Source organism: Phasianus colchicus, chromosome 21 (assembly GCF_987193195.1).
Source record: "Phasianus colchicus chromosome 21, bPhaCol1.hap1.1, whole genome shotgun sequence".
NCBI lineage: Eukaryota > Metazoa > Chordata > Aves > Galliformes > Phasianidae > Phasianus > Phasianus colchicus.
Window position 1 is genome coordinate 6,241,777 of NC_143456.1, and position 233,491 is coordinate 6,475,267.

Sequence of the window (233,491 nt, forward strand, 5' to 3'; positions counted from 1 at the left end):
TAAAAATACAATTACGACTTGGAGCCAGGCAGTTCTAATATAATTCATCTCAAAGAGTCTCCATTTTGCCTGCTGCACCCAAATCATTTATAAAACATTAGCATCTCCTATGCTGACATTTCATTCTTATATTATAGGAGTTACACACAGACTTAAAAAAAAAAAAAATTAATAAAGTGCTTCTCCTCTTCATTCTCCCACTGAGAGCTTTGATTTCCAGAGTATGAAGCAAAATAACTAACATAACAACATTCTCCACTTCTAAGGGACAGTACCAGACTCATTCAGTTGCTATTGGTTATAGAGAGTAGGGCGTGAGGGAGCTATTTCGGATCACGGATTATTTGTTCTGGCTGCATTGGACATCCCTTTAGTGGAGGTTTAGAGCCCTGTAGAAGGAGAAGTTTGGATAGGAGCTGGAACTGAGAGAGATCAATGGAGCAAACCCTCCCTTCCTCTTCCCTGAATCCCTCCTGCTGTTTCCAAGGACCTCTTTTTCCATTTGGTGCATCTCAACCTTTGGTTTTGGAGCTTCCCTGGGCATCTCCAGACCCCTCCAGGGGACCAGGTGCTGTGTAATTGCCCCCTCCCCGCCCAGAACCAGTTTGGGGTCCCAGGGAGGGTGGTGTGGGCTCAGCCACACAGCATCTGCCCCAAAGAACAATATGCAGGCCCAGGGACTGCATGCTGGGAGTGTGCCCCCTGAGCTGGGATACCATCACGAAATGAAGAGCAGCCAGTTCTCATCCAAGATCACTTTTATTTCCCTTGTTGCATTAACCTCAGTGTGTTTTTATCTCCAATATCCACGCTGACAGGGAACTGACACCGACTGCAGAACTGGGGCAGCACCGTGGGCTGCACTGCGTGCTGCTGCCAGCTGTGCTGGGCCCCGACGCAGAGCGGACCGGCGAGCACATCTGGACCAGTGAGTGCATAAAGCCCAGTGAGCGCATCCCACCCCAGCATCATACTGAGGCTTATTTAGGGCCAAGGGGAACGTGCAGTCTGCTCCTCATTCCTCAGCTGGCCATTACCTCTTCCTGCAGCTGTCTGGGGCTATTCTCTTTCCCACCGTGGACCAGAAGCACTGGGCACAGTGCTACTGACAGGTCCCGTGCATACTGCACTTCTCACTTCTCCAACTCCCCATGCCAAAACCTGTTCCTATTAAGAAAAAAAAAAAAAAAACCCAAACCGAACTGCTCCTGATACTGTCAGGGCCACCTGCATCCCACAGACCTGCTGCCTGAGTGAAAACCTTAGTCCAGCTATAAAGGTCCTCACGTAACCAATGTGGCTGGAAGCCTTCAGCCCCTACATCCCCATGGCATCGGGACCGGACACTGCTAAGCCGCCTCTCTCTGCCCTCACTCAGAAATTAGGACATAAGGGTGAGCTCTGGCTCTCTGCCTATGGTCTTTGTTGCGTTGCGTACAGCCCCCTCCCACCCCTCCCAAAGTTTAGTGCTCTAAATTGCTAAGAACATTGGTCCCCCGCGCGCACCGAGGCTGCCGGATGGCTTTCAGCATTTGTAGGCACTGCTGCCGATTGTGGTCTTGAGAAAAGGATATACTGTTCTCCTATAAATTCAACAATACAATCCTTAGTTCTGAAGATATAGTTTCCATATAGTTTATAAACATTATAAGACATACATATGGATAATTGAGGAGAGGGGAGGGCCTGTGCATTTGTCGGATTTGTTTGTCGGATGTGTGAACGCGGTTACAAAAAATGCACCTCCTCGCAGGTACTTCATTTCCTTAGGTTCATTTTTTGTGTGTGTGTGTGTTTTTGTTTCGCTTTGTTTTGTTTGAATTATTCCACCTCTAACCAGTCTTTCCTTTGGTAGTTGGCTACTCCAAGCCCAGCAGGCAAGCCTTGTTCTGCTGTAGTGCCTGAGATATTCAGGGTTTTGAGATTGTCTTCTAAGAGATTTCCAGCCAACGTTGGCCTGTGGGGTTGGAGCCAAAAGGGCTAAAACGTGGGAGAACCAATGTCCTTATTACAATGAGTAGAAGTGTCCACACACTCACTTTCAGAGAAACAGTGTAGGCTTAATTGGTGATCGTTTTTACAGCAATTATGTTCCTTTCGGTCATCGGCAGGGTCGCTCAACGGGAATTTGCAATTTTCCATTTTGTCCGGCCGTCGTCGCTGGCGGTCCCCACGATCCGGTTGGGTAAGGTTGGCTTTGTCTCATGGTGCAGGGCTCGGCTGTTGGCCGCAATGTGTGCTAACACCTTTCCATCCGCCCGCCCGCCGCAGTCCGCGCCCGCAGACTTCTCCACGTACAAAAAAAGAAGAAGAAAAGAAACTCTGGTCCTTCGTAGACGGGTCGCAGTGCAGATCCGCTCCACCGTGGCCAAGCTCAGCGCGTGATGGCCACCAAGACCAGCACAAAGACCAGGCGCGAGGCCACCAGTCCTGCACAGCCACCCGCCGCCTGCTGCACCCCACTGGGCGCACGGATGGGCGTCCGCCGGGTGCACTTCCCTTTGCGTTTCGGGAGCCCGGTGGGCATGACGCCGAAGCTGAATTTGTGCTGATAGTCAGGCACGTAGTCGGGAAACTCGTGCCCGCTTTTGCGCGGCCCCAGCGATCCCGGCTTAAGGGTTCGGTTGCGATTTTTGTGGCTGGTGCAGTTCTTGGCAGGGCGGCGAGGTCCCGGCCGGGCTGCAGGATGGCTGCTGTGCAAACCCTTCTCGCCACCCTTCTCCTTAGAGGAGTGGTGGGGATGGTGGGCTTTGGAGGCTCCTCTGTCCGCAGCTGAGAAAGTTTTGATCTGGTGGAGCGACTCCGAGCCCGAACAGTTCCTAAAATCTTCCGCCCTCAGCACTTTGAGGTCCTTGCCGTGCATCCTCTCAGGGGATTCACAGATGACGTTGGAGCTGGAGCCCCGGAAACGGTGCAGCCATTCCCAGAGCGAGCGGGCCTTGCAGTCGCAGCTCCAGGGGTTTCCGTTCAGCCTGAGGAACTCGAGGGCCCCCAGGTGGGCCAGGCAGTCCCCCTGCAGCTCCGAGAGGCTGTTGTTGAACAGGAACAGGGTGGTCAGTCGCCGGAGGTCGTGGAACGCCCGCCTGTGAATCCACTGCAGCTGATTCTGATGGATGAGGAGCCTGTCCAGGTTTATTAAGCCCCGGAATGTGTTCTGGTGGAGGCTCCAAAGCTTGTTTCCATGGAGAAAAAGATGGCTGAGGTTCACCAAGTCAACAAAAATGTCGTCCTGGAGGAACTCAATGTGGTTGTCTTGCAGGTAAAGGTATTGTAGGTTGTGGAGGCCACCAAAAATCCCACTGGGAAGGGAGCTGAGCCCACACTTGTACAGGTACAAGGCATGGAGTTTCACCAGCCCTTGGAAAGTGTTGGCTGCCAAAGCCCTCAGGTAGCGGTTATCCCCCAGATCCAGCTCTTCCAGGTTGACAAACCCCTCGAAGGTGTTGGGGTCGATGAAGGTGATGTTGTTGGAGTAGATCCAGAGGGTGACCATGGAGGGGCTGAAGTGGCCCCGCAGCAGTAGGGTGATCTGGTTGTTCTGCAGGAAGATCCGCTCGCTGTCCTCGGGGATGCCCTCAGGGATGGTGACGAAGTTGTGGGCCTGGCAGCTGACGGTCATGGGTGAAGGGTAGCAGACACAGTCGGTGGGGCAGCTGGCAGCCCCAGGCACCTTCAGCCCCAGCAACACCAACAGCAGCTCCGCGAGGGCCCCTGTTTGGAGAGAGGGGAGAGTGGTGTCAGGCCAGCCTTGGGGACACAGAGCCCATGTGAATTACCTGTGTGCAACAGTTTGAATATGATCTATGGGGTGTTGTCCACCTCCTCGTGCTGAATTCGCCTCCAGGTGAATCACCCCAAAATACATCTGTGCCATGCAACCACACAGCACATCCCAGCACAGCCCAAGGGTTGGGGCAATACAAGGTAGGTGTACGGGCTGGGAAAAGAACTCACTGAGAGCAATAAGGAGAAAGACTTGGGGGTTCTGATGGATGAGAAGCTTGACATGACCCAGCAGTGTGTGTGTGCTAGGTCAGCTGCATCCTGGGTGCATCAACAGAGAGATGGCATCAGGGTGGGGGAAGGGATTGACCCACTCTGCTATGCCCTCGTGAGGCCCCATCTGGAGTAGTGCGTCCAGGTCTGGAGCTCCCAACACAAAAAGGATGTGGAGCTGTTGGAACGGGTCCAGATGAGGACCATGAGGATGCTCAGCAGGCTGCAGCTCCTCAACTACAAAGACACCCTCGGGGTGCTTCAAGGCCACTTTGGATGGAACCCTGAGCAACCTGATCTGCTGGGTACAACCAGCCCACAGCAAGGGTTGGAACTGGATGGGCTTTAAGATCTCTTCTAACCCAACCATTCTACAATTCCATGAATTCTGGAGGAGCTGGCTGCTTTCCACACTGTTCCTACGCCCATGCCCTGCTAGCACCAGCACATTCCCCTGCAAACGAGTGATTTACAGAAACACGTTTTCGGCACTTGGTGGGACGGACTGAGCTGAACGCCCAGTTTGGAAGCTGGTGCTCAGACGTATTTTAAATGGACGTCCTATGGCAATGCTACAGCCTGCCTGTGGCCAGGGCTTTCTGGCTGCGAGCAGGGAAGCGAGCAGGCAGCAATCATCCCTCCTCGGCTCAGCGCCCAGCGCCAGCCTCGCCGCCCAGCTCCCGTCGCTCTCCCACTCCTCACACCATGCCTGCTTTCAGGCGATTCCTTCTGCGTGGAGTGGCTTTTCAGACTCATTGCACCAGGCTGTCATTTCTCATTCAGATTTCCTCCCGGATCTGCTTTCCCTCTTACACACAAAATTTGCTCATGTCTAATGAATTCTGCCTCTGGACTTCACGGGAGAAAGGAGTAAAATGAGAGCAGTGTACAGCTGCCAGTGCCATCCTACCCCAGAGTCCTCGTGCCGCGATTTGCTTGTAATAATCTGAAAAACAAGAGTGGAAGTGGAGTTCACCTCTAATTACTCCATGTCGTTACCACAAGACAGGCTGTGGTGCTGGACCCCTTGGGCTTTTACAGTCCTTCTTTTCAAGCGCCTACAGCTGAATACGAGTGGGAGGCAAAAAAAAAAAAAAAAAAAAAAAAAATCCTCACTGATTTCTTATTAATGTTGTTTGAAATATAACTCTGTGGTTCGCATCGCCTTCTGCCGGGGATGGAGATCTATTACTGGGGAGCTAATAGCAGGTGACCTGTCCATCTGGACCCACTCTTTCAAGGCAAAGTTGTTGTGTTTTTAGATAAACTGGTTATTCGGGCTCTCATAAATTAGCAGGGAGAGGCAGCCACCTCTGACTGTACTGCTCTACTTTTTCCAAAGAATAGCATTGCTAGCCAAACTGTTGGGCCAAGCCTCTGCTGGGATGAGGATAGAAATGGGGATAGAAATACGGATGGGGATTTGGGATTTCTACAGGCTCTACCCTGCAGGAGTGAAGGCTGCAGGGAGGGATGGCTCATTCCTGCACTGCTGCCAGCAAAGGGCTGTAGTCAGGAGTGCTTCATTCGCAACAACTCCTACGGCTGTGTAGGAAAGGGAATGTTCTCCAAGTCGCCACCGTGCACTTGCCATGGGGCAAGGGGCCATGATTCAGGCAAGACTGCTCCTGGGCTGCCCTGTATTTCCAGCCAAGCACCTCTCTGGTGCTTGTCTCAGGGATATCCTGATTACAGTTGCAGATAGGTGCAGAACTGCTTTCTGCTCCTCTTGTTCCTTTTTAACCCACAGATATGCATTGCCGAGGTGGGACAGATCCATGTTCCCAGCTCCACCCGAGTCACACTGAGCCACAAAGAGTGGTGTAGCTCTTATATTTATTAGTAAAATCCTGCCAAGCACAAGCACAGTGACAATCTCCCACATGCGGAGTCTGTTATTGCAAATACCAAATCACAAGGGTTTGAATCAATAAACCATCTCCCAGCTATGAGCAGCAGGTTGGAAGATTACATATTGCTTCCCAATGCTGGTTTTATGCGCTGTTCCGTGACACGATAGTTGCCAGGCTAACAGGATTACTGGTGGGAGGAGGAGCTGGGCAGGGCTTGCGTAGCATCCCGAATTTCACGTCTAGGAGGTGATGGCAGAGGCTCAGCGGTGGATGGGATGTATGGGGAGCATGGAGATGCATTGTTGAAAGGGAGAATGGAGCTTCACGGTCCCTGATGGCTCTGCAGGTGAAGGGCAGGAGGAGCTGAGCCCGTCTCTTTAATTAGAGTTGTGAGTTAATGGCGGAAGTGCCAATGAAAGAGGTTGATTCCTTTGGGATGAGTGTTGCCGGTGCTTCTCCTCTTCCAGAAGAAATGATGGTAGGAGCGAAGGCCAGGATTTCTTCCAACCTACAGACTGCAGTTTGGAGGCAAAGAGAATGTGGAAACGAAAAGGAAGGACGCTCAGAAGAAGCGATAACATGGTGAGCAGGACTTGGAAAGAGGAATCCTCCTCAGAGGATGTGCTCAGGGCGTGTGGTCCCATCAGGGATGAGCCCACAGCCCACAAACCTGCAAACTGCACATTGCTCCAGGATGTCCAGGTTTGGTTACTATTTTGATATGGGGATGAGACCCCTTGAACCAACAAACAGAGCAGCCTCAATGCTGCTGGACCAGCAGTGTGATGGCTAAGGCAGCTGGGGCCAGCTGGGTCCCTGGCTGCCATCAGTGGGACTGTCCCTCCCAGGATGCTACCCCTGAGCTCCCCCAGTGTCTGATCTCAGCCAACATGTCAAGCTCGCTCTTGCCAGTGCAAACCTTTTGACTGCATCTTGTAAAGGCTGTGCAGCAGATGGAGGGTCACGGGCGTGCGTGGCAGTGCTCACCAGGGAGGGAGAGCTTCAAAAAGTAAAAATCCGATGGAAAGCTGCCAGTGAAGTGAGCAGAACCAAAGCTTTGTCGACACGGATCAAACCAACGCGGCTGTGTTTGTCTGCCGGCGTTCTCCCACCACCGTGCTGTGTCACCCGGCTCCGCTGTCCTTCTGCAGCCTCCCAGCTCAGGTTTTAGTGATGGGAATGAATTCATCGGGCTGTCCAAATCATTTCCCATGCAGCATCTCTCTAATTGGGCATTAATTAGGCATTAGTTAATGAATGCTCGAAATAATTTATCTTTGGATGTGTCCAGTTTGCAGTCTTACTTTTAACAGCATTATACCCGTTATTAGATTAACATCGTTATAAATGTTCCCCATTACCTGCTTGTTTCCATTGTCTTAGCCTTATTACTGAGAGTGAAAATCACTCCTCCTGAATGCATTATTGATGAGTAAGGACTTTCTATATGCAGCGCGGGATTAATTGTTATACAGCATAATGCATTTAGCATGAAGCCTTCATTTGTGCAAGAGCTGAAACGGCCAGAAGAATGCAGACACCCAGAGACAGCGAGTTCATCCAGACACAGCTACGCTCCAGTGCAGCAGCAGAGATGCTGGTACCCAACATTCCAGCATTTTAACACTTTGCTGAAGGAGCAGTGCCACTTATTTCCATCAGAAATCCCCAGCTTGGAGCTGGGAGCTAGGACTGGCCCTGGTGGGTCACCTCCAGCCCCACATTTCACCTCTCTGCTATGTGGGTCACAGCTGCTGCTCCCCCAGCAGGATCTGCTCTTTGGGATGGAGCTCTCTCAAATCTCTCCTAAACCGCCATCTGCCTGGGGAGCCCAATCTTAGCTCATGTCTCCACGCAACTTGTCCGACTGCTCGCTCCGTCCATTACCGGTTCTGCTCAGGCTGTTAGATTTATAAGCTCTTTAGAGCAAAGCCCTCATCTTCTGGCTGCTGATTTATGGGTCTTTACTGCCATAAAACACTATGTATAGCTACTACATAATATAAATAATAATACTTAACCAGAGCAAGCTACAAGTGGGGACAAAGCATCTGCCTTCTGTTCGCACTCTGTGTTATCAAAGAGGCAGAAGCTCACTCATCACTCACTCCTCTGAAGCCAAATTCGCACCTTGTGTAGCACCACCCGTAGACAGAGAGATCTTCCTGCCCCATTTGCACCCACACCTTTCAAAGATGCTTTCTAAGTTGTCATTGGGCCACGACAATACAACTGTGACCCGAGGGGAAAATACACTTCGAAACTTCCATCCTCCTCCTACCTAATAGCAGCCACTTTCATGGGCTACGTCCTTCCATGAGGACAAACAGCATTCCGAGGAGCCACTGCCATCACCAGCTCACCTCAGCCACCCCCTGCATTGGACAAACTATAGTAGGATGGATCTGGGAAGGACTCTCATTGGATAAGCCAACCATCACACGGTTCTTTGCCTCACACTTCTTACTCCCTTTTGTGACGGCAGGAATTGCCATCATCCACCCAACCTTTCTCCATGAATCAGGCTCAAACAGCGCTCTTGGTATTGTATGCAACTGCGACAAAATTCCCTCCCACTACTTCAGGAATGAACTTTCTCACCATGACAAATTGTTTGGGGGGAAAAAGGAGCCTCAAATGTTCATAATTCCACGCACCAGCTGAAGGACAATGAAAGGCAATGCCTGAGCACAGACCGCCACGGGGCGCGAGCTGAGAGTGCAGTTCAGATCTGGGACAGTTCGACACAGCAGTGTCAGACTTGTGGTTGAGAGCTGCCTATTTTTTTCCTTTTTTTTTTCTTTTTTTTTTTTCTTTTGCAATAAACAAACCGTCCCTGACTGTGACAAAGATCAAATTCCCCTGGCGAGCAGCAGTTTCCTTCCAGCCTCTGTGCAAAGCACTCCATTGGCATCCTCACTGCCTTTGCTCCCTCCAGCATCGGCATGCGGTAGAACTGCCTTTCAGCCAGAGAACAACAACCACCCATCCACTTCCCTCATTTTTTTTATTATTATTATTATTTTTTTTTTGCAAACGGTGTCATAAATAACTGACAGATCCCAGCTGTTTGGAGTTATGGTTTCTGATGGAGTGACAGCTGCTCCCAATCCCCCAGCCATCACCCCAGCAGTTCTGGAACATTTCAGCAACATAAAAATCATTGGAGATAATTTCGGTTTTGCATAATTTGGTTAGGCAAGCTGTGATTTAATGGCAATTATGACCTCGGAGGCAGAAGCTGAGCTCGGAGGCTACCGGCATCACACAACTATAGCTGAGGTGCAGCACTGGGGATGTTCCAGGGAGAAGGCACTGCAAGGAGAAATCCTTCCCCCGCAGCTGGGAGCCCCATCTCTCTGCCAGCAAGTGTTCCCAGGTGGAGATGTACACAAGGGAATTCAAAGGGAATATTGATAGGGAAGGCCTGAGAAAGGGGCTGCTGCCAGATGTGCTGAGAGGCATCTTTTAAAGAAAATTCAGGATAGGGCTTTAGTCTGGGCATGCTGTTGTCCCTAAAAACCTTCTGCAGCATCAGTGCCACTTGTGCTAATGGCATAGACCTCTGTTCACCTCCCCGACCCCTCTTTGAATTATAGGATCATTAAGGTTGGAAAAGATTTCCAAGACCAACAAGTCCAACCCCAACCCATCCCCACCATGCCCATTAAGCCATGTTGGTGGCAGAAGTGGCTATGCCCTCTGAGTGCAGCAGCTCTCCATTCTACTGAGGTTCCTCTTGCCCTGTTCCTTCCCATCCTAGTGCTTTTTAGGCACTCTGGAATCTCATGGTTTGAATCACAGAATCATAGAATCAGTAAGGTTGGAAAAGACCACCAGGATCATCAAGTCCAAGCTTCAACCCATCCCCACCATACCAACTCAAAGAATCATTACAATTGGAAAAGACCTCTAAGATCACCAAGTCCAACCCCAACCCATCCCCACCATGCCCACTATGTCCCTCAGTGCCACATCTACTCTTATCAACAGCAGTGGCCTTTGTCTGGAGTTGGTGAGGTTACTGCTGCCTGCTATGCTGCTGCCAACCAGCCTGGAGCTCGCTGTGAGCCAAAGCTTGGTGCAGAGCTGGGGTCAATGGAACCCCAACATGAAGTCCTTTAGGACACTGCAGGTTTATTTCACTTTTGCTGACCCAATATCTGGAGCTATTTCCCTTCCACCACCAAAGTCGAGGCCAAGGTCACCTGGAAGTTTCTGGATCGTGATCATTAACTCCTATTGCAGTTTGAAACCAGACCATAAATTTCATAGTGTAATAATGTAAAAATCAATAACTCTGTTTGAAACAATAGCTTTGTCTTCCATTTCAGCCGGGGCTGATCCCTCCCCACGGACCACGTCCCTCTGAATCACGCAGACAGAGGGATGGACGCGGGTGGCGGGGCGGCTGCTGGCCCGCCAGGTGTGCGGCCCCTGGGCTCTGCAGATTCAATTAGTCCATTTAGCCATTTATTCCTCTCTCACAGTTAAACTCGAGGATGATTTAAAAGGAAAAAAAAAAAACACACACACAAAAATCAACCAACGGGTTGCCAAGAAGAGAGCCTTTTATGCTTCGTCTCTTTGACATCCTGTCCGACATGGTGTCCCTTAGGCTTTCCATGCCTGCAGAAAGCCAGGACCAGCCAGAGATGCTCTGTTCCCTCTGCTCATCCACCACAAGCACGGAGCTGAGCCAAAGCTCTCGGCAAGGGGCGGCTCAAGCTCAAAAATCTCAACGTCCGCTCATTTCTAGCTCTGGCTTTCTGGGCGAGGGAGGTCTGGCTTCGTTTTCTTCCTTATTTTCCGTTGTTTGCTGTAGCACCAACTCGAAATATACATCGAGAGGCAGGATTGTCTTTCACGTGTTGGTGGATGTGTGATCCTCAAAAACAAATTAGCACCGATTCACTTCTATATAGAGTACAGCCATCAGGGAATCGCTCCTGAATTCACAACGAAGGAAAGCAATAATGCTTCCAGCACGCTAATCCTCTCCGAGAGCAGCCCCTGAACTCTTTCCCTGTGCTGGAGGCACCGCTGGAAATTACAATTGTACTGCAAAAATAATAAATAAATACAGAAACTGGCAGGGTTTCTGCTGGTCCAGAGGATTTGTACCCTAATGTGGAAGTCCCTGTTTAATTAGCACTCCTCTCCATGGCTCCATCTCCTCCCCGCTCTGCTCAAGCTGAAGAAAAGAAGCCAACGGTGAGAGCGGCTGTGGGATTGGAAAGTCGGATATAGAAACTTGTTTAATTTAAATGCTCATTTCAGGACTGATCTATGCAGAAGCAGAGGGAATGTAGAGCATGTTTCCGCATGTAATCTACTCTACTTAACCCCACTTTGCTGTATTCCTCCCGCTGCAGCAATGCCCTCCAAGCACAAGGCTCAGGGCTGCGGTCCCATGCCTCGTCCCATCACACACAAAGGTCCCACCGTGTCACTTAGACCACCCTGAGGCTGATGCATGGCAGGGAAGAAGCATCCGTTGGCTTGCAGATGGGTGATGGAGTCATCAAGTCTTGCTATGTTGATAGAAGAAGCTGATGATGCTTCTGCTTCTCTGGGCCAGAACAGCGTGCCCAAGGAGATCACAGAATCGTTGAGTTGGAAGGAACCTTTAAAAGTCACCTAGTCCAACTCCTCTGCAATGAGCAGGGACATCTACAGCTAGAGATGTGCCTAGTCCACCAAGCATGGCTCTTGCAGCATTTTCAGTAGATGGCATCACCAAGGGCATGGCATGGCATGGCCACTCAGTCAACCAAGTGTGGTTATTGTGGGATTTTTGGTGTGCTTGCATCACCAAGGGGATGCACCCCAACCATCAAGCATGATTATTTGGAGATTTTCAGTAGGATGGCATGACCAAGGGGGTTCATCCAATCAACCATGCATGGTTATTGTGAGATTTTTGGCGTGCCAGCATGGTGGGGGCTTTTCCAGCTCAACCCATGGCCACGCCAGCAGCCAAGTGCAAGGAGGTGAACTGGCCGAGGACAGGGAGCTCCTTAGGTCCTTGAGAAGGGACTCCTAATTACGATTGTCCCCAAGGAGAGAGAAATAGAGGATGACTTAAGCTTAGTGGATTGTCTGAGGCTCTCAGGGGATCATCAGATGCTTCTACTCCCTTTTTGTCCCGAGGTGACAAGTTTTCCTTCCCATTCACAGAAATGCAAAATAGCTCATTCACAGGCGTAATAAGGACGGCATCCTTTGTAAAAGAACGGCTACCAAGATCTCGGCGGCACTTGACAGCGAAACAACGGCAGATGAAATGACAAAAACCACCCAAGATTAGCACAAGCCAGATCAGTATCAGATGCTGAACAAGCTAATGCGCAGAGAAAGCAGATTCACCCGCTCCTTCCCTTTGCCAGCAGCTGGCTCGGACCTGCGAAGGGTTTATTTAGGACTGGAAACGCAGCCAGAAGAAAGCAAGCGGGAGACCCAGGAGGAAAGCGACAGCTGCCCCGGCTCTGGGTGCTCGCTCTGCTGCCTGCTCCCTGTGCACAGAGCGAAGCTTTGGGGCAGATATCCAAATAGGCGGATGGCGGCACGAAGCCAGCAGCCCTTCTGCGGGGTGCCAACACAGCTTGTAGGGAGAGCATCGCTTCGACAAAGGCACGATCCCACCGACGTCCCGACCTCAGCCGCGTCCTGTGCCACCGAGCTTCGGCGAGCCAATTACGCGCCGTGCCGCAGACGCTGCCTTTCATCCCTTTCTCAGCCTTTCCCACTTACTGCATGTCCTTGCGTTTTGTGGAGAGGAGGGCAAATTGGAGCCGGCGCTGCGCCTTCTTCCCCTTTCAGCAGCACATCATTCCGCCGGCAGCAGGGGGGAAAGAGGCTGGCAGGCGGGCATCAAAGCACTCCTCTCTGTCACATTTTCTTCCCATAAAAATAAAGCGATGGCGTCATTCGGAGCTGGACAGCCTCAGGTCGCTCCCTCCCAGTCCCAATGGGGGCACAGCACCATTTCCCAGGCCTCTGGTCTCCACTTGGGGTGGGTGTGTGACACTGAGCCATCCCCATGGGATGAGCAGAGCTGTATGAGACTTCTGCTTCACGCTCAACTTTTTTTTTTTTTTTTTTTTGCCGGCAGAAAGCTCGTGAAAAGCTCGGTGATAAAAGCTAAGGAGTGTAAATGGCCCCACTGTGCCCCTATCCATTGCCAGAGCTGGATCCTGTCCTCGTCCTTCCCTCAAAGTCACCAAAATCCCCTGAATGTGAATGGGAACCGCTGGATCCAGTGATTTCGCACTGACTTAGAACCACATTGAAAAACTAAAGGTGATGTTTTAGCTTCCCCCATGCCTGGAAGCATCCATCAGTGCCTAACAGGACCCCATTGTGGCTGTGGGGGTACGCACACCCTGCATGTGACTCCAGTCCCTTCCCTTCAAGCTAATCAGAGCCTGTTCCTCTGTAAGCCATTATAAATCCCGTTACGATCCCTTCCTTGCTAGGTAATAATGGTTACTGCGAGACGTATGGAGACTCGGGATTGGCACAAAGCCATCCATGGCAGTGCGTCCCCGTGAGCAATAGGGCATCAGAGCCCCCGCAATCCATTTCCTCCAAGAGGAGGGGGTTGTATTAGGGATGTAATGAAAGAAATTGTAGCATCATCCGAAGAAGGAAGCGGTGGGGAGGGGTGAACATGTGTGCTGGCATTATTGTGCTGGTGATGCCGGAGCCTCTCCAGGAACAGCTGTTCCTGAAGCAGGCAGCTATAACTTGCAGCAGCAATACTGGTGGGGAGGAATATCGCTGACTGGGGACACAGGGATGCAGCCACGTGGTGGGAACGTGTGCCCGGAGAAGCAGATGGGGTGGATGGGGATGCTGGGTGTGGATGGGGATGCTGGGACTCAGCGATGCCCATTTTTTGGAGGTGCTAAGTCAGCAGAAGAAGCAGATGCAGAGATATGGGGTGGCATTGCATGGAGAATGGCATGACCACTCACAGTGGTTGGAAGGATTTGAATGCAACCCTGATCTCCGTGTGATGAGCAAACATCCCTTCCTCCCCTCCCAGCTTGCCAGCATCCTGCTGGGACACCACGCAGAGCGGTCTGGGGGGATTCAGCCTTTGGGAAATCAGCGCCGCTCACTGCTGCTCCGCTGCTCTTTTCCTAAAACACACAGCCCTGTCCCAAAGGAGACCCTGGGGATGGCTCTGGGGCTGCAGCCACGTCAGTGCTGTGGTTGTGTCTGGGAATTCGACGCCAAACCAGCAGCAGCCCCATCCTGGCCATCCCCAGCCCTGCAGGGAAGGAGGCAGGCAGCAAGTGGCATCTATTAAATGAGAGGAATGCTTTACCCTCAGCCTCCTCCCGTCGTGTTGCTTAAATGCACGTTTTGCAAAAGTTAAAACAAATTGTGAGCAGCAGAAATAATCTCACGCTCCTTGAAAAAGGGAAGATCTTGGCACAAGGATAAAGGAAGGCAATGAGATGCTCATTAAAACTGAGGGGCTCTGGATCCCCATCCAAGTGGCCACGTCTCCTCTGGAGGCTCCCAGAGGCTTTGAAACGGTTGTCAGGCTCTGCCTTTCATCCTACCCCATTCCAGCTAAATTCAGGGCCCAGTCATTTCTGCTGGAAATGGGGAAGAGGGAGCAACTCCATTCTGACTTTTCACTCCCCATCTGATTGCTGGTGATACAATTTACTCCTATGACAGCATCTGCTGCTTTCACGTTTTTTTTTTTTTTTTTTTTTTTTGCACAACTCGTCTTTGTTAGTCCCATTTTGGAGCCTTTCATCATTTGAGGTGCAACATAAAAGGTGTTTAACCCCCCCACCCTGCTTGGAAGGCAGTGGGGGAGCATGGAAGTCCCCGAACCCAGCCTTGCTAGGACATCCCTGTGTGCCACAGCCCCGATATTTCAGAGCAATTCTATAGAATTAAATGATTTCCATGTGCACAGAGACCTTGCATCTTCATGATGTTTGAGTGGGATTGTGCAGCACCTTTGTGCCACCACACCAAGCTCTTCCCTCCTGCCCTTTCTCCATGCCTTCCTGATCAGTCAAACATTCCTTTCAATAGAAAATGAATCCCTTTTCCTTGCTGCTGTTCCATCTCAGGCTGCTGCACTCCACTCCCTTTGCTTTGAATTGGTTGGGCTGAATCCACACCCCACATTTTCTGCCCTATGAGCACACTGGGGTCTCTTCACCCCATTCTTACTATTGCACCACGGCCCTGGGGAGAGGTTGGCACTCCCAGCCCTGTGCATTGATGAGCATCCCCCTGTCTGGTATCGCATCCCCCTGTCTGGTATTGCATCCCCCTGTCTGGTTTCAGGGAGCACTGGCCCTCCCTCCCTCCCCGCTTTGATTCCCCAGCGATATTTTTCACTCCAGTAAGTGCTGAGCTCCCATTTGCCTCATTCTGGTGCAGTTACAAAGAAATTGCTGCAAAATTTCCTCATGCTGTCACGCTCCCAGAGAGGGCACAGAGCAGCCGCACCCCCCCCCCCCAGTGCCGTGCGGGTGTCTGAGCCTCCCCCCTCACACACGTTGCTCCTCTCCTTCCATCCCCTCCCTTCCCAACGCTCATCCCTCAGCTCCCAGGGAAGCGATCAGGACTGGAAAGGCTGCTGCCTCGTATTGGAATAACCTTTCAGGTTTCATTTAGCACCTCTCTCTTCCCACAGAACCTTCTCATTGTGAGCCCTTTACTTCTGGCTCATTGCCACCTCCTGCATCCCGGCAGCTGAGAGGGTCCTCTGCACCCCATCACTGCATCCCCACCAAAATCAAAGGGTAGAGCAACAAGGAGTGACACTGGCTGAAACAACACCAAATCTCTCTTCACCCCAATGGTTGCCCCAAGAGCTTTGGGGTAGAAACTGTGAATCCCCAACGACTGGGATTCTCTGCTTCCCATCATTGCATCCCCACCCGAATCAATGAGCCATGGCACCAACTGTAACACCAAATCCCTTCTCATCTGCCATGAGCTTTAGGCTGGAAACACTGAATTCCTGCTTTAGAGAAAGAGCAGACACTGACAGGAACAAAACCCCCAGGCAGGATTTGGGCATCGTCTGGGCACCCCAGTACAAATCAGTGCATTGCAAGCTGGGGAGAAAGAGAAATCCCAGTAGCTATCCGAGCGCACTGCCTGCTTGCTCCTTATTGAATTAAGGCGCTCGGGTTCACCATCTAAGCCTCACGCCACGCACACCGCAGCCAGGAGGGAAGCGGATTGCAGCCCCATAATTCAATCAAGGGCACAGCTGATGTCGCGGGCGGCGAGAGGAGCTGTCGCTATCAGTGGTGAGCCTTCGGCCACCTGTGCCGTCGGGTAGAGATGGAGACAGCTTCATAGGATTGGGAATGAGTGTTCCAATGCCTTGGGAAATGGTTATGTAGCTCTGTTATGGCGTTAGGATGCAATGGGATTTGAGTGTAGGTTTTGGTGGAAAGGGGCTGAAAAAGGAGAAGGGGAAAAGGAAGGGGAAGGAAGGCAAGAATAAGGAGAAGAGAAGGAGAAGGAGAAGGAGAAGGAGAAGGAGAAGGAGAAGGAGAAGGAGAAGGAGAAGGAGAAGGAGAAGGAGAAGGAGAAGGAGAAGGAGAAGGAGAAAGAGAAGGAGAAGGAGAAGGAGAAGGAGAAGGAGAAGGAGAAGGAGAAAGAATCATAGAATCACTCAGGTTAAACAACACCTCTAAGATATCATGTCCAACCCCAACCCACCCTCACCTTGCCCTCTGACCATGTCCCTCTGTGCCACATTTCCACAGTTCTGCAATGCCTCCAAGGATGAGGACTCCTCCCTTCCCTGGGCAGCTGTGTGACTGCATCACCACTCTTTGGAGTAGAAATTGTTCCCAATATCCAACCTGAACCTCCTCTTGTGCAACTTAAGGCCATTACCTCTCATCCTACTTCAACCTTGCTACAACCTCCTTTCAAGGAGAGGGGAAGAGAAAGGAGAAGGCAAAGGGAGTGAGGAAGGGGAAAGGGAAGGGGCAGGATGCTTCCAGTCCTGCACTGCTGGAGAGGGAGCAGGAGCCCCACAATATCCCAACCCCTTGTCTTTGGCACACAGACAAAAGAGGCCAAGAAGCTGCAGTATCAGAAGAATCCAAGGTGTTTTTATGTAAGCCCAAGAAGTGCGAGAAGCAAGGAAGGAGGAGCTGAAGTGCCGTTTCCCAACTGACATTGTGAACCAGCAAGCGTGACTAAAACTTGGGGAGGGTTTGCATAATGGGGAGGCACTTTTCTGCTCTGCCAAGGTGTTCAGGTACCATGGTGATGAGCGCAACATAAAAACTTTGACAGACACTCAGAGAGATAAGTGCGGAGGTACACAATCAATCGAGAAAGAAGAGAAGAGAAATGGGAAGGCTCTTGCTTTACGTGAAAGCATCTACAAGGTCAACAATTAAACATGTGTGAGGTTTGGGCTTGGGAAGGGAAGATGGCTTAGGATATGGCCTGAGCCCAGGATCTGGCAGTGGTTGGAGGCAACAGAACTGCGTTGGCTTCTTCCTGGCAGCAAATGTAACAGGGATGAAAAGGAAAGGCTGCAATGCAATAGAGTTGCTGGGTGCTTTGTATGTGTGGAGGTGGGCTTTCTGCTCTTGTGGATTTGCAGCATCCAGGGGCTTTGGTCCTTCCCATGATCCCAGCCCTGAAAGTGCCCAAGTCCCACTGTGGGTTTCTGAGAAAGAAAGAGCTGCTGATTCCTTGAGAAATGAGGAGGCAAAATCCAATTGTGTGCTGTAGTGCATCTGCGGCTGCCATTAACCTGTCTGTGTACTTCTGTGGCTGTCCATTTCTCTCCGCTGACAGCCAGGACTGCCCGGAGCATGCTCTGCCCGGGCCATAAAGGGATTTGTTTCTCCATGCTGCAGTGGCACAGCACAGAAACGCTGAACTGTGCCACAGACGTTTCCCTGATGCAATGCTTCCAATGCAACACCAAATTCATCGTCCACCCCATGAGCTGGAGAGACATGGTGCAGCTGAGTGCTCTGAAAAGCATCAACAAAACCCAAACTCATGGCTGGAAAAAATCACGTAGGAGGCTCATGTAGGCATTGTAGAAGCAGGGGACTGAAGAAGAGTGTGGATTGTTGGCATGCAGCTCATGGTAATGCAGCCATTGATGTTGGGACATGGTGGAAACACAGCATCCAGAGCATACCTGAGAGCTGGAAGCATCCCCATGGTCCACCCCAAAGGATCAAAGACAGATGGTGCTGCAGCACAAGGGAGGAAGGGAGAGGGATAAATGGGGAGAAGGGGGGAGATGCACAGCCGGCCTTGTTGTCTCCCTGCATTCCAGCTTCATTTGCAGATTTATTAAATCGAGAGCCAATTTCGACATCATTTCTTTCAAGCAGCTCCACCTCGCAGGTGTGTGGAATTTATTTGAGATAAAGAAAACCATTACAGAGAGACAGCAATCTTCAAAGACCACCTCGGAGACCTGAGAGAAATAAAAACACTAGCCCGTGCAAATGTGCAATTAAGTTTCAAAATACTTGTGCTCCATGAAAAGCGCCGTCCCTGCAGAGAACAGGCCTTTAAGGCAATTTTCCCAAACCCTATTCAGCATTCACTCAAAAATGCCTTTTAAAAACAACATGTGATTTTTCCCTCTCTGCCTCGCTCCTCCTTCCACTTTGCTCACTCTCGTCCAGGTAGGATGGGAGCTCTGGGAAGTGGTTGCTCTCCACTTGGAGTCGATGGACCACGCTTTAGGGTAATGCCAGACAAGGACAAGGCTCATTTTAAGGCTCATTTTGGGGCCAGGTGGCTCTGATCAGGAATTATCTCCACCCAGGATAGGGTTGGTACCCCCCATTCATGGGTCACCCTCTGCTCAGTGGTTAATGAGCGATGCATAATTAACCTGTGGAACGCACTGCCACGAGGTATCAGCAAGGCCAGGAGCTTAGCAGGATTCGGGGCAGGATTATATGTTTAAATGGATAATGAGAACATCTGCCACTACATGAGCGGAGATCAGGCAGAATTAAGACACAGCCCCACCAAGCTGGGTGTTGCTCTGCTCAGTGATGGTGTTGAGTGTAGAGGGCACCCAGGGAACCAACTCAGGGGGAACCTCTTGCCCCCCTGAATGGAACAAGGGGATAAATGTTTCTCCTGCAGGAGGGATTTTTGGAATTTCCATGGAGAGAATCCATGCTTTCATTTTTTGGCATTGTGTAATGCAATATGAAATTGCTTCCACCTGATTTTGTCTCAGATGTTGAATCTAATCCCCTTGGCTCTTATATTCATGGCAGACCAACTCAGCATGCTCCTTCAACAAGTTATGTTCACCCTCTGGACACCACAGACACTCTTCTACCAACCCCGCTCCATCGTTGCTCTGTTCCATACCACATGTTGCAGACTGAGCTGCCCTTCAAAAGAGCGCTGAAACCCTCACAGACATGTCAGCAACAGCAGAACAAACTCAGGGCCAATCGCAGAATTATTAAATCCCTGTCCGCAATCCTCTCTGGATTCCAACTGCTGCTCTTTTGCATCATAAATCTGCTGCTCCATCATTAGCATTAACTAATGTTTGTGCAGTGCCTGGTAAGCACGACGCATTGGGGTGCAGGAGCGCCCATGGCATCTGGGATGCCCAAGGGACATCCACAGCCCTGAGCCCAGTGAATGAGGCACTGTGTATGCTGTGCCAGCAAGGAGGGCAGAATTCCTAACTGGGGAGGCTGATGGAGCCCAGGGGATGATCAGTCCTCTTCGCGATGCTCAGCCCTCTTTGGGATGCTCAACCATCCCAAAGATGCTCAGCCCTCTTTGATATACTCAACCATCCCAAGGATACTCCCATAGTTGCTTTGCGGCATTTTGGAGGTGATGCCACATTCAGAGGATGACTCAAAGCATTTCAGGTGCCCGTTCCCCCAGGCTCTCTCTGCCTCCTGGGATGCGGTGGCCGCAGCGTGGCGTGCTCAGCCTGTCGAGCACGGCGGGACTGCGGGGCCAGGGTTAATCTCGTTGTCACACCTTCCCTCCTCTTGCTAACTCGGCGCGCTTTGACCCGCTGTGAAATCGTGGCCAACAGCACTGAATATTTTAAGAGCAGCAATGCAGTCATGGCCGCGCGTCGGAGCAGCAAAGCAGGCCGGGAGCTGGGCTGGGCACCCGCCTCCCCCCTCCACTGCCAACCCATTAGCACAGTTCAGGGAAACCTAAAAAATTCAAAAGACACTGAAATATGCAGCATTTTTGCTCTCTCTGGAAAATGACGCGCTTCGCTTCCCAGCTGCTCTGGAGCAGGCGGTTGTAAATAAGCGGCTTTATGGCACGCGGGGTGTTGCCAGCGGGACTGTGGGTAAAGATTTACACCCCACTCCCTATCCTGGGCAGGATTCTGAGGACAGCCCTATGCCCAGCCCTGCATCCACTGGTTCCCCTGCCCATCAGTCCGGTGCTGATGGCAATTAGGGACTTTGCCAACTGCTGTCCATGGTTCTAACGCTGTCCGTGGTGCTGACGGTTGCTCTGTCCCGACCTGGACACCCCCTGTATCCCCTCTCCATCTCCATCCTCCTCTCACAGCAAACCTGCAGGATCTGCAGCAAACACATACCCTCAGCACTTTCAGTATCTGGGGCACAGAGCAGCAGCGGTGAGGAATTAAAAATAATAATAATAATAACAAAAGAAGAAAAATTTGCATAAACCTACAGGAAATACTGGAGCCAGTCCTGTCCCAAGGAGGGGATATCACAGGTGGCATCCAGGGCTGAAGGAGGAAGAGGAGAACTCATTGCATGGTTGGGGCCCTATACCAAGAGTCAGTGGGCACATGGCCACCAGCCCCATGGAGGAGTGACACTGGGGCACTTTTGCATTCTGGTCTTAAGAGGGCAGATTAATCGCTGTGCGCTGGATCTGTCACGCACGGGGATATATATTCTTCCCAGAATTTACAAGTAGTTCTGTCTGAGAAATAAACAGCCGCAGATAAAAATTACATTGTCACTGTGCAGGTGTGATGGATATCATGGACAAGCCCTTGGTGCAGGGAGCTGCTGGCCCTGGGATGGACACGAGATGCCAGTGGGGTAGAGCTTGGCCAGGAACACATCATTGCCCAAAATTGCAGCATCAGCCATGGGACCAACCCCTGGCACTAAGCTGCTGGCTACCCATCCTGGTCCCAAAGGCCAGGGGAAGGTGTCAAGGCCGTTCTGAAGCAAAACTGCTCAATCCTGGGGAAAAGCAACCCTGGTGATGGCTGGTCATGAGGAGCACCCAGTGACTAGCACTGGGAAGGGTGCACAGGGCAGAGCATCTCAAAAACTCTTGGTTTTGGCAATAGGGAGGCTTGCAACACCTTGCAAAATCCTATTTCTAGGCTTTTTCCAGACGCTGCTCTCCTGTCCATCACACAGAGCCCACAGGATGTAACTGTGGGGAGGATAAATGAGATTTGCTCCAGGCCCCTTTCTGGTCTGGTTTCTCCTTCATCTTTATCTGCTGCCTTGCTTTGGTGAGCCTTGTTGGTATCACTGAGCACATCTCCAGCCCTGGCCACTGCCAATCCTTGTGTGGAGATGGATGTTTTCTGCTTTGTAGCTTAAATCTTAAGTTATGCTGAGAGTGGGAGCAAAGCCAGCAGGGGATCCCAAGACATCACATCCTGAGAAGCAAGGAAGGAGACCCAAAACTGGATGGGGACAGCGGGATCCCCATGTGCCCAAAAGCTGCTGCTCCTATGCCCGTGTGCTGGTAATGAGCACAGAGCAGCTAGAAAGCCTCTGCCAAGCCCATCCTCGGGATTTATCCACATTGCTCTGCCTTATCAGCCATGCTTTTCACAAGCACTTAAATTCAGGAGGAAAAGGAAAAAGTGAAATCAGATAGAAATGCAGGTCTGTTTGCTGTTTTCTCCAATGAAATGGTTCTGGGTAAACAGCAGACGCCTTTGATGAAATCCCAGCAGGCTTAAACAATAAAGCTGGTTACAAACTCAATCTGGCGCAGATATCAGATCTGAAATTGTTTCAAAAAACATGTCAACATTTTCTAATGCTGCTGCAAAACTTCCTCGGCACCTTGCCACCAGTGCGTACCTGTGATGCTGGGTCCATGGCACCACCCTGACCCTGGCCCTTGCCCCATCTGCAGAGCCCTAAGGGGTGATGAGATGCTGAGTGTCACCTTGGAGACCAGCACAGTCCCCAGGAGGCTCCTGGATTGTTTTCCACCTGTGGCCACTCTGAAATCCAATAATCAGCCCCAAGTAATACATCTTGGGGTTTTTCACCACTCCCATCCCCATGCCAGCCAGAATGATCCTGGCAAGGTGATTCCAACCCCATGCCAGACAGGATGAGCACAGCAAGGTGACCTCCTTGTTGTTGACCACAAGGCCCACTTGATTTCTCTATCCCCTGTGCCCCTCCTGGAGTGGTGCTTCCCCTCCTCAAATGTGTTAAAGGATTGGGAGGAGTACAGTGGGAACTCCCAGCCCTGCACACCTACTGGTGCCATATTCCCTTTGGTGGCTCCCAATGTCCACAAAGCTACCAGAGCCCAACTGCTGCTAGCATTTGGCTCTGACCCACTTTTAGGCAGGAGCAGAGATGCACTACGTCATGTGGCCACACATCTGAAGCAAAAAAAAAAAAAGTGTTTTTTAGGGGCTGAGTGGGACATGTCCAGGATGGAACAGGATGGGATGGGATGGGATGGGACAGGATAGGATGGGATGGGACAAGATGAAATGAATGTGATTGGATGCACTAGGATGGGATGAGAGAATGAGAAGGAAGCAAGTCCTGTCACCCCATATGCAACACTGCACTTCGGCACCATGCAGGAAGCTTGGTGCCTTCTCTGATGGTGCCCAGAGTCTCCATGGATTCCACGTCCCCATATCCAAGGAGCTTGCAGCAGCAACCCCAGCCCCCTCCTGCATCTGAAGAAGCCCCTAAACAACAGGGCAAGGGATGGCTCCAGTGGAGCAACAGAGCCTTCATCAGCCCTGTAAGCCCAAGAGAATGAACCAGGGAGGAAAAGAAGAGCAGGAGGAGGATGAGCTGGGGTGGGGGGCACAGGGGGCTGAGCCCTGGCTCCAGCACTGTATGGAGGGAGGACACAGAGGCCTGGTCCATGTGCGGAGGTTGCCTCGGCCATCGATCCCTGCTGCACTCAGGCTCATTAGGGCTGGGGAGCTGCTGCGAGCGGCTGGCAGAGGAGACAGACGAGGAGGGGGGGGCAAGGGGGGGGGAAGCGTTCCGCGCGGCTCCCTGGATCGTATTAAATATTTACTTTGTTTTGTTTTGTTTTTTTTTTTCCCAGCTCTATTGATCAGAGGAGGGAGGGAGGGTGCAGTCGGATGCTGCGAGAAAAGCAGAGGTAACAGCTGAGACAAGGTGGGGACCCCGCAGGGTTGCACCCATTGCACCCCATGGGTTCCATTCTCCTATCCCCATCCCATCACCCTCAGTTTGAGGCCAACAGCAGCACCACAGCGGGGCTGCTCCCACCCCTAGCATGCCCCATCCCAAGAGACACAGAAGGGGACGATGCTCACCCTGATGGCATCACCCTATGGGGTGACCCTCCGGGTCTGAGCCCCCCACCCCAGCGGCCACCCGACCGTCGCGTTTCTATTTCAAGAGGAGCTCTGCTGGAAAAGGAACAAAAGCGGAGGGGAAGCTATAAATAGCTGCCTCCTTCACACCAGCTCTGTGCCTCCTCCGCCCTGCGCCCGCTGCAGCCTCGGGGCCGTGGCTTGAGGATGGCACCAGGGGGGGGTCCCCGTAGCCAGCCCCCGCTCACCATCTCCACGCAAATATCCCCTAACACAAAGAAAGAAAAAAACCCAAGGAAGGATGCATTGATGAAACAGAGACACTTACAGAAGGCTTTACCCAAGTTGCCCCATCCCTACCCACAGGGCAGAGCCCCTTTGCCCCATCGCTCCGGTTCCCTGGATGCTATGGATGGGAGCAGGGAAAGCACAGCCAGCTCGGGCAGACCTACTTTCAAGGCTTTAATCCTTTTTGCTTAAAGGATCTTTTTTTTCTTCTTTTTTTTTCCTCTCCCTCCCCTTTCTTTCTTTCTTTCTTTCTTTTTTTTTTCCCTTTTTTTTTTTTTTTTTTTTTTTTCCCTTTTTCCCTTTTTTTTCCCGCTCAGCAAAGATGCGGTCTGATCAGAGGAAGAGACGCAGGGAGCTGACAAGCTGCAGAGCACGGAGAAAAAGGAGAGAGAAATACATATTTATTACCCTCAATTATTAAAAAATAGATAGCAGCAGATCTTAGGCCCTGGCAGAGGCACTGCGGAGTCATTTGTGTGAGGACTATTTTGTTTTTTTTTTATAATCCCATTGAAATTATAATAGGGCTCTCTTGTTAGCAAAACCACCCCGCAGACCCCTGCAGAGGGGCTATGGGCAGAGGCTGTGCTGCATTTAGTCCAGCACTATGGACCCAGCACTAGGGGCTACCCTATATCTGCAAGAGGGGTGGCTTTGGGGGTCTTCCCTTTGGGGCTATACTGTGGTCAAAAAGGTCTCTGCTCCCACTGCCAGCACAGCCCCAAGCCGAGCAGTCTTTTATGGGTGAGAGCTCATCTGGGCCATGGAAGAGCCCAAAAAGCACTGAGTGATGTGAAAGGGTTTGTACCCCTTGGCTGGTGCTGGTTGCAGGGATGCAGTGTGCACAAGCAGAGCCTCTGTACGAACGCAGCAGGAGAGATCCGCGGCTCCCAAGTGCGGCACGGGGCTGGCGGAGCCGCACTGGCACCTCCCCTCCGTTTGCAGGGCTGCCTCCGTACGGAGCTCTGCCAGCTCACAGTCGAATCCGCTGCTGCCTCTCCTTCTCGCTGGGAAACAACGGCTGAGGGACCGGGAATCGGGATCCAGGTACCCACGGGTACCCCTCGGCGCTGGGACCTGGGCGCACGTGGAGCATCCTCCGTGCCCACATCACGATACCAAGGGGATGCCATCAACTGGAGCCCACCGCGGGGCTAAGACCCATTGCCATCCATCCCAGCACAAACAGCTGTGTGTGCTCGGAGCCAGGAGGTCGTGGCCCTACAAACCCGAAGGGAACATCGCAAAGCACCGCTTGCCAAAGCCCTCGCCCTGCCAGCAGGGAGGCGAGCAGCAGCCAGGCAGTGTGCTATTAAAGGGAAAAGGAGCTTTCTGCACCAAATGGAGCATTTTCGGCTTAATAGCCCCACAATCCTAATCTGCACAAAGAAGATTCCCCATTCTATCTGCCTTGTCCTGCATCTGCCACCAGACCGGCACGTGCCGAGCCCTCAGTGGGATGGGAAGGCTCCGGAAGGGAAAGGACGGCCGCTGGGGAGATGATGCCGGGTGCGGGCGTTCCTCCGTCAGCACCTCCATCATTTGTCATCAGTAAAAATAATATTCCTAAAAGTGGCCCCCTCTGATTGCAGGCACGGGGCTGCGGGTTTCCATGGAGATGCCGTGAGCGGGGATGGTACGGGGGATAGGGGATGGATTTGAGAGATTGGACCCGGCGGTGACATCCGGAGCAGTGATGGCACCAACCACACTTCTGGCACAGGGACATAGGACGACTCATCCCCTGTCCCCACCCTTGGGCCACCCAAAGAAGGACTACCCACGGCCGCTCCAGCCGTGCAGGAGGGAATGATGATGATTCTCAGTGCCCCCACCACCCTCCACTTGTTGCATTGATCCTAAATTAGAGCTCAGCCTCCTCCAGCGGGGGCCGGGCTGGGGGACACGTCGAGGTGGCACCTGCCATGTCCCACCCTGAGGACGTCAAACGATCGTGACAATCAGTGCCGGCGCCTCGCCAGCCCGCTGCTGCCTGCTGCTCCACCAAAGCGCTTTTAAAGACATAATCTGCAGTTAATAACCATCGTTGATACCGAACGCTGCTAAGCCCTGGGATTGCACTTTGCAAACAAAGCTCTCGGTGTCGGCCGGTTGGTGGCAGCTCCTCGGGTGTGGGGGGCATCACCCATGGGTGCTGTGTGCACACCGTGCATGGTGACACGCTGGCACTGCTTAATCTCACAGCATGGGTTTGCATCATGCTGGGGATGCTCTCCTGGAGGACACCCAAATGCTCCCAGCCACTGCGTCCCCATGGCCCTGTGCTCCCCAGCCCAGTATTGTCCCCAAATTTTGTGCTGCCAGAACCCCTTCTCAGCATCCCAAGACTGCCCAGAGCCACAGTCACCACATCCCACCCTCAACCCCACCCTACAAAGGTTGAGGAGATCCCTTGGCCCTGAGCGCACCGCAGGCTCTGACCCGCACCGCTGCCTCCAGGTGCCTCAGGGAGAGGTGGTGTGAAGTCACACCCCAAAAATACCCATTTTTACACCTCCTTGCCAGGTTCACCGCTGTTTCTAGGGCAGTGCTTCAAGGCCATCTGGAGCATCACCCACAGCCTCTGACACCCTGGGAGCAAGACAGGGACACTGTGGACGGGACCACCAGGACCCCTCTGGACTCCATCACTGCAGGTGACTGAGCAGCAATGACCCCTCCACCACCAGCTCAGTTCTCATCACGAGCATCACAGCATCGCCCTCCTTCACCCCCCATCCCCACCGCAGGGACAGGCAGCGCCGCGTCCTGCCCGCTTCCCCCCAGCTCCGCCGGGCGCAGAGAGCTTGTGGCTTCCTCCCTGCTCTTTATGAAATTAAACTTTGATGAGCAAAAAGGTTTTCTGGGCTCTCAGCTCTTCGGTGCAGCAACCGCAGCCCAGCCTGCGCCGTGCCTGGCCCTGCAGGGCACAGCCTCCCTGTTCCCGGGCAGGGGATGGGGGAGGGGGGGGATGCGTTTTTCTCATTTCCCTCCTCATTGGGGTCTCATGGGGTGGGATGCACTACAGAATGGCACCACACAGCCCTGCCCCAAGCTCACTCTGGACCCTTTTCTCCCAACCCTGGGGTTATTTTTCCTCTGGCCCCACAGCATTGTGAGTTGGGAGCCCCACAACCATGCCAAGATACGGCCAGCCATGACCTTGGTAGCATCCTTGACCTGGAAATCTCCTCTTGCACCTCTGATGTTGCACTCCTGGTGGTTGCCACCTCTGGCAGGATGCTGTCCCTGCTGCCACCCTTGCTCAGGTTTGGCAGAATGCTCCATGCTCTCACCAATAATGTCCTGGTGTCACAAAACACCCCAAATCCCACTGGTGGTGATGCCTTGCACCATGCCCAAGGGGCTGCATCCTGTCAGGGGACACCAGAGAAACCCCCCAGAAGGCAGGAGGAGGCATGGGGGGGAGGGGGGGGAGCAAACACACAGATCTGCTTCCCCCAGGGATATGGGATGGCACATATGATCCCAAACCACATTCCCCTGCCTGGCAGCAGGATGGGAACAGCAGAGACAGCACCAACATCACCACCTGCACCGCTCAAACCAACCAAATCCTCCAACACACCGAAACCCAGAGTGGCCCCAAAGAGTCCCCATCTCTGGTGGCTGCTATCCCGTTGTCCCCACGGTGTCCCCTCCCTTAGGGTGGCTGCAGGGTCCAGGACTCCCACCCAGAGCCCTCGGACCGTGGTGAGGAGGGAAGGGAGAGGCTCCGGGCGGGACGGAGGCCCTCCCCTAACTGCCTGTTGAATTATTCAGAAACGGCATTAACTTATAAATGAGTGTGTTTGACTGATTTTGTGGTTGATGTACAGATAAATTCTAATGAAAGACAGCTACAAGATTTTAAATTATTAATTAGACTGCCACTTAACAAAGCCTATTTGGCACTCTATTTCCTTGCTTAACAAGACAAAAACTTTAAGGATAGGTTTTGTATGAGCCCAGAGGCTGTTCATTTGCATTTTGTTTTTCTAGCTCCAGAAACGAAAAGCCGTAGATCCTGACCTTAAGCAGGTTGCAACCCCTGGTGGGATGCAACCACCTCCAGCTCCACTTTTCCATCCCGGCTCCTGCTTTGCCTCCACCCCTCGGTGCTGGGAAATGGGGTCGGGAAGTGATGATTTCTCCGAGCGGGATGTACGGGGATTTGGGATCGAGCCCAGCCCGCTTGAGTTAATACACCGAACAAAGCCGACGCGGGAGATGGAGAGAAGAGGCTCAGAGCGCGAGGCCCCGCAGCCGCAAGGTGACATTAACCCCGCGGGGAACGGCATCCCTGGGGTGATAGCAGGGCTCGGTGCCCCGGCACAGGGCTGCGTGGAGCAGTAGGCACAGCGCCCGCATCCTCGAGTACCGCGCGTTCCCGTGCCGGAGCATCGCCGGAGAGGGGGGCATGTGGTGGTCCGTGAGCTGGGCCGGTGCTGTGCCCCTTCCGAGGGTCCGGGGGGGTCTCTCTGTATGGCAGTGCTGCCCCCCCCCGTCCCCCGCCTGCACGTCCCCGGGCACGGCGGTACCGGAGAAGCGGACCCCTCCCGCCCCCCCCCGGAGGGTCGGCATCTCCCCGGCTGTGATGTCAAAAAGCATCCCTATGATGTCCCAGGCGGTTGCCATGGAAATAGCGTGATGTCACAGCGGAGCGAATCTCTTCGGGTCGACGGGAGGGGAGTGGGGGGTGGGGGGGAGAACAAGAAGAACGCGCCCCAACTTCCCCCACCGAACCCCGAGCAGCCGCGCGGAGCCGAAATCAGAGTCTGCCTTCCATCGGGCACCGAACACCGTCGTCTCGGGACACGCCGTGCGTCCGCCGATCCCCCCCCCGGTTCCGTTCCCCGGGGATCGCCGGTGCCCGCACCCCGGCGGCGGCTCCGGTAGCGGTTGGTTGCGGGGGGAGCGCCCGGCGGCGCGGCCCCAACTTCGGCGGGAGGCAAACTTCGGAGCCGGTACCGGATCCCCCGCTTTGCCCGCTGTCCCCGGTACCCGTTGCCCTCCCGTTGCGGCGCTCACCTTGGCGGAGCATCGTGGTGCCGGTGCGGGGCGCGGTCTCCCGGCGCGGCGGTAACGGCGGAGAGCGGCAGCGGCGCTCAGAGCGGCGGCGGCGGGGAACGGTGGTGGTGGCGGCGGTGGTGGCGGCGGCAGCGGCGGCTGCACCGGGAGCGCGGAGCCCGAACGAGCGGCCCCCGCGGGGGCATGGCGGGCAGAGCCGCAGCGGCACCGGGAGCGCCCGCCCCGCGGAGCCCCACCGGGAGCACCGGCCGCGCCTCTGCCCGCCGCGCGTCCCGCCGCCGGCTTTTAGGGGGGAGCCGCCCCCTCGGGGCTGGGGCCGCCGCCGCCCCCCACCCCCTCGGGCAGAGCCTATAAAGAAGGGGAGCCCGGGGCCGGTGCGGCGGTGCCTGCAGCGGCGGGCAGGGCTGGGCAGGGCGGGGCGGGGCAGCGACGGGGCGGGCTGGGTTGGGCTGGGCTGGGCGAGCCCGGCCGGGCCCCCCCTTCCTCCTCCTCCTCCTCCTCCTCCTCCTCTGCCGCCGCCTCTCCCGCCTCCCGTGGACACTTCGTGAAAGTGCCGCTACTCCGCTTCCCCGCGCCGCCTCCCTTGTCCCCCCCCCCCCCCCCCCCCGCCCCATCGGGGCCGTATTGGCCTCGGGGAGCTGCTGGCACCACACCGCATCGCTGTCCCCTCCGCCCCGCTGGGCGGCACATCGCGTCCCCGCTTGTCCCGAAGCACCTCCTCATCGTCCCCTCCACCCCTATCGGAACACTGGATGTCCCAGCGTGGGAGCGGACACTGAGCGAGAGCTCTGCTTTTCCATTGCCCCACCCGCGTTTCCGCTGTCCCCGCTGTTCCCGCTTCCCCTCCGCCCAGCCCCGTCGCTCCACCCGCTCCTTCCCCGCTCTTTGTCCCTCGAGTCCCCTCTGTACCCTCCGCCTCCCGCTGCCTCCATCACCCCATCGGGTACCCAGTCCCACACCGGGATCCCGATGTCCTCGCGGCGCTTTACTGTCCGCGGAGGTCCCCTCAGTCCACTGGGGCTCTCTCCATCCCCACCGCAGATCTCGTTATCCCACGTTATCCCATTACCGGCCGCTCTACCCCTCGGGGGTCACCACCACCATTCCGCTCCCTCGCGGTCCCCAGGGGTCCCCCGACTCGCAGGCACTTGCATACTAGAGGAGGGGGACACCCGTGGCGGGTGCGGCTGTCACCATGGCAACTGCACCACGGAGCTGCGAGCGTCACCCGCTCAGCACCGGGAGCTCAGCACGGGGTGCACAGCCCAAAATCACCACGGTCCGTCTTGGGACGAACCCGACGGCTCAACGCCGTGCACATCCCGACGTACAGCCCAACACCGGCGCGCTCATCGTGCCGGAGCCTCCACACCCAGCCCTGTCACCCGTCCCGCCCCATCCAGCCCGTCCCGTCGGGGCGGTGCGCACCGCTCTCCCATCTCTCTCTCCCTCTCTTTCTTTCGGCTATCGATTGCTCTGGTCTGAGCGCCCCGCCCGCTCGGGGCTCGGCTGGCTCTGCCTGCCCGCCTCCACGTGGCCCCGCGCCATGGCGGCACCGCAGCGCTCCGGCGGCGCGGCCCTTCTGCCCTCCGCCAGCAGTGCAGGTGGGCACCGGCGGGGGAACCGAGCCTCGTGGGGGAGAACCGGGGCGAGTACCGGGGGCCGCCGGGCGGGGGAAGGCGGCGGGGGCTGCGCCAGTCCCGGCTGTGCCCGTCCCGGCTGTGCCGTGGGCTCGCTGGATGACGGCGTCGGGGGGCGATGTTCGACGTGGCGGCGGTGAATAACGGAGCGCTGCCCCCCTTCCTCCCCCCCCCCCCGAGTGTGGGAGAGGACGCTGCTGAATGCCCGCTGGTGGGAAGGGTGTCAGCATCGGGGTTTGGGGTTGGTTTTTATGTCCCCTCTCCCCCCCCCCCCCCCCAAAAAAAAAAGAAAGCATCGCCCCTGGGGGCTGAGAGTGCCTCGGCCCCATCCCCACGGGTGGCATAAGGTCTGCGTGTGGCCCTATAGACATGATGTCCTTGTGGCCCTATGCACACTGTTCCTGTGGCCTTATAGATGCAGTGCTCTGAGATATAATGGGCATAAAAGGTGTTTTTTCCCTCCAAAACAGCATTACTGTCCCATGTTGAGTGAGGGAGGCTGCAGTTCATCCCTGGGGAGGTGGCACGGGGTCTTCTTGTGGCTTCAGGAATTTCGTGTCCTCATGGCTTTAGGGTCACAGGATCCCCATGGCCCTAGGGGCACTGTGTCCCTGGAACCTGAGGATGCTGTGCCCGTGGCCTTATGGTTGTAGTGTCCCCATAGCCCCAGGATGAGATGTCTCCATGGCTTTAGGACGCAGTGCCCCTATGGCCCCAAGGACCCCATGCCCTATAGGCTTCTCCCCTTGACTCCCACTGTATCCCCAGGTCGAGCCCCACGTCGCACTGCCCGCCAGGTTCCCGAGGAGCTGCTGAATAATGCAGAGCTGCGGGAGGCAGTGGGGGCTCTGCCTTCCAACTACAACTTTGAGATCCCCAAAACCATCTGGAGGATCCGGCAGGCAGGAGCCAAAAAAGGTGAGCAGTGGGGAGGGGACATGGGAGGGCTGTGGCTCTGAGGGATGTGGTTGTTGGGCACAGTGGGGGTGGGTTGGGGTTGGAGTTGGGGATTTGGGATGTCTTTTCCAATCTGAATGTGGAATTCTATGGGGTGGTCACTGTCAGTGCTGGGATGGGTTTAGGATGGCAGCCAGGAGCCTCCTGCTGTGTGCTTGGACACCAGTGCCATTGGGTGGCAGTGGGTAAAGGCAGCCCCAGGTGGGGACAGTGGGACTAAGAGGCATCATCTCACTGTGAATAAACGTATGCCATACGTGGAGCTGTGCTGGCACCTCCAAAGTGGGAGAGCAGCAGCAAGGGGAAGGGCAGCGAAGGACGATCAAAGGTTTGGAACAGTTCTGTACAATGGGAGATTAAATAGATTTAGTTCTTTTTGTTGGGAAAGAGACGAACGAAGGGGGGGATATGACAGAGGGCTGTGGAATTATGAATGGTGCAGAGCTGAAAAGGCGGTGATTATCCACTCTTTCTTGTAGCTGGAGAACCAGGGGCACACGTTTACATTATTAGGAGCAGGTTTAAAATAAACAGAAGAAAGTACCTCTTCCTGTGCAGTGCTTAATTAAAACCCAGAACTCATTACAGCGGGAAGTGGGAGAGACAAGGAGTGTCGGCGGGTTCAGAAAGGGATTAAATGCATTTGCACGGGGTGGGTGAGAGCGGCGGAGGGTGAGCTGTTCCTGGGAGATCTGTGCTGTGCTGCTGCTTTCTGAGACCACAGTGCCCAATTTCAGTTTTGGGAAGGGATGAAGTGGTTTGGTGTGCTATGGGGTGGACCCCAGTTGGGAGCATCCCCCGTTAACCACAGCTTTTCTCTTCCCAGTGGCCCTGCAGATGCCGGAGGGGCTGCTCATGTTTGCCTGCACCATTGCAGATATCATTGAGCGGTAAGATCTGACCTGATATTGGGGCTGGGGGGGGCTCCCAACCTAATGCAGCACCATCCGTGCCTTGGGGATGGGGACAGCATGGTCACACCACATCCCCAACGCCTGCGGTCCCCACTGCTGTCACACATCCCTGCTGTCGGGGTGACAGTGCCTTTGGTGACGCATCCCCTGGAGCTGTGACCTCAGTGTCACCACCAGTGGGGTCACAGCACCTGTTAGCACGCTGTCACCTTGTGTGAGGAGGCTCGCAGGGAGGTGACAGCACCTGGGGGGGGGGTCATGGCACATACTCCGGCTTTGTCACCTGTCCCATCTCTGCATAAGGGGTGGGAGGATGCAGGGGATGGGTGCAAAGTGCAGGTGGCTCTGCGTGGGTCTGTCCCTTTAAGCAGCGCTGCCTCCTCTCCCCGGCTTTGGCACCCAGCCGCTTTCATGTCTCTGACTTCAAAGGCAGCGGATTAAGGGGCTCTTTCATCTGAATGAAACCTTAAGCCCCACTTCCCCGAGCTGCAGCAGCCCCACCGGTCTCACCCTCACTGCCAGCAGTGGTGGCACCCTGACCGTGGGCACCCCAAGGTCTTTCCCTTGGTTGGGGGCACTGGGTGACATCTGTGTTCCAGCTGGGGACTGGTGCTCTGGTATGGTGGGAATTGATGTGGTGGAAATCTGTGCAGCCCCAATGGGGATAGAGTCAAGCCGCCACCAGCCCCAGAGTGACATGTCCCATGTTCTGTAGCCTGGGCTGTGTCTGCTCTCCTGGGGTGTTTCTCCCTTTTTGCTTTGGATAAAACATCCCCTGGGGCTGGGATGAGAGTGAGAATGTGCATGTGATGCTGGCCAGGGTCTTGTCTGCCCCACTACAGGGAAACAGTGGGGCCAAGGGCAGGGGGCTGCTGGTTGGAGTCTCAGAAAGTGAGGACAAGAGCAGGGTTGGGTTCCTGGTCCCTGTGCATCATGTTGGCTGGGAGCAGAGATGAAGATATCATGGGAGCATCATGGAAAAGCACCGGGCACTTAACACAGAGCCTTTCAAATAGAGACACTGACAGCATTGACCGGTGTGAAGTCCTGTTAATTAGCACTAATAGGTTTGTCGTTATCTTGGAGTGTGGAGGGGGGTGGGGGGTCCGCAGCCCCCGTTGAGGTGGGGGTCTCGCTACCGCCTGCAGGCTGCTGAGCTGGCGGGGCCGTGCGCTGCTGGAGCCGCATCACGACGCTCTCCAGGCAGCATCCAAATTGGCTCCGTTTCTGGTGGCTGATGTAATTTGGTGGAGGGGAGCTCGTGCCGGTGAGGGGGTGGTAGCGTGGGGGAAAGCCTGGACAACAGCTCGGGATCGGGGGGCAGCCCTCAGCCCACCAGCTCCATGTGTTGGGGAGGGGGTTGGGAGCGGGCCCCCCCTCACCCCCTCCTCATTCCCCCCTCCTTCCCCGTGCATGGCAGGCAGCTCAGCTGGGCTCTTGATTCCTTGTTAATAAAATCAGCTGTCAGGCTGTGCAGCTGCTAATCCCCCCTGTTTCCTGCTAATAGGGGAGGTGATGGAGTCAGGGATGTGCTGATGGCATCACTCTGCCCCTTCTTGCCCTGGAGCTGGTGGCCACAGTAGCAAAATGGGGGGAGCCCCCAGGTGCCATGTGCTGTCCCCTCGTGGTGGGTGGCACCATGGGGACACCACGTCCCTTGGCCAAGCTGCTGTGGTGTCAACCCTAAAGGACCCTTGTTGGGGTGCAGGATTCAGTCACCGCTGCCCTCCCTGCTCCCTTTGTCCTTCGAGCTCATGGTGCTGCACAGGGGGGATTTAATCACTCTCATTAAGCACACAATAGCATCATTAGGGAGAATGAAGTTCTCACTTCAGTGGAGATGGTGAACAACTCCGTTGGGGTGGTGATGATGTGGGGCAAAGGGCTGCTACCTCCTGAGGTCAGAACGTTCTAATGCCATCCTGCTGTGGCATCTATGTCCTTGTGTCTGTGTCCTTGTGTCCATGTCCTATGTCCTTGTGTCCCTGCAGAGTCTGGGGAACTGACAACCCCATGGCCCATCCATGGGGAAGCTGTCACCAAAGGGATGGGCATCAGATGGGCATGGGACAGCCATGGTGGCTTGGTCACCGCTGTTCTCTGCTCCATAGCTTTTCTTTTGGGGGGTTTTCCAGCTTCAAGGCCAGCAAAGCACAGAGCTGGGATGCACCAAAGGCCAACAATGGGGTCACAGTGCTCTGCATCCTCGTGTTGGATGGGAACCCCGTCCCTGTTGCCACCTTCCCATCCTGACCCACTTGCAGGTGCTCTGCGGGTCCCCGCGCTGCACGCAGGCAATAATTGCCCAGCTGCAGCGGTGCTCTTCCAGAGCCGCTTGCAGTAAAATTGCAAACTCATTATTTTAATTATGTGCAGCTTTCCTGTGCTAATGAAGTTGGGAACCTGGTAATGGGGCTCGGCGACGGGCTTCTCTGCTAATTAATCGCATTGTTCTATGCTGGGGCTGCACTCGATGCTTTTAGGGGGGTGGAAGGTTGGGGTCGAGTGAAGAGTTCCATGTACCCATCCCAAAGGGACGTGGGCACCCATGGTGCTGTTGGGATCAGGGGCTCCCCTCCAACCCTTCTGAGGGATTGGGGTTGGGAAGTTTTGCTGGGAAAAGTCAAGCAGGAGCAAAGCCAGGGGGGGTGCTGGCAAAGGGATGGGGTCCCCGTGTTTGTCACTGGGTTGTGTCACCTCTGTGCCGTGCCGTGGCAGAGCAGCACAGGGGGTCCCAGCCCTCTGCCGGTGCTGAGCGTGGCACTTTATAAATGGCATTTTGGGAGCCATCTGTTTAAAGGAGGAGATAATGAATTAGGGGAGATGAGGAAAACGCTAAGGCCGGGCTGTTTTTCAGAATGAACGGGGTTTGCGGGACGGAAAAGATGAATAACCTCCCCTTGTCTTCAATATTCATGAGCTCCCGGCGGGAGCGAACGGCTCTCAGCCCTGTGGGGACAGCCCTGTCACCACGTCCTGACGTGCCACCAGACCACCGGGCAGTGGGGACATGGAGCATGGTGAGGACTGTATCCCATTGCAGTGCAGCGTCCCGTGTCGCGGGCAGGTGGATGCTAATTGACATTTCCTTCCTCTGTAGTTTGATGAAAGGCTCCGGCGACGCCGAACTGATTAAAACATCAAGGGGAGGGCCCCCGTGCTCTGCTTTGATTTGTCTCAGGAGATTATGGCTGTTCCATCATAGCCCATCCGGTGTGGGTGACCCCGGCATGTGCTGTCCCCACGTCACCATGGGGAGCCTGCCACCATCATCCTACAGTGTCCTTGGTCTGTCCCATGTCCCCCACCCAGTCCCTACGGCTGGAGTATGGTATGAGGTCAGGTAGCTGAGCCCCATCCCCATATGGCCGTGTGCCATGGGTGGGAGCACAGTGCCCCTCTGCCATCCCCTCCCTCCACCGTTGCTATTTCACTTTCTTGCTCTTCACCCCCAGGGACTTTCTCTGGGGTTTGGGCCAATTTGCATACATTTTAATCTATAAAAAATTAAGCGGCGCTGGCTGCTGCTCTGAGTCAGACCTCCCCGTCCTGAATCTTAAGGAGCTGAATAATTTTCCACTTTTGCTGAGATGTGTGGAGTCTGATTCACGTTCATCTCATCACCTCTCATTAGAGAAGGGGGCTGAGGGGAACCGGGGGGTGGGGAAAGAGCAGGGGCTCAGCAGCCCCATGGCACTGCCATATGGGCAGTGGGGTGGCCGTGTACCCATTCATGCCATTGGGACCACAGCTTTGGGTGCTGACACCCATCCTCCAGCTGTCCCCAGCACATACCCTGCCCATGGGATATTTGCTTTGGGCAGGACACGAAGATGATGGTGGCTTTGTCCCCGCACTGGGGACACTGTGTGCCCTGTCCCCTTCCCCGAGCGCTACCGCTGGGTCGGAGCTGTTAATATTCTGCACGCTCCGCCATTCCTCCACCTTCTGCCATCTGCCCAGATCTGCCCACCACTTCTATTCTTGCCGCCGACGTAACGCTCCCTGCACGGCACTCAGGGAGGGGGACCCTGGCCCTCAGCCAGTGCCAGCAGGGGGTGACGCCTCTGCTGTCCCCAAACCCTGCATTGGTGTCACTGGGACTGCACTGGTGCCCGGACCCCAATGGCACCGCAGCCACCATCCTGTCAGAAGGGTCTTCCAACCCAACCTGTGGCACAACCTTGGTGTAGTGTAAATAAGGCATCAGCATCTGGTTGAAGCAGCCCTCCAGGCATGGGGCTTTGTCGCTGTGATACCTGCTTTCCTAATTAAAACACCACGGGAACGTGGCCAAGCTAATAATCCCCCGAAATGGTGCAATAAACCACCGGTGAAGGTGGCGTGCTTAAATCATACGATGGGGCTTTATCTCCCAATGGCAGCACCAGGTATGGGCTCCAGGGGACAGCGCCACTTCGTGCTGTCCTTCTCCAAGTGCCAGCCAGGCATGGGCTGGAGGGCAGCAGCAGTGCCCAAGGTGTGGGGGCACGGCCTCTGCTATGGGGTTGGCACAGTTTGGGATGGCTCCGATCCGCGGCGCAGTGGCCCTGCGCTGGGTCTCTCCATGCAGCTGCATTAGGAAACTGGCAGCGTATTATTTGATGAGCGGATAATCCGCTGAATTGCAAACAGCTTTACCCAATTGAAGAGGCGGATTAGCGCTCTCCACTTTAATCATGTTGACATCTCAGAGAGTGGCCAGTGCTCGTCCTCCCCGCTGCGTGCCGAGGGGTCCCCCGTTCGCACCGCATCACGTGCCGGCAGGGACACAGAGGGGCTGGGAACACCGGCAGAGGGCAGGGAGGACGTGTGCCATGACGGTGCCATCCTGCTGCCACCCCGATGCCACCTGCGCTGTTGTCCCTCCTGCAGGTTTACAGATGCTGAGGCGGTGGTGATGGGCGACGTGACGTACGGCGCGTGCTGCGTGGATGACTACACGGCGCGGGCTCTGGGTGCTGACTTCTTGGTGCACTATGGACACAGCTGCCTGAGTAGGTGACATTGGGTTCTGGGGTGTGTGGTGGCATTGGGGACTGCCAGTACTGTGCCCATGCTCAGTGCCAGCTTGGGGCCGTGGCACCGAGTGCTGTAAGCCTTCTCCAAAGGGAGAGCTCGGTAGGGCTGGGCTGATTGGGTCGCTGCCTTTGGGTAGGATTTGGGGAGCAGCAGTGCATGCGGAGCGCGTCCCTATCGCGCTGCTGCAGTGCCTGCTTGGCCGTGGCATCGCCCAAATCGCAGCCCTGAGCCTGACATCAGCAGAGCACACAGCCTCAGTGCCTGGGAGCTACTGGTGGGGATGGGGACAATAGGGACGGTGGGGACAATGGGGACGTGGCTTTGCGCTGGCTGGAAGGGGAAGGGAGGAGGAGGCTGTGTGCTCCCCAGGCGGACGGTACTCTGGATCCGGTTGCCATGGAAACTGCGCTGCTGTCCCAGATGCTGCTAACTTTGAAGTCCACCCAGGATGGAATCAGCCCAAAAATAACAATAAGACACTCTGGGTTTTAAGGTGGATCGGTGGAATTGCTGTGCTGGGCAGCAACCTCAGTCTTTCCAGCATCCTGCAGCCCCTCTGAGCATGGGCAGGGGCTCTGGGGATGCTTATGGGGTTTGTAGGATCGCTCCGGGCTCCCTATGAAATACTGACCTCCCGGTTGAGATCTGTAACTCAAAACCACATTATGAATTAAGCACCCCAAGGGGCATCTATTGGGCTGCCCACCTTGACACTGGCTCAGTGCAGCTATCCTTGTGGAATCCCCATGGTACATTTGGGGCTGCCACCCCAGAGCCACCATCTCCATCCCTCCGGCCCTGCAGGAGGGAGTAATTTGCACTTAATTGTGCTCAGGCGAAGCGCACCAAAATGGGAAGTGAATGCGGAGCTGCGGATCGATGTGGACTCTGTGTACTTTAATTATTCACTTAATCGTGGTGACACAGGCTTCTTAGCACCGGGGGTAATTAGATTTGTGTTCATTGATCCCCCCCGGGCTGCCATTATCCAGAGAGAAATGAATGGGTGCTCCATCTGCACCCCCTGCCTGGAGTGAACAGGCCCCCATCTGCCCTACACCAGGCTATGGGACATAAGGAAAGCCCCCCCATAATCATCCTCACGCTCTTTCTCTCGGCAGTCCCCATCGATGCCACACGTGGTCTGAAGATGCTCTACGTCTTCGTGGACATCAAGATTGACACATCCCATTTCCTCGACACCATCCACTTCAACTTCGCCGCAGGCTCTTCCCTGGCCCTGGTCAGCACCATCCAGTTTGTGGCAGCAGTGCAGGTGAGCAGCCACGATCGCGTTGATGGAGAGCTTTGTGATAACTCTGATCAATGTTTCAGAACAGCACCACTCCCCAACTCTCCTGGGAGCTGCTCTGTAAATGTCAGGGCAAGCAGAGGAGCGCGTGGTATTTCAGTGCAGTGCTGGGGGAAGCTCCAGCAGCTCTGTCTGTCTGTCTGTCTGCTCCGAGCGGAGATGAATGAGTCTCTTGAGCCACGTCTGTCCAAACATGAGGCTGTTGGAGCGTTAAGCATTTTCCCTTCTCTTCTAATTGATATGTTGTTTGAGTGTGGCAGAGCATCTCTGCTCCACAGGGCCATTACCTTGTGAACTGAGGCACCCTGAGGCTCTCCAGATTGAGGTGCCCCAAGGGTCCCCAGCACTGTGATTGTCACCAGCCTTGGCCAGGTTTGGGTTCTGTATCCTGGCTCTCTGGCTGACCCCATGTCTCTGCAGGCGGCCTCACAGGAGCTGCAGTCACAGTACAAGGTGTGTGTGCCCCAGTGCAAGCCTCTGTCCCCTGGTGAGATATTGGGCTGCACATCACCCCGGCTCGCACGGGACACTGATGCCATTGTGTAAGTACCTGCTGTCCCCAAGGACCTTGCAGCTCATGGCAGGGCAGAGTCAGGCTGGAACCATGCTCCATATCCAACCCAATCCCCATCCTCAAATCTGTCTCTATTCTCTATCCTCAATCCTCAGTCATGTCCCCATCCTCAACCCCCATCATCATCCCCAGTACCATCCACAGCCCTCTCCCCATTTCCAGCCTTGTCCCCAGCCCCATCCCCATTCCCAGCCTTGTCCCCAAACCCATCCCCAAAGCCATTCTCATCCCTAGTGCCATCCCCATCCCTACCCTATCCCAAATCCTTTCCCCATTTCCAATCCCGAACCCTTCCTCAACCCCATCCCCATGCCCTCCCCAAATCTGTGGGTACATTTTCCTGGTGCCAGGATTGCCCATCCCTCCCCTGCCCTGCCTGGGGTGTACGTGGGCTGGGCTGGGTCCCTCCAGCTCCTAAAGCTGCTCTGATTGGCGTCTGCTCGTAGCACAGAGGAAATAATTGAGTCGTATATCAGAATAGATAATAGATGGAAGGGCGGGTGGATAATTGGAAAAGACAAATGGCCGGGGCCCAACATCACAGCAACATTAATTTTATTTAAGGACAGCAAATTAGAGGGAGCACTTCGCTTCCTATCACCTAATTATTTTAGGTAATGGAAATGCTTAATGTACTGTGAATACAGTGCGCTGCAGAATAAATAAATACCAGGACCCCACCCTTGGGGGTGTTAAACCCCATCTCACCTACCCAGGGTGGGGTGGAGCATCGCCCTCATGTTCCCAGCCATGGGCCAGCCATGTGGGATGGGGCTGTGACTTTGCCCTGCCAGGTCGAGGCACTGTGTTTCTGCTGTCCCCAACGCCACCAAGCTGGCATGGCACAGGCATGAGCAGACCCATCCTGCTGCCATTGGAACCATAGCATGGTGCCCGCAATCCTTGTAGGTGCTCACGCCCGACGTACCTGCATCCTCCCCGCGTTGTTATTTTCTTATTTAGCCCGTCTCTGGGGCTAACTTTTGCCGACAAATTAGCTTTGATCTTCCAAAATGTCATTCTCCAATTAAGGGCAAAAATCTAGTCAAGTTTTACGTCTGAATTCATTTTCCGAGCCCTCACTCCATTAGGGCAGCTGAATGAAAGGCTTTGAAATGTAATTGCTGACTTGAAATCCGATTAGAAATGGAAGCAGCAACGTCTAAAACCAGCTGTAGAGATGGAGCGCTGGCCCTGCTGCTTCATGTCCATTTTTGCTCTGAAAGTGGCTGTCCGTCCATCCGTCCGTCCATCCATCCATCCATCCATCCTTCTCTTCATACTGTCCATCTCTCCATCCTTCCATCTGACCATCCATCCATCCATCCATCCATCCATCTGTCCATTTGTCCATCCGTCCATCCATGTGTTCATCCATATGTCTGTCCATCCATCCAGCCAGCCATTTGTCCATCCATCTGTCTACCTGCCCATCCATGTATCCTTCCATCCATGTATCCATCTGTCTGTCCATCCATCCGTCCATCCATTTGTCCATCCATCTGTTAATCCATCCATTTGTCCATCCATCCATCCATCTATCTGCCCATCCATCTGTCCATTCGTCCATCCATCTGTCCATTCATCCATCCATCTATCTGTCCATCCATGTGTCCATCCATCTATCCATTCATCCATCCATCTCTCTGTCTGTCTGTCCATGTCTCTGTCCATGTGTCCATCCATCCTTCCATCCATGTATCCATCCATCCACCCCTCCACATCCTGCGTGCTGAGGAAGGAACACACCGACTCCACCACCTCCCATTGCTCTCCCTCTCTCCCGCAGCTATTTGGGGGATGGCCGCTTCCACCTGGAGTCCATCATGATCTCCAACCCTGGGATACCCGCCTACAGGTAGGGCCAACTCCTCCCCCATCCCAACAGGGCAGAGGGAGCCACGCTCCATGCGATGAACACCAGCCATTTACTCCGGCTGAATATAAACATTTTGACAAGTACCTGTGAAAGCTCTTTGAGGTGCAGCCATTAAACTCCCCGGCTGCTGCAGGCAGAGGCCATAAAGCGCGATGATGAGGCTGCTGAAAGCAGATGAAATATCAAGAGCGAAAGGCAGGGCCCATTTGGTGAAATCTGAATTTCTTAGTAGGTCGTTTGTTACGAACGGGAGGCGCGCGTCAGCTTTATGGCGCTGGGGAAGCTGCCGAAACCCGAGTGGGATTTGATTAAAATTCTCCTCGTCAAACAAAGCAACAAATCAAAGATTCCTTTATAATTGATGAGCCAGGATGGGGAGGGGCTGAGCGTGGGGGGCTGCAATGGGAGTGCAGTCCTGGTCCCGTTGCCCTCCTGACGAACCAACTGGGCCCTGTGAGTCAATTAGTGCTAATGAAGGAGAGCACGGGGCAGTTTGGGGGCCATCTGTGGGGCTGGGGGCTGCTTGTGGCTGAGTTTGAGTCTGCTCCACAGGTATGATCCCTACAGCAAGGTCTTCTCGCAGGAGCATTATGCCCATGACCGCATGCAGGAAGCCCGGCAGGCTGCCATCCGCTCCGCCACCCATGCCCAGTGCTGGGGGCTGCTGCTGGGCACCCTGGGGCGACAGGGATCCCCTGCCATCCTACAGGTATTGCTGGGTCCCCTCACCATGGGGACATGGCTGGGAAAGGGGCAAGGACAGAGCCTGCCCTCTCTTGCTGCCATCGATCCGCCCCGAGCCGTGCGGGCAGGGCAATTAGCAGCAGATGAGGGAGGTTGGCCAAGGGCTCATTAAATACTGGCCAGCCATGGAGACCCCCCTGGATGAGCTGCTCAGCAATTAATTCGCTGGTTTGGTTTTAATTGGATGAACTCCTGCTTGGGTTCACTGTCTCTGCGGGCAAGGGGAGCAGAGCCAAGGTGCTGCCATTGATTTTGGGGGAGATTTGGGGGATCAGCAGTGAGATGTGGGGCGGAGACCCTGGGAGTGATTTTGGGGGGCAGCTCAGGGAGGTGATGGGTACAATAGGGCACGGAAAATAGTTGGTGGCTCTGAGGTCACGGCCACGCTGCTCACGTCCTCCCACAGCCTTCAGCCCTGCAGCAGGCAGGCGTCCCAAGGCTGGCAGCCGCTAACGAGAACAGATTGTTGTCATTGAGCAGTAATTACTTCATTAGGCCAAGGCACGCGCTGGGGAAAGCGGCGTGCGAGCTGGAGCTGCGGCCCTGTCACCGTGTGTCCCCCCTGGATGTGGCAGGGACACAGAGCTGTGTTCTCAAGAGGCCTGAGGGCTGAGCTTTGGGTTCTGTATGGCCTTCTGGATGGAAAGTGCTGTGTGGGTTAGCATGAGCCCCTGACCCACGGTGCTGTTTTTCTCCCCGCAGCACCTGGAGTCACGGCTGCGTGCCCTGGGCCGGCCCTTCGTGCGGGTGCTGCTGTCTGAGATCTTCCCCAGCAAGCTGCAGCTCTTCGACAGCGTGGATGTGTGAGTGCTCCTGGCCCCATCCCTGTGGGGAGCCCCAAAGCCGTGCTGGGAACGTGGTGCTGGGCCTGATGTAGGACAAACTGGACAAGGAGAAACTAGTTCTGGGCTGTTGTCATGGAGAGTTCGTCTGTGGTGCCCCCAAATCCAAGTGATGTTTCTTGGTCCTGGGACACAGCACGGTGAAGGGGAGCAGCTCCTCATGGAGGTGCCCAGAGCCATCCTGGGGTTCCTCACACGGGGCTGTAGGGGCTTTATTGCTGCCATTCTCCTCACAGGTGGGTGCAGATCGCCTGTCCCCGGCTCTCCATCGACTGGGGGGAAGCCTTCAGCAAACCACTGCTGACACCCTATGAGGTGAGCAGCAGCTCCTGATGCGTTTCAGGAGGATCCCTCCCAGCACTGCATGTGGCACTCAGCCCCTTATCCCCTCCTCGCAGGCAGCGGTGGCTCTTGGGGACATCGAGTGGCAACAGCCGTACCCCATGGACTTCTACGCCAGTCAATCCCTGGGACCGTGGACGGCCAATCACTCAGCACGGCCAGCCCAGGTGGGCGTTGGGGGGTGGGAGTCCCCGCTGAGTCCCTTGGTGCTCGGTGCCGTGTGTCACAAGCGCCACCCAGTGGCTTGCTCCCCGGAGAGCGGTGCCGGTGCCCACCCGATGCCTTCCGTCGGGGCACAGATGGCCCCTTCTCTGCTTACCTCATGTCTGTCCCTACAGGAGAAGCCACCCGCAACCCCCAGCCTGAAGAATGGCACTCAGGGGTCCCGCAGCGCCCACCCGCCTGAAGACACGGCCACCTCCTGAACAGGGTCCCCGTGGCCCCGCTGCCATTTGCGGGGACTTGGCATGGGTACAGCTGCCCCAGGGTGAGCATCATCGGGGCCACGTGGATTCGGGGCATCCCTGGTACCAGCACCAGGATGGAAAGGGCTGGAACTGGGGACGGCCCGTATGCCCTCGTTGCGTGCTGGAGGCGGGTCCCGCAGCCCCTCCCGCTCCGCGTCCCCCCTCACTGCACGGCGCCGGTTCCACTGGCACGCCGTTGGGGCCGCCCCCTCCACGTCCCGCCCCGCGACCTCCCGCCGCAAGGGGGCGCGCCGGCGGATGGTCCTCCCCGAGCCTTTCCTCGCGTGCAGCGATAGCCAATCAGCGCGTGGCTTTCCGGCGGGAAGGGGAGGGCGGCCGGAAGTGCCGCTTACTTCCGGCTGTGGTGGGCACCATGTCGGAGGGGCGGCCGCTGCGGCTGCTGGCGCTGCACGGCTACCGGCAGAGCGAGCGTCGCTTCCGACAGCGCACCGGCGCGCTGCGCAAGGCTCTGCGAGGCCGTGCTGAGCTCGTAGCCGTCGATGCTCCGCACCTCGTGCCCGGCGGTGAGGATGAAACAAGCGATGACCCCCCACGTGGGTGGTGGTTCTCCAGGCCCGGCGCTTTTGAGGCCTCGGAGGCAGCGGATCAGCCGGCAGGGCTGGAGGAATCGCTGGCGGTCGTGGCGAGAGCGCTGGAGGAGCGCGGGCCTTTCGACGGGCTGCTGGGCTTCAGCCAGGGTGCGGCGCTGGCCGCGATGGTGTGCGCCCTGCGGGCCCGCGGGGATCCGCGCTTCCCCGTCACCTTCGCCATCCTGGTGGCCGCCTTCGCCAGCCGCGCCCCGGCCCACGAGCACTTCTACCGGGAGCCCATCGCCCTGCCCTCGCTGCACGTCGTGGGCGATGCCGATGCTGTCATCGCCGCGCACCTCAGCGCTGAGCTGGCGCGGTGCTTCGTGGAGCCTGTCGTCATCACACACCCCGGCGGGCACTTCGTCCCCGTGGCTGCGGCACAAAAGGAGGCCTACCTGCACTTCTTGGGACGTTTCTGCCCTGGGCAGGGCCGGGCTGAGCAGCCAGGGGCTGGAGCGGTGTGATACCGTTGTCTGTAATTTGTGGTGGGCTGTTTGGAGGGTGCAGAGCTTGCTGTTTCTGCGCTCTTTGGAGAGGTTGTCACGATCTCTCTGTGCTCCTTTGCTGTATTAACACAGCAAACTCTTCTGTATCTCGTCTTTGCAACTTTATTATGTATGTGACGTTGGGTTGCAGACAGGAGAATGATGCAGCTGTGCCTGATGGACTTTCAGAATCCCTTCAGAAGTATGATCTCAGAGGAAGCAGCTCCAGAGCACACAGTGCTTGCAGTTCTTATATCCAAAAAGGTTTGTGTGTTCAGTATCCCCTACCAAATAAATGAAGCCAACCTTTCAGCAGGCCTGGGCCTAGAGAAGACATTTCCTGGCAGTGCCAGGGTTGGTGTTTGCCTCGTGCATTAAATTTCTTTGCTGGTTCAGCTTGTGTGAATTGAGAGATCTGTTGTATCTTCTGCTGTGCAAAGAGCCTTCACAAACGAGAAAAACTCAAGCGTTGCTAGGCTTTTGTCTGATACTTTCCAGAAGCACACAGAAATCTGTGATGCTGGCGTTGTTGCTCTGATGGTAGGCATCCTGCTTGGCTGCCATGTGGCTTCAGTACTGGGGTACACCGGCCTCTGGTCTGTACCCAGAGGGACTTCAGCTCACAGCACGGTCTGTGATCCCCTTTTTCTTCAGTGATGAAGTGCAGTGTAGATTCTAAACGTGGTGGTTTGCTCTTGTCAGACAGGGCTGTTCTCCTGTATTGCTGCACTGAGGTCTCACAGGTGGGACTGAGCAGAGGATGGTGCTGGGCAATCCTGTCACGAGCACCAGGAGGAGAGAGCACTGCTGTGATATGGGATGGAATGGGAAGGTCCTACCCGAGTCTGTGGGCTCCTCATGCTTCCCCAGGCTGGATCTGAGCCCCAGGCAACCACGGGGAGTGGATCAGTAGATGGAAGCACTCTCAGCATTCACTGAGCCGTGAACACGCCTGGGAACCGCCGCAGGTCAAAACTAACCGAGCAGCTTTAATTCGTGTGAGTTTTGCTCTCTGGTTTGTTGCTGGTTATGTGGCAGCAGCATGATGGAGGCAGCAATGAGAGCATGAGGCTGCTTTCCCCTGCGGGGCAGATTTGCATTGATGTTGCCCTTGGGTAACTGAAGGGTGTGGGGGATCTGGGGGCTCCAGCATCACAGTGCTGCTTGGCTGCCTGCTGGGCTGATGCAGAGCTGTGGGGTGTCTGTCACCCCTTGGTCTCTGCATTGACGATGCCAGGGCTTGGTCTGGGGAACAAAGACACAGCTTTTGGCCTGCAGGGAGGTGGGAAAGGAGCACACGGGGAGACGCAGAGATGCTGCTGTGCATCTACACACCTGTTGCCCTGCCAAGCAGCAGGAGGTGGGTGGATGCAGCCAAAACAGCGAGGCTGAACCTCGCTGATGACAAAGCAGCAGGGCCTTTGTCTCACTGCTTTCCCACCTGAGCCTCCAGGCGCTGTGAAAAGACAGCAGGCAGCTCGGCCGGCCCGCCGTTAGCTGTTTAATTATTGCCGAGCTTGCAGCTCGCCGTGGCGGTTCGCCGGCGCAGCCCATCACCGCGGGACGGCGCGGATGAGGCACTGCAGTGATGTCTGCTCGCCGCGGTCCAGCCTGCACTGCGGTCCCGCAGCCGCTTCCCCCGCCCCCGTGTCCCGCAGCAGCACCGGCCGGAGGCACCGCAGCGGCTCGCTGGCGTTGGAAACAGGGATGGACCTGTGTGTGCGTGGTGAGTGAGCGGAATGGGACCCTGCTGCTTCCCAATCAGCTCCTTTGGGGAGAATGGAGGGGAGGGAGGGGGGTTGATGGGTGGATGGGCTTGAATTCTGGGGGCTTTTTGATACTCCAGCACCTGCATCTCGTTCCCAGGGAGTTCAATAAAAAAAAAAAAAAGCCAGGTGTCTTCTCCCTGAGCTTAAAGAAAATAATAAAAACAAATAAACCCAGCCCTTAATCTGCATGAGGTGTACGTGTCAGCAGTGCAGGAGGAACGTGCTTTTTGCACCTGCTGTGATGGGAGGAGGGAAGTGACTCCTGCAGACATCACCTGCTGGTCAGAGGAGGGTGCCCTGGGAATCCTGCCCACCACAGCCCCTCTGAGCATGGCCATGTCTGCCCCATGCCAGGCAGCACCACACTGACCTCTGCTTGCCTTCTGCCACCTCGGCAGCAGCTCAGCCCCATGCCATGTACCTTTTGCTGGTCCAGGTCTAGTTCCTATGATCTACCTTCTTGTGAGCTGCATGGGGAAGAAAACAGGAGGGATGTGAGCCTGAAGGAGAGACTGGGAAATGTCTTCCCTACCCCTGAGAGCATTATTTGGGGGGAGGGGTTGCTTCTCCCCCCCCGCCCCCCCTCCACCTTGCCTTTATCCAGTGGCAATGGGAGCCGGGGTTCTGTGACAGGCTGCACTTCACCCTTCTGCTCCCTATTTCTGCCCCCCAAAGCAGCTTTCAAAGTTCTCTGCATCCCCCCCCATTGTGTCCACAGCAGTGCCAGCCCCCAGAACAGCTGCACCCCTGCTTGCTGCCATTCCTGCTGCAAGCTCTGAGACAACCAGCAGCACTAGAGATGCTGTGAGCATCCCAAGCATCCTCCCACTGGCAAACACCCACCGCCTGCTCCCTGCATCCCTTCCCAATGCTGCTGCTGACTCAGGCCCTCCTCCGCTCCCTCCCCACTCTCACTGCCCATGCAGGGCTGGCAGACACAGACAGGGGCTCCCGTGGGTTGTGCTGACAGCGGGTCTCGCTGTCCTTCCAGCCTTACTCATCTCACTCTTCCTCCCCTACAGCCAGCAGTGAGCAGGGCCTGATGCAGATTGCTGGGGAGGGGGTGCTCCTGAAAGGTGATGCGTTTCGTGGATGCTTATACAATGCATCTCCCTTGGGCCTGGCTCTTACCTGCAGTGTGCTGGGATTTGGGCACGAGAGCTGCAGGACACGTCTGGGGGTGTCCCCGGGCCCTGCTGCCCGATCGGGACCAAGCTGGTGGGAAGAGTCCCCCCCTTCTCTGCCTCATCCGCAGAAGCTTCCAGTTGTGGCTGAGTCACTCCTGCTGTAACTCCTTTTCTCCTTGTTTTCGATGGAAGTTTTCCATGGAAACCCACGCTGGGCCGGGCCGCAGGCTGGGATAAACACGGCTGAATCACAAAGATGGTTTCGCCAAGAGCTGTCAGATGGTAACAATAGCATACGGTGAGGGGCATCCAGGGGCCGTGCTGCCTTTTGGGGGGCAGCAGCACCCCTTCTCCTCCTGTGCCCCCCTCCCAGCCCTGTGGGCACGTGCTGCCCACCCCAGCTCCATGGCACAAGCTCCCTTTGGGCAGAAGCTGGGCTTTGGGGCCACATGCTCTTCATGGGGAAATCCCACCTGGGGAGAGCAGGATGGAGGCATCCAAATCCTCCACCGTTGGGCTTGGCAGGGGTACAGCTCCCCAGGATGAGCCTTATCCTATCCTGGCAGCAAGAGGGCTGGGAGCACGTGTTGCTTCTCATCCAGCAACCCAACATATGGCAGTGTTTGTGCAGCACCCATTCACCTACAAGCTCTGTCCCCCTGTGGCCAAGCAGCACGGGAGCAGAGCGGCCTCTGTCCCTCAGTGGCTGGCCCTGGGCTCGGTTCCTTGGAAGCCAGGCTCCTTGGAAGCCAGTGTCAGAAATCTGAGATATTTTTAAGTTCTTTGGAAGAAAAACTAATTCCAATGTGTGAGCAAGAGAAGTTGGCCTTCAAAACAACAACAGCGCCGCTTTGAGTCTTTGTGGAGATGCAGGCTGGGGGCTGTCCCTGTCCTAGGGGAGCTCCCATCACCTGGGGACGCATTTTGGACATCATCCCATGGCCATAAGAGACCCCCTGCCACAGGACTCCAGGCTTTTCTGGGGGGCAAAGGCTGCTTTTGGAGATGAGTAGCACCTCAGGGTGTCCCCCCCTGCACCGCAGTCCCGCTGTGGCTGCCACAGTTATAGGTTCCCCCCACTGATGGGGCTGCCCCAAATCCCACCCAGGCATGGGCAGAACTGCTGGGGATGGGGCACAGAGTGTTCCCTATGGGCTGCTCTGACCTCAGGAGGGAAACAGGGCAGAACCCTCATGCAGGGGTACAACGGGCTGCAGCTGCCCTATCCCCATTCTGCCCTCTTGCTGCTGTCACCCCCCCATCCCCTCTGCCCCCAGCACCCACCTGCACGGGTTCAGCACCTCCCATCCCTCTGGGCTTCCTGCGCGGTCCCCCCCGTGCCAACCCACCCCTCCCCCCCGACTCTCCCGACCGCCACCGCTCACCGCCGGCTGCCGAGGGCCCGATGCCCGGTAACGGGGCGGGTCGGGCCGCTCTGACTTCGCCTCTCAGGAATCTCCTGGCCGCGACGGGCGAGTTGTGCAACCTGCGCCCGCCCCCGGCCACCACCATCCGCCCCGTCGGGCCGCTCTCAGTCCCCGCCGCCGCCGCGCCCGCGTAGGGCCGCGCTCCGCTCCCGGTGCTCCCCCCACACCCCCTTCCCCCTACCCCGCGCGGCACGGCGCTCGTCGGAGCCGTCGGTGCGCATCGCGACGCTGCACAGGGAAGCGGGGGAGCCCCCGTCGGGGCGGCGAAAGGGCAGGTGAGGGGCTGCGGGGCGGGGGGATAATGCGGGGTGGGGAGGTGGATGTGGAATGGAGGGAGGGGGGGGGGGTCCGCGCTGTTCCCTGCGCCGAGGAAGAGCCGCTCCGCGCCCGCCCCCCCGAACAGTAAGAGTTGATGTGCGGCGAACGCAGCCTGCATGTGAGCTCCTACTGCCGCGGGAGGCGGGGCTGTACCCGACGGGACCCCCGCGCCGCGCCCCTCCCCCTCCCTCTCTCTGCCCCGGGCTTTGTGGGGGGGGCACTGGGGGGTGCTGCCCGCGCTGCGAGTGCGCCGGGCCCGGCGACCATGGCTGTAGACTGTTACCCCCCCAGCAGCACAGTAACAATCTAAAGCCACGGTCGCCCGGGCGACGTCGAGGAGGGGGGGATGGGGATGGAGGAGAAGGGGACGCAGCCGGTGCCTGGAGACAGCGAGGGGGCGGCCCCCAAAACCGCAGCGAGCGCGCCCGCCCCCACCCCGCAGCGTGGGGGGACTGTCGGCGTGCGGAGGAAGCCCTCTCCCTATCCCCCCGCACCCCCCAGCACAACCCGGCCCTCCCGCCGGCCCACGCGTGTCCGCCCCGTCGGGGGGAAGCCCCTACCTGGGCTGCAGCGGGGGGCTTCCGCCGTGGGGTCTCAGCGTCTGCGGTAGGGGATGGAGGGGGGGGAAGGGGAAAAAGAGAGAGAGGGGTCAGACGGGCATCGGACCCCCATCCCATCCTAATCCATCCCATCCCAATCCATCTCATCCCATCCCATCCCCACCCCGGCCGCCCCGACGGCTCAGCACGCGGGACAGCTCCTGTACCCCCCCCCCCCCACCCTCCCCCCCATTTCCCGGGACCGCTCCCCCCGCCCCACAGCGGTGCCGGTGCCGGTGCCGGTGGGTCATGCTTCAGTAGCCATGACTGTAGACTGTTACTGTCCTGTCCCTACGCAGCAGTAAGCAGTCTAGAGCCAAGGTGCCGATGCGCTGACTCGGGCTCTCCTCGACGGGGTCTCTCCACGCTTTTCCGACGGTCGGGGTGAAGGCGACACAGAGCGCGGGGTGCGGGGGTGCGGTGTCCCGGTGCGGGGTATGGAGGTGGGGGGGAAAGGGGATGGACGTTGCGGGGGGGCCACGTCGGGGCTGGATGCGGAGACATTGGGATGCCAATGTCACCCGCAGCAAAAAGCGCGGGGGGAGAGTGGGGGGGGGAAGGGCTGAGGAGAGGAGGGGGATACACGGTGTCCAAACACACGCACTCATAAACACCGCAAAGTGTGGGGGGGGCGGTCGGGCCCCCCCGCCCCCCCTCCTTCCCCTTCCCCAGGGCGGCTCCGCCCCCGCGCCCGCCCCCACCGGCGCCGCGCCCCGACCCCACCGCCCCCTCCGCACGTGGGGCTGCGCCAGGCGGCCCCGATCCGCCCCCCCTCCGCCGCAGAGTCCCCCCCGTCCCGATCCCGTTCCCCCCCCCTTCCCCACATACAGGTGCAGCGCTCGATGCCGCGGGGCTGCGATGCCCCCTCCCGTCCCCGCTTACCTGGAGGGGGGGGCGGGTTCAGCCTTACCTCCCCCCGGACCCCGACACCTCCCGGTCCGGACCCGGAGCCCCGCGGTTCCCCCCCGGTTCGGGGACGGCGCCGGTGTGGCGATGCTGCGCTGTCCGCAGAGCGCGGAGCTTTTATAGGATCGGGCTCGTAGTAACGGGGATCTCGGCTCATTCATAGAAAAGCATCAACCTACACAATGACGTGAGCGCTACGTCAGCGAGGAAATTTAGGGAACGGGAAGACGCTACTATTTATATCGGGGCGGGGGGAGGGCAACGGCCCGAGGTTGGGGAGGGGGGTCGGGGCTGCACCGGGACCCTGACATCCCCCCACTCCCACCGGCCACCCATCCGCTGTGGGGATGCGCAGAGAGGCAGCCCCGATCCCCGCATCCCTGCTTCCGTTGGGAGTGCACCCCACAGAGCGACCTGACACCCCTGGACGGGGTCACCCAAAGACACCCACCTCCCCCCCGTGCCCATAAGCTCGGCGTTGTGGGGCTGCGTTCTGGGGGAAAAGGATCGCACAGAGAGCCGGGGAGGGGGAGGGGGGTGTCCAAACCTGGGGTTGCCCTCTGTGCACCTGCATTGTGCCCACCTGCCCTCATATCATGGCTTCACTTCCCCCGTTGTGCCCCCAGTGAGCATCCATGGGTGTCCTGCAGAAGGATGGGGCACAACAACGTGTGTATGTGTGTGTGTGTGTATTGGGGGGGAGTTTGGAGCTTTTCCACCCCTACATTGCAGTTGCCCCACTGCAGCACCGTACTGCCCTAATGCAGCCTAGCAGGAGGCCGGGGGCGCGATCCCACAGCGGGGCACCGAGACCCCAAAACTGCTGTGTTCCCAATGAGCCGGCTTGGGTGAATTCCGAAATTTAACTCCCCCCATCCCAAGTGCCAGCAGTCCGAGCCGAGTGAGTCTAAACCCACAGCCATGGGGACATGGGGGGACAGTTTCCCCGGTGGTACGCATCCCATACCCCCTATAGCCCCCCCCCCCCCCCCCCGGTTCTTGCCGGAGCCTTCTGACCTCACTGGGCTCTGGCGAAGCATCATAGCGGTCGCCACGGCAACAGCAGCGTTGTCATTGACAGCAGCATCGCGCCGCCAGCACCCGCCGCTGCGTAAGGCCGCGACCCCCCTTACACCCACCCCAAACCCCACTCCCCACTGACACCCCGCATCCATTCCTCCTCCTTCTCCCCCCCCTTCCCCCAGACCCCCATTCCGATGGGAGCCCGCTACCACCCCAAAACCCTATTACATACCCTGCCACCCACACTCACTCATCCCCCCTCGTATCCCCCCTTCCGTGTCCCCCCGCCACTTTTAGCCCTTTCTAAGCGCCCGCCCCGTCGGGGCTCTCTCCGGTTTTCGGAGGCTCCGCTGCCGCAGCGCTCTCCGCCGCAGCCGTGACTCAGCCACGGGATTAGTCAGCACCGGGGACGGCCCACCGGTACCGGCTGCGCACTGCCTCCCCCGGAGCCGCCGCTGCCGCCCCCTCGGAGACCGGGGGCCGCTTTTCACCCTTCACCCACCCCTCCCACGGTCCCCCGTTGGGAACCTTTCGGGACGAAAAGCGGACCCCGGTCCCCGAGGGGGAGGCGGTGGGGGGGAAGGGAGGGGGTTGTGTCCCGGAGCGCAGCCCGTTGCTGCCATCTAGTGGGGCTTGAGGCAGCCCATCCGCAGCCCCTCTGTCCTATAAGCGTCCCATAGTGGAAGGGGTGACGGTGGAAGGGGGGTTTCGGGTCATCCGTGGGGTCTGAAGCTCTTCCCGGCATGGAAAGGTGATCCCAGTCCCCACCGAGCTGCTGGAAGTGTTCCTCATCCAATCGAGCATCGTCCTAAAACGTGTCCTATTGTCTTACGGATCATCGACCCGAAGGGATGGGGTCCCATCATCATCATCCCAAAGGAATCGGTCCCATCACCCCACCAAGCGCCATCTCAAAGGGATGCAGTACCATCAGCATCGTCCCAAAGGGATGGAGTCCCATCATCCCACCAAGCACCATCCCAAAGGGATGTGGTCCCATCATCCTGTCATTCGTCGTCCCAAAGGGGTGGGATCCCATCACCATTGTCCCAGAAGGATGGAGTCCCATCACCTCACCAAACATCGTGCCAAAGGAATGGGGTCCTTAGCCTAAGGGTCATCCTAAAGGCATCCTGCCATCTCACTGAGCATCATCACCCCGTGAGGAAAGGCTCCCATTTATCCATTAAACATCACTCAGCAGAGTGGGTTCTGCTTGTATGGGTGAGCATCATCCCACACCGAAGGGGAACCCACTGCCCCATCAAGTGTCACCCCACAAAATAAAAAGGTCCCATTTCCCCATCCAGGTGATGGGAACCTCCTGAAGGTCAAGGAGCCGTGCAGAGCCCTGTGCTGGGAACCTCGGGCACGGGGTGTGGAATACAGCCTGGCAGCCCATGGGGTCCTGGTGGGCAATGAAAGGTGACAGTGTCTTGGTGGGAGCACATGGAGACCCAGGGGTGTCCTCCATGGGGATCTGGATGTGGTGCTGGACACTGGTTCTGGGGGGGCTCTGTGAGAGAGGGTGGGACCAGAGGGATCTCCAACCTCAGCCATCGTGGGATTCTGCCTCTCGTTCACCTGAGCATCACCCCACAGGGAGGGTCTCTCAGCACACTGCCTCTCAGGGGAGGAACCCCTCATCTGTCTGCACATTGCTCCCAAGGAGGAGTCCCCCAACCCACCCCACAGGGAAAGGGCTCCATCACTTTCCATGCCATTGCCCCACAAGGAAGAGATCCCACTGCCCCACAGAGCATGACCCCCTAGAGAAGTGCCCTTCACCCATCCCAGCACCGCCCCACAATTCGGGATTCCCACTCTGCCCAATGGGGCCATGCAGCACGGTGCAGCCCCTGGCCCCAAAACATGGGCCCGTGGTACTGGGGGACACCTGGCAGAGCTCAGCACAGGCACACAAAGTAACCCCACAGCCCACACCCAACCGGAGGGCAGCTCATTGCTGTCACGAGTTTCACGTCCTCAGCCGGTGCACGAATGGGACAGAGTGCCACCGTGCTGGGAGGGGACTCAACCCCTGTAAAGGGGCCACACAGGGGCTGTGGGGGCTGCCGTGCCCCCGGCACCGCCGGGAAAATGAAGTGTGAGCTGCCAGCGGGGCTCCAGGCTCCTGGCGGTGCCGGATGCGGCCCGGCTGGCCAACGCCGTAATCGAACACATGTGTGTGGGCTACGGGGAGAGGCTGCGCTGGGAAACGGGGCCCTGCGGAGACCGGGGGGCTGCATCCTGTCCAACAGCCCAGGTCCCACATGAAGCCAGGCGTGCGAGCGTGATCCAAACCACAGCTGGATTTGAACCCAATCTCCCGGCATCTGGGCTAATTTGCTGCGCCGTGATTGATCGTGGGGAGGGGGCACAGGCGGGAGACGCTCCAGCTCAGACCTCCCAACAGAGCCAATGACTTAAGCAGAGCTGTTTCCAATCTGCGCTGCACATTGAGGCGAAAATGCCCCCTTTTTTTTTTTTTTTCTTTCCTTTTCCTTCTCTTCCTGAGCGCTCCTGTTCACCAGCTCTGCCTGCGGCGGAACAGGGCAAAGGGACAGCTCCGCTCTGAGACGTGGGGCCGCGGGGCTCAGCTCACCCCCTCCACCTGCCCCAGCCTTTGGGCTGCGAGAAAAAGGTGGAGGAGTCGGAGGTTTGCCCCCCCCCCCCCTCCGGGCTCAGTCACTCAGCAGGTAGCGGGGGCAGCCCGGGGTCCCGGGGGGGCGGGGGGGGGCAGCTGTCGGGGAGCTGCTGTGATTGATGCATCACGGCCCCATAAATTACGCGGACGCAGCCCGCGGGAGTCATCGCTCACAGCGACGTCCAGAGCTCCCTGCCAGAACCTGAAACACTTCCAGCCGTTAATTGAACAGGAAAAAAAAAAATATGTATATAGATATATATATATGAAGAGAGGAGGGTGGGGGGAAATCCTTGCCCGGGGAGGTTGGGGTGGGATGAAATCACTGCTCCGCACTGAGGGTCAGCTCTCGTTCCGCTCCCAGGATCCCGATGTCGCCGGGGTTGGGTTTGGGGCTGCGCGGTGCCACCCCGCTGCGGCCGAAATCCTCCGGAGACGCCCGTAGGGAACAGCGGGAGGGCCGGCACTGCGCCAGCTCGCGCTCAATGGGATTTGGGGGGAGACCCCCGGGGTCGGGCGGGTGGAACGGCGACCTTTGGGGTGCCGCGCCCGGCTGCGGGGTGAACTCCGGGCGGAGATGCCCGGTGCTGTGCCGCCCTCCGGGGTTACACAAATGGCCGCGGCCGTGAGAAAGGAGAAGCGAAAGCACGAAGCTCTCCCCGCCTGGCTAAGAGCTGGGGGCCGCGTAGCTGTGTCCCCCCGGGGCCACCTTTTCTTCCCACCCGCTCTCCTCTCCTCCTCCAAAATTAAAGAAAAAAAAAAAAAACACAAACCAAACTCATCGACCTCTACTCCCATTCCCACCACCTCCACGGGACGCCCCGTCGGGGGAACCGCGCACCTGCACGGGGAGGAGCTCTACACCCCCACCCCCTCCCCTCCCCTCCCACCCCAAAACCCCGACGGCGGGGGCGGAGCGCAGCGGGCGCCGCTAGATGGAGCCCGACGAGCGGTACCGGGCAGCGGCCGCGGAGGCGGCGGAGGAGACGGGGCGCTGCGGGGTAAGTGCCGTCGGGGCGCGGCGGACGCGCCGTCGGGGCTCACCTGGTCGGGCTGATGGATGGGGAGGGGGGAAGCCTGAGCCCGGACACGGCGAAATGGGGGAGATAAGAGGGGTCGGGAGCGGCGGAGGAGCCCGGGAGAGTCGGGGAGGGGTGGGCAAAGCCGCCGCCGGGATTGAGACCCTCGAAGGGGCGGTGGGGCCGTGCGGGAGGCGGCGCCGCCCGTTCCTCCCGCTCCCACCGGGGCGGAGGGGAGTTAGGGCTCGGAGAAAAGAGGAGGAGAAGGAGGAGGAGGAGGAGGAGAAGGGGGGGGCCCGGCTGCGGCGTGCCCCGCCCGGGGAGGGGAGGAGGAAACCTCCCGCCGTCCCTTTAACAGCCAGCGGCGCTGCTCGGAGTTCAGGCCGGGGTCAGGGGGAGTTCGCAGCCCGGGTTTCACCTCCGAGCTGGCGGCGTCGGGAGCCCCGAGGAACCGCCGCCGCCGACCGCTCCGAGGGGCGTACGGGCGGTCGGCAGCGCCGGGAATGGAGCGGCGGCGGAGGGCGGAGGGCAGCGCCCGGCGACGGCCCCCCCGGGGCTGAGCCATGAGAGTCCACCGAGAGCTCGGCTGGCTGGCGGAGGGCAGCGGACGGGCAGGTAAACCGGCACCGCGGCTCCGACGGCGCTCGGGGGGCACTCACCGGGGCGGCACCGGGAGGGGAGGCGGGGAGGGGAGGTCCCGTTCCCCCCCCCACCCCCCCCACTCCCACCTCCTTACCCTCCCTCGTCCCCCCCGCTCACCTCGCAGGAAACGGGGGCGGGGGGCGCCGGGGGCACGGCCGGCCGCCTCCCGGGAGCGGGGCCATAAGAGCCGGGAGGAGAGCTGCGGGGAGCGGGGAGCGGCGCAGGTAACGGCGAGCGGCGGCCCCGGGGGGGCGGGCGGCACCGGGACGCTTCGCAGGGCTGCGGGGCGGCCGCTTTTCTCCGCTTCCCCCCCGTTTCCTCCGGTGAGGGCAGCGGCAGGTGGGAGCGGGGGGTGCTGGAGGCGAGCGGGGGCGGGAGGAGGGGGGGTGTGGGGGGGAATGATGTCATTTTCTCCCCCCCAAAAATAAAAATAATATTTTAGCCTAAATTTGAGCCTCTGGGGGTTTGTACCCCACTCCCCGCCCCATCGGCCGGCGCGAAGCGAGCCCCGATATAAGCGTGGCACAGGGAAAGCTGCGCTCAGAGCAGCCAGAACGCAGCGGGGGAGAAAGTACCGGGGTTGGGTTGAATTGGGCTCAGCGCCCCCCTCCTCCCCCCCGCCCTCCCCCGCCCCCGAAGTGCCCTACCCTCCCTACATCCCCTATAGGCGTTGGGCTGACGGGGCCGTGTGTTTCAGGGCGGCGGGCGCGCGGCGCGATGCTGGAGGCCATGGAGGTGCCGAGCCACTCGCGGCAGCTGCTGCTGCAGCTGAACACGCAGCGCACGAAGGGTTTCCTGTGCGACGTGATCATCGTGGTGCAGAACGCGCTCTTCCGCGCTCACAAGAACATCCTGGCGGCCAGCAGCGCCTACCTCAAGTCGCTGGTGGTGCACGACAACCTGCTCAACCTGGACCACGAGATGGTGAGCCCCGGCATCTTCCGCCTCATCCTCGATTTCATCTACACCGGGCGTTTGGGTGAATGCGAGCCGGGCGGCGAGCAGAGTTTGGGGGCTGTGCTGGCAGCCGCCAGCTACCTGCAGATCCCCGGGTTGGTGGCACTGTGCAAGAAGAAGCTGAAGCGCAGCGGGAAGTACTGTCACCTGCGTGGGGGGTACGCGCCCTACAAGCTGGGCCGGGGGCTGCGTGCCGCCACGCCGGTCATCCAGGCTTGCTATTCAGGGACACCACGACCCGTCGATTTGCAGCCCGTGGAGCCGGCAGCCCCGCTCAATACACAGTGTGGGGAGCTCTACGCCTCGGCCTCGCAGGGCACCCCGCTGCACCCCCACGGGCTGTGCCCCCCCGAGCGGCACTGCTCGCCGCCATGCGGCCTCGACCTCTCCAAGAAGAGCCCCACCGGCCCCTCCGCCCAGCTGCTGCCCACCGACCGCCTGCTGCCCGCAGAGCCCCGCGAGCCCTCCTTGCCCCCGCGGCACGACAGCCCCCCGGTGAGCGGGGGGCTCCTGGCCGGCCACCCCGCTGCCTACAAGGACTCACCACCGGGTGGAGAACCGGGGGGACACCCCCACGCCACCGACCCATTCCGCGGCACGCCGCCCTGCACCGAGCCCCCCCTGCCCCGCGGCGATGGGCGCGAGCTGATGTACCGCTGGATGAAGCACGAGCCGCTGGGGCCCTACCTGGATGAAGGGGAGGCGGAGAAGGAGCTGGAGAGGGAGGAAAAAGCCGAATCGCCGCCCGCCGCCCCGCAGCCACGCTATCCCAGTGTGGAAAGCAACGACCTGGAGCCCGACAACAGCACCAGCGAGGAGACGGGCAGCAGCGAGGGGCCGTCGCCCGGCGATGCGTTGGACCGCTACTGCAACCACCTGGGCTATGAGCCCGAGAGCCTGGGCGACAACCTGTACGTCTGCATCCCCTGCGGGAAGGGCTTCCCCAGCTCCGAGCAGCTCAACGCGCACGTGGAGGCCCACAACGAAGAGGAGCTGTACCACAAAGCGGCGGCCGAGCAGGCCGTGCCCTTCTTGGATAAGGGTGGTGCAGGGCTGGGGGACATCCTGCGGCCGTACCGCTGCTCGTCCTGCGACAAGTCCTACAAGGACCCGGCCACGCTGCGGCAGCACGAGAAGACGCACTGGCTGACACGGCCCTACCCCTGCACCATCTGTGGGAAGAAGTTCACGCAGCGCGGCACCATGACCCGCCACATGCGCAGCCACCTCGGCCTCAAGCCCTTCGCCTGCGACGCCTGCGGGATGCGCTTCACCCGGCAGTACCGCCTGACCGAGCACATGCGCATCCACTCAGGGGAAAAGCCCTACGAGTGCCAGGTGTGTGGCGGCAAGTTCGCCCAACAGCGCAACCTCATCAGCCACATGAAGATGCACGCGGCCGGCCCCGATGGCAAAGCCAAGCTGGACTTCCCCGACAGCGTCTACGCCATGGCGCGGCTCACCGCCGACCAGCTGGGGCTCAAGCAGGAGAAGGCGGCCGAGCTGCTGTCCCACACCTCGCACTTCCTCAGCGACCCCAAGGCCATGGAGAGCCTCTACCCGTTGGCCAAGTTCACGGCCGAGCACCTGGGGCTGAGCCAGGACAAAGCGGCCGAGGTGTTGGCGCAGGCTCCGCACCTCCACGCCGACGCCGCGCGGACCATAGAGCGCTACTCGCCCCCGTAGCACCCGCCGGGGGGTGGCCCTGGGGCTCCCCGTGCCTCTCCAGGGCAGGGATGGAGGTGGCAAGGTGCTCGGCCCCGGAGAACTCACTCGGAGCAGGGGGTCCCATGAGAGCTGCCCCGGGCCGGCTGGATGGCGCGTCCTGCCATGAGCGGTGGGGAGAAGCCGATATTCAGGGACTGACCTCCCGGCTCGCCCTGCTGTGCCTCCAGCCCAAGCCCTGAGGCTTCGGAGGACATGAGCCCGCTCCTTACCTCGGGGCTGTCCCCATCTCTGCCCGCCCCATGGTGGGACCCAACGGAGCTCAGCTCTGCTGTGATGGAACCCAGACTGTGCCGCCATCACTGCCGTGGGGCCGTGAGTAGTTCATCCATCGCGGCCGCAGCGAAGGGCCTCCTCCTGCCCGGGGCTGTGCTGGGAGCTCGGGGACAGACTGATGGAGAGGGGCTCACACGGGGTTTTGGTGGGGATCAGGGATGGTGACCGGGGAAACACGATGCTCCTCAACGTGGAGCAGCACTGAGCTCCCGGCCTCAGCCCTCAGCCGCCGGTGTTTTCGGGAGGTGGGGCAGGGCCTTGTCACAGACTGAGCCCCTGCACCCTGCCCCACAGCGCTCACCATCAGGGATGCCCGGGGCCCCGTGGGGCAGAGGGACCCCTGGGAGCCGCCGTCCCGTGGGGTGGCTGTGCCCTCGGGCCCACCTCTTTTACTGCCAAAGATCCCCGTCCCCAGCGTAGCTGGGTCGGGTTGGGTTTGGGGGAACCTCGGGCTGGGAGTTTATGACAAAGACAAAGCGGTTGGGTTTGTCAGCTATGTGGACGTGGGCAGCGGAGGCGCGGGGCCGTGGGAAGGGGCCGGGAGCAGCCCTGGGGAGAGCTGAGCCCCCGGCCTGGGCTGCAATGACAGCGGGTCGAGCCCCCAAGGGGCACCCCTGGCACCGCAGCACCCCTCTTGTGACCCCTCCCTAAGTCTGGACCCCCACCCAGGCCCACGACCCCTCTGCCTGGGGCTAATGTGAAGCTTCTCCCCTCCCCACGCCCCCTCCTCTCCTTTGCACACGAGGCCCCGGGGCAGTGCCTGTCCCCAGCCTCGCAGCCACTGTGCCTTACCCTGTGCTGGCTGCTCTGTGGCGAGGCCTCGTGCCCCCAAGTGCCTGCTTTCAGCCAGGGATGGGCAGGGGTCACCCAGGTCCCCCCGGGGCTCGCCAGCATCTGGTCAGAGCTGCCACCGGGCATCTGTGCCCATTTTGGGGGCTGAGCACCGGCAGCAGCTGCACCCAAAACACAGCTGGAAACGCCCAGCGGGGTCTGTATCACGTCCGATTTGTACACGGGCTCCTCGCCCTTTTTTCTATAGTCGAAACGGAACAAGCAATAAAGTGACATTAACACACAGAGCCTCGTGTCCTTCTCTGGTGGCCCTGATGTGTGGGGCTGGGATGGGGAGCGGGGATGGGGCTGCGTTGGGTGGGTGGTGTGGGGCTGTGGGAGGGGAGGAGAGGAGCTTTTCTGTTTGCCCGGAGTCCCATTCATTAACAGGGAAGGTGCAGGACAGCAGGGACACATCCTGCTGCCATACCCACCGCCCCAATTGATAGCAATGCACCCACAGATGGCAAGCGAGACAACAGGCTGCACAGACAAGTGTTTAATACTAAAAATGATTAAAACCATCTTAACAAAATCACCCAAACGCGGCCACCTCCCCAACAAAGGGCTGGTGCAGGTGGCCCCCGGTGCACTCAGCCCAGTGAGACCCCTCTGTGCTGCCCAGAGAGCCCTGCATGGGGTGGGCATCCAGCACAGCGTGCAGGGTGGTGAGAACACGTTTCCAATGCGCTCAGCTTTGAGAATTCTGCACGCTGCTTACGCCCAGCACTGTGCAGCACGAGCTGGGTCCTGGGTGCTCGTGTTAAACTGCGGCCACTCCGTGTGTCCTCCTGCAGGTGGCTGCGCTGCTTGGGGACCCCAAGTCTGCACCGTGCAGTTCTGCACCTGCACTGAGCCCTTTGCCAGGACACGTGTATGGTACAGGTGAGCACAACTGCTGCTTGTCCATGTGCTCCGCTCAGGTCCCGAGCCCTGCTTTGGTCCTCACCGTGGCATGGGTGACAGTGAGCTTCCTGCTTGAATGTGCTCTGTTGCAAACACCAGGTCCGAGCCACCCACGCAGGAAAAGAAAACACTGAGCTCGGTCCTGCTGCATCCTCTGCAGTGCGCCGGTGGGAACCAGAGGTGACCCTGGGGTCAGTCCTGCTCTGTGCTGATGGGACTGAGGCGTGATAGAGCTTCAGGGATGCCAGTTCGTGGGCAAACACTCCCTTGTGGCTTCTTTATCTGTAGTGCCGTGGGGATGAGGGCTTGGTGGTGGGGACAATGTGATGTGGTGCGGGAGACAGCGGTGTGCTGCAGGGCTCGGGGTGACTGAAGAGGGGATCCTCACCGCTGGGCTCAGCACCAGGCACTGCCCAGGCTTCACCAGCCCTGTCCCCAAACCAGCCTGTCCTGGGCTCCTCGGGGACTCGGAGGGCTTTGCTGACCTCACACTGAGCCCTGGGCTGAAAATGTGGGTAAAAGCATCAGTGTGGGAAGCAGGGGTAGGGGGAAGAGAGGTGGGAACAGGTAACGTCTGTTGTGGGAAGGGAGCAGAACAGAAAGCAGTTGTGGGGGGATCAGGGATGTTCAAAGCCCTCCTCCCCCACAAAGCAGGCAGGGCACACACCTGAAAACGATCCTATGCTGAAGTCTGAAATGAAACCGAAAAAGCAAACCCTGCACCAGAGAGGATGAGCATCTCTGCGAGCAGCAGGCAGCGTTCTCTTCTGTGGGGTGGTAGCAGGGATGGGATGGGGAACCAATGCAGCCTGAGACATGCAGGAGGAACAGGCTGGGCAGGAATGATGGAGAGCGTGGGGCACACAGCTGGGGACCTGCCCTTGAAGTCCACAGCATCTCCCAAAGGCTCAGCTCTTGGGGCTGAGCGAGACCAAGCGATCCCAAAGTCTGCACCGTTGCGTCCCCAATCTCTGCCCTTTACAGCCTACAAACCCAAAGAGACACCGACTCACGACGTGAGCTCTCTGCAACCAAGCAAACCAAGCGAAAGGCCAGCGATCCAGCACGGGGTTACCCAAAGCTTCCCTACACAGCAGGGCTCTCCAGCTCTGCTCCAGCACCGCCCGAAGGCCACGGGGACACTCAACGTCCCAGCCTCCACGTGAACCATCCACGGCAATGACCTTCCCAGCTCGCCTGCACCCCCCGGGGGGGGGGCCCTTCGCAGCACGGCCATGTGGGGTGGGTTGAAGACGTGGCGTTTATTGTTCATTGTGGGCTGGAAGGCGGTGGCGGTGCGGGCTGCCTGCGGAGCCGATCTCCCACCGCAACACTCTGCGTTACTCACTTAGGGGCTCTCCTCCCTGCTCGGCCCCCTCAGCCCTCCTGGGCCCATTTGAGGAAGGTGGGGATGTCCCTCACGGGCACGTTGCGGGTCAGCGCTTTGACTCGCAGGTTGCGATCGTCCGTCAGCAGAACCACTTCGCGGAGCAAACGGATGGGATCGTCTGGATGGTAAAAAAAAACAGAGTGGAGTGAATCCCAGAGCTGTGCTGCAGTACCATGTTGTCCCCACGTGTGCTCTGAGCCCCAAAACCCCGCAGCCTCCCAATGCTCCTGGCTCCCTGCTGCCTGCTGAGGTTTCCCACCGTGGCTCGGAGGCAACACCACATTTCGGAGGCCTTCTGCTATGTCCTTGCTCTGGTTTGGGGACAATCTGTGCGCTCTGCCCATCCCCTGCAGGCGAAACCCCACTGCCCAAAGCAGGGAGGTGTTCAGCACTGGGAACAGGAGGTGCCTTCGCCTGACCCAGGCCAGGAAGACAGCCCGCGACCCTGGCTCCAGCAGGAAGCTGGTGCTATTATTCTGGCGATCTCATTATAAGATCTAAAACGAACCTTTCGTTCGAGAAGCTTTTGGAGTAGCCACTGCCACCGAGGCGTTTCTGGCTGAGGCTCAGACAGAGCTGAAGGCTGAGAAATAACTGAAGGGATCTTGCCCCCAGATGGATGAGCTGCCCCGCACGCAACACGCCAGGCTGGGGATATGGGAGCCACGCTTACGTGTGTGCGGAGCAGGGGAAGCATATGGGGTATGTGTAAGCAGCTGGGTCCTGTGACCAGAGTACTGTTCCTATGAGCACAGGAAACACAGTGCCTCTGAGCCAGGATTGGAATGGAAAAAACAGAGTTTATGGGAGCCCAACATGGGCCCAGATTGGCCGCGCCAGGAGCAGCAAGCCAAGGGGAAGGGGAGGTTAGCGACAAGCACGAGCTGGTGGTGTTGGGGCTGAGGATGGTGAGGAGGTGATGGGAGGAAGGGGACTGTGGGACAGCCGTGGGGCAGCTGTGGGAGGGCAGGCCTGGGGCCGAGGGCTGATGAAAGCAGGATTGGAAGGTTTTGTGCGGACACTTTAAGAAATGTGTAACAATAAACATCCTCTGCTCCGAGCTGGTGACGCGCCTCCTTGTTACAAACCAGAGGCTGTCAGCTTGTCAGGCCCCATTCGCCATAATCCACATGATTTCAAAATTCAGCATCATTTGCACATAAACATTTGGTGACGGTTTCTCTGTGAATCTGACAAGTTAAGCTGCTAAGAATTCGCGCTGACAAATGTGGGTTGATTTCTTGGGCAGCTGCTGATCTAATTCCCATCCACGCTGCCCTGGCAGCACACTGGGGCTGTCTGGTCCCAGCACATGCTGCCAGTGCCAGCAGGGCATCAGGAGGAAAAAGGCTCCATCCAGAAGGCACTGGGGCTTTCAGAAGGAGCCCTTGACCTTCTGCTGCAGCCATGACTGTGGCACGCAGTGGCAGGAGATGTCCCTGTATGGGCAGATAGTTGGATCTGCATCTGCTCTTTCCACTCTAGGAGGATGAAGGGAAAGCAAAAGGCCCTGACACGTGGTTTTATGGCCTCGATGCATACTCTGGGGGACAACAACTACTAACAGTTGTGCTGCCAGCACTACAAAGTGGCTCTGTGTGCGTATGGAGGGGTCTTCTCACAGGCTGGGGAGTCCCAGAAGGTGCACGTAGAGGTGAGCATTTGGAAACACAGCAGGATGGGCCATAGCCTGGGGCTGAGTGGGGGCAGGAGGTGACACCTTGGTGCTGAAAGAGGCCAAATGCAGAGGCATGGGCTCCAAGAGCCACAAAAAGAGAATTGAGCAGAGTCTGTGGGCTGCAACAGAGAAGGGACAAAGAGGATGTGAGGATGTTCTACCTTTGTTAGAGGGCATGAAATCCTTGGCCTTGTCGTTGCAATAGTGGAGGCAGCAGGACAGAATCAGGTCGTCATTATTTCCCTGGAAGAAAAGGGCAATGTTACACTCAGCAGAAAAAAACCAAAACCCTGCAGCCCCATCACCCTCATTTCTGCACTGCCCTGGAGATGGTGTTGCAGCTCAGTGGAGATCAGGGCTGCTCTGAGCCTGCAAAGGGACAGGTCCCTGGGGAAGCTTCCAGCCCTATAGCGTGCACTGGCAGCGCTGCCTCAGTGCCTCCATCCTCACAGGGCTGTGTCCCCTACCTGCTGGCCGGTGGTGTCTTCACTGCGGAAAGAGATGGACTCCAGCTCGTTGCCTCGGCTGGTCAGAGCCCTCAGGCAGTTGTCACGGCTCTCGAACCTCTCCTCCAGGAACTCGATGGACTTCCTGGCTCTCTCCTGCACTTGGCGGGCATAGCCTGCAGCCCGGTGCTCCATCTCCGGGCCCTTGGCCAGGCCATCCAGCTCGTTTATCACTTCAAACAGGAAGAGGAGGTACAGTTACTAAGGGACAAGGTGCTCTCGTGACCCGCTGCTGAAACGCACGTGTTGCCAAAGCCTCAGGGCTGGGACACTGGGAGCTGGCTCAGGAAATCTGGGTTCAGCTGCCGCAGCGTCCCTGTGCTCCTGGACTTGGCTATAGGTCTGGAAAAGCTTTGCTGCCTTCCATCTCTGCATGTCACCTGGCTCAGCCCCATGAGAGCATGGGGACCTCTGCCCTGCAGCACTTGCTGAGGGCACTGTGCCCTGTGAAATGCAGCCATGAGCCCAACCCATGCACCTTCACATGTGACTGGGGGGGGGTCAGAAAGCTGATGAATCCGGGGATCTGGCTATTATGCCTCCTGATCTGTGCCATGCCGCCCTGCTCTGTTCCTTCTCCCAGCCCCCTGGGTTTGCTTTCAGATGCAGAAAGCTGCGTGTGCAAGTGGGGTCACATGCAGAAGCAGGCAGCTCCCGCTCCACCAAGTCCTGGCCCTGTTTTCACACCTGAAGTCGCTGCCCCAGGCTGCCTGCAGGGGAGACACTCTCTTCAACACCTCACCCATCTGGGGCTGATACAGAGTTTGCACATCTGTCCTGACACATGTTGCTGAAGCCGAGCTGGAGCCTGGGATCAGGCAGATTCCCAGCCCGTTTGGTTTCACTGGAGACTGTCAGGGCTCGGAGCCTCCTGTCCAGCTGCCAAGCAGCAGGCACACAGCCTCAGCAGCCCCCCAGGCTGAGCAGTGCCCAAGGGACGCCAGGAGGAACGCACCCTGCAGTGCACTCAGAGCTGCTCTGCGTGTGCGAGTAAAGTGTGGCCAAGGCAGCTTCCAGAAAGGCTGGGCACATGATGGTTGTGTCCAGATGTGCACACGAGCATCCTCACATGTGTTCGTGCACAGGGATGCGTGTGCACAAGGCTGGGCTGGTGTGCACGTGTGTGCGAGGGAGCCTCTGTGTGCGCAGTGTGTGTTTTAGCCATGGCTTCATTTCTGAAGATTGTTTCCGAGCTTGGAGCCAAGTCCTGAGTTCAAGTGGGAACTATGCATTCCTTGGGGGTTCGAGGAGAGAGCTCGGGGTCTGAGGCCTCTCCCCAGTGCTGTGAATCACTGCCCAGGGAGCCTGCGTGATCGCTCTGTTCCATGGTGAGACTGGCACTCACTGTCTGGGTATTCAAATTAAAGCTGCATGGAGCTGCTTTGCTCTTCGCTTGCAGGCTGCTCCTCTTGCTACTGCTTTCAGGGACCTGATGCTGCCATTTCCACACAATGCACGGCTGGGTTAGGGGTGGGGGGAGCCTTGCAAGAACGGAACATCAAACAGGAAAAGCTGGTATTCCCTCCCGAAATCCGCCTTCCTGCTTCCAAGCTAAACAGGCTTCAAAGGGGAGGCTTGTTTGTGCTTCTGCACCAGGCCTGGCTTCTCCATGGTGGGGTCAGCCTTAAGGAGCACGGAGCAGGTTAAAGAGCAAGAGAAACAAACGGAACGCGAAGCTGCACGCTTAACCCCTTGCTGCATCCGTGGGATAAGCAGTGAGGAGTGCCCCGTGCTGGGGACAGGGCACAGCTCATACCTGGAACTGGCAATGGGATGTGACACCATGGCCACTGGCCCCTGGCTTATCCTGGCCAGCCCAGCTCTCATTATGCAGGTTCAGCATGGCAGCACCTGGCTCAGGGGAGGAAACGGGGCTTCCCACTCTCCTGCAGCTCATGCACAGAGGAGGCAGGGCCACGGCTCTAGGGAAGGCGCCAGCATTCCCAGGTGTGAGCACACTCCACAGCCCCCAGGGTTCTGCCAGCTTCCTTCCCTTTGCTTCCACGCAATGCCCTGCCACTGCCGTGCCAGGCTGTGGAGCTCCCTGACAGCCCCACTCCCCCTGGCCAGGGGTCCTGTCCCCAGCTCTAAGAGTCCTTCCAGGGCCAGACCCTGCAGGAAGGGCCTGTTGGATGCTGGCTCTTGGGCCAGTGGAGCTAGGAGTTGAAGAGGAAGCCCCACACCTGCTCAGAGGGCAGGCACAAAGTGTGCTGCAGGGCAGGAGATCAGCACAAGCGTACGCCTCGCTGCCTGCAGACTGGAGGTGCCTGTGGGGCTGCAGCTGGGATGAGGGCAGCCTGAGGCATCTGTGAGGCTCAGCCCCACTCCTACCCTCATCTCTTCTTTTACCCTCAAGCTCCCCTCCATGCCAGGTTGGCACTGGGGTGCAGCCGGCCCCAGTGCAGCACCGGCCGGAGGAATGCTACCGCGAGCCCAGCGAGTGATCAAACAATCAGAGCAAAGGCATCTCACCAAATCCTCCCGCCACCCTGGGAGACCACCCAGCAGCACAGCCGTTATCTGCCAGGGTGAGTGTTTACCAATAACGGGAACCAGCTTGCTGTTTTACTGCGAGCTTTATAAGGATAAAAAGAAGGGCTGGGCTTGAGCAGCTCTGAGACGCTGGGACACAGGCCGGCCATTTGCTCAGGCTGCCTAAGCCCCAGCTCTGCTGGGATAAGCTATCTGCTTTGATTGTTTAACAATTCCTCCTCCTTGCTCCTTCCAAAATTCCCTCCAAATCCCATTTAACACCCGTGTGCTTCTCCCAGCCCCTGGCACCCCTAAATGCACCATGGGAAGAGGAGCTCACGCTGGGCAGGGAGCTGTCAGGAAGGGAAAAGCATGGCATGGGGTGAAGGAGCAGCTGGGATGAGACATGGCTCCAACAGGTAAAAGCAACAGGGTTGTGTCCAGCACAGACAACAAGCACTGGGACCACACAAAAGGGCATGTGGGGCAGGAGAGTGGGAGCTGGAAGGGGGGGGGGGTCGAGCCTGCACCGAGGGACAGGGAAGCCCATGCCTGGTGCTTGTGCTACTCACCGATCAGGGGCACCACCAGGATGAACTTCCTGCAGTCCAGCAGCGTTATCAGGCTGCTGAGGTGGTCAATGAAGCCGTTGGTGTCTGGGACCAAGAAGACAGGTCTTATCTCCAGCTCCATCTGCCTCATTTGACTCTGGTCTTTCAGCACAGCCTGGAAGAGAAGGACACATGATGAGTAAAAAAGACGTCAGCCCTGTGACCTGTGGACATTGGGAGCAAAAGATAAGCCTAGTTGGCACACATGCCTCCTGCAGCAAGGACGGCTGTCCATCCCACCTGCACACTGCAAGCACCAACTCTTGTGGGGACACAGTGGGATGGTAAAAAACTCCAGCAGCACCCTCATAGGAAAACACAGCCCTGCCCAAGCCCTGCAGTGAACTGGCTGTACCAGCCTTGAAAGTGGATTTGTTTCAGGTATTATCCCATTTTATAGGACTGGCAGTTGCCAGGACTATCCGCAGCACCCTGATATAAAACAGCAGGGAGGAAAGGGGTGGATGAAAACATCTTAAGATGACAAGACCACCAGTGAAAATGAGCCAGCTTGGGACACAAGCCATGCCAACAGCATCCAAACCATGGGACCCTGAGCAGGAGAGGTGTGTGGGGAGGGGACGCTTGGCTGAGCACCACACTCTCTGTCCCACCAAATCCTGCACATGCTGTGTGTTTTCCAACAACATCCAGCTGGGAAACCAGGTGGGTTCCAGCCCTGCAAAGTCCTGGTGCTGTCCTTGACAGAGCCCCACGCACCCACTGGAGACCAGAGGTGCTCACACACACGGGGAGGGTCTGCTGGGTCCTACTAGAAACCCTCCCTGGCTATACCTGGACCTTTGCACAACACTATTAGCCAAAATGGGATCAAAAAGCTCATGTGTTACTTTTGATGCTATCGAAGGACTTGGACTCTTCAGTAAGTCACAGGCGTAAAAAACTCAGGATGCTATTCTAGTGCTTCCTCTGCTTAAAAATAGCTTCCCTTGACTCGCTGATGTTTGTTGCCTCTAATAGGAACCGGTCACCCATGGAGCACAGCAGCACTGTATGGAACACATCCACCACGTGAACTCTTGTGAAACAGGGCTTGCACCCGCACGGAACACCCCAGGGCCAGGAGGGGAGCCCAGCCCTGCCCAGCCCTTTCTGTTGAGTCCAGCCCTGTTCTGCCCAGAATTATGGGGGTGTATCCGACCCCTCTATATGTCATGCCAAAACCTCAGAGGCACGCTGGAACACCGAGCTGCATGGGCCAGCAGTGGCCGTGGAAATAAGTGGTTTTAAATCCATTTGCAAGTGTTGTCATCTGGCTTTAAATCAAGACGCCTTGATGCTGCCACCTCCCACGAGGCAGCAACCAAAGCCTTCCCCACGTGCCTCCCACCCATGGGCTCAGAAGGGCACTGAGGGGCAGCTATGGTGGCACCAGCATCCTGATACAGGGCCACCATCACAGCCCCATGCTGTGTGCTGTCTCTGCATGTGCCTTGGCCCAACCCAGGCTGGGGCAACGCTAAGCCAGGAGGGGTTTGCTGTCCTGGGTGACACGATTTGACTGGCGAGGTGACAACAGCGTGGTAAGGGGACAAAATTGATGGCGTCAATTGAGCTGCAAGAAGAGCATCAGTGGAGTTTGGTGGGGGCTCCTCCCCAACGTTTGGCAGCACAGTGGGGAGATGCACCAGGCCCTGTCACGGCGGGATGGAGAAGCACCCGGTGCAGAACCAGGCTCTGCCGCGAGGCGATGGAGAAGAACCCAACGCAGAGACCCAAAGTGACAGAAAGGCAGAGCAAAACCACGCCCTACATCAAGCAACGACCATCCCAAAGACCAAAGGGGGCCAGCCCTGCACGCTCCCCATCCGGGCTGACCACGCAGGTGACACCAGCACTGAGCCCCTCGTGTGTGGCACCGTCCCCGTCGGCGTTTGCAGGCCGTACCCGGCGGATTCCTGGCAGCTGTGAGCGACGCCTGTGCCGGCCGTCACGTCCCATTCCGCTCCTCGGGCCGCCCGGTGAGAGAAGGACACAGGATGCGCCGGGAGTGAAAGAGCGAGGTCGGCGGGGAGCGTGCCAAGTCCCCTCGCACAGCTCCGGGCCGCTCGGGGAGCCAGAGGGAAACTCGCCTTTGCAGAGTTCAGAGGCCGGCAGTGAGATTTATTTTTGTTTGTGTGAGTAAAAGGCTGCAGAAGCCTCTGGCCAAGGGGCTTGGGGGGGGGAGGGGAGTGGCCTGTGATTCATGCAGACTGCGGCTGGCCCCCGGCCAGAGATGAAAGGGAGCCCATGTGCGGGATGGGATGGGGAGCGAGCGCGGCGTTAACCCTTCTGCTGGTTGGTGGGCACAGCCGCTGCCCCACGGCACGGGGATGGGGCTCGGGGTGCAGGATGTTGTGTTATGGCGGTGATTGAGCCGCCCATCCCGCCGTGCCTCAGTTTCCTCCATGCAGGGAGAAGATACGGGGCTGTGCGGGTTGGGAGAGCCTCGGTGCAGCCTCACCCCATTTCGAGTGCTGTAGGGCAGACAGATTTGGTCCTTATTAGGGTTTGGCTCGCTGCACGGCTCCGTGGTGAAGGGATGCTGTGGGGCTGGCACACAGCAAGGCACCCACGGGAGCAGCAGCCCGCTGCTCTTCTCGGCACTACCCAGCTTTCCTTTCTCCTCCCATCGCAGGCACCGAATCACGTCAACCCACAGCCGCTAGCCCGGCTGCGGTTCCCTGGGCAAGGACTTCTCCCAGGAGCTCGGCAGGAGCCGGAGGTGGCTCCCCCGGCTGCCCCAGCTGGTGGCAGCACTGAGATCACACACTCCCGCTCGCACAGTCCCAAATTCCCAACTCATCCATCAGCTGGAATCACCTGGGGGATTCCCCGGAAGCCGGCTGCCTGGCCGAGGGATTCAAGTTCGAGAAGGGGACTGCTCCTCACCACGCACAAACCGCGAGGCTGCATTTCCTGCAATGCCACGGCGGAGCTGGGAGCACAGCACGGGCTTTGCACTGCACGCCCGAGCAACGCCAGGCTGCCACACAGACCAGGAGCCGCAGCCCCGCAGGGCTGGGTGTTGGATGGGTCAGCACTGTGCCACCGCCTCTGCCGCCCGAGCCTCAACCCCGGCAGCGGGACAACCGGGCGCTGCTGCCCGCTGGGTCCCCGTGCACTCGGAGGGGACAAGAGGTGAATTTTCCAGGAGCTGAAAACAATGCCTCCTTCGCATCTCGCTCCAAAGGTTTCCTCCTCCCAAGCTTCGTCCGCAGCAGCGTCTTCCTCAGGAGTGAACGTGCCCCGTGCCTGGTAGCAAGCCGGGGCCGCCGCCGTGGCGGAGCCGCCGTGGGTGGGTGTGCGTCTTCCGCAGCCGGCAGGCACCCGATCCCAGGCAGGTGCGTGTCAGCGCGTGTGCACCGCAGCATTGTTCCTGCGCCAGGAGGAGAGCGTGAATGGGATGCGGCTATATTTAGCGGGTTACTCACAGCACCGCCACAAAGGAGCGGCTGCATCTTAAGGGGGCGGCCGTTCCGTGGGCTCAGAAGGGACAGGAGCGGGGCTATTTTGGGAAGACATGTCATAATTGGCCGCCCGGTTAAGCTGCTTCTGTAATGCTCAGCAAAACAATAGCAGCATCCAGAGGAAGAGCCTGTTATGTTTCAGGTGGGATGTTTTCAACCGTTCAGGAAACTCGACCGCTCCCAGCGCACAGCAGAGGCACAAAGGACAGGGGACACCGAGCAGCGCCGACCGAGGGCCATGCCAAGCGTGGGGGTGGATTGCAAGCCCCAGCCAGGCAGCAAAGGGCTGCCCGTTGCAAAGAAGGCTGCAAAAGCCTGAGATCTAAAGCCACTCTATCCCATCTCAGTGTGATGTTCCGGAGCTCGGCTCTCTCTGCTGGCCCCAAGGGCCACCCCTATTTACTGCCTGGACCCATACTTCCCCACCAGCTTGAGCAAGTTAAGTCAGGGCAGTGAGGGAAGCACAATAAAGCCTCAATCCGCAGCAACGACCACAGCAATGTCTGTGTTTGGGAGCTATAAGAAGGACAAGTAGGGTTGCAGTGAGTAGATGGTCCACACTGGTGGCACAGGTGGGCAGCAAGAGGAGGGGAGCACAGTGAGAGAAAGAAGGCAGTGCCCAAAAACCCACCAGAGAGGAGGTGAAGAGGAGCACAACTCTGCAGGGTGCAGGTGAGGCCACCACACCACGCTCCCTATGGGCACAACAAACCCTCCTAAGGGATGGCACAGGGATGTCAATGGGGAAACCTCAGAGATATCAAAACACTTAGAAAGAAAATGAGTAGCCAAAAGATGGAGGCTTCTCCCTGAGCCCTGCACTACCAGGCTCTGCAGGAGGCTCTGGGGTGCCCGTGCTCTCTGGGCCATGCCCCCATCAGTGCACACGGATGTGCACGGAGAGCTGAGGGTCCTGGCTGTGCAAACACAGGAGCTGCATCCGCTGGACTCCAGTGAATACATGGGACTGCAGCTCATCCCCGGGGTAATGAAAGGGGGAACTGCAGAGCAGCCAGCGAGAGAATCCCAGAGAGGAGCAAGAGCTACAGGATGAAACCTAGAAGGCAGCAAGTCCCAGGAAGCACAAATCCCTCAAGAAAACCAGAGACCCACAGGTCAAGGCAGGGAGATCCGAGGGGTGCGGTGCAGGGTTGGCTTCAGCCTGGCCTCCCCATCCCAGCCCTGGGCCGCACACATGTTCTGCTGCGGGCTGTTCCCAGCCAGCCACGGCCTGGCTGACTTTAGCAAAGCCCCCAAGGACTTTTTCTCCTCCACCCATGCTCCGACTGCACCTCAGCTCTCAGCTGTGCAGCCCCCGAAGCTGCCCACACCCTCATGTTGACCTCTCTCTGCCTGCGAGAGGAGGCTCAGGAGGAAGGGAGGAGTGGGCCAGGGAGAAAAGCCCCTGACACATCAGGCAGCCCCCACGTTCCCTGCAGAACGGGCAGCGGCCGTCCCGGGGGCCCCGGCGCAGCTGGGCCGGGATCTGCATGCACTGCCCTCCCCGAACATGTGCAGTTCCTGTTTGCTGTGTCTGTACAAGGCGGTGGGAAGTGGGGAATTTACTTACACCTCCCGCTTAACAACCCTGGGAGGCTGGAAGGCTTCAGGCCGCTTTAATTTACAGCCCATCTCTCCAATCTCTCACTCATTCGCTGCTGCTTTCTTCCTTATTGTATTAATGTGACCCAGGTACCTGCCAACAATAATGGACTCGCTTGCGGGGGCGGCCCCTCCCTCCCAGCACAATTTATACCTTTGCCTCGATACGAATTTCTCAAAATTCAAATGTAAATTAAAAAAAAAAAAAAAAAAAAAAGAAGAAGAAGATGAAAAAAAGAAAAAAAAAAAGGGGGAAAAAAAAAAAAAAAAAAAAAAGGCAAAATCTGAAAAGGTTGGGGCGGGTTTGGAAAAGTGAAGCGCAGTGGTTCTGGGCCCGGCGCCAATAGCCGGAGGGTACACATGTGTGCGCTCTCCCAGTAGGGCCTTCAGCAGCCCTGTTTTACAACCACCTCGGCACACACTGCAGAGTTCACGCATATGGCCAGACAGATGTGTCTGGCTTACGTTCAAGGCTGGAAAATGAAGAATTATGGAAGTGAAGGGCCCTGGGCATTAGAGAGGGCGGAGGTGAGGGGGAGGGGAGCCAGGGAGAATTTTCCTCTGCTGAGAAATCCTCATCTGGGCCACGAGGCTGAAGGAAGAGGGGCTGCGAGCGGCGAGGCGGCCAGCAGCGTGCATGTCAGCTCGCTCTTAAAGCAACAGAAGGCACTGGTGGGCAGCTGCTCCCCAGCTCGCTTCACAGGCTCCCACTGGGAGATGTGCTAAGATTAGGCCAGGGCCAGCACAGCATCACCTGTATCCCGTCTGTTTGTCCCCATAACGATGGCAACGCTTTGCAAGCAGTGCTCTGGCCGCAGCAGCCATCCGCAGGCTGTTTTTCCTGCTGTTGGCTCCCACATGAACTCTGTCGTTCACGTCCCACCCTCTCCCCAGTCTGCCTGTGCCCTGCTGCATGGGAAAGCCGCCTCCTCACTGAGCCCTGGGGCCACCGAGCTGCTGTCCCAGCCCGGGACAGCCTGCTGCCTGGCACCCGCTGCACTGCAGCCACCAGCAGGAGCTCTGTCAGCACTGCAGGGAGCGCCAGCAACTCCGTGAGAAGCGCTGTGCAGCTCCTTGAGGGCTCCTGGAGAGCCAGCACGCTTAGCCAAGGCGTTGGGAAGGCAGAGCTTACCCTGGGGTGGTTCAGCAATGCAGGTTTGGCTCCGTGCTCTGAAAGTGCAGTTGGGTTTTGCAGTGGGACCAAGGGACATCCCAAGAAACCTTAAACAAAGCTGTGTACACCCAGCACAGCGAGATAGGATCAGCCCAGGTACAAAAGTAAAGCAGCTCCTCAGCTGGACGTGGTCCTATCCTACCTGAATCTTGTCCTGCCGACGCTGCTGCTCTGCCACCTTCCTGGCCAGTGCTTGCTTCTTGGCTCGGAGTTCCTTGATGTCCATCTCTCCTCCACTGCCTTCAGCCTCTGAGTCATCTTCAAATGCCTCAATCCTCACATCATCTTCCTTCTTCCAGGAAATGTACAAAGACAAAAACAGGACAGAAGTGATTGTAAGGGATGCTGGCGGCAGGGGCTGCGGTTCTCCTCAGCACACAAATTCCTACCTGGCACAGTTTGTCCCACACTGATGGGAGACTATTCCTAAACCTTCAGAAGAAGCAAGCAACACAAATACATGGCATACACGCAGGAAAATAAGACACAATGGAATGGGGCAGAGATGCCAGACACAAGGCAGGGAAGGGGCGGCCCTGTTAAAGCTCTGTTCTATAAGCAAACTGCCTGGTGTTGGAAAACTCTTCCCACGGCCCTGGGTGAGTCACTGATGCTTTACAGGCTTCAGCTCTGCAAGGTGGGGAGCGTGGTATTTAGGGAAATAGCACTTTGCCTGGCACATCCCTGTGAGAGGAGGCTGTTGGTCCCCACCTGCCCGCCCTGCAGCCATGACGGTGCTGCCTTGCTTGAGGGCAGACACACGTGGAGCACCTCAACAGATCTTGTTTGAGACTATCCCAAAAAAGAACAGGAGAGCACTGCTACCCACAGCAGGCTGCCACGTGTGGGCAAGGACCTGCAGTCTTCATCTCAGCAATCCCAGCACCGTTCAGTTGCATGCTCAGTCCTTCCACCCAGAGCCATGCACACGCCTGGCCACAGAACCAAGTGCTCCACTCTGCTTGTGACTTCTGAGCCCTGGGAAGGAGGAAGAGGGAGCCCTCGGGCTCACTTCCCTCTCTGGGACAGCCTGGACCACAGAGGATGGGGGATGCTGTGAGGCACGTCGGGTGCAGATCCGCTGTGGTTTTTTGGGTCGGGCTCTGCTTGCCCGGGCTCAGGGCTGGTCACACTGGCAAGCTGGGAGCTGCCTTGTGCTCAGACCCCAAGGAGGAAGCTCCAGGGTTGTGCAAGGAAAGCGCGGAGAGGTTCCCACAGCCACGTGGAGGCTCTGGTTATGGAGCTGAAACAGGAGCGTAGAGCCCTACAACAGAGAGCAGCGTCCCTGTCACCTTGGTGGGTCCTAAAGATCCCAGATATTACATGAGCTGCAGTGTCAGCATGAAAACCTCCTGAGCAGCCTCCAGAGGAAAATAGGGGTCTGGGACTCCAGGTGCCCCTTTACTTGTGAAAACATCTAAAATTCATGCCCTGCTCAGCCTCAGCCATTCACTGGGAGGGACAAGAAGGGTCCCCATGGCTGTCAGCCCTATGGGGCACAGGGGACACACATCACAGGCCACCCAGTGCTGGCAGAGGGGAGGCACTGGGCGATTCCCTCGGCACTGGGAGGGGACTGGGAGTTGGGTGGCTCTGCCCCACACTGCTGTTTCCTCAGCCTTTCAAACTGCAAGATGAAACACAAGAAAAGAATCAACCTGCAGAGCGGCTGGCAGGGCCCTTAAACACACACATGGAGCCTGGAGCGAAGCAAGGCCTACAGGAACAAGCAAGGGCAGAAAAACAAGAGCTGAATTCCTTAATCACATCAGGATGTGAGAGGCAGGGGAGGGACGGGGCGCCAATGTCAGCTCTTCCTGTACGTGTGCTGGAGGCTGGAGCCCGGGCCTCTGCTGCAAGCAGCTCCATGGCTCTCAACTTGATCCTGAGGCTGAACCCTGACGCTCCTTCGCCCACCTCCCCTCCTGGGAGGGGCGTTCAGGCCAGGCCCCCCCTGCACGCAGTACCAAGCAGCATCTGGAACTCATAGCAGCACGGAAGACAGAGGCTCAGGGCCCGGGCTGGCAGCAAAGGGCACGAGTAAAGCATGCTCGAGGGCTGTGCACTATTTGCCCCCCCGATTCTCCCCATAAAATGCACATGCAGCTATAAATAGTGGGAGCTGTGGGGCAGGCAGAGGCTGGGCCCCACTGGGGTGATTCTTCCTTCACTGAGGCGCACTCTTCCCGCACGGTACCTGATCTTCCAGTTGTTTTCCCTCTTGGCTTCCCATTTCCTTTCCCATGGCGTCTGGGACGGGTGCCACTGACACATATTTTCCACCCTTGAATGCCAGCAAAGGCTCTTCTTGTCCACAAAGGGCTTCCAGGAAATACTTCAGAACTGTGACCCTCTTGCAGTCGGCTGCAATAACCTGTGGGGTGAGGGTGAGGGGGTTGGGGAGAGGGAAAGGAAAACAAAGTCAGTGCAAAGGGGAGGCAACAGGCAGAGGGGAGCATGGGGGGCAGAGAGCCCTGCAGCACATGGAGGGCACTGCATTGTTTGGGGTCCCCTTTGCCTTATAGATGGGGATGGAAGGGATTTGCCCAGCGTCTCCAGGGAGGGATGAATGATGCAGTCAGTCCTTACCGTTCTGTTTTTGCTCAAATGCCAGCACCCCCCTTACTGAAAGCAGAAGGGAGGGATGCAGGTGTGGGGCAGGCGGGCAGGGGCATGAACACCAGCTCCATCCCAACCCCATCCTGCAGGCCAGCCCCACAGGCCGTTAGGCGAGCCCTTGTCAGGGAGGCTGGGATGGATCTGGCCAGAAGGAAACTCAATAGCTCAGGTAATTATCCATTTATGAGGCTCTCAAATGGAGTTTCCAGAGCACGGGAGCACGGTGCCTCCGTGGCCTTTGCCTGTGCCTCCACCATGACCCTCCTCATCCCCCATCGCCGTGGGGCTCCACACCTGCAGTCTGCTCCTCCGGTGCTTCCTGCTGCCTGCAGTCAGCCATGGGGAAGCAAATGGAGCCTGGAAGTGTCACCCACTCTGCAAAATTCACATTCATGCCCGAGAACCTTCTGCTGCAGTTCCCTCCCAGGACAAAGCAGGCTCCAGACCCCATCCCCAGCATCCTTACTGACTCCTAGGTGGAGCAGACCCCATCCTTGGGACACACAGCAGGGCACTGCAAAGCCTGGGTCACCCCATGCTGGGTGGGGACAGGGATGGGGGCAGGCAGGGGCTGGCAGTGTCCTGCAGTGCAGCAGCACCATGCTGCCGTGAGAGGAAACTTCTGCTCTTCCACAATGCTGCCAGTTTCCTCTCCACAAGCTAATTTTAACCACCGCGTCGCTGCCGTGCGTGTCAAAGACCTGACCCTGCTCTGACCTGCAACCTCCCACCCCGGTTACTGCCCACACGAGGCACCCTTGGGGCAGGCGGCAGAGTCACGGTGCTTGGAGCTGCCCCAAACCTACACCTAAAAAGGGTGCCCTACGGGACAGAGCAGAGGACAAGCTGAGGTGGGAATGGGACTGACCCCTCTGTGCTGCGTCCAACCTGGAGTGAGCCCAGCAAGGAACGTTTCCATCCTCCTGGCACTCCTGTAGGAATGATTCTGCCACGGGGAAAATCCAAAGGGAAGAGAAAAGAATGGTTGTCACAGGAAAACACCCCCTGTGAAAGCTGCTGGCTGCAGCGGCCCCAGGGGAAGTGGTGGAAACCTCAGGGCCAGGTTCACCCTCACTCGGATGGTAACTGCACGCAGGGAGCAGCCTGACTCAGCCAGGGCAGCTCCAGCCTGGGGTTTTCCAGCCCTGGTGACTGCAGTTCCCTCATGCCAAAAGTGCTGGGATCATCCCTGCCCACGTGGATACGGCCGCAGGGACCCACCTGTGAGCATTTGTGCACCGTGGGGCGTACAGCAGCAGCAGGGAAAGGGATGCAGGAGAGGCTGATTGCTCCCGAAATAAAAGTAATTGCATTTAGCTTACGACCCACGAGGTTTTCACGTAAGCTCCCAATGTCCTGCCAAGCCGGTGCAGCCCGATGCTCCAATTCAGATCATCTGCTAAGGGAGCAAAGAGCCCAACCGAAGGCCCATGACATAATGCCACAGCAACTTGTCTCATGAACACATTTTTCCAGCCCACATGAACGAAAAACAGGCACCGAGCGAACGCTCCACACATCCCCATCACGTGTGCGCCGGGACCGTGCCAGAGCCCCGGGGCTGCCTGCCTGGAGCCAGGCTGGGGTGCTGGGAAAGGAGTGACCCACTGGTGGCAGCCAATGGCAGAGCGTGACATGCCACCGACTTCCCGTTTCGGTGTGGAAACGTGAGTGCCACGTTCCCAGAACCACGGGGATAGTCATGGGGTGCACGGCGTTAGCTCCATGCTAACCGAGGGGAGAGCTCAGCGGGGCCACCAGGAGCTGTGCGCTCTCTCCCAAAGCTGAATCTGAAATGGAACGGCGCTGATGCCTTTGGTGATGCTGCCGTGACACCCCGGCCCCATGCACCCTTCCCCCTGCGAGCGTGCAGCCAGCCAGCAGGAACCGAAAGCCTGGCTCCGCGTCGCCGCCGGGTATTAAAATAGGGCTGACACGCACACAGCAGCTCTCAAAGGAAAACCGAAACCGAGAATTGCTGAAGTGGGCCGGTGCCCTCCGACGTGACCCGGGTCGGTTCCTCTGCGGTGCCTTTCGGGGCCGCGTGGGACCTGGGGCTGCGGTGGTGCTGGGTACCAGTGCTGTGTCACCCGGCTGTGCCCGGAGGTGCGAGGTTTCTAATCTGACCCCAGATCAGACACGCTAACCGCAGGCTGGTGGCATATCGAGACGGTTCGTTAGTGCTGCCAGCTCCTGGCTCACCCATTTACATCCCCAATCATTGGGCAGGATGCAGCAGGACGCACGTTAACACGCTAACTGCCCGTACAGACACACCAGGTCCTCTCAGGACCCTGTGCTTGTGGTGCCTCCAGGTGAAGCTGAGATCGGAGTCTCCTGGAGGACTGGGTCTGGGGGGACACATGCAACTGGGGTGCCACAGAGCAGCCCCGCTCCCGCTGGGGGTCAAAGGCTCAGCATCTCCCTGCAGCCAGGCGAATCGTTGCCTTCAATTGGCTTTTACAACTTGTTAATTTTACACAGCGTCCTAAAGAGCAAATAACTGTGAGGCAGGAATGCAGCCCCTTCAGCTGCATTTTGCCCAAGGAGCTGTGGCAGCTGGGCCAGCTGCTTGGGGACCGCAAGGACTCAGACCGTGGAGGGCTGCTCCCACCGTGTGCTCACTGTGGGGTGCAGAGCTTTGCTTGGTGAAAGCCTGGACTCGGCATGCACAGGAAGCAGTGGTGCTGCAGAAGGGTTTGCTCAGAGCTGCTGCTGCCACTCAGCATTCCTACAAAGGGGAGAAGGGGAGACACCAGCATGTGCCAGCAGCAGGACTCAGAAGGAGAAAAGGACAGGAGAAGGCTGAGTCATAGCATGGAGAGGTCCCGAATTCAGAGGCAGGAATGGGATGGGACCAGGAGGACAGAGCCAAACCTGTGATCCAGCATGGGGATAACGCTGAATTTTGACATACTGACTTAAGCACAGCTTAGTTAGAGCAAAGTGGATGATTTATGTCCAAACCAAGCGAGCCCCAAACAACCCAAACCATGCAACGTGTAACAAACCAGGTGAAACATCCACACAAACCCCTCAACCATCACAGGGCTGAATGCCTTCTGGTACCCCATAGGACCAGCCTGGAGCATGCAGGCAGCACAGCAAGCAGCAGGAAAGCAAAGAGAAATGGTGGCTTTGCACCACCTCCTATGGGTTTGCACAAAAGCTGTGCTGGGTGTAACCCTGTTGTACCCCAGCTCTGCCTCTGCTGCCAGGATGTGGCCCCACACTCAGGTCACAGGGGTTTGGCCACCTGGGTAGGACTGAAGCACCCTCACAGTCGGGAGCAGGGCTCACAGCTGGGTTGCACCCTGGTTTCTGCAGCTGAGGGCTTTCAGCCACAGCTGCTCTCGGCTGATTTCAGCTGACCCTGCAGGCAGGCTGGGAGCACACGTGCTCCCAACAGCCCCTCTGCAAAGGGCAGGAACATGGGAGCAGGAGCATCCAGAGCTGCCAGGGCCAGTTCTCTCTCCCTGGCTGGAACCTAGTGGCTGTGGGGCAGGAATACTGATGGAGTTTTCACTCATCTAGGCTGGGAGAAAACTAAAACTCCAAATGGAGAACCCACACCACCTCAGGTCTTCTGTACCCTCAAACCCTTTGTGCCATGGCACAGCCTGCCAGTGCCCTACAAAATATCTCACGGCTCCTGCAGACCCCAAACACAACCAGCTCCTTCACCTCCTAGGTCACACCTTGCGATGGGGTTGGGGAAAGGTGTGCATCCCAAAATGCACCCAAGGGTACTGCAGAATCCCTTGTGAGCACAGCAATTCCTGCTGGAAAAGTCAAGAGCTCCATAGCCACAGAGAAGAAAGTTTCCGATGGGTTCAAAGCTTTCAGCTTTTGCTGATGTTTGGAAGATGCCCTGATGTGTGCTCACTTGTTAGCACGACGCCTCTGGGAAAAGCCTGCAGGGATTTCCATGGGGGAAAACGCTCACATTCCCTCCTATAGCCAAGTGCTCCAGTGCCATGCTGCCTCACACTGCTCCGCATGGTGCTGGGAACTCCCACAGCTGAGGGGAGCACCTGGGGCATTCCTGCTCTTTGGGGTCTTCGAGCACAGAAGAACTGCAAAATCACAGCTTTCCACCAGGCAGATGAAAACACCAAGCAAGGAGAACACCAAGCCCTGTGCATCTGCCCCCAGACCACGATCCCACACTACAGGAGGAGGAAGGCACGATCCCTATCACACTGAAGCCAATGTGGCACCAACTTGGGCCACGGACTGAACTCCCTGCTGCAAGCTTCCAGTTTTTTCCTTTTCAGGGACTGGGGGAATTTATTTCCTCTGCCATTTCGGAGGATGCCTGCCTTGCCAGAGATTGTTTTGCAGAGTTAAGAGAGATAAGAAAGTGGTTAGCAGGCGCTTCGGTGGAGGAAGGGAGGATTGCTTAGTAAGGGAAAGGGGACTGCTCCGAGCTGCTGGTGGCCATACCCATGCATGGGCTGCAGGAAGGGAGCTGCCAAGAACTCCCTGCTCCAGAAAGCTCCGAGGATGCTGCCCTGCAGCCCTCATCCAGCACCTGGGGAGCACCCAGTGTGCACCATGCAAAACCAATACCTGCCCTCAGCAGCACGGAGAGAGGAGAGGGAAGGGTGGAAGGTTCTGCCTCACCCTGGCAGCGCAACGGCGAAGCCCTTTCTGGGAGTTTGCACAGCTTATACATTCTCCATGCAGTTCCTGGACGCCTTCCATCGCAGATGAGAGTTTTATGTCGAATTTTAAGTTTGACCACAAATATTTAAACTTCCTTGGACCACAAATGCTGTATCTTCTTTGTGGTTGAGTTGGCACTGACGGAGTATTTACAGATCCCTGGATGTCTGTCTGTCATTTAAATATCTCACAGAGGTGCCAAAGGCTGCAGAAGTGGAGGGAGCTCTCAGGCAGCCCCCCCAGATCCGTTCTCCCCCAGCCCCCAGGCTCAGCAGAGCTGTACAGGGCACAGCCTGAGCCGTCCCATACTCGCACTCCATTAAGTTTGCTTTTCAGAGAATGTCATCTGAGATCCCACTGCAGCTTCCCCAGCTCCTCGCCCTGCTTGATATTTGAACTGGGATGAAAGCCTTTGGAATTTTCTCCTCTTCTTTTAGGAAACTCGGGATTTCTGAGGCTGCAGGAGGATTGTTTGAACGAGAACCACTAAAACCCCCCCCAGGCTGCCCCGCTCCCACCTGGCTGCTGGGGTTTCACTTCCTCCAACACGAGTGGTTCTCAGAGGGTCACAGTCCAGAGCTGCTGAACTGGGATTCCACTGTAGGGAAACTGGCCGGGGTGGGCAGTCTTAGTGGTAGGAACACAGGAGAAACACAACCAAAGGATCACCACAAAGGTTCCTCCTAAGCACCCCGTGCCAAAGGAGCTGAGAGCCGCCCTTTTGCTGTGCTGGATGAGGAGCTGAGGATGCCTAGGCACACATCTTGAGCTCTGTGTTAACATGAGCACGCCTGGACCCAGGCTCCACGTTCTTCTACTCTGCCAGGTTGTGTGTGTGCTTCATTCCTTCAGCCCTTTTAAGCCTAGGACACAATTCGGATACTCAGCCCACTGATTTTAGGAGAACTTTTGAACATGAGATACGTGCTCCTGCAACGCTGCCTCCATCACCATTGCCATCCTCAGGAACCCAGGGCAGGAGCTCCAGCAGTGCTGCTCACATCACAGGGTGCAGCACTCCAGCTGCCCTGCATGAGAAGCGACTTCAGGAATGGAAGGAGAAGCAGCTCTGCTTTGAAATAACAAGCAGGCGAAAGCCACGTGAGCAGGGAGCAGCCCCTCTGAATGTCAGCTGCCACGAAATTCCCTTGAAAACAGAGGGGTGGGGACATGGACGCAATGCAATGACACCAGAGGAATGCCACCACAGCCCGGAGGTATTGCAGTGCTGGGGCAGAGAGGGCAGCAGCTCACACCACAGCCACTGCAGGGAGGGCTGAAGCTGCACCTTGCTTCCCAGCCACTGAGGGGGACTCCCAGTGATGCTGGAAGGAGCCGTGTGCCTCAGTGTCCTGCTCACTGTGGGGCTGCTCTGAGCATGCCGTGCTCCGGAGAGGTCACCTTGCACTGAGCCAAGCTCCAGCAGGGCTCAGCTCCTCGTACCCAATGCTCTCCTCTTTTGGCACGTGGCTCAAACCTCCGAGCTGCTCACACACGTCGGGAAAGGAGCGATGGATCAGAACCGCAGCTCGGCAGCGAGAGGAAAACTATGCAGCTCTTCGCTGCGTCTTTGTTTTCTCCAAAGCTCCTCCTCCCAGGAGCGGGATGCTGAGCACAGAGCAGGGCCCCAGCCCTGAAACGGGGGAGCTGAACCAGAACAATAGGGTGGGGACTCTGGATGGGCCCCGACGAGTGGGGTGGGCTGGAGCGGGGGCACCGATCCATTCTTTTGACTTCATTCACACTTACAGCTGCGCTAGAGACATTTCCTGAAAGCACAGTAGGAAGAGAGGGGTATTCGCTCACTCCACCCTCCATCTAACGTTGTCCTTGCGATCCAGCCATGCACGGAGAGCCAATTCTGGCCTTTGGCAGAGCTGCAGGCCAGACATTACAAGCGCTGGTGTGAACAGAGCAGGTCCCCACCCGATGAGCAGCGCACAGACTTGGAGCAGAGCGGCCAGAATAAAAGAATGCAGGGAAACGCGGAGCGCTCGAGCGTGTCCTGAACTCCACGAGGAGGTGTCAACAGCAGCAGCAGAGTTTGGCTTCAGGACAGTGAGAGGTGCAGCCACCAGGAATGGGAATTTGGAAGCACGGGGCTCAGGGCAGGGTCTATGCCACCGCATTGCCCTGTGGCACCCCCAAACACCAGGGCCACCGGCACGGCACAGAGTGGAGAACTGTGCGCTCCATGCTACCCTGGTGTGTTGTGATCCTACACGTGGAGCCTGAAAAAACAACTTTTTTTGTTTCTTTTTTTTGCTAGAAAACAAAAAGCAGCCACTCTCCCTCTGTCAAATCTGGAGCTGCTCAGCCTGACTCACACTGGGCTGTCCTGGTCCCAATGGGCTCTGCTGGTGGCACTGCGCACCTGGGGCTGGGACACCTCACTGCGTGCCTTAATGCAGCCCAGGAATTACTGTCCATTCAGCCTCCAAACCTCGGCCATTTTTGGTGAATCCTCAAATTAAAAAAAAAAAAAAAAAGGAAACTACAATTATGATTATTATTTTTTCAAATGGGAAAAGTATTTCTTTCATTCTCCCATAACACAAACCCAGCAAACACGAAAAACATGAACCCAAACCAAAGCTCAGACATCACATCTGGGGAGAGACCAAGCATGGAAAATTTTAATCCAAAGGTTAATGTTTGGGAAGTTCCGAGTGTGTGAAAAGAGGGGTTAGATGGGTGCTGCTCTGTGGCTCGAGCAGTTGTTGCCGCCAAGTGGCGGCTTTCAAACGGTGCCTGCCTGCCCCAGCCCAGGCTCTGGGAGTCACGGGCTAAAATAGAAAACAACTGAAATCATTGCAAGCAAACAAACAGTCAGATCAGATGCTGGAAAAGCCAAGTGGGGTGGGAGCCAGCAGCACGGAACGCAGCTCGAGCACTGTGACTGCACACAGCCTCCTGGCTCATGCTGGTACATGACACCATGGTGGCGGTGTCCCCTGAGCCCTCCTGCACCACATCCAGCTCCGAGGTGGCCCTGCAGCCCCGTGCCTTCCTGTCCCATTTGTCACCTCCATCCCTGCTGCTGTCCTGGGGCTCTGCCACCCATCCGCAGTGCCGGGTGCCCTGCAATCTGCCCTCTGCTTTCATCACTTCCTGCCTCCCAAATGCTTTTGTCTTCATCTTTGGCATGAGATGATGCCCTTTCCAGGCTGCTCTTTCCAACACCAGAAATCCTAGCTGCCTTTGTTAGGGCCAGGGCCATGCTTGTGCAATGCCACGTCTGCTTGCGGGGCTGTATCAGCGAACACAATAGCCAAAAGGCTCTGGGAGTTCAAACATCGCATCCTCCCACACTTAACTAAACACAAAGAGAAGGGACCACATGGCTGCAAGCACCAGGTGGGTTGGAGCCTGCTCCCCGGGGGTGGGAAGGACAGCACAGCACCACGGGCGTGAGAGCATCCGGCACACTGCTGGATTTATGGCACCCGGAGGGAGCCTTCCTGGGATGGGGGCAGCAGTGAACACAGCCCTCCTGCCCACGGGATCTTCTCTCAAGCATGTGTTTGCCAAGGGAAGAGCTGTGCTGTGTCACACATCACGTGCCTATGCTGCCTGCTGCACCCCCTGCATCCATCCACCCTGGGGTAAGTTAGCTGTGTCTCAGATGCATGGAGCTCGGCTCCATCCCAAGCTCCATTGAAGTGAGGCACAGAAGTGCACCAGGAGAGCTCTGATCCTACCAGAGCACTGCCACCAGCACCTCCTGAAAGTCCCCAGAGCTGCTCTGCAGCCCCATGCCTTCACAACAGGCTACCAACAGCTGAGCTGATGGGGTTTAGTGGCAATGATCATAGAATTATAGAAACACTGCAGTTGGAAAAGACCACCAAGATCATCAACTCATCACCACCACGGCCACTCATCAAATCACAAAACCACAGGATCATCAAGCTTGGAAAAGTCTGCCAAGATCAAGTCTAACCATCAATCCATGACCACCACGCTCACTTACAGAACCATTCAGATTGGAAAAGACCTCTCAGATCCCCAAGTCCAACTCCATCCCACTGTCACAGTGCCCGCTGACCATGACCCTCGGTGCCACATCTCCGCGGTTCCCAACACTTCCAGGGATGGTGAATGATGCTAAATCAGAGAAAGCACAAAGCTGTTGGAGGTGTCAGACACAACCGGGGCTGGTGGGAAACGCTGGCCAGAGGAAGGCAGAGGGAGAGCAGTGCAGTGTTAGCAGATAAGCCAAGGCTCAGCCCGGGGTCATGCTCGCCCATGCGTGTGCCAGCACGCTCCGAGTCCCAGCGTGGGACGCTCAGGCTCCTCCAGCTGCCCATGGAGCAACGCTCCTGTGCTGCAGCCCTCCAGCCAAGGGGGAAAATGTAATCAGAGCAATTTCTATTAGCAAGGATGTAAAGAGTTGGAACCTCTGGGCTGTCTTTTGACAACTAATTAATTACCAGGTAGCATCCCCTTGAAGCTGCCAACGCAGCGCGCACAAGTTGCAGCACGATTTGGGGAGAGAGATGAACTTTACAACAAACTGTAGAATTTTACTTCATCTTCCGCCACCATCTGAGATCCTGAGGGAACAGGAAGGGGTGGCAAGAGGCAAACTCCAAAGCCATCTGGGATCATCATTAACTCATTCACTCGTGGCCTCTGAAACAAAATGCCGATCGCGCCGAGCTGCAGCGCGGAACCAGATGGGGGCTGCTCTCATTCTCAGCTTCTTGAATGCTCTGGTGCCAATTCCTGCACATGGCTGCCCACCTCCTTGCAGCCCATCCCCTCGGGCCCCTCATTCTGGCAGTCAGGGCAGTCAGCCTTTGGAACTATTAGCAGCAGAGAGTGCAATTCAAATGGCTTTAGGTGATGCGTTCTTCAATAACGGCAACAAAAAGGAGTTAAGTGAAGAAGTATGTGAACAAAGCAGAGAAAAGCAGAGGGACGGAGAGGCTGCTGCTGAGAAAACCTGTATGGGAAATCATAGAAAAACCCCACAGTGGAAAAGGTTTTAGCCCAAGGGGCAACACGCCCTGGGGCTGAGCTCCCTGCACCAAACATCGCTGCCCTAAAACCCCTCCCTGAGCTTGGGACTAAGGGAGCCAAACCTCAAACCAGCCCTGGGTTGTTCCCAGAGTGAGGACGTAGCAGGGCAAAGGTTATCCAGGCTGCAGAGGTCACAGCAGCGGATGCCTCTGAGCACTGCCATGTGCCAAGCTCCAGACATCTCATCCAAAAAAAGATGCAGTCCAAGCAGCGGGCAGCTCGGGATCAGGATGTGTGACCTGCGGGAGCGCTGACGCCGGGCAGGCAGAGATAACACCAGAGTCCTATGGCAGAACCCTGGGGCCTGAACTAGGGGACAAGGCTCAGCAGGCAGGGACAGCTGGGGACAGTCACCCCAGAGGCTGCAGCATGGGGTGAAGGAAGCCACCAGCAGTGGGGCTGCCTTCAGGAGACACTTCTCCAATTACAGTTCTGCCTCACCACCCCGAACTGTGGGCAGCTCCTAGGAGCAGAACCCTCCACCACTTCCCACCCCCCCAGGCACCGGGACAGGACAGCCACAGGTCATCTCACTCAGGTGCAAATGTTTCAGGCTAAACCAAAGCATTTCTTTCTCTTTTTCAGACTTACTTGATGTAAGTCCAAGAACTGCAGTGACATCAAAGAGCCCATTGAGTAGATCCCCTCCAGAAACACACAGGGACTTCACCTCCTCAGTACAAACACAGTTCCCCTGCAGACTTCCTGGGAACAGCTGAAGCAGCACCGCACTTCAAAAACCAGCCTGCACATCACAGGGCTGGGGAGGAGCTCGCTCCTGGCCCTGGGTTGTCGACAGCCATTTGAGAGCCCACGCAGGATCTCACACCAAAGTGGTCTTAGAGCTGCGGGGAATGAGCTTAGTCCCTATAGGGGTGAATGCAGAGGAAGGCAGGAGCTGTCCCATGAAGCCTGGAGGGAAGGATGGAGGAAGGTTCAGCTGATGGGACGCCTTGCTCCTCCTGGAACTGGTTATTGAGCAATGCCCCGGAGTCACAAAGAGGGTTCCAACCAGCAATGGAAGAATGTCTTCTGCTGACACATGGCAACTGCTGTCCCCGCTGCAGCAACCAGCTTGAGTTTGCTGCCCTTTGTGGGATGAGGTCATCCCCACAGGGATGGAGGGACCCACAGGAGCAGCCATGCAGGAGATGCACTGCATCCTACCCCGAGTGGGACTGATGTGCAAATAATGAGAGAAAGATGCGGGGCGAGGGCGGGTTAAGGAGATTAGTCTGGGGCACACTCTGGGAGATACACAATGTTAAGTATGAGGGCAAAGGAAATGAAAGCTGGAAACTCAAACAGAGTGAAGAATCCAACCCCTGCCTGGGCAGGAAGTTTACACTCTGCTTCTAAATATACATGTTTTTAAATCAACAAGCTTTCTTGTTCCTCAGCACTGCCGTACCACTATCAGAACGAACACCCAAAGGCAGTGCCAGGCTGAGCCCAGCAAGCTGCCCATCTCCAGCAATGAGGTGGGAGCAGGGAAACCCCATCAGATGTGGATCAGGGTGCCCAGTGCCCAGCTCAGCTCCACCAGAAGGAATGGGGGTACCAACCTGTGAGCAGGACACACTGCCTCTTCCCTTCCTGCTCTCTGGCCACCACATCCAGGCTCAGCAGTCAGATAGTCACATATTTTTTTAATTTGATATAATTATCTCCTAGAAATTACTGTACACAGCCTCTTGGGATCTAAAGCAATTAAGTGAAGATAAATTTCTTTCATGGAGCAAGCTGTCAAAGGATGAAGCAATTTCATTCCCCATTTGAAGTGGAAGCTTTGGGTCATGCATGGTTTATTTGAAACAATGCCATCACCTAAAGCTGCTGATCTTATCTGTCTCTCTCTGTCTCTCCATTTCAAACTGCTGAAGATGTGCAGCGTGGCACTGCCTGAAGTGATGACATCTGGCAGCAGGCCAGCTGCAGAAACACGCTGCTCCTCCCCGAGCCTGAGTGCAAGAGGCCAAGCATTCCTATTAAAAAGGGGGAAACCGAGGTGAAAGCTGGGAAGAGCTGAAAAGCGGGAATCCTGCCCGAGGGAACGTGAGCCCAGTGAGTTACAGAAGGGGAGAGAAGGTGCCTGTGGGGAGGGAGGCTCTGCCCCAGGGATGTGGGAACACACAGAGCATCCCCAGGGGTGACACTGTGCCAGGTGTCCCCTCCTGCTGTGGTCACCCAGAGCAGCGGTGGGGATTCCATCACTATGAGATTGAGGCTCTGTGTCCACGCGTTGCCAGGACATATGTTCTAAGTCTAGCCAAAGTTCCAGCAAATTCTCTCCTCACATTTCACCAGCCCAAGATGTTTCATTTTAGAAAAAAAAAAAAACAAAAAAAAACCCCAACACACAACCCAACACATAAAATAACTCATTTAAATAAATCATCCTCCCAACTGGTGGCTTTTATCCTGGAAATGGAAAAGGGAAGGATGTGGAGCAAAGAGCGGCTTCGCCATCTCCATGCATGCAGCACTGAAGGTGCTCAGATCCCACCATAAAGATGCTCAGATCCCAACTCTAAACCTCATGGGACACAAGGATCCACCAAGCCAAACTCTGTATCTTTACACAGCCTAAAGGTGCCACCCTGACAGCTGAATGACCTTCCCCTGCCAGGGGCTGAAGGCATCCAAAGGAACAACAGTGAATGGATCTCAATGCCCTCCTTCATAGTTCTGCAAAATCATGCATGGAATAGGCTCTATGTCAACCAGCAAACCTCACCTCCTTCCATTCACACACATAAATCTTAATTCCTTCAACAATAACGAGCTCTATCATATGCACTGCATCATTTACACTTGAGATAAACAGAGAACCAAACTGTAAATCCATTCTGTTGCCCAGGAATGGAGCAACAGGGCACGTGGTCAGACCTCAGTGCACACCTCCACCTGTTTGTATGTGCACCCATCCATCCCCAGCACAGTTTGGAGAATGTTTTTCAGAAAGCCAACCAAACAGACAGAAATGGATGTTGTTATTGTCTCTTTTTGTGATACAGATTCTCACAAGTGCTATACAGCAGGAAAAACGCTTCACGTAAAATGCTCGTGTGCAAAACCTTGGGGTAAATTTTGTTAATTCTGAAAAACTACGTCTCTTAACCTATTTTTAAGTAAATATATGCAAATATATTATGGGGGAAAAGAAAAAGATCTGAATTAAACACACAGCATTTTTACTTTCCTTGCCTATGGGTGGGAAGAACCCAAAGGCTCCGCGTGACCCTTCCCTTCGTTCCCCTTCATCCTAAGGGACAAGGGTGGCCTGGGGTTGAGGCACTGGCCCCAAGTGCTGGGTATCAGGGGCCTGTTCTCATCCTGAAGCTGAGGCTTCCTGTGGGACCCAGGCCGGTCCCTCAGCCTCGTGTACCTCTGCTGCCAATCCTGAACGAGGAAATTGCTTTTCCTTATGCTGCAACGTGTTGTGGAGATACGTTCATTAATGCCTGGGAAGTGCTTGGGCTTCAATGACGGCAAGAAAAGAAACAATAAATAAGACCACAGTCATATCTTGTCCTGATTTGGGATGGGACAGCAGCACAGGACACGGTCATCGCCCACCAAGGGCGTTGGGTTCTCCATCCTCACCCAGGCACAGCCCCATACAACGCACCGCAATGGTGGCAGGCAACCCCCAGCTCAATGACAGAGGTCACCTTCCGTCTCCCTTAGAGACAGAGTAGATCCCCATCTGTTATTTGGGCTGACCACTCCCTGAATTCCACTCAGTCTACTGCTCTGGCAAGCTTCCCAGGATGCAGATCTTTCTTATTCAGGATAACAATGAGGAGTTAGTAATTGGGGCTTTTTTCAGGCTTCCTGAGGTCCCTCCAATAGCTGCGTTGGTGGATACCACAGCCACTACCTTCTTCAGCAGGGAAGTTTTAAGCATTCTGCTCGGTCAAAAACAAAACACAGCCAGTGCCACGAAGCTACAACGGGCTGAGAGCCGAGCTGGGTGACTGAGAGCCGAGTAGCAGCACACAGAATCATAGAATGGTTGGGTTGGAAGGGACCTTAGAGATGACCCAGTTCCAACCCCTGCAGTGGGATGACTGTCACCCAGCTCAGCCTGCCCACGGCACCTCTAGGAATGGGGCATCCACAACTTTTCCAGTGCCCATCCACTAGGCAGAGGCAGCTGGAGAGCCAGGCCCTCCTGCAAGAGCAGAAGCACAATGTTAAGTCTTGCAGCACCACAAAGGAGTGCCTGAGCTGCAGCCACGCTCCATGCCCAGGGAACGGCTTGGCCAGCCGGAGCAGCCTCTCCATTTCCTCCAGCTTTCTCTGGGCAGCAATAAGAGATGGCTCATTGGGAGGAGATCCAGCATTAATGGAGCTTTAATGAGGCCTTTCTATATACTTACAGACTAATCAGCAAATTCCAAGAGGTTTGAACTCTAATATGTCATTCCGAATAAACTGCAGCCATGGTGAATACCTTTTTCATGGCTGGGGCTGTGCACTGCTGGGCCTGATGCCCTTTCCAGCCATGGCTTTGTGCCACGTGGGTGCCCGTGTGGCCGAAGCAAGGCTGTAACCTGCTAAAGGACCCAAAGCAAACACAACCCTTCCCATTCTCACTCATCTCGGAGCTCACTGCACCGATGCTGGCTTTGGGAGCACGTGCTCTGCCAGTTTCATGAACGGGACATTACCCATGTCCCAGGAGCCCGCACCAAACCTCCGGAGGCAGCTCTGAGGACAAAGGGCCAAACACAAGTTTTCCATCTCATTACATAAACCTGGCCTGGGGACGACAAAAGCCAAGGATGTTCAACAACGAGCGTCATCTGATCTGCACAGAAAGCTCCAGCACGGACTGAAGGCAGGCATGGGACAAGGCTGATTTATTCTGTCAGTCTGCGCCTTGAGCTGAAGATCGCATCACACTTCCAGAAAACACTTGAAAAAAGCCTTCTGCTGACACCAAAGCCAAAGGGAGCAGCACTGCACACATGTTGGTACGCGTGCACGGCTCACAGCCAACAGCACGACTCCCTCTGAGGTGACACGATGGCCAAAGTGCCCCATCCTCGAGCAGCAGGACTGGCAGCATTTGCCCTTGGCCCTGGATCACAGCTCGGGGTCCCAGCAAGCAGCTCGCTGCCCCCAGCACTGCATACAAGTGGGACAGGAGGAGGAGAGAAGCCCCAGAGATCGCGGCGCACAGGATATGGTGTGTGGATTCATATCTGGTCAACAGAGGTCTTAAAATGTCAGGGTGAACAGTAGGGCAGTCCTGGAGGGGAAGCTTGTTTGGGCTTTAACAATAGGCTCAGTGACCTGGACAAAGAAAACCTTTACTGATCAAACCTGCAGATTAGACACTGGCTCCTGCTCTCCCCCATTTGCCACCAGACAGAAAGCTCACAGCCTGTACGCTCAGACCGTGCCACTCTCAGCCTCTGGAAAGAGGCTCAGTGCTGTCAGCACGTGATCCCATAGGAGCAGTCACACGAGATGGATGTGCCACCTCCGTGCCGCCTCCCGGCAGCCCCTGGGGGCTCTCCCCCTGCACCCCCACTTCCAGATCTGACGCATACACCCCGTGCTCCTCTTTAAGCAGGAGCTTCGGACCCCCTCGTCCCTCCCAGCAGCTCAGGGTGTTCAAAGCAGCTTGCTGACAGACAGGCAGGTGTGTGGGTGACAGCGGCCACCTCCCCGCTCGCCCTCCCCAGCGCAGCCCCAGGCACAGCACGGGGGAGTAGTGCGAGCCCAGCTGTGACATTTCCTTTCACCTATACCTGTACAGCTGTTTCCTACAGGGCTGCAGCCTCGAGTGAGATGTGTGAGGCTTCTGTAGGTGCTTGGGAACAAGATGGAACAGAAACGCTTCACACCTGGCCCCAAAATTACAGCACGCTGGAACGGGGCCAACGTAAACTGGCAGAGTACCAGTTGCAATGGACATCAATTAAGAAGGCTGTCATCCTCAGACTGCAGGGTTTGCTTTTTGCGATCTGCATCGCTCCTTAAGCCTTCAGCAGCACCAGCGCTGGAGTTTTCCAGATGGGATCATTTCCCTCAGATTCCACTCACTAGATTTATTGCAGCCTTTTTTTTTTTTTTTTTTTTTTTTAAACTCCCCCCCCCCCCCTCCTTTAAGAGACTGAACTATTATTCCACATTGCAGATTTCTCCAGGGCTGTATTCAGTGTCCTCGTGCTGTACGAGTGCTTGTTTGCAATGAGTTCCTTTTACCTTCAGCTGGAGAACACAGTTTTAAAAATATGCTCAAACCTTTTTCTGTTTTAATAGTGACTGCCAGTCAAGCCCAAAGGCTGAGTGACCACAACGTGCCCTGCACAGCCCCAGGAGAGCAGCAACAGACCCTGGGACAACACGTAGCAGGGAAGGTCGAGGGTGGGATGGAGCCCATCTCCGACCCCAGCAGCTCCTGCCCAGTGCCCACTGTTGGTGGCAGGGATGCTTGTTTGGAAAGGCAGACAGGGATGGAAGGAGTTTTTCAAGGATGACTCCTCCTTGGACTCTCCCGCTTGGGGCTCCGGTCTCTGCTCACAGTTTCCCTTTTCCTCCCTGGACCAAGCTCTGAGCTGGAAGCTCTCACTCTCATGGGCTGAGAGCATTCTCCTGCCAGCTGGAGGGGAGAAGCTCGAAGGTTATGGAATGGGAATATGGAAAGGATGCTGAGAAAACAGTTACATTCCCTCACCGGGGTTTTCTCCGTGCTTATGAAGAGTCTGTGCTCTCTGACTCCTGGTCTCACTACCTTTCCTCTTGCCTTGCAAGAGATCCTCCCCAAATCACTGTAAGGCCACCACTCTGACATGACACGCAGCCTTGAAAAGGACAGAATGTTGGGTCTGTGGAGGCATGGCAAAGCCCAGCCACTCTGATTGCTGTTCCTTCTGGACCTTTAAACCTGGGGCTCCCTATCCAAGAAGCATCACACACACTACTACACATTGACAAGAGATATCTTAAAAGCCTTAAGAAGACTGAAATACTGTAAATACATTGAGTAACAAGAAAGGACTAATTTTAGCCCAAGCCTATAATTAAAGGATCCAAAATAGCTCACCCACAACACGGCAGGTCACCAAATCTACAGCTTGATGGGGAAACTAGAGAGAAGGTAGAATGTCAACCATCCTTTAGGTGGAGAGTGCAAAAGAAAGAGATTTGTGTGCTGTGAAGAGGCACTCTGCACGGACAGGTGAGTGGTGCAAACAGCAGGAAGCAAGAACTTGTGAAACAAAAACCACACCGAGCGTGCAAAGCTCAGAGGAGCTACGCAGGACCTGATTTCCAGGGCTGGCACAGCACAATACGGAATATTGCTCATAATTTCTCAGAGCCTCCCAGCTCAGGGCTTTAGATTGCCTGGAGAGATGAGGCAGGGCTCAGACGAGCTGAGTGGTGAGTATCTGAGACAGTCCACTGCACACATGAGCATGCACATGAGGGGAAAAAAAAAGTGCCTCGCTGTTTCAGAGGCGGGAACCACAGTGACTAGCCCTATAAGCATACGTATTAATCATGCACCGTCTGGTTTTAATCCACACACTGCTGATCCTGCGTCTCACTGTATTGTTATCAGGGGAAGGAGTATTTCTCCTCAATCTTATTCACCAGCCAAAAGCCTGAAAATGCAAAAAACACATTTGTGAAGTGCCTTCCCAAGGACCCTGGGCCCCGGACCTGGTGAGCTGGGGCTGCTGCCTTTTTATTGGCGTTTAAAAACCTTTTATTAACGTGTGTCAGGGCTGGGGGAGGAGGGAGAGGCTCGGATTTCAGGACCCCCCATGCAGGGAGGTTTATTGTGGGAAGGGACATTAACACTTTCTCCCCCATGTCTCCTTGCTTGGGGAATGGGGCAGAGCCGCCTTTGGGCAGGGCAGCTTTCAGAGGGGGATGCTGAGCACAGGAGGAACTTGCAGGGATGCAAACAATGAACGATGCCACCGAGGACCTCCCTACTGCACAGCCTTCCTGCAGCCCTGCCACCAGCACTACAGGGACACTACACAGCAGGATGCTCCCCAGACACCAGGATGAGAGCTGAGGAATCCAGGATGTGCCCCACATTCCCAGGAATGTACCCAGAGCAGACCCGCTCACAGCTCAGACACACCACTGCCTGGCAAAACCACAGCCATCACCTCCTCTCTTCCTGCAGCCCAGCTCAGCCACGCTGCTGCTCCATGCTCTCTCAGGGTATGATGCTGGGTGACTTTGAGGCCCTTTACCATGGGCTCCCATTACTGGCAGCGTTTCTTTCGGCTGTGAACGCTGCAGACGCAGTCTGACAGCCCAGGCACCAGGCTGCATAGTTTGCTGTTGACTGGTACATTCGGTGGTGTTCCATCACACAAGCTGCAATGGATATCTGCCCAACATACGCCCAGGAAAACATCACCAAGTTATGTTCACCCCGGAGACAGCTTTTGTTGGTTACAGCCTCAATGACAGTGCAGGAGACGACGGGAAGCTCTAAGTATCACACTGGCTCCAGCAGGAATCCTAACGCACAGCTTCATGGCAACGAACGGAGTCAGAACATTTTCACTCAAAATAAGAGCCAGGCCAAATGCTCAAAAACTTGCTGAGAAACTCTGGCTGAATTGTGCACTCCATCTGCTAAATGGGTCACGGAAAACAAAAAGAAGTGGGAAGCACAGTGTTTTGTCCTTTACAGCTTACAAAACAGCCATCCTCTTGGTGGAGCCAATAACCTCACACCATTTTAAGCCCAATACTCTCCACTCTTGCTTTTGAACAGATTCCCTTCCCCTGAGTTTTCCCAAATTCATTGAGAAACTGCAGTGCGAAAGTATCAGTAAGCAAAGTGAGATTGGTGCAAAGAGGGAACAGCCTCTTCCTAGCCATGCAGGTGATAGGAGAGGTAGCACAGCAGCTTCCCAGAGATGCTCAGGTACACCAGAATTCTCCTCCCAGCTCCCAGCACACTGACAAGGTGCAACACAAAGAGCAGAACATTGTCTGCCTCTCTGGCAAAGACCTGCTGTGAACATAGCTTGGAAACTGGGCCAAGCCTGAGAACACGAAAGCAACCAGGTGCAGAAAAATAACTCTTGCTAACCAGCAACATAAAATCAGCACTGAAAAGAGAGTTCTTGCTGCACAGAAATACCATTTCTCACCTGCTTGCAGCTTGGTCAATCAGGAACAGACAAATGCACACAAACAGGAAACATCCTGCAACACGACTGGACTGCTGCAGAGTGAGATTTGCCTGGGCTGTGCACACTGAAAGGACAGGGAGCAGTGGGAGACTGAGGACTGCACTCATGGATCCTCTGGTTAAGTTGAACCAGGGTCCTGAACTGCAGGAAAGTGCAACACGGCCGTCACAGTGCTGTCATTACACAACTGCTGCCACTCCAGTGCCTTTCTGCAGCATTACCAAATCACATCCAATGAGGTAGGAAGGTTCAGAGAGGTTACTTTGCTGTCAAGGCAGCTCACCTCCACCCAGGCTGTACGAGAAGAGCCACCCACCCTGCTTTTACAAGTCTCTTAATGCTGAAGAGATTCTACACCACCGCACAGGAGCCTACTTTCAAGTGCTTAACTACCCTAAGGAATGAAGCCTTTCCTCAAGCCTAATCTTCATCTATTTTGCTGCAATTTGTGCCCATTCCTTCCTGCGCTGTTCAGCACGGAGCTGGAGGACAGCTTGTTCTCCTCCTTCCCACAACAGCCTTTTCTCCAGCTGAAAGCTGCATTTTCCCTAAATTTTCTCTAGACTAAAATGCCCCAGTTCTTTCAGCTCCTTCCTGGAAGCAAGGTTGATGGGTTCTCTGCTCTACCTCACCTGTCCCCCTACCCGTATTCAAAGGGAATACACACATCTGCTGCTTCACATTGGATCAAGAAGAGCCCCTGCAGCACCCAATGCTTCTGCTCAGCATGGGCAGAAAGGAGCTGGGTGAAAGGAGCCCACCTGGGTGTGATGTGCCCGGTGCTGAAGCAGAGGGACCAGCAGGCAGCACAACACAAGGAGCACTCCACAGGGGCTCTGAGACTTGCACAAATTCCAGCCAACACCCCAACGTGCTGGGTGGGATCGCTGTTTTAATGTCAGTTACTTTCAAACCAAACAAAACCCACTGAGGAGGCAAAAAAAAAATAAAATACTAATGTGGTGGACAGGCCAGGACATCCAAGCCTGGCTCCTTCTCTCTGGGATGTGCAATCTTCTCAGTGGAACTGATTCAGCCCCATCACACCCTGCGTGGCTGGGTGCCTGCTGCTGCACTGGGATGGACACCAGCTCCCACCAGTGCTGTTGCACAGTTTCTTTATGGGGTGTTAGAATCGAAGGGACTCGAGATGGTGACAAATCTCAGCTCTGCAGCTCAGCTGCAGCAGGAGCACGGAGATGCTTCTCCTTTTTCACGCACGTGAGCGCAAGTGCTTGGCAGGGCAGGTAGATGGCACTCTGAATGAACTGCTGTGTGGTTACAGCAGTCAGACCCTGGGGAATAACAGCTCCCTCCCACACGTCACGGGGCACAGCCCAGACCCAGTGCCTGGAGGAAGGAGCCCATGCATAGGGAAAGGGGTAATGGGACTGTCCCCATGGTGCAGTTGTGCTACCTTAGGGCAGAGATGTGCTCGCTATTTGACCTCTGCAAACATAAGACTTGTAAATCCTTTTTGCCAGTGACTTCCTAAACTAAAATGTTTCCCCAAAACTGGAAGGCTTTCATTTTTAGTGGGGCTGCGGGCAGCACTGTGAGCACGGGCAGGGCAGACGGAGAAGTGAAAGAGAAATTCGCACCTCCTGGGTCCCCCCTGTGACAAAGGTCCTCAATTTCTCACGGTCATTTCAGGAAAATGTCAAGATGCGGCACATGGGAGCACGCACTGCCACTGTTACCAGCAAGCTCCCACCAGCCCTGCACCCCACTTCTCCTCCTACAGCACCGACTGCCCAGGGAAGCTGCACAGCAACACTGCTGCTGTTGCAGTTCTGCCTGCGAGCAGGAAACTGCTGAGAGCCACTCTCATCCTGCCGTGCCTCCGAGGGCGTGCAAAACAAATGCCACTGTGCCTCCTTCATCCCCCCCTCCCAGGTTCAGGCACGGTATCAGCCCCCAGGTCCCTCCTGGCCAGGTGGTGGCAGAGAGCAGACCCCAAACCCCACATCAACAAGGGAACTGATTTCATTATTCTAAAAACAAACAGCCGAAGGAAAGTTCAGGCTAGAATGGGCTCCTAGAGCAAAGAAAGGAAAATAGAGAGCGGGCAGTGGGGAATGCTTCATATTCCTAAAAGCCTTTTGTACGTTAACACATGGTGTCTGCTTCTCTCTAGTCACCTATTTATCACTCTCCTCTTTAGAGAAGGAAAAAAGTCCTGGCTGCTTTCCTAAGGCAGAGTTTTGTGGCTGGGGGGAGGGGGAGGGTGCTTTAAGCATGATGCAAACCATTTGGAGTGCACTGAGAGCACTGCCAACACAAGCTGCACTATTTAAACAAGTGAGGAAATGATCGTATATACAACATGCCAGCGAGCACACACACACCAGAGGAAGTCGAGAGGGGTTTTCATGACACAGAGCTGGATGTCAGCGGCTGAAAGGTCGATATTTTCCCTTAACACCCTTCTCAATGACTTAATCGTGTTCCGTTTGCACAGAAAACTTCCCAAGAATAAAAGTCTGGAGGAATCGAGGGGGGATGTTTGGCCTACTGCTGACCTTGTCCGAGGTCCTCTCCACGTAGCAGGGCTCCTGGGGGGCGACCAGCAGGGGAACGAAGCCCGAGAGCAGCCGATCCTCTTCCAGGCTAAGCAGGGCAAGGTCGTCATCTGGGTCCTTGTACAAGGGCACCTCCGACTGATTCACTGCGGTCAGTATGTTACAGAAGTCAGCCAGCGTCGCCCACACATCTACTGAGACCCTGGGAGAACGAGGAGAGACGTGAGCAATTCGGGGCTGGAATGCATTGGGAGTTGCCTTGCGACGCTGCGGCGAATACCAGAGAGGTGAGACGAGGCAACGCACACCGCCCCGCACCGCGCTGCCGCAGCCGTGCCCCACGGGGAGGGCTCTGCACACAGCTGCACTGGCACCGACCCCAGGAGGGCTCTCAGCCCTCGAACCGACCCTTCCTGCCCCCTGCATGGGAACGGCTCGGCCCTTCCCGCTGCTCTGCCCCACGCTGCATGCGGGAAGCGGTTCCCCAGCAGCCCCAGGGAGCCCAGCCCGTTCCAGCTGGGAGAAATGCCTCTCGCTGCTCTATTTCCAAGCCTGCTGGGAAGACAAACTCATCTTGCTGCGGGGGCAAAGGCAGCACTGGGGGCTGGTATTTGCTGCCAGCACGGGCTGCAGCCACGCGCTAAAGCTGAGAAAGTTTGCAGCTCAACCTCAGCCTCGTGGCGTTAACTCGTGCTTTGCTTTTGGCCATGGTTTCAACGCCTGAGAGCGACCTGCAGAGCTGCCCCTGCACTGTCTCACCTTCCTTGGTGGCACTGAGGCCACGGGCAGCCCACTGGAGTGCATCTCCATCACACATCCCCATGGCCTGGGCCATGCCAACTGCACTGCCATACAGCACTGCTCGCCCCAGTTCTAGAAGCGCTTCTGGAGGGTTCTTTCAGCCTATGAGCTGGGAAGAACAGAGGAAGGTGGGGCAGCACCGAGAAGCACAGAGCAGCCAGCATCACCCAGGGTGCAGCAGTGACCAAGGGCTGGAGGGAGGCCCCCCTGCTCTTTGAACTGCTCCAGGTGGACAGAGTCTGCGCTCGGTTATTTACGGGAATCAATGTACCAGGAAAGCACACTGAAATGAAACATCTTGTTTTCAAGAGCGTCCTGGGAGCCAGGCAGAATGAGCAGCCATTAATCAAAGCCCGGCACGTAATCAGCACACATGTAACGCAGAGTCGCCCACGTCCCCGAGCCAGCCCCAGCCAGCACGCTGCAGAGGAGAAGAGGTCCTTCAAAGCCCTCTGTGCACAGACACCAGGAGCTGGGTTCATTCACAAAGCTCCATCGCTTGGCTCGGCCAGGTCTGGCTGTCAGAAATGTTTAAATATGGAAAAAAATAAACAGTTGCAACACGTTTTTTCGGAGGGATCTGTCCGAGGCCCTTTGTGATGTAATGGGAAACGTTGCGTTTGTGCTACCAGCTGGAAAATAAACAGAGCTGCGAGGGTTAAAAGGAACTGAACTTTCCACGACCCCTATCTGCAAAAGAAGAAAATAATAAGAGGAATGATCCACTGCCCCACAGCCCTGATAGTTTATCCTCCGGCCCGGGCTGCAGAGACAAGCACCGGATGTGATAGGGCTGCTCTGGGCCACCTCCAAGGCAAGCTCTGCCCATGGGAGATGCGCAGGGCTTGGGAGGCTCAGCCCTCCCCCAGTGCCCTGCTGGCAGCCGGGCTGGGCTGCATGCACCCAGTCACATCGCAGGGCTGGGGCACAGAGCAGGGGCTGCAGCAATGCACGAGCTGCAGTGATGCGCAGGCTGCTCCCAGGTGCATGGGGCAAGGATAGAGAAGAAAGGAATGCATTGCACGGGGGCCATCTCCCTCCTCAAGGCTCACTGCTCGTCCTGTGAGCTGACACCGTCAGCATCCTGCAGTCCCCCAGCCTATACAAGCATTCCCAGTCACTTTATCCCCTTCATCTTCAGCTCCCTACAGCTTCACGGGGCCTGGCCACATCTGTCATTTGTGCTGGATGTGTTAGGTTTCCACCCTGGGTTTTCTTCAATGCAACCACAGTTGTGCTGCGGCGGGCAGCGAGCTCCCGCTACAACACAACTCCGAGCAGCCCTACAGCAGCCAGCACACACCACATTTCTGCACCTCTGACCATTTGCTGCCTCTCCTTTTGCTCCGCTTCCCCCTCCGCAGGGCAGCACCACCCCCTGAGGAGGGGTCCCAGCGCTTCCCCAGCTCTCGTTGGCCAAAGCCCTCTCTCTCTGCTGCCCCTTCCCAACACGCTGAGGCCACGGCTGAATGCTTTCTGACTCCGAGCCCAGCCCTGCAGATCCCAGAGCTTTTAAGCAAGGAAGCGAGGAGGGGGTGAGCGCGAGGTCTTCCATCAGAACGGGGGGTTCATTCACTTCCCCACAGACGCATTTCCATTTGCTTATTCCACCAGGATGGGGGGGGGAAGAAAAAAAAAAAAGGAAAAAGGAAAAAAAAAAAAAAAAAGAGTTAATTTCTTTTTTATTGCCTCAGGATTCCAGGTTTAATGTAGCTGTCAGTGCGAGCGCAGCCCAGCTGCACGCCAACGGGATGCAGCCATGCACAAGTGCAGGCTGAGATGTGTGGCCAGGGCTCCAGTGGGGACAACCCTCACTTAGGATGATGCCCATAGGGCCGTGGGGGGGGCACGTGGAGATGCACACCGAGGCCCAGAGCCCAAAGTGGGGCCCTCACACCCGCCACCATCTTGGCTGGGGGAGCGGGCTGCCTGGTGATTAATATCAAGTACAATGACCCCATGTTACAAGCCTGCGGGGGCCTGTGGAGGTGGCCATTTCCTGTGTAATACCAGCTTGTTTAAACACTAACAGTCAAACTCCACAGCTGCAGAACAAACCCGGAAAGAGAGGAGCAAAAGAAGCCCTGCATTGTGTTCCCGAGGCCCGCGCTGCCGTGCAGATGGCAAACGGTGTGGGCTGGGGGATGAGGGGCCACGAGCCCGCTGCCAGGAGCCCCCCAGCACCACACACAGCCCACGTCCTGCTCCCAGCTTCCCTCCTTCGCACCCTGCCTCACCGGGCTCAAGGCAAGCAACAAAAAGGGAGCTGAGATGGGAGCCCTTCCCCACGCTCGCCCTGCTCAGTGGAGACAACCCTGGGGTCAGAGCGGGACAGTCCTTCAACAGCTCTGCCCCTTGGCATCACTGATTTTTCCCTGCTCTGCCCTACATGTGGTCCCTCTGGTCACCCGGGTGCCACCATACTCCTCCCTGAGGTGTGTGGCAGCTCCCAGCCCCTGCACTAACACACAGCCTATCTCTTTGGCTCCTGTTCCACCCAGCTCTACCTTCACTCTCAGCCAGCTTCACACCACCGAGACTCCTCCGAATCCTCACTTTGATGTCTTGATAGGGAAATTCTGGTGGACAGCATTACTATCGAGGCTGAAATCTGCAAAAGGGATTTTCCGTTTCGTCTCCAGTAAACTCTTGACACCCCTGCCCAAGACTCTGTCCATCCCTCCCAGTGGGGGCTGCCATCTCAGTGACGCTTCTCTGCAAGACCGATGTGATGAGAGAGATCTGGCAGATCTCTCTGGGAAGGTAAGCTCCAGAATGTGCTCAGAGCTTTTGGATTCAATTTAATACTTGGTTTAAATTAACCATTTTTAAATGCTTGCAGACAGTCTCTGCAAACTGAGAGGCCCTTCACTGCAGCGTGGAAGGAGAACAGATTCTCCAGGGTCAGCCCAGTGGCAGATAAGTCTTGTCCAGCCATTGGCTTCCCTATCAACTCTTGCATTGCTATAAGCAATGGATTCACTGCAGCAATAAAACAGAGCACAGAGAAGCTTTCTTTTCCTAACTCAGCTCTTCAGCCCGAAAGGAGACACATTCATCCCAACAGCAGCAGCTCCCTGGAGGCTCACCTTCCACTCATCTCTGCCTTAGGAAATGTCCTGCTCCCCTAGGCTTTGCTGTCACCCCATCTGTGCAAGGCTCTCCTGAGGACAGCCGGTTTGAGAGATGCTACCAGCCGAGGGCTATGGCACACACTGTGGCACACACTGCTCCAACTCCTCCTGTTCCACCCTCAGTGCAATGTTTGCCATGAGTCACATGTGTTTTATGACACTGAAGTGAGAGCTGTGAGCAGCCAGAAGACCTGGGAACACCTCCACTCATGTAGTCTGGTCCAGAGCAACCATCCCTGAGGCAGAGATGTCCACAGTTGGGTTCAGCTCCCATCCTGGAAAACCCAAAGAAAAGAGGAACCATGCAAAACGTGCTGAGTCCCTCCTCTCCCAGAGAGGTAGGGGGAATGAACAGCCCTACCTCTCAAATACACTCAAGATCTCAATTTTGGTCTTTTAAAAACAACTCTCAACACATCCTTTGAGTCACACCTGGGTGTGATCACTTGGGTTCACGTGATAGAGCAAGGAGAGCTTTTGGGGAAAGATTTTCCCTCTTGGCTGCTGGTGCCCAGCTTGGGAGGAGATGCTTGCCCAGAGCCAGCTCCATCCCCACATCCCTGCCAGGACACAGACCCACAAATGGAGCCTTCCAAAATTCCCCTCCTGCCCTGCGAAGCCCACGTGGCTCTGCGCTGCATGCAGCGCTCACCCCTCGCACCTTTCCCTCCGTCTGTCCAACAGGGAAAGCAGCGAGCAGAGGAATTTGGTGTGTTTTTTTTTTATTGTATGGACTCAAATCCAGCAGTGTGATAAATGCATCCGAGCTACAATTAGGAAGATATATAGCATCAGAATGCGAAGGTCTGGGCAGCGTGGTGAAACGCGGGCTCTCCAGAGCCCCAGCTATGTTTCCCATTATGTAACCCTGGTCATGGGCAGACAGCCAGACTCCAAATGAAAAAGAGACTCTGGCTTGGCACCGTTTCTATTTTCCTATCCTCATTCGGGGTCAGCGCAGTGTCATACAGCTGCAGAGAAAGCTCCGGGGATTAAACCTGGGAAAGACTCCAAGACCAGGACCTGGGTTCAAGTACCAGCTGAAAGCAATAAACCAACTGCCACAGCTGGGCTGAGTTTAGACGTTCTCAAAGTCCCCCAGCTCTCTCACTTACTAAGAACCAGCAATCACGAACATGGCGAACGCAGCACGAGTGGAGGCCTCGGGATGTAGAGCCCCAGCAGCCCAGGCCCTCGGCTCTGGTGGAGGCTTGACAAGCTGCCCTACTGGCCCTGAGCCCAGGCCATCATTCTGGCAGCAGTGCTGGCCCCGGATGAGCTGCACTTTGATGCAAGTTCTAAGCCAGGCCTTTTGCTCCTGGTGGGCTGCCAGGTGGGTATGGGGCCTGTTTTTTTCCAGAAACATTTGCACATTTGTGGCATCCTTGCAGGGTGCTCCTATGCTTTAGGGTTTTTTTTGTTGTCCCCTTCCTGAGTCATGGCATCAGGGTGCTGGGAGGCGGTCTCAGTATGTTCCCAAAGCTTCTCCATTGGCACTGCTGAAGGGACAGAGCCTGCTAAGGGGACCTGGTGGCACGTCCCACTGCCAAAAGGCACAGAGCACACATGCAACAGCCCAGCAGGCCCCTGCTCAGAGTTCTGCAACTTGGCATCTGTGTGCGCTCCTTTCATGCTCTCCCTGCTTCTGAGCTCACCCTGCCCACAAACCTTGGCTTCCTCCAGTGCGCCTGCTGCTCTGACCCATGTTTTACTTCTGAGCTCCTTTGAAGCCGTTCCTATCCAAACCCCCAGACTTGGTGACTCTACCTGGTTACTGAGCAGCCCCAGGCGAGGCAGCATGCTTCTGTCAATAGAGAGCTGAAACTCTAAACGAGTGCTTCCCTCTTCCTTTCCTACCTCTGGGGAAAACGTTGCAAGTCCCAGGTCATGCCCAGGAGCAGAGCTGGTTCCCTGCAGCTCCAGGGAGGCTCAGCTTCTCCCGGACCACCAACACTTGGGTACACAACGCTGGGTCAGCATAAAGCTCTGGGCTGAGAAAGCAGCTAATCCCCTTGCCATGGGCAGGGCTAGGGGACCAAAGAGGCGGAGGGAGCCCTTAAGAAGGCAGTCCATACCCTAACAGAGACTCAGAGACGGGATGAGAAGGGTAGCTCAGCCACCTCCACACAAGATGGGCAAGCAGCACGACAAAGACCCTCTCTCCGTTGGGCAACCCAAGACCTGACAGAGCAGAGCCCATCGCCTTGTCAGGCAACTGGGAACCTGCACCTGCTCCAGTACCCCAGGGGGACGCAGCAGACCTGCGCCCACACCACAGCCCTCACCCACAGCAGGGGAGGCAGCTCATCCCTGGAAGGCGCCAAGCGCCGGCTGCGTGAGCCCGATCAGAAATTCCATCTCGAGGCTGCCCGTCGCCAAGGGCTCGGCGGCTCTCTGCGCAGTGGAAGGGGGGATTGGTGCAAACAGGCGCACGTGACAGATCCCAGTTTGAGTTCCTGCCCAAAGATGGGCAGCGGTTCACATGAGCAGGCAACGGTCCCACACCGAGCAGCCGACAAACAGAAAACAGACTCCATCTCCACAAAATGAGGCCCAGAACTTCCTGTGTGAGATTTCCATTTCCTCAGCCAAATGAAAAAGAACTGGAGTAGAGGCAATAAACTAGGAGAGCAGGACTGGACCTGACGCACGGAGCGGGGACCCATTAATGGTTAAGCCACTTTGCTGGATTACTCTTAATGCGCCTTCCCATCACCCTGGGTTCTGGCTCCTTTGGATTAACAATAAGACGTGATTTCAGGCTCTGGATCCGGAGTACCGGAGGCAGATGGAAAATCCTGCGGGAAAGCAGCTACAGAGCATGCTCAGACACTGCTTCGCATACTCCATACTTGGCCCTTTTACTTGATTTTCTGTCCAAAAATATGCAAATTGCCTAGTCCGCATTATGGACTAATGGGCTGGAATCGGCCAGTTTAGAAAATTAACCCTTTTTTGTGATGCGGGGGTAGAGGCAAGCTGTGTCTGAAGCTGAAGGGAGGTGACTTTTGGAGCTCCGGGAACAGGCAAGCAGCTCCAGGCCAGCCCAGCCTGACCAAGGTTTGCCTGTTTCAGATAAAAAACAGGCAGTAAAATGCTCATGCTGCAAACAGACTTACCTCCTTCCAGAGAAGAAGGCTCTGTCTTTGAGCTGGTTGGGCTTGAAGGAGATGTATCCCAATAAAGCAGACACACACCCTAAGCACCAGGTAAAAATCCAGCTCTTGGCTCATCTCCTAATAGCCAGAAGCAAAGAGGCACATGCCAGAACCTTCAGAGCCCCCTCAGCCCTTAACACCCCCTGTATCCAAAGCTGGACACCTGTCACTGTGACACTCAAAGTGATGAGTCCCCACCAACTGTCCCCTGCACGCAGAGTGCCACGTCCAGGAACAAGTGTGAGTGAGGGGGAAAGGTGGCACGAGGAGTCCATGCAGGGAGGAGACACTACAAGACAGAGCAGAGGATGCACGTACTGTTTGGGGAGCTCAAGAGAAGTTGGTGGAGGATTCCAGGTGTCCGGGTGGCCAAGCATCCAGTCTGACCAGACCTTCACACTGGGGAGCAGCTCCTTCAGGTCCTGGGGCAAGGCAGAGACCTTGATGTCATCCTCCTCATCCTCCTGCTCCTCTTCTTGTGGCTGAACTACAAAGACAAGAGGAGCTCATTGAGCTAGGCTCATGCAGCCCCTCCGTCTCAGGTAGGGACAAGGAATGCACAACACAGACCCCAACATCCCAGCTTTGGAGGTGGAAGAGCAAAGGCAGAGCTTTTTCCTACATGGAATGGTCTACGAAGCAAGCCAGGATGGGTCTGGTCCATCTGTGAGGACAGCAAATGTCAGTATCACAGAGGCAGGATCCTGAGGTCCCTGGGATTTGGGATTTCCTAATATCTGGCAGAAAGCATGCCCTGCATCCATCCATTTCTTCCAAATATTTTTAGCAGTTTATAGTGCATTCATGCCAATGCAGAGCCTGGGATGCTGGAGAAGAAACCCAGGACCCCAGCAGAAAGGAAGGGGTGCACAAAAAAGCAAAGAATGAGGCCTCAGCCTCCCCCCCAATTCTGCCCCAGGGGTGGGAGCATGGAGTCCTACTGGTGAGCCCTTACCTTGCATACATTCTCTCAGCAGATTGGTGCATCTCCTCACCAGGAGTGCAAACATGGAGAGCCCCAGGGCTGTAGCCTGTTCCTGGATGACAGAGCGGCAGTCCTCAGAGATGCACTCTATGAGAAAGAAAGAGATTTTAGTGGGGAGCAGCCAGATGATCCCTCTTTACTTCACCTACACAGCCTCCTTCTGTGCATCCCACGTAGCAGGGAATGGGTGATTCCTCACACCTGCTTTAGGCCCACTTGCTGCACATGTGGGGAGAAGCAGGTGGCTATGGGAGCAGGGTGAGGCTGCAGCCACACTGTCCTCATTACACCCAAAAATACCCCTCGTGCTGAGCCAGTGCTCGGGGCTCTCAGCACGGAAGCTGCTGCTTAGAGCTGATGCCTTCCCCTGAAGGAGGAGGGCATGTTTAAGTGCTAAAAGGGTAATTAGCTGCGTGTTTGATCTCTGTCCCTGCTGGAGTTTTAACCTCAGCAGCTGAGGAGGGGGCTCCTCCCATTTAGTTCAGCCGTCACACAACAGCTTGTCAAGAGAGCTTAATTGAAGCTGTTACTCAAGTAGATGCCACACGACCACAGCTCTTCCAAACAGAGCCGGCTCCGAGTGACAGCAAATCCCCTCGGCACATCTACACCCAGCCAGAAACCACTTCTGAGGCTGCAGTGAGCAGCGGGACGCTGGCTGCAGGGAGCTGCCTGGAGCCGGGCGTGGGTTGCATTTAGCACAGCCTGCGGCACTGCAGGCATGGCACCACGGGCATGGCAGGCTGCCCATGCTGGGGCAAAAGGAGATGCTGAGATTCACAGGCAGCCCCTGGCCCCAAATCCCCTCTGCCCCTGTTCTCCTCCAAAGGCCTCTGGTAGCCCAATGAGGGTGCTCTGCTCCTCGTGTTGGTGTCGCCGAGCGATGGTAGGAAGCGCCTGCCTGCAGGGTTGTCAGCTTTGGGAGGAAACATAAAACTAAAGATGTGACCACTCCGGGACAGTAAATCTCTTTCATGAAGCCTTTCCCACAATTAAGAGTGTTAGTCCCAGAGCTCTGGCCACAGTCCAGTTCAAGAAATTACAGTCGTCTTCACCACGCTCCCTCCTCCCGTCACTGGTTCAGTGCTGGACTCCTCGCTTCCCATCCTCCACAGGCACAGACTGAGGCCATCCCACTGTCACCTGAGCATTGCTGTGTCCCCAGGGCACAGTATGCTGAGTGGCAGCATCCCAGGACTGTGCAGGCACCCCAAACTGCTTTCCCCTATGGTTCCAGCTCATCCCATTATCAAATAAAACAAAACCCTGCAGCCCATACTCAGGTGCCTTGTGCCAAACTGCCTTCAGGTGCTGCTGATGACACCCAATCTGCTGCAGGTATCACCCACATCTTCTCCTAAAGCCCCAAATGAGGCTGCTCGTCTCACCACTGCACTGTGGGCACCAACAGCCCTCAGACCCCATTTTCCACTTGGCTCTGACTTGAACCATTGGATCTGCAGTTTCCATACCTCTCTCAGCCCAAATTCTTCTGGAATATTTTAGCCAAAACTGCTGGGCTACTTGTGAGAATGAGGGTAGGAAATAAGATAGTGCCTTACCCTTTTTAGAAAAAAAAAAAAAAACCCTTACAACCTTTTCCTAGAGCTAATCTAGCAACTGCAAATCCTGGAAAGGGGATCTGAGGTTTTGCTACAGAATAACCTTTTTAGCAGAGAGTTTTCCTGACCTACTAGAAATCTGTCCATGCGTGGCCAAGCTATAAACATCTCAAATACAGCAGTTTTTCCATATTCAATAGGAATTCATTTCAGCAGCTAAAACCTTCTAAGATTTCAGCTCCCTGAGCATGCTCCATCTTCCACCCTGACACCTAACCTGCATTACGCTCAGCAGAGCAAACTGTTTCGATCCAATGCATGGGGACCTCCAAAGCCACGTCCTTGTCCTGCCCACTGCTGCTGGTTGTGAGGGCGGACCTTGCTGAGAGCCCAAGAGCACAAGGAAAGAGATGGGATGGGGTGAGATGGGATGGGAAAAAATAGGAGCTGATGAGCATCAGACTGCAAACACGGAGACTGAAACAAGGAACCACAGCTGGGCTGGCGGTTCTGAAGATCACAAAAGCACACTGAGCTGCAGAGCTGCAGAAGAGCCCTCCTGTTCCTCCGCATGTAGGACAGAGGTTTCTTTCTCCAGCACGAAGAGCAGGGGCAGTTTCCTTTGCAGCTCCATCTGCAAGCACCTACCTGGCTCCCGGATGCAACCCGTGCGTGAGCTGCCAGCTTTGTTCTGACTCAGGATCCGACTCAGGCTTTCTGCAGTCATAAATCTACCTGCTCTGCAGGGGAAGGGTGCGGGGAGAGCAAGGAGAGAGACGGAGAGCGCGGGGACTTTTGTAAAGGGGAGAAATTTGTGTTTCTCTGAGAACATTATATTCATGGAAAACATAAACCAACTGTCGTCAAAGTCGTCTGAGCTCAGGAAATGGAGCGGCCGGGAGAAGGCTGCCATGTGGCCGGATGTTATGTATTTCTAATTAGTGCTATACATCTTTCAGCAGCGAGTGTCCTTTTGCTGGGAAACACAACTCGCTGCCCTTGTTATTGTAACTGTCAGAGAGTGCTTAAACAGATAATCTCCAGGAAAAGTGATAAACACATCCCCTCTCCCACTAGGGTGTGCAAAACAGCAATGCCAAAGCTGTATTAGGGCAACACGACCAGGCACAGGAAATGGGAATGGGAAAAGAGCGGCGGTGCAGGGGATGGCCGTGGCTGGGGAAGGGGAGCTGCTGGAGGAAGCTGCTCACAGCCGCTCCAGTGCCATGTGCAGGAGGAAATCCTGCAAGAGCCACGTGGCCTCAGCTGCTGGAAGCGAGGGGCAAGGAGCTGCAGCAGCTCCCAGGCAGCACACGGTGTGTCTGCGCTCCTGCCTCCATCCCAGCTAGCACACAGCATGAGGAGTGGTGAATCCTGCATGGCTAAAACACAGGCTGCCACCAGGCGTTAGCAGAGGCTCAAAGGAGAGCAGGTCGCTTTGATTCAGGGAACTGGACTGCTCCAGCCAAGGGTCAGAAGGGCTCCAGCAAGATGCTTTCCATGTTGGCCTCCCCATCTTTATTACCCTGAGCTTTGCTCTGGGCTGGGAAGCCTGGAGTGGTGCCGACACAAGGATGGGGCTTTGCTCCGTGGGAGCAACAGCTGAACCCACCTTCCATGGTGATGCTCTAAGGACCGTAAGCAAAGGCAATTGAGCAAACAGCTCTCCAGGCACAGCCCTGAGGATGATACAGGCTGTGGGTGAGCCCTGCCTAAGGCTCGCTGGTGGATGTGTCAGCAGCTCAGCACAGACAGCTGACTCACCAGCCAGCTGCTGCCCTGTGGGGAAGGAGAGAGCCTGGTGACCACCATGCTGACACCACCTGAAGGCAATCTGGTTGCTCTCTTATCACTCGGCCCCACGAGTGTGAGTGTTTTTCCCATGAGTCACACTCTGCCAGACACACTGCTGGCAGCCCACCGGGATGGAGCTGGCTGCAGGAAGTGGGCAAGGACAGCAGCATTGCTGGGAACGGGACACAACCCAGCAGAGCGGGGATGCTCAGGGCTGCGGGGCATTTCCCTGCCACCCCCTCGAAGAGGAGCAGTGAGTCATGGGCACTCCCAGATCTGGCTGGGAACAGCGAGTCACACACGCACTCATCTGCCCTCCAAGGAGCCTGGGAACCCACTCACACACTCATGGCTGATGCCCTGCAAAGAGCACCGGGCAGCTTTCCTGGAAGGATGCTCCCCGACCCCACATTTACAGGCAGCAGTGAGGACACGCAGCCCTGCAGCCAAGCAGACACCAGCACCTGCACGCAGAGCCCTCCCAGAGCCACTTCACATCGTCCCATCTCCCTGCAGCAAGCTGTCCTACAGAGAGGCAGAAAGCCCCACAGGGGTCTCAGCCACAGGACCCAGACCCGCTGCACGCACTCCCAGAGCTGCCCAGGAGCCCACAGCTCCTTCTGCTCTGCACTGAAACCCCATCTTGTCCGAGGGAGGGAGGTGAGGAATGCTGGGGGCCTGGGGAGGATGGAGCAGCTCTCCCTGTGGAAGCCATTAGATATTCAACACTTCATTTGTTTCCAGCCATTCTGGACTGCAGCGCTGGGCTCGAGGACGGGAGGCTCTTCTCTGACGTAACCAGGAAGCAGCTGCAAAATTAAGGAATCCCTCATGACATCATAAAAAGGGTCGATGGTTTACAGGGGAAGGTATAAAAATTAATGACATATTCCCACCCCAAGCAACAAGCCTGCCCGAGAGCCACAGAGGAAGCCATGCTCTCCCAGCACCCCGGGGCTGTTGCTTGCTGCCAGCCAACTCCAATCTATAGGGATGGCTGATGCACTGAGTGTGCCCCCCAGACCCCCCAGTTCTGCAGCCCTACAAACTGACCTGTCCTGCAAGAGGAGCCCAGGGAGCAGCACATTGTTCCACAGCTGCACGACTCAGGCTAGGGCACAAAGAATGACACTAGCCTCGGGGACAAGCTCAGAGCCATTTCCACTTGAAAAGGGAAAAGGATAGTGGTTTAAAATTAACTGCGGCCTTTTCCAGGAAATATCAGTGGAAAGAAGCAGCCATTTTTAGAAATGTTATTCTCAGAAATTTCCTGAAAAGACCCATCAGTCAAAACACAGATTGAAGCCATTTCCACTTGCACTGAACAGCACTTCAGAGCTCAATGTGCTTGGGGTGCTGACCCTGGCGGCGGGGCCAGGACCTTGGGTTGCACCCTGCAGCCCGGTGAGGCTGCAGAGTCACTTCTGGATATGCACCATCCTGTGCAGGGTCAGAAACAGCCCAAATGTGCACAGCTCCTGAACAGCTCCTAAGAAAGTGTGTTAATCCAGGTTGGCATGGCAGTACGGCTCCAGACCAGCCTGGCTATCTTGCTGCAGGATGCATGAGCAGAATAGGGCCGAAGTGGTGTGAAGGGCAAAAGGGTGCAAGACACGAGCAGGGCTGTGCACAGAGTACATCTGAACGAATCGGGGCACCCTGTGAGGGTACACCAAAAGGAGAACAAACACAGACACTAGAAGCATAAAAAGGAACGAGGCGCACTGCAGTGAGGCAGGATACAGACATATACAACAGGACGATGCAGCCTGATAGCCAAAACCCCTTAGTCTGCACAATCTTTCATCCTTCCTGACCAAACACAGATAGAGCCACAGCCTCACCCGCACGGGCAGCAAGGGCAGCATGCATCCCTGTGTCCTCGTGCTCAGAGAGCAGGCAGCCAGGCAGCACCACAAAGCACTGCATGCATCCCAGCCCGGCTGTCACTGTGTCAGATGTTATTTACAGTGGGAGGAGGTGTGAACAGGGCTTCCCCAGAGGTTTATTCCAGCCCGGAGTGAAGTTGTAGCAGGACAATCGCTGTGCTGGAGCAGGCAGCCTGCAACGTGCCTCTGCTGGTGTGAGCGCTCCGTGCCTGGAGGGAAAGTTAATGAGAGAAAGAGCCTGCAGACAGGAGCGCTCGGAGAGAGCCGCCTTTGATGGGGCAGGAACAGCAAAGTGAGGAGCTTCCGTTTCAACACATTCACTCATTTGCTGCTGCTCTTCTTTTTACAGCTTCCTGAGGGACCCAAGCTCCGCTGGGTCAGTTTGCAAAGCAAACGCCAGAACGCAAAGCCAAGTCTGTGGCCCCTGCTTTCCTCTACCAGGCAGCAAAGCCCAGACCCCTCGCCCCCAGACCCAAAATGCCTCCTCACCCCCTGCAGCAGCCCCTCTGGGTGGTGACAGTGCCATGCTGTACCCTCCCAGCACTCAGACACTCCTGTGAGAAGGGCACAACCCAGACACAGTGCCTACACTGGGGCTTACCTAACACTTTCCATTATAAGCCCCTGTTTTTAGTTCCTAACAACTTTGCCAAACTTTAACCATTTAGGCTGAGATCCCTCATGCCAAAAGCTTTCTTCGAGCTAAATTTATTGGGAAAATTTCATCGAAAAAACTTCAGCCATTTGCCAGAATGAGGTTAGGGAAAATATATTGTTCTTCTCAAGTTCAAAATTCTTCGACCATTGCAGTGAAATCCCCAGCACCTTCGCACTTTGGAGCAGGACCCAGCAGCTTGGCAGGGGCTGGCTGAGGGGCCTGGGAGTGCTTCTGCCACCCCAACCCATCCCTACAGAAAATAAATGTCCAGCAGACACAACGTTGAGCATTCAGAGGTCAGCAATACCAGATTTAGAGCAGACCATGCAAGTTCAAGCCAAGCTCATTGCACTTGGACACCACAAGGTTGCCCTACTGGGGTATCACTTTATCCGTCCTCACGCTGGCTTTTCCAGTTGACACAGAAATGAATGGTTGCCAGAGACCCTCCTGCAGAACCCTTCTCAGGTGCTGAAACATGAACACAGTAAGGCTGAGGACTGCAGAAAAACACTGTGTTTGGGGAATGGAGATGGCTCAGTGCTTTACAGGAGACCTCGGTTCTGTCCCTGCCTTGGTCACACGCTCCCAAGCGGACCCAGAAGTCACTTGGCCCACACTCACATCACATCACATCACATCAGTATTTGAACATCCCTAAGAGCTCAGAAGTGACACAGAGGGGATCAGATTTGCAGACGTGGACAACCGCAGCTACAGCCATGGCTAATGAGAGCCCTGCACTGAAGATGAATGAAACCCGTGGAAGACAACGCATTCAGGACACCTCCATCTCCTGTATTTCAAGGTGAGCACTCAAAATCTAGAACACTCATTATTCATTATAGATATATATATATCTATGCGTTAGAGACACCGTGCAGAAGGCATAAACCAAGACAGAAGCAAGTTTTTGCCATCCAGTTGTTTGGACCTGAGGATGGTGAAAGCAACCAACGAGTTCTCTGCAGAAATGGGAAGGGAAAGGAGTTTTACACAAGGGATGGCACAACAGCAAAACAGAGCCCAGGGTCTTCTGGCCACGTCATCATCTGCTCTGCCAGAGAGCCCTGTCTGCATGACAGCACACCTCTGGCGGGTGAGGAGCTGCAGAACACTCTGAGGTTTGCAATGGTACGCACACGGACACGGCCAGCTTCACCCATCCAAGCACCGGCGGTGAATGGGGGCTGTGTGCTCCTCCTGTGGAAATTTGGAACAAACTCTGCTCCGAGCAGTGCCACGCATAGGAAGGTTCTCAGGTGTCGGGTGAGCAATTCCCTGCTGGCAGGGCTGAAACCGCAGGCACAAACCCACAGCACACAGGGAACCGATTCCAGGAAGTCTAACATCCGAGCCCCGATATTAGAAAATATGATCTCAGTGCTCCGACAGCTCACACGGAGCCGGACCTCGGGTCCCAAACACCACAGCCCCCCAAACACCTGGATTAACCACCACCATTAACCTCCTCACCACCAACAAGCACGAGGCACGCACTGCCTCCGGGCCAAAATCCTCTTTTCTCCTGCGATCTGAGCCAGGGTTGGCACGACTCATGGATGCCGTGGTTACACCACTCCCATGTGCAAGGAGAAGAGCCCCGACCCGCCGTGCTCAGCTCACAACACCCCTTCAGCATCCCAGCTCCAGCACTGCGACGTTCCCTGCACAGATTCAAAAACCTGCTGCAGTTCCAAAGCGGGCTTTGGTTTCACTGTGACCAGCAGCTCAGAGACTCACAGTTACTATACAGTCGAATAAAATATTTTTTCATAAATTTAACGCCAGCATGTCTGTGTTTGGAAACTTTGAAAATCCATGTTGTATGGTTTACTGCACTGGAAAAGGTGCCAACAGAGTTTCAAAGGAAGGGAAGTGTATAACTGTTTCCTTTCAAATGCATTTTCCAATGGGATCCATTGAGGGAAAAGGCTGGAACTAACTAAAACATTATTAAAAACTGTTATGAAAAGAGACAGAGAGATGGAAAAAGATAGACAAAAAGTCCAATACACAGCCGAGAGGGAGGGAAGGAGACAGGCAGCAAGAAAGGGGATATGGGCAGCAAGACACTTTGGGTGGGGAAAAAGGGGCGAGACGGGGAGTTTTATCTGGCAGCCCCGCTCGTGGTTTCATATTGTTGCAGATCGATTGATCGGGATTTCAAGTGCTGCTGGCCCGGTGGCACGAGGAGAACCACAGAGCTGGCTGCGAGCGCGGCGCCTGCGAACTGCTGACCTTCAGTTTTCAAACCAAAAATATTCTTTGGGAAACGGTTCCACCGGGTTCCAGCCCAGGCTGCCAAGCGCAAACAAGCACTACTAACCTGAAGCAACACCCAGGACTAGTAACCTGAAGCAGCTCCCGGGTGTGATTCACACGGCGTGACAGCCGTGTGTGCAGGGCTCAGCTCAGCCACATGCACTGAGTGGAGAAGGTGCTGATTGCTCACATTGCTGCTGCAGTGGACACACGGATGCTCCTCTGCTGGCTGCATTCCGACTGCTCTAACAAAGCCTGCAAACAGCGAGATGCTCGGGGCCATGCAGCACAGCCACAGCTCGACTCCTGCTTCTGCTGCCCTGCGAGTTAAAGGGGCTGGAAAAGCACGTTTTGTAGCGTTACCTCCGTGCCCCCTGACTTTGGGAAGGGTCCAGGGCCCCGCTGCTCTGCTGGGCTTCAAAGAGCCAGGCCGGGGTGGGCAGCGCCTGCCGAGCCGCGGGGCTGCGGTTCTTCGGGGTGTAGCAACCGTGGGCTGTAGCACACATGTCGAGGGATGAGGGGAAAAAAATAAACAGACAGACAAAAGAATGAGGATGCTCTGCCAATTCCAATTGTGCAGCTTTTATTTTAAATACTTATCAAGCTGAGAAAGAGCAGAGTTCTTGGAAAATAAGGTTTCCTTTCTTCCAATGCCAGTGTCAAACACCCTCCAGGACGGGTACGGCACAGGCGCAGCCGCCATCCCGTCCCACCCGCCCTGGCAGGGATCAGGGCTAACAGCCCTGCCGCTTCTGGTAAAGAGATTGCTCCTATTTTTTTTTTTATTAATCTCCAATCTGGCTGGGTTCAAATTATGGCCAATTACCCACCAACACTTCTCGCTAATAAAATAAAATTTTACGGGCCCTAATTACTGCTTTCGCTGAACTGCTCGACGGGAAGCAGAGCGCTGCAGACGTGCGGGGCGGTGAGGGAATGCTCAGCCCTGTGTGCCAGCAGATGGCACGAGGGGTCCCCAGTGCCAGGTGTCCCCAAGCTCACCGACGCGCATCCCCAAAGCAGGATGCCTGCTGCCTGCAGTGCCAAGCCAGCCCTAAGGCCGCCACTATCAGAGCAGCGAACACATTCCACTTTAGAAACGATATCGGAAAGCCAAGTGTGGTTGCTTGCCCTCACAGCAGGGTCCTCCTGCCCATAGGACAGAAGGAAGGCAGCCCCCCGAGCCCCGCTCCCACCTCACCTCTCTGTTACCCATACAGTTAATTGAAAGAGACGGGTGCGCAAGCCAAAATGTAAAAATTCCTGCGAACGACGCAAAATATCCCAGCTCCCAGCCCTGAGCACTCGCATCCTGGTGCTACAGCACAAACAGGAGCCCCACAGGTGCCTGCAGCCCTCGCACATCACCCTGGACCGTCTCCGCAGCGCCGGGCTGATGGAGAGTCTCAAAGCAGCGCTGCCACGCAGGTATCCCGGCTCAGCTGGGGGAACGCGGCTCTGCTGCAGTGATTAATTTCTCTTTCTTAAGCAGGATTACTTTAATTTTCAAGGCCTAATGGAGTCCAGCTGCGACAGGGAGGGAACGCTGCAGCGGTACAAAGACGGACCCTTCCACGCTGGTGCAAACTCAACGCGCACAACACACACAAAGACCTATAAAAAGGATGCACTGCGGCGGGATATTTTTAGTCTTGACAATACGGCACTAAAAATACGACTTTGCTAATACATCACTACAGAAATATTCCCAGTGTCCATTCAGGAACGGTTTAAAACATTTATTTTTGTTTCCTTTCGCGATGGTCAGAGAGGAGGGAGAAAATAGAAACTCATTGATAAGAGGAAACGAGAGAGACATGAAAAATTGAAAACTACCTAAAAGCTCATGGAGAGGTTTATTTTATTAGTTCTTAATAAATATCTTGCAGATTTCCTCAGGAAATACACCAGATCACATGTAAAATAGTTTGGTACTGATGTCAACTGTGTCAGCATATGAAATCTATTAGGGTGAAGCCACAGCAGGGTGATCAGCGTGCTGAAAAACTGCACGGCACCGAGGCGGGGGGGCGGGGGGAATCTCACGGCCCTTCCAAATTCTTCGAGAGGTAAAAAAGTCAGCCAAGACGCAGAGAGAGAGAGAGAGAGAGAGAGAGCGCAAAAAGAAAGAAAAAAAAAAAAAAAAGAAAGAAAAAAAGATCCCACATCCTGCTTCGCTCTGCCAGCAATGTGAAGTGCCCAGAGATTAATTCTATGTCTGGCCTGGAAATGTGACTTTAAAGCATGGAGGGAGGAGGAGGAGGAGGAGGAGAGAAGGCCAAGCAACGGGGCCTGGCACTGTGCCACCGACCCCCCTCCCCAACGCCGCGTTTCAACGTAGACAGCAGCAAACCCCAGCAGACGGCAGCTCCAAGAGCTGCCAGGGCCTCGCACCAGCTGCAGCGCGTCTCAGCCCCGCGCAGATGGGCCTGAGAGCATCACTTCCTCCTCTTCTGCCTGCCTGCCTGCCTGCTGGCCTCGAGAGGCACAGCACATGTGGCCGAGCCGCTCCCCAAAGCGGGCTGGGGGCCCCGCTGGCTGTACTGTGCAGGGCCGGGTCAGAGCTTGGCTCCCCGGGCTCAGCGCGGATGGGTTTGTGCTGTTCCCAAAGTGAGCTTGGCAGCTGGAGCCTCTCCTCTCTGGGATGCTATCTGGAGAGCAGGCGATGCTTGCGCAAGCTGCCCTTCTCTGAGCATCGGGAGCTCGGGGATTGGAGATGCAGAAGGGAGAAGGGAGCCTGTGGGCAGGGCTGCCCCTATGGGTACCTATTGTGGTAGGGGATAATGGGGTTGCCAAATGGGTCTATGGGGTACGTGGGCTGGCTTGTGACTGCTGCCCATGTGGGATGTAATGATGCATGCCAGGTCTGTTCCATCCGTGCGATGGTCACTGTGCCCTCTGCATGCTGTCCTATGGTCACGCTAAGCACAGCCACTGCAAGGCACAGCAAACACTGCCTTCAGCTTGCTGGAACGCAAACCTTCCATGCTGGGGTTCAACGGCCCTACTGTGTCCTGGCTGCAATACCAGGCTGCAACACCTCCATAGAAAGGTGAGTGCTGAAAGTCAAATGGAACCAGTTCTCATTTTTCCAATGCAAAGCCCATTGGGTAACATGGGCAGAGCCTAACGTGCGGGTCCATACAGCCAAGGGCACACACTAACCATGGAAAATCAAAGGTCTCCATAGATAAACCTGCATGGGGGACACCTCCTATCCTCAGACACACATATGAGTAGAAACACATCCCCAGTCATGCTGCTGTTATGGACTGAGCATTGGGAAAGAAGATTTCCCCCCATGTCCCCAACGGCTGCTCACTCCCTGCATCCCTGCAGAAGCTTGCCCAGTGCTGGACATTTGCACTGTGCCATGAGCAGGGGGAACCAAGGCCAGCCCTGGCCCTGCAGGAGGGGTGCTCGGCAGTGGGCAGCCCTGGGGCAGGAGCTGAAGCTCAGTGAGTTGGCACAGTGCAGCTGAGCCCACACGGGGAGCGGGCACGGGGCGGGCAGCCCGCCTTGCTGCACCTGGCACGCTTTAAAACAACCCCGCAAGCTCAATCAAGAGTTTTACAACTTCACAAAGCACCATAATTAGCCTAATTATACAATGTTCTCTCGGAGAATTAAATAGAAAGACAGTAATTGACTCGGTGTTGCTTAGAAGCGCGAGGAAATCAAAGGCGCAACTCACATTAAAGACTCAGAAACATCTCTTTAAAAGTGAGAGGATTTCCTGTCACGGTACAAACATCTGAAGCCTCACCCAACCGCTGCACCTGGCAAGACCCCACTCCCCAGCACCCCTCTGTGCCGAGGCACGGCCGCAGCGGGCACCTCCTTCCTCACCACGCAGCAGGAGCACTGGGGACACCATGTGCCAACGCTCTGCTTCCTGCCCTCCCTTTGCACACAGCAGAGCTGCTCCATCGCAGCGAGCAGCAGCACATGTGTTCCAGCCCATGGCCTGGTGGCACAGCCACGTGCACACAGCTTGGCGCGTCTCCGGCCCTGCTCCGACTTGCTGCTCGGGCGGCAGAAGCTTGGCTGCAAAGCAGACTCGAGCTTGGGGATTACAAATCATTTCCCTCTAGTTGTTACCCTGAAATGAGATCTCGGTATCGTTTGGTGGAACGGCTTCAAGGGCAGCAGTAAGGATGTGCTCATGTGACAGGCAGAGCGGGCAGGAGCCCCGCTGAGCTCATCCAGCGCTGCTCAACGGGGACTTTTGCTGCGCTCAGGCTGGAGAGTCTGACACACACACACACACACACAGCAGTGAGTGCTGTTTCACTGGAAACCTTCCCCTTCCCTGCCACAAAGCCCCGCTCCATCTCCTGCCACCGAAGCTGACAGCTACATTTCAGAAACCTGAACTGCAAGTGGAAATTCCCTGCAGCGCGGTGCTTATTGCATCTCCTGCTGGCACTTGGGGCAAGGGGAAAAAAAGTCACATGGCTTTCTGGACACACATCTCGCTGAGGAGTCTTGCATCAGAGGGCAGAAGCCAGCAGCCAGGAAAATAACTCCAATTACGGTAAATAAATCCCCAAATATGTGACAATCTGCCTTTTAAACAGGAAACAGAGGGGAATAAGCAAAGGAAGACTTTGGTCTAAACATTGCTGCCACCAGCCTCAAGAGCCCAGGAGCGAGGCTCTGAGACACGTCTGGGCCAAATGCATGCTACCTGAACTTTGCTGATGCAAAGTCTCACTCCGAGACAGCTTCCTTCCCCCGAAGGAAAGGCGCCTGCAGTTCCCGTGCCAGCCTCTCCAGGCACTCAGAGAAGCCCAGGAGGGCCAGCTGCCACCTCCGGACACGTGCGTGGTCTCCACGGTGCTGTGTGAGCACAGGAAGAGGCAGGCTGACACAAGCAGTGTGGGTGTCACGCACGCTCGTGCCATGTCAGCCTTGTCCTGCAAACCTGGACGTGGCCACAAGCAGTCGGTGACCTTTCTGTACCCAGCAGCTTTGGAGAGCCTCCACACAAGCACTGCAATGCAGAGGAAGATGGATCCTCTCCTACTTCAAACTCAAACCTGAAGCAAAAAAGAGCAGCAACGTGAAAGGAGGAGAAGGATGAATTTAAGGATTGCTTCCTTCCATTGAAGGCCTGCCACCACCTTGCTAAAGCTGCAGCTCTGCAGCAGTGGCATGCTGTCACTGCCAGCTGCACGCTGGTGACCTCAGTGCAGACACTTCAGTGCACACTTGCTGTGTGACAAGCCAAGCCCCACCACTGCTCAGCTCCATCCTCCCTGCAGCGAGGGTTTGCATTACAAATACAAGGCCCCAGGGAGAAGTGGAAGGACTGCAAGCTCCAGGACCACTGCTGCACTGGTGAGACAGGAGCTCATACAATGGGAGAAACCCTAGGAGAATCCTTCATCTCCCATTTGCTGTGCCCTCAGCTGGCACAGATGGCAGAGCTGCCCAGACATGGGGGAAACACACATTTAACCATGCAAGGAGGCAAATGATGAGAAAATGACACTGCTCTGCTCCCCAGACAGGGGAAGATCAAGTTGCTGCTTCTGCTATCTAGAGCCTGAGGTTTATTAAACTTTGCTTTGTGCCTAATTTTAAAACTCCACCAAACCGAAGCAGCCGTCCACAGCACTGCTTTATTTTTAAACTCACTCATATGCACTGGACTCCCTTGCAATCAGAACCCAGTCCGCTCCAACATGCGAGATGTGGTCAGAATCTCACGAGAAGCCATTGAGATGTGAGTGCAGCAGCACAGTGCTACACGCTCCCTCCAAGACTTTTTCTGATGCTGCACTCCGCTCTGAGCAAAGCTGGGGTCCAACCATCGGAAACCAAACCAGCACTGCGGAGATGGTCAGAGACGGAGCCCAGTTCTGCCACCACCACCCTCTGCAGCATCTCCGGGGATATTTTAAGGGTTCATGTTTTAGCTTATGAGGCTGAGCAGCTGCGGTCAGCAAAGCGAAACGCGCTGCAGGCAGAGCAGGGCCGTGCGGTGGCAGGACGGCAGCAGAGCAGCTGCTCACAGCAAACATGGTCTGAATCCTGGGGGTCCAGTGCCTCTCTGCAGCCGTGCTGGGGCTGAGCATCCACGGCAGGAGGAGGGAGGACAGACCTATGCCTGCAAGGAGCCGGCAGCTGATCTCCACCAACGTGTGGATCCCACCTACCAGGGAGATTTGGGCAAGAAGCTGGTGTAGGTCTTCAAGCATCAAGCAGGACCGTGCAACGTTTGAAAACCTTTGCAAGAGCTATAATTAGTGAGCACTCAGACGCAGAAAAACAGTTCTGCGTGAGCCTGAGCGCTTCTGCAGCAATGGGCTGTGCAGCACTGACCGATCTCACGCAGCATGGCAGTGCAAAGGGACACAGGCTGCTCTGACCTCGCAGCAGGGAGCAGGTCGTGAATCCTCCCACCTTGCTTCACCAGCATTCAACTTATTCTCTAGCACCAAAAGCCAGCCCTCGCTCTGCTCCCAGAGGGCAGCCTGACCCCAGCTGCTTTCACAAATGCTCCCTGCGACCTGCTGCCCAAGCGACAGGTTTCCCTCCCCCCTCAACCAGCACGGCCACCCTGCTCTGCCCAAAGCCCCCTCTGGCAGCAGGGCTCAGCCACAGCCTCCCTGCACGCCTCTGCTCCTTCAGCCCCAAGGGATGCAACTTCCCCCCCCAACGGCATGTGCTGAGGATGCACATATGGCAGCCCCCCCTCCTTCCACCTAAGCCCGACCTCCTAACAAACTCCACACAGCACAATGCGACAGGCCTGGGAGTGCCAGAAGGCATCCAGGTGCTGCAGCCTGATGCTTCACACCCACAGCCAGGCAAATTTGCTGGGATTTCCGGGAAGTGTCTCTAGGGTGCCCCGTGCTGCACCCCCACTTTGGTGTGCGCTTGTTTGGAATGCGGGCCTGTCGGGGGGAGAGGGGAAGTTATTCTGGTGGTGGCCTATGAATAACATCCAGTGATTTATAGGAAGTATAATCCAATAATACAGTAAAATAAAACAGTGTGTCTGAGATGGGTTTGATTCCAGGAATTATAAAACAAATTATTAAAGAGAGAGAGAAAGAAAAAAGCCTCAGAGAGGCCAGATCGGAGTAAATTGGGCACAGATGGGCTGGGAGGGGGTTTCTCTCTCTCCCCTCACCGAGATGCCCCTGCCGCAAGCACGGCTTCAATTAGTCTTTGCAGAAACCAGAGTTTTATTTCCCCAAATTACAGAATTAAAAAAAAATTAAAATGCTTGGAGTGTTTGTGGTTGGGATAAAGGGATCCAAACTTCTCTGTTAGCTGATGGTGCAGATGGCTACCAAACTGTTAAAAGGGCCACCCCGTGAAGAGGCTGGAGCCCAGGAGAACCCAAACCCTTGGTAACCACCAACACCCTGCGATGTATTGGTGACAATGTGAGGCTGCTCCAGCAACGGGACATCCCAGCCACACAGAGCACCCATCTCTCTGCTTCCATCCCATGGGTGGGCTCTCCTTGCTCCACAGGCTACCAGCACCCTTGTCCCACCTTTGCCCGGCCATAAGGCAGCCAGGAGGTCAGAGGACCAGCCAGCTGCATGTCCCCATCACCAATAGGGAGGTTGGGCTCCCAGGGAGCAGTGTGTTGTCTGGTGCTGAATAGCAGGGGAATGCTTCATGTGGGAATTCTTTGGCTTCCTCTGGCAGAGAAAACAACAGCCCCAATCCATTTCCTGGGGTCTTCCCAGCGTTGCAAGGGCAGCTGCAACCAGCTCCTGCTCCGGCATGATGAGCAAAGCCCTGCTGCCAGCACCAGGCATAGGGCTGTACTCAGCTCTACCCCCCAAAAATAGTCAGATGGGCACAGGGCCATCTTTGCAAAGACAGATTTCAGAAAACAGTAGTTGCAGGAGGAGACATTATTGCAAACACTGCGATGCAGGGGCAAAGGAAAATGAGCGAAGAGCAAAGAGCAGCAGATAGAAACCACTCTGCACGAGCCACCAGCCTGCCATGCTGCTGAAGGACTTGGGACAAATTGAGCACAACTTGCAGTGAAACTGAGGGAAGCTGAGAGTAAGGAAATAGCACGGTGGGTGTCTGGCATCAGTCTGAGGAAGAAAGAGAAGAGGTATTTACTGAAGTGAGTTTGATTAGTAATACTTCTGTATTTTTTCAATACCCAAGTCAGAGATTAGAAATTTGTGTTAACTGGCAATGAATTAAAGTATGCAAAATTCTCCATGTCAAGACTGCCTGCAACACCACCCCACAAGTGCTAGCAGAACCCCCCAATCCCACCACCAGGGACTCATTAGACAACACAGGGGGGGCAAGCAAATAAGCCCTCAAGTTTCTCAGGAGCAGCTGCAGCCCCACAGAATGGAAATACATGGGAGGGGAGGGAGGGAGCATCTGCCCCAAGAGGTATCTGCCCCCGGACAGTGAGGAGAGGAGGCTCTCAGACAGACCTCCCTCACTGCCCCCAAACACACACATCTCCTGCTACTGACAGCTCGCAGCGAACGTCAGACAGAGCTGTGCCATGGGAAGGACACAGCAGCTCCGATCCCGGATTTGCAGGAGGATTGCAGTAGGAGGGGATCTCTAGAGGTCACTCGGTCCAACTGCAGGGTTAGATACAGCCCCATGGAGTTCACCCAGCCAAGCCCTGCCTCCAGCAAGCGCTGCTCCCAGCAGGGCTTCCTGGCAGTCAGGATGCACACAAGGCAGAACTGCTCCCTGCATCCCCTCTGCACCCAATTGCTGCCCATGCAGCTGCAGCCCGGCGAGGTGACTCATGTGCTGGGAAATGGAAACCCGCACCTTCCCAACAGCCCTTTGCCACATGCTCCAGTCTGCCCTCTGCCCACAGCATCCCACACAGCGGGGAAGGAGCCAACACCCTCACTGCTCCGTGCTGGGCAATTGGTAATAACTCAGCCAGCTTTCTCGCTTGCCTTTTAAACTCCAGGTTCTTTGCTTGCTTTTTTTTCCCCCCCTTCCCCTTCTGCACCCAGCTCCCAGCACTTCTCAGTAACACTGCGTCGGCACTGAGCCCAGCACGGGCTCTGCCAGCACTCAGCACACGAGTGCTCAGAGACCACCGGAGTGTTTGTGCTGACAACAGAACTTGCTTTGCCAACAATATTCCTTGCAACGTTTTAGGGTCACCAGAGCGAGGAGCCCTCGGGGGCACAAAGCATCAGATGGCAGCCACAGTGCCATCCAACCCACAGCACTTCTCCAACACTGCCACCTGCTCCCTATACGGTCCACAGGTCCCGAGCAGGAGCAGGTTTGCTTTCTCCAGAGATAAGAGAGCTGGGAGCAGCTGGCAACTACTCGCATGGGAGACAGGAAACTCCAAGAAGACATATTTTGCACAGGAGATAAGAAGTGCTCCCTTTCTGTCACTCACTCACTCACATCCACAGCTCGGCTGCGGATGGAGGAGCACAGTCCAGTGGTCTGAGAGCTGGGATTGCTTCCAGCCTTGCCACGGGGGCTTCTACACAGCCCAGACAGATTTCTTCCTCTTTACCACCCGCTCCTGTCTGAGAGCACAGAAACAGCTATTAATATACCTACTGGGGGGCCGCACACAGGCACTGCTCATCACCAGAAAGTACTTTGCAGCTCAGACATAAACACATTGGTGCTGGTTGGCACCTAGCAGGAAGGAGGGCACGTCCTCGTCCTCGTTAGCAGGGCTGACGGCTCGCAGGGCTTCCCCAAGGGGAGGGATGGTGCCTGTGCAGCACACAGCACAGGGAGCCACGTGGTCCAGCCCACTTGGCCACCAAGCACCACAACTGACTCACAGGGGAGAAATCACCCAGGAGTAGCACAACGGGGCTCAGCCCTTCTGCTCACATGATGGCTTTGATTGAGGTCCATCTGTTTTTGGAAGCTAAATTTCAAGTCGTCAGTGTGCCACATGATGCTTCCCCTAACTAGGGAGTGTGACCCCTTTCCTGGTCCCAGAAATGTAGCCCAGGCTGACCCAGCTGCTGTGCCCACCGGAGCCCCTTGGAAGCACGATTTCAAACCCAGAGGCAAGGATTCTGCTTTGGTAGCATCCCTACTAAGTAACCCAACAATGACAGTGCCCACATTTTGGGCAGATGGAGGAGGATGAGTGACACAAGATCCTCCAGGTGCCTTAGCACAGGGCATAGCCTCCAGCAGAATCTCCCATGTCACGGCTCAGCCACCCACATAGACACAGACAACAACATTCTGCCCTCAGCCAGGCCCTTCCAAATCCTCCCAACCCTCACGGTGCCAATGTGGGCGCTGAGCAGGACCTGGGCGAAGCGTCGGGAGGGCAGAGCCGTAGAACACAGCTTTCTGTCCATGCCTGATGACTCAGGCTCCAGGGGGACGTGATGCCTCCTCACTCCACATCATTAAACACCTCACTGAGGCCTTCCAGCACAAGCCACGGCACTTCTGCCATCCCTGCACACACCGACACCTCCAGGCATCCAACCCTGTTGGACTTCAGCTGTGTATGTGCCCTCCACCCTTCTCCGTCCACAGCTCAAAGAAAGACGAGCGATCCCCAGCCCATTTCCCTTAAAGCAGCACATGGTACCTTTGGGCTGGGAGTTGTACACTGCAAACATGTTGATTGCCACGAGCTGGAGCATGCGGGTGCTTCCGATGGGAGGGGGGCTGTGCTGCAGCAGGACCTGGAACTCCCTCAGGACCTCCTCGGCCACCGCAGGGAACGTCTCCATCCTGCAGACAGAGAGAGATGCTGTAGAGCAGAACGCAGACTGTGCCCTGGGGAGGGTGGCACAGCTCCCTCCGTGTCACCTTGCCCAAGGACCAGGGACCCCCCACAAGGTGCTGAGGGGCTGCTGCCCATCCCAGAGCCACGGGGAATCGCTGCCTCTGGAGTGAAGGTGCAGGCGGTGCGAGGGAGACAGCCGAAGCCTTCCTCAGCGAGGGATTGCTCTGTAACCAACAGGCAGCATTCCTTTGGCAGGAAAACACGGCCTTTATGAGTCATTTCTGACCAACCATTTTTTTCTACTGACTTCTACCAAGCTGGGAGGGGTGCCAAGAGGCCAGCAGCTCGCTTGGACCAGGAGCAGCCCATGGGACTCCCAAGAAACACGGGCTGCAGCAAACGGCACACACTGGTGCCACATTGCGGATGTGGCAATTCCAAGTGTGTTGAACACTGGCCAAGAACATGCTGCCTCCAGAGAACAGTCTCTGTCCCAAGCTCCTGTGCTGGTGCTGCCCACTCCCAGCACAGTGAGAAAGCTGTCAGCTCTCACTATTTGGAGCCCTGCCTTGCCCAGGGGACAGGAACCTGCAGTCCTATGGTCCCGCTAGCTGCTATTGCTCATCAGACACAGCTGCAGTGCCACGCCGGGGACGAGGTGTGCTTTCAACACTGCTCACAAGCACCCGTGGAAAGCTGACACATTTATCCTGCTCTTCATCTGGCGTCACTCGGGGAATTAGCCGAGGTTACTTATAGAGCTGATGGATCCTCAGCAATTCCCCAGCTGAAGTATGGTCAGCAATGGAACCGACTGCAAAGCGCACAGTCAGTTCACAGAAACAGCGGTGACGTGGCTACCCACAACAGCCCTCCCAGGAGCCCTCACCTGGTATCCCCTGAAGGCATCTTTATATCAAGACGCTGCCAAAAAATTTGCAAACCGGTGGGGAAAATCAAAAATAGTTCTCCTATCCTGCTGCCTCCTCTGCTGAGTTTGCTCTGTTCCTTCTCGGTCCTGGACCGAGTCACAGCTGGACCCAGCAAGAATGAGCAGTGGTCTGCAGCAAGTGCCAGCTCCTTATCAGTGACAGTGTAACTCATGTGCCCACAATGGGAGGGAAGGAGCCAGAATGTGCAGTGGGTACAGCGTCGGGAGCCAGGGCACGCAACCTCAAGGGCCTCCAGAGCAATTTCCTCTATCTTCCCCCTGAGAGATTCAGATCTTGTGATATCAGCATGCTACAGACTGGATTAGCAAGCCACTTCTGGTAACCCACATGGGCAATTCTGCTGGGCTTCCCCAACAGACTTTCAGGACAGCAGTAGGGTCTATTTTTAAAGACAGAATTGCTTTCTGCTTAACCATATTTCACAGATGCCTTTCAACAACTGGTTCTACCTAGCAGCAGGGGTACCCTCTGCCTTGGCACTGTTTGCTGGAGCGATGCAAAGCCTCCATTACCTTCCCACAGACGTGGGCTGTAACAAACAGGCCCCTTGTACTCAGTAGCCCTGCAGAACGGAGCAGCTCTCTCAGCACAAAAGCATTGCTTCCTTTCAGAGAAGCAACTTTCCTGGTGCTGGGGCACAGCCAGGGACCGAGAGCAAAATGATTGCTTCTAAAGACTTCCTAATTTTGAGAAATCTCAGACCACATCCAACATATCCAGCAACATCCTCCTAGGGCTGACGGGCCGCTGGGGATGGAGGAGCCCTTTGTAGGATGGGTCATTAGCGAGGAGATGGAGATTATTGCCATGGAATAACAAGGAAGAATGAGGGCTTCCTCAGCCCCACCAGCTGTGCCTGGATACCGCAGCACATCTGGAATGGCATGCAGCAACCCCACTGAGTTCAGAACCAGCTGGTCAAGAAACCGAGCAGAAACTTTTAATAATATACCTACCTGTGGTTTTAGGAGCAAGATGGCTCAAAGTTAGCTCAACACCAACTTTTCCATACTTTTCACAGATAAATTTCTATAGATTCTGCCCAGAGAGAACTCAGCCATTCCTCACCTTTTACCTATTTTAAGCACGGAAGCTGCTTAGCAGGGCTGGACGCATTTCTCTTCCTGTGTCATGTTATTACTTTCTAGTTCCCTTCTAAGTACTTCAGGGGATCTTCTGCCATTAAACATACTTGGGTTTTCTAAATGACTGTCCTGGGAAGCAACCGCCTCTAACACTACATCTTAATTTCACAAAAGTCTCGGGAGCCAAATGTGCAAGCAATCACTGCAACATCCCCATTAATCCCCCTGCTGGCATGTGCTCAGCCCAGAGCTCGGCCACGAGCACAGCCTGGCAGAGCTGTGGACCAGCAGCTCCCTGGACATTCTGCCCTGAAGCACAGACATGATGCCATCACCAAACCTCACGTGGGGGTTCTGCTTCTGCTTCCATTGCTTTATGAAGGGTGCAAGGTCAAGCACGTGCCACACTAAAGAGCGCACTGCATGGAGCAAGAGCCGTGGCTTCAGGCTGCATCATGGCATCAGTGATCAGAAGAATGCTAGTGATGCATTCTTCTGCTTCCAAGGAAGGGAAGGTGACAGGCTCAGGGAACAGGCTGCCACTGGACAGCAGCTCCCTGCCACTGTGCTGTTTTGCCCCTGGGCTTTGTGCCCCACTGAGTGCTCCCAGAGCCACCACTCCGCTGGCTGGGAGTGGGGGAGGTGGGAGAGGAGGGGACAACACCAGAGATTAAAGTGGAGGGAGCACGGTTTGAAGGCAAGAAAGGGAGAAAAGAGCCTCTGGTCCCTACTGAGTACACATCAGCTGGCTGAGCCCAGCCTGTGCCAGAGGGTCCTGGTACACGAGGCCTTGAGATGGAGAAAGAAAACCCCAACACTAATCATCATGGACTGCAGGGCGGGTAGGGAGAATAGGAACCAGGAGGCTAGGCCTGCAAGAATTCACACCCTGTGCCCTCAGCTCCAAACACAGCTTAGTTGCTAACAATATTAAATTCCAAAAAGACTTGTAATGTAGGAAAATAAAATAAACATCCTGCACACTTACCCAATCCTGGTAAACAGCTTCCCATGGGCATGGAGAAAACTGAGGATGAACCTTTTGTTCAGCTGCATGGGAAAAAAAAAAAAAAAGAGAGAGAGAGAGGAGAAAACAATTAAACTCTTCCCGATTTCCTGTGAATTAAGAATGTCCCCAGTGACAGAAGAACCTGGCCTGGATGCCGGGGGTGGCACTGGAGATGGGAACCAAATGGACATGCCCAAACTCTTACAAACATCATGCACACAGTCGAGGGCAAGTGCCAAACAGCTGGATGCGAGCGGGGAGAGGGCGGTGGAGGCACAGCACCCTCTGCTGGGGTCGGGCTGATCGCTGCAGTCCCGGGCACCGCTCCGCTCCCCGAGCGGGACCCAGCGGAACGCAGCGCTTCCCACTGATGGGAAAAAGAAAAAGGAAAAACAGAAGCGATTTGGTTCAGCGCTCAGCGGTTGCCGCAGAGGCTGGAAGCAGCCTTTGGTCAAGGCGGGGAGGGAAATCCTCCTTAACGCTTTGCTGCGACGAGCTCAGCTGCAAAGTTTGGAGCTCGTTTGTGCCGTGCTGGTGCCACTTTCATAAGCACAGGGTTTTGGGGTGATGCGTTACCCTTTCATTTAAACCCAGCATAAGCAACTGCAAAGAGGGAGCCTGGGTTTGTCAGGAAAGCCCCTGCGAGGCTGCAACAGAGATGCTAGGCAGGGCTTGGCATTTCTCTGCAGTTCCTAGCAGAAGGCGGAGCAGTGTGGATGCAGAGCAAATTGTCTATAGCACTCTGTGTGATGGCAGCTTCCTGCCCAACTGAGGTCCAACAACACCAAAATCCAACTCCATTCGTTCTTTACTGCTGCTCCAGGCCACCTTTGCTAGCTCAGCAGCAAGCTGGGCTTTCCCCATCCTTATCTGAATAGCTCTGAAGAAGGCTGTGGGTGGCAGAGTCACTCTGTGTGACCTTGGAGGTGGCTGTGTCACCCAGGAGCAGCCTGGCCCCTCTCATACCTTCTCCCCAACAGGCAGCTTTCATCCAGCGCCTGCACAGCCTCACCACGATGAGAAAAGCCAGACCCTGAGCACAGCACGAGGAGACGCCGGTCCAGCACCGCCACTCCGCTCCTATTCACACATCAATTTTATACCCTGAATCCCTCTGCAAAGCTCAGCAGCATCCTTTCCATTTCCGAGGGGGTCAGAGAGACAGAGCGAAGGAGAGCTGGCAGGCAGGACAATGCTCAACCAAGTGGCACCGGGTAGAACACGAGGCAGCTGCCTTCTGCTTGCATCTGCTCAACTCCCCAGCTCCCATGGTTCTGTATGCAAGCAGCTTGGCAAGGTGCGACGGCTCGGTGAGGTGTAATTAACCCAGGCTGCACTCCCGGAGGACCCATGCAGGAGAATGATGCCCTGCTGCAGAGTCGCTCCTGGGCCATGTGCAAGTTTCAACATAAAACCTGTCTCATAAAACAAGCCAGACCAATTAAACTGGCCCCCGCAGCAAGGGGTTCTTGCTTACTCACTATTTTACTGCTGCCCTAAAGAGCCCTTTTCCACTGGAACCTGACTTTATTTGCCACCATTTTATTAACTCTGCAGATGAAACCCAAAGAGACTGGGGAATACTGGGACAGCTGAGCTAAGCCCTTATTCACTTTGCCAGCAACGTTAGGAGGGCTGTATTTCTACCATCCTCTTTAAGACACCAAGGCAGCTCAGAGCTTCAAAGGCGGCACACGCACGGAAAATAAGAAATAAGGACACCAGTCCTTCCCCTAGGCCCACATGCAGCCCACAGCCCTGGGAACAGTTGCTCTGCAATGTCAGCAGTGCTTTTGCATCAGCAGGGGAGAATCCAAACTCCCCACCTTGAATGGGAAGTGCCCCTGCACCCAGTGGGGACACGCACAGAGCGCTCACCCAGGGACAGAGCTGCAGCAGGACCAGAGGACCTGTGCTGAATCCATTGGAAGCTTCCAGCTCAGTCTTTTCATCACCAATCCCAAGGACAACACGGGAATCAGTGCTGAATTGGGACATGCATGTGTGCATACATAAACACAAGTTTTTTTTCTAAAGGAAGCAGGATGCACGCCTCTAGGAAAGAAGCGCATTTTATCCCTCTCGCCAACTTCAGCAAGCAGCAGCAAGCCCAGGCTGAGACCTGTGTGCCCCAGTGCTGTGGCACCTCATGCAGGCACCTCTCGTGCTTGTTTCATCACTTTTTCTCTCACAGCCTCAAGGTTTTGATGAGCTCATCACTTAACTTTGGACCTTTCATCTCCGAGTTCACGCCAGGGCCACGGGCTGCTTTGACTGGGCTTTTCTCCGAATGACTCTTTCCCTGGTGACTCACCTGCCCCTCGGTCTGCAGGAGCCCTCTCTGCTCCTCCTGTCAAATGCTGCTTCTCACGGCTGGAGGGAAACAGCGACTTCCACCGAGCAGCCCGCAGCAGGGAGGAGGAGGAGGAAGTCCCATCACCCGCTGTTCTGCATTTGCACAAAGGAGAGGAACACTTCCCCAAAGCCCCACTCACTGCCCCAAAGCTGTTAGCAAGAGACCTGCAACAATTCCATTGGATTCATCTGACTCACTGCGCAATTCAAGAGCGGGTCCCCCTCCAGGAGATTCCTCAGAATGGTCCTGGTGCCCATGCTGGGATGTAGGGCTCCCTACACACATCACTGCTCTGCTCCTTGGGGCAGGTCCCAGTCAATTGCACGGGAAGAGCCCACCAAGTAATGTTGATGCATCAATAAAGTTACGTCAAAAAAAGAGACTTTGTCCCTTCCAGCTGAACAGCGGGCATCACCGATATGGAAGTTATGAGCATATAGTGAAGGCATTAGTTATAAAAACAAACCAGCTGTCAAGGAGAAGAAGGGGTCCCTGCACACAGTAGTGCCTGAAGCTGAAAACAGCTGTTTCGGCTGTCATGAGTCAGCATGTGCAGACAGACTAAATCCACCTGGGAAGAAGCAACCTCACCAGAGGAAGCAATCCACTGCTGCTCGGGGAGCATTCACACACCGCACCTCCAACCAAAGTGGATTTGTTGCCATGGAAGAAATCAACAGTGACTAACAACTCCACTCCAAGCACCTCAGTGCAGAGACAGCAACAGCCCTGAACAGCCAGCTCAAATCACAGCAGCCATGACAAGGATGTCCTGACAGCACACAGAACAGAGGCGGTCAGACAGCTGAGAGGAAGGTCTGGCGTGATTCGAGCCAGAAACGAAGAAAGCAAGACCCAACCTCAAGAGACTGTGCCATGATTATAAAGGGTTGAAAATGCCTCCCACCCTCGTGCAGAAACACAGGAAATGCCATCAGGGCGCACAGGAAAAGGAGTGCCACGAGGCGGGTCGAGAAGCAGAGCCACGGACCCATTTGGCTAGCTGCAGGGAGTGCACAGAGTTTGGCACCTGAGCATCAGCCCCAGCTGTGAAGGAGGCACCAAATAAGGGAAGGATTCTGGAGCAGCGACTCCTGGGGAAAAAAGTGTTTCAAGTTAAAAATTGTTACTTCAGGTTTGGAAGTAAATTTCAGGATCTGGTCTTTATCAAGCGAGGCAAACTTTCTTCAACATCAGCAAAGCATCTGTGGAGCAGAAAGCAGTGTCAGAGTCAAAATAGGCTGCAAAAGACAAGTCCATTAATCAAGAGACCAGATGCAAAACTGCCTGCAACGAACACGCTGCCTTCCACCAGAGTGGAAGGGGCTGGAGCACTGCGGGATGCTCCCCGAAGTCTGGGGTATCCTCAGTGATGAGGGGTTGGGACACAGACCACAGAGCCACACAGTTCAGCTCCAAAACACGTACCACACTCATCCCAAATATTTGCAGGGTTTCTTGGGCAGCCAGGCTTTTCCAGGCACAGCTGCTTTGCTGGGAATCCAGGCACATCAAGCATGCTGTACCTCCCTCCCAGCTCCAGGGCTGGATATCCCACATTGACTGTTATTGCTCCCTTACATATCCTTCAGCTGAACGCCAACCCAGCTCTTAGCCCATGCTGTCCCTACCCTGCAAGGTCCAGCTCTGGATGCTGCTCCCCATGGCAGTATCTCAGTGCAGCAGCACCGAGCACAGATTGCTTCTTGAAACCAAGGATGCTGCATAATTCCTCTTCACGTACCACCTGCAAGTGTATATGGATACAGAGCTTCACTTGGCTTCTCCTGGCCACACGTTCTAGTGCAGGTATCTGTTTAGCAGCACAATGTCCTGCCCTGAATTGGATTCATTTTTGTAGCAATAGAAGCAACTCCAATGAGAGTCCCCATACCTAAACATGAGAGACCGCATGAATGAAAATCCAATTTACTATGACGTGGAAAAAAGAGGGAAGCCTGATGTATCACGGCCTTGAGGCACAGAAAACTCATTCACAGGTAAAGAAAATTTGATACACTCCTGCAGCCTTCCTGATCTTTTGGGCTGCAGCAGCTGTGGCTCCAAGACGCATCTCTTGGCTTTACGATTTACAAGGCAGCATCCCAGCAAGAGAAAAAGCAGCAGCAAGGAAGCCCTTCAGCACAGCCGACGAGCTTTTGATTTATTCCTCTTCATCGCTGCAGGAAGCAGGTGAGATGAGGAACATAAGCAAGAAAATGGTGCGTGTTAGCAATGCAAAATCGAGCAGCGGTGAGTTCGCTGTCTCTGAAACAAATACCTGGCCTACAAGGACGTTTGATATGATTTAATCATGAAGCCACTAGTAGCACATTCAATTTACAGAAAACAGGTCAGCTAGAGTGTTTTTACGCATGTGATTTCGTTTTCAACCAGACCTGTACCTAAGCTGCTTGTAGAGCATTTAAATCAGTAACGTGCAACATTCTCAAATAAAAAAATAGACTAAAACCAGCACATGGTGATTAAATAAGTTAAAACCTGATTGAATTAACATCTTCAAAAGTAGCAACCCTCACTAAACTGGATGGAAATAGGTAAGCAGAGGCTTTCTATCAGTGTTGCTGTCAATGAACTGAAAGAAAATCCGGTTGCCCCTGCCTATGGTACAAAGGGAACAATAAGCACTGATGGTTACAGTCACATCAAGTTATTACAATTGTTTCATAATCTGGGTTTTCCCAACACTAAGTGCCACATCATACGTCTCAGATGGTGGAAAATCAGCCTCCTGGAGGCTGCATCCGGGGCAGCTCCTGCAGAAAGGCTTCAGGGATTCCCAGAGCAACGTCCAGCAGAAGGGTTAACGCGTCCCTCGCACAGGGCAGGCACTGGACAGCACGCTTACATCTATATACGGCACTGATGAGACTGACACTGAAATACCACATCCAGTTCTGGTGCCCTTGTTTTTAAAGAGATGCTGAAAAAACTGGAAAAGTTCCAACAAACAGCCATAAAAGCAATTCAAACACTAGAAATAACGTCTTGCAGTGAAAAAACTTAAACAGCTCAATCTGTTTAGTGTATCAGGAAAGCCTGGGAGGTGGTTTGATTGCAGCGTGCAAAGTATCTCCGTGGCATTTCAGGGCCCTTTACACTAGCAGAACTGAAAAGCACGAGAATAAACGAGAAACGTTCACTCTGGAAATAAGGCACAAATGTTTCAGAACCGGTGCAGTTATCACTGGAACAAACTCCCCAGGAAGAGGGTGGACTCTCAAGGCTGGATGTCTTTCTGGAAGTTTTGCTTTAGCCAAATACAAGTTATTTGGCTTCACAGAGGAGTAGCCGGGTGAAATTGAAGGACCCGTGATATACAGGAGATCACACCAGATGATCTAATGGTCCCTGCTGGCCATAAACTCTATGAATCTATGCAAACATGCCAGAGAGGGTCCTCAGCTGAGATATCAAGTTAACTTTCAGCACAAAACTTTTCACGAGTTGGCTCTGATGCTGCAGGTCATTTAGGATACAAGCTCAGCTCTTCCAGACTGCATCTGGTTAAGCACTGAGAGATGACCCAGGCAGCACTGCTCTCTGTCCAGCAGGTAAGGCAGGCTGCATGCTGTGTGCTGAAGCGGCTCCAAGCAGCAAAAGCAGCTCATACTCAAATACATACTGTGTGCCAGGAGTGAACAGCATCCTCTTCCTGCGATAGAAAACTGACACTGAGAAACGTGCAATGAGTTCAGGCCATAAGAAATCTGTTCATGTAGCTCAGGATGTTGTCAGCCTTCTTCGCTATCCCAGAGCACATTATTTGTGGGGTTCAAGCACAAAGTGGGAAGATAATGAGAGAGATTAAGAATGGTGAGGACAGTAAAGACATAACTCTAACATGAGTTAGGCCAACAGAGAAGACATTCGGACAATGGGCTGAGCAGAGGCACAGCCTTCCAGAAGGATGACAGCGTTATCATCAGCAGCTCGCCATACTCCTGCTCTCCCAGCTGTGCTCAGCAATGAGGGACAGGGCGGTGGCAGCCAGGCTGAGCTCAGTACAGCTCCCACAGGACTGAGCTGGATCCACGTGTGAGCATCACACAGCTGTCCTGCTGCATTCGGATCCATCCGGAGCCTTTGCTCCTACCTGGACAGTGCAATGCAGGGCACTCAGGCATCTCCCTCTCCACTCTGAATCGCACAGCAATGAAATCTGCTGGGGAGGAAGAGTAGAGCCAAGGACAGAGGAAATGACACAGATTCCAGCAGGTTCCACTCCCTGATCCTCCGGAAGGAAGTTTCTTTCTGAATATCCACCTCCACAGTGGATACGGAATCTGGCTGGAAGTGCCTCATTCGACACTGGAAAGAAATAAATATTCCCCATGGCAGAAATAAGGGTTTGGCTGTGGAATATGAGATGCCAACCCAGCCAGTGTACAACAGAAAAAGTCGAACTGGGCCAACATCAGACAGAGATCAAGGTTAGACTAACAAGAAAGGCTCAAGAGCAATCACTGCCTAACAGCCTTCACCCTGCTCTGGGAAATTTCCCAGTCCTGCTATTAGACATTTTACTTCCTTTACCAGCGCTGCCAATTCCTGCAGCATTCTTGTCTGAAGTGCAAACCCTCCCTTCCCAGCACCGCTCTGCAGTGCCTGGATCATCCAACCCGCTGCTAAGAGAAAGGGCTCATGTGCAGCAGCAGGAGGGGGTTTGGTTACACACAAATCCCTGGCTGATCAGCACCAGCAGGAGAGGAAATGAGGAAAGAGTGACTGACAGGGAACGGCGGTTTCTGGCTGATTGTGCTTGGTTTTAGGGTATGAGAAGCCTGTTGGAACTTGAAGCTTTGCCCCCCTACTCCGCACAGCCTCTCTGAGCACTGGGATACAGCAGAGCCCCTCACCCAGGGGTAAGCCACTGATGTCTTTGTAGGGCTCCCACCTCTGATCCACCACCCTCTTCCACATTAGCACCAGATGCTTGTTATAGGAAGGAGAACACGTCGATGTTTCTCCCCCTCAAGTAACATCAGACCCTGCCTTGTTCTTCACAGTCAGATAAAACCACCGATGTGGTCTAAAAATAAGTTTAAAAAAAATAATAAAAATCAACACCAACTTCTAGAAACTCTTACCCATAGCTTAGCCTTCACTATCCGGGCAGTGGCAAAAGGTCAGGTTGTGCTGGAAAGCAACACATGGGTTCTACATGACATGCACACACACGTTCTACGGGTAACCAGGCTCTATGAGCAGTTCTGAGCTGTGGGAGCTCTAGCAGAGCGGTGCCGAGCATCAATGGGAGATCTGTAGGGTCTTGTTCTGTCTCGTGCTTTTTTTGGTCGGATTGCTAACGCATAAACCACAGCTGAGGAGGTTTTAGAAGTTAAAAAGGATCAGAGTTTTAAAGAAGTTATAAATGCATGCAGAGAGGGTGCACAACTGGTCGGCAAAAATGTCAGTGCTAGCTGCATGGCTGAATGTCACGTCTCAAGCCCAGAGAGGCTACGAGTGTGGTTTTAGTGTTTAACCAGCTTCAACTGCAGCCTGGCACTCTTTTACTTCCTCTGCACTGAAGGCTCCTCACTGCTGGGGGAAGAAACCAATCTCACCGTGTGACACCAAACGGCTCGAGTAAAAATAAAGCCCTGAGGTGGTTTGGTGACCTGAGGTCATATTAGGAGGTGGAGGGGTTGCAGGTTGGGGAAAGCACTCAGAAATACTACCGCTGCCAACCAAGAAAGAGATTGCAGGAAAGGAGGCAAGGCAGAGAATTAACATGAGTCCTACAGTAAAGAGGCTGAGAAGCCTCTTTCGCACGCTACCAGCTCCCCCGTGCTCAAAACAGTTTGTAAACCGTTTCCTAAACACAAAGGGGAAAAAAAAAAACCCAGACCTAGTCCTGACCTCCACGAATGAGTAACCAAACCCAACTGCTTCCTGCCAGCTTGTGGGGGTGAGAGAAGGAGGCTGCTGGGCAGGGCAGATGGAACTCCAGGTTTCTCTTTCTCAAGTACTGCTTTGGGCATAAAAATTAGGGATTCAACATCTCCCGCTGCCTTTTCACGTGGGTGGTGGGTAAAGGAGAGGAATAAGGAGGGGCAGCCCTCTGCTGATTGCTAGTGCTCAACGTTCCCACCCCGCAGATTCTCTCTGTGCCATAGGGGAGGCTCAGAGGAGGACTACAGCACAGCCAAGCTTCGAGTCAAATACAAGGCAACAGAGCAGCAAGCAGCAGGCTGGAGGGGAAGCACTGCCCTCCCCTGACAGTAAGGGCAGATCATTCTGCACCAGACCATAGACAGCATCACCTAAGCGTAGACAAACTTCCTGAGCTGAGAGCAGCTGCCTTCCTGCAAAAAAGGTGCTGATGGCAGCCTGACCCACCACCCTGCTGTGAGACCTTGGGTATACCCTGCAGTGAGAGAAACCCACCTCCTGTGTCCCCTCCTTTTGGGGACCCACCTATGGCACTGCCCTGGTGCAGCTCGAACATATAACAGGTGTGAGAAAAGGCTTCAGCAGAGAGCACTGCTGGTCCCGTGGTTTCTATTCCCTCCATTCTCCATACATGTGTGCAATGCTGGGTGTAAATAACACAGACAAAAGTTAACCTGTGAGCTTTCAGAGCACCACGCAAGCCTGCAGGGTTACCCTTTGCATCCCAGCAGTGAGAGGAAGGCAGGCAGTGAATGCAGAGCCTGCTGTATTGCATGCCCATGCTTTCACACTGCCAGAAGTGCTGCCCAGCCATGCTGGACCCATCAGCCAGGCAGCAGAATGGGGGGCAGATGCCTCAGATTAATGAGTCTCCCAAGTGGCTTCTTGTCCACCTGTATGGAAGAGCAGCCATCATTACAGCAATACATCATTTCCACTTCAGTCTGTCATTAATTTCTAGTTGTGTATAATGAAAAAGCTGAGAGCAAAAGGAGCTGCTCTCAAATAGGGATGTTTCTCTGGGGTATCTGCACAAGGTAAGCTGGGCCATGCTTGCAGATGCTCAGTTCACATCACAGCAGCCTCTTAACAAACCAGACACTCCTGGGGACTGCAGGCAGTGACAGTAGGGCCACCCCAGCACTGAGCACAGGTCACTACTGTTACTCAGTGTGACTGGTCCCAGCAGAGGACAGGCTGATGAAGCACAAATGGCCAGAATCCACCCACCAAAATTTCTAACGGATAAACAGAAGGTCTGATCCCACTTCTCTCCAGATGTAAAACCCCAGAGGAAAAGCTGCACTGCCTGAAACCAGCCAGGAGAAGGAGTCAGCCCAGAACAACTGCTGCCCAAGAGGAACAAGGACACAGAGGACAAACAACAAACACAGCCACGGAAAAACGGATGTGAAAAGTGCAGGAGCTGACTGGGACAGTGACCCTTTTCCCAGCTAATGACACGTGCCCTCCATCAAGGCAGAGCTTTAGACAGCCCCCAGGAGCACAGTTGTTCCCTAACCGCCTTTCTCCTGCCTTGGACCATGAATAGGCTGCAGAGGTGTAAGTGAATGTAGCATTCATGGTGTACAGATAAATAATAGGCGTCACATAAAGTAAGCAGAGGAGAAGAACTAAGAAAGAAAGTGAGAATCCTTGCAAATGTCTTATCTCAGAATGAAAGAAAAGAATCACAGCCAAAGCTATCGTAAAGATAACTTCATACAGGCACTGTCATATAAGTTCTCAGTTGTCTAAATCCAGACCTAGAGGAAAAAAAGGACAGGTCTCACAATCTCTCCTGCTTTATGAAGACAGTGACCTCATCCTTCTCCCAAAAGGTTTCAGGTAGTGGACCATCTCCCTGCATGCTTAACACTCATCTCATATTCTAGGACTTGGTCGATGGAAGCAGCTGAGAAAAACAGCACCATTCACCTGAAAGAAAATACAAACACTCAAAGATACACGCTGCTTACACATTTTTGGGTGGTCATATGGAGCCAGGACTTGGACATGATGATTGCTACGGGTCTCTTGCAACTTGGGATATTCTATGATCCTATGAAAAAGGGTTGTTGCTCCAAGAGCACCCAGCACCAGGCAAAAGCAACACCTCTGTTCCTAACCAGCAGGTTGAGCAGAAACAGGAAGGTTCCTGCACCAATGCACAGAGCTGGGACAGCAGATCTCAACTCTGGTCTTAGCTTTCCTAGGAGCTTTTTTGATGGCTCTACCAACCTTCTGATGGCTCTGCAAGATTGGCCTCTCACACAGGGCCCAGAAGGCTTAATTCTTTAACGATTCCAAAGCATTCAGACATCTGGAGAGAAGTATTATTCAATTACTGTTATGCCAAGGGAAAACCTCTCTTCCATAATCCCAGCTGCAACTATGCAGTAATCTTTATTAGTGCACTCATGCTACGTGATAACATTAGGAAGTATCTACTGCAGAGCACGGGCAGCAGGCAACTGCAACTGTGGGAACCGTAACTCAGCGTTTCCTGACAGGGGTGATTAAAATCTCAAACTTAGTGTAATATTAACACTTTCTCAAGAGACTGACAGTACATATGCCCTGTTTACTCTACCAACTCACAGCCTGCGCAGTAAGCTGCAGACAGTACTATCACGTTTAAGATCAATATAGACCCAAGGCAAACGAAACTAGTGGCACAGAACAAGTAGGACTCAGCTCCACAGCTATATGGCTGCCCAATATACCTGCCCAGTATAGCTGCCCATTGATTCAGTCTCCTTTTTTGCTTTTCTTAGTGGATTCCTACACAAAGTCAGGTAAGCAGGGCACCGGATCACTCTGCACTCTCAAGTCTCTGCACACCTAGAAGCACACAACGTATGAGAGACCACAGAAAACAGCCAAAAGAAAAACAGAATGAAACTCCAAAAGGCTGCAGACGTAACGGACAAACCCCAACCACAAAAAGGGAGGCTGTGACCCAAACACTTCTGCTTGCTTTGTCCCATGTCCTCCATGCCAGCACTGCCAAATCATTACTTGGGAAGATGCGCAGCCCTTGGTGTAGACAAGTGGCACATGCTTTCAGTTCTCCATTTACCTACAATAACACGACATAGCAAACAGTGGAAAAAGCAGCTATGCCAATTCTCTACCAAAACAGAGAGTGCCAAGGCAAATTGCCAGCCCTGCACACCGCCTGTCTTCGTCACAGTGATAGCTGCAGCACGAACCGCCCTTCTGCAGCCTTGCGGTCACACTTTATTTACTCCTTTCAGCTAACTTCTAACCCTGAAATAAAGTTGTGATGTTTCTGTTTTTATACAGGGCTACAGAGAGAGGGAAAAAAAAACAAAAAAAGCACCGCAGCACCGTAGAAGTATGCACAGAGCAGACACTGACAGGTACAGTGCGCAGATGTGCAGGTCCCAGGAGGGATGCATTCAGCATCTCCCTGCCCAGCCTCTCCCTATACCTCTGCCTGAATGCAGTCAGATCTGTTGGGTTCTATGATTGCATTGTATCTGCTCCTGAAAGCTGAACACTTACACATTTTATCCTATACAATTCCATTCTTTGGCTCAGCAACAGCTGATGCCCGAGGAGCTACCCGCAGGTCTCAACTGTCAGAATAGATGAAAGAACACAGCTTCAGCCTTTTCAAGGGCTAAAACCACCAAGGAAGGTACAAGGAGGCAAGGACACAGTTTAGACTCATTTCCCTATGATGACACGCAAGCACTGGCACACTTCCCCCGGGAGAAGAGCAGTTCCCTTCTGCCCCAGCCTGCATGGGGAACGCATCTGCTGGAGGCAGAGGCGCTGCCAGGACCGAGGCTGCTGCCTCCTCTGGCCCACGCAGGGCCTTCCGAGGCCAAACAGTGCCACACAGTGGCAACATGCAGGTTCCTCAGCTTCTCTCCAACCCCCTGAAAGCACACAAAAGCCTCCCAAATTGCTGCAGCTTTTTATCCGGTCCCAGCTTCAGCACACGGGAACTTTGGGAGTGATGCAGATGTAAGATTTCTTCCTCACCTGGTTATTTTTAATCCAGGTCAGTTTGGTGACACAGTCACGGTTCAGATCCACAAACAGTTGCACCAACAACATGAGTGGAATGGTGCAGCACTGCAGCCCGAGCAGAAAAATCTTGGCTGCAAAGAACACAGTGCCCAAACCTGCACCTTCCACTCCCCTGCCCTTTTGCCTTTGTGTTTCTCATTTGCAGCCCCTCGGCACCAGAGAACCTTTCCATGAGCCAATATTTCAAACTGATGAAGAGATGAAGAGTAAGGCTGTGCGATCTGAACATGCATTGCCAGTGGCCTGCACTTCAGAAAGCACAGCCCTCACAGAACAGACCAAGAGCAAGCTCTAGCAAACATCATCACACCCTAAACAACCAAACATCACTGCCCCCCACTTTGCTAGTGGCTATGCTACCTCACCTGGCAGTACTGCAGAAGAGAAACTCCCAGTGCCTCAAAAACTCTCACAGCATTTTATATAAAAGCTCTGTATCAGTGATTTATGGAAACCCTAAAGCTTGGCACATTCCTTTCAACAATGCTGAGGCAGCAAAGGTCTCCAGAAGAGAAGCTGAGGAGAGGGAAAACAACCGAGGGCAGTAACATCCAAAAAATGCTGCTGCAGTGTGCCAGAGCTTATCTTTCAAAGCCCTAAGACTTCGCCCCAGTTCCACCCAGCTGAAGTCACAAACTAGTTACAAAAGTGCAATCATATTTGAGAAGCTCTGGGCCCCGCAGTATGCAGAGAAGACCTTCCCAGTTCTGCTAAACTCACATCCTTAACAGCCATTTTAGGACAGGCAGTCCAGAGCTCCCTGGCAAGTCTTCTTGCAGGCCACATGTGCCAAAGCAGTGTGAGGATTCCTAGAGGATGAGCTTCCAACCATCACTGTCTTTGCCTACATTCCAGTGCCTGACAAACAGAGTTCACTCGGGCTCCTTGCACAAGGTACAGATCAAACAGACCGATGAGAGATGCTGCCAGTCACATTTTTAATCCTTACAGAAGAAACCAGAGAGTCTGGCCTCTCAGCAGAACAAGTAATGCAAATACAACACATACCATGGAAATTAAAACCACAGTTTTCACATCCCCAATGCAAACTTCCAACCACCTGGCAACGGGACAAATGACCCGCTTCCATAACATGCAGTAGAGCTACTTGGTCACCATTAACCCTGGTCTCCAGCATCTGACCTCATTTCCCACCGGTAACCTCACCCAAGTTAGAGCCTCCAGAAGAGGCATTTTCTGCTTCTTCTGTTTGTGCCTCTCCTATTCCATATCAGCCTCACCAGCACACGCTGCCAAGAAATGGATGGTAACAACATGCTTTAAACATGAGAGGCACGAGGTCACCAACTCCTCAGCCTGACCCAGGCACAGCTCCCATAGGGGAAGCCAAAACACTGGAAAATTTAGCAACAGGAAAGCAAAACAGATCCAGTGTCATTCCACTGCATTCCAAACACACGACACCAAAGCCAGCAGCCGCCTCCTGCAGTACTCACGTCGCTGGGGCTGAGGTTCCCAAGACCATTGTCCTGCTCAGAATCTCTGCCGGATTCGTGGCCCTGAGAGGAGCGGGGGTGGGAAGGATGGATCCAAATCTCCAGCCGTGTGGCATCGTCTCCAACTTGTCGCAACGTGGACTTCTTGCCTTTCCCTCGATGGCTGGGGCTCAGCTCCAGCACCTGGTGCTTCTTCTGCTCCATCTGTTCTGCCTGTGAAGATAGGACATGGTTAGATCATCCAGGGAGAAAAGTTCAAGAAAAATATATCATTTTATTTACACGGAAAAACTGGCTCTTGTCCCAGCTTAAAAACCACAGTAACTCACTGACAGTCCAAAATTTGGTTTCTGACACTACTCCTGTAGTGCAGGGTAAGAGATCTTTATTATTAATATTTTTTTTTTTAACTCTGATTGCTCAATGGGAGAGGGAAAGCTGTATCCAGTTCCTAGCAGTGTTTAACAGTCAACATGCTGCATCTTTGATTTGAGGCACAAAGGGACTGCAGCTTCTCCTTCCTACCACTATGGGACACCTATGGAATAAGGCAACGACCAAACTGCACGCTGAGGCCATGCTGCAAACCACAGCGACCTCCAGCCCTTACTGAGCTCGGCTGTTTTACAGTTTGTGACAGAATTAAGAGATTCAGCTGCCTAAGCAACCCCAAAATCAGACAGAGGAGAGGCAAAAAAATGCCATCATTTGGAAGACTTTGTTTTTCTTCCAACTCCCAACATGGAATTTCTTACAAGTAAGACTCGTAAGACTCCAAGACCAAAAGTCACCATCACCCTTCTCCCCCGTTTGCAGCTCTCCAGCTGTGGGTCAGCTCAGGCAGCTGCAGCATCCCACAGCCCAGCTCCAAGACTCACCTTGCGTTTTGTCTCTTCAAACAGACTCATGAGGCTCTCCTTGGCTGTGAGGATGGGGTTACTAGCTGCTAGACTGCGCATGTAGTAGTAGACAGCATCCAGCTTTCTCCTCTGCAAAAACACAACCAAACTCAGAGCTGGCATTCATTCTGGGAAACTCAGGGCAAAGCCCCCGCGCCATTCACTTTCCATGTTCCTCAATACACTTTCCTTCTCCCTCAATAGTGCCTGGGAGACAGATATTCACAGAGTAAGAGCAGTCCTACAAACAAGCTGGACCCTTCTCCATCCACATTCGTGACTATCTACAACATTCAGCACAAACATTTCACCAGGGTTAGGGAGGGCAGCTGACACTACAGCTTGCAGACCTGCTTGCTCTAGCCCTGAGGTTGCTATAGAAGCCATCAACCCAGGAGCTCACAAAAAAATCTCTCAGCAGACATAGTAATAAAGGGCATCAGTATAAATTCTGAATTCCTGACAGTTCAGGAAAAAAAAAAAACAAAAAAACCTCCTTTCAACATTGTCATGAATATGGAAATTACTCCACAGAGGTACAGGAATACAGGAAGTTTTGCCAGACTCCTGCCTGTGGTGAAAGATGCCCTCCTTATCTCAGTCTGCCACTTGAGCCACCTCTCAGCATCTGTTCACCCACAGCCCTGCTGCAGGGAATACTGTAAGATATCACTCCTTGAGTCTTTATACCATCGAAACCCACAGCCATTTAGAGCCTTACAGAACACCACAGCAGGGCAGGATACTTGGCAGCCTTAAGTCCCACTTGGGGAGTCAGAAAAGTCATTCTCAGCCACAAGGAAACTGCATTTCTAAACCATGCAGTTCTGAACTAATATTCAAAAAAAAAAAAAAAGTCTTTTCAGTATTGCAAATGAGATCCTTACCAGTCCCCTGCCCCAGGCTGATCCCCCATTTATCTGCTCCAAATCTTCCTTGAAACAAGCTTTCCTGCATGGCTAGAGGAGCCATCAAAACTAAAACCTAAGAAAGCTGCATGTTGATGTCACTTAGACTATTCAAGTACAAAAATCTCACGCAAAACCTTAAATGCAGCCCACTTCTAATGCATGTGCACTCTCATCAGCCTGCAGAGCAGTCCCAAAAATGTAGATAGCCTGGGGCAGTAATGTGTATCTAGCAAAGCAGCCAGGAGCCAACAGCTGGAATCCACTGAACACACCCTGCCATCAACTTTGTTTTTAAAAAAAAAAACAACAAAAAACATCTGGAAGTGCTGCCTTAAACAATCTCTTTATCCACCAGATGGAATCCCACAGCCTCTTCCTGTGCTTGCTACATCTTTGTATGATGAACACCTTACCGTATAGATGGCCAGGAGTGCCAGCTGGTTGTATGGGCGGCCGTTTTTGGGAGCAATTTGTTGAGCCTTCAGGTACCAGCTGAGGAATGGAAAAACCAGGGAAAAAGTTACTGAAAGGACATCAGGTTGCCTTCCTCACTGTGGAGGGCACAAAGTTCCCTCTGCAGCACTGGCAGCCCAGCACTGAACAGGCCCTTTGCACAAGTGCCCTCTGCCTGCATGAGTGTGCACAGCTAGTAAGTCTGTACCCAGTGCAGAGAGGAAAAGCCAGGGCACAGGACAAGAGGGAGAGGCAGACACAGCTGGAGAAAGAAATGTTCTTGGCTCAGCCTGAAGATGAGCATTTAGCCAGCTCCACTAAGTGTTGTCTCCAGTGCAGCCTCAGGCAGAAAACAGGCTATTTGCAGAACGCTTTTTTCTCCTCCCCCTTTTTAGTCTTTTTGGCAGCTGGGACCAAATCTTCCTGGCTGCTTAGCTCATTATTTAATTATCCCAGAAGAAGGGGCATCCGTTAAGAAGCAGCTCATTCCTCCCTCCTATTTCTCCTCAGTTGTATTATCCAGCTTATTTCATGCCACACAAATCTGTCAACACTGTTCAGATGCATAATGAACATGCTGTGCTCCTTCCAGCCCTGTAAGATATCAGTGTACTCTATGGTGCTCACTTCAAAAACAGGCAGCTTTCCCCACCCTGTTTCAACCTTCCATGGGTTTCAGGGCCCCATGCTGGGCTCAATTGCTCACTACCACTCTTTGCTCCAGGAAAATAAAGAAGATCAGAAAAAGTACTGTATGCCAGGCAAAATAAGAGTGATAGGAAGCAACAGGTGCCAATAACTTCTGATGCAGTCAGAACATATGGGCACATATGGGAATCTCTCCTGGCTGGGAAGCTAGCAGAAAATATATCAGTTTGCCAGCATCAGAAGCATAAACACTCCCTGCTGCAGGATCAGCACAGGACAACTTCCACAACACACAGCTGGAGGAAGATGGATCTGCTGGGTTGTTTTTTGGATAGAAAAGCAGTTCACACTATACCTTTAATTTACACAGGACTGCAGTACAATAAGGAGGCATGAAAAGACTCCTTTGGCTAGAAGCAAGCTTATGCATGAAATGAGATGCATCCCTTGTAACTAGATAGAGGAAGAGCTTTACTCAGCCCTGGGGTGAAGAACACAATACCTGCGTGCCTTTCCATAGTTTGCAGTGTCATTTGCTTGTTCTCTGTATCGACAAATGTCCCCTTGACAAATCATACACCTCTGGGCACTGATCAGTGCATACTTCACCTGAAACAAAGCATTCAGAACGTCACTGCACATCCCAACTCACCTTAACACCCTGTGTGTTCATGGGGACTGTGAAGAGCTAAGAGGAAGTCACTGACAAACTGAAGGTCAAAAACAAAGGCTGCAGAATTAAATGACAAGGCTCAGTGGCACTGGTTCAGCATTAGCAACCCTCCAAATATCTACTCCTTTACAGCAACATCCTAGCTCTTGCTCAGAGGAAGTAGGTTTCAGAATCAGTGCTTCATTCAGTCCAAGAGAAACGTGAGGAAGATAAACTGGTTAAAACAAACACATCTCTCTGGGAATGGAGCTTGACTAAAATATCCTCTTCCAACTGTTCTCACACCTGCACTCACAGCTCAGGGCAATCAATGTCATGCGTCAGAGAGAGCCCAACTGTTAGCCTTCCTCATTCGTTTTTCTGCATTCCATATACAGAAGTACGAGTTGTTCAGTATCTGAGGCCAAGCCAGGGTACCTCTGACACTCCTTCTCCTTATTAGCCCTAGTCAAAGGGACGATACAAAAAAGTTCTTTCTTTGCAAAGGAAGCTGAGAAATGTTAATACACTGGAGTTAGTTCAACATGTTCTCTAACAGCTGAGATTCCCTGCAAACACACTGCTGTCTATTCAGAATACATCTGCCCACCTCTTGGCAAGGGCAGCACGCTGAGTGCTGAGTCCAGCATGCAGCATACCATTAACAGGAGAAGACTTCAGGAGAAAGCCAACCTACCATTTTCCGCAGAGGCTTGCAGCGGATGGCTATTCCATCCATATAGTCCTCCAGCTTGAACTGGTATGACACCTGCAGCTTCTGGAGTAAGCCATCAAAAAAGGAAGTGCCCTGCAGAACACATGTATTCGGTTGTTACAATTTTTCTGAAGACAAGCAGAAAATCTTAACACCGTCCTTTAGTTACTGCAAAGGTCCCTCTCCCTCTGGTTTGTGCTGTTCTCTTCAGAAAGCAATAAGGCAAGAGGATCTCCAGCTTCAGTTTTTTAGGGCTGAGCTAGACAAAGTCAAGACTGACCTGACTTTGTGTTAGCCACAGTCCTGCTCCAAGCAAGAGGTTGGACTGAAGCCTTCCAGCAGTCCCTTCCTGCCAACATAATTCTGTAAAACACATCCTCTTGGATTTATCAGCCTACCTTCTACAATGAGTAAACCGAGCTGAGTGTCTAACAGAATGACTTTTCACCAAATTTGATAAAGATAGCACAAACACCTCAGTGAATGCTCTTGTTTCTTTCCATTTAAAGATGCTTAGCTCATTTTAGTTTAAATCAATTTCTCATCAAAACAGAACAGACCAAAGCAAGCCTAGTTTAAATTATAACAAATATCCACGTGGACCAACACCTATTACACTAAATTGTAATCTGTCTGTGCATTCTTTTTGCAAAAGCATGGCCTAAGGCACACATAGCAATAAGCATGACCACAAAGGCTAGCTCACTGTCCAGTTATACCAACCTGTTCTAAACACCAACCAGTCAAAGGTTTAGCAAAGCCTGGGGGTGTTTCTCTCCTCTTACCTCATCTAGAAGTTGGAGAAGTTTGTTCCGAATTTCTTGGGCATTTTCCCCCAGAGGATCTTTGAGGAGCTGCCGGAATTTCTCAATCACTTGGTAGAAGGCGTTCTTCCACAGCAGCTGGTCCACATTCTGGGTATCAGAGAACTCGATATCCATCAAAATGCACCGCTCGTACAGCTGCAGCATCTCCACCCTAGAGTGAGACACAATCAGTGGTCAACATAACAGCCTGGCAGAGCACGCAGGGAGCACGTGCTGAACCACCTGCTGCTCCTCATCCTGCAGGCATGAGATGTCAGCAGTTTGCTTGGCTCACACGCTATGGCAAATAGATGCTTCCACACATGCCCTAGAAAGAGATGGAAGCTGTTGTAACCAAACACCCCTTCTGCTCCAGCAGAGCAAATTGAAAGGACCATCTCTCTTTCTGCATGCGTAAAAAAGGATTAGGACTCACCAAAGAGCAAAAAGGCTCTGCTAAAGCTCTGCCTCTGGGAAGAGCAAGACCTAATTATCTCCTGAAAGTAATACAGAAAACAGCATACACTGCCAGGTTCTGCTGCTTCCAAGCACAAAGCCTAGCTACTAAGGGCCAGGAACAAGCACACAAAGCACCTAAGAGCGAGAGATCTTGCCATTACAGTGAACCTGCGTATCACTTCATGAAACCAAAACGCACGTTGGAATAACAAACCAAGTTCCCCTCACTAACTAACAAGAGCCCAGCTCAGACAGTGGAACAGAACTCCTATGCACAATTTGATGCAATGGAGATACGCTGCTGCTGGGCAGGGACCAACTGTACCTGTGCTCTGGGGAAGGGCAGCCCTCACCAGCCATGCCAGCACAGCCTCTCTCTAGGTGCCATTAACATCCTAACCTGAAACCTCCAGTGCTGTTACCGGTGCATACACATCCCTCTCTGTGGTCTGTAATATGAGTCCCTCAAATGCAGAACAAGCCCTGAAAAGAGCTCAGCTGCCAGATTTACTGCCAGTCAGCTCTGAAATAAGCCTCCAGAGAAGCCCCAAAGACCACACGTAAATGTAGTAGATGCCAAGTAGAAACTTGCTCCAGTCATGTTAACTGCCCTCCTGAGTGCCAGCGTCACTTTCCTCTTGCTAGGCTGTCCTCACCGGGCCATCCCCAGTGACTGCCATATGTCACAGGGCTGAACAGTGTCAAGAACAAAACTACCAGCACTTATAAAGCTCTGTCACTGCCACACAGCACCAGGAATCCACACAACACTTTGCAAGCACAAGCTGAGAGCTGCCGTGCTGAAGCCAGCAATGCGAATCAGCAAAGGCAGGTAATAAAGCAAAAGTACACCAGCAAATACCAAAAGTACGTGAGAGCCCTGGAACCAAGAGAGCCCAGCTCCAGCAAGAAGAACCCAAGAACTGCAGCAGATGCTTGTCCTGCTCCCATGCATGTCTTCAGCACAGGCAAAGCATTCCACAACCATAAGAAGCCACAATTTAACCCTCAGCCCATGCCAAAGAGATATTTGCTCACAGTGCCTTTCTGATATCCAGACACCGCTGGCACATGATTAACATCCCCAACACATCATAAGATAGTGAACTATAGCCCCAAACCCTCAGATATCAATGTCCCTCATCCCCCAGATCCCCAGTGAGAAAACATTATGGAAAACAGCTCTGGTAGAAATTCACTGTTGAAATGACTCAACCACAAACCTCAGCTGGGCCATCTTCTCCAGCCCCTCTGGGCTGATGCGGTCTCTGGAAAGCAGATTGCTGAGCTGCTGCTCCTGGTTCCCAGCCTCACGGAGGAGTTTGCTGAGCTCCTGCTGCTGCATGTTCCGCATCTGCTGCTCCATCTCAGGACTCAGAGGAGCTGGGGTGAGTGGGCCGCACATGTACTGCCCTGCCTGGCCAGGGTACCCGGGGTAAAAGGCTCCTGGGTAAACACCATTGTTTGGACCCATTGGATACTGCAGGGAGTACCCGCCATAAGGATACTGCGGACCTTGGCCAGCAGCCCGAGGGTAATAGTAGGGGTTGTCAGAGTTTTGGAACTTATAATAGGATGTCTGGGCCTGGCGGGCTTCCCCCCAGGAGGTGGGACTCACTTCATCATCCGTGTCTAGGAAGTGAAGCTGTGGGGTTTGGCTCTTCAGGGCGGGTTTTTGGTCCGGGTTGTTGGGGTCCCACAACCTGCGAGCGGTGCCACCTCGGCCCCGGCTTCGGGAGCCCTTACTGCCAGCACCGCCCAGCAGCAGCCGGGGCCCGGGGTGACTGGGCTCAGGGGAGCCCGCAGTGCTGGCAGAGAGGTCTGTGTTGGCAGGCAGGAACAGAATCCCCCGGCCCCTCCCCTGGGGCTCTCTGCTTTGGCTCCTCGCCTCCAAAGTCTCTGAGTCGTTGCAACTAGAAAACGCCTTCACGGGCTTTTTTCTATCTGCGTCTGCTAGAATGACATCCCTGTTCATAGTCTTGCTGTCAAAAGTGACTCGGAAGTGTCCCTTGACTTCCTTGCCATTACTGCTCCAATCATTCTCACTCCTAGAAGCTCGACTCTGCTCTAAACGCTTTTTCCTGTCTGAAATCCTGTTAGAGACATACGCTTCTGCCTCATCGATTCTGTCATCATCCAAGGAGTCAGTGGAGGATGCAGAGAGCTGCTTCCTAGGACGTATTCTAGCACGCTCCTGCCGTCTCTCCATCCCATCCACCAGCGGGGCTCCATCTACACTGTTGTTGCTTCCAGCTGAACTCGTGCTGCACGTGCGGTATCGGCTCCGCCGCTTGTCAGAGCGGGAGTACCGCTTTGTAGCGCCCAGCTTCCCCTGCATCACTTCATCGTGTGCCCTCCTCATCCTGTCACTTCGCTCTAGTCGTCTTCCTTTATCCACCCTAGAGGATTTCACTCCATCCCCTGCCTGGTTTCCCTCTCTTTCCTCTTTGTTTGACTTGGTTTTCCTGTTGTTGTCTTCTGCAGTACCTTTCTCAGTCTCTTCACCTCCTTCAACTCTCAGCTGTTCCACTTTAGAGGTGATTTCCTCAGTAGGCAACCGTAGGGCAACTTCTTTAGCAACCAAATGCATGCGCTTCCCTGGCTGATAGATCTGCTGGTCCGGTTTCTTGATTCTCCTCGTGGTCTTGGCACAACACTCATCCGCCGCAAGCGGCGTGCATGAGTTCTCCTGGCTCTGAGGACCACCTTTAGTCTCTGCCTCTTCATTTCCCAACGAAGGACCATTCTGGTTATGGCTGTCACCATGCTGAAGTTCTCCATGACTGGAGGCTCTTCTCCTGAAGGATCCTCCTCGTGAAGGGCCACTCTCCCCCTTGCCTTCCTCAGCTCCGTTCCTCTCCTCAGAAGCCTCGTGCTTTGGTGGCACAAGTTTGCTCCTCAATCGGGAGAGGCCAGGCTTGTAAATCTCCAGATCTGGGCGCCTGTTGTCTTTGCGATGCCGTGGCTCCTTCACCTCCTTCGTGTTTCCTAGGAAAAAATAGAGAAAAACATAGGAACGTTAAGGCTGGAGAAGATCTGATGCTGTCAAATCCAACCAGCAGCCCACCCCCACCACACCCACTGAAGAAACCACATCCCCAAGAGCCACAACTCCACGGCTCTGGAACACCTCCAGGGTGGTGACTTCGCCACCTGTGCCAATACATCATTGCTCTTTCTGAGAAGAAGTTGTTCCCGATATCCAATGTGAAAGAGAGTTATTCCCACCACAAACCACACGAGGATGAGAAAAGCTCACAACAAATATTCAAAGAGAAACATTATCTGAAGGCAAAGTATTAAAAACACCCTGAAAGCTGCTTCAAGAGAACGCACGTGAAACGCTCCGTTGAGGCTCACGGGAAATCAATGAACGAGAGCAGGAGACGAAGCAGCCTGACAAAGCTGACCAAATCCTGAACCCGACTCGCTTACAAAACATCCTGCAGCAGGTTTTGCCCCGAAGAACCAACGAGTTAACAGACAGACAAAGCACAGCGCCCGGCCCCGCTCTGCTCTGTGCCACAAAGCGAAGCACCGCCAGCGGCTCCTGGAGCGGCTCAACACAGCGTGACGCCAGGCACAGCCCCACCGCTCTGCTCTCAGGGCGGCATTTCCCCCTCCGTGCTCACAACCCGCAGCATCTTCCTCCCTCTCCCATAACCACATCGCCACAAAACCCCTCACGGAACGCAGCGCCCGACACAGCACAGCCCGCGCGCAACACGCTGCGTTTCGCCCTCAATGCCCGCTCCGTGCCCGCTCCCCCCGCGCCGCCGCCGTTGAACCCCCGCTCTCCCTCAGCACAGCAACAACGGCGGCCCCGGGCCCAGCACACGCCCACAGGGCAGGCACGGCCGAGGCGAGGAGAGACAAAAAGGACGAACGGCGGCTCCCCGCCGCCTCCTCCTCCCTCCGCCCGCCTCACCTGCTCCTCCTGCCGCCCCGGCGCGGGCCTGCGCGGCTACCATGTCCCGCAGCTCTGCGGCCGAGACGCGGACGCGCTCCAGCCCCTCCGCCATCTTGCTTCGCGCCGGGGCGGGGACGGCGGCCGCGCGGGGCCAAACTTCCTCGCGCGGAGCACGGCGGCTGACCGCGCGCACGCGCGCGACGCGGCCGGGAGCGGCGCGGCCATGGGCTCGGTGCGGGCTGCCGACGTGCGGGCGGCGATGGAGCGGCTGCGGGGCTGCGTGCAGCGCACGCCCGTGCTGACTTGCGGGTCCTTGCAGCGGCTGGCCGGCCGCAGGCTGCTCTTCAAGTGCGAGCTCTTCCAGCGCACCGGCTCCTTTAAGGTGCGGTGGGACGGTGCCGCGCCGGGGCGCCGGGGGAGCGGATCGGATCCCAGCGTCGCGTCTCGTTGCAGATCCGCGGGGCGCTGAACGCGGTCAGGAGCCTCGTGGAGGAGGTGGAGAAGGCGGGGCGGGAGCGGCCCCGAGCCGTCGTGACACACAGCAGCGGGAACCACGGGCAGGCGCTCGCCTGCGCGGCCCGGGATGAAGGTAACGCGTGGGGGAAAAGGTTAACGCGCTGAGCTGCAACGCGTGTCCACGTGGGGCAGGCGGCAGCACGGCCTCACACCGCTCCACCAACGGCCCCAGCCCTGCGGAGCAGCAGGAAGGCTCTTCTGTCTCCAGGCATGGCACGACCCAAGCTCCATCCCCCTTTTTGCAGCATGTAAATTCCCTCCCGCAAATCTCGCTGTCCCAACAGGTATTCCTGCCTACATCGTGGTGCCCCGCACAGCCCCGCACTGTAAGCAAGCTGCCATCCGTGCCTATGGGGCCACGCTGGTGCCGTGCGAGCCTAGCGATGAGGTAAGGAATGAGGGAGGGAGCAGCTGAGGACGTGGCTTCCCACCCTGCTGGGTCAACTGCTGTGCTTTGCCTTTAGTCCAGAGCAGAGACAGCTGCACGGGTTGTTCAAGAGACAGGAGGAGTCATGGTGCACCCCAACCAGGAGCCAGCTGTGATCGCAGGGCAGGGAACTATTGCCCTGGAGGTGCTGGAGCAGGTGAGGGGATGCAGCACGAGGGTATGGAGCTGCCATAGAAATGCTCACGTTTCTTTTCTGCGCAGGCACCAGAGGTGAATGCACTGGTCGTTCCTGTTGGGGGTGGAGGAATGATTGCAGGAATAGCAGTGGCCATCAAGGTAAGTAACAGCAGTTTAGAGATGATGGTTGTATCTCCATCTTTGTCAGGGTGCCCGAGGCAGGCAGCAGCTTGTCTCTAAGAACAGAAATCCCTGCAAGCACAGCAACACAGCACAGGTACTCAAAGCAAGCCAGTGACTCTCCTGCTCTCTGCAGACATTGAGACCAGATGTGAAAGTGTTTGCTGCTGAACCCCGCAATGCAGATGATTGCTACCAGTCCAAGCTGAGAGGGGAACTGACCCCCAACCGACACACCCCTGTCACCATCGCTGATGCAGTTAAAACCAGCATTGGAGAAAACACATGGCCCATCATTAGGGATTTGGTCGACGATGTTCTGACTGTCTCAGAGGAAGAAATCAAGGTAAGCACTCTCTGCCTCCCCTCCCAGTAGCTGCCAGCAGGCAGCTGGCTCCATCCAAGCTCTGCTCCTCCGTTCTCATCCCTGCACTCTCTCAGGGCAAACCCTGTGCATCACAGCAGCTGTGCAAACACCAACACTCCTTCCAGCTGGAAAGAGCTGGCGGAAACTCTGCTCTCCCTCCCCAAAGTGCTGCAGAGCCAGATGCACATGCAGTGCCCCCCATAGCCCTAGAGGAGCACGTACTTGCTGCTGGGATGACAGCTGCTGTTCTGTCCCAACAGCGAGCCACACGGCTGGTGTGGGAAAGGATGAAGCTGCTGATTGAGCCAACAGCGGGTGTGGGAGTTGCAGCCGTGCTCTCAGAGCAGTTCCAGGCAATCCCCCGGGAGGTGGAGAATGTTTGCATCGTGCTGTGTGGAGGAAACGTGGACCTGAGCTCCCTGACCTGGCTCACAGACCTCCCTGGGGATGGAGAGTGAGAACAGAGCAGCGTATCCAGTGGCAGGAACCTAGCTTTGAATTTGTACGGTTGGGTTTGTACAATACTAAAAACCAGATGAACGACCCCAGAGGTTTGAAAGCTTCTGTGAAGGGGTAAGGAAAGATGGAGGTGGTCTCTACAGCCCAGAATCGCTTGGTTACAAAGCAAAGGGTGACTACAGGGAGCCTGAAAGCAAAGCACTGCTGCTTCTCCCCTTCCCAGCCATCCTGCTCTGGAACAGATCTTGAAGCAGACTGCACTCAGCCACTGCCCAGCTGCTGTTTCACCTTTCTGTGTCATCAGCAACCTCCAACAGACTCCTGTCTGATACAGCAAAATCCTCTCACCCACTGCTGTGGCAAAGCAAGAAGACAAAAGCCTCAGCAAGGCATAGGGCTCAGAGAGCAGCAGGGTGCTCACAGATTTCCATTTGGCCTCTACAGCTGGCCACCACCAAGACTTAGAGACTTAAATATTTTTTGAAAAACATTTCCATTAAAATAAATAACTGTAGTTGATCCTAAGCACCAACTGTTGAGACAGCTGCCCCAGTACAAACCCTAGCACTGATATTTCCAGGACATCAGTGTGCATGGTGTGCTTAGGCTGAGAACAGCAGCCGGGGAGGCACAAGCTGCATTAGCACTGTGCCTGGAGACTTATTCCATTTCCACCTCTTGCCCTGGCAGTGCACTCTCACTCCTCACCCATGGCACAGGCTCTGGAACATAGGGGTCATAAGTCCATTTAGGATAAACGCGCTTGTAGAGGTTCAGCAGCACGGTGTCCTGGGACTTCAGCTGTCCATCAAAGTGGCACTTCATGTGACCATGGGTCCCTAGGCAGAGAGCAGAAGAGGCCATTAGCTGTCACTCCTGCCCAGGAAAACCACATCCTGTTCATCATAAGAGACAAACACAGAACCAGACCTACCTAATGGCTCTTTTATATGCCCTCTACGACCCCATTTTGTCCTTAGCTCCACTGGTTTAAACCACATCACGTCCTCTGGAGAGTGAAATACAAACAGCACGTAAGCAACAGGCTTTGCCACAGAAACACAAGGCACAGTTGTTCTGCTTCCACATTCCCTCTTCCCAGAGCACAGACAGGCCATACCTCTGTTAAAGAACATGTATCGCACTACAGCTGCCTTGGTAAAGATCTTGAATGGATGACCACTGAGCACAAGCCGCTTGATGATGATTCTGTCTGGGTCAACAGCCAGCAGAGAACCCGTGGCAATGAGGTCGTGCATTCCTGCAAGATAGATTAATTAACACACCAGGGACCAGGGTAGCGTGACCAAATGCAACTCCATTACCTCCTCCCTCACTACAAGCCCCTTCACCAAATAGGTCAAGGCCCAGAACAGCTCCCCAGCAGGAAGAAAGGTGCCAGTGGTAACAGAGAAGGAAAGCAGTTACTTTCTCAAACAGCATGAATTTTTCTTTTTTCAAGTTATACTTTATGAATAGATGCACTCTTGGTAAAGTATAGGAAAAGCCTGCTAACATTCATTTCTTAACACGCTCTCACACTAATCCAACTTACCATTACTTCTCTGTTTAAAAACAAGCACTGAGACAGGTGGGAAAGTGATGGGAGCGTAAACAGTCACCACCAGGGCAGTATCCGGGCGCAGGAAACGCTCCAGCTTGTGCTTATCAGCTAGGATAGAACAGCAGTAATCAAGTTCAATCCAACACGAGTCCTCAGAGTTCTGAGAAGCCCCACTGAGCTTCTTTCCTAGCAAAGGGGCTCTGTGTTGAAAGATAGCAGGCTACACACAACACTTCCCTGCTGGCACAGAGTATCTGGGAATGAATGTGATCCTCTGAGCTGCCAACTTGCTGCATGGAACTTGCCACTGCCTTGCCAGAACCAGAAAACCATGCTGCCCAAGCCCTCCCACTCCCCACTGTTTAGTGCCTCTCTTGGAAGCCTCAGTGCCCAGGTGTGTGTCTTCAGAAGAATCCTTCAGCCAGGTTCAGACATTGTGGCTAAGACATCACAGGCTTCCTGCCCTAGAAACCCTGGCCCCACTTCCTGGCATACCTGTTCTTTCCCCACCAGCCCCCTCACAAACCTGATGTGTGCTGGGAGAACAACGGGGAAGCTCGGAAGCGCCTGAACCCACAGTGGAAGATCAGCTCCTCCTTTGCCCTCACTGGATCACTGTTGCTTGGATGCCGCCGCACCAGGAAATTCAACACAGACATCTGCAAGAGAGACAGTGCTGTGAAACACTGACAGCAGGGCTGGCAAATAACATCAAGAGCAGAAAGCATACATTGCAACAAGGACAAATTCCCTTCACTGTGGCTTCCCAGATAACTGCTGGTCATCAGAGCCAAGCTCAGACGCTCTAGTCTGAAGACCTCTGGAAGCTTCAGGCTGCTCTGACCAAAGGAAGATCCTGTTTCAAAATGCAAGCAGTGCGTGGAAATCTTAGCTCAAACCTTTTGCAGCCAAAACCATGCAGCATCAGGGGAATCACATGAAGAGCTGCACACATAAGGAATCAGCAGAGCCAAACTTAGTCACCTTCTGTTCATGGGGAAGCAGTGAGAACAGGACTAGTGGCTTCCCTTCTTTGAAGCTCTCCATCACTGACACGGGGACATTGCAGACGTGCAGTGTAACATACCAGCCAACCTGCCAAGAGAGCATCAGCTGTGAATACTTCTTGCAGTAGGAAAAAAAAGTGTCAGGATAGATACAAGACCAGGATTAGAGAGGGAACCAAGAACAGCATCAACTGGAGTTACCAAAGCTCCTTCAGTCTCTTCTTTCTCTATTTGCCGGAAGAGGTGCTTTCTGGTTCGGGAGAAGTCCTGGAACTGGTAAATCCTTGCATAGTCCCTTGGGAGATTCTCTTTAGGGTCCCATGGAGAAGTCCTGAAGCTCTTGAGCCCTCGGTACTTCTGGAACCTTAAGGACAGACAACAGGAAAGACAAACTGATTCACAAATCCACAAGGACTAACACTAAGACTCCGCCTTCCTCCCCTCTCTCCCAGCTCAGGGCATGTTCTTTCTGCCCCAGGGAGTGGCACAATGCCTCAGCTAGTATCTCCCCTGGAAGCCTCAGAGCCTAAGGGTTCATCTTCAGAAGAGTCCTTCAGCCAGGTTCAGACATCATGGCTAGGACATCACAGGCTTCCTGTCCTACTTCAATAAACCAGAGAGAAGAACCCCTTCCAGCTCCTCTCCCATCACTGCATGCAGTTTCTTACCGGACTCTGGCAGGCACATCACGTGGTGTGTCCACCTCATCTGGAAACATCTCATCCATTCTCTCCTGTTTGTATTTCTCCAGCATCTGTTCATCTTCCTCCACCTTCTCATCATACTGGTCATCCCGCATGCACTCAGACACGGTCATGGTCTCACATTCCTCCTCTGCAAGCTCTTCTTCCTCCCCACTGCTTTCTCCCTCCTGACACATAAGAGAGTACATGCACTCTGTTATGTCTCTGCAGCACTGCAAATCCTGTATGTATCTGCACAGTGTGATTCGTAGACCAAGCTACAACACAGTCCCCCATTTTGGTATCTAGCAGGCCAGAAGTAACAGGATAGATGTGAGAGGCTTAACAGTGGAAATCCAAGCAAGTCTTACCTCAGTGTGTGTTTTTGCATAGGGAAAGCTACGAGGACAGGACTGAGCTAGGATATGCAACAGCATCCAGATCAGTTGTAGTATCAGCTCTTAAGAGTTACCTGGGAAACTGCCTCTTCCATCATATCATCACCAAAATCATCATCTTCATCATCTTCTTCTTCCTCACTGCCTTCTTCTCCATCATCAACAATCCATGCAGCCTGGTACTTGGATGTACCTTTGGGGACCTTCACCACCCTTTTGTTCTCCTTCTGAGATGCTGTGGGAATTCCCACCAATGGTTAATACACAGGTACAAATCTTTTTCTCAGCAGCATTTACATCAGAAGAACCAAGCCCACCTCTAGAGCCCAGAATCACTGCTTCTCAGAACAGAATTTGTCAAAGCCTAGAAAAGGCAGCTAAAATGTTACCCTGTTGTCAGGCAAACCAGCCAGCCCTGCAGTCAGGTGAAGGTAACCAGGAACAGAAGTCACAAAAAAATGCCTTGGTTCCCAGCTAGCTTGTCTCTCCACAGCCACCTTCAGCTATCCCACCAGCAGGTAGTTTCTAACAACCCTTGTAACAGGGACAAGGAAAAGGTACAGAAATACTGCTGCTATTCACCTTCTGCTTCTTGCAGTTCTTCTTCAGTTGGCCACGTCTGCTCCCCTTCCATAGGATCAGGAACCACTTCTGACTGTAAAGATTCCTGTTTGCTTGTATCTGCCTTCATCAGGATTTTAACATCTTCTTCCATCTCATCAGTACCATTTGCAGAGTCTTCCTGAAGAGCAAAAGCAGAGTCCCCAGCTATAATACTATCCATCTGAAGCTAATAACCAGTTTAAAGCCAAAGACAACTCCTCCCACAGCCCTTACTACCAGAAAATATCCAAGAAACAGCAGAAACTCCCTCCAGTGTCACGTCAGTTATGTTGTAAGGGAGCTACAGCTCACTGGCAGAACACGAACCTACTGCCTCTCTTGATAAAACTCCCTTCTTCCCCCACCCTTTACCACCCATAATCAAATGTACTTTCTGAATGAAAATTTATAAACACAGCAAAGCCATGATCTCCCACAAACCTGCACATCCATGTCCTGACTCTTCTTCTGTCCTTTAACCACTCTGGGATTCAAAGAGAGAGGGTCAGGGGGGGCATCCACCTGGCTCATCTGGAAGTCTCCGTGCCCCACAATATGCACCAAGCTGTTCACATTGAGGGTCTGTCCACGGACAAAGCCAGACACCTTCAAGGTCCCAATCTGGTCACTCTCCTGACTGGGCACAAACTCAGCAGCATAGGCAAGCAGGTGAGCCCGCCTGTCCCGAAAAGCAAGATGCCGCTGCTTCTGGGTAGCAAGGTGCCTCAGCAGCACTGAAGACTCCTGCTCTGTGTTTAGGGGAAAAAGCTTGACCTCTGGGAACCACTTCTCAATAGCTTTGGTGAGTTTCTTCTTGGCATCTATCCGCTTCTTTGGTGGCACATCAGTGCCCCCTGTGACAGCAAGAACTACAAAGGACATAAAACAGAGTTCCCCATCAGAGCACAAACCTCCTTATACCCCTTTCATAAAGTATTAATGCTAACTTCAATGCCTGCAACTCAAATAACCAAAAAACAGACTGACAATTCACCCTTTAAAAAAAAAAAAAAAAAAAAAGAACTTTAGATAAAAAATTTTAAGACTAACAGTGACCATGGAAATAAGGGTCTGGGAATTGAACTCAGCAAGAAAACATCTTACTCCTTTTGCTCTGCACAACTGGACAACCAATGCAATACTAATAACCACCATACATCTGAGACTTAAAGCTGGAGCTCCAGCATTGCCCTACCAGGAGAATAAGACAATAAGACAGCATTTACCTGACCTGCTCTCAGAAACAGAACAGCCAAAAGGCCTGATTACTTATTAACATACAGAGTTTCTACTTACTGCAACAGTAAGCCCCCCCCCTCAATCACTCCACTCAACCTGTACACCACTAGAAGCTCTGAATTTTCATCTCACCGTAACTAGGCAGCCCCTGAGCAAAAAGGCAGGAGAGACAGTGCTCCCCTGTGCTGTCCCAGCCATCCACAGGATCCAAGACAAAAAGGAGGGAGTCAGCAACTTTTGCTAGGTCCAAGACAGCATGCAGATCCCCTGCATACAAAACACTTCAATTACTGGGGCTGCCGGGGGTACAGAACTGAGACCCACGCAAACAGTGCTTCCTCACCTGCCTGTGCCATTACAAACCGCCAGCGCTGCTTCAGCCGGGGACAGAGGATGGCAAAGCTGCCGGCTTTTCCCTCATCCACGTGGACAACGGCCGAATCTTGGCTCTGCAGCAGGCGGAGGGCATCGTGTGCTGCAGCCCTGGCGTGCAAAGGCACCGCGACCACGAGGTGTGGGGGCCCGTCCCTACTGCCCAAGCTCCGCTTTTCTGCCAGCACCTATGGGCAAAGATCCATAGCGTGAAAACAATCCCTGGCCCAGCTCCTATCCCACACCCCTGATCAAGACCCAAAGCAGCCCGGTCCATCAAATCTACCCTCACACCCCATCCCACCAGCCGTTCCCCACGCCAGGCCCAGAACCCCGGAACCCTCACCGCCTCCTTGCGCTGCCTGCGGAGCTGCAGCGCCTGGTGCCGTCGATCCACCCTGTTCAGATCTCGGCGCCGACGGTGCGGCAGGGCCTTGACGGAGACTCGGCCTGCGGGAAGAGAGCGGTCAGGCGGCGATAAGGCTAACGGGAAGGCGGTGGGGAGCCCCACGGGCCGCCCCGCCTCACCCCCAGCTCGGCGCTGTGCCGTCCCACGGTGCTTCCCGCCCTTATGCGCCTTATTCTGCTGCTTCAGGGGCCCGGCCCGGTGCGCGCCGCTCGCCACCATGCTGCCTTCACGCCGCCGCCACTTCCGGTCGTGCGTTTTGCGTCACTTCCGACGACGTGAGCGGGGGGCGTAAGCGGCAAAGCGCAGAGCGCATTCAAGATGGCGCCGGGAGGGGTTGGCCGTGCAGCATGGCGGGGTGTTTAACGCGCTGCACGCGGGGGAAATGACAGGCAGGACGCCCAGCCGTTCCTTCAGCGCTTTATTGAGGAGTTCTTTATACAGATATTTACAGAGAAGAGGAAAGCCCCTTCAGGACACCACTGGGTGTGGGAAGGGGGACCAAGAGCCCCACAGCCAGGCCCTAGCAGCCTGGTCCTGTCCCTGCTGCACACACAGATGGGGCAGCAGCGTCCCGTGCTCCCCATCCCAGCCCCGAGTGCTGCGGACAGCACTGCACGCTGACTGGCACAGCCAAGGTTCTGTCGTACCCCCAGGCCCACACCATCTGTCAGAAGCACAACTGCCCTTGCTGTTGGAAGCATTAGGCCCACACCACCCTCAGAACACAAGCAGGTGAGCTGGTATGGTTAAATATTTACAATAGTGTTGCAATCGCCAGAAGAGATGAAGTCAGTAACTCAAGGGCAGTAACTCGAGAAGCAGGGCGGCTGCTTCTCTGTTGTCCACTGAATGATTGCAAAGGAGGAAAAAAGAAAAAAAGAGCCATGACTCCCCCCTCAGCACTGTGTTATTCCCTTCTTTCCTCCTGCAAAGAAAGCAACACAACAGTGGTGTGTGAGGGAGGGTCAACTGAGAGCTGCTCTTTACCAATCCTTACCTATTCTTAAAACAAGCCATCTAAACCTTCTAACTCTAAAAGCAATGTAGATCACATGTCCAACCTGACAAGAAAGAAGTCACAAAATTAAGAGACCAGTGACAAATAAACACTGTTTAAGCATTAGTAATTAATTCTCCCTATACAGGTGTTCATTAACTGCTGGGCAGCACACTCTCCCACTGTCTGACCACATGGCACTGCCATATTATAGAGCCAAATGTGGAGGGAAGAGGTCACGAGGTAACTGGGATACTTCTGGAGCAGGAAATACACTCCCGTAAGTTATTTATCCCTTGCCATTTATGCAAGACCAGGGAAAGGAGCATGGTTTGAAACTTTTTCCACCTAGGTTTCCAATCACAAGGCTACCTCTGCCCCTACAAGTCACCAAGGGCCAGGTCTAAAACAACCAGGAGCAGCAGAAGAGACTGATGTCTCTAATCCCTGCAATCCTTGGAGCTAGAGAGAGCAGTTCAGGCTGGTGAAGAGAATTAACACCTGATGTGCACTGTGGACCAGGCCCTTCACAGGTAAAAGCAAAATTCCCACAAACCCACACACTGTAAGCTTACAGGTATTTCACCAACCCATGCCTGCAGTTTGGCAGCGCCTTGTGCCCCTTGTGCAGACTACTACAAGAAAAAATAATAATCACACCCTACTGAGATGAGCAAGCAGGAGCAAAAGCCAAGCACTACCTCATTGCGGGTGACTGCTTTTTGGGTAAAAAAAACTATTCCTCTCAGAGCAAAAACTGCCAAGAAAACACAGAGCTACATCATGTATTGCTAGAGGTAGGTAAGCCCTCGGGACACAAGGGGCTGCTGTTCATGTGCCCTTCAGCTCTCCTGGACTATTGCATCATGCAGCTCAGTGTTGCATGCTCAAAAGGCACTGTGTCTGCCTGCTCAGCACCACCTGCCAACACACCTTTCCCTCTCTATGCTCGCTTCTCCAACAAAACAGGCTTTGCATCACCCCAGTGCATAACTCTGGCAAGCTGCAAAGCAAGGAGCATAGCTTACAGGCTGCTCTGCCACACACTGGCTAAAGCCCAGAAAGCAGCAGCATTGCAAGAAGGCTGCGCCTTGTCAGGAAGTACAACAGTTCATTTTTTCTTCCTAAGACATCCTCCTTGCTGCCTTCTGAAGCAGCAAGAAGTTTGGGCTGACTCTGCTTTGCACAAGGGTGAAGAGGAACAACAAGCCAGGGCAAGCTGGAGGCAAATTCTAGGCCTTAGTTTATAAAGGAAGACTGGTTGCAACTGGAAGGGCCAGTTTATTAGAGAAACCTCACATTGCAGAGAATTCACAACACATTGGAAAGGGTCCAGGCCTGCTGAGGGGGCCAGTCTTCTGCAGCCACACAGATCTACATTGCCCAGGTCCAACCCCAGCAGGTGCCACAAGGGGAAGGGTTAATTGTAGCACAGCTTATGTTTACAAGCAGCCTGAGAGAGCCAGTACTAAAGTTCAAAAAAAAGCCTCCTCGTTAGACAATGGTTAAAAGTGAAATGTTTAAAATGTTTAAAAGCTCCATTCTCCTGGCTGCAGCATGAGGGGGGAGGCAAAGGTCTACAACACACACAGTTCTCTGTGGATCTCAGCACTCAATCTGCTCTACCAGTGCAGGCCGGAGGGGGGGGTCTTCTCATCTTTGTTGCTTTCCAGAGAAAAGGGTGGGATTCGGACATCAAAGTGGGAGCCATCAGGCCTCTCAAATCGAAAAGTACCCCTGCAAAATAATGGTAGAGATCACGCTGAGGCCAGGGAGAGACACAGCTAGGAATCATCAGCTATGCAGTAAGAAAATAGCTCTTCCATATCCTTCAGAGGGACTGGGGCTGGTTCAGCATCTGTTTGCCAGGATGACTCATTTATTGGAAGACTCCTGGGCAGTTTACATCACATCTCTAATACACATTTCCTGAATACAGATGTCATGATTGGAGCCTCCTGGAGGTAAATGCACTCCAAGCATCTGCAGCAATGTTTATCTCACACCCACCCCAGAGGAGATGGAACCATCTGAACTATTTTTACAAAATGATTGCAAGTAAACTCTGATTTGCATTTCTTGGCAGAAGCTCCAGTAGTTGTCTGTGTTAATATGAAATCCCATTACAGAAGCAATTGCAAATTATGTCTACTTTGCCCTTCAGAAAGGGTGTGGAGGAACTGAATCTACCTGTTCCTGAACGCAAAAAGAATTTGCCTTGTCCCTATAATTCTCACTGCCCTGAACTTCAGAACCTTTGTCTTCTTTTCAGGATGCATGAAAGAGGGGAAAATAAAAACACTACAACTATTTTTATTCCCCAAGGCATCCATTCAGGCAATTAAAAATGCATAATATGTCAAACAAGGGTATAGCCTATAGGTAAAGAGCTGCTCTTAAGCTTTCCCCAACTCAGACAAAGGCAGTTTCAAGGCAGCTTAACATCTGAAACAGATTTACTCAAAAAACACAAGCCAGAGACCTGTCACACAGCAGGCAAGAGGTGGCTGCACATTTATTGTCCAGAGACAACACTAGATGTACTAATCTAGTTGAAATGCAAAACAAAAAGAAACTGCTTTAACCATGCAATGCAACAGAACAACTCAGGCTGAGCACTTCCCCACCTGCCCTTACACAAGAGAGAAACTGGATTCCCATTAAACTGAAGGTCTTAGCTGGCCTTAACTGGGAGTAACCCCATGTGCCAATTGTTTGTGAACACAAAACTGCACTGCAGGAGCAGAATCCAAGCCCAGTGAAAAAGCAGTCCCCTCCAAAGAGGGAGCACTCTCACACACCATCTCTGCTGCTTGGAGAATGCCAGTATGAAGCCTTGTGCCAAAGACTGAAAGGGAAACTGAGTACAGCAGATCATAGAGAACTGTTTCATGTCTTTTCAAATCCAGTTCAGCAAAGACCAGAGTAGGAGGATAAATTAGCCTAGAGCCTTATTAGTGCAGGAAATCAACAGATCTTCTTATCCCTAACTGGGATTACTACTATGAAGAAGCTTATACAAAGACCCACTTTAACTACCAAATCTCATCCAGTTCACTTCTACCCACCTTTAAGCCACAGCTTCAGACTGCAAACTGTGTCCCAGTCGGGTGCTGTGGGGTCCTATATCTAAACCACTACTGCAACAATAAGTGTTTCTTACCACATATGACCACTGGATGCCTGCAGGGAGACGTGACTGCTGTACTGAAATGCTGGCTGTTCTTTGGATAACACTGGCTCCTGAGAAAACAAGAGACCACTCTACATCAGCAAAGGATCTTATGATTCCTCCACAGACAGGTGTCAACAGGAAATTCACACACCAAGAAGAAAACCAGAGATGCAAACACAACCTTCAAAAATGTTATTTGGCACCAGTTCCTCTTTTCTGTTTCTTAACGCTTGGCATCACTCCCAACTCCATGGAAAACAAAACACCCAGAGAGTAACACCAGTCTCATGTATTAGTCCAGTTTTCCCAGTGTCAGTAATTTAGGAATGTTCTGTGTGAAATTTCAGTTCACCTATACAAGCACCACATAAAAAGCTTGTGTGTTTTTCTTTTGGTTGGGTTCTTTTTTCCATTCCTGTTTTCTATTCTATTGCCCACTAAGCAATTCACTGGCAAACCAATCCAGCTGCACAATACCTACCCTTCCAACAACACCACGGCCTCGAACTGTTTCCAGAGTGCCAGATAAGCTGAATATCCTCCAGTGCCTTTCTCGGAGTTGTACCACTTCACTGTCAAGGTTCTCCAAACGAATACAGTAGCGCCACTGGACAGAAGAAAAACTGTCATCAAGAACCAGAATCAGCTGCAAATAATTGATAACCCATTGTCAATACTGGAAAACAGTTGCCAGGCAAGGGCTACTCTCCCTCAGAGTTTATCACACAGCAATGATGCTACAGCAAATAAACTCCTTCCCTTTAGCTGCTCCGCAAAACAAAAGGCACTTACCCAGTAGACATGGGAATTCTGGGCTTCCTGTCAAGAGAAACAAAAGACTTTAGCAGCTGCCCTTCAATGCTCAGTGCCAAAAACCTCTTCAGCTGTCAGCACAGCACAAGCACAGGAGCTCTCTCTCCATGCCAGCGTAATGCAGACAACTCACGTGAGCAGAGACAGCTGCTCTCCAAAGCAGTCCATCAGTTCCTGCCTGGCACTGGCTCTGCTCTATACACAGTCATGAGGTGGGAGATTTGCAAGAATCTCATGACTACAGAGAGAGTTGATCTCCATGTTAATTACACACGCTTGACAGATCCAGAAACACCCGTTTCCTTGCCTTCAGGCACCTGTTTTTCTGACGAGGTCAGGGCAAAAATCTGCTGGACCCCATGGAAGCTGCAACTTCAAACCAGAACATTCACCCATCACAGCACAGCTCCCCAGCAGCTGTACTCCTCCAGACTCAGAAATCAAACTGCCACTGTAATTTCTGGCTCTCCCACTCAGAAGGCTATTACAGCCTTATCGTCTTGAATGGTCCACATCAAGATGCTACATTATGAAGAGTGAATGGTTATGTATTAAATCCAGAGGCTTCTAACCTCCATTAGAGATAGGATACAGAGGTCAACACCCACAGCACTTCACTGCTGGGCAGGATAACAGGCTTGTGGCTCAAAAGACATCTGCTGGAGTAACATTACACACATGCCCAGATGTTTTCTGGTACAGTGCAGGACAAATTTATAAGCATTCCTAAATATCTTTCTGACAGTGTTCTGCAGGAAAGTCCAGGTATCTCCTTCCTACCCAACAAATAACTGGAGAAATGCAAGCACAGGAGTTATTTCCCAAGGAGTTATGACAAAGCAGTTTCATACTCATACATAAGCTGGACAATGAAATTGCAAATGGGTTCAAAAAGTAATTTCTCCAGTAAACAAAAAGTACTTTCAGTCAGTAAACAAGCTTTAGGAAAAAAAAAAAACCACCACAAACATACAAGTTAAATAGATCACAAAACTAATACAGCAAGATGTAACACAGACCTACCCTCATGCCCATATAGAAAGGGATGACTGTGACTCGAATGTTCTCTGTGGTTTCTCGGTGCACATCAGAGAGCTCTAACCAGGGGTGGTTCTTTTCCTGCCATGCACAAAGTGTATCCCTTGCTACAAAAGGTGGAACTGCAAGCAGGGAAGGAGTACTTAAGTATACTGTAACAATACAGTCACAAAAATAACTTAAAAGAAGCGTTAGTGTAACAAAAATCCACACCAGACCTTAAGTTTTATGCTGTATCCAAGACGATGGATGGATTCTAGATATTGTAATACAACACAATGAGGCCAAAAATTACCTTTTGTTTGGTCATACATGAGAAATCTCTCAAAGAGCTCATGCTGGATGGGCACTTGATCAGTGGAGCTGTAGGGAAGGATATCTTCATGGCTTACATAGTCTAAACCTGAAAAAGAAACCCCCAAAGCCACTGAACATCTCCAGCAGAGAGCTGCTCAGAAGTCCCCTGACAGTGAAAACAGATTACACTTGCAAGAAGAAAAGGACTTTGGCAGCAGAAACCAATGCCAAAACTATGATTGCAAGCAAGATGGGAGGAAATTGGCTACCAATAACCTTGACAGCATTCTGCTGTGAGATTTCTCCACCGGGTGAATTCTAGATAGGGGCTGCAAAGTGACTGTACAGTCACAAAAGGCATTTGGACAGAAACACATAGGACGAAAAGAGATCTAATGGTCCTGGTAATAGAGCAGAATGGCCTGTATGCAACAGAGTATGCATATGGGATCTATGTCTCAGCAGCTCTGAGCAGCCATGCCTTTATCACAGAGTCTGACAAACTTCTATCTATGCAAAAAGGCTTCACATATTTTAGTCATTCTTGGTTTCTAACAGGGCTCTACACCACAAACAGTTCTACTACAGCAATGTCCTACATGCAGTGCTGCTTCACTGGTAGAAGCTGGCTCTCTGTGACTTTTTTGAGCTCATTTCATTAGTAATCACATCTCCACAGAACTTTGAAGTGCATTTTACTAACCTGGTATGGCATAGAGGGCTCTGCTGTCATCGTGATTTGCCAGGAACGTCACTGCTTCTGTCTGCGACCTCTGGGACTGAGAAAAAGAAGGTTTATGTCTTTCAGTGCAGATTTTTGAAGGTCAGTTTCCAGTTACATTTCAATTTACTATTTCTGAATAGTTCACTTCTTTCTGAAGTGTTTTGCATTTGTTTTACTTGACCAATTCACCTCCTAATATTTCTAGACTAATTCTTCACTCAATTAAAAAACTTTCTTGGTGCTGCAACTCACATTCACAATTGCCTACATATAACAAAATAGAAACACCAAAAGGATGAGGAAATAAGGTTAGAAAGGGGAAAAACAATCCAGAAAACAGTCACATGTCACTCCAGGATTCTTTCTTCAGGGAAATTATGACTTGATGAACATTAACTACATAGATTTACAGCCACTGAAAGAAAAGCATTCACATTGGAGAAGATACCTTAATTTCAATACCAAGATGATATTGGTTACTTACTATATGTGGACAATCCCGAGCATCTATTAGCACCTGATAGTAAGTATGTGTTTTGCCCTTGACCTCTTTGGAACCATGGCCTGCTACATTCTCGCTCCTAAACAGAAAAGCAGAACACTGAGCTCCAGTGTGTGCTCACCAACCCCTGCTTCATCTGCTGCTCAGAAGGGGGAAGGAGTTCACTTCAGGATGGCAGCAAACTGCTGTCACCAGGAGAGAGCACATTCATAACAGTAATTTCTTAAAATACATTTCACAGTCTGCAGTCATTCAACTCTATTTTAAATTTCTCACTCTCAGACATACACTCTCTTCCTTCGTCCTTCCATCATCCTACCTCCAATTAACAGAAAATTAATGCAATATCTTGTTTGAGCACATCTATTCCAGTTTACTCTCATATAAAACAGAACCACACTAATGTTCTCCTTAAAGAACTTCATTGCTTCAAGCAAGAAACTTGCTAATAAGTGTCAATATAACTGTATAAACTAGAAAGAATCCTTACTTTTCTGTGACAGGAGAAGCAACATCTCGATCATAGAGCCTAGCTTGCCAGGGAAACAGAACTATTCCTCGATAGCCAAACACACTGTGAAGAAATAGCTGAAAAGAACAAATAGTTGCATTTGAATACACAGCAAATTTCACTCTTAGATACAACAGAAAATACAAACCCATGAGGCCTCTCTTGGAAAGTATCAAAAGAAAAAAATATCTGTTAACTAAAGTAAAATTTGTAAAATGGGAATACAGGATAATCACTACAGCAGAAACACAGAGGAAACATAATGTGAAACGAGTACAAGTTTGTGGTGCCTCCATCCCATAAAACAAATGTTAAACCAGTGATAAAGTAGGGGATCAAAATAAGTGCAAAAAGGAGAGAGGGATGGAAGAGACTGCTCAGAAAACAGAAACATGTGAGAGTTATGTATGCAGAAATGAGAAGTTTAGTAATTTCTCAGATTCAGCAGTTTTCCCTTTTGCTGCTAAAGGGAGAAAACAAATTAAAAAAGAGCAAATACCACTGTATGAACAGACGTGTCATGTTGCAGATTCTTATCAACTTGCTACTGTCAGATGACTGACAAACTGCCAACACAGCAGACACAAGAAACACCAAACCGTGACACTTCTGGCCTTTCACTGCTATGCCACAGCCTTCTGATGGGCGGAAGCAGAAGCTCTTTCCCATGCTCTGCTCCCCAGGACAGCTCACCTGGCCCGTCTCATATTTGCCATGCTGCTTTGGTGCCTCAAACACCCCCACTGTCTCCAGCACTTTGCCCTCCAGACGGTTCCTAGGAGTGGAGAGAGGTTTTGCTGGCTGTGCAGGGCAGCACACGGGGCATGCTGGGCAGCGTGCCCAGAGCTGGGAGCACTATGCATAGCACCAGGGCCCCCTCCCTGTACCTCACACATTCCCATGAGCACCTATTGCCCTGCCCTCTGCCCCAGTGCCCCCCCTCAGATCTCCCTCCCTTTTCCAGTCACCCCCAGTGCCCCAACCCCCAGCCTCCCAATAACCCCGCTCCAAGCACTCCAACATCCTCCACCTGCCCCTAGGTCCCTAACTCACCTGAATGCCCCTCCCTTAAACACTAGCACATCCCAAACAACCCCACGCATCCCAAAAACATCTGATGTAACCCAAAACCCCCTCACCCCCTTCCAATACCCCATCACCCACCCCTATACCCCCTCATTCACCCCAACACTCCTCAAACACACCAAAAACCTGACCCACCAACACCCCCTCACAAATCCAACTACAAAAATCCCCGAAATCCAACCACATCAACACCCCTTCACCCGCCCCAACAACCCCTCAACCGCTTTAACACCCCCAGACCCACTCCAACACCCCCTCAGCCCCCTGACCGGCCCTAATACCCCCCCACGCACTCCAAAAACACCTCACCCGCCCCAACAACCTCCGAACGCCGCCGTCACGCCCGCCCCTCACAGGCCTCACCGAGACGAGAGGTGCCTCCGCGGCAGCAGCGAAAGAGCCGCGACGCTCCCCCCGCTCAGAGCCCGCGGCACGCGGGTCGGGAGCGGCTCCCACAGCGGTTCCCACAGCGGCAGCCCGCGGGCACGGCACCGACCCAGCGCCGCCGCCAAGTACCGCCGAGCCGCGCCGCCCGACATCCCGCCGCCGGCCCACACTGCAGCGCGGACCCACTTCCGGTCCTCCGCTTCCCGGAAGTGCCTCCCCCCTCCCACTTCTTCCTCCCCCGCGGCGCTCTAGCCCGCCCTCACGCCGGAGCTCTATGGTGTTTCGCGTCGCCTAGGCGACCAGCCGGGCAAGATGGCGTCGGCGATTCGGGCCGGAGCGCGGCTAAGGCGGGCGGTGGAAAGCGAGGAGCTGTCCGGGCTTCCCGCCGCGCTGCGGGACGAGCTGCGGGAGGCTGTGGCTTCCAAAGACTCCCTGGTGCCCTTCAATTTGCTGCGGAGGCTGCACAGCGGGCTGCGGGAGGCAGGTAGGCCGCGCGGGGCCTAGAGGGCCGCACCTCGCCGCACCGCGCCGCCGTTAACCGTTCTGCCTTCCGCAGGATCCCCGCTGTTCCTCCACGAGCTCCTGAGAGACAGCGACATCGCCCTGCCCGAGGTGCCGGTGCAGCCGCGGGTAAGTGAGGGCTGGGGAAGGGCTGGGAGCTGCCACCACCTCCCGAGGCCCTCACGGTGATCGCGGCCATTCCCCCAGAACCCCGAGCTGGTGGCCAGGCTGGAGCAGATAAAGGCCAAGCTGGCCAATGAGGAGTACCGGCGGATGACCCGCAACGTCATCAGGCAGGTGAGGGGCCTGGAGGGAGAATTCCCACCTAAGGATGTCCAACCCCCACTAGGATGTCCTATTACAGAGGAGGTTCGGGTTGAATATCGGGAAAAGGTTCTTCCACAAAGAGTGTTGGGGCACTGGAACAAGCTCCCTAGGGCAGCAGGCATGGAACTGAGCTGCTGGAGTTCAAGAAGCATCTGGACGGCTCTCTCTGTGTTGGATTTGATGATCATTATGGATCCCTTCCAACTCAGGATGTCCTGTGATTCTGTGAACACTGTGCCTTCAGTGCTCCTGAGGAAAAACTGGGGGGAAGTTGGAAGAAAATCCATCTGTCTTAGAGGCAAAATAATAAAGTAGCCAGGCTGCCAGGTTGGTGTTACACATCAGTTCATCTTCAAGCTGATACTCACATGAAGAGCAGAAGCTGATGCTCTGTCAGTCTCTTGTTTGACTCTGGCTTTCAGGATGCTCCCATGTGTATGTGGGCATTGCCTTCTATCCCATCACAATTCAAGGCAAGACCCTCTAAGGTCTGTTAAATACAAATCTCCATCTGAGAACATGCTCAAACCCCATGAAATGCTTTGATTAGAAATTACCCTTCTCATTGTCAATGAATCAGACTGCAAGCATAAATCCAGAAAAATGTGGGCCCTGTGAAATTGCTGCTCCCCAGCAGCTGCCAAAGCCCAGCAGAAGCTGTCCAGAGTTCTCAGCAGGTCTTAGAAACTGGACAGGGTTTTGCTATTGCTTTTATTCTGCAAATAATGTTAAAATACAGTGGAACACAAGTTGTTTTAATCCCTTCTTTTAGGATATGAACCATGGGACATTAGCTGAATTCGGGAGGCAAGGTGAGTGGCTGTTTGTCTTGCTGACACCTGATGGTATGTACCAACAGCAGAGAAGTTGGGCACAGGAACCATCACATCACTAGTAGTTGGCCTCAGCCAGCTCTTCCCTCTCTGAGCAACAGCATCTCCCTAAAAGGTGCTAATGCTCAAAGTATTCCTCCAGTAAAGGAACAGCCAGTCTGTAGTTCTTAAAAGTATTTCTAGAGGCGTGAATTTTCAAGCATTCCTGCATCCCAGCGGAGGCAGTCACAGGCAGATTCAGCCAGCTGGATTACAGCTTGCCCCTCACCAATCCCTCCTCTCTCCCGTTTCTCTCCAGTTCGCTCTGTTAAAGCTGTAGTCATCACCGTATTCAACTTCTTTGTCACCGTGGTGGCTGCGTTTGCCTGCACATACCTGGGCAGCCAGTATGTCTTTGTGGAGACAGCGGCGGTGAGTGGCCATGGCCTCAGAACCAGCTCAGAACCTGTTGGCAGGAGCAGCAGATGCTGCCCAGCACCAGGCAGCAGTTCGACCACACACACACACAGTCACTTTTCTTTCTTTTTGTACCCACAGCGTGTCCTGTCAGCAGTGATTGTGGCCTCGGTGGTTGGCTTGGCTGAACTGTATGTGATGGTGCGCACAATTGAAGGAGACCTTGGGAAACTATAACCACACACATCCCCTTAAATTGAGGCTCCTGCTGAAGGCTTTTGCCCACTACACAAGTCATTTGTTTGGGGCATCTTATCTCTGGACTGTCATCTAGCGGATGTTACCACCCCAGTTGTTGCTGTCTCAGTTACTCTGTAAAGTTTCTGTCTTTTTATTATAGAATTAAGCAACAGTGTATGTTTTTCAACCTCCTTCCTGCCATGCAACACGCTAACCTGGCCTCTAAGAGACGTCATAGCCAGCCATGAATCTTCCCTCTCCCTCTGCATCTCACATCCTGCTGTCTCCTGTGGAAACTAGGGCTCTTGCTTAGCCTGTCCTTCCTCCTCCCACCTGGTCCCCTGCCTGTTTTAGGGAAAGCAGTACTCACTCATTGTCAACTTGACAGTACGTGATGATGGTTGCCTTCTACACAGATCTGTCCAGGATGACAACACCTGGTGTGACCATGTTGGAGTTGGCACCTGGCTCCCAGCACAGCTCATACCAAACCCATTTTCTCTGGCTGAGGAGGGAAGGCAGCTCCAAAAGGAGCCTGGGGGCTTCTCAGGTGCCATGGAGCAGAGAGCAAAACTCGCTGAGTGCCCCCATGGCCATGCAGCAGGGAGGGGGCTCTGCTCGGCCCCCCGGGGAACCAGACACCTGCTGGGTGGGAACTATGCCAGAGCTGGACACGGTGATTAATGCTCTGATGGCAGCTAAGCCCCTCTGTGAACACACTTTAATATCTGATACGGGGAAATCTGCCGGCACCTGCAAACGTGCCCGAGGATTAGGGGCGGCCACGCCACAATCATCTGCGGATCCTGCCTCAGATTAAGGTATTTTTCCAAAAGATTAGTTGGTATTAGGGGGGCTGATTGGGAGCTGGCCCCATCACGGCTGCACCAGCATTTAGGATATTGGATGGCGTTGTAGGGACCGCTGGGCCCAGCAGTAATTCCACACCCTAATGAAGTCAGAACATTAAGCCCCAGCGCACCCCGCTTACGGCTCGCCCAGATTGGTGATGGCTGCACTGTAGATAAGGTCAGAGATAGAGCCCAGCGAGGTGGGGAGGCCCCATGCAGGGCTGTGGGCTCTCGATGGTGGCAGCGTGGGGACCGGGATGGTGCTTTCAGGGGTCACCACGGGCGGATCCTGTTCCCCTGGTGGTGGTGACAGTGGTGGCTCCGGTTTGGCGCTGCGGATCCTGCGAGCACGGCGGTTCTGGAACCAGACCTGGGCCAGGGAATGGGGGGAACCGTGAGACAATGGGAACAATTCAACGGGGCGGACATACAGGATGGGGACACCGGGAAGGTTGGAGGGAGGTTGGAGGGTCTTGGGGGTCCCAGCCCTGCTCACCTGGATCTTGGCCTCAGGCAGCTGCGTGAGCTCAGCAAGGCGTTCTCGGGTGGCGATGTCCGGGTAGGGCACAGCGGCGAAAGCCCTCTCCAGTTCTGACAGCTGCCCGCGGCTGAACGTGGTCCGCCGCCTCTTCCTTGGTCCCCCCGGGCAGGGGAAGGGCCCCGGAGCTCGGTTCTCTGTCCCCGCCGCAGGACTGCCCGCCCCGTCGGGGAAGCGGAGCAGCGGCTGTGGGGCGCGGGAGGTGCCTGGGGCCGCGCTCATCTCGCCCGGTTCCCCCGACCCCGCTCCCAGCCCGGCTTTTATCCCCTCCCGGTGGGCTGGGACCGCCCCGAGCGGGCGGTGCTCACCGATTCCCCCCTCCCTGCCTTTCCCCCCCGGCAGTTCCCTGGGGCCGGTCCCGGTTGGTGCCCTCCGACGGCAGCATCCCGGGGCATCGCGGTGCCCTCAGTGTCACATAATCCCAGCAGTTCCCTGTACCAACAACGCGACAGCTCCAGGAGCTGCTTTCCCAGCACCAGTAACCCCTGTTTACCCAGATACTGGACAACCTGAAGGCTCCCAAAGCCTTTCCCCCATCGGATCCATAGAGACCCCAGCCATGAAGGAGGCTCAGGGGTCCAGTGTCAATAAGTTGGGAAATGCAGTCGATGCTGAGACCTCCTCCATCCCTCCTGAGGTGAAGTGACCCCATGCAGCACCCGTCGCCTGCCCCCCAGCCTCACCCCCCCCCATGCCACCCTCCTGCAGGGCTGGCACCAGTCAATGTTTAACCGAAGCGGTGGTACCGGTTGTGTGGGGCAGACAGAGCTGGCTGCTGGTGGATCCCACCGGGGCTGAGCAGGCACTGCTGCCGCCCTGATTGAGGGGTGCTGAGAGAGAATGGAGGCAGAGGAGGAGCGGGGCTGGGGGCCTGAAGCAGGAACACGGCCCAAAATGCTTCCACGGAGCCAACTGCGACTGTAAGTCTGGGAGAAATGGAAGGGGCTGAGCCCAGGGCCTGAGCAGCCACCACTGATAAAGCCACTGCAAAAAGGCCAGGGAAGAAAGGACAGGGGGGTCCCTGCACGGGGACATGGCAGGACAGCACTCCCTACCAGCTGCTGGGGCACAGTGGGGCAGGAGGAAAGTGCATGTTCAGGTCCCTCTCCTAGGGGTGCCAGCCCACTGCCCCTTGTTCACCCCAGGAGCCCCGGCGAGGAGCAGGAGGGCAGAGAAACACGCCTGAGAGTGGTGCTAAGGTAAGTGACACCTGTTCCCCGGGGCAGTATCACAATGGGATCCCCAAAGATCCCCACATATTGCCACCTCTGTGTGTCCCCCCCAATCAGGGTCCGACCACTAACCTGCACAGAGACACGTCGAGGTGACCGGCATGCAGTGCACAGCCTGGGCAATGGCACCGTCCATGTAAGTGCCACCTCCCCACGGTGGGGCCAGGGGTTGTGAGCCCCTCCTGAGCCACCGCCGTCCCCGTGCCCAGGTGAGTGCAGCCAGGCACGATGCCACCTTCACCTTCAGTGCCGTTTTTGATGCGGGCGCCTCACAGGAGGCTGTCTTTGAGGGCAGCGGCATGCAGCAGCTGGTGGAGCTGGCAGTGGAAGGGTGAGACCCCCATACGCCCCCCACCCTAAATTCAGATAGCACCAGGATGTCTGCATTGCACAGACAGTGCCGAGAGGTGGCATCCCTCTGCCACGGCCTGGGGCCATGCCTGAGGCTCAGCATCTCCCCCAGCTTCTCCTGCACTGTTTTCGCCTACGGACAGACAGGCTCAGGGAAAACCTACACCCTGATGGGCCCTCTGGGACAGGTACCACACTGGTGCCCAGTAATAAGACAGGCAGCAGGTGCTGATGTGGTGTGATCCATTGACCTTGTGGCATCTCCTCAGAGTGATGCCCCAGAGCTGCTGGGGCTGATGCAGCGGTCCTTCTCCTGCCTCCTGGAGCAGAGCCGTGGCACCGGCCTGACGCTCAGTGCCTCCTACCTGGAGATTTACAACGAGCAGGTGAGCATCCACCCAGCCCCAGTGCCAGCCCCGCTGACACCTCCTGACCCCTCTGCCACCCCCAAGGTCAGGGATCTGCTGAGTGCAGGACCACCCCGTGCCCTACCCCTGCGTTGGAGCAAAACTCATGGTTTCTACGTAGAAAACCAGCTCAGCGTGGACTTTGAGAGCTTGGAGGCTGTCATCGAGCTGCTCCTGCAAGGTGCTGGGCTGTGGGGCTGGGGTATGCATGGGAGGTATTTGCCAGGTCCCCCTGCAGCTTTCTGTTCCAGCAGGTTCCCAAAGGCGACGGACCTCTGCGCACGCCCTCAATGGGCACTCGAGCCGCAGCCACACCATCCTGACCATCCGCATCCACAGCCGAGCAGTGAGCCCTTCCCCTGCAGTGGGGACATGGGGAGGGATGGGGGATTGGGGTCTGGGGGGGGTCCTCCAGCGCCAAGGTAGAGGCTGCCTCCTCCTCCCCAAGGATGCTTTGATGATGCTGGGGAGAGTGGCACAGACCACATCCTGAACTCAGGGGGTTACACAACGAGGGAGGGACGGGTGGGATGCAGGACAGCAGCATCATCCACAATGTGCCCCCCCAGCCTGGCACCAGCAAGCAGGGCACGCTGTGCTTTGTGGACCTGGCCGGCAGTGAGCGGGTGAAGGACACCGGCTCCAGCGGGGAGCTCTCCGTGGAGGCCAACAACATCAACCGCAGCCTCCTGGCCCTGGGTAAGAGCTGAGGCACCCTGTGGTTTGCAAACCCCCGCTGCCACCCCACTGTATGCTCTGCAGCTCACTCTTCCTGCAGGACACTGCATCTCCCTGCTGGCCAAGCCCCGAGGGAAGCGGACGCACATCCCCTACCGGGACAGCAAGCTCACCCGGCTGCTGGCCCGCTCGCTGGGCGGCTCAGGGGTCACACTGATGGTATGGCAGGAGGTGCATGGAGCCAGGGAGGCCCACAGAGAGGAAGGCTGAATGGGAACAGGGTGGTTCAACTCATTGGCAGGTCGCCTGCGTCTCCCCGTCCTCGCGCTGCCTCTCAGAGACGCTGAGCACGCTGCACTATGCCAGCAGAGCCCGCAGGGTCACCACCAGACCCATGGCCAACAGGGTACGGCTGTGGGAAGGGGTGGGATGCTCAGCCCCCCACTGTGGAACCCTGAGCCATCCCCTGGTGCTCCCAGGTGCCTCGGGAGAAGCTGCTGCAAACTTTGGAGGAGGAGATTCAGGCACTGCAGCTGGAGAACCTCTCCCTGCGGCAGCAGCTCAGCCTGCCCAGGAGCAGAGAGGTGCCAGGGGCATGGCCTGGCTGGGAGGGCAGGTACAGCCTTGGGGGGCTGCACTGCCCCCCTCTTGAAGGGCAGCTCCCGGTGGAGGGAGCTCCAGCCTGGCCCAGCCTCTATGGTCTGCTGCGGGACTTTGTGGTGGAAAATGAGAAACTCAGGTATGGGAGTCCCTCGGGACACATGGGACCCATGAGCAGAGGGTCTCCAGCAGCCGGTGTGTCAGCGCCTCTCCCAGGGCCATGGGGTTCAGAGAGGCTTCTGCTGCCCTGCTCTTCTCCCTTTGCTCCCCAGGCAGCCCCAACTGCCCCCAGGCCCCAGCAGCGGTGACATCCCGACCATCCCATCTCACAGCCAGGCCCCACACCGTAGCATCCACATCCCACTCAGCCACCCCTCATGGCCCCAGCACCCCAATATGATGCCCACCTCTGTACATCGGCTGCCAGTGAGTCCCTGATGACCCCATGCATAATGCATGATGACACTGTGCCAACACCCACTGCCCTCTGCCTCTTGCAGAAGCTGCCTCCTGCCTCCAGCTGCCCCCAGTGCTGCACCAATGCCATTGCGTCCCAGGTAGGGTCAGTCCCATTGCAGAGGGTGGCAGGGTGTGGAGGCAACTTGATGGCTCTACTTGGCTCCCACGTACTGCCTGTCCCCAACAAGGGAAGTGCCAGCCTTCCTCTGCCTGCCCAGGATGATGGCACCGTGCCCAGCTGTTGGCTGCAGAAAGGAAAGCGGTGAGAGCTGAGAGCAAGGAAAAAAAAGTCCCAGACTTGTGGGGAGGTTGGAATTTCACTCATGCATCCTCACAAACAGGAGCCAGGGAAGGAGCTGGAGCTCACTGCGGCAGCACGCAGTGCCACGGGACAGCCAGGAGGCAGCGGGCACCGAGGGAAGGGTCATCCCTTCAGCCCCACCGTGGCCAGGACCACCAGAGCCCAGTGGTGAGCAGTGCCATGGGGTCAGGCTCTGTGGGGCTGCAAGCCCGACCCCAGCACGCTGCAGACCTGACCCCACTGCTCTGCCTCACAGCTGCCGGAGCCATCCCTCTGCTGCAGTGGGAAGAGGCTTCGGAGTGGCTGGAGGAGCTAATCTGAGCCCTGCACTCACACCATCATCGGGAGATTTTGGGGACAACGGCGTGCTACAGCGACTGCACAACACACAGACCTCACCCTGATGGACAGACAGACGGACACGGCGCTGGTGGTTTATTTGGGTCTAGCTAGGTGCCGTGCTGCTGGTGGTCGTGGTGGGGCCCTGTTCAGGTGCTCTCCTCATCGGGCTGTGGGCAGTCCAGCCAGTACTGCGCGATGGAGCGCGGGTAGCGGGGCTGCACCAGATCCACGCGCTTGGTGCGCAGGTTGACACGGTAATACTTGTCTGGGAGGGGGGACAGAAGGAGCTGTCAGACCTCGCTGCCAGCCCCACGCTGTCCCAAAGCATCCTCAGCCCCAGGGGGAAACTCTCCCCCAGACTCACCGCCTACAAAGAAGTAGACACTCTGTAGGGTCTCACACTGAGATCCTGACAGCCAGTCTCTTTCGGTGTCGGTAGATTCGGAATCGTTGTTCAGCCAGCCCCAGAAACCCAAATTCAGAGTGCGATGGTTCCTGTACCTCTTGCGGTGGCGACGGGAATTCCTCCTGCGGGGCTGCCGGGATGACACGTAGATCCTGCCGGCCATGGCAGCGTCCAGTCGGTTGGGCACCCCCCGCCAGTCCCTGCTGATGAGCCGTGGGCTGCTCGCCCCGACTGCCAGAAAGCACGAGTTAGAGGGCAGCAACACGTGGGCACCAGCATCTGCCCCATAGACAGCCCCCTGTGCCTGCCCCGTGGCACAGGGATGCTCCAAAGGGTCCCTGGTGCAATGGGATCTGTGTTGGGATCTTGCCCAAATGTAATGTCTCTATGAGTGGACGTGGTGGGGATGGGTTGGTGTTTGGACTCAATGATCTTAGAGTTCTTAATGAGTCTATGGTATTATGAGCGGGCATGGCGAGGAGGGTTGACCGTTGGACTTGATGGTCCTGGAGGTCTATTTCAAAATTAAAGATTTTACCTATGATTCTGTGAATGGACATGGTCAGGAGGGATTGGCGGTTGGACTCGATGTCCCAGCACTTACCCATCCTACTACCGAAGAGGGAAAAGAAAATCTCCTCCCAGCTGTCACGGTTCATGAAGGCGTAGTGGTTGAACACGGTGGAGGGAGAGGACTTATCGCACTCGGCCTGCGTGGGCTGATGGGCGAAGTCATAGGACCAATAGTACTCGCCTAGAGAAAGGATATGGGGTATCACTGTGGTACTCGGGGTTGAGCAGCAGCAGCTGAGGGAGCAGCATCCTGCCCATGGCCTCCATGGGGATCAGGAGGGCTGGCTCTGTTACCCTTGAAGAAGTAGACTCGCTCATTGCCATGATAGCTGTGCGCTGGGAGGGCAAAGGCAGCGTCGATGTCATTGGGGATACCCTCAAAGCCCTCAGAGATGTCACGTGGGTATCCAGAGTCCAGGGCTCCATCATCAAAGCGCCAGTATTGGCTGCCCTGGGGAGGAGCAGGGGGGTTGGCAAGGTGACACTGGGTATGGGTGTGCTGGGCATGGCCATAGGGATTTGGGAACATCCAGTGGTATGTGGATACATTTGTGCTGGGGATGGCCATATGTGGGGACATCCAGAAACTACCACGTGTATGTGGAAGGTCCCAGGGTGGGGAAAGGGGAGGTGGGTGCTGTGACCAGGAGAGCTCTGCTCACCTTGAAGAGATATGTCTTGCCCTGGCAGTTGATGCGTGTGAAGGCTGCGTCAATGGGGCCCTCAATGCCCCACACATCACTGATGAGCTTGGGATAGCCGGGCCGCACGCTGGACTTATCCAACTCATAGAAGTATTTCCCTGGGAAGAGAGAGGAAGAAGGAGGTGGGAGCTGAGCCACCTGCACCAGGTGGCAAGGGAAACATCGAGGTGCTGGAAAAAGGGCTGTGGGTACCTCGGAAAGCATAAAGGGAGCCATTCTTCAGGTCGGTGAAGGCATTGAAAGGTTTCCTGCTGCACAGCTCCTCTGGCTCATCCTCCAAGCTCGGGTTCCCGATCCCATCAGACGTAGTGGTGGTGGTGGTGGTGGTGGGGTGGAGCGTGGGCTCCTCTGTCTCTACTGGTGTCTCCTCAGTGACCGTGTCGACCTCCCGTGTTGGTAACGGGGACGCATGCGGTTCTGTGGGGTGTTCTGTGGGTGCTGGTGCCTCTGTGGGCCCTACTGTGCCAGTGTCAACGGGGAGGTCATAGTCGATGTAATCATCCTCCGGCAAGGCGAAGACATCTCCTCGTGTCACTGTGGAGGGGACAGGTTGGTCGCAGAGCCCCAGGTATCCCCATGCCAGCTATGGTCCTCCCAGGGCACTGAGTGTGATGGGATGTGCCATGGGATCTTGCCCAACCTTCATGATTCTATGAGCAGGCATGGTGGGGAAGGGTTGGTGGTTGGCCCTGTCTATCCTAAAGGTCTTTTCCAACCTTAATGAGTCTACGGGCTTTGAAGTAATGGCAAAGACATCTCTCTGGATCACTGCAGATCCCCAAGTGTCCCCGCACTGGGTATGGGAGTTCCCAGGGTACTGAGTTCTGCAGCACTCTAGTGCCAAACCCCAGTCCTGCCATCGCCCCGTGGACACAGGACACTGTTAGGAACCCTGAAGCCACCGAGGCCGGTGGCAGGGGATATGGATGGCAGCAGGGCTGGTACCTTTGGCTTTGCAGACAGTGGAGTAGTCACTGCAGCAGCTCTGGTAGTAGTTGCAGAGGGTGTCACACTGGCACTTCTTCAAGGCGTTGAAACCCTCATCGCAGCGACCTTCACAGGAGTCTGCAAGAGCACAGAGGGAGCACAGCGGGGTGAAGGTAAACATGATGACATCCCCAACCTCTCCGTGGGCACCCGCGTGGCACTTCTCCCCGCTCCCCCCCATGCAACAAGCTGCGTGATCCAGCAGCAGGGATTTACCCAGGATATCCATACCATCACCCCATCCCCATGGCAGTGAGCAGGGCAGGACTGGGGCTCACCTTCAGCAGCACGTGTCAGGGCAAGCAGGGCCAGCACCAGGACAGGCAGCAGCAGCCTCATGGTGGGCAGCCGGGAGCGCAGCCCTACTGTGACTGAGCAGGATGCAGAGCTGGGGCCCCAGCATCCACTGTTTGCTCAGCCTGCCCCGGAGAAAACAAACAGGGCAAGGTCAGTGCATGGGATGATGGGCAGCGCTCTCCCTCCTGCTCTCCTCCCTTCTCAGCCCACGTCGTGTCTGGGGAAAAGCTCTGTGCATATGCTCACATGTCAGAGGGTTTGGGGATTACTGTCTTGAAGAAAGCCTGGCAGCAGGAAGGGAGACCTGAAGGATGCAGGCAGAATATGGGGCCGCTGCCCAAGGAGTGGGGTTGGGGGTGAGCAGCTATAGGCAGAGGGAAGCGCTGTGCACTTTCGCTACAGTAGGCAAACAAAAGCCCGTGTATTTTGCTCCTCTCGTTCCCTTTCTGACCAAGCTTTTCAGTTACTAATTAATGTCAACTCAGCTCTTTCGGCAGCTCCTGATAACTGCAGGACGGTTATTTAATCGGGGGCAAGGAGCAAATGTGCACGAGGTGACGGTGATCCCACTCTGGCTGTTTCATACTGCTGGGGTGCTGCTGCAGCAGAGCTCCACTGGGGAATGCCTATCCTGGGATGGCCACAGTGCCACTCCAAGTGACAAAATTTGGGGAGAGAAGACAGCCTTGTTGGTTTTTCCCAAGCCAGGCTGGGCACAGCCAGTTCCTGGCATTGGCTGCTCCCTCCCTTGCTGGGAAGACCTCTGGTCTGGTGCCGAGTGAGGTATTCCCAGCTCTGGTTGAGCAACAGGCTTCTCCTGCAGCCCTCTCACCCCACTCCTGCCCTCAGCTGGGGCTGGCACCATCCCCTAGTGCAAGCAAGTGTTGCACTGCCTTCATCCCAACCCCACATGGCCAAGAGTGGGGGTAGACAGAGGGGCTGGGGACCCCCAGGGCAGCAGCAGGGACTGGGCAGCACCAAAACCCCATTACTGATGGGCTCACGCTGAGCTGCTCGCTGCTTCCAGGCTCCCAGCCACCTCCCCACTCTCAGCTCCCACCAATCTCTTGAAACCCTCCCAAGAAGCAAAGCAAAACAAAACAAAGCTCTCTAGGACAAGGCAAAGGGAAGGGCCTGAACTCTGCCCCCTCCACAGCAAAAAACCCTGCATCACAGCACCGCGACCCCTGATAACGACTTATCAAGGAACTGCTTACTGGTTCTGTGCCTCCTTGTTGCCTCCTCTGCTGTCTGATGTCCCTCCCTGCGTCTCTTCTGGGTCCTGGGAGGATTAGAAGTGGCTCTGTGGCATCACAACATCAGCTTGGATTTAAGTCTGGGGCTGAGCTGTTTTTGGAGCTGAGGATTTAAGCTGCTCCTCGCAAAGCATTTCTGCCCTGAGCACGTCTGGCCTGGAAAAAGGAAATAAAAGAGGCCCAGGGTGCCTTGCTCCTTCTTTTATCATGCAAATCCCGAGCCCACCCAAGAGCTGCTCTGAATTTCCCATGCAGCAGTTACTCAGCGCAGCGCACGATGTGAAACGCGTCCAAAATGCGGTGCCACGGCCGCCACGGCGCTCCCTTCCCCAGGGACGACCATAGAGGTCCCCGGGGCATATGGGGAGGGGGGACATGGGGACAGCGGGGCTGGGCAGGGGCTGCGTGCAAGAGGAGGGCCCTGGGCATAGGGGGGGGCTGCAGCGGGGTGAGCCCCTCCTCGCAGAGGCGGCGCTTGGATTGGGTGACATCAGCTGCGGGCGAGCAGGGATGCTGAGCGTGGCTCTGCCATCGGGTCCCCACCCTGCGTCCCCAAAAAGGAGTCCTGCCTGGGTGGTGCCAGCGGGCGGGCTGAGGATGCTGCGCTAAGGGATGTCGATGGTGCTCACCCTGCTCGTCTCCGTCCATCGGCTGTGCCGGCGGCTCTTCGCCATGTCTGGTGCGGAGAGGTTGGCGGTACCCGAGTGCGTGAGCCAGGCGGGATGCTGGGCTGCAGGCGGCTCCAGGGAGCGCTGCGAGGTTTCTCCCGGGGTGAATTCAGACATACGGGCGGCTCTGGAGCGGATCCTGCCCGCCCTGCAGCGCTCCATCGCCAGCGCCAAGCAGGCTGAGGGCCCTGCTGAGATGGGGAAAGCCATCGCTGAGATCTTCCAGCTGGTAGAGGAAGCCTGGGGGATGCCCACGCTGGGCAGGGATGTGGCCAAAGCACTGTGTGATGCCATCCGCCTGGAGGGAGGCCTGGACCTGCTGCTCAACCTGCTCCACACAGCCGAGCTGGAGACCAAGTGCCAGGCGGGGCAGCTGCTGGAGCAGATCTTGGTGGCAGAGAACAGGTGAGTCCATCAGGAGCCACTCATAACCCTTAGATTTCTGAGTGCTCCCAGTACCTCCCCCCTGCATGCATGCAGGGTTCACAGCTTACTGCCCCAGCGCAGGGGATGCTGGCATGGAGTTGGGAAGTTCTATGGGCCACCCCAGCCCAGCTGTCCCTAAGAAACCCTTTGGGAGATCTGGGTGGTTTGTCTGCATCAGGGCATCTCACTCCAAGGAGGAATGACACAGCTGCCCCCTAACCATAACCATAGCAGGAGGAGGAGGAGGATGAAGCTATTTCCCAGAGACTTCCTGCTGCTGACCAGTGAAGGCCGTAGGTTGGTGGCCATGGGAGCACCCAACTCATGGCTCTATGGAAGCTGGAGGTGAATGTGCTGTGCCACAGGACAGGTGAGAGGTGTCAGGCTGTGCTGGAGCAGCATCACCAATGGGGTGGAAGCATGAGGGCGTGCACCAGCATGTGTACACGTGGCACCCAGCACCACCCAGTGCACCGCTCACATCACCGAAGTGTTTCTCCCCATTCTGTGATCACTGTTCAACCCTTTAGCTAAAACTCTGCCATACTCCTGCAGCTCTGCTTGTTGGGATTGGTGCCCCAAACCATTGCTTAGGGAACATGCTGAGAAATCCTGGCCAGAGTTGAGGGTCTTGCTCCAGTTCTGTGTGCAGTGTATCTCACTCCTAGATCGAGGACTCACAGCTCAGCCTTTGCTGTGTGCTGCACAAAGAAGCAGAGCTAAATAGGGAAAGCCCATTAGAGTGAATTAATCCCAGGAGCCTCCGTGGCACGGTCAGAATGCAGCACTCAGCTGTCTGCTAGGCGAGTGCCAGAGCTGCTGCAGGAACAGTTGGAGGCCCCCTGCCCCATCGATAAGTGGGGCCCATGTCACCACCCACCACAGCCAGGCTGGCAGCCAGCCCAGGGCACAGGCTTTGTTTCCAGAGCTCTCCATGGCGTTGGCTGCCAAATCCAACCCAAGGTCAGCACCAGTCACATGGCTGCAGCCTTCCCAGAAGTGCTGGTGCCCCCAGCCTGGAACTGCTCGGGCTTAGACCCCGTGACCCAGCAGCAGAGTGTCTGCATCAGGGCATCTCACTCCAAGGAGGAATGACAGCTGCCCCCTAACCACAGCTGTCCCTCTTCCTCACCCTTTTGGCATGGCCCCATCCAGCTGTCCCCTTCCAAGAGGGGGACAGGGCTGCAGAGTGGCTGTGTCTCAGCGTGCAGGGGACTATGCTGAATGTGGACAGGGTTAGGATGGGATCTGCTGCCTGTGCCGATCTGCAAAGTTGCTGCTGTTGGTGGCACAGGGCCAGACCTGCCATTGCTGCATGCTGTCATTGGCAGCAGTTGTTCAGCCAGGTCCTCAGCTTGGTAGCAACACAGGGAGCAGTGAGCTCTGGCTCAGAGGCAAATGAGTTTTCACCTGGAGCATGACGAAGGGAGCCTATAAACAGGAGGGGAGTCAAATCTTTGAAAGGGTAGATAACAGCAGGACAAGGGGAAATGCTTTTAAGTTGAGGGAGGGAAGATTTAGGTTGGATGTCAGGGGGAAGTTCTTTACTATGATTGTGGTGAGGTGCTGGAACAGCTCCCCAGAGAGGCTGTGGATGCCCCATCCCTGGAGGTGTTCAAGGCCAGGTTGGATGGGGCCCTGGGCAGCCTGGTCTGGTATTAAATGGGGAGGATGGTGGCCCTGCCTGTGGAGATTCATGATCCTTCCAACCCAGGCCATTCTGTAATTCTGTGATATTCCTAGCCTGCCATTAGCCCACCCTGTGATGCTGATTGTTATGTGTGTCTCACCTGGAGCAGATGAGCGCAGCACATGAGGCTGTGCACCCCTCACCCTGCACCTGGAGCTCTTTCATTTCTGCAGCTGGCAGCATATCTGGCAGCTGTGCTCCATGGATCAACATCTGGTTGTCATGGCACGAACACCACCATGGTACAAGGGGTCCTTATGGGATCTTCTCCCTGCAGGGACCGGATTGCCCGGATTGGTCTAGGCGTGATCCTGAACCTAGCCAAGGAGCGAGACGTTCCCCAGCTGGCTCAGAGCGTCTCTGGCATCCTGGAGCACATGTTCAAGCACACTGAGGAGACCTGCTCCCAGCTCATCTCTGATGGGGGCCTGGATGCCATTCTCTACTGGTGTCGCTGGACAGATCCCGTGGTGCTGCGGCACTGTGCCATGGCCTTGGCCAACTGTGCCATGTATGGTGGGCAGGGTAACCAGCGCCTGATGATCAAGAAGAAGGCAGCCGAGTGGCTTTTCCCGTTGGTGTTCTCAAGAGATGATGAATTCATCCGCCTGCACGCCTGCCTGGCCATCGCCGTGCTGGCCACCAACAAGGAAATTGAGAAGGAGGTGGAGCGCTCGGGGACGCTGGCTCTGGTGGAGCCGTTCATTGCCTCACTGGATCCGGAGCAGTTTGCGTGTGATATGCTGGGGAGCAGTGACAACAGCCAGGGCAGGACAGCTGAGGACCTGCAGCGCTTGGTCCCCTTGCTGGACAGCTCACGGTTGGAGGCGCAGTGCATCGCTGCCTTCTACCTGTGCACCGAGGCTGCCATCAAGGCCAGACAGAAGAAAACAAAGGTAAAGGGTAGGTTGGAAGGAGAGGTAAAAGGTAGGTTGGCTGGAGGGAAGGATGTGCAAAAGGGCAGCGATGCAACAACCGTGTCCCGATGTCCTCTGTGCTCCTTGAGCTCACTAAGTGCCCCAGCCTCAGGTTGTGGGCAGGAGGAGGGGAAGCCAAGTGATGCCTCTTCCTACTGTGCCTGCAGGTTTTCAGTGAGACTGGGGCCACGCAGAGCCTCAAGAGAGTGGTTTGTTACTCCACCAGCAGCACGACCTCCTCCCTGGCCAAAAAGGTGCTGCGTCTGATAGGGGAGGAGGTGCCCCGACGCATCCTGCCCACTGTTCCCAACTGGAAGCCCTGTGAGGTGCAGACGTGGCTGCAGCAGATTGGATTCACCAAGTTCTGTCCAAACTTCCTGGTAGGGTTGTGTGCCGGGTAGGGACATCTGTGGGCAGAACCTGGATTTCCTTGGTAGGGCCTTTCCAGCCTTGATTTCACTTGGCAGGAGCATCAGGTGGATGGGGACATTCTGCTGAGGCTGACAGAAGAGGAGCTGCAGGAGGACCTGGGGATGGGCTCCAGCATCACCCGAAAGAGGTAGGAGTGCTCCCACCTATGGCATAGAAATCACAGAGGGTCCTACAGGTTACCCAGAAGGACACAGACTTACCTGAGCCCTCCTCCCTTAGCTGAGCTCCTCTGCATCCTGAGGATCTGCAGCCACACGGCTGCTTGCCTCCATTTACATTTTTCCTTCTACACCATGACATGTTGGTATGCTCTCTCCTAAAGACATGGAATCAAACACCTCCAGGTCCTGCCTGGACTAGCAGCACCCCATCTCCACTCCATGCTTCCATTCATTGCCCTGCCAGGTTTTTCCGGGAGCTGACAGAACTGAAAACCTTCGCCAACTACTCCACCTGCGACCGCAGCAACTTGGCCGACTGGCTGGGTAGCATCGACCCCATGTTCCGCCAGTACACCTACAACCTGCTGACCTGTGGCATCAACCGCAACTTCCTGCACCGCGTGACGGAGCAGCAGCTGCAGGAGGACTGCCACATCAGCACCGGCTTCCACCGCATCCGCATCCTCTCTGCTGCAAGGGGTGCGTGAGCACGGAGGGTTGGTTGGGGGAAGAGGTTGGTTGGGCACGTTTAATTGTTTTCATTGCTGTTGGCTCTGCTTAGAAACGCTTCATTCTCCTATAACGTCGCAAACGGCATCTGATGGGACCGATGTATTTATCAGCTACCGGAGGAGCTCGGGGTCGCAGTTGGCCAGGTGAGTCCCACGTCCAATGGACAGCACTGTGGTGCTGGAATTGATTCAATGCATGGTGAAGGAGCTCATTTCCTGTCCCATCGCCTCCATCCTCCTCTCTTTGGCACTGATTTACCTTTTTTCATGTGGCCCTGGTGGAGGTCACAACAGGGAACCCAAAGACAGTCTGGGCTGGCAGCAGGCATCTCCAGCACTGTGCCACTCGCTGTCCTCTCCTCTCACCCTCAGTCTGCTGAAGGTCCACCTGCAGCTGCATGGCTTCAGTGTCTTCATCGACGTGGAGAAGCTGGAAGCAGGGAAATTTGAGGACAAGTTGACCCAGAGCGTCCTGAGAGCCCGCAACTTCGTGCTGGTCCTCTCGCCCCACGCGCTGGATAAGTGCATGGCAGACCCTGAGTGCAAGGACTGGGTGCACAAGGTGAGGGATGCGACACAGGGAGCACGGTGGGTGCTGGAGCAGGAGGTGATGGGTTGATGTGGCCATGCCCTGAGCACCTGTGTGTTCCTGCAGGAGATTGTGACAGCCCTGAACTCTGGAAAGAACATTGTCCCCGTCACAGATCATTTTGAGTGGCCTGATCCAGAAACACTTCCCAAGGACATGAGGGCTGTCCTGAAATTTAATGGCATCAAGTAAGTAAGGGGGATCTCTGCCACGCTGTTGGCTCCTTAACTTGCATAAACAGCGATAAAGAGCATGAGGCAGCTGGGAGAAGCAACAAGGGAGGCAGCAGAGGCCAAAGGGGAACTGAGTCACTCTGGGTATTTCAGAGCATGAGGGACCAAAGGCTCACGCATCTCCTGTGGAGAAAAGGGGAGCTGCACTGAGCCAGCTTGTGGCATCTCAACAGAAAACTCAGCTCCCATTTTTCTCCCCAACGCAGGTGGTCCCACGAGTACCAAGAAGCCACCATCGACAAAATCATCCGCTTCCTCCAGGGCCGCTCCTCCCGGGACTCCTCAGCAGGGTCAGACAATGGCTTGGACTGTTCCCCTCTCATCGGGCCAACCTAGAAACAGGACAGAGGCCACATCCCCTCCAGAGACACGCAGGTGACCCCTTTTGATGTGGGGCCCAATTTCTCCCATAGGTTTTCCTTATCCCAGTAGCGCCCCTTCCCCTCCCTCCCGCAGGACCTGACCCACCTCCTGACTCGAGATGAGGCCGGGGGCAGCCCTGGGGAGGACAGGCTGCCCTCCAAATCCTCATCCAGAGTGGTGGCATCTCCCAAGGATGCAAAGCAGGGGGATTGTTGGGTTACAATGCAAGAGGATACAGAATGGAGAGAGCAGTGCAGAGAAAACAGCCCATCATTGTGCTCATAAGGTGAAGGCAGGAATGGGCAAATAAAGTTAAGCCCTCACCAAGTCCCTGTGTTTGGGGAAGATAACACGTGCAAGGCTTCTAAACCACTCGGCAGGAACTTTCTCTTCCCTGGGGATATATATTCTAAGAGCTCTTCCCCTCTTTGAGGCCTTTCCCTCCTGATGCTGCAAAACCACTTTGTGCTCTTAGCTCTGCTGGCTGAAGTTTGGCTTTAGATCATGAGAAGTTTCCAAAGGGCTTTTGCAAAAAGTGCTTTTAAAACAACACCCTCCTCTCCATCTGAAACCTCAGCATTACCACACTGTCAGATGTATTTATACATACAGCACAGGAGGCTGAACTGGGACTCTGGAAGTTTATCCATGCAGATATGGAAGATGCTAAATGCTGTACTGTGGAGATATGATACACTGGCTGTATTTTATTCTGTGGTTGCTGCTCCATGGCACATGTCTAGAACATTCAGGTTGGAAAAGACCTCTCAGATCTCCAAGTCCAAACCCAACCCACCCCACCATGCCCACTGCCCATATCCCTCAGTGCCACATGCCCATGGCCCTGGAACACCTCCAGGGATGGAGACTCCCCCACCTCTCTGTGTAGCTGTGCCATTGCATCATCACTCCTCCCCCCTGCTTTCCCTGAAGCCTCACTACCTGCCCTAACTAGCAGGAACACACGTTGCCTTTTGGCTTAGATCCATGAAGGTTTCATAAAAAATAAAAATAAATTCTGATGCTTAATCAGAGCTTTATAGATTGCTCTTATCAGCTCACAGTTAATGGCATCTTTGCTCCCCAGTGAAAGGTTAATAGCTGTATCTGCCCGGCACTCATCAGACACAGTGCTGAGAAAACCAATGCATGAGCCCAAAGGTGAATCTGCCAAAGCATACCAGCAACATGTGAACTGCTTCAGGAAAAAATCTTGACTAACTTACTGAAGGTCAAGGCCTCCACAGCCATTAAAGGACCTCCACTCAAACACTGCAGAGGACTCTCCTTCCTACAATAACACACAATATGATTTTGTATCATTTCCCAGGAGCTCTCTAGCATTCATCCTCCCCATGCACCACTCAGTGTAGAGAAGTTCTACCAGCCCCCTGGACTTGGGTGTCTCAGCCACATGAGATCCCAATCTCTACCCATTTCCCTGTTGTGTGATTATCTTCACCCTCATGAACTCACTCTGCTTTTGACAGAACACCCCGTACTCAGTCACTCCCAGCCTCAGCAGGCACTCCAAGGAGATAAACACATTGTTTGTTCTCTCTCCACCGTGTCATGTCAAAAAGTTGTTCTACAAATAAATATGGTTTACACTCTAAATCTCAACCTCTGTGCCACGTGCTTTTCTCTCTGTAGAGAAAACATTTCCTCTCTTACTGTCTCAGTCTCTCATCCTCTGCTGGGGTGTGATGCACACTCTCCAAGCACAATTCTCTGCAGGGACCCACATTTTGGTCTGTCTTTGCACGGGCTGATGGAGCTCACTGCATTACAGGGACTCGACCTGCTGTCTGCAGGTAGATCATGTCTTTGCTTGCAGTTCTTGGAGGGGAGCCTAGAAAAACTTCAATTTTCTAAATAGACCATAATAGTTCCTATTGAATTTCTCCGTTGCAGGCACGCTGACACAAAAGCAGAGCTGAGCCAGCACACCAGTTTCACTTCACTGCACAACGTTTAGCTGTTACTATTGGATGCCATGGAATCTGTTGGTAGATCTACAGACTCATGGACTCCACAGGTTCAGCTACGTGCAACCTTGACAGCATGCCCTGCTCCTGGAGGAAGCTAATCCAGGGCTTGGCCCACGAAATCAAACCACATCGCTCCAACCTCCATCCATTGGCACAGCCACCCGGACCAAGTGGTGTAACACAAAGTTCCTCCCTACTTCTCCACTTCCTTACTCCCCGATTCTATTTTTATCACCCACTCTTAATGATGCATAAATATCATAAGGGAACAAAGTGATGCATAAGCATTTCGCACGCATGGTTAAGGACAGAGCAAGGAAGGGCGAATCTCATCAACAGCTGCAAGAGAAGAGCAATCTTTTGAAGAGCCATAAAAGAAAATGGGGGTTTTATTCACTCTGAAAGTAATCTGAGTGCTAAGCAATTTCACATTATTGCAGACATCTGAACTCTGTGTTCAACGCAGTGTACACAGAACTGATGGTTTATGGCAGCGTGAAGAAAATAGGATTGAAGCAATATAGTTAATGCTTTGAAAAGCACAATTACAAATACCATGAATGTGGAGGTTTGCTTGTTGGCATCAACGTGTCCTGAGAAGGGCAGACGTGAAGTCACTGGCAAAAAAAATCATGCCCCTTAAAAGAATTTTTACTTCCAAAGACATTTATACTGTTCCCTTAGCAGCTCAACCCAACACACCGTGGTCTGATGAGGAAGGAATGCTTCTGGCTCTGGCATTTGATTTCACAATCACAGAATCATTCAGGTTGGAAAAGTGCTCTCAGATCCCCAACCCACCCCATTGACCACATTCCTCAGTGCCACATCTCCATGGCACCTGAACCACCTCCCTGGGCAGCTGTGCCGTTGTATCACCACTCTTGCTGAGAATAAATTTTTCCTAATATCCAACCTGAGCTGGTGTGAGCTGCACACAGACCAACATGCCACTGGCACTCATAGCAACAAACACTTCTAGCACATTTTCTCCTTCTCCAGACCACTACGAAGCTAAAGCTGTGAACAAGGACAGCAACAGCACTCCCACGGAAAACTGTTGGTCTGCAACACTCCTATGACTTTTAATCACAACACACTGATTTGGAGCACAGATGTGCTTTAAGCAGAACACTGTTGGGCTACCTCACCCTGCAAGCTCTGGTCTGGGCTTCACCCACACCAACAGCTCATCTGCTGCACACTGTGGTACTCAGAGGAGAGTACCAGTTAAGCCAGAATTCAACTCTCTCTCATTATCCATCCCCACCCTCACCTTACAAACCAAACTCAACCCAAACCTTCCCAACTCAACTCAACTCAACTCAACCCAACTCAACCCAACTCAACCCAACCCAATTAAATCCAACCAATTTCAACCCAAACAAAAACCCAACTCAACCCAACCAAATTAAACCCAACCAAGCAATTTCAACCCAAACAAACCCTACTCAGCCCAATCCAACCCAACCAACCAAACTCAGCCAACCCAACCAAACCCAATCCACACAAACCCAACCCAACTACTACTGGACTTGCAAATGACCACTGATTGCTTTTACTCTTGATTGGCTTTTGAGCAGTCCCTTGAGTTCTCTGTAATGAGGAGATATTCACATCTGCACATCAACTTTTCCCTGGCTCTCAGAGCCATGACTTCCAACTTTGGGGCATTTAAAATCAGTGAGGACAACCAAGGTGTCCCTCACACACTGATCTGCTCTGCGAGTGAAGAACAAAGAGCAGCCTATGGACAGACACTGCCAGAATGGCCAATTCCTCATTGCTAAGCTGCTGCTCAGCCATCTGCAGGGGACGAGGAAGCATCTGAGAAGTGGGTGTACTGAAGGTTGGAGTCCTGGATTTCTATCCACCTAAGAAAGAAAGAAAGAAAGAAGTAACAGTCAGTGCTAGGAAGGCACACTGAGACTGAAGTCAGCTTTAAAGTTTCAAAGGAACAGAACAAAACGATCCTGCCAGGAGCTGTTGCACTTCTATCACAAGCCTCAATGTATTTTCTCTTCCAGGGCATTCCTTTCTTATCATGACAAAACTTTTGCTTTAATTAGTAGAGAAACAATTGAACAGAGACTCCTATGAGAACTCGATCTCTTCCATAAAGGAGGAATTGCAAACTCAACTGCAGATTTTGGATTCTGTTCTAAGAGTGGAATGAGAGTTGGAAGGTCTCTGAGCATGGACCACCACATTTCTCAGGCTGTAGGTTTATTGCTAGGACTTAGGCCAGAAGAAAAGGAGGTGGAAATTAGGGATATGGTTAGTGAGCATGGTGGTGATGGATTGGTGACTGGACTTGGTGATCTTAGAGGTCTTTCCCAACCTCAATACGTTCTATTATTCTGTGAAATGAACCTGCATCTCTGCTGATGGGGGCCCTGAACACTTTCCCATAAGCAAACTGAAAACAAGCGTTTTTGAGCCCTGATCCTAAGACTAAATAATCATCCTTATATTACACTCCACAATTTCTATGGAAGTTTAGAAATCTGAAGTAAGTTACCCCATGATAGCTGCTGGAATAAGGAGAACGATGGCCCCAAAAAGAAAGGGGAATCCCTTCATGAAGTGCAAGGTGGAAGGGTAGAGGGAGTTGAACACCCCTGTAGCCACAAGTGAGCACAGCCCTTCCACGCAGGCAATAGAGGCAAAGAGTGCACCTGCAAAGATACAAGATGTCAGTGGTGAGAGAGCCACGTAACAACACCAACACCGAGATTTCCAAACATGGCACCACAGGAGCTGACCAGGAACGTTATCTATCAGCTGGATTACCAATGCTTCAGAAAGGGTTATCTAAATCTGTTTACTGCCAGGCACATCTTATCGCTTGTTAAACATTAAGTGCAGCAGAGGGCTGCATTTTATAGGCTTAGCATCATAAATCTGGTATCAAGTGTGTACCACCTTCATTCTTCAATAATGCAAGAAATCCAATTTTGCAAAGTCACCCTCGGGTCTATCCCATCTCACTTCCCCCCTCCCTGCCTGCAGAAGCATTTCCACGCAGTGTGTAACACCAAGTGCAAGCCTTTCTAATGAATTCCCAGACAAAAGGCAAACACACTCCTCCTCGGGGTTATCCATGATCTTTCACCATGGTCAATGATATAACCCTCTAACAACGCTAAGTTTCTTCCCACTGTTACTGATCTACAGAGAAAAGTCATGGCCAGGGAAATCACTAATATCCACTTGTTATATAATCCATTTAACTCTTGCTCCTCAAACCCTTTGAAACGAATTGATGAGCGTGAATGCAGTGTTTTCCATCTTGCTTTCTATTTTTTGTCCTCATCTTGAAAATGCAGTGCGCCTAAATGGACGAATATTGACAACTTCAAGCATCACCCTAACCTTGAGGGTGAACGCATCGGCACAGGAGTCCAGAGGAGTTAGGGAAGTACTAACCCACCAAAGCAGTTTGGTTTCAATGTCCCACCAAGGCAAGTGCTTTGGGACATGGCTTCAGTGCACTTAAGGCCAACTCCTTACCCTGCTCCGTCTCACTGACCAGCTTGGAGAGCTTGGCTCTGATAACTGGAGTAGCTGCCATGGACAGGAACATAATCCCATAACCTGTAAGCAAGATATGGTACATTAGGGAAAGCTCAACTGAAGTTGTGTTGAGTTAAAATCATAGAATCACAGATTAAGGTTGGAAAAGATCTCTAAGATCATAGAGTTGAATCACCAACTCATCCCTATCATGCCTGCTAAGCTGTGTTGGTCAGTTGGACTCAATGATCCATATGGATCCCTTCCAGCTTGGGATATCCCATGACTCTGTGATTCTATGATCAACTGGCATCTCCAAGCTACGCCCCCAAGATGCAAGGATTTAAGAGCTCTGAGTCACCTGTAAACATCAGTGCTGTTGTAGTAGCAAGAGAAATCACCACCAGCCCAGCAATATTGGAGATGAGTCCTATCTCTGCCACCCAGGTGTCCTCCAGGCAGAGCTGCAGCAGCCGCAGCCCCCCCAGGCTGCTCAGGTACACCAGGTAGCTGGCAGCTGAGCCGTACCCAATGAGATCCGAGGCCCAGCAGAGAGGGGAGCCAAGTTCATACAAGACGTAGAGGTCTTTGGTTCCGAAATGGACAGTGACAAGAAGAAAGAAAGCCAAAGAGTAGAGGGCAAGCTTCCTCCTTGAAGTCAGGTTTTCCGGGGCCGTGTACAGCTTGTAGACAGCCTTGTAGTGTTGGAGAGTCAACAGCTTGGCCGCTCTGCGCTGCTTCACCGTTTCCTGCAGACACAGAGCAGCATAGAGGGCAGCGGCGAGGCTGGCGGCGAGCACCAACCAGAAGGGGTTGATGTAACCCTCAGCTTTACGCCACTGGCCACCACCAAGGCTGGCCACCATGCCTGCCACGCCAAGGCAGGCCTCGAGGATGGCCACGCGGAAGGTGCGGGCTCGCTGGTCGCTGCTATCGGCTATGGAAGCGAAGCAGCCGGCCAGGATCAGGTTGTAGTCCCCCAGGAGACCGCTGACGATGCGCCCTAGGAGCAGGTAAGCAACGTGCAGCCGCAGGTACATGACCAGGAGGTACACGGCCGCCTGCATCGCCATGCCCACCGCCGGCAGTACCAGCACCGGCCGCCGGCCCACGCTGTCGCTCCACGGCCCGAAGAGAGTCACCGAGAACAGCCCCACCAAGAAACCCCCCAGATTGATGTAGAGGTTCCAATGGGCGACCAACGCTTCCACCTCCTGAAAGAAAAACGCACAGTGATGATGGGGAGGCGGGCACGGCCATCCCAACAGCTCCCCGCCGCCCTCCCCCAGCGTTCCCCACCTCCCGCAGCGGCTCGACGGCTCCGCTGCCGTTCCCGCAGCCGTCGGGGCTGCTGCCATTGGGGCCGACGTAACCGCGCTCGGCCCCCAGCCGATCCCATAGGTATTGGGTGGCCAGCGGGCCCTGCAAACCGAGAGCCAGCGTGGCGAGGAAGAGCAGAGGCTCCACGGAGGGAGCGAGGAGGCAGCGGCGGGCGGGGGGCGGCGGTGCGGTGGGGGTGGCGGCGCTGGGGGACTCCGACGGGGCGGCCATGGCTGCGGAGGAACGGGCGGAGAGACCGATAGAGCGGCCCCACCCCCGGCTCCGCCCCATAGATGGGAGTGGGGAGGATCCGAGGGAAGCGCTGCTTTTGCGGGTTTTGGTCCTTCGGGCGTCTTTTTGCGTTGCTGGGAGTCCCTGCTTGTGGGTTTCTGAGCAGTGATTAAAGGTATTTCGATTCCCAGCTTGATGCTGTGCTGATCTTCGAGCTTTAGTCAGCCATTTAGACGCACGAGAACCTGGGAAAATACGTTAGAACCTGGGAAATGGGGTAGTTAGCAACGTGTAATCAGCTTGATTAGTTTTATAGGATCACAGAGTGGTTGGAGTTGGAAGGGACCCCCAGAGGCCATCTGGTCCCAGTGCCTGCAATGCACAGGGACACCCACAGCTCCATCAGTGCTCAGAGCCCTCCAGCCTGACCCCAGGGACTGCAGGGATGGGCACCACCACCTCTGGGCAATATGTGTCAATGCCTCACCACCCTTATCCTAAACAACGGTTTCTTTTATCCAATCTAAATCAGGGTTTGGTGCCTCGAAGACCAGATCTGTAAACAAAGAACCAGTGCTTTAAATCAACACTTTCAAAACACAATTCAGAGTATGAGATTAACCCGTTTACAGAAACTGGAGTAGTCCCAAGTTACTGTAAACTGACATCACTCTTTCAACACCACTGAGGGAGTGTTAACCACAGCATCACAGAACCATTCAGGTTGGAAAAGACCTCTCAGATCTCCAAGTCCAAACCCAGCCCACCTCCACCATGCACACATCCCTCAGTGCCACATCTCCACAGCTCTCAAACACCTCCAGGAATGGGGATCCCAGAACTCCATGGGCAACTGTGCCAAAGCATCACCACTCTTTGGAGAAGAAGTTTTTCCTAATACCCACCAGAAGCTTTTGGTGGAGCTACCATCAGATGACCCAAGGTCTTTGTTTCTCTTCTCTCTCTGCCTGACCAAGCTATAAAACAGAGCTGTGACAATTAATACCAATGAAATGGAAACATCACCATTATCTGAAAGCTACACAGGCATGGTCTACCAAATAAAGACACCCAGGTGCCATTAGCAGGATGCTCCCTTTGAAACTAACAGCTTCCACTCAGTTCCTGTCTACTTACAGAATCAAATAATTCACTGTTGGAAGTTTTTGTGCAATTGGGACCAAAATTGCCACCAATTTCCCAGATTTCCCAAGTTCACTTTCAATAATAATAATAATAATAATAATAATAATAATAATAATAATAAATAATAATAATTGCCCTATGAGCTATCACAGCTGTGCCTAAAAAATCTGATAGATAGGAAAGGTGAAAAGCCCATAGCCTGATGCTTGCAGTTTTTGGCATTGTAGCCAAGCCTTGCCCAATGCATTCACACACAACAGGCCAAGTCAGGAGGAGTTATTACTTTCCCTCTTTAGCCCAAGGCATTTCGTATAACATACCGACCTGTTCTGGGTGGCCAGAATCTTCACCCTTTAAACAGAGTAGAAGGAAATTGTTGTGAAGTTTCTGCTCTTTTTTTATGGGAGATGCCTACTGAAAGAAGGCGTGACGAAAGATCAACACTTGCACAAAGTGAAGAACCTCTCAGGATGCTTTTGAAGAACGACTTGGGCGCAAGGAGTTAATCTTCTCCCGGATTTACTGGTTATCAGAAAGGCTGTTGTAAGAAAGTTCTTGATCTGACACTCTTTTGCTGTCCCCTCCCTTCTTTGTTCTCTTCCTTCTTTCTCTGATTACATCCAAAAACAACACCCAGCTGCCAGAGGTCAATGTTTAATATTGCTGTGTGTTTATATAGTCCCCGGGAGCAGCGCTGGGCCTTTCAGCACCGGGCCAGCTCCACCATGGCTCCCTGCTGGCAGGTGGTTCTTGCCTTCAGGAAATACCTGGTCATCATCCTGGTGCCCCTTCTCTTCTTACCACTGCCTTTGGCTGTTCCTACCAAGGTAAGAACCTTTTACACTGTATTTGAGAGCAAAATATCTCCTTAGAGGCGTTCCTTTGAAGAGAACGTGCAAATTTTTACAGGCACTTCATAGAATCACAGCATATCCAGAGCTGGAAGGGATCCATGAATCTAATTTATCTTCTAAGGACCGATTCCAAAAACTGCCTTCTGATTTAATAACATTATCCCATTCATGTCCCCTTTCAGTGTTGGGTATTTTTTCTCATCGTCGCTGCCAGGTAAAAGAGTCACCTCTCACACTCAGATGGATAAGGAAATCTGTTACATCGGGAAACAAAAATACGTGTTTCACTCTTCCTATCATTATTTCCATAATAAACTTAAAAAAAAAAAAAATTTTTTAAATGTCACGTTTTGAAAGACAGAATGCTTAACATTCCTTCGGAAGAAGTTAATTGCGAAAGCCTGCAGCAGTAGGGCAGGTATTTCTAAGCCATTGATCACCCGGACGCAGCAGTGAGAGCAGGCAGAGTGCCAGCAGTTGGATTAATCTTCACTCTCATTTCTCCTGCTCTCCTCATGCAGACAGATCTAACCTCTGCTCTTCAGGTCTCTCATTCCACTCCCAATCCCCTTTCCCATCACTACTGCTCTTCGAATGCCAAGTCCTACCTTTTCCTTTTGATCCCCGCTGATCCTCAGCTTCTGGTCTCCTTCCCAGTTCTTCTCCATTTTTCACTCTGTCTTTTTTTCTGCAGCCCCTTCTTCCTCACTGCTCTTATTTTTTTATTTTTTTTTTTCCTGTACTCATTCTTTTCATCAGACCAATGAGTCAGAGAGTTTCTGGAGCTTGGGCCAGAGGGTTGCAAGCACGAACAATGGAGTTGCACTGGTGGGAGGAGAAATGCAGTAACTGATCAGGCATGTCCTCCTCTTCCCTTGCTATGCAAATAAAATAGCTTAAACTGTCACTTAAAAGCTTACTAAAACGACAAACAGAAAATAACAGATTTTTTTTTTTTTTTTTTTTTTGCTAATTAACTTTCTGTAGGCCAAAGTTAAAAGAAGTTAAAAGAGATTTGGATCACAAACTTTTTGGAGTATCCAGAAGTAGGAGCGTTGCTTTTCATCTCTCTCTGGGGTTGCTGTTACCAGACAATAAGCCCTTGGTTTTGTCAATCAGTGCCATCCATTGGTGCCATCCATGGGTACATCTTCATAACAATAAAATAAGGAAGAAAAATGGCCATCAAAATTGGAAACTGTCTTCAGAGCTTGGCAGAACCAATAATTAAGGTTACTGCCACTCTCATTCAAGATAAGGCTTAAAAGGCCTTAAATCTCTTCAGGACTCTGTCAGTATTACTCTTCCATCCCTGGTAATGTGCCACCAAGATTGCTTTCCTCCACCATTCCTTGGTTTTAACCTCTGTACTCAAGCCATCACCTTTTCAATCTCTTTTTCTTAATTCTTTAGTCAATAAACATTGGTATGCTTTCATTTGTTCCCTCCATTCTGTGTATTTGGGGTGGACATTCTCAATCCAACAACTTTTTTCTCCCAAATCCTTTGCTCTGACCGCTGCTGGCACCTATTATTTGGCTAGCTCCAAATTAAGGAAGACACTGTTTCCTGCACTGTCACTTTCCCATGGTTTTTTGTTTTTGTTTTTTTTTCCAGCAGCCCAGCAGTATGCCATGTTGTGACATGGTATTTTGAATCCTTCTGGTGCCCAAGGCTGAGTTAAATAGTCTTATATAAAATTTAGAGTGGTTGTCTGCAGCAAAACCATGTCTGTTTTCTCAGAAAAAAAAAAAAAGATAATGTGAAACATGAGATCATACTTTCTTCAAAGAAATAACTCAAAGTCAATGGAAGATGAAACTGACCCATGACCAGTTTGTCAGCATTTCAAAGTCTGTACTAAGCTAAAAATCTGATTTTAAAAAATAGATAACAGTATTTCCAGTACAAAGAACGCAGGCTGCTGAACCTACCAGAGGTTCACCAGGGCCACATCCTGAATTGTGCAGAGGAAAATGTGGGGAAACCTTGACTAGATTGAAGATTACTTCTGCAAATCAAAGACAGAAATGAAAAAAAAAAAACAAAAGAGAAAATACCAGCATCAGCAAAACCAAGATATCTATGCAGGAACTGTCAATACCTTATCATAAAAGGTTCAAAGTCATCTATTTCTTGTCTTCCCCCATCAAAGGTCCCAATCACCCCCCACAGTTTTGACAAGGTTGTTGAGTGGTTTGTCATTGGATTAGGATCTGCAGTTAGGGGGACAGATGGGAGAAAAAGACAGAAAACAACCTTTTCCCAAATCCCTTTATCAGGCAATGTATGTAACAACGGGCTGTTGCTTTCTCAGAGTGTAAGTGAGGTGTAGAGCCCATTCTGACTGCCTGCACTCCCTTCTTTCAGGAGGCCCAATGTGGTTATGTTATCATCCTGATGGCACTGCTGTGGTGCACGGAAGCTTTGCCGTTGGCTGTCACAGCACTCCTTCCTGTCCTGCTCTTCCCAATGATGAATATCATGGATTCGACAGCAGTAAGACATTGGGGTCTTGTCTGATGTTGGCTTTTAATGGCCATCTCTTATTTGGGTGTTACAGCCAGGGGGATTTCCAGAGGAAAACATTGCACCAATGTTATGCAGAAAATGAACTCTGTTCATGGAATAGAGTCTGCCTGTGCCCAGAGTGGAGCTGCTAATCTGAAACTGAAGCAAATCCGTTGATCAGATGCAACCTATAGTTAGCATACTAAAGACTTTGGGACGAGGTCCCCCCTCAGAAAACACCTTCTTTCTATCCAATGGTTTCTTATCACTGTTCTCTCCCCCTTGCTCCATGCCATAGGTCTGCAGGGAGTATCTGAAGGACACCAATATGCTTTTTATTGGGGGACTGCTGATGGCCATTGCTATAGAGAACTGGAACCTACACAAGCGCGTTGCTCTGCGGGTCTTGCTCATCACTGGTGTCAGACCAGCCCTGTGAGTAACAGCCACAAAAACGACGTGGGATAGAGGATTTCATGGCATTACTTCCTATCAGCGTTGTCTGAAATCAATTCTGAAAAGTCAGGGGTGCTACTGGGCTTGGGCAGGAGCACAGCTTTGGAAAGTCTTCGGCTGAAATATAGCAAATATCTACTCTGTAAATGCTATGTTGATTGCAAGGAGAAAATGGGGGGATGCTTGTTTTGGAAACAACAAGTGTTTGCCAGACTGGAGCTTTAAGCCATGCAGAGGCTACGTTACCCTATTTAATTTGTCCCAGATCATAAGAAGAGGAAATACAGAAGGAAATTACAAAGCAATAGAATGAAAACGCATATAAGATAAAACCCATTTCATCTGACGTATAATCTACATCTCATCTAAAGAATAATTTTGAGACAAATAACAGAGTAATACTGAAACAAGGATTAGAATTTTATATGAGTAAGAAGAGACTCTTAAATGATAAAGGTAGAATAAATCCACAAAAAAAAAAAAAAAAAAAAGAGATCATTTTCCTTATTGTTTAAACTGATTGCTGGGCATTTTCCAAACCTAGCATTTGTAAACAAAGCTTTGTAACAGAAAAGGGCATGGAAACCCTGAGTTCTGACCCAGCTTCTTCAAACCTGTTTGTTTCAGACTTCTGATGGGTTTCATGCTCGTGACTGCATTCCTGTCCATGTGGATCAGCAATACAGCCACCACTGCCATGATGGTGCCCATAGCACAGGCGGTTCTGGATCAGCTGCACCAGTCAGAAGTGGAATCTGCAGCAGCCAACCAAGTGCTTGAGAACGACAACAAGGCCTTTGAACTGCAAGAAGAGCCAACGAAATCAAACAGCTTCAAAGAAACGGAGGAAAAAGGTGAATGGGCTCTGGGCTCTTTGGGATAGGACGTCCTGATGCCTTTTCACTGGCACAGATGTTGCTACTAAATTCTGAAAAAGGAATTTATCTAAAGCATCCTGACCATTCCTTGCAGCAATTGTGAGGCTCTTCCATGAATCAAAGGCACAGTCAGTTCTACTGACTTGGATGAAGGTCAATAGCTCAATAAAACAACATGTCTAAGCACTGCATTAGCAGAAGACCTCACTCACATTAGGTTTGATATTTCCTCATATATTATGTTAGTTCCACTATAATCTGCTGTGTAACTCGTCAGACAGCGGTCCATCTGAGGGACAGATTCTGGCCTATTTCATGCCTGAAGGTTAGGGATTAAAATGATCTTTCTAATCCAAAGAACGATCTCTCTAATCCAAAGATATATAATCACACAGCAATAACTCTTCAGACTTCATCACATCAACTTCTCCTGAAAAATGGTTATTTTCACTGACAACCAGTAAACATTGACAGAATATCAAAGATTTAACAATGCCAGCCTCCTAAAACAAGGAAATTTGGCTCCTTCAGCTCTGAGTCCATTGTGTCCTAGCCTTCAATTACAGAATTTTACAGACAGAAGATCTTTTCCTACCCAATGTAGCTTCTCTAATCCCCTCATTCCTATCTTGGGACCTAGGTAATAACCATGTTCTGGCAGCTGAGGAAGGCAAAGAGAGAAATGAACACCCTATAGACGAGAAGCACAAGAAACTCTGCAAGGGAATGTCTCTCTCCATTTGTTACGCAGCCAGTATTGGAGGGATTGCAACTCTGACTGGGACAACACCAAATCTGGTGCTGAAGGGACAAGTTGACGAGTAAGTCTAGTTGGATTTGGGAATAGACACCCATTAAGATGCATCTTTCTGCTCCAGCTGACTTCTTGTTCAAACAGAGAAGGAAAATATCAGTTTGCTAACTCTGCAGGGAAGTTGGCTTCTCTTCCTTGGGGAGCCTCAAAACACCTCCTGTTTTTGAATACAGAAGAGACTGCAGAGTTTGGGATGCTGACAGCCCTCTACATTTTGCAGGATCTTTCCCAACAACGACAACGTCATCAACTTTGCCTCTTGGTTCTCTTTTGCTTTTCCCACCATGGTTGTGTTGCTGATTTTGGCCTGGATTTGGCTGCAAATTCTGTACTTGGGCTTTAAGTAAGTACCCTTCTCATACTAGAGCACAGGTCTGTTATTATGTACCCATTACATACTGTACCACGAGTGATTCTTCCATTGATAAGCCTATGCTTGATGTTTACACACCAAGTAGAGAAGCATTCAGACACAAAAGAGACCAGCAGCACTGCACACTGAGTATCTGTTAAAATACTGCAATTTGTTTTTCCAACACCCTGATGAAATCCCAGCAAAATACACTCCATAGCTGGAAACAGGGAGCTCCAGCTGCACACAACCTGTTCTGCTGCATTGCTTTCATGTCCTAGAAGATTGCTGTGCTTCAAACCAGGAAATTGATTTCTGCTGGTAAATTCCCTCATGACGAAAGTTGTGCAGAGCTGCAGGATTAGCATTGTGTCAGTTCCCAGCTCAACACCCCATGCAAACAGCTTTCATTACCACTCTGATACCTGGACCACCACTTTGGTATTATCCTCAACCTCTTTCAATTGGAAAGAGCTTTCTCAATACCTGAAATGGTGTTTCGTTCCTCAAGGTCCTATTTGTAAATCCTCCTTTTCTGTAATTTCAAAAACCTTGGCAACTGTTTGCTTCCTGGCCATCACACAGCGCCAGTCACACTGTTCTTGTCATTATTACCCTGTGTGTATCACACTTTGACAATGAGTTTTTTTTAATCTTGGCAGCAGAGAATACAATACAGTTATCATCTACATCTGTGGCTGCTGATGTCACAACATTATATATATAATTCATATTAACACATATATATATATATAATACAACGTGTCTGACTTACAAAGTTTAGATTCTTAAGACATCTGGCAAATTTCTTTGATATTTCTTGCCCATCTTTTTTTTCTAGTTTTCAGAAGAATTTTGGTTGTGTGAGAGATCCCTCAGCAAAGACCAAGGAGAAACAGGCCTATCAAATTATCAAGGATGAGAACAAGAAATTGGGTTCCATGAAATTTGCAGAGATTGCAGTTCTGGTCCTCTTCACCCTACTGGTACTGCTCTGGTTTACAAGAGACCCTGGTTTCATACCAGGCTGGGCAACAGTTCTCTTCAACAAAAATGGTACAAGGTACTTCTCCTCCTTGCTCTGAGCAAAATTATATCAGGAAACAACTGAATTATAAAGCATAGCCTAGCTTTTCTCTTCCCAAATGATTTCTTTAATGAGGATTCCCTGCTGGTGTATCCTTGCCTAGGCTGTGAATTAATCTAACAGTAGCATTATTTTGGGTAGTCCTGTGTGGCATCAGGATTTGGACTTGATGATCCTTAAGGCTCCCTTCCAATTCGGGATATTCTATGATCATACCAAGTTTAGAAGTAAAATGTGCACTTATTATTGCATTATTCAGTTTCTTCAGTTCCTTATGCACCTAAAACACCACCAATTTTCTGACTGACCCATTGCAGCTTTGTCTCTGATGCTACAGTTGCCATCTTCATTTCACTTCTGCTGTTCGTCATCCCTTCCGAATTTGCTATCAAGAAGCAGACAGGTAAGCTTACTGAAGGCATCAACTGCCAGAACAAGTATGCTGGAAACCTTATGTTTTAGATTCACTAAAGAAATTTCAAATTGCTCTTCCTGTGTAGTTATAGTTTTATGTTTTTGGCATACATTCCATGAAAAGTCCTCTCAGATCTCCAAGTCCAACACCATGCCCACTGACCACGCTCCTCAGTGCCACATCTCCCTGGTTCTAACAGCTCCAGGGATGGGGACTTTCAGTCTCCCAGTGCAGCTGTGCCACTGCATTGCCACTCTTTTGGAGAAATGTTTCCTAATATCCAACCTGAACCATCCCCAGTGCAACCTAAGGCCATTACCTCTCATCCTATCACTAATTATTTGGGAAAAGAGGCCATTCTCTGGATATGTTCCCATTCCTCTAACCCACTCCTACTTTTCATCTACTCTCCTTTGCTTTTTGAATCAATTGCAGGTTATTCATTAATATTTTTGCACATCGAGTTTTAAAATCTCCTCACACACTTTTGGACACCATCCCAAAGCCATGCTGATACAAGGATAGAAATGTCCTTGTATTCCAACTAAGCCTACCTCTCACTGACAAGTACCCCTTTCTTTGGAGAATACAACATACAACCAATTCTTGTTTGGATTGTAGGCAGCAAGACAAAGATCCGAGCGCCTCCAGCTCTCCTGAACTGGAAAGTAGTTCACGAGAAAATGCCATGGAACATCGTGTTCCTGCTGGGAGGTGGCTTTGCCTTGGCCAAAGGCAGTGAGGTAACACTCCTCTGCTTACCTGCTCTCTGTGGGTGTTTTCTCCTCTGCTTTTCACATTTGCTCTCCCAGAACACAAGAGGGCACGCTGGGAGCACCAAACACACGTGGCGGTCGGACAGATTTCATCCTTAGGAGCAGTCCTATAATGAGATGTGTTTTGTAGCCCATGCAAACGACATGCAGCACAATTAACTGTGTTTCTAGAAGAGTGGGTGATTAAGGAAATACCCCATTACACCAAAGATTGTATTAAATGCAATTTAATCAATGTGGCAAGCAGGAGAAGATAACACTTCCAGGATGTGTCTCCCACACGGTCCTTACAGCCTCTACACGCATTTCTGCAGAAAGCAGTTTGTATGAGAAGTTCCATAGGGTAGAATTGATGAGGGAAACATGGTTGGATTGTGATACGGGTACTTCTTCATCAGCCTACTATCCTGACAGGCATTTTTCCTCTGTTCCAGGAATCCGGTCTGTCCGGATGGTTGGGTACCAAACTGACTCCTCTGGAGCATATCCCTCATCCAGCCATTGCGTTCCTGTTGTGTCTCCTTATTGCTACTTTCACTGAGTGTGCCAGCAACGTGGCCACCACCACCCTCTTTCTCCCTATCCTGGCTTCAATGGTGAGTTCAAAATGCCCTTGTAAGGGCAGCTCTCAGGCAGGGGTATGCCCAGTGATGAGAGGTGGCTGGCTGACACCACCAAGCACTGGTTCATGTAATCTGATCAGGAGGCAAGACTTTATAAGCATTCACATACCTATGTATTTATTTAAATTCACACTCACTGAGCGCTCAGTTCAACCTTCCTAAAATCACTGCTGGGGAAAAGTAAAGGGATTAAACTCATTGGCATAGTAGACTTTGCCTTCTGGCCTAAATAATCCCATGAGGTCACTGCCAGCTGTACTCATTTTTTTCTTATTTGTTCTGCACAGAGACAGCAGCAGCAGCAGCATTTGTTTCCCTGTAACATTCCATTACTGTATTTCACTCCAACCACTGGCCTTCCAGAAGTCTGAAGACGATAGCATTAGTCAAGCTCTGTGACCTAATTCAGAATTTACCCAGGAAACTCCTGTTGCAATGATAGATGTCATTCTGCAATGCAAAATGGTGGCTCCAGATTGACATCAGAATAAGAACCACCAAAACCTTTTTGCATAGGACACAGGCACCAATAATCCCTAAAATGACCCACTCACCTTCAGAGTTTCCACCAATAATTTAGTTTTCCTCACAATCTATTTGAAGGCACTTTATAATCTTTTCTGGATTTTGAGTCAAATGCAGTCGTTATCTTTAATTTATACCGTAGCAGCGATTCAAAATCCACAATCAGGAACACAAAGCGTTGACCACAAAACCAATTCTTGCTGCTGCTGCACAAAGATGTTGAGTAGAAGTTGCTACAGCAGACCCAACACATGAGTGGTTACAACGTTTGTGAAAGAAATGATTTCTGGCATGGACAAATACAATTAATATTCTGCCAAAAGGTTTCTATGCATTTCTGTGTATCAAAACCATCACCCGTGCTCTCCCTTCTTGCCTAGGCTCAATCTATCTGCCTCAATCCACTCTATGTCATGCTGCCCTGTACACTTTCGGCATCGTTGGCATTCATGCTCCCAGTGGCCACCCCCCCTAACGCCATTGTCTTCTCATACGGACACCTCAAGGTTATAGACATGGTGAGAAAAACACGTTCTTTTCATTGTTTTCATCACTAGTTTTGATCTTTTTTTCTTCCCCCTCCCTAATATTGGTTCTTCTTGAAAGGGCGTTAGAAAACTCACCTTTCTGAAGTCAAATGGAAAGACAAATATAAATGTCTGAATTAGCGGTCCCTCTATATACAGGGGTCCCACTTTATATACTACTAAAATATATATTTACAGCCTTATCAACAAGCTATTGAGCTTCAGGAAAGCATTCAAGACCTCTTGAAGATGTTCCAATGGCAGCTTGCTGTCAGTCAGAAGTGGCAATGTGTAACTGTTCCAAAAGCCCACGTGTAGATACGATCAGGGATGTCAAGGTGTGCAATCTGTATGATCCTTCTGCAGTGACCAAGGCAAAGCCTGCACCTCTCACAAGGCTGCCCTGATGCCCGTTTCTCAGTATGATAAAGAAAGATGGACAAGGAGTCTTGTCTCTAGGTAACTTCTCCAATATATAACACCAGATACCAATACCAGGTTAGAGGAGAAGGTTCTACACAAGCAGATGGAAAGGATTTCAGGACTTCCAGCTTAACAGCTCTATCCAATGGAAACCCAGTTTCCATTCTACAGATTGAGTCTTGTGAACAAAACCAGTTTAAATGTAATTTGATGGAGGTCTGAGGGAGCCAAAGAGGGAAGCCAGAAAAACTAACCATAAAACAAACCTGATCAGCATGGAAGGAAGAAGAGCATTCAGTTCAATTAATAACATTTTTGCTTTGTAATTCCAGGCCAAAGCTGGATTTGTACTCAACATCCTGGGCGTTCTGACAATAAATCTGGCCATCAACACCTGGGCTTCATCCTTGTTCAAGCTGAATACCTACCCATCTTGGGCAAACTCAACGAATTGCTAGTAACACAAGGGAACCAAAAGCTGCACCTATTAGGACCATAACATGAGCAAGACCATCAGTGACCCAAGCTTTGCTGAGGAAGTGGCTAAGAGACAGCTCTATTCTGTGCAAAAGGACTTGCTATCGATGAGGAAAATCAACCCATTGATAAGATGAGGTAACCTCCTGCCTTTCAGCTGTTCCAGATGTTTTCAGATTTTCTGTCTCTGCAGGGGAGCATTTTCTCCAAGCACTACACTGTTTTTCAGGCTCTGCATGTAAAGCCCTAAACCTACAGTGAACGAGAAAGAACTGTGTATATAAAAGGATGGAGAGAGACTCTGTGTACTGACTTCATGCCTGTGTTTGTGTATCAGCACTAATGTGAATATTCACCTACAGGCACCAGTGAATATGTTCCATATGTACATAATGTTGTATACTCTGTGGGCAAGAGATAAATCACTTGCTGTCAGCCTATCCTATGACTTTGAAATGTATATATTTACAGCCCACTCTGCTATGAATGTAGAAGACTGCTTTTATCCTGAAACATCCATTCCGTTGTTATTTAAGCAGCATTACAGTCTGCAATGTCATGGCAGGAATAGAAATATTCCCCAAGAAGAACCTTGTGCCTTAAAGTGTATATGATTAATTAAAGACTACAGTTTTTTATGCTCATGTACAAATATCACTGTAAATACACTTGTCTTCCATGTGTCAATGGCTTGTCTGAGCTTCTTCATGCTAAGTTAGCACAGTTGAATGTGTTACCATTAAAGTCATAATTACTACTAACAGGTTAATTTTCTTGCACTATCAATACCAAGATCTTCCTTTCCAAAGTCCCTAGTATATGTCAATGTTCAATCCCTGTTCTCCTGAACCAACTTTCAGTAGTAGCAAATGTTGCCAGTGACCAAACTGACAAAGATAGTGGATTTCTTTGATGTCTATTGGCATATAATGCACCAACCTGCAGTACTTCCAGATATTAAGACAGTTCTGGTACCTGCTGGGCACTGGTTCCCTTTGTGTTGACAGCTTTCTTGAAACAATTGCTGTGGAAGATCCCAGAAAGGATAATCTGCTGTTAACTCTTCAGAGACGTTGAGAGATAGAATCAATGTTTTGATTTCATTATGTGATAGGGTTCTAACATAGAATCATAGAATCACTCAGCTTGAAATAGACCTCTAAGATCATCTAGCCCAACCACCAACCCATCATAATATCCATTCCATACCATCCATATCTATCAATGCATCACAGTGTCCATAGCACAAGAAGGATGTTATTCTTTTTGGCTAATTGATCTCATTCACATACAGACTTTTTCATCTCACTGTTAATGCATTCACTTTCTTTCCCCCCTTTGCATCTAAATATTTTCACTCTGCTGATCACGATGTGTGAGTGCCCAATAAAACAGCAAACTCTCCTTTCCTCACTCTTTGCCTACAACATCAGGGTAGTGTGCACAGCTCTTGATGGCTTTTTGCTTTCTTTGAAATACTTGCACACTGCTTACACGTCCTCCTAAATTACTGCTTAGCTAAGCAGGATACACTGAATTCATACAACATCTCCCATCAGCCTCTCCTTCCAGCCCTTTAAAACTGTGTTATGGTTCTTTGAAGTCTTTTCTATGTGTCTACATTATTCAGAGGCTGTGGTGTGTATAACGACATGCAGGAGCACAGGTGCAATCTTTATGGGCAATCTCAAGACATCAAGTAGCACCTGGTGTCACAGGGCCAGGGCATAATGTGGGTGTTCCATGTTCATTAGTGTGCATGCGTATATAAAGGCTCAGGACTTACCAGAAAACAGCTGCAGCAAATGTTATTCAACAAACATCCCAAAGGATGCAATCTGAGGACAGAGGAGAGAAGCTAACAATAACACCAGGACATGGGGAGAACGGAAAATGTCATTAATAGCATCCCCTTTGAAGTGATGGTAGCACCATTTTCACGCTGGGCAGTTTGTTGCTTTGGGTGTGTCTGAGCCCAGGACCAGTTGAGGTGCATCTAAATATAGTGTGCTTGTGCAAAAAGCAGTAACACTATTAAAAATGTTCATAATTTTCTAAGCAAAGCAGGTAGAAAGTGTTCCTAAGCCCCATTATTACCCAGATCGCCTTTGAAGGGTGGTTCCCCATTATGTTTCCAGATATTGCCCTCAAGGAGTGGCTCGATTTCCCATTGTGTGATCAAATTTCACAATCTGCTGTGAAACTGCCAGCTCAGCACCTGCAGTTAGATGAGATCCCAATGGAGCTCTTCATTTCAGGGCTGACACTACGTTTGCTTTTACATAAGAGTCGCAAGTGATAAATTTGTTGATGAGAAGGGGACGTCTGCCTTCTTGCCTGCCTTGTCCAAAAAGCAAGTGCACTGCAAAACCACAAAATATAGGTTTCCCACAGCAAATGCCAATGAGTAAGTGAGTGACTCGCAGTCACCTCCTCCATTTTCCCTGCAGTTATGGAGCTGTCTTGCCTTGCCTTGCCCAGACACACACATGTACACGGGAGAGAATATGAAGGACTTCTCCCGGTAAACATACAAACTTCTACAACACATGACCACAACAGATGAATTTTAGGCAGGTTAACAAAGCAAGGAAAACAGCTCGCTGGTGAGAAAGGCACTTCATCATCAACATCTCAACAAATTTGTAAAATGGGATGCAAGTGATGCAAGGGTCACTTTTATCAAGCGCTGAAATCATAAAAAGACTTCAAAGAAGAGATGACAGCTTTAAAGCCAGCATGCTTTTTTATGCAGAAGTTGGCTTGGAGAGGCCAAAAAAATGTGTTTCCAGTCACTTAAAAGACATTAAAAGGACCTTAAAGGACTTGAAATCTTGACGTGTATGTAGATAGAGTCATAGAATAATAGAATCATATGCTTGGGAAAGACCTCTCAGATCTCCAAGGCCAACCCCACCCCACCCCACCATTCCCACTGACCAACCTCTCAGTCCCACACCCCCATGGCCCTGGAACACCTCCAGGGATGGTGAGCCCACCAACCCTCTGGGCAGCTTCTGCCAATGCATCACTTCTCGTATAATGAGCATTAAATGACCTCAAGAAGATGAGAAATTACATATTCAAAAACAAAACACAAGCCAACAGGACAAGAAAACAGTGTAAGGAGCACAGAATTCGCTGGAGGATACAAGAAAGACAGACCTAAATGATACGCTCTACGATACTCTACAATTATATTAAAATATAAACCAAAATTTGTCAACGAGACATCTAAAGACATAATGGAGAGCTACAACGAGGGTGGAATTGGGAATTAAAAGCAACAAAGGAAGAGGTGGAAACTGAAAGTCCAATACCACTGCAGAAATGAAGGGATCGTGTTAATCTGATTGGCAGCAGCATGATGGACACATGGACCTTCCTCCAGAGCTGGAAGAGCAGTTCTGCACTCACCCTTGGGGGTAATTCCTCCCACAGATAACCACGGCACGTTGGCACGTGAGTAAGACCAAATGAGGCTGATTTAGTACAGATGTACATGGAAGCCATCAAGGAAATGTCACAAACCTCAAAGTTGGTGGTGTTTTTTGTTTTTTTTTTTTCCAATATGGAGCCAATAAAACTGTTCACAGCGTGATTCACTGAGCTGTGTGATTTAAGTTAGCAATGAGCAAGGTGCCAAAGCCTGGAAATGAAGTGGTTTGGATGTGCTAATGGCACCATGTCCAAAATAACAGCAGCTTTATAGAACTTAATCACTACTGCCGATGCTGTTTTCCCCTATTAAAGGGGCATTGAATACTATTTATCCTTTGATCATACTAGCAGACCAAAACCATCAAGGTGTTGTCCAGGATATTGGCTTTTGCAACGTGCCATCTAGTGGCTGCATGCCCAGAGGTCCGGAATGAGGCCAACCTTGAGTTGATCTCGATCAGAAAGCATCTAAAGGGAAAGTGATGGAAGAAGTAGAACAATTTCCAAAGGCACTGCAATCACAGCACGGCTGTGAGATTAGAGGTGTGTTAATCAGAAAGAAAACCCTGAAAATAGAGAGAGGAGAATGTTAATTTGGGTGCTCAACACGTGTTGAAGCATTGAATCATTCAGGTTGGAAAAGACAACCGAGATCACCCAGTACAACCAATCATGCATGCGTGATTTGGATCAGACCAAATGCCCCTGCTCCAAGGCTCAGACACTGTATGGCTACGTAAGGTATTTATCTTAATAAAGCATTGGTAGTGACTGCTTTTAGATGGGACTGCACTTTGAGTACCAACATTAATTAAGGTCAACGTCAAAACTTTGTTCCGCTGCAACTTCATACCACTCGGCCAACATTGCCAACCCAGCAACGTTACAGGGATTTCCTCCATCCTCTTGATCCCTGCTCAGTATGAAAAGCAGCATTCCAAAACATCCCCACTACCTTCTACCAGCTGTCACCTGCAACAGCTGCCTCCAGAAGTGAGCCTTCCTGGTCCTTGGAAGGGAGCAGAGAGCCCAAGGACTCCAAACATCATTCATTCTACTGATGATGGAACTCCTCGTTTCTTTCCACAAAGCAAAAGGCAGAGTGGTCAGAGCTGCCCATATGAACATAACGTGGAGATGTGGCACTGAGGGACGTGGTCAGTGGGCAGGGTGGGGGTAGATTGGGGTCGGATTTGGGGATCTGGGAGGTCTTTTCCAACCTGAATGTTTCCGTGGTTCTACGGTTCGTATGGGATTGCAGGGTGTTGGTAGGGCAGGCTGTGTGCAGAAGGGAACACAGCACCGTTAGCTCTATGGCACCAGTTTGCCTGGCTGCCTATCAAGATCTCAGGGAGCACTCAGTGGTTGCTCTGGAGCAGTTTCAAGCAACTGCAAAGGGAAAGCTGCATTTCCCTGTTTGCTGTAGGACTATCCTGATGAGACTTGCCAGAAAACTCAAAAGGATCCTCTTTATTTGCACGATGTCACCTGAAGCAAGCTTGAGTTTTCCTCCTTATTCTTACCTCTGGCAATATCATTCCTGCTACATGAAACATGCAATCATAAATCACTTGTCTGCATTGTAGATAACACTGCTGTACAACGCAAGCTTCCTCACACCTGTGCTTTTCCTTTTCTACGTACACCAAAGCAAACAGTGTTGTGGTACGGAGAGTCACAACTGGCACTAAAGAAGCAGAAGCAGATACCAGCCATTCAATCCAAAATAAGCTTTGTAATTCCTTTAGTGCCACATCTTTATATGCATAAAGTAACACATTAATTAAGGTCAATGTCAAAATGTTGTAACGTTTGAAAATAGTAACACATCAATAACACATCAACCTTTGTCTGGGTGACTTCTAGAACCCAACTGCTCCATCCAATTTCCAAGCACAGGGAGGAAGGCAGAATGATTTTTTCTCTAATAATTACTGGTGAAAACCAATGACAAGGGACACCAATGACACCTTGTGACATAGCAGACACAAGGGAAAGATCACTGGATAGCCCAGAAAGAAAACCTCTCATTTTGTGCTCAAGCATTATCTCTTGATTTAGGATGTACTGACAATGGAAAGCATGGTGGACAGACAAGAGAAAAAATCATTTCAAGCTCAAAATATTCAGCATATATTCAACATACTCAATACAAAGGACCATGCAGGGTGGCCAGAGGGCTGGGTTCCACATGCCATCCCAGCTCTAGGAGCAAAAGCCTTTATCCTCAGTGAATGTGAGACATGCAGAGTTCACACCATATGCCTCTATCCTTTGGGAAGGATTCTGCAAGAAGAAAACATCTCACTTATTAGCCTAGAAGAAAAATCTTTGCTCTGTTCACGCCGTGACCACACAGCTGTATCTCAGAAATATGAGACAACTGATGGGGAAGGGGAGGGGAAGTGACATCTATCATTTGCTCGGCACCAGGTGCACTCAGGTATGCAATACATTTTTCTCCTTGCTGTTTTGAGACAGTGCCACTGTTGGTACCTGTGGGACAGCCCCTGCAGGGCTCCAGCACACAGCCATGCTCTGCTCCAGCACCAGCTCCTGCCTGGAGCCCTGGGTGCATGGGGAAGGCAGTCAAGTCCTGAAATCCTCCCAGCACAGCTCCTTTGGGTAACAGCAATAGGATGAGAGCCTTAAGTTGCACCAGGGGAGGTTCAGGTTGGATGCTGAGAATAATTCCTTCTCAAAAAGAGCAGTGCTGCAGTGGCACAGCTGCATAGGGAGGTGATGGAGTCCTCATCCCTGGAGGTGTCCCAGAGCCATGGAGATGTGACACTGAGGGCTGTGGTCAATGGGAATGGTGGGGTGGGGCTGGATTTAGGGATCTGAGAGGTCTGTTCCAACCTGGACAATTCTGTGATTCCTAGGTGGTCAACTCTGAGTGACAGTTTATAAATATGATGCCAATATACACACCAAATCGAGCAGTAAAGTTATGAAGTTCTAAATCCCTCCATATCTAAGAATGGGCACTAACATGTTAATTACAATTGGTCTTAAGAGGCAGTGCTTTTCAGCTTAAAACTCCTCAGTGGCTCCGTGCCACATGCACCATGCAAAGAGTACAAAAATGTGCTGTAGCAGAACGCCTGGTTTGCCTTGAGTCTTGCTCAGGTTATTTTTTGTCATGAAAGAAATATCTGCAGTTGTAAAAATATCATGTATGGCACCACCTGCCAGGCTAATAACAGTAATTAGAAATGTAATAAACTGTTCACTGGCAAAGGAACAAATTGTCTTATCCTTTGAAAGTCACACTGGCCCAAGGCAATTCCTCACAGACATTGGCCACTGATGTCACATGAGGTGGAAGGAAAAGCACATGGTGAAAAAAGAGGAAAAAAGGGGGGAAAAGGGTGGGGGAAAAGGGAGGAAAAAAGGGAGGGAAAAAAAAAAAAAAGGAGGAAAAAAAGGAGAAAAAAAAGGAGGGAAAAAAGGAGAAAAAAAAGGGGGGGGAAGGGGGAAAAAAAGAGAAAAAGAAAAAAGAAAAAAGAGGGAAAAAGGGAAAAAAAAAAAAACCTTAAAATTGATATTCAGGTAATTATGAATACCAGTGGGTTCCCATTTTATGGAGTAAACCATTAAAAATGGGATATTTTACTGAACTTAAAACGAAAACTTCACTTGTGATTCCTTCCTCACTGCACTTCAATTCCTTTCATCTTTTGCACAGCAATATTCCAAAACATAGTGTGCACAGAATAGCCTTTATGCAGAGCTACCAACTCTTGCTTCCCACACATCTCACTTCCAAATCTAATTTAGAGGCCAACAACCTGAAATCAGCGTATTTCCTTATACTACTAAGAAATCTCAGCACTAATGTCCAGTTTAGGATTTTTACCTCCATTACAATTTGCCATTTCAACTCAACATCCAAATCCACATCGCTCATTCTCTAAAAGAGAGTTTAAAGCCACCTCCAGCGCCAAAAATGGGCTTTCCTATTTTCATGACCTCGTTGTAATTTTGCCCTTGCTTCCATCTAAAAACCTCACGTCTAAAAACACACCTTTAATTCCTACAATACGAAAAAACAACTATGAACCTGTGATCATTGCTTCAGCCCAGCTCCTTCCCCATCCACCTCCTGGAGAACACGCAGGAGGAGGATGCTGGTTCCACGCTTACAGAGTAAGGAAGAGAAGAAAAGCGAGTCGTAAATGCTGCATAAGCACTTCTTTCTGAGGCTTCGGATGATTTCACAGCTCTATAAGTCATCTAGGAGGGGCCCATGCCAGGCAGCAGCCTGCTTTTGTTCTCTGCTTTGTACTGAGAAGGGAGGGACGTCGCTGAGGTACAACACTTTGAGCATTTATGTGATTCATTCCATCTTTCATTGAATCATTTTCTCGTTTCTAAGATAATACCTCTGGGATGATTCCAGTGGCTGTTTGCGGAAGCACCGGGCTTTGTGTTTTTCATTATTGTGTTTTTGAAGATAAAGATGAAGGAGGGATTACCCAAGAAAGATGTGAAAAGGTATCGGATGGGGCAGTGGAAACCTCTTTCTTCCCAAACCCAAGCAATGCCCTACAGCGTGTCCAAGAACTCAATATAGAATCACGGTTTCTGGTTGGAAAAGATTTCTCAGATCCTCAACCCATCCCTGACCACAGCCCTCAGTGCCACATCCCCACAGCTCTGGAACACCTCCAGGGATGTGGACTCCATCACCTCCCTGTGCCACTGCAGCACTGCTCTTTGGAGAACAAATACCTCCTAGCATCCAACCTGGCCCTCTCCTGGGATAACTTAAGGCCATCATTCTCAAGCTCATTCTGGGAGAACTGGGACAGGTGTCCCAAAGTCTGGGGAAGCACTACAAGGGCGTGCATGTGTTGGCACCAACCACATATGGAGCACTGTGTATGGAACCTCCAAGCACACTCCGAGAAAGGAAGAAGACAGACCAGTCATACTGGTTATTAGACGTGGTTAAGGGGCTTAAAAAAATAAAAAAAATAAAAAAAAAAAATAAAAGCACTTCTGCCAAGCCAGTTATAAGGAGATAATCATGTGCTAGGCTAAGCCTCTGGCAGGAGTAAAGCACTGTTAGCTGTCTTCTAAGTAGCTAAATATTAATCATCCTGTTTAGCGCCAATCATGTCACTAACTGGCTGGAAACTTGGTTAAAGGTTGTGGTAGAGAAAAGGTGTGCTGCTTTGTCTTTACCTGCAGTACTCCTGGACTTCTATAGAAAGCACTTTGAGCAAGGCAAAGACGAAAGCAAGATCAATTTTTAGCAAATTCATTAGTTTTTGGACAGGAGCTCTGCAAACTGAGAAGTACAGCATGTTCTGAGTGCAACGTGAGAGATCCTCAGCCAGCTGAAAACAGATTCTCTGCAGCAGTGGAGGTGCAAGGACACACCGTGTTTCATCTTGGGTTGCAGAATACGGTCAGCACTGCACACTGCTAACGTGCCACGAGGCAGCATCCCGTGTCCTGCACAAATGCCATTTCTCAGCTCTGTCACAGCTCCAGGAAGGATGCTGCATGCACGAGGTAAGATGTCAGCACAAAGAGCAGGCAGGAAAATAGCCCGAGAACTAAAAGATTTGCTCTGTTTGGGATAGCTGTGGGTTATTCAGCATCTTGCAGCTCAAAATAAATGGAGAATGAAAAGAGCAGGCAGCAAGCCTTAGAAGAGATAATATGAAGTAATGTGTGAGCAATCCTTTCGTCGCTTATGCCTCAGCACTAAGTGGCCAAACCTGCATAACGTATTCAGAATCATGAATGTGACAGGACTGGGGTTGGAAGACTCATGCAGTTCAAAGGCCTCACTTGGAGCTCCATGTGTTCTTGGAGCTCCCACAGTCCCTCAGGGCCTTAAAACCAGAATGCAGCAGCATGCTCCTTTGAGTCTCATGTGGTCTGACCTTCGAGAGTTTGGCCTGGATAGAGGAGCTGGAGGTGTCTAAATGGACCGACCAACTGTGCTTTCCTCTCCAATATCAGCACCAGGTCTTTTCCAATCTGAATAATACTATGATTCTACATTCTGGATTTTGACTGAGAATCCATCCATTAAATTACTGTTCTCTGGAAAACGATGGAAGATGGACTTTCTCCTTCTTATTGTCACCAAAACTCTCCCAGTAGACTCTGCCATGTTAGAAACAGCCAGAAACAGAGCCACGAGACCAACCAAACAACAACAGCCTGCCAACCCACCGCTCAGCCAAGAGAACTTCCTCTCTTCCTCTTCATCTTGTACCAAAAACAGGAAGAAAATCACAAAAGATGTTTTCTGAAGCGTAACATCAAAAAAAAAAAAAGGGGGAAGTTGACAGAATGCTGCCAACTCTTTGCAAAACGAGGAGAGGAGAGGAGAGGAGAGGAGAGGAGAGGAGAGGAGAGGAGAGGAGAGGAGAGGAGAGGAGAGGAGAGGAGAGGAGAGGAGAGGAGAGGAGAGGAGAGGAGAGGAGAGGAGAGGAGAGGAGAGGAGAGGAGAGGAGAGGAGAGGAGAGGAGCTTACAATACCTTATGGGACAGTGATTTGGAGGCTTGAGACTCTGCACATTCACAGCGATCATCTCAAGGAGGAACAAACTTTCCACCCTGAGGACAGGAGAAAGGAGCTGGAGCTATGCCCTGAGCATGGCATATGGCACAGGGTGCTTACAAAGAGGAAAGAGCTAAGCACAAGGAGGAGAATCAGGGACTGTCACTACATCAGCCCAATATATCTGCGTCAATCTATTCTCTCTCTCCTGTACTGACAGTTGCACACTCGCAGCATCCTTGTCAAAAAAAAGCAAAACAAGCCATACTGCCAGATGGCACAATGACTCTAACACACGTCTGGATCACCTACCTGAATTTCACCTGGAGCAGAAAGGCACCGAGTCAAGTCTAACACCACGTCTTGAGCTCATCTTCATTTCTAGAACAACAAAACAATGATAGTTTGTAGTGGCTGCCACATTGCTACTCATGCTATGTATATAGGCAGCACTCAATCACCCGTCCGGAAGTGGTGTTTCACGTATAATAATACTTCTTTGTATTTTAATTTAAGATTAAACAATTAACAGAAAGTTCTGCAGATGCCAACAGAAGGGCGCTCTTGTGGGAGCGCCGGCTTTGGAAGCTGTAATTCAGATCTACCTCCCCAGTGAATTTTATCCTTCAGTCTTCCAACCGAATATTTCTGCTCACGGTTCCCCTAAGGTGCAGCAATGATAGGGCAAAGGACATGCGTTTTGTCAGGAGTCTCAAGAAGGGAAAGAGAATGATACACTCTTAAATACGCTGAACGCTAAAATTGATGCCAATGTGTTTTTTCTCCATACTTCAGAACGCATTCAGGGTAAGCACATGTGGAACGATTTCATAGGGACAGAAAAGGAGCTGAAGTGTATGTAGGTTACAGCAAGGTGTGTATTCCCTAGGGATATCTCCGAAGATAAAAAGCAAGCCCTGACTACTATTTAAAGGCAGCACAGCAGACGGTTAAGTTACACCCAGGTGTGTCTTCCCTCGGGTGATCCCAAGGGAGAGATGCTGGGCCACTTTTCCTATTTAATGGTGGCAGAATAGCTGGTTAGATTACGTCTTAAGTCATCTTATAACCTTATCATCCAAATGTTAGGATACAAAAATTGTAAGCCTACAAAGCTATTTATGATAACAAATACTGCAGCCATCACTGCATAATAAAATATCAACAATGTATTAAAAATAAGCAATTATCCCGCTGCTGAATGAAATAAGAATATTTTATCAAAGGAATGAAATTATGCTCTGGTCGGGCACCAAAAGGAGTTCATAGGGAGAGCTCCTCACTGACAAACCTTCAGATCAACAAGATCATTCTTGCCAATTCCACATAGCAGGAGGGCTTTATAATGAGGTCGACAATGATTTTCCATGTCAGGGACCCCAGGGACATTTTATGTTAAAATTGCTCCAGTTGGACACGAAGTGACCTCGTATACACAAGATGCCAAAATGCAGCATTATAGGGAAGAGATTGTGCAGGATGTTCACTCTCTAGGCAAGGAAACAAACACAGAAGCACGCTCCTGAGCTCCAGCCCTCATCCTGGACACCTTACAAAAGCATCACGTCGTGTCAGTTATGCAGACCATCATTTCTTATCACTTAAGCCCTCACGGAGGTGAACAGGAACCACTTCCATCCAATGTCATTACTTCAAACTATAGTCTCAGGCAGATGTCGCCGAATTGGTGCCACTGGGGCTGGACTTGATGATCCATGTCCAACCCCTGCAATTCTGTGGTCCTGTGACTTGCCTTTGAATATTTACTTTGTGATTTTGATGGCTGCAATTTTATTTCCTGACCCAAAATGAAAGATCGGGAACAAAACTTAAGTTCTACAGAATTATTTTTCCAGTCCAAAATGGAGAAACACACCAATACAGAATTAGTGCAGCCTGTATGTCCACAAAAGTGAGTGTTGGTCTATGTCTGTGCTACGTGTTGGGAAGAAATAGGAAAAATCCTCAGCAGATATTGAAGTCCCCTTTCCTCTAGGTATTTCCTCTGATGGTTATCTGAGAAAAGAAGAGATAACGCTTGCTAGTCAGTGGTTCACTTTCATTTGGGATCTTATCTCTGCATGGTAATGGCCTTGTGACGCCAGCCCAAGTAGACTCACCCAACAAGTTGACGTTAAACTAGCTAACTTAGGTACCAGCACCTTGGCTGCTCCAGCCTGGGTTTCAAGGCAGGCTGCAAAACTCACTGCAGAAACTGGGTTAACAATCATGCCATTAGCCTACTTTGGTTCTGTGCTGTTGCAGTCGGTAACTAAGCTGCTATTACAAAACCATTTCGAATTTGTCTATCTCGGCCATCAGAGGAAAAATTGTAAATTAAAGGCAGTGCAGAATTTGGGAATAGTTAAGTAAAGATGTTGAATGAAGCCCTGACCATCTCAAAGCCTTTCTTTTAGACACATAACCTCAGAGACACCCAGTGTGAAAGCCCTTGGAAAGGCCAGGCCATTATCCAGCACTACTTTTGAGATCCCACGTCCACCAACAGTTCATGCCCACCATCTCTACAAGAACCTGCAGGTGCATGGGCAAAGTCTTGATCTCTAACATAAAATGTTCCCGATAGATCTAATAAAATCAAACTCACAAACTCTTGATGGGAAATAATTCATCAAAAAGCAAAGATGTCCTTTTTGTCCATGTTATGGGATACCGCAGTAGGTCTCTTCTATCACAAATTTCTGTAGTGTATTCTGCAACAGGATTCACAAAACCAGGTCATGAATAGCATGAACTGAACACAAACATAATTACGTCCTCCAGAGCAGAAAGACTTTTTTTTTATCAAAGTTTCAAGACCTTATTCAGTATCTTACCATAATCATGGGAGATAAACATGGGTGTACCTATACAATAACCTGGGGGCCGCAAAGATGTTTCTTCTGTTTTGTGGAATGACGATAATTATATTTAGCACTCATTCAAGGCTTTTCATCTTCAAAGCACTTTACAAACATTAATTAATCCGCACAACACCCTATGAGGTAGGTAAGCATTATTACAGTAGGTGTGATCAGGTTAGTGTAGGGGACTGCAGAACATGCGTAAGCCAGGTAAGGGCAGCAGAAATACATATTCTTGCAATTGCACATTTAAACCTGAATATGAGTTTAAATGAGTCTCCACATACCTGAGCATAAAAAGACCAAACCTCTCCACATAAACATATATACATACATGCCCACACAAACGCATCCACACCTCCAGCTTAGTTCTATTTTTATGACTGTGCTGAAGCACTGGAGTTTTGGGAGGGAGCATTACCTTGGGTATATTTGTCTCATAGTGTTCCCTCTTACACTCAGTTGGCACAAGGTGTTTTACTATCATAGAATGGTTGGGTTGGAAGGGGCCCTAAAGATCATCTACTTCCAACCCTTTGCTACGGGCTGGGGTGCTAACCACTAGGTCATAGTGTGATTTGGGTTAGAAGGGACCTTAAAGATCATCCAGTTCCAACCCCAGCTGCCCAGGGTTCCATCCAACCTGGATATCCTGTGGTGCAACCACAGTTCCTTTCCACAGTGAGATTTTGGGCTGAACAAATGTAAGAAACATCCCAATTTCTGGTAAGATGAATGCTTCCTGGTAGGATGGCTAAATCCACTCCAGGAAGGAGCGCTGTTAATAACCACAGATAGATCATAGGTTTGCAAAACACAGTGCCAGATGGGCGTTATGAACCAAAAGTAAAGCAGAGAGGCTGAGAGGGAGCACTCTCCTTCCAGACAGTTAGAGTGCAATACCTGCCCGACTCCTCTAAAGAATTACTGAGAGAACAAGGAAAAAAAAAAAAAAAAAAGAAACCTGCAGCTTAGTCATATTTGTATTCTTATTAAATGCAGGCCTGCCCGAGGCGAACAAGAGCTGATATCATAATTATTGGCTCGCCCAGCCAGCTGCCTGCTCACCTGATGTCAGATCAGATCTCCGCAGCCTTCGGAGGCTCAGCACCGCTCAGCCTCTGCTCTCTCTGCAGAGCTGTTTGAATGACCTAATCCCATCCCGGAGCAGCAGCACGCCGTTTTGCTTGGGTAAAAAGGTAAGAGGAAACCTCTGACAACTTCATACGGCTTTTTAGAACTCAGCCGTGGCGGCCAAACGGAAGGGGGAGCGGAGCTGGGTGCCTTGGCTCATCTATTTAATGGGGAGTCCCTGGGGCTGACTTGGAAGAACGTCAGGGTGAGGGAAGGGGAAGGTCAGAGCCTCCATCCCGTAGTATTTATCACCGCCAGTGAGGAGCAGCAGGGAAGGAGCCAAGAAGCACCAGGTAAGCTCGCAGATCCACTGCTATTTACCGGGAGAAATGACGGCTGGAGGTGGTTTCCCAAAGTATAAAAAGAGAATTGCTCTTCTTGTTGGGGTGCAGGCAGCTCGATCTCGGCTCCTCTCTGTTGCGTAGCTACAAAGCTGAAATGTTTACCATTACATGACCAAAAAAAAAAAAAAAAACCAAAAAAAACCTAAATAATAGACCAAACAAGGAAAGCATTTCTGAGAGAAGCGGGAAGTCTCATAGGTTCGCAGTGGATTTATTTCAAACTCTTGCAGTGCTGAATCACAAACTTGGAGAGTTATATATTTTGAGTCTGAACTTACTTTCGGTATGGCTCCATTTTAAACATATGACTTTTTCCTTTTGTGTTTTATAATGGTACATAAAAGCCATTTTTAGGCTTTTTCTTGCATTAAAATGTGACTGCGCTGATATTCAGACTGAAGCTGGGATGTGTTAACTGCAAAAACGCTTAAATCTGAGCACAGCAAATGGAAATCTGTTTGTAGGAAATATATTTGATGGTTGGACTGGGTGATCTTAGAGCTCTTTTCCAACCTTAACAATTCCACAGCTCCACACGGCTGTGTTTTCACTTGTTAGTTTCGGGCTGTTAGATTTCCAGTGAGAAAGGAAATGTTTGTGTTACAAACATCATAATTACCAAACCTGTACATAACAATGGGTCTTCGTTCACCTTTAGTCGTCCTGCAAACTCACGAGGCATCAGATTAAATCTCATTTATTTATCACATTTCTTTATCTATTTATTACCTTATGGATAGATTTTGTTCTATATACATTTCTGTTTGGTTTACCTGGAGTGTACACTTCTAACATAATTAATGAATAATGAGTATTGCTAGGTTGAGCCGGATGAGTTTTAGGCTAAAAATATATTGATTTTGCTTGTCATTAATTATAAGCATGGAAGAATAAGGAAGTATTTACATATCTGGAGAGCATATTTCTTAAGGAGCCAGGGAAGATGTGAGCTTTGCTGTCAGCCAAGTGATGCTCTATCGATATGCACTGCCATGCATTGCTTACCCCACCTTATCCAGGTGAGGGGAGATGGACGTGGTAGCGTTAATGCAACTGAAAAAAAGGGGACTACACCATGGTAACCTGAGCACAAATGCTGCCCCAAATGTTGATGTGTAGTTGAGAAAGTACTGACTTGTGCATGAGCACAGATACATGCCTGATATTGCCATATTCCCAGATAATTCTGGAGCCACGTGCCAGTCAGCAATCAGCTGAGTACTGGAAAGGACATGGAAGTGTCTCCACACCACAGTGATGGGTGTAATACAGGAACCTGCCAGGAGCACCTTAAGACAGTGTATGACTGCAAAGCATTGGGGTGAAGGAGGAAAGCAAAGAAAGGGTGACATCCACACAATGCCACGTCTTTCTGATCCAAACAGCTTTTTCTTTTTTAGAACAACCAGCTGTATAAGGGGATAATTAAAGAAAAGAGAGAGAGAGAGAATGTGCTATGTCCTCTTAGAAAATTATTATTATTTAGGATTCCTGGAAACTAAACAGTAACCACAACAACTGAGTGAACTTTTTGACTGCAAACTGCAGAAATTTAACACAAGAGGTGGTGTCATTCAGAACTACTTCTGATCGTGGAATCATTCCCACCACCTGGTTTCATAGGCTGTTCAAAGACCAAGGAGAGGGAGATGCAGCCTCCAAAACAATATTTCAATTCCTATATAAAATATTGATAATTGGTTCACTGTAGAATCAAAAAGGAGCCTTGGAGTAGAGTCCAGCTGGATTTGAAGCCAGGTTCATAGAATCATTAAGGTTGGAAAAGACCTCTAAGATCATCAGATCCAACCGCCAACCCATGACCACCACACCCACTCACAGGATCATTAAGGTTGGAACAGACCTCTAAGATCACTGAGTCCAACCACCAACCCATCAAAGTCCTGCAGTCATCTTTGCATTAAGATTTAAAAGGTGTAAAGATTAAAATAATCACCACCATAAAAATAAATAGAATTTCAAAAAAGCCAATAGGTATTTAGCCTTTAGAAGGCAGGGACTCAAAGCACTGAAGGTATTTATATGCACTTCTCCGTCCTGCTTATAGGCCAAACAATTAGAGATGCAAAATACTCCTCAGCCATGCAGACACTTTGGAAGATGACTCTTTCTGTCCATTGGAAAGTGAAAAAAAAAAAAAAAAAAAAACAGGTTGTTTTGAATGTGGCACTACTATTTGGTAGGTCAGTGTCCATAAACCATGGTTAAGTCAACGAAGGTAACTCACAAGCAGATAGGATTTACTGTTTGTGGCCATGTCCTCAGTGTTACTCAGCCTGAGCTTTACGATTTGGGTCACACACACACCTCTCCCTGCTCTCCTGCACCTGGAAAATCATTAGCTTGAAATACAAAGAGATTAATTATGGAGATAAAGCAGATTAAGTGAGAGGTACAAATAAAACCCTTCCCTTGTACATCTGTGAGCACGGCCAACGCCGCGTTCCTGAGACATTTCTCCTCTCAGTTGAGATTTTAAAGCAAAGTGGCCGTTCTCAAAAGCTACGCCTGGCTGAAATAGGTTGGAATACCACGAGTACAAAGAAATCACCACAAATTGGCATCATTCTGTGCCATAGGAAGCAGTGCTGTGAGGTGCTGCTCCTTTGTATGAGTCACCATTGAATCAATGCCCCGACGTGGCCCAAACAACAGGATACTGCTGACATTAAGGGCTAAAAGCAAAGACCATCCTGTTTATCACTGTGCCACTTTTCATAAGATGAGGGGGAGAATTAACCACTTTGTCACATTTCAAATATCAGTTCAAGTCATGCCCTCATAGCCATGCCATCTGCTTCTGCAACTGGCTCCTCAACACATTAACAACCACCATATTTGTTGGTTTTCCCCCCTTTTAATCAAGGAAATAACGTAAAACATAGACAATTTTTCAGACCCCTCTGGTCACACATGAAATTCTAGCATTGCTTTCTTCCACAATGCCCAGAAAACTCAGACATCCCACTGTTATGCAGTATGCCACACTCATTAGGTTCTTACAGCCTCCTCCCAAGGACCTACACGTCACTATTTTTTGCCTATATGGCACCATTCTTCCATCAAATAAACACAAGAATCCAGCTCAAATAGTTCTATGATTCCACTCCATGGAAATAGGATAAAATAGAGTTGTGCACAGAACAACAGCATCATAATAATAAGGTCACTATGTGTATTTTACCCAAATTTTCCAACATTTTCAAGTAAAATCTGCCTCTTCAACGTTGTGCAGTGCTGAAGGCAGCTAAGCAAGTGGTTAGTAAAGTCCTCCCTGCACAGCCCATACACGGTGCCTTTTGAGGCTTAGTTAATACAGGTAAAATCACTTTAAGATGTTTGGATGAGACAGGGCTACTGCAATCCAGAGCATTATTATCTTTCTGTTGGCAAAGTGCTCAGAAATGAATGAAGCATATAGGGTGAGGTTCCATCAGAGTCATGTAATGAAGCTAAACATGCTGTCATTTTAACCCAATTTGTTTCCCTCTGTACTGCTGCCTCACCAGTTTGTTAGAGGCTCTCAAAGGAGGCTCATCTAGTGTCAGCTTACAACTTCCACACCTAGCCAGTACTTTGCTCCTGGAATGGGTAGGTATCCCTGCCCTGCAAACTCCTAACTGCTGGTTCAACAGACCTGCCAGGACAGGTCCCTGCAACATTCCCCTCTGTGGGCAAATGGTAGGATGCCAGAAATATTAGACAGGAACCTGTTCTCCCAGGAATGTAAGTAATTCATAGAAGGAAATAATTTACTATTTTCCCAGCTGGAATAATTAAACAGCAAGGCACTGTCCTCCCAAGTTGCAGAACAGAATAGCAAACCAGATGGGGAAAATGAGCTGGAATGGACTACAGTAAAAATTCTCTTCCATCCTTAATTTTGCCAATCTTTCCTCACGGGCCACATTTTTGTGGCCTCCCACCATTCTCACACACTCCTACAGACTCCGCATTGGAGTCCATCCATCATTTTGAAGCACGGTGACCAAAACTGGACACCAACCTTCAACAGATGCTTTACCAACACCAAGAGGACCCACCTCCACAGCTCTCAAAGAATACCTTTCTGTTACCCTACACCTGCTAGCACACCTCTCCTTTTCAATATAGCACGGCGTGGCTGACTTAGGTTCAGCTTACAGCCCATTAAAACCTTGAGATATTTTTCATGCTGCCTCATCACTTGTTCTCACTCACCGTCTTCAGGTTTTATTATCTTGTCCAGATGTTGAACTTAGCTCTTACTGAGCTGCATTTTACTTTCTTCAGTCTGCTTCTCCTGACTCCTTTTGGAACTAAATGGTTGCTGAGGTCCCTTCCAATCCAAGCCATTCAATTCTCCAAACTATATATGCAAAGACCTCCATCTCCGTGCTGTCTCCAAATCAGATTAGTGTTCCTGCCCAATCTATCATACAAACCATTAGGGAAAACACCAGCTAGCATCAAACTCTTCAAGAAACCCAGCTGAAATACCCTTTCATTCCAACAGCAGTCAGTACCTAATCCTAGTGCTGGTTTCCACCCAGCTTTACCTCCTCATAAAATCATTTGAGTCGGAAGAGACCCTTACAGGTCATCTGGTCCAACTCCCATACAATGAACAGGGAACTCTTCTGCAATTAACTCACTACTAGGATTTATTCTAAAATAATTTTTCTGATTTTTTTTTTTTTTTTTTTTTTCTGGGAATTTAAGCTAAGTCAGCTAGCTGTGATTCTCTCCTACTTTCTAGTTTCAAGACAGGTACTGTGTTTACCTCCTTCCAGTCTTCCTATATGGCACTCATGAGAGCTGTCAGCTGATTTTCTAAATTTGCAAGAATGACACTAATTAAAGTCCACTGAACTTGAGAACGTCAAAGGGCCCCAGCCTTGTCCTCTGGGAGGTGAGAACAGATGAGTTCTTCAATGCATGAGATCAGAGGCAAACACCATTAATATCCCTGAATTTCTCATACTCTGACTTGGCATTGCCCCGTTAGTTTTCCATTGTGCTTTAAGGTCACTAATTAATGCACGCCCTACTTTTCCACTCAGGAATGGTTTGGGGCTGGTTTTGTTTTGTTGAGTTTTGTAGTTGGTTGGTTTTTTCTTTTGGTCTTTGAAATGCAGAACGTCTGCAGAGAACACCTGAGGTCCCATGTGAGTTTGGGGGGTCAACTTTGTGACACACAACTTTCGTTTTCATTCGGTGCAAGAAATGCTATTGTCAGGCATCTTTGCAAGGACCTCTCAAAGCACAGAAAAATTACATACTGAGACAATGATCTTAAATGATCTCACAATCTTAAATCCTAGCCAGTAATGCAAAGAACTCAGGGTGGGATGGCTTGTGCACAGTCCTCTATGCGCTGAACTGCAACGTTTGGCTCAACCCCGCTGGAAGCCTCCAGAGAAAAACTCATTTTTGAAAAGATATTCAAAGAAAAAAAGGAAAAGATTGGGTACAGGTGGATGGAAGATTTTCCCACGTATAAAGGCACTGTTAAACTAAGAGATTTGTGAAAGAACAGCGGAGCACTTAGGAGAAAATGGAATGCACAAAGTGGAAACACGCTTATGTTGAGTTAAGGGTAGGATGTACCACGATCAAACTGCTTAAATTTAACTTCATGGATCATGCAATCTTGCCATCATGTAATTCTGCAAACAGTCTATGATGGAACTATTACACTGCCTTCAGCTTTCAGGTGCTCTAAGTATCGTAGAATCATTGAATCAGAATCAACTTTTCGCCCTGTATCAGGACAACCAATGCCAAAACCACACATTCTTAGCAAAATAAAAATCACAATCCCTGTAAGCTCACTATTTCAGCAGCACTGAGTTTCTCCAAACATACATCAAAAATCACAGTAAAAGAAGTGACAACTGCCAGTATTAAACTGGAAAACAAATGAGTAATTTACAGAAAATCAAACAAAGCATGCCCATACGAGGAATTCCTCTGTCCCAGTTTAACAAGGCAGATCTGATGATGCATTAGTGACATTTAAAGTTAAAAGACACACGTTTGAACATAGGGCCTAAAAGCCTTGACAGAACCAATCAGGCACGTGCTCTTTATTTCTTACCTGTTTTCCTGCTGTTACCCTTCTCTCTTGCTGACCCTGCAGGGGCAGTTGGACTAAAATCATGCAATTGTAGAATCATTGAAATTGGAAAAGACCATTCATATCCCCAAATCCAACCCCAACCCAGCCCACTACGCCCACTGACCACAGTGCCACCAGATGACTTCCCAACAGCTTTTCTTGGTGCTTCCCAATTTGCTAACCAGATCTTGATGTGAATTGGAAGCAACAGCTGTGGAAACAAAACCCCTCAGAGCTCTGCTCCAAGACACGGAGGAAAAAAAGGTCTTTGACCTGAAAGCACCATTCTGAGAACAGAGCTAACAATAAATTAAAACTGTACCTCTGGTCTCGCAATGAATATTCTTCCCCAGCTGTAAAGCATTGGAAACAAACACCTATAAAAAGTTTCATTTGCATTATTTCTTATGTATAAGAAAACAATGTTTTGTGTTTTGTTTTTTTTTTTTTTTTGTAGTATGTTTGGCTTTACATCTTTCTTTCATGTGGTAATCTCCTTAGATCAGTTCATGATGTTTTATGTATCACTGAAATTTAATATTTTAAGAGAAGAAATGAGCATAGCTTCAGCCTCTTGATAACGAGCTGCTCCCCCCCCACCACCACCACAAAAAAAAACCCATAAGATTCCATTTCAGTGATGCCATTTATTGTTCACACTAAGGAGAGAATGGACAAAGTCAGTTTGCATGTACATAAGTCAATACACTTGTTTAAGTGATGCTTCCTCAGTGAAACAGGGACTGCTGAAATGGGTGTGGGGCCGTGGTCAGTGGGGGTGGGCTGGGGTTGGACTTGGGGATGCGAGAGGTCTTTTCCCACCTGAATGATTCTGTAATTCTGTAATTTAAACTATTTAAAACCAAAGCGCTGTGCTGTAAGAGATTTGAATTAATCACAACTTGAGCCAAAAAAAAAAAGAAAAGTATTAAAAATATATTTATGGTGTTAGTTATCAAAAAAAGTATACAGGCATATCTTCCTATACACTGGAGAGAGACAGCATACCCTGAAGGGATCAGCAGCCACAAACAGAATTAGTGATTTGTAAGGAACAGTGGGAAGCAGGCACAGCATTCTGAATACATGAATAGCTCTCGAAGGAGATCCTCCATTGCTTTAGGTATCCTTTAAAATCTGAAATATAAGAGCAAGGAAGAGTCTGCTGTCGTGGTCTGCATCTCTTAGGTTAGCCATTGCATTTAAGCAACACTGACATGAATAAGAAATAAGAGATGGTGAAAGACACTTAGCTCTTCTCTTAGAGGAAACACGAAGCTGAAAGGATGCTGCTGAAAATGTGTGAAGTGAAGAACTACAGAAAATTAACTTGAAGTCAGATAGCTGTTCTTGGTCCTTCTGCCATTAGCAGTAAGCAAGCAAGGTTTATGAAACACAAACAGACTCCAGGAATAAATTAGGGACTGGGAGAACTGGTGGGTGTAGGGAATGAGTACTTAGAAAGTGGGGAAGGCAAAGGGGAAGAACAAACATAGGTTATTTGCAGTGAAGCAGAGAGAAGGTGAATTGGGTGAATGAACTTTGATGCAACTTGATCAGATTTGGCCATATTTACAGTTTTAGGGACAGTTATGGTGCTGTTATATCTCATGACTGCAAACAGAGATGAATTTTGCTGTGCTTGTTGTCTTAGAACTTCCCTTATTTCCAGAGGTTTATATATGTTTAACCCTGTGGAACTATCTTTATACTTATATAACAGCCTTGTAAGCCTTTAACAGAAGGCTTACAAAGAATTGCCAAAATCCCTCCCAGGAAGATTAACACCTCCACGATCAATTTCTTGCTTCATTCACTGTATCAGATTTGCTTTTCTTTCACCCTCCCACCTTATTTTGCCTTCCTAAACCCAAGTCACTCATCTCTCCTGTTGTTCTCAGCAGTTATTCCTTCTTGAAGGATTAACATATTTGTATGTTACTCATTTTGCACAACAATGTCAGACCATATTTCTCCATGAGGCTCTTTAATCTCCATTTATACCCTCATTTATTCTTCAGTCTGTCTGTCTGTCTCTTGCTCCTTCAGGTATTCCAAAGAGGATGCTTTAAATTACAAAACTCAGCTCTCCACTTGATGCTAGGGTGTGAATGACTTTGTAATTTTCGGGGCAGGGAAGGAAGAGGGTGGGGATAGTCAGGCATTTGCCTTTTTATTTCTTCATCCTGAAGTCTCTCTCTTTCTCCATAATATATCCAGAAGGTACTTTTTATATCTATAGCATCTGTGGTAGGAGCTCACAAAGCTGCACACTGAGTGAGGAATTTCCTTCCTACCTGGCTTATTTGCTCACAGAACCACAGAATTGTTGGAAAAGACCTCTCACGTCCCCAAGTCCAACCCCATCCCACCTCACCATGCCCACTGACCACATCCCTCAGTGCCACATCTCCACAGTTCTGGAACACGAACATGGCCTCCCCCACTCCCTGTGCAGCTGTGCCACTGCATCACAGCTCTTTGGGAGAAATGTTTCCTAATATCCAACCTGAACCTCCCCTGGCACAACTTGAGGTCATTACCTCTTGTGCTGGTCTACAGCTGTTGGTTCAGCAGAATGCCCTCAATCCCTACTCACCTTCTCCATGCAACCTGTGATTTAAACTCTTCCATTCCTTCATTGTCACCAACCATCTCTCTCCAGGCCAAAGCCCACTCACCCTTTCGTGCCATGGAAGCTGGTCCAGGCCTTCATCAGATGTGCAGCTCTCCCCTCAGTCTGTCCCATACAACCACCATCTTTTTTCCCTAATGTCTACATTTGACTTAGCTTTTGTGACTCCTATTGAACTCAGTGATCCTTACGGGTCCTTTCCAACTCAGTCTATAATTCTATTAACGCCAACCTGGTGTTGTCATGGGACTCTTCATAACCACTTCTTCTGTGCTTCTCTTTTTCTATAAACACCCCTCATTGAATTCATAAGGTCTTTCTTCCTCCCACTTTATCATCATCTTAACTACTCAGAATAACAGTACCATCAGCAAACTTATCATCGTGCTGCTCATCTCTTTTTCCAGGTTCTCTGTGAACGCACTAAACAACAGCTGGATCTCACCTCCTTCCTTGGGGAAGCTGAGCACTCACCTTCACCTTTGATTTTCCATCTTTTAACCAATTACTCTTCCACGCAAAGACCCTTTCTGCTGGTGGATAGTTGGGATACCAGTGGCAATTTAGAATTTGTGATGGAGCACCTTGCCAAAAGCTCTTTTTGGTAACATAAGGACATTATCATAGCCAAATTGCCCTAGTCCACGTGTGTGCTGAGTTCTTAAAAGTATGCTCATTAGCCACAGATTCCATTAACAAAAGCTAAATACATCCTTTATCCAAGTTTTCTTTCTTTCTACCTTTTAGAAGGAGGATTATGTCAGAGACTTAAAAATATACATCCTTCATCTCTACCAAAGACATTGGTTTAGAACTATTTTGAAGCATATCTACTACTTCAGTTAGTGGAAGAGGTTCTTTCCATTTATTGCTGCTGTGGTTCCAATTAGCATAATGAGGGCATCACTTATGGCTTCTAACATTTTGCTCAACTGGTAAAAAAGGATGCACACATGCACTGGTATATCTCCTGTAATGATTCCTGCCCTCCATCTTTACTACTTTACATGGAGCATTTTCCATTCATGCCTAGGCATGGGTTGTCAGCAGAACACATCACTCCCAATCAGCTGTGCTAGGAGCTGGCTGAATTAGTTACCTGTTGTTAAGATCAAAGGTCTTTCAGCAAGACAAAGCAGGAGATTGAGTCTTGGGCTGTTTCTTTTCTTCCCTTTCCAAAGGTTTCTCCAGAAAGTTGAAACCATAGTAAAGATGTAAAACAGGTACAAAGCATAGCTTGCAACCAATTGAGTTCTATTCAACGTGAAACTAACAGAAACTAACACGAAGAACTCAGAGCAGGTGGTAGCAGGTGAAATTCCTCCTTGACTACAAGTAGAATCAGACGTTTCCAAAGGAAAAAAAAAAAACCTCTGGAAACACTCCAATTGAGCAGCTTGCTTATGTGCCTCTGGTGTTTCTCTTCCTAACACATCACTGCTCGGTGAATCAGTCAAAGTTTTTTGGTTTTTTTTTTTTTTTTTTTTTTAATGGGGGGTTGGTTTATTTCGGAGGTTGGTTTTTTTTTTTGGGAGGAGGGGGGGGTTGGTCTTAACATCCTCCTCAGCTTACGACTGTGCAAATAAGATTCCCAAATCCATTCCTCAGATCAAATAAATGTAATTACAGAGCTTACTGTGGGCGATTCCCAGTGGGAGGGTGGGAGTGGCCACGGGTGGGGCTGCAAGGTGAATACTGTACATGCACAACAGAGAAAATGGGAATGCACCACACCCATCGTAAAACATGCTGCCACAGCCAGCAACAGAAACCATTAGGGTGGATCATCATACACACCTTCTCATAAAGACAGAAAGATGGCATGAGATCCCAGGATGAACTCTCAAGTCACAGGGAGATGAGCGTGACTCACTGAGAGAGAAAAGGAACGTAAAATAAATTATGGGACTGCTGGAGGAGCTGGGCCGTGTGTCCCCTGTTTTCCCCTACATCGTGTCTCCAAATGGGATTAATGGGGTACAGCACACGCATACAGCTCTAAAGCTATCAATAAGTATATCAGGAGAGCATCTTTTTACTAATCAGGTTCACCTCACTAGCACACCAGAAGCAGAGAACAACAGGGCTACTGATGCTGTATGTCATCTATGGAGTTCCTATGACCCCACGTTCCTTATTGTGCAGCTCAGTGGTACTCACATTTTTTTGAAGCTTTATCCCATATCATCTCTCAGCCTTCGTCTCTGAAATAACCAGTTTGCATTTTGATTAAAACGTGATGGTGAACTGGAGGAAAGAAGAAAAAAAAAGCACTTCTTAATAGAAAATATTGTGAATTGTCCTTGGACCACTTGGAAACCAGAAAGTAGACTAGTCATAGTAGAAGGGAAAAGGATCCACTGGAATATATCTGAAGGTTTGGGTCAGAAGGGTCTTGAAGATCACCCAGTTCCAAACCCATTGCTCCCCTCCCAATTCAGGCACCCAGGGCTCCAACCCAGGCTAAACTTGAGCACTTCCAGGGATGGAGCATCCATCACTTGCAAAGAATCAGCACAGGAGGGTTTTGGAGCTATTGGGGCAGGTCCAGAGGAGGGCCATGAGGATGATCAGAGGACTGGAGCATGTCTCCTGTGAATAAAGATTGATGGAACTGGGCTTGTTAGCTTGAAGAAGGTTCATGGACATTGCAGGGAGCGGAAAGAGAAAGGATAAATACTCAGGAGAAGACAAGCTACAAAATGACAGGAGAAAGGGACACCAGAGGGGAAAAAAAGATGGTCTTCTTGTATCTGTGCCACTCTTCAGATCCAGTGCACATCCATTTGCTCTGAATTCAGTTACATACTTGCTGTGATCAGCCCACAAACACGCTTTGCCGTTATCTCATGTGCTAGTTTTACCTGCCAACCAAGTTGGTTATTCATGAAAGAATCACAGTTTCTGTATCATATTAACAACTTTAACTCTTGGAATCAAGTCTGACTTCATGCTTAGATGTCTTATATAAGGCAATGAAATTTCATACTGCTCATTCAGGAAACAGCACAATCATTCATCCAGAAAATAGGATGGAGTATGCAAAGGATAGGGTTTAGGAAATACCAGAGTTGCAAAGCTGGTAGGGAGAGCTAACGTCTTTTTTCATTAGGTTAACTGGTGCTGCTGGAAAGGTGTAGTTCCTATCATCAAGGAACAACGTGTACCAGAAATAGAAGGAAGAAAACAGTAAGAAACCAACACGGCACAGTCACAGTGCAGTACCATGGTGTGTAGACTGAAATTCTGCTCCTGAAATGTTTTCTAAAAGCAGAGCAAGGCTTAGTGACAATTCATAGCTACCCCCAGCCGTGACCCAGAACAACATTTGGTGTCAGTCTGTTGGGTAGAAGCTCAGAAAGGTCTCGTGTTCGTTGTAAGCCATAAAAACTCTGATTCTCATCCATAGTGCCTTTTTCACCCAGAGATTTCCCATAGAAAGATCCCCGTACATATGGCAAGTTTTACTGAAAAAAGTTTTGGTCGCTTCTACAACACTGGGGAACAACATTATTGGGAACGTGATACTGTTGGGTGCAGGTTTTTACCTACAAAGTTAAAAGCAGAATACAGAAGAAAAAAGAAATCCCAGGTTGTTCGTTCATTCTTGTGTTGGAACCCAACGGTGTGACTTGGAGAGGAAAGAGATGATTTAGTGCTGTGGGGAGGGGGCAGAGAAGAGGAGATCACACAACCCGAGTGAGGAGCAGAGCAGAGAGCTGCCTCAGGCATGCATGCAGGATGAATTACAAATTGGGGAACATCCAAAGCTCACCTGAAAACTGATCTCAGCCCCAAGGGATGGAGGGGGCATTTACAGTAAGGTGCAGCTTTTGGAGCAGCTCTGATGAGTTACACAGCCCAGTGCTGAGCTCTGGGGAAGTGCATCGTCGGCAAAACGCCTTCTGATGTCCAGGAACACACAAAAAAGGGATTGTCTGAGCGATGGATGGGTGCCACAGGGCTCCAGTCATGCAGAGCTAATAGGTCAGCTGCTCCCTCGCTTGTCCACACGCTCAGCTGAGGTTACAGTTTCTCACTAATTTCTTTTTTTTTTTTCTTTTTTTTCTTTTGAAGATAGTTATCCTATAACAAGAGCCAGAACTGTCACGCAACATTTACAGCAGTGAAATGACATGGGCTGGGAGAAATGGTTCCAGCTACATCTGGGACGGTCACTTTCCTTTTTCCAAATCAAAGCATCATTGTTTTCTTTCACAAGTCCCACATCTTGGCAACCCACAGTTTTCCTCAGGTTCTCTCTCCCAGTAACAGCTGCATGAGTTTACTGCAAATGATTTATTGCAACCCCGACTATGGACAGCCTGCAATGACCACAAGTTCTTCTCCTTTATAGAAGGAAGTCACTTTGTGGTCTGGAATCTCTTTTCAAAAACCCACAGTAAGAATGCAGATCACCACTAAGTGCAGGTTATCAGCTTGACCTTGCATCAGGACAAGGCTACTTCCCATCTAATAACCCCTTCACTACGCAGAGAGATTT

General features: G+C 52.7%; 15 protein-coding genes and 2 non-coding genes across 39 annotated transcripts; 8 read left to right on the top strand and 9 right to left on the bottom strand.

The window, feature by feature from the left end:
* Window positions 1-310: 310 nt before the first annotated feature.
* RTN4RL1 (reticulon 4 receptor like 1) lies at window positions 311-29,312 on the bottom strand. The gene is made up of 2 exons (XM_090122366.1): window positions 28,726-29,312; window positions 311-3,711 (listed from the first exon to the last, which is right to left on the bottom strand). The coding sequence occupies exons 1-2, from the start codon at window positions 28,736-28,738 to the stop codon at window positions 2,375-2,377; spliced, it is 1,350 nt and encodes a 449-aa protein (XP_089978492.1). The 5' UTR covers window positions 28,739-29,312; the 3' UTR covers window positions 311-2,374.
* DPH1 (diphthamide biosynthesis 1) lies at window positions 27,966-43,451 on the top strand. 5 transcript variants are annotated; one of them, XM_031591711.2, is made up of 12 exons: window positions 29,563-30,329; window positions 31,134-31,283; window positions 32,149-32,212; window positions 37,112-37,233; window positions 38,380-38,534; window positions 38,991-39,112; window positions 40,934-41,002; window positions 41,576-41,732; window positions 42,470-42,570; window positions 42,846-42,924; window positions 43,008-43,118; window positions 43,290-43,427. In XM_031591711.2, exons 1-12 carry the CDS (start codon window positions 29,921-29,923, stop codon window positions 43,374-43,376), a joined length of 1,626 nt encoding a protein of 541 aa, XP_031447571.2. In that variant the 5' UTR covers window positions 29,563-29,920; the 3' UTR covers window positions 43,377-43,427. The 5 variants fall into 5 exon arrangements, with proteins under 5 accessions (XP_089978489.1, XP_031447571.2, XP_089978491.1 ...); XM_090122363.1 differs by lacking the exon at window positions 29,563-30,329 and adding an exon at window positions 27,966-28,516 and having other exon boundaries at window positions 43,008-43,401; XM_090122365.1 differs by lacking the exon at window positions 42,846-42,924 and having other exon boundaries at window positions 43,290-43,451.
* OVCA2 (OVCA2 serine hydrolase domain containing) lies at window positions 43,416-44,827 on the top strand. The gene has a single exon (XM_090122367.1). The coding sequence runs from the start codon at window positions 43,792-43,794 to the stop codon at window positions 44,470-44,472; it is 681 nt and encodes a 226-aa protein (XP_089978493.1). The 5' UTR covers window positions 43,416-43,791; the 3' UTR covers window positions 44,473-44,827.
* Window positions 44,828-54,866: 10,039 nt separating this feature from the next.
* Window positions 54,867-60,007, top strand: HIC1 (HIC ZBTB transcriptional repressor 1). 4 transcript variants are annotated; one of them, XM_090122361.1, is made up of 3 exons: window positions 55,207-55,310; window positions 55,687-55,943; window positions 56,668-60,007. In XM_090122361.1, exons 2-3 carry the CDS (start codon window positions 55,892-55,894, stop codon window positions 58,611-58,613), a joined length of 1,998 nt encoding a protein of 665 aa, XP_089978487.1. In that variant the 5' UTR covers window positions 55,207-55,310; window positions 55,687-55,891; the 3' UTR covers window positions 58,614-60,007. The 4 variants fall into 4 exon arrangements, with proteins under 4 accessions (XP_089978486.1, XP_089978487.1, XP_031447568.1 ...); XM_090122360.1 differs by lacking the exon at window positions 55,687-55,943 and having other exon boundaries at window positions 54,867-55,310; XM_031591708.2 differs by lacking the exon at window positions 55,207-55,310 and having other exon boundaries at window positions 55,665-55,943.
* Window positions 60,008-60,243: 236 nt separating this feature from the next.
* On the bottom strand, window positions 60,244-150,969 carry SMG6 (SMG6 nonsense mediated mRNA decay factor). Of its 8 annotated transcripts, XM_090122359.1 has the most exons (20): window positions 150,857-150,969; window positions 148,152-149,916; window positions 146,449-146,641; window positions 145,646-145,756; window positions 144,799-144,905; window positions 143,609-143,687; window positions 142,264-142,374; window positions 141,386-141,598; window positions 127,571-127,632; window positions 124,404-124,549; window positions 107,508-107,612; window positions 105,639-105,755; window positions 105,002-105,170; window positions 97,591-97,792; window positions 75,766-75,942; window positions 73,711-73,860; window positions 67,284-67,437; window positions 64,201-64,412; window positions 63,895-63,976; window positions 60,244-62,173 (listed from the first exon to the last, which is right to left on the bottom strand). In XM_090122359.1, the coding sequence occupies exons 1-20, from the start codon at window positions 150,948-150,950 to the stop codon at window positions 62,043-62,045; spliced, it is 4,380 nt and encodes a 1,459-aa protein (XP_089978485.1). In that variant the 5' UTR covers window positions 150,951-150,969; the 3' UTR covers window positions 60,244-62,042. The 8 variants fall into 8 exon arrangements, 7 of the variants coding, with proteins under 7 accessions (XP_089978485.1, XP_031447567.2, XP_031447565.2 ...); XM_031591707.2 differs by lacking the exon at window positions 107,508-107,612 and having other exon boundaries at window positions 73,711-73,857; XM_031591705.2 differs by lacking the exon at window positions 107,508-107,612.
* An 82-nt stretch (window positions 150,970-151,051) lies between these two features.
* SRR (serine racemase) lies at window positions 151,052-153,418 on the top strand. 3 transcript variants are annotated; one of them, XM_090122698.1, is made up of 7 exons: window positions 151,052-151,220; window positions 151,292-151,427; window positions 151,639-151,742; window positions 151,819-151,926; window positions 152,004-152,078; window positions 152,236-152,445; window positions 152,541-153,418. In XM_090122698.1, exons 1-7 carry the CDS (start codon window positions 151,062-151,064, stop codon window positions 152,922-152,924), a joined length of 1,176 nt encoding a protein of 391 aa, XP_089978824.1. In that variant the 5' UTR covers window positions 151,052-151,061; the 3' UTR covers window positions 152,925-153,418. The 3 variants fall into 3 exon arrangements, with proteins under 3 accessions (XP_089978824.1, XP_089978823.1, XP_031447559.2); XM_090122697.1 differs by having other exon boundaries at window positions 151,819-151,938; window positions 152,541-153,414; XM_031591699.2 differs by having other exon boundaries at window positions 151,819-151,938; window positions 152,727-153,404.
* An 11-nt stretch (window positions 153,419-153,429) lies between these two features.
* TSR1 (TSR1 ribosome maturation factor) lies at window positions 153,430-159,471 on the bottom strand. Its single transcript, XM_031591695.2, has 15 exons — window positions 159,320-159,471; window positions 159,138-159,241; window positions 158,763-158,979; window positions 158,552-158,686; window positions 157,622-158,049; window positions 157,160-157,319; window positions 156,652-156,812; window positions 156,165-156,367; window positions 155,698-155,860; window positions 155,474-155,584; window positions 155,016-155,148; window positions 154,481-154,597; window positions 154,046-154,186; window positions 153,860-153,934; window positions 153,430-153,764 (listed from the first exon to the last, which is right to left on the bottom strand). The coding sequence occupies exons 1-15, from the start codon at window positions 159,417-159,419 to the stop codon at window positions 153,586-153,588; spliced, it is 2,427 nt and encodes an 808-aa protein (XP_031447555.2). The 5' UTR covers window positions 159,420-159,471; the 3' UTR covers window positions 153,430-153,585.
* On the bottom strand, window positions 154,860-154,952 carry LOC116228251 (small nucleolar RNA SNORD91 family). Its single transcript, XR_004166733.2, has one exon. It is a non-coding gene; the product is annotated as a small nucleolar RNA SNORD91 family (small nucleolar RNA).
* Window positions 156,003-156,095, bottom strand: LOC116228253 (small nucleolar RNA SNORD91 family). Its single transcript, XR_004166734.2, has one exon. It is a non-coding gene; the product is annotated as a small nucleolar RNA SNORD91 family (small nucleolar RNA).
* A 1,484-nt stretch (window positions 159,472-160,955) lies between the features above and the next one.
* POLDIP2 (DNA polymerase delta interacting protein 2) lies at window positions 160,956-168,929 on the bottom strand. Its single transcript, XM_031591698.2, has 11 exons — window positions 168,707-168,929; window positions 167,951-168,032; window positions 167,237-167,334; window positions 166,729-166,825; window positions 166,224-166,299; window positions 165,519-165,626; window positions 165,209-165,345; window positions 164,165-164,191; window positions 163,854-163,979; window positions 163,361-163,440; window positions 160,956-161,934 (listed from the first exon to the last, which is right to left on the bottom strand). The coding sequence occupies exons 1-11, from the start codon at window positions 168,880-168,882 to the stop codon at window positions 161,820-161,822; spliced, it is 1,122 nt and encodes a 373-aa protein (XP_031447558.2). The 5' UTR covers window positions 168,883-168,929; the 3' UTR covers window positions 160,956-161,819.
* A 1-nt stretch (window position 168,930) lies between these two features.
* VMA12 (vacuolar ATPase assembly factor VMA12) lies at window positions 168,931-171,202 on the top strand. Of its 2 annotated transcripts, XM_031591701.2 has the most exons (6): window positions 168,931-169,214; window positions 169,287-169,360; window positions 169,439-169,528; window positions 170,331-170,370; window positions 170,690-170,802; window positions 170,929-171,202. In XM_031591701.2, the coding sequence occupies exons 1-6, from the start codon at window positions 169,043-169,045 to the stop codon at window positions 171,022-171,024; spliced, it is 585 nt and encodes a 194-aa protein (XP_031447561.2). In that variant the 5' UTR covers window positions 168,931-169,042; the 3' UTR covers window positions 171,025-171,202. The 2 variants fall into 2 exon arrangements, with proteins under 2 accessions (XP_031447561.2, XP_031447562.2); XM_031591702.2 differs by lacking the exon at window positions 169,439-169,528.
* Window positions 171,203-171,304: 102 nt separating this feature from the next.
* KIF12 (kinesin family member 12) lies at window positions 171,305-176,848 on the top strand. 6 transcript variants are annotated; one of them, XM_090122692.1, is made up of 16 exons: window positions 173,239-173,336; window positions 173,562-173,615; window positions 173,706-173,784; window positions 173,858-173,979; window positions 174,112-174,187; window positions 174,269-174,385; window positions 174,452-174,587; window positions 174,661-174,752; window positions 174,976-175,105; window positions 175,185-175,303; window positions 175,386-175,490; window positions 175,564-175,823; window positions 175,957-176,110; window positions 176,185-176,241; window positions 176,332-176,405; window positions 176,485-176,848. In XM_090122692.1, the coding sequence occupies exons 1-16, from the start codon at window positions 173,257-173,259 to the stop codon at window positions 176,846-176,848; spliced, it is 2,019 nt and encodes a 672-aa protein (XP_089978818.1). In that variant the 5' UTR covers window positions 173,239-173,256. The 6 variants fall into 6 exon arrangements, with proteins under 6 accessions (XP_089978821.1, XP_089978820.1, XP_089978817.1 ...); XM_090122693.1 differs by having other exon boundaries at window positions 176,185-176,405; window positions 176,485-176,612; window positions 176,701-176,838; XM_090122690.1 differs by having other exon boundaries at window positions 173,238-173,336; window positions 176,185-176,405.
* On the bottom strand, window positions 172,015-172,797 carry SEBOX (SEBOX homeobox). Its single transcript, XM_031591700.2, has 2 exons — window positions 172,375-172,797; window positions 172,015-172,248 (listed from the first exon to the last, which is right to left on the bottom strand). Exons 1-2 carry the CDS (start codon window positions 172,636-172,638, stop codon window positions 172,015-172,017), a joined length of 498 nt encoding a protein of 165 aa, XP_031447560.2. The 5' UTR covers window positions 172,639-172,797.
* A 2-nt stretch (window positions 176,849-176,850) lies between the features above and the next one.
* Window positions 176,851-181,121, bottom strand: VTN (vitronectin). The gene is made up of 9 exons (XM_031591697.2): window positions 180,971-181,121; window positions 179,735-179,875; window positions 179,415-179,534; window positions 178,662-179,003; window positions 178,428-178,567; window positions 178,060-178,216; window positions 177,797-177,946; window positions 177,151-177,423; window positions 176,851-177,051 (listed from the first exon to the last, which is right to left on the bottom strand). Exons 2-9 carry the CDS (start codon window positions 179,793-179,795, stop codon window positions 176,933-176,935), a joined length of 1,362 nt encoding a protein of 453 aa, XP_031447557.1. The 5' UTR covers window positions 179,796-179,875; window positions 180,971-181,121; the 3' UTR covers window positions 176,851-176,932.
* Window positions 181,122-181,484: 363 nt separating this feature from the next.
* SARM1 (sterile alpha and TIR motif containing 1) lies at window positions 181,485-188,615 on the top strand. Its single transcript, XM_031591694.2, has 9 exons — window positions 181,485-182,082; window positions 184,071-184,689; window positions 184,878-185,090; window positions 185,178-185,269; window positions 185,548-185,783; window positions 185,866-185,959; window positions 186,188-186,377; window positions 186,471-186,592; window positions 186,844-188,615. Exons 1-9 carry the CDS (start codon window positions 181,622-181,624, stop codon window positions 186,971-186,973), a joined length of 2,157 nt encoding a protein of 718 aa, XP_031447554.1. The 5' UTR covers window positions 181,485-181,621; the 3' UTR covers window positions 186,974-188,615.
* Window positions 188,616-190,658: 2,043 nt separating this feature from the next.
* SLC46A1 (solute carrier family 46 member 1) lies at window positions 190,659-194,070 on the bottom strand. Its single transcript, XM_031591332.2, has 5 exons — window positions 193,807-194,070; window positions 192,869-193,721; window positions 192,505-192,588; window positions 191,513-191,669; window positions 190,659-190,865 (listed from the first exon to the last, which is right to left on the bottom strand). The coding sequence occupies exons 1-5, from the start codon at window positions 194,056-194,058 to the stop codon at window positions 190,790-190,792; spliced, it is 1,422 nt and encodes a 473-aa protein (XP_031447192.2). The 5' UTR covers window positions 194,059-194,070; the 3' UTR covers window positions 190,659-190,789.
* Window positions 194,071-195,929: 1,859 nt separating this feature from the next.
* SLC13A2 (solute carrier family 13 member 2) lies at window positions 195,930-205,903 on the top strand. Its single transcript, XM_031591330.2, has 12 exons — window positions 195,930-196,031; window positions 198,429-198,557; window positions 198,868-199,004; window positions 199,653-199,879; window positions 200,544-200,724; window positions 200,938-201,060; window positions 201,911-202,132; window positions 202,474-202,559; window positions 203,193-203,314; window positions 203,782-203,943; window positions 204,876-205,013; window positions 205,778-205,903. Exons 1-12 carry the CDS (start codon window positions 195,930-195,932, stop codon window positions 205,901-205,903), a joined length of 1,755 nt encoding a protein of 584 aa, XP_031447190.2.
* Window positions 205,904-233,491: the final 27,588 nt, after the last annotated feature.

What these genes read in the sequence shown, in the direction of transcription:
- VMA12 (XM_031591701.2), top strand. Translation starts at nt 169,043, where the DNA reads ATGGCGTCGGCGATTCGGGCCGGAGCGCGGCTAAGGCGGGCGGTGGAA. An exon ending in CAGCGGGCTGCGGGAGGCAG is followed by an intron (nt 169,215 to 169,286) that starts GTAGGCCGCGCG and finishes TGCCTTCCGCAG; the next exon opens with GATCCCCGCTGTTCCTCCAC. An exon ending in AGCTGAATTCGGGAGGCAAG is followed by an intron (nt 170,371 to 170,689) that starts GTGAGTGGCTGT and finishes GTTTCTCTCCAG; the next exon opens with TTCGCTCTGTTAAAGCTGTA.
- SEBOX (XM_031591700.2), bottom strand. Translation starts at nt 172,638, where the DNA reads ATGAGCGCGGCCCCAGGCACCTCCCGCGCCCCACAGCCGCTGCTCCGC. An exon ending in TGCCTGAGGCCAAGATCCAG is followed by an intron (nt 172,249 to 172,374) that starts GTGAGCAGGGCT and finishes TCCCTGGCCCAG; the next exon opens with GTCTGGTTCCAGAACCGCCG.
- OVCA2 (XM_090122367.1), top strand. Translation starts at nt 43,792, where the DNA reads ATGTCGGAGGGGCGGCCGCTGCGGCTGCTGGCGCTGCACGGCTACCGG.
- VTN (XM_031591697.2), bottom strand. Translation starts at nt 179,795, where the DNA reads ATGAGGCTGCTGCTGCCTGTCCTGGTGCTGGCCCTGCTTGCCCTGACA. An exon ending in CACTGTCTGCAAAGCCAAAG is followed by an intron (nt 179,004 to 179,414) that starts GTACCAGCCCTG and finishes TCCCCTCCACAG; the next exon opens with TGACACGAGGAGATGTCTTC. An exon ending in GCAAGACATATCTCTTCAAG is followed by an intron (nt 178,217 to 178,427) that starts GTGAGCAGAGCT and finishes GCTCCTCCCCAG; the next exon opens with GGCAGCCAATACTGGCGCTT.
- DPH1 (XM_090122362.1), top strand. Translation starts at nt 29,921, where the DNA reads ATGGCAACTGCACCACGGAGCTGCGAGCGTCACCCGCTCAGCACCGGG. An exon ending in GCCCTCCGCCAGCAGTGCAG is followed by an intron (nt 30,330 to 31,133) that starts GTGGGCACCGGC and finishes CTGTATCCCCAG; the next exon opens with GTCGAGCCCCACGTCGCACT. An exon ending in CCTGGGATACCCGCCTACAG is followed by an intron (nt 41,003 to 41,575) that starts GTAGGGCCAACT and finishes TCTGCTCCACAG; the next exon opens with GTATGATCCCTACAGCAAGG.
- SRR (XM_090122697.1), top strand. Translation starts at nt 151,062, where the DNA reads ATGGGCTCGGTGCGGGCTGCCGACGTGCGGGCGGCGATGGAGCGGCTG. An exon ending in CGTGCGAGCCTAGCGATGAG is followed by an intron (nt 151,743 to 151,818) that starts GTAAGGAATGAG and finishes CTTTGCCTTTAG; the next exon opens with TCCAGAGCAGAGACAGCTGC. An exon ending in CCCTGGAGGTGCTGGAGCAG is followed by an intron (nt 151,939 to 152,003) that starts GTGAGGGGATGC and finishes TTTTCTGCGCAG; the next exon opens with GCACCAGAGGTGAATGCACT.
- TSR1 (XM_031591695.2), bottom strand. Translation starts at nt 159,419, where the DNA reads ATGGTGGCGAGCGGCGCGCACCGGGCCGGGCCCCTGAAGCAGCAGAAT. An exon ending in AGAACTGCAAGAAGCAGAAG is followed by an intron (nt 156,813 to 157,159) that starts GTGAATAGCAGC and finishes GAATTCCCACAG; the next exon opens with CATCTCAGAAGGAGAACAAA. An exon ending in GTTCTCCCAGCACACATCAG is followed by an intron (nt 154,598 to 155,015) that starts GTTTGTGAGGGG and finishes GTTCTATCCTAG; the next exon opens with CTGATAAGCACAAGCTGGAG.
- KIF12 (XM_090122691.1), top strand. Translation starts at nt 173,257, where the DNA reads ATGGAGGCAGAGGAGGAGCGGGGCTGGGGGCCTGAAGCAGGAACACGG. An exon ending in CGCCTGAGAGTGGTGCTAAG is followed by an intron (nt 173,616 to 173,705) that starts GTAAGTGACACC and finishes CCCCCCAATCAG; the next exon opens with GGTCCGACCACTAACCTGCA. An exon ending in TGATGGGCCCTCTGGGACAG is followed by an intron (nt 174,188 to 174,268) that starts GTACCACACTGG and finishes GCATCTCCTCAG; the next exon opens with AGTGATGCCCCAGAGCTGCT.
- SMG6 (XM_090122359.1), bottom strand. Translation starts at nt 150,950, where the DNA reads ATGGCGGAGGGGCTGGAGCGCGTCCGCGTCTCGGCCGCAGAGCTGCGG. An exon ending in TTGAAGAGACAAAACGCAAG is followed by an intron (nt 141,599 to 142,263) that starts GTGAGTCTTGGA and finishes CTATCTTCACAG; the next exon opens with GCAGAACAGATGGAGCAGAA. An exon ending in AAGCTGTTTACCAGGATTGG is followed by an intron (nt 124,550 to 127,570) that starts GTAAGTGTGCAG and finishes CTCTGTCTGCAG; the next exon opens with GATGGAGACGTTCCCTGCGG.
- HIC1 (XM_090122360.1), top strand. Translation starts at nt 54,887, where the DNA reads ATGCCCGGTGCTGTGCCGCCCTCCGGGGTTACACAAATGGCCGCGGCC. An exon ending in AGGAGACGGGGCGCTGCGGG is followed by an intron (nt 55,311 to 56,667) that starts GTAAGTGCCGTC and finishes CGTGTGTTTCAG; the next exon opens with GGCGGCGGGCGCGCGGCGCG.
- SLC46A1 (XM_031591332.2), bottom strand. Translation starts at nt 194,058, where the DNA reads ATGGCCGCCCCGTCGGAGTCCCCCAGCGCCGCCACCCCCACCGCACCG. An exon ending in CCGTCGAGCCGCTGCGGGAG is followed by an intron (nt 193,722 to 193,806) that starts GTGGGGAACGCT and finishes TTTTTCTTTCAG; the next exon opens with GAGGTGGAAGCGTTGGTCGC. An exon ending in ATTCCAGCAGCTATCATGGG is followed by an intron (nt 190,866 to 191,512) that starts GTAACTTACTTC and finishes TTTCTTTCTTAG; the next exon opens with GTGGATAGAAATCCAGGACT.
- SLC13A2 (XM_031591330.2), top strand. Translation starts at nt 195,930, where the DNA reads ATGGCTCCCTGCTGGCAGGTGGTTCTTGCCTTCAGGAAATACCTGGTC. An exon ending in ATATCATGGATTCGACAGCA is followed by an intron (nt 198,558 to 198,867) that starts GTAAGACATTGG and finishes TCCATGCCATAG; the next exon opens with GTCTGCAGGGAGTATCTGAA. An exon ending in TCCCTATCCTGGCTTCAATG is followed by an intron (nt 203,944 to 204,875) that starts GTGAGTTCAAAA and finishes CTTCTTGCCTAG; the next exon opens with GCTCAATCTATCTGCCTCAA.
- POLDIP2 (XM_031591698.2), bottom strand. Translation starts at nt 168,882, where the DNA reads ATGTCGGGCGGCGCGGCTCGGCGGTACTTGGCGGCGGCGCTGGGTCGG. An exon ending in CGGAGGCACCTCTCGTCTCG is followed by an intron (nt 168,033 to 168,706) that starts GTGAGGCCTGTG and finishes CTCCACTCCTAG; the next exon opens with GAACCGTCTGGAGGGCAAAG. An exon ending in CTCGGGATTGTCCACATATA is followed by an intron (nt 166,300 to 166,728) that starts GTAAGTAACCAA and finishes TCTTTTTCTCAG; the next exon opens with TCCCAGAGGTCGCAGACAGA.
- SARM1 (XM_031591694.2), top strand. Translation starts at nt 181,622, where the DNA reads ATGTCGATGGTGCTCACCCTGCTCGTCTCCGTCCATCGGCTGTGCCGG. An exon ending in ATCTTGGTGGCAGAGAACAG is followed by an intron (nt 182,083 to 184,070) that starts GTGAGTCCATCA and finishes TTCTCCCTGCAG; the next exon opens with GGACCGGATTGCCCGGATTG. An exon ending in CTGAAATTTAATGGCATCAA is followed by an intron (nt 186,593 to 186,843) that starts GTAAGTAAGGGG and finishes TCCCCAACGCAG; the next exon opens with GTGGTCCCACGAGTACCAAG.